At 41.9% G+C, this 288,358-nt stretch overlaps 6 protein-coding genes and 2 pseudogenes across 7 annotated transcripts; 4 read left to right on the top strand and 4 right to left on the bottom strand.

Moving 5' to 3' along the window:
• The first annotated feature begins 26,582 nt into the window (after positions 1 to 26,582).
• Positions 26,583 to 31,338, top strand: LOC137280906 (protein PML-like; annotated as a pseudogene).
• Positions 31,339 to 48,742: 17,404 nt separating this feature from the next.
• LOC137281491 (sodium leak channel NALCN-like) lies at positions 48,743 to 103,178 on the top strand. Of its 2 annotated transcripts, XM_067812749.1 has the most exons (41): positions 48,743 to 48,816; positions 54,713 to 54,809; positions 57,161 to 57,462; positions 59,571 to 59,654; positions 62,513 to 62,661; positions 63,127 to 63,255; positions 63,570 to 63,715; positions 64,067 to 64,209; positions 64,590 to 64,694; positions 64,875 to 65,096; positions 65,503 to 65,670; positions 67,100 to 67,159; positions 67,576 to 67,707; positions 69,164 to 69,301; positions 75,323 to 75,397; positions 75,864 to 75,937; positions 76,715 to 76,966; positions 77,281 to 77,394; positions 78,582 to 78,749; positions 79,832 to 80,011; positions 80,383 to 80,503; positions 81,705 to 81,836; positions 82,215 to 82,382; positions 82,599 to 82,703; positions 82,799 to 82,899; positions 84,880 to 85,000; positions 88,911 to 89,009; positions 89,350 to 89,443; positions 89,655 to 89,761; positions 90,999 to 91,070; positions 91,798 to 91,920; positions 92,237 to 92,305; positions 93,969 to 94,117; positions 94,549 to 94,642; positions 95,695 to 95,824; positions 95,989 to 96,104; positions 96,727 to 96,884; positions 98,194 to 98,344; positions 99,133 to 99,321; positions 99,854 to 99,962; positions 101,252 to 103,178. In XM_067812749.1, exons 3-41 carry the CDS (start codon positions 57,172 to 57,174, stop codon positions 101,434 to 101,436), a joined length of 5,223 nt encoding a protein of 1,740 aa, XP_067668850.1. In that variant the 5' UTR covers positions 48,743 to 48,816; positions 54,713 to 54,809; positions 57,161 to 57,171; the 3' UTR covers positions 101,437 to 103,178. The 2 variants fall into 2 exon arrangements, with proteins under 2 accessions (XP_067668850.1, XP_067668848.1); XM_067812747.1 differs by lacking the exons at positions 48,743 to 48,816; positions 69,164 to 69,301 and adding an exon at positions 71,316 to 71,453 and having other exon boundaries at positions 54,717 to 54,809.
• A 12,999-nt stretch (positions 103,179 to 116,177) lies between these two features.
• On the bottom strand, positions 116,178 to 173,627 carry LOC137282434 (serine/arginine repetitive matrix protein 2-like). Its single transcript, XM_067814184.1, has 20 exons — positions 173,500 to 173,627; positions 148,359 to 148,485; positions 141,310 to 141,423; positions 140,387 to 140,480; positions 139,852 to 139,897; positions 139,361 to 139,494; positions 138,937 to 139,032; positions 136,808 to 136,869; positions 136,291 to 136,345; positions 135,196 to 135,388; positions 133,484 to 133,693; positions 132,894 to 133,018; positions 131,324 to 131,409; positions 128,077 to 128,427; positions 126,574 to 126,770; positions 125,761 to 125,938; positions 125,013 to 125,326; positions 120,784 to 120,909; positions 119,940 to 120,063; positions 116,178 to 119,580 (listed from the first exon to the last, which is right to left on the bottom strand). The coding sequence occupies exons 2-20, from the start codon at positions 148,415 to 148,417 to the stop codon at positions 119,502 to 119,504; spliced, it is 2,643 nt and encodes an 880-aa protein (XP_067670285.1). The 5' UTR covers positions 148,418 to 148,485; positions 173,500 to 173,627; the 3' UTR covers positions 116,178 to 119,501.
• A 398-nt stretch (positions 173,628 to 174,025) lies between these two features.
• LOC137281489 (splicing factor 3A subunit 1-like) lies at positions 174,026 to 200,951 on the top strand. The gene is made up of 18 exons (XM_067812745.1): positions 174,026 to 174,266; positions 179,216 to 179,380; positions 179,733 to 179,755; positions 186,394 to 186,521; positions 187,484 to 187,643; positions 187,966 to 188,028; positions 188,759 to 188,849; positions 191,106 to 191,177; positions 191,368 to 191,444; positions 192,239 to 192,346; positions 192,601 to 192,757; positions 194,275 to 194,549; positions 195,842 to 195,984; positions 196,429 to 196,655; positions 197,068 to 197,276; positions 198,902 to 199,003; positions 199,625 to 199,696; positions 200,626 to 200,951. Exons 1-18 carry the CDS (start codon positions 174,152 to 174,154, stop codon positions 200,725 to 200,727), a joined length of 2,289 nt encoding a protein of 762 aa, XP_067668846.1. The 5' UTR covers positions 174,026 to 174,151; the 3' UTR covers positions 200,728 to 200,951.
• Positions 200,952 to 201,154: 203 nt separating this feature from the next.
• On the bottom strand, positions 201,155 to 221,718 carry LOC137281490 (transmembrane 9 superfamily member 2-like). Its single transcript, XM_067812746.1, has 17 exons — positions 221,447 to 221,718; positions 214,570 to 214,637; positions 214,011 to 214,104; positions 211,011 to 211,268; positions 209,934 to 210,079; positions 208,754 to 208,874; positions 207,915 to 207,994; positions 207,196 to 207,304; positions 206,657 to 206,789; positions 206,501 to 206,562; positions 206,272 to 206,329; positions 206,007 to 206,064; positions 204,808 to 204,967; positions 204,391 to 204,542; positions 203,890 to 204,001; positions 203,351 to 203,522; positions 201,155 to 202,997 (listed from the first exon to the last, which is right to left on the bottom strand). The coding sequence occupies exons 1-17, from the start codon at positions 221,567 to 221,569 to the stop codon at positions 202,930 to 202,932; spliced, it is 1,974 nt and encodes a 657-aa protein (XP_067668847.1). The 5' UTR covers positions 221,570 to 221,718; the 3' UTR covers positions 201,155 to 202,929.
• A 14,721-nt stretch (positions 221,719 to 236,439) lies between these two features.
• Positions 236,440 to 260,672, bottom strand: LOC137281492 (uncharacterized). Its single transcript, XM_067812750.1, has 13 exons — positions 260,619 to 260,672; positions 248,775 to 249,091; positions 248,279 to 248,376; positions 247,918 to 248,047; positions 247,532 to 247,602; positions 247,324 to 247,423; positions 243,054 to 244,139; positions 242,765 to 242,805; positions 242,546 to 242,597; positions 242,261 to 242,352; positions 241,084 to 241,141; positions 239,241 to 239,297; positions 236,440 to 237,750 (listed from the first exon to the last, which is right to left on the bottom strand). Exons 2-13 carry the CDS (start codon positions 249,046 to 249,048, stop codon positions 237,068 to 237,070), a joined length of 2,742 nt encoding a protein of 913 aa, XP_067668851.1. The 5' UTR covers positions 249,049 to 249,091; positions 260,619 to 260,672; the 3' UTR covers positions 236,440 to 237,067.
• A 12,417-nt stretch (positions 260,673 to 273,089) lies between these two features.
• Positions 273,090 to 275,752, bottom strand: LOC137282066 (uncharacterized; annotated as a pseudogene).
• Positions 275,753 to 280,404: 4,652 nt separating this feature from the next.
• LOC137282433 (thialysine N-epsilon-acetyltransferase-like) lies at positions 280,405 to 288,127 on the top strand. Its single transcript, XM_067814183.1, has 5 exons — positions 280,405 to 280,508; positions 281,108 to 281,159; positions 282,519 to 282,590; positions 282,983 to 283,128; positions 287,468 to 288,127. The coding sequence occupies exons 1-5, from the start codon at positions 280,443 to 280,445 to the stop codon at positions 287,642 to 287,644; spliced, it is 513 nt and encodes a 170-aa protein (XP_067670284.1). The 5' UTR covers positions 280,405 to 280,442; the 3' UTR covers positions 287,645 to 288,127.
• The last annotated feature ends 231 nt before the right edge of the window (positions 288,128 to 288,358 follow it).

Raw genomic sequence — 288,358 nt, 5'->3', positions numbered from 1 at the left:
TAAAGATAATAAAGAGTTTAGTGTTTGAAAGAGTTGATGTTAATAGATATACATACTTGCCTTTATGGGCTTCTGTCTTTATGGTGGCAGTCGTCCATTGTCCCTCCCGTCCATGCAGCGTCTTCGTGGCAGTCGTCACTGCCTGTGGGGGACTTCACGGTCCATTTCTGCCCCCAGGATGATGATGTCCAGGGTCCTGAGACTAAAGATAATAAAGAGTTTAGTGTTTGAAAGAGTTGATGTTAATAGATATATACTTGCCTTTATGGGCTTCTGTCTTTATGGTGGCAGTCGCCCATCGTCCCTCACGTCCATGCAGTGTCCTCGTTTCAGTTGTCACTGCCTTTGGGGGACTTCACGGTCCATTTCTGCCCCCAGGATGATGATGTCCAGGGTCCTGAGAACAAAGATAATAAAGAGTTTAGTGCTTGAAAGAGTTGATGTTAATAGATATATACTTACCTTCATGGGCTTCTGTCGGTATGGTGGCTGTCGCCCATCGTCCCTCCCGTCCATGCAATGTCCTCGTTTCAGTCGTCACTGCCTCTGGGGGACTTCACGATCCATTTCTGCCCCCAGGATGATGATGTCCAGGGTCCTAAGTGTAAAGATAATAAAGAGTTTAGTGTTTGAAAGAGTTGATGTTAATAGATATATACTTGTATTTATGGGCTTCTGTCGGTATGGTGGCAGTCGTCCATCGTCCCTCCCGTCCATGCAGCGTCTTCGTGACAGTCGTCACTGCCTCTGGGGTCTTCACGGTCCATTTCTGCCCCCAGGATGATGATGTCCAGGGTCCTGAGAGTAAAGATAATAAAGAGTTTAGTGTTTGAAAGAGTTGATGTTAATAGACATATATACTTGCCTTTGAGGGCTTCTGACGGTTTGGTGGCAGTCGTCCATCGTCCCTCCCGTCCATGCAGCGTCTTCGTGGTAGTCGTCACTGCCTCTGGGGGGACTCCACGGTCTATTTCTGCCCCCAGGATGATGATGTCCAGGGTCCTGAGTGTAAAGATAATAAAGAGTTTAGTGTTTGAAAGAGTTGATGTTAATAGATATACATACTTGCCTTTATGGGCTTCTGTCTTTATGGTGGCAGTCGTCCATTGTCCCTCCCGTCCATGCAGCCTCTTCGTGGCAGTCGTCACTGCCTCTGGGGGACTTCACGCTCCATTTCTGCCCCCAGGATGATGATGTCCAGGGTCCTGAGAGTAAAGATAATAAAGAGTTTAGTGTTTGAAAGAGTTGATGTTAATAGATATATACTTGCCTTTATGGGCTTCTGTCGGTATGGTGGCAGTCGTCCATCGTCCTTCCCGTCCATGCAGCGTCCTCGTGGCGGTCGTCACTGCCTGTGGGGGACTTCACGCTCCATTTCTGCCCCCAGGATGATGATGTCCAGGGTCCTAACTGTAAAGATAATAAAGAGTTTAGTGTTTGAAAGAGTTGATGTTAATAGATATACATACTTGCCTTTATGGGCTTCTGTCTTTATGGTGGCAGTCGTCCATTGTCCCTCCCGTCCATGCAGCGTCTTCGTGGCAGTCGTCACTGCCTGTGGGGGACTTCACGGTCCATTTCTGCCCCCAGGATGATGATGTCCAGGGTCCTGAGACTAAAGATAATAAAGAGTTTAGTGTTTGAAAGAGTTGATGTTAATAGATATATACTTGCCTTTATGGGCTTCTGTCTTTATGGTGGCAGTCGCCCATCGTCCCTCACGTCCATGCAGTGTCCTCGTTTCAGTTGTCACTGCCTTTGGGGGACTTCACGGTCCATTTCTGCCCCCAGGATGATGATGTCCAGGGTCCTGAGAACAAAGATAATAAAGAGTTTAGTGCTTGAAAGAGTTGATGTTAATAGATATATACTTACCTTCATGGGCTTCTGTCGGTATGGTGGCTGTCGCCCATCGTCCCTCCCGTCCATGCAATGTCCTCGTTTCAGTCGTCACTGCCTCTGGGGGACTTCACGATCCATTTCTGCCCCCAGGATGATGATGTCCAGGGTCCTAAGTGTAAAGATAATAAAGAGTTTAGTGTTTGAAAGAGTTGATGTTAATAGATATATACTTGTATTTATGGGCTTCTGTCGGTATGGTGGCAGTCGTCCATCGTCCCTCCCGTCCATGCAGCGTCTTCGTGACAGTCGTCACTGCCTCTGGGGTCTTCACGGTCCATTTCTGCCCCCAGGATGATGATGTCCAGGGTCCTGAGAGTAAAGATAATAAAGAGTTTAGTGTTTGAAAGAGTTGATGTTAATAGACATATATACTTGCCTTTGAGGGCTTCTGACGGTTTGGTGGCAGTCGTCCATCGTCCCTCCCGTCCATGCAGCGTCTTCGTGGTAGTCGTCACTGCCTCTGGGGGGACTCCACGGTCTATTTCTGCCCCCAGGATGATGATGTCCAGGGTCCTGAGTGTAAAGATAATAAAGAGTTTAGTGTTTGAAAGAGTTGATGTTAATAGATATACATACTTGCCTTTATGGGCTTCTGTCTTTATGGTGGCAGTCGTCCATTGTCCCTCCCGTCCATGCAGCCTCTTCGTGGCAGTCGTCACTGCCTCTGGGGGACTTCACGCTCCATTTCTGCCCCCAGGATGATGATGTCCAGGGTCCTGAGAGTAAAGATAATAAAGAGTTTAGTGTTTGAAAGAGTTGATGTTAATAGATATATACTTGCCTTTATGGGCTTCTGTCGGTATGGTGGCAGTCGTCCATCGTCCCTCCCGTCCATGCAGCGTCTTCGTGGCAGTCGTCACTGCCTCTGGGGGACTTCACGGTCCATTTCTGCCCCCAGGATGATGATGTCCAGGGTCCTGAGAGTAAAGATAATAAAGAGTTTAGTGTTTGAAAGAGTTGATGTTAATAGATATATACTTGCCTTTATGGGCTTCTGTCGGTATGGTGGCAGTCGTCCATCGTCCCTCCCGTCCATGCAGCGTCTTCGTGGCAGTCGTCACTGCCTCTGGGGGACTTCACGGTCCATTTCTGCCCCCAGGATGATGATGTCCAGGGTCCTGAGAGTAAAGATAATAAAGAGTTTAGTGTTTGAAAGAGTTGATGTTAATAGATATATACTTGCCTTTATGGGCTTCTGTCGGTATGGTGGCAGTCGTCCATCGTCCCTCCCGTCCATGCAGCGTCTTCGTGGCAGTCGTCACTGCCTCTGGGGGACTTCACGGTCCATTTCTGCCCCCAGGATGATGATGTCCAGGGTCCTGAGACTAAAGATAATAAAGAGTTTAGTGTTTGAAAGAGTTGATGTTAATAGATATATACTTGCCTTTATGGGCTTCTGTCGGTATGGTGGCAGTCGTCCATCGTCCCTCCCGTCCATGCAGCGTCTTCGTGGCAGTCGTCACTGCCTCTGGGGGACTTCACGCTCCATTTCTGCCCCCAGGATGATGATGTCCAGGGTCCTGAGAGTAAAGATAATAAAGAGTTTAGTGTTTGAAAGAGTTGATGTTAATAGATATATACTTGCCTTTATGGGCTTCTGTCGGTATGGTGGCAGTCGTCCATCGTCCCTCCCGTTCATGCAGCGTCTTCGTGGCAGTCGTCACTGCCTCTGGGGTCTTCACGATCCATTTCTGCCCCCAGGATGATGATGTCCAGGGTCCTGAGAGTAAAGATAATAAAGAGTTTAGTGTTTGAAAGAGTTGATGTTAATAGACATATATACTTGCCTTTGAGGGCTTCTGACGGTTTGGTGGCAGTCGTCCATCGTCCCTCCCGTCCATGCAGCGTCTTCGTGGTAGTCGTCACTGCCTCTGGGGGGACTCCACGGTCTATTTCTGCCCCCAGGATGATGATGTCCAGGGTCCTGAGTGTAAAGATAATAAAGAGTTTAGTGTTTGAAAGAGTTGATGTTAATAGATATACATACTTGCCTTTATGGGCTTCTGTCTTTATGGTGGCAGTCGTCCATTGTCCCTCCCGTCCATGCAGCGTCTTCGTGGCAGTCGTCACTGCCTCTGGGGGACTTCACGCTCCATTTCTGCCCCCAGGATGATGATGTCCAGGGTCCTGAGAGTAAAGATAATAAAGAGTTTAGTGTTTGAAAGAGTTGATGTTAATAGATATATACTTGCCTTTATGGGCTTCTGTCGGTATGGTGGCAGTCGTCCATCGTCCCTCCCGTCCATGCAGCGTCTTCGTGGCAGTCGTCACTGCCTCTAGGGGACTTCACGATCCATTTCTGCCCCCAGGATGATGATGTCCAGGGTCCTAAGTGTAAAGATAATAAAGAGTTTAGTGTTTGAAAGAGTTGATGTTAATAGATATATACTTGTATTTATGGGCTTCTGTCGGTATGGTGGCAGTCGTCCATCGTCCCTCCCGTCCATGCAGCGTCTTCGTGACAGTCGTCACTGCCTCTGGGGTCTTCACGGTCCATTTCTGCCCCCAGGATGATGATGTCCAGGGTCCTGAGAGTAAAGATAATAAAGAGTTTAGTGTTTGAAAGAGTTGATGTTAATAGACATATATACTTGCCTTTGAGGGCTTTTGACGGTTTGGTGGCAGTCGTCCATCGTCCCTCCCGTCCATGCAGCGTCTTCGTGGTAGTCGTCACTGCCTCTGGGGGGACTCCACGGTCTATTTCTGCCCCCAGGATGATGATGTCCAGGGTCCTGAGTGTAAAGATAATAAAGAGTTTAGTGTTTGAAAGAGTTGATGTTAATAGATATACATACTTGCCTTTATGGGCTTCTGTCTTTATGGTGGCAGTCGTCCATTGTCCCTCCCGTCCATGCAGCGTCTTCGTGGCAGTCGTCACTGCCTGTGGGGGACTTCACGCTCCATTTCTGCCCCCAGGATGATGATGTCCAGGGTCCTGAGAGTAAAGATAATAAAGAGTTTAGTGTTTGAAAGAGTTGATGTTAATAGATATATACTTGCCTTTATGGGCTTCTGTCGGTATGGTGGCAGTCGTCCATCGTCCCTCCCGTCCATGCAGCGTCTTCGTGGCAGTCGTCACTGCCTCTGGGGGACTTCACGGTCCATTTCTGCCCCCAGGATGATGATGTCCAGGGTCCTGAGAGTAAAGATAATAAAGAGTTTAGTGTTTGAAAGAGTTGATGTTAATAGATATATACTTGCCTTTATGGGCTTCTGTCGGTATGGTGGCAGTCGTCCATCGTCCCTCCCGTCCATGCAGCGTCTTCGTGGCAGTCGTCACTGCCTCTGGGGGACTTCACGGTCCATTTCTGCCCCCAGGATGATGATGTCCAGGGTCCTGAGAGTAAAGATAATAAAGAGTTTAGTGTTTGAAAGAGTTGATGTTAATAGATATATACTTGCCTTTATGGGCTTCTGTCGGTATGGTGGCTGTCGTCCATCGTCCCTCCCGTCCATGCAGCGTCTTCGTGGCAGTCGTCACTGCCTCTGGGGGACTTCACGGTCCATTTCTGCCCCCAGGATGATGATGTCCAGGGTCCTGAGACTAAAGATAATAAAGAGTTTAGTGTTTGAAAGAGTTGATGTTAATAGATATATACTTGCCTTTATGGGCTTCTGTCGGTATGGTGGCAGTCGTCCATCGTCCCTCCCGTCCATGCAGCGTCTTCGTGGCAGTCGTCACTGCCTCTGGGGGACTTCACGCTCCATTTCTGCCCCCAGGATGATGATGTCCAGGGTCCTGAGAGTAAAGATAATAAAGAGTTTAGTGTTTGAAAGAGTTGATGTTAATAGATATATACTTGCCTTTATGGGCTTCTGTCGGTATGGTGGCAGTCGTCCATCGTCCCTCCCGTCCATGCAGCGTCTTCGTGGCAGTCGTCACTGCCTCTGGGGGACTTCACGCTCCATTTCTGCCCCCAGGATGATGATGTCCAGGGTCCTGAGATTAAAGATAATAAAGAGTTTAGTGTTTGAAAGAGTTGATGTTAATAGATATATATACTTGCCTTTATGGGCTTCTGTCGGTATGGTGGCAGTCGTCCATCGTCCCTCCCGTCCATGCAGCGTCTTCGTGACAGTCGTCACTGCCTCTGGGGTCTTCACGGTCCATTTCTGCCCCCAGGATGATGATGTCCAGGGTCCTGAGAGTAAAGATAATAAAGAGTTTAGTGTTTGAAAGAGTTGATGTTAATAGATATATATACTTGCCTTTGAGGGCTTCTGTCGGTTTGGTGGCAGTCGTCCATCGTCCCTCCCGTCCATGCAGCGTCTTCGTGGTAGTCGTCACTGCCTCTGGGGGACTCCACGGTCCATTTCTGCCCCCAGGATGATGATGTCCAGGGTCCTGAGTGTAAAGATAATAAAGAGTTTAGTGTTTGAAAGAGTTGATGTTAATAGATATACATACTTGCCTTTATGGGCTTCTGTCTTTATGGTGGCAGTCGTCCATTGTCCCTCCCGTCCATGCAGCGTCTTCGTGGCAGTCGTCACTGCCTCTGGGGGACTTCACGGTCCATTTCTGCCCCCAGGATGATGATGTCCAGGGTCCTGAGAGTAAAGATAATAAAGAGTTTAGTGTTTGAAAGAGTTGATGTTAATAGATATATACTTGCCTTTATGGGCTTCTGTCGGTATGGTGGCAGTCGTCCATCGTCCCTCCCGTCCATGCAGCGTCTTCGTGGCAGTCGTCACTGCCTCTGGGGGACTTCACGCTCCATTTCTGCCCCCAGGATGATGATGTCCAGGGTCCTGAGAGTAAAGATAATAAAGAGTTTAGTGTTTGAAAGAGTTGATGTTAATAGATATATACTTGCCTTTATGGGCTTCTGTCGGTATGGTGGCAGTCGTCCATCGTCCCTCCCGTCCATGCAGCGTCTTCGTGGCAGTCGTCACTGCCTCTGGGGGACTTCACGCTCCATTTCTGCAACCAGGATGATGATGTCCAGGGTCCTGAGACTAAAGATAATAAAGAGTTTAGTGTTTGAAAGAGTTGATGTTAATAGATATATACTTGCCTTTATGGGCTTCTGTCGGTATGGTGGCAATCGTCCATCGTCCCTCCCGTCCATGCAGCGTCTTCGTGGCAGTCGTCACTGCCTCTGGGGGACTTCACGGTCCATTTCTGCCCCCAGGATGATGATGTCCAGGGTCCTGAGATTAAAGATAATAAAGAGTTTTGTGTTTGAAAGAGTTGATGTTAATAGATATATATACTTGCCTTTATGGGCTTCTGTCGGTATGGTGGCAGTCGTCCATCGTCCCTCCCGTCCATGCAGCGTCTTCGTGACAGTCGTCACTGCCTCTGGGGTCTTCACGGTCCATTTCTGCCCCCAGGATGATGATGTCCAGGGTCCTGAGAGTAAAGATAATAAAGAGTTTAGTGTTTGAAAGAGTTGATGTTAATAGATATATACTTGCCTTTATGGGCTTCTGTCGGTATGGTGGCAGTCGTCCATCGTCCCTCCCGTCCATGCAGCGTCTTCGTGGCAGTCGTCACTGCCTGTGGGGGACTTCACGGTCCATTTCTGCCCCCAGGATGATGATGTCCAGGGTCCTGAGAGTAAAGATAATAAAGAGTTTAGTGTTTGAAAGAGTTGATGTTAATAGATATATACTTGCCTTTATGGGCTTCTGTCGGTATGGTGGCAGTAGTCCATCGTCCCTCCCGTCCATGCAGCGTCTTCGTGGCAGTCGTCACTGCCTCTGGGGGACTTCACGCTCCATTTCTGCCCCCAGGATGATGATGTCCAGGGTCCTGAGAGTAAAGATAATAAAGAGTTTAGTGTTTGAAAGAGTTGATGTTAATAGATATATACTTGCCTTTATGGGCTTCTGTCGGTATGGTGGCAGTCGTCCATCGTCCCTCCCGTCCATGCAGCGTCTTCGTGGCAGTCGTCACTGCCTCTGGGGGACTTCACGGTCCATTTCTGCCCCCAGGATGATGATGTCCAGGGTCCTGAGACTAAAGATAATAAAGAGTTTAGTGTTTGAAAGAGTTGATGTTAATAGATATATACTTGCCTTTATGGGCTTCTGTCGGTATGGTGGCAGTCGTCCATCGTCCCTCCCGTCCATGCAGCGTCTTCGTGGCAGTCGTCACTGCCTTTGGGGGACTTCACGGTCCATTTCTGCCCCCAGGATGATGATGTCCAGGGTCCTGAGAGTAAAGATAATAAAGAGTTTAGTGTTTGAAAGAGTTGATGTTAATAGATATATACTTGCCTTTATGGGCTTCTGTCGGTATTTTGGCAGTCGTCCATCGTCCCTCCCGTCCATGCAGCGTCTTCGTGGCAGTCGTCACTGCCTGTGGGGGACTTCACGCTCCATTTCTGCCCCCAGGATGATGATGTCCAGGGTCCTGAGAGTAAAGATAATAAAGAGTTTAGTGTTTGAAAGAGTTGATGTTAATAGATATATACTTGCCTTTATGGGCTTCTGTCGGTATGGTGGCAGTCGTCCATCGTCCCTCCCGTCCATGCAGCGTCTTCGTGGCAGTCGTCACTGCCTTTGGGGGACTTCACGGTCCATTTCTGCCCCCAGGATGATGATGTCCAGGGTCCTGAGAGTAAAGATAATAAAGAGTTTAGTGTTTGAAAGAGTTGATGTTAATAGATATATACTTGCCTTTATGGGCTTCTGTCGGTATGGTGGCAGTCGTCCATCGTCCCTCCCGTCCATGCAGCGTCTTCGTGGCAGTCGTCACTGCCTCTGGGGGACTTCACGCTCCATTTCTGCCCCCAGGATGATGATGTCCAGGGTCCTGAGAGTAAAGATAATAAAGAGTTTAGTGTTTGAAAGAGTTGATGTTAATAGATATATACTTGCCTTTATGGGCTTCTGTCGGTATGGTGGCAGTCGTCCATCGTCCCTCCCGTCCATGCAGCGTCTTCGTGGCAGTCGTCACTGCCTCTGGGGGACTTCACGCTCCATTTCTGCCCCCAGGATGATATGTCCAGGGTCCTGAGAGTAAAGATAATAAAGAGTTTAGTGTTTGAAAGAGTTGATGTTAATAGATATATACTTGCCTCTATGGGCTTCTGTCGGTATGGTGGCAGTCGTCCATCGTCCCTCCCGTCCATGCAGCGTCTTCGTGGCAGTCGTCACTGCCTCTGGGGGACTTCACGCTCCATTTCTGCCCCCAGGATGATGATGTCCAGGGTCCTGAGAGTAAAGATAATAAAAAGTTTAGTGTTTGAAAGAGTTGATGTTAATAGATATATACTTGCCTTTATGGGCTTCTGTCGGTATGGTGGCAGTCGTCCATCGTCCCTCCCGTCCATGCAGCGTCTTCGTGGCAGTCGTCACTGCCTTTGGGGGACTTCACGCTCCATTTCTGCCCCCAGGATGATGATGTCCAGGGTCCTGAGAGTAAAGATAATAAAGAGTTTAGTGTTTGAAAGAGTTGATGTTAATAGATATATACTTGCCTTTATGGGCTTCTGTCGGTATGGTGGCAGTCGTCCATCGTCCTTCCCGTCCATGCAGCGTCCTCGTGGCGGTCGTCACTGCCTCTGGGGGACTTCACGCTCCATTTCTGCCCCCAGGATGATGATGTCCAGGGTCCTAACTGTAAAGATAATAAAGAGTTTAGTGTTTGAAAGGGTTGATGTTAATAGATATATACTTGCCTTTATGGGCTTCTGTCGGTATGGTGGCAGTCGTCCATCGTCCCTCCCGTCCATGCAGCGTCTTCGTGGCAGTCGTCACTGCCTCTGGGGTCTTCACGGTCCATTTCTGCCCCCAGGATGATGATGTCCAGGGTCCTGAGAGTAACGATAATAAAGAGTTTAGTGTTTGAAAGAGTTGATGTTAATAGATATATACTTGCTTTTATGGGCTTCTGTCGGTATGGTGGCAGTCGTCCATCGTCCCTCCCGTCCATGCAGCGTCTTCGTGGCAGTCGTCACTGCCTCTGGGGGACTTCACGATCCATTTCTGCCCCCAGGATGATGATGTCCAGGGTCCTGAGATTAAAGATAATAAAGAGTTTTGTGTTTGAAAGAGTTGATGTTAATAGATATATATACTTGCCTTTATGGGCTTCTGTCGGTATGGTGGCAGTCGTCCATCGTCCCTCCCGTCCATGCAGCGTCTTCGTGACAGTCGTCACTGCCTCTGGGGTCTTCACGGTCCATTTCTGCCCCCAGGATGATGATGTCCAGGGTCCTGAGAGTAAAGATAATAAAGAGTTTAGTGTTTGAAAGAGTTGATGTTAATAGATATATACTTGCCTTTATGGGCTTCTGTCGGTATGGTGGCAGTCGTCCATCGTCCCTCCCGTCCATGCAGCGTCTTCGTGGCAGTCGTCACTGCCTCTGGGGGACTTCACGGTCCATTTCTGCCCCCAGGATGATGATGTCCAGGGTCCTGAGAGTAAAGATAATAAAGAGTTTAGTGTTTGAAAGAGTTGATGTTAATAGATATATACTTGCCTTTATGGGCTTCTGTCGGTATGGTGGCAGTAGTCCATCGTCCCTCCCGTCCATGCAGCGTCTTCGTGGCAGTCGTCACTGCCTCTGGGGGACTTCACGCTCCATTTCTGCCCCCAGGATGATGATGTCCAGGGTCCTGAGAGTAAAGATAATAAAGAGTTTAGTGTTTGAAAGAGTTGATGTTAATAGATATATACTTGCCTTTATGGGCTTCTGTCGGTATGGTGGCAGTCGTCCATCGTCCCTCCCGTCCATGCAGCGTCTTCGTGGCAGTCGTCACTGCCTCTGGGGGACTTCACGGTCCATTTCTGCCCCCAGGATGATGATGTCCAGGGTCCTGAGAGTAAAGATAATAAAGAGTTTAGTGTTTGAAAGAGTTGATGTTAATAGATATATACTTGCCTTTATGGGCTTCTGTCGGTATGGTGGCAGTCGTCCATCGTCCCTCCCGTCCATGCAGCGTCTTCGTGGCAGTCGTCACTGCCTTTGGGGGACTTCACGGTCCATTTCTGCCCCCAGGATGATGATGTCCAGGGTCCTGAGAGTAAAGATAATAAAGAGTTTAGTGTTTGAAAGAGTTGATGTTAATAGATATATACTTGCCTTTATGGGCTTCTGTCGGTATTTTGGCAGTCGTCCATCGTCCCTCCCGTCCATGCAGCGTCTTCGTGGCAGTCGTCACTGCCTGTGGGGGACTTCACGCTCCATTTCTGCCCCCAGGATGATGATGTCCAGGGTCCTGAGAGTAAAGATAATAAAGAGTTTAGTGTTTGAAAGAGTTGATGTTAATAGATATATACTTGCCTTTATGGGCTTCTGTCGGTATGGTGGCAGTCGTCCATCGTCCCTCCCGTCCATGCAGCGTCTTCGTGGCAGTCGTCACTGCCTTTGGGGGACTTCACGGTCCATTTCTGCCCCCAGGATGATGATGTCCAGGGTCCTGAGAGTAAAGATAATAAAGAGTTTAGTGTTTGAAAGAGTTGATGTTAATAGATATATACTTGCCTTTATGGGCTTCTGTCGGTATGGTGGCAGTCGTCCATCGTCCCTCCCGTCCATGCAGCGTCTTCGTGGCAGTCGTCACTGCCTCTGGGGGACTTCACGCTCCATTTCTGCCCCCAGGATGATGATGTCCAGGGTCCTGAGAGTAAAGATAATAAAGAGTTTAGTGTTTGAAAGAGTTGATGTTAATAGATATATACTTGCCTTTATGGGCTTCTGTCGGTATGGTGGCAGTCGTCCATCGTCCCTCCCGTCCATGCAGCGTCTTCGTGGCAGTCGTCACTGCCTCTGGGGGACTTCACGCTCCATTTCTGCCCCCAGGATGATATGTCCAGGGTCCTGAGAGTAAAGATAATAAAGAGTTTAGTGTTTGAAAGAGTTGATGTTAATAGATATATACTTGCCTCTATGGGCTTCTGTCGGTATGGTGGCAGTCGTCCATCGTCCCTCCCGTCCATGCAGCGTCTTCGTGGCAGTCGTCACTGCCTCTGGGGGACTTCACGCTCCATTTCTGCCCCCAGGATGATGATGTCCAGGGTCCTGAGAGTAAAGATAATAAAAAGTTTAGTGTTTGAAAGAGTTGATGTTAATAGATATATACTTGCCTTTATGGGCTTCTGTCGGTATGGTGGCAGTCGTCCATCGTCCCTCCCGTCCATGCAGCGTCTTCGTGGCAGTCGTCACTGCCTTTGGGGGACTTCACGCTCCATTTCTGCCCCCAGGATGATGATGTCCAGGGTCCTGAGAGTAAAGATAATAAAGAGTTTAGTGTTTGAAAGAGTTGATGTTAATAGATATATACTTGCCTTTATGGGCTTCTGTCGGTATGGTGGCAGTCGTCCATCGTCCTTCCCGTCCATGCAGCGTCCTCGTGGCGGTCGTCACTGCCTCTGGGGGACTTCACGCTCCATTTCTGCCCCCAGGATGATGATGTCCAGGGTCCTAACTGTAAAGATAATAAAGAGTTTAGTGTTTGAAAGGGTTGATGTTAATAGATATATACTTGCCTTTATGGGCTTCTGTCGGTATGGTGGCAGTCGTCCATCGTCCCTCCCGTCCATGCAGCGTCTTCGTGGCAGTCGTCACTGCCTCTGGGGTCTTCACGGTCCATTTCTGCCCCCAGGATGATGATGTCCAGGGTCCTGAGAGTAACGATAATAAAGAGTTTAGTGTTTGAAAGAGTTGATGTTAATAGATATATACTTGCTTTTATGGGCTTCTGTCGGTATGGTGGCAGTCGTCCATCGTCCCTCCCGTCCATGCAGCGTCTTCGTGGCAGTCGTCACTGCCTCTGGGGGACTTCACGATCCATTTCTGCCCCCAGGATGATGATGTCCAGGGTCCTGAGAGTAAAGATAATAAAGAGTTTAGTGTTTGAAAGAGTTGATGTTAATAGATATATACTTGCCTTTATGGGCTTCTGTCGGTATGGTGGCAGTCGCCCATCGTCCCTCCCGTCCATGCAGCGTCTCCGTGGCAGTCGTCACTGCCTCTGGGGGACTCCACGGTCCATTTCTGCCCCCAGGATGATGATGTCCAGGGTCCTAAGCGTAAAGATAATAAAGAGTTTAGTGTTTGAAAGAGTTGATGTTAATAGATATACATACTTGCCTTTATGGGCTTCTGTCTTTATGGTGGCAGTCGTCCATTGTCCCTCCCGTCCATGCAGCGTCTTCGTGGCAGTCGTCACTGCCTGTGGGGGACTTCACGGTCCATTTCTGCCCCCAGGATGATGATGTCCAGGGTCCTGAGACTAAAGATAATAAAGAGTTTAGTGTTTGAAAGAGTTGATGTTAATAGATATATACTTGCCTTTATGGGCTTCTGTCTTTATGGTGGCAGTCGCCCATCGTCCCTCACGTCCATGCAGTGTCCTCGTTTCAGTTGTCACTGCCTTTGGGGGACTTCACGGTCCATTTCTGCCCCCAGGATGATGATGTCCAGGGTCCTGAGAACAAAGATAATAAAGAGTTTAGTGCTTGAAAGAGTTGATGTTAATAGATATATACTTACCTTCATGGGCTTCTGTCGGTATGGTGGCTGTCGCCCATCGTCCCTCCCGTCCATGCAATGTCCTCGTTTCAGTCGTCACTGCCTCTGGGGGACTTCACGATCCATTTCTGCCCCCAGGATGATGATGTCCAGGGTCCTAAGTGTAAAGATAATAAAGAGTTTAGTGTTTGAAAGAGTTGATGTTAATAGATATATACTTGTATTTATGGGCTTCTGTCGGTATGGTGGCAGTCGCCCATCGTCCCTCACGTCCATGCAGTGTCCTCGTTTCAGTTGTCACTGCCTTTGGGGGACTTCACGATCCATTTCTGCCCCCAGGATGATGATGTCCAGGGTCCTGAGAACAAAGATAATGAAGAGTTTAGTGTTTGAAAGAGTTGATGTTAATAGATATATACTTGCCTTTATGGGCTTCTGTCGGTATGGTGGCTGTCGCCCATCGTCCCTCCCGTCCATGCAATGTCCTCGTTTCAGTCGTCACTGCCTCTGGGGGACTTCACGATCCATTTCTGCCCCCAGGATGATGATGTCCAGGGTCCTAAGTGTAAAGATAATAAAGAGTTTAGTGTTTGAAAGAGTTGATGTTAATAGATATATACTTGTATTTATGGGCTTCTGTCGGTATGGTGGCAGTCGCCCATCGTCCTTCCCGTCCATGCAGCGTCCTCGTGGCGGTCGTCACTGCCTCTGGGGGACTTCACGCTCCATTTCTGCCCCCAGGATGATGATGTCCAGGGTCCTAAGTGTAAAGATAATAAAGAGTTTAGTGTTTGAAAGGGTTGATGTTAATAGATATATACTTGCCTTTATGGGCTTCTGTCGGTATGGTGGCAGTCGTCCATCGTCCCTCCCGTCCATGCAGCGTCTTCGTGGCAGTCGTCACTGCCTCTGGGGTCTTCACGGTCCATTTCTGCCCCCAGGATGATGATGTCCAGGGTCCTGAGAGTAAAGATAATAAAGAGTTTAGTGTTTGAAAGAGTTGATGTTAATAGATATACATACTTGCCTTTATGGGCTTCTGTCTTTATGGTGGCAGTCGTCCATTGTCCCTCCCGTCCATGCAGCGTCTTCGTGGCAGTCGTCACTGCCTCTGGGGGACTTCACGGTCCATTTCTGCCCCCAGGATGATGATGTCCAGGGTCCTGAGAGTAAAGATAATAAAGAGTTTAGTGTTTGAAAGAGTTGATGTTAATAGATATATACTTGCCTTTATGGGCTTCTGTCTTTATGGTGGCAGTCGTCCATCGTCCCTCCCGTCCATGCAGTGTCCTCGTTTCAGTTGTCACTGCCTTTGGGGGACTTCACGGTCCATTTCTGCCCCCAGGATGATGATGTCCAGGGTCCTGAGAACAAAGATAATAAAGAGTTTAGTGCTTGAAAGAGTTGATGTTAATAGATATATACTTACCTTCATGGGCTTCTGTCGGTATGGTGGCTGTCGCCCATCGTCCCTCCCGTCCATGCAATGTCCTCGTTTCAGTCGTCACTGCCTCTGGGGGACTTCACGATCCATTTCTGCCCCCAGGATGATGATGTCCAGGGTCCTAAGTGTAAAGATAATAAAGAGTTTAGTGTTTGAAAGAGTTGATGTTAATAGATATATACTTGTATTTATGGGCTTCTGTCGGTATGGTGGCAGTCGCCCATCGTCCCTCACGTCCATGCAGTGTCCTCGTTTCAGTTGTCACTGCCTTTGGGGGACTTCACGATCCATTTCTGCCCCCAGGATGATGATGTCCAGGGTCCTGAGAACAAAGATAATGAAGAGTTTAGTGTTTGAAAGAGTTGATGTTAATAGATATATACTTGTATTTATGGGCTTCTGTCGGTATGGTGGCTGTCGCCCATTGTCCCTCCCGTCCATGCAATGTCCTCGTTTCAGTCGTCACTGCCTCTGGGGGACTTCACGATCCATTTCTGCCCCCAGGATGATGATGTCCAGGGTCCTAAGTGTAAAGATAATAAAGAGTTTAGTGTTTGAAAGAGTTGATGTTAATAGATATATACTTGTATTTATGGGCTTCTGTCGGTATGGTGGCAGTCGCCCATCGTCCCTCACGTCCATGCAGTGTCCTCGTTTCAGTTGTCACTGCCTTTGGGGGACTTCACGATCCATTTCTGCCCCCAGGATGATGATGTCCAGGGTCCTGAGAACAAAGATAATGAAGAGTTTAGTGTTTGAAAGAGTTGATGTTAATAGATATATACTTGCCTTTATGGGCTTCTGTCGGTATGGTGGCTGTCGCCCATCGTCCCTCCCGTCCATGCAATGTCCTCGTTTCAGTCGTCACTGCCTCTGGGGGACTTCACGATCCATTTCTGCCCCCAGGATGATGATGTCCAGGGTCCTAAGTGTAAAGATAATAAAGAGTTTAGTGTTTGAAAGAGTTGATGTTAATAGATATATACTTGTATTTATGGGCTTCTGTCGGTATGGTGGCAGTCGCCCATCGTCCTTCCCGTCCATGCAGCGTCCTCGTGGCGGTCGTCACTGCCTCTGGGGGACTTCACGCTCCATTTCTGCCCCCAGGATGATGATGTCCAGGGTCCTAAGTGTAAAGATAATAAAGAGTTTAGTGTTTGAAAGGGTTGATGTTAATAGATATATACTTGCCTTTATGGGCTTCTGTCGGTATGGTGGCAGTCGTCCATCGTCCCTCCCGTCCATGCAGCGTCTTCGTGGCAGTCGTCACTGCCTCTGGGGTCTTCACGGTCCATTTCTGCCCCCAGGATGATGATGTCCAGGGTCCTGAGAGTAAAGATAATAAAGAGTTTAGTGTTTGAAAGAGTTGATGTTAATAGATATACATACTTGCCTTTATGGGCTTCTGTCTTTATGGTGGCAGTCGTCCATTGTCCCTCCCGTCCATGCAGCGTCTTCGTGGCAGTCGTCACTGCCTCTGGGGGACTTCACGGTCCATTTCTGCCCCCAGGATGATGATGTCCAGGGTCCTGAGAGTAAAGATAATAAAGAGTTTAGTGTTTGAAAGAGTTGATGTTAATAGATATATACTTGCCTTTATGGGCTTCTGTCTTTATGGTGGCAGTCGTCCATCGTCCCTCCCGTCCATGCAGTGTCCTCGTTTCAGTTGTCACTGCCTTTGGGGGACTTCACGGTCCATTTCTGCCCCCAGGATGATGATGTCCAGGGTCCTGAGAACAAAGATAATAAAGAGTTTAGTGCTTGAAAGAGTTGATGTTAATAGATATATACTTACCTTCATGGGCTTCTGTCGGTATGGTGGCTGTCGCCCATCGTCCCTCCCGTCCATGCAATGTCCTCGTTTCAGTCGTCACTGCCTCTGGGGGACTTCACGATCCATTTCTGCCCCCAGGATGATGATGTCCAGGGTCCTAAGTGTAAAGATAATAAAGAGTTTAGTGTTTGAAAGAGTTGATGTTAATAGATATATACTTGTATTTATGGGCTTCTGTCGGTATGGTGGCAGTCGCCCATCGTCCCTCACGTCCATGCAGTGTCCTCGTTTCAGTTGTCACTGCCTTTGGGGGACTTCACGATCCATTTCTGCCCCCAGGATGATGATGTCCAGGGTCCTGAGAACAAAGATAATGAAGAGTTTAGTGTTTGAAAGAGTTGATGTTAATAGATATATACTTGTATTTATGGGCTTCTGTCGGTATGGTGGCTGTCGCCCATTGTCCCTCCCGTCCATGCAATGTCCTCGTTTCAGTCGTCACTGCCTCTGGGGGACTTCACGATCCATTTCTGCCCCCAGGATGATGATGTCCAGGGTCCTAAGTGTAAAGATAATAAAGAGTTTAGTGTTTGAAAGAGTTGATGTTAATAGATATATACTTGTATTTATGGGCTTCTGTCGGTATGGTGGCAGTCGCCCATCGTCCCTCACGTCCATGCAGTGTCCTCGTTTCAGTTGTCACTGCCTTTGGGGGACTTCACGATGCATTTCTGCCCCCAGGATGATGATGTCCAGGGTCCTGAGAACAAAGATAATGAAGAGTTTAGTGTTTGAAAGAGTTGATGTTAATAGATATATACTGGCCTTTATGAACTTTTGTCGGTATGGTGGCAGTCGCCCATTATCCCTCCCGTATCTCGGAGAAGCAGTGTACTGAAGTTCCAGTAGAAATGGGTGTGGACTGATCAAAACCAAATCCACAATGTGCCAGAGTTCCTGCGTCTGAAAGAAACGGGTAATGGAATCACATTTTGAACGTATGTAGATTTTTTTAATAACAGTGTGTAAGTGTGGTTTCTGCCGTTTTTAGCATTTTTTTCAACGGGTCGTCATTGACACTCTTTAGGAATGTAAACAAAGTACTCATGTTCCCTCAATCACAAGCGAGTACTTGCACAGGTTCGAGGAATATATTTGTGTAAATGGTAGACATACATAATTCAATCATAAATATCATGGCACTGCACAGACACAATGTAACCATGTTATTTATAACACTTTCAGGATTTACAATTCATTTGTATATGATTTACAAATCCCTTGAGATAAATCATATTACCCTTTATACAAAGATCATGCACATAGATACATTACCTCCTCAAAGGGACGCAGGCTGGATTAACATACTATATAAATTTATGATATAACTTATGGAACACTAGCATGTACAGATTATGTTATACACTTCCAGAATTAATATGCATACATGATATATAAGATGCTTCTAACCCCTGTTTACACATACAAAATGTACATTTATATCCTGTGCAATACACTTTGTCTATACCTCTATGAAGCACACAGGTAAGTTGAATAAACACTACCATACAACAAAATGCATTACTTACTAAAATACTACATTTTTAACAAGGCTTAAAATGAAGGTAAGAGTTCCGCCCGTACCCCAGCCCACCCCCACACCCCTCCCAAAACATGGAAATTATACACCTCTAGTGTCCTCCAGAGTAAATGGAGCCAGTGCCCTCTAGGAGTTGAATAAAAATGTCTCTCTCGGCAATACAGTGATACATATATTCGGCTAGGTGTAGAGCAAAGTATTGTCGCCGAGTGTGTGATGTCGGTAGTTGCCTTTTGATGCACCACCGCCGGTTTTCGATCAGGTTTGTACAGGCACCGGTGTTGGGGTTTGGTACTAAATACAAACAAGTATTACTGGAAATGGCGGATCATTTGCAAATTATTCGCACGCATATACTCTACTGCATACACTAACCTTAAAATATTGAATATTACCCCCAAACTTCTAAATCCCCATTAAACGCTTTAACCCCCCAAACATTTATACCATCGCCCCTTTTTAGAATATTAGATCGGGGAATAAATCCCCGAGACCGCAGTTCTTACTAAAAACAGAGGAGGGTACGGGTGGAACTCTTTCCAAAATGCATATTGTTCAATCTTAGATTCCAGATAAAGTAATACATGAACTTACCCTATGTTCCCTGGCGCAGAACATGTGCTCACTGACAGAAGGGAGAAATAGTCTGCTGATGAGCCAAACGTTTGAAGTTTGACCTCACACGACTGAAACGATCACGTGACCCCCGAGAACAATAAAACCCCAATCACAGGCCAAGCCCATGACTGACCAAGTGACAATACCCAGGAACCTATATACAATAAAGAGGCTAAACTAACCAAGTGCTGGAGTTAACACAGGTATTTAAGGAAATTAAATGTTACATGCTTAGGTTTAAGTCATGAAATATTTAGGTTTAGGTTATTAATTTACTTCATACAAGTTTAATATGATGATGATTTAAAATCTAACAATATACTACTTACAAACATACTGCTACACGAATGCGAAGAGCCTGTGCTGGATTGTAAAAATAAACCTGTAACAGGATGTCTTGGTCGTCCGTTGCCCTCGGAATTCGTCACGTAGCCCTTGAAACCTGGTTGAGAAAGTAAGTGCATGATTTGGAAAGCTATGGGTAGTTTTATGCTGTTTGTGTTTCTCTGTGATCTCTAATGCCTTGCTAATCAGTATCCATGCTCTGATAGTAAGACAAGAGCGCGAGGGGAGTGGAACAATGGTGACCAATCAGTCCCCCGTGTACTCCTGAGACATGCTATTGTCAATCAGAAAATCAGTGCACCAACTTCATTGTCCGCCAGTCAATATGAACACACTATATGTGAAGAGGAAAATAAGAAAAGGACGTTGTAGATTTGGACGGAAAGTGAACAGTCTATGTACCGTCCATGCGACTAACCACGAACGCTTACAAAACAAAACCAGTAATAGTTCCAACTGTTTACTCAATGCTGTCTTCTGGAATGTTTTCAAAACAAAAATCCACAGATATAGCTGACTTGCTTATGGAATATGACATTGATGTTTTATTCTTAACTGAAACTTAGGTCCAAGAGGCAGGGAATGAAGCAATATATAGCTGAAATGACACCACCAGGATTCCCTCATGTGCATGTCCCTGGAGAAGGAAGAGGAGATTGAGTCACAAGGACTGTCTTGTTGAGCGAATCGAACCAAAGGCATCCTTTTCCTCATTTGAAAACTTGGAAGCAACGTTTCATCCTTTTATTATAAGACTTAAGGTTGTCTATATACAGGCCGATACCTTCATCTAAAAATACACTTTGTGTTTTGATGCTGCATCCCACACAAGAACTGTAGATGTTTTACTTATTTATGTTGCCATATCGTTGATTGATGTTTATGTTTGTGATAACAAAGCAAAAGAACCGGACAGGTAACTCTATAAACTTTACGAATCATTTGTCTTGTGGGCTGTGTGGCCCATTCTACAAATAATCACCTTATAATACATACCTAGATATCAGAACTGCTCTTGTTATGTTGAAGTGATTCTTTAACGTTCGGTTAAAAATAATAAGGAATCCGCCACAGATATGGGATCGTTTTCCGGAAATTCAATATAAAAGGAAATCGCCTTAAATGATTTATACCATGTTTACACATCGGAGAGTAACGCAGTTTATGTCACGTGACTACTGACTAACCCTCCAAACTCTGTTTCTACATTTTGGGAGATAGCCTAGTGGTTGGTATAGCGTGTAAAGCCCATTTCTGATGATATTTCTGAATTTGCTTAAAACCCCTGTAAATCCATACTCACCTACTTCCATCTGTTCAATCATACTGTACGTTTTAAATAACTGGTGATGTTTTTCTAGTCAATACCTTAGTCAGTATTCCTTAGTCAAGTTTAAAGTTTGAAGGCCGAAAGTTGAGGTTAACACTATTTCTGGTGGGTTTCGGCATTTGAATCCCGAATCTGAGCATTCTGTTCAGAATCCCGACTCTGAAATTTATTTTTATATTCGGAATTCGAATCTGAAGTCAAAGTTGAGGATGAAACATGGAAAAATGTATGTTTGGGTGTTCACGTTCGTACGGTACCCAGGTTTACTAGTGTCATTGAAATAAATATACATGCATGCATGCATGCATGCATGCATGCATGCATGCATGCATGCATGCATGCATGCATGCATACATACATACATACATACATACATACATACATACATACATACATACATACATACATACATACATACATACATACATACATACATACATACATACATACATACATACATACATACATACATACATACATACATACATACATACATACATACCAATATGCTGGTGTGTCTGTTGTTGACCATATTGTATCCTATTTCTAATGCCATTGCATCATTTGAGTGTGTATCAAATACATTTAGTGTTGGTAATGTTCTACCAATTTACAAGGAAAATTGTAAGAGCAAACATGAACCGCGCAGCTACAGGGGTGTCACTTTTACCCCTGTTCTCTCAAAACCTTTTGTAAGACCACTGCTTAAAAGAATGGAAACATGGACGAAAGCTGAAACGGCAGCGCTTACGCTAACTGAGAGTATTGCCAACTATGTCACCACTTTATTGTGCCTTCCTTGATAATGAGACAGCGTTTGACAAAGTCTGGGTAAATGGACTTCTCTATAAGCTTTACAATTTCGGAATTTGAGGAAAACTCCTACTCCTGTCACTCCTGTCACTCCTACCTGTATCCACCGTAACTCTCACTACAAACCTCTCATTCCTACCTCTGTCCACCTTTCCTCCCACTACACACCTGTCACTCATACCTGTATCCAGCGTACCTCCCACTACACACCTGTCACTCCTACCTATATCCACCTCTTCTTCTACTACACACTCTGTCACTTCTACCTGTGTCTCCCTCTCCTCCTACCACACAGTCACTCCAACCTGTATCTACCTCCCCTCCCGCCACACACCTATCACTTCTACCTGTATCCACCTCTCCTCGTACTACACAATCTCTTAGTCCCACCTGTGTCGACCTCTCCTCCCTCCACACACCGTCGACATTACCTGTATCCTCCTCTTCTCCAACTACACACCGGTGACTCCCACCTGTATCCACCTCTCCTCCTACTACACACTTGTCACTTGCACCTGTATCCACCTCTCCTCCTACTACACTCTCTGTCACTGCTACCTGTGTCTACCTCTCCTCCTGCTACACACCTGCCTTTCACACCTGTATATACCTCTTCTTCCCGCCACACGACTCTCACTTTCTACCTGTATCCACTACTCCTCCCTCTACACAGTTGTCACTCCAACCTGTATCCACCTCTCCTCCCACTACACATCGGTGACTACTACCTGTATCCACCTCTCTTCCTACTCCACACTTGTCACTTGCACCTGTATCCACCTCTCCTCCTACTACACTCTCTGTCCCTCCTACCAGTGTCTACCTCTCATCCTGCCACACACCTGTCTCTCCTACCTGTATCTACCTCTTATCCTGCCACACGATTGTCACTTCCATCTTTATATACCTCTCCTCTCTCTACACAGTTATCACCCCTAGCTGTATCCACCTCTACTCCTAATATACACTTTGTCACTCCTACCTGTGTCTAAATTCTAATCCTACTACACAGTGACTCCATCCTGTAACTACCTCCCCTCCCGCCACACACCTATCACTTCCACCTGTATCCTCCTCTCCTAACCCTACACAGCGGTGACTCCCACCTGTATCCACCTCTCTCCTACTACACACTTGTCACTTGCACCTGTATCCACCTCTCCTCCTACTACACTCTCTGTCACTGCTACCTGTGTCTACCTCTCCTCCTGCTACACACCTGCCTTTCACACCTGTATATACCTCTTCTTCCTGCCACACCACTCTCACTTCTACCTGTATCAACAACACCTGCCTCTCCACAGTTGTCACTCCAACCTGTATCCACCTCTCCTCCCAGTACACACCGGTGACTCCTAACGGTATCCACCTCTCCTCCTACTACACACTTGTTACTTCCACATGCATGCACCTCTCCTCCTAATAAACAATCTGTCACTCCTGCCTGTGTCTACCTCTCCTTCCGCAACACGATTGTCACTTCCACCTGTACCCACCTCTGATCCCTCTACACAGTTGTCAGTCCAACCTGTATCCACCTCTCCTCCTACTACACACCGGTGACTCCTATCTCTATCCACCTATCCTCCAACTACACACCAGTCAATCCTACCTGTATCTACCTCTCCTCCCAGCACACTACTGTTACTTCTACCTGTATCCACCTCTCCCCGCTCTACATACCTGTCACTACTTTTCCTCACACTACGCACCTGTCACTCATATCTGTATATAGCGTACCTCCCACTACACACCTTTCACTCCTACCTGTATGCAACTCTCCTCTCACTACACACTTGTCACTCCTATCTGTATTCACCTCTGCTCCCACTACACACTCTGTCACTCCTATCTTTATCAACCTCTCCTCCCACTTCATACCTGTCCCTCATACCTGTATCTACGTCTAGTCCTTCTACAAACTCTCACTCCTACCTGTATCCAAGTCTCCTCCCACTACACAGCTGTCTGTATCCACCTCTCCTCCCACTACACAGTTGTCATTTCTACAATTATCCATCTCTCCTCCTGTCACACGATTGTCACTTCCATCTGTATCCACCTCTCCTCGCTCTACACAGTTGTCACTGCAACCTGTATCCAAGTCTCCTCCCACTACGCAGCTGTCTGTATACACCTCTCCTCCCACTACACACCTCTCATTCCTACCTGTATCCACCTCTCCTCCTACTACATACTTGTCACTTGCACCTGTATCCACCTCTCCTTCTACTACACATTTTCTTACTCCTACCCGTGTCTACCTCTCCTTCCGCCACACACGTGTCACTTCTACTAGTATCCATTTCTAATCCCACTACACACTAGTGACTCCTACCTGTATTAACCTCTCCTCCCACTACACACCGGTGACTTCCACATGTATATACCTCTCCCCCTACCACACACTCTGTCACTCCTACCTGCATTTACCTCTGCACACAACACAAAGTCACTCCAACCTGCATCTACCTCTCCTTCTGCCACACACCTATCACTTCTACCTGTATCCACCTCTCCTCCCAGAACATACCTGTCACTTCTAAAGGTATCCACCTCCCCTCCCACTACACACCTATCACTCCTACCTGTATCCACCTCTCCTCCCGCCACACGTTTGTCACTTCCACCTGTATCCACCTCTCCTTTCTCTACACAGTTGTCACTCCTACCTGCGTCTACCTCTCCTCCCACCACACACCTATCACTTCTACCTGTCTCCACCTCTCCTCCCACTACACACCTTTCACTTCTAAGTGTATCCGCCTCTCCTCCCACTACAAACTTGTCACTTCTACCTGTATCCAACTCTTCTCCTACTACACAATCTGTCACTCATACCTGTGTCTACCTCTCCTCCCACCACACACCTTTCATTTCTATCAGTATCCACCTCTCCTCCCACTACACACCGGTAACTCCTATCTGTATCCACTTCCCCTCCTACTACACACTTGTCACTTGCACCTGCATCCACCTCTCCTTCTACCACACATTTTCTTACTCCTACCTGTGTCTACCTCTCCTTCCGCCACACACATGTCACTTCTACTAGTATCCATCTCTAATCCCACTACACACCGGTGACTCCTACCTGTATCCTCCTCTACTCCCACTACACACTAGTGACTACTACATGCATTAACCTCTCCTCCCACTACACACCGATGACTTCAACCTGTATCCACCTCTCCTCCTACTACACACTCTGTCACTCCTACCTGCATTTACCTCTCCTCCCAACACAAAGTCACTCCAACCTGTATCTACCTCTGCTCCTGCCACACACCTATCACTTCTACCTGTATCCACCTCTCCTCCTACTACACACTCTGTCACTCCTTCCTGCATCTACCTCTCCTCCCAACACACAGTCACTTCAACCTGCATCTACCTCTGCTCCAACTACACACCTATCACTTCTACCTGCATCCACCTTTCCTCCCAGTACATACCTGTCACTTCTAAAGGTATCCACCTCTCCTCCCACTACACACCTGTCACTCCTACTTGTATCTACCTCTCCTCCCGCCATACGTTTGTCACTTCTACCTGTATCCACCTCTCCTTTCTCTACACAGTTGTCACTCCTACTTGTATCCACCTCTCCTCCTACTATACACTTGTCACTTGCACCTGTATCCACCTCTCCTCCTTCTACACAATCTGTCACTCCTACCTGCGTCTACCTCTCCTCCCACCACACACCTATCACTTTTACCTGTCTCCACCTCTCCTGACACTACAAATCTTTCACTTCTAAGTGTCCGCCTCTCTTCCCACTACAAACTTTTCATTTCTACCTGTACCCACCTCTTCTCCTACTACACAATCTGCCACTCCTACCTGTGTCTACCTCTCCTCCCGCCACACACCTGTCATTTCTACCAGTATCCACCTCTCCTCCTACTACACACTCTGTCACTTCTACCTGTGTCTCCCTCTCCTCCTACCACACAGTCACTCCAACCTGTATCTACCTCTCCTCCCGCCACACACCTATCACTTCTACCTGTATCCACCTCTCTTCGTACTACACAATCTGTTAATCCTACCTGTGTCCTTCTCTTCTCCCACTGCACACCGGTGACTCCTACCTGTAACCACCTCTCCTCCTACTACACACTTGTCAATTGCAAATGCATCCACCTCTCCTCCTACTACACTCTCTGTCCCTCCTACCAGTGTCTACCTCTCATCCTGCCACACACCTGCCTTTCACGCCTGTATTTACCTCTTCTTCCCGCCACACGACTCTCACTTCTACCTGTATCCACTACTCCTCCCTCTACACAGTTGTCACTTCTACATCTATCCACCTCTCCTCCCACTACACAGTTGTCACTCCTACAATTATCCATCTCTCCTCCTGCCACACGATTGTCACTTCCATCTGTATCCACCTCTCCTCATGCTACACCCTGGTGACTCCTACCTGTAATAACCTCTCCTCCCACTACACACCTGTCATTCCTACCTGTATCCACCTCCCCTCCAGCCACAGACCTATCACTTCAACTTGTATCCACCTTTCTTTCTACTACACACCGTTGACTCCTACCTGTATTCTCCTCTCCTCCCACTACACACCGTTGACTCCTACCTGTATCAACCTCCACTCCCATTACACACAGGTAACTCCTACCTGTATCCACCTCTAATTCTACTACACACTTGTCACTTGCACCTGTATCCACCTCTCCTTCTACTACACAATTAGTCTCCTACTATTACACACCTGTCACTCCTACCTGTACCACCTCCCTCCCTACTACACACCTGTCACTCTTACCTTTAGCACGATTGTCTTCTCCCACTACACATCGGTAACTTCCACCTCTATCGGTAATTCCCTCTCCTGTTCCACCCGTCTTCCTGCCACCTTTCCCTTCACCTGCACTCCCTGCTACTACCCATCCCCCACCCCCCAACTCCCATCCCCCTCTTATCTAGACCCGACCCATGACAGTTTCCCTCCCTATCCCTCTCCATCCTCTTTACCCCTTATGATACAGCGTATCATCCTGATGTATGTCCTTTTAATATCTGTATTCATATTGTAAGATATTCTCTGAGATATTTTTTGATAATTCATTGTTGTTTTCAAGTAGTCACAACGAGTGGTCAGTCGTTATCATGTGATACAACGTGACTGCCGGTGTTTTACTGCAATTCTTCTCTGTTCAAATTTGGGTGCGGAATTAGAGACCAGGTAATTCGCGGAGTCATTCTGCCATTCTTGATAAACTATTCCTATTATTGAATTGAAGATATGTTGTGGAGTGCAATATTCTCGCTGGAATAGAGACAGTGACATTATTTGTTTCAGAATGGACGCCTTCCCCATGTGTTCTGTCTGCCAGCAACAATTTACTCTGGAAGACCCTGCCCCCTACCTACTGCCCTCTCTTCATGCTGTGTGTGAAACATGTGTGACATCTGCAGCTGCTGGTGTCAGATCATGCTCCACATGTCAGAGACAGGTCAACCCCATAGACACAAACCTCCAGAAGAATGTAGTGAGACAGAGGGAAATACTTCACCTGACAGCCAAACATTGCCCTACAGAGCTTCTCTGTACACATGAAGATGACGGCAACCAAGCTGTGTGTTGGTGTCAGGGGTGTGAGGAGTTACTCTGTGAATACTGCCAGAACATGCGTAATAGTTTTAAAGCTACCAGACGACATGTGGAAACCATCGTGGACGCAGCACCGGGAATACTAAACCCATCTGCAAACTTCACAATCCTTATCCTCTCGATTATTTTAACAAAACTTGTAACATTTTAATCTGTTACAAATGAAGACTTGCCGACCATGCTGAGCACAACGTTGGTGATGTAGGTGTGGCTGCTAGAGGACGGATAGAACAGCATGAGAAGAGTATGTGTGCATATCATACTTCTCACAAGGCACTTGTGAAGAATATCAGCAAGGTCATAAATGACACCAAGAAGACCAGCAGTGATCTGAAAGAGGCCATCCACCACGCTTTCCATTCTCTGAGGACACAAAGAGAAGGAACTGATCATAGAGCTTGAGAATCAGACGAAGCAGGCACTGTCAAATCTGCACACCGAGCAGGATACCTCTGAAGGCGAGAGTGAACGATGCAAGTGGATCTCAGACTATATCAAGACCGTTCTCAGATATGCTTCAAACTTGGACTTTCTCACACTGGAGAGTTCAATACAAGGCACAACGAAGACGCAACTCGGATCACTTCCACCAGAGAGGCACAGGACCCCTGCAGCCAAATTCAACACGAGGGGACTGGATAAATTGAAATCCGACATCTCTATCTTCAGGTCTGTCAGTGGACATGGCTCAGCATCTGATAAACCGACACTTACAGGTGGTTACTTCTTACTTTAACAATGGGTATTAATATTTACTGTAATACCGATATAGCTTTGTCGAAAATGAACAAAGTTTGAATCATTGTTTTACATTTTCCTATTACATAATGCCACCTTAAGATGGCATATGGACGCTGTATTTCGACATTTCCAACAATAATTCGGTGAAACATTAAATCGGTTGAGGAAACATTTGCTAGTTGTCATGACATAGAAAGCTTGAATAATGAACAGCTGTGGGTTATCTTACAGACAATTGTACACAGACCCCAGAGGTCCATATAATTGACACGAAGAAAGCACACAAGCAGGTAAGTACTTGTTAGTCTGTAGGCATGCGTATATACGTCGCGTTGTTGATTAGGTAAGTACCATCAACACTTTACGATGTACGTATAATGTTCGCATGTTCGCAATGTCTGTAAACTGTGCTTGTATATTAGAGCTGAAACATACCAACTGTAAATCTAAGATCGCGACATTGAATTCTCTCGTTTCAAGGTGAAGCCCCCGGAGGCTGCCAACGATTCAACACCACTACCACAGTTTGGTATGGTTATTTTTCATTACCTTGAAAACAATTATGAAATTGAAAAGAACAAGACTGTTTACATCTCTCTCTTCTCATGTTGTGTTATCACAATAGATACATAGCTATTCTGATATATATCAGAAACACATTCCCAAACCTCCTTATGAATCCAAATATTAACGAATGGTCACAGGTTAACAACATTAGCAAATACATATCCAGGAAATCAGCATTTGGATTTTGTACAACATGTTATCCTGGTATTGTGATATGTGTACACATAATGGACAAGGATTATTAATACCCGACAGCAGTTACATTTTGTGTTTAATCTTCACTATGAAATAGACCCTGATGTATCGTGTAAATGGTGTGCTAAGATGGAGTACCTCCCAAGTCCTGAACATCGAAGATGCTCTTTATTTCTTCATGTCTGTAAGCAGTGTTGGTTTTGTTCTTTAATCCTGGAAATAGTTTACAGATGCGGGGAGCAAAACCTACAGTCTGGAAACAGGACCAGGGACCACGTTGACATTGCTATGTGAGTAAAGTCAGTTTCGTCATTGGTGACGTTACACTACTGATGTGCGCCCTTCTCAAACAGGGTAGGTTACTGGCTCTGCCCTAGCGTGCAACCACGGGGATGTTATACAGGACGCGGATGAAATATTTTCACACTGAGTGCTTTCAGTGTCACTGAAATCCATTATGGGTCCTGTTTTTTTAGTGCCGGACATTTTCTTATCAAAGACATGGGACTGCTTATAGTGTATGTATGTTTTCCATCTTCTGACCACACGATAAGGAATTTAATTTAGACTCATCAAAGAATGGGCTCCTGTGGGAGGGGGGGGGGGGGGGGGGGCTGCGAGGAGCGTCATGTCCAAGGCTAAAGATCCAGCGTGCTTGTGGTGTCAGGAAGGTGTCCACCTGTGATCGGCTGTATACACCTTGTGCGCAGACTCTTCCAGTTTTCTCACAACCCCTAGTGTACAATACACAACAATGTGCACTTAAACGGACCCACCAATACGTTGGTATATGACCAGATGGTGGCCACATGAAAACGTGCAGGTACAGCAACGTGCAGTAAATTTATACAAAGTACTGTTACTATGTGTCCCAATCCACCCCGCTGTAAATAGGTACCTCATATGGATGGGAAAGCCGCAATAACTTGGTGTGGTTAATAGCCGCAAGAATGGTATGGTCCCCAGGGAGCTGAGACTGATAATCAATTCAGGGTCGAAGTTAACTTTTCTTAATAAGGGAGGAACTATAAAACTTAAAGGTATTTTATGTCAGTACTTGGATGCATAAAAATAAATCGGGGGGTGGGGTGGGGGGTGCAACTGAAAAACGCATGTACCAGTTGCATGAATATGTGAGTTAGATTACTAATAAATAATACTTTGTTTCATTATTTCTGTTAACAGTATTAACGGATTGTTATCTTATTATGTGTATTTATATTGTGTGATTTTGTGAGTTTTTCCATATATCAAGCAGCTGATACAATTTAGTGTTTTCAAGTCGGAATAAATGTTGAAACTGCAAGCTCAGCATTCAGTGGAGTTTATAGATTTATTTACATGAATGTTATTTAATTTGATGACGACACTTCCGCCATTCACATGTGTAAAAAGTCTGTTTAGTGAGACATGATCTTCAATTACTTGAATGTCAAATATGTAAAATTAACTGGCGACATTGAGATTCCTCCCGGCAAAATTGTATATTTTTGAGAAACTTTGTAATAAACTTTGTAAATATATACGAATATGATCAATTTGAAAACTGTCAACTGTTAAAATATTTAGTGTTGGAATTATCAATAGTGTTGGAATGAGAAATAACCATATTTACTAGTCAATACACATAACACGACAACCTGTTCCGCCCAGTGAGTGTGTTCAGACTGTGGTCAGTGATTGAAGCGGACGTAGAAGTTACCTGTTGATACAGTGTCTGTTGAACACTCACATGTAAAAATATCTTCAAACAACTACGTTGTCGGTCTTATTGTTCACTAAATTGTATAAGATGAGTTTAGAATACAAACAATGATAGTTTTATCATGATATGAAGTTTATACAAATGTGTTTTCAGTCGGCAAGTCTATTTCTGACTACAGACAGGGAACCAGCTCAACCAACAATTTCTGACAAACTGTTTTATACAGTGTTTATTTCATAGCCAGTCAGTGTAAAATTGCATGAAAAACATTTAGAATACCCACACAAATATTTTCACAACATTATAATATCTATTTATATTGCAGTTATGACACAGTTCTCACTCAGGTGAAAATTGCAGCCGATATTCAGTGCACTGTTTTGTAAACATTGAAACGAGGCTGACAATAAAATGTCAAATTTGTTGTCTGAAGTCAGGAAATTTGTTAAACTGTAAACAAAATGTATATTTCCAGGTACTCAACTACAAATGGAAGCTGCTCGAGCCAACAGAGACTGGTGCCACGTAACTACAGACGGTCAACTGGTCAACTCGCCGCCCGCCACACAGCACAGACACAGCGGCAGGTTACGGAAATATCTGGGTACATGTGCCTCCACCTCCATCCCCCTTCCTCCATTCCCCTCTATTGCGACCCCTGCCCCGCACACAGTACTGGGAGACACACTCTAGGGTGGGTGTGGTGGATAGAGGATTGTGGCCTCTTGTCCTGGAGGTGGGTGTGGTGGCGGAAAGTCAGGTGGACAGTGAGAGGTATGTTTGTCTACAGCACCGCTCCTGGTGTGTCGGTGTATGGAGATGTGACACACACCGGGGGAGTCTCTGTACCAGGGTGTGGCAGCAGGGGGAGGAGGGGAAGTGTTACAGTAACACAATGTCTGACACACTCGGCACACAGGCCACTCTCCACTATGGCGTTGTGCTGGATGTGGGGAGGGGGGAACTCGCCTTCACCGACCTGGACAGAGAGGTTGTTTTAGCCATGGTGGATGTTGAGTGGAGGGAGTCTCTTCTTCACGTGTTTAGTGTTGGTCCACCAGATCGCTGCAGTCAACATGAAGGTGATGAGTGCGACAGATATCACCATGACTGACATCAAGAAGTCACTTATCTATGCCGCCTTGAATTAGACAATAAAATAAACATGACATTGTGTAAACATGTAAGTGTGACTTATTTATTTAAACTGCCAAATGTGATTGTAGTGATTGAGGCGGACGTATAAGTTGTCTGTCTGTGTGTTGTTTGTTGTGTACAAGAATGTAACGAGGTCAGCTAAATCTGTTGTTTTTCTACTTGACTGGATTCTGTGGGATATTACAAACATTTTGCATCCACACATGACTATTGTTATGAGTATTATTCTGCAGTAGTTGACCAGTTTATCACACATTGCATACATGTCTGGGACTTAGCACAACAAATAACTGAATCCACAAATTCATCAAAAGTTGTTTCAAATCATGAATTTATTACCATATTTGGTTTCTACTCTGTAATGTAAATGTTTTAGATCCCCACATGAACAGTTGTGAATCCACACACGTCACATTTGATGTCAGTGAAGAGATGTGGTGAAAGTGATTGAAGCGGGCATAGAATGTACGTGTTTACATCATGTGGCCTGTGCACAGTTAAGCACCTGAACTTCACTCGGTTACCGACACTTCAAAATGTTGAATTCAGGATACCTTGTGTCACATCAAACAAACACATATTCATACTTGAGCCCTATACAGATTTTGACAGTTGTCTCACTCATTCATGCTAGTGGAAGAAAATGAATGAACCTCCTTTGTGAAACATTTTACAACAGTGCAAAAATATGCTTAGAGAAACCGATCTGCTACTGTGGGCATTATTTTTCCATCCTCCGACTTGTGGACCTACTTGTCAATGCATTATTTGACCTGAATACATACCATGCACTGCGTGTGCGTGCGTTCGCACGTGCGTGTGTGTGTGTATTAGCCTGCCACACGGCCACTGAAACAGATGTATCAAACACAGCCCATGCGAGACTATGACATATGTTGCGAGTCCATAGATTTCAGCACTCTCTAAAAATCCATGCTCCATTTCAGTTTTATATTTCAATAAAATAAAGTAAATATGTTAGTCGCGAGCGTGTGCATGTGGAGTGCCAAATTTAGTCAGATTTTACTTCAAAATCTTTTCAAAAAGGGCAATACATGTATCATTCTATTACACCCTCAACTATACAAACTTCCTCATGTTGATATCAAACTGCTATGACTTCTGGGGCGGTGTTCAGAGAAACGGCGCCAGACAATACTCAGTTGTTCGGCTTTAGATGTCAGAAAGTTTACTGTGACAGGCTGAAATGGTACTTGAGTCACAACACACATACACAGATAGAGGAGCCAGTGTTCCGGGTACAGGGACACCATGTTTGGATGGCGATTCTTCATCGTCGACGTTGTCGTATCCAGGGGGTGGACGACAAGGAATGCTGTACTCAGTCAGTGGTCGATGTACATGTACATAGGTAAGATCAGGCCACGGTACGATGCTGTGCTGTCAGTGGTCGTGACGTAATAGTAGGTATGATATGAGGGTCTGTGCAGTATTCATCTACATTTCAGGGGGTAAACTATTTCGTTTACAGGTTTGAACAATCCTGAAATCGCGAAAGCTGTTGTGAAAAATGAAAGCTATATGTTCTCACGATCTACTATCATTTAGTTTTGTCTCCTGCTTTGCCTAGTTTTCGAGTTACAACCCTTGTTTTCATAGACGATGCTGTCAAAATCACTTGATGTCGCTAGGTTGTAATCCGTCTTAGTTGGTATAAACCTACATGTTATTTGTCATCATTCACTTGAAGCTCAGTTAATGAATGTATAACAGGTATGATTAATGGTAACGGCACTTAGATTACCCGACAAAGGTCCCCATTTGGCATTTCTTGTGTCTAGATTGATCAAAGGATTAACCGAAAGCACGCTGATTGATTAATTACTTTTATGCGGATTTAAATGGGGGGTTTGTCAAAAGGTAGTGTTTATGTATGTACATTTACTAATCTATACTGAATACACCCTGTCGTGTCTCTATGTAAAAACAACATTCTTCTTTCAAAGGATTAACCACCAGTACATTAATTGATTGCTCATTATTGGCTAACTAAATTACTTTTTTTTAAAGAATGACGCACATTATGCAATTAGTTGTCAGGTGTGCTTTCTTGGATGACCAATGAGACTATACAGCAATGTGAAAAAACTGAAACAATACCTCACTTTTTCGTATATTAGACTGTTAAAGGACACATCACTTGGGATATCTGCAGATGAATTATATGTCACTCGTTTTTGTGGATACTGATGGATACGTACCTCGAACAAGACAATAGCCGGACATTGCTCCGGTAACTTTAATTTATTTTCATTTTAATATTTGCATTTTTTTTATTAAGTTGTCGTAGCTTTCAACAGAATCATTATTTTCGTCGTGATGTGTAATGATACAGACGACATACACTAGGGCGTGCGTGCGAATTATGTTTCATATAGGAAATCTATAAAATGTCTACATATTACATTCCTGTTATACATTCGCAGTTTCAAAATGCATACAGGTATAATTATAAAGTAATTAGGATTATGAGACCAAATATGAAGACGTATATTGATAAGTGTCTACATACTGGTGAGTGAACGTTACAAACCAAGTAAGTTTAGCAAGTGAAGAGATTAACGCGCAGTATTTTCACTTACATAACCTTATGTTACAGGTTGTGTCATGCAAACTCCTTTTGGTCATGATTCAAATGCATATATTTATTTAGCAGAAAGTAGTTTTGATTTTCTAACTTGATGACAACAAACCGTAATCTCATTAATTCAAATGGACTTTAGCCCGTGACTTCACGATTTTAAAAAATGGTGGCGCCCCGTCTGAGGATGAATGCCATTTAAGTTCGTTTTCACCGACTTACAAAATCAAAATTACTCTTTACTGGTAGTAAAATATGTATTTTATTGATGGACAAAAGGATTTTGCATGACATTGCTTATGACATGACACCTCTTAAATTAGTATCTTTCCGTTATTACTATGTACAATGCTGGTATTACTTTGTCTTTACTTGATCTTGCCATGGTCACGCATTACACATCACTCGTGCAGGGACCTTGTTAACGAAAAATCATGCTGCCCGTGCGACAGTAAGTAGTGTGTTTTCCTCGCATCCTGATTTTGAAGGGTGCAAACTGTATCATAAATTACACATTAACACTGTCATTTAGAAGCATATTTTGTTTTCATTCCAAATCCATGGTACGCAGGTATTATTTCTTGGGTTTGTTCGATGGCTTTTATTTCTTTACAAGTCATAAATGTTTCCTCCACCACAAGCACTTGTCAGTTGTTCTTGCCACCATTACAGAACCTCAAAATTAATATTCTCCATTACTATTTTGTGAAATGTTCGTCTGATTTTCATGTTTAATGGGCCTTTTCATCGCCGCGTTTAACGTATCACTTGTGTCGGGAAGGCAAGCTGAACGTGCGACAGCATGTAATGTGCGTTTTCTCGCATCCTGGTTTGACGGGTTCATATTGTATCATAAATCACAAATCAACACTGTCAGTTGGTCTCTGACTTCCCAGACGTTTATATAATGTATTGTGTCAATTCCGATCTGTTGGTATTTGTTGGGTTTGTTAGGTGGTCTTTAATTTTCTTTATAAAATCTCATAAATGCAACCTATGAATGGTTTTCTCCTCCACAAACACTTATTAGCTGTTTTTGACACATCTGCAGGGTCTCTGAATTAATATTTTGTCATTATATTGTATCAAGTTTGCCTGGTTTCATACCTTTTTTTTCTTACCTCCACGTGTTATACATAACACTGACGTTAGGAACTTGTAAACGAAAAGGCAAGCGGCGCCTGCGACCGAATGTAATGAGTGTTTTTTATTCTTGATGAACGTTATTTCAAGTGCTGGCTTCAATACTGTTGGCATCAACCTGATTCCATATCTCATTGCCATTTACTTTACACTTCTCTCATTGATTTTCATACCTTTATTTTATATTTACACCACCTACGGTCTCCATAACCCACCTGTATGCCCTGTGTTATATGCTTTCATGTCATGTTCCGGTTTTCTCTCTCTCTCTCTCTCTCTCTCTCTCTTTCTCTCTCTCTCTCTCTCTCTCTCTTCCCCCGCTCCATCTCCAATGTTCAGTCATATTTTAAGAAGATGTGCATGCCCCTGTAACACAGTCCGTTTTATTTCCACTAATGGTATGCAGTTTTTCACTAGATGACAAATGAACTTCTTACTTATCCAACAATGTACGATGCCGATTGATCTAGTAACGCACAGACGGGCGGGTGGTGTTTTCTATTTGAAACTGCACTCTAATGCTTTGGGAAACTCCTACCATCTGAAAATGCTACTTTCATCTATCAGTTTGTATGATGTGTTCTTCTCAATTTACATAATCATTTTACTTTTATGTCCTGGGCAAATAAGTAGAGATCTGAAAATTGTCCATATAAATATTCGTAGTCTAAGAGAAAAACTTGACTTAATTGAAAGTGAATTAAACGATTATGACGCTATTTGTATTTCAGAAAGTTTGTTAAATGATTCAACAAAAAGTTCTGATTTGGAAATTCCCGGATTTCAGTTACCTCTCAGAAAAGATAGGGCAACAAGGGGTGATGCAACATGTTTAGACTATCTAAGTCCACCAAGTCTTGAGGCGATATGGATTCAGATTAAACTAAAAAAGAAACATTTTCTGTTGGGGATTTTTTATAGATCAGACAAAAGTGAAGAATACTGGAGTCTAGTTTGTCAGTCAGTTGGACTTGAATATGCATAGCATTGTTGTTGGTGATTTCAATATCGATACATTGAACAAAGTTAGTGAGAAATTAAGTGATATAGAACAAATGTATGGTACGAAACAGCTTATCACAGAACCTACTAGGAATACTCAAACATCTCGTACACTGATTGATTTAATCTTTGTAACAAATTCTGATTCTGTTTTGAAATCGGGTGTACTTGATATTGTTTGCAGTGACCATTGTCCAGTTTTCGTTACTATCCGCGATGCAATGCCGAGCCAGTATTGTTTTGAAAGAAAAATATACTACTACGACTAAGCGGATATTGATGGTTTGAATATAAGTTTTCAAAATACAGACTGGTTAAACTCCTTTCAAATGAAATCAACACTGCAACTGAATTAGTAATATAAGTTATCACATTGTGTGTGTCGAGGGAAATACTGGGTTTCAGTCCCGTGTAAGGTTGTACTCCCCGGGCCGGAGACAACCTTACTCGGGACTGACAAAACCCCGTATTTCCCTCCACACGATGTGATAATGCATTTATCTAGCCGAATGTTTTCACTATATCAAAACAAAACAACACACATCGATGTTGTGGCAAAACATTTCATTCCTGCCATGTTGACACGAGCTGATCGTTTGACCTCAATGCACCGCACGTTACATGCACGCTTTTCTCACTTCGCGTTGTCACCGAGGCGTAGCGGAGTGATATGACTTTCGTAGCGTTCGTTCGTTCGTTTGGTGCTTTTGAGGTCGCCTTCGCCGGTTGGCATGTCGGCAGACCTATCCCTCCTTGGGATGCGTGGGGTGTCCCTCTTTGGGACGCATGGTTGTGGACGTGGTTGTGGCTGCCAAGGGCTGGGGGTGTCCCACCTTAGGACGCATGGGCCGGTGCTGGTGTTGGTGTCCCACCCTGGGATTGATGGGGGAGTGGGGTACACAGTGGCCTGTGTAATTTATTTTTTTTCCGCAGGGGAGTAGACACGGCTACTCCCCAACTTGACCCTGGGAGTGGGCACGGCCACTCCCCTCGCTATCTGCTGGGGAGTAGACACGGCTACTCCCCGACTTCACCCTGGGAGTGGGCACGGCCACTCCCCTCGCTATCTACTGGGGAGTAGACACGGCTACTCCCTCCCATACCTGCTTCTGGAGCGGATATGGCCTCTCCATTGTAGTCACCTATGCTTACCTTGTGCTGTTTTTGTCCCTCCTTGGGACTCATGTGGTTGTTAATTGCCGACGGTTGTGTTGCACACGTGCAATGGTCCCAGACTTTGGGTGGGGAGATTCCAGACCATGGTGCGGTTGGGTTGAGACCTTGGGGATGGGAGCTTGGGTGCAATAATATCCCTGTGTATGTAACAAACCGGAGGACTGGCTGATTGATATAATTTCTCTATATATACTGACATAGTTCACTGTCCAGAAGAAAGTTTGCTAGTGGCTTATACATTGAATGGTGCTCCGTGTGAGCCAGCAACTGCTTTGCTGTCAATGTATCTAGCTTGGTTTCTTCTTTAAGTGTCTGCCTGATCGTGTCAAATCGTTGACAGTCCAGCATGATATGAGAGACGGTGGCCTTGGTGTGGCATGTTGGACAGTTTTTATATGAGGTTTTGGTGGTACCTAGCCTCAGGCGTGTGATCATAATATCCACTCGCCTGTTTTGTGAGGGGCCTGGTAGCTTCCCTTTCACACTGGGGCGGAGTTGATGTAACCATCTGCCTTTGTCTGAGGTGTCCCATAGCCTCTGCCACTTGCTAGTGATTGAATTCTGGATTATACTTCGGATTTCGCTTTTTGAGTAGGGATGTTCCAGTGACACATTCAATTCTAGCGCCTGTTTGGCTAGTTTGTCCGCTCTCTCATTGCCGGGTATACCAACGTGAGATGGTATCCAGCACAGCGTGACCTCCTTCTCATTTTCCTGTTTTAGTTTCTGAATGAGAGCCAGGATCTCATGGATGGTGTCGGGTCTACTACTGGAGTGCTTGGTTGCCAGTGACTGTATTGCACTGAGTGAGTCTGAGAGGATAACCACTCTTTTCTCATGTAGGTTGCGACAGTACCTAAGTGCATGGTGTATGGCTTCCAGCTCTGCAGTGTAGACCGATTGACCGTCCGGCAGGCGTGCCGAGATTGTGTGGTTGGAGGTGGCTGTGTGGATGAGGATACCGTAGGCGGTTCTGTTTCTCACGGGATCTTTTGATCCGTCAGTATATATGTGCGCCGAGTCCTCGTAAACCGTGTCAATCCTACTGAGCGCTCTGACACGTAGTAGCATTGGATTCTCACTTTTAGGCGGTTCATTTGTGAGAGTGGTGTCGACATTTGGGGACCGGAGTCTCCATGGGGGACATTGCACTGTCATTGGTTGGGTTGGAGGTTCTACCTGGTCGCATCCATGCTCTCGCCTTAGCTGGATGACCCTGAGCCCACCTGGCGTTGTGTTGGGTCTCTTTTTAAGCCACGCTTTGGTTCTACCAGAGTAGAGTTTCTCCTCCCACAACCTAGTGACGAGTGGATTGGAGCAGCGACTCCAATAGTTCAATGTCAGTTTCTCTCGCCTGAGATGGAGTGGTAGCTCCCCAGTTTCCACTAATAGGGCTTGGTGGGAGGTACAGGTCGCCGCGCCTGTGACCAGTTTAAGAGCTTGGTATTGTATGTTTTCAAGCCGGCTCAGAGCCGATTGGGAAGCACTGTGGTAGGCTTCGCACCCATAGTCTATTTTACTCCTGATTAGGGACTTATAGAGGGTCAAGAGTGTTTCACTATTCGCTCCCCATGAGCTGCCGGATACAGCTCTCACAGCGTTGAGGTCCTTCTGACAACTCTGGGTGATATTGTCTATATGTTTGGCCCAGGTGAGATGTTGATCGAAGGTTACCCCGAGAAACTTGGCTGATTTCTCAAATTTGACCTCTTTGCCCTTGAGTTTTAGACAGGGTGTGTGGCTTACACGGCAACCCTTACGCTTGAAAACCACTCCTACTTTTTTCTCAGGTGAGATAGTGAAACCCCATTTGTCGCACCATTGTTCCACCCCATCGAGAGCTTCCCTGAGTTGAGCCTGGATCTTGGATAGCTCTCGATGTCTGACCCATACAGCCCCGTCATCGGCGAACTTAGAGGTGTTGGTGTAACTGTCCCGTGGGACGTGTTCAAATAGGTCGTCAATCATGATATTGAATAGCGTGGGACTGATAATGCTTCCTTGCGGCGTGCCATTATCTAACCTGTGTCGCTCAGATAGGTGGTCCCCGAGGAGGACTGATATCGACCTTTCTTGCAAGAAACTTTGAACATAATTTGCCATTTTCCCTCGTACACCAACATTCTCTAGTTTAAGGAGGAGTCCATCGTGCCATACCATGTCAAATGCTTTGCTGAAGTCTAGGAAGACAGCAGCTAGGTACTCTTTCTTGACTTGGGCTAATCTTATATCACTTTCCAGTCGGAAAATGTGGTCAAGACATGAGCGGTTTGATCTAAACCCGCTTTGGTCATGAGATAGGTGTCCGTTTGTTTCAAGGTGATGCTTTAGGCGTATATTCACCATTGCCTCCATACTCTTGCACAGATTTGATGTTAGGGATATTGGGCGATATGAGTTGGCGGACGCCTTCTCCTTTCCTGGTTTGAGCAGAGGTATGACTGCCGCATGTTTCCATGCTGCAGGTACCTCCCCCTATCCCATATCAGATTGTACAATTGTACGACGACTTTGGCTACGCTGTCAGGCAACCTTTTTAGCATCTCATAGCTGACCATGTCCTCTCCGGGACTAGTACCTTTTTTGTGGCGTATGGCAGTTCTGAACTCCTCCACACTGAAGCATTGATTATAGGCGTGCTGTTCGCCTGGGGGCTGTTTGGGCCGTTGCGGTGGCTTCTCTGACTTTGTAAACTCTTCAGAGAAGTTGTTGCTGCTACTGACAGAGGCAAAGTGGGTGGCTAAGATACTGGCTTTTTCCGGTATGGAAGTAGCCCCTGTTATCTTGGGATTGCAAGCGGACTTGCGTTTCCCTCTGATAGCATGTATCTTTTGCCAGACCTGTTTACTGTTTGTTTTGTGGTTGAGCGATCCACAGAACTTTTGCCATGAGTCAGCTCTGGCCTGATCAATGAGATCTTTAACTTTTTTCCTGGCTTCTCGGACTTGTCCTACGGCAGATTTGTCCCTTTGTAACCTGTTTAGAGCCTTTTTCCTAATGCGTCTAGCTTTGGCTATTTCCTCATTCCACCATGGGACGGCACGGGAGCCGTGTTTTGGCTGGGTGAGAGGTATTGAAGCCCGGGCCGCTTTGTATATAGCTGACGTTAGGTTGAGGCTGAAGGTTTCGATATCATCAGAGATGATTTCAGACCGGTCGATTTTATTGCATTCCGTACTGAATAGGGACCAATCTGCTTTGGAGAAGTTCCACCGCTCTCTAGGATTTATGTGGTGGTCGCATAGAGGAGGTGTGCCAAGGTGTGTGATGCACGGATAGTGATCACTTCCCATACTGTCATCATGGACCTGCCATTGGCAATCGTGGGCTAGGTCGTTTGTGGCAATAGCAAGATCTAGGCCTGTCCATCCGCCCCTGATGGGACAATGTCTAGTTGGAGAGCCGTCATTCAGAATTATGAGTCCTCGTGACTCCACCCAGTCCTCCACCATCCTGCCGAAGCAGTCTGAGTGTTTGGCTCCTTCGTCCCACAGCGGGCTGTGGGCGTTGAAGTCGCCGAGGATTAGGCCTGAATGCCCGACCAGGTCCATGAGTTTGTTAAGCTCATGGATGTTGGTGGGTTCGGCAGTCCTGTGATAGACATTTGCGATTTTAATTTCTTTGCTATTTGCCAACGTGACTGAGATGACTTGGGTTTCAAGGCTTCCCACCTCTGATACGACCATACTGGATGTACAATTGTCGGCGACAAAAGTAACCAGTCCACCACCTGTCCGCCCCGTTCTATCTTTGCGGTATTGTATGAAGCCAGGCATGTTAAAGTTTGATCTCTTCCCCAGTTTCGCTTCTTGAATTAGAATAACGTGGGGTGTCAGTGCCTTTTGCTGAACTAGGGCTTTGAGTTCGTGGCCGTTTGACCTCAGGCCGTTGGCATTCCATTGCAGTATTTTTAGGTACATGATGACAGTATTTGCCCAAGCTTTTTAATTGAGATTGTTAATCTGCTGTTTGAGACAGGTTGCAGATTGCCCGTAGGACAGCAGTTTGGTGGCTAGTTCCCATAGAATAATGAGATTTGACCCCTCATTGCTGCCCTGTCGTGTGCCTAGTTTGAGTAAGGCGGCACAAACGAACTCAACCAGTGTGTCTGGGATTGTCTGGTTGTGGGCTGCTTGGGTGCTGTCTGTACCTGGTACAGCATGCCTAACGCCGTTTTGTGTGGTCTCAACGGTGTTGGGAGCCACTTTTGTTTGGCCTTTTCTGCCCCTTTTGCCTCTTGGCCTTCTCCGCTTGGGTTTGGTTTTACCCTCACCCTTGACACTGGTTGCCGCAGTGTCGTTACGATTCTGTGGCTTGGCGGTTGACTTATCCACATTTCCCGCCTTACCGCTTCCCTTAGCCGCTCGTGTGTGCTTTTTTTGTAAAGTCTCCGTGTTTAGACTTTTTCTTTTAGTCTGCCTGCTCCTGCAGAAGTTCGAGAGGGCTGAGTGCCCTTGAACTTTGCAGTTCCTGCAATAGGGTGAGCAGTTGCCCTTGCAGACACTCTCTGGCTTGGAGCATGTCCTGCATTTTGCCTCGCTGCGACAATTTGCTTTCACATGTCCATAGCAGAGGCACTTCATGCACTGCTTGGGTCGCTTGAGGTAGGGTAGTGTTGCCACTACCTTACCTGCCACTCTAATCGTGTCTGGCACCTGTATGCCTATTATGGTGAGTATTACTACTCTGGTGTTTTTCCCTTGGCTTTTAATCCTATACATGTCGCTGATAATAGGATCGCGCTGGGTTGGGTCGATTAGCTGCTGGTCGCTAATCTTCTTATCTAGATGCACCGCGCATCTGGTGTGAGAGACCCACCCTGGCACTTTCCATATTACAGTTTCGCCAAGGATTTTGTTGGGGAGGCGTAAGGATTCATTTACGTTGTTGCCGCTAACAACGTATCCCCTGTTTGCTTTGTTTATTTTGTGGATGGAGATGGACTTACTAAGCTCCTCCTTAAGGGCTTGGGCAGAGACCCTGCTGGTGAGGGTGAGGTTGTAGTCTTTACAGTAGACTAGCCTCTCCCACGCCAGCTGTTTTGGAGGGTTAACCTTAGCCGGAGCTTTGGTTTGTTTAGTAGTGTCCTTGGATCTCTTAGAGTTCCTGATCCAAAGCTCATTTATCTGTTCCCTTTCCGACAAGCTGAGCCCGCTGAAGCTGATTCCCCCTTCAGGCAATTTCATCGCGGCTTGCGCGTATGAGAAGTTTGCCGTGGCAAACTTTCTCTTTTTAGGGTTCTCAGTTTCTGGGCTGAAGTGCAGCTTTGTCTTCCCGGGACGGAGCTGGGCAAGTTCTCCGTTTTTCAGAATAGAGCCGTCTCTTATGGGGTTGGGCATTCCCCTCTGAGGGCTGGGCATTCCCTCGGTTTCGGACTCAGAGTCCATTTCTACATTTGGTGGGGTAGTCACGGCTACCCCTATGTGTGTATGTTGGCCCCAAGAGCTGGGCGGGCTCTCGGGCTCGATCCCCGTGGGAGTCGAGTCCTGGCTAGGGGGCGGCATATCCCCATTTAGGCCAGTTGCCTCTCCGGGAGCAGACACGGCTGCTTCCCCCGCTTTGTTGGGAATAGTCACGGCTATTCCCTTTTTGTAACAGCGAGCTCCCCCTCGCTTCCTCTCCCTTCTTTTCTCTCTTTGGGGAGCAGACACGGCCCCTCCCCTGCGTTTTGGGGTGGTCACGGCCACTCCCTTCATATTTGGGGTGGACACGGCCATCCCCTTCCTCTCCTTGCAGGGAGTGGACACGGCCACTCCCGTTTCCTCGCCTTGGGGAATGGTCACGGCCATTCCCTTCCTCTCCAGAACGGGTGTGGTCACGGCCACTCCCGTTTTCTTAGCATGGGTCACGGACACGGCCGTACCTTTCCGCCTCTCATTTCGGGTGGTCACGGCCACCCCTTCTCCCTCACCATTGGAAGTGGACACGGCCACTCCCTTTCCCTCACCATGGGCGACGGACACGGCCGTCCCCTTGTTCCTCTCTCTGGGAGTGGACACGGCCGCTCCCTCCTTGTCACCATAGGGAGTGGACACGGCCACTTCCTTTCCTTCACCAATGGGGACGGACACGGCCGTCCCCCTCTTCCTCTCTTTGGGAGTGGACACGGCCACTCCCTCCGTTACACAAAAGGTAGTGGACACGGCCACTTCCTTAGCCTCACCGTGGGGGACGGACACGGCCGTCCCCCTCTTCCTCTCTTTGGGAGTGGACATGGCCACTCCCTTCGTTACCCCGTAGGGAGCGGACACGGCCGCTCCCTTAGCCTCGCCATGGGGGACGGACACGGCCGTCCCCTTTTTCCTCTCTTTGGGAGTGGACACGGCCACTCCCTTCCTCTCCTTCGCTTCATCATGGTTTCTGCTGTGGACCTGGGCGGTCACTAAGAAGGTGTTCCCTTCCATGTCTGGTCGGGAACAGTCCCTGTGAGAGCCTCACAGCGACTTTCGTAGCGGGATTACACGACTTTTATACTCCCGCTCGCGAATCGTGATGGATGTACATGGTATTTTATCAGAGTCACATGGACCAATCAAAACTCGACATTCTTACCTGAGGCTAGATAATGGACAATATTGTTCATCTTTGTGACACCTTTATTCCAAACAAGGTTGTAACTATAAGATCACGCGACTCACCATGGATGAATAATTCGACTCGCAGACTAATAAGACAAAGAAATCGCAACACAAAATAGCCAAACGTAGAAATGAAGATACTGATTGGGCAAAATTTAGGAAACTTAGAAATAAGGTGACATCAGGGGTAAGGAAAGCTAAATCAGATTATTGTTCAAAACTTGATGACAAATTAAACAACATTGACAATTTAAAATTATTGTGGAAATTAGTCAACAATTACCTGAAAAAGAGAAGTAATAACAACAGAGACAATTTTCCCCCTCTGCACCACATTTTTTTATTGATCAAGCCGAAATTGACTTCTCAGACAAACAACTACCAGATAGAAATGAAAATTCACTGAGTGAAATTGATTTGAATCGAAATGAAGTTAAAGATATTCTTTTATCAGTTGACATAGACAAGGCAAGTGGCCCTGACAAAATAAGCTATAAGTTTATCAAATTGACTGCAGAATCACTTTCTATGACCCTCACCTATATATACTCATGGAAAACATTAAGGGAACGCATGACATAGCTGTGACTTTTAATCTTTGAATCAGTAAGAGAAAAGTTCATACAGATGAAAAGGCTTATGTCATGTGATGAAAATCAATATCGGGTGTGTCCCCCATCTCTCTGGAGAACTGCTTGGCATCATCGTGGCATGCTGCGAATGAGTGTACGGATGGTACCAAGCGGAATTCTCCGCCATTCTGCCTGGAGAGCCACGAAAAGTTCATACAAATTGTTGGGTTGAACAGGTCTGTCCCGAACATTGCGCCCAAGAACATCCCAAAGATGTTCGATGGGATTAAGGTCAGGACTTTTAGCCGGGAATTGCAACACCCGGACACCTACAGCCCTAAGTCTGTCCCGACAAACATGAGCGATGTGAGGGTGGGCATTGTCTCGAACATTCGACCTGCTGTACGCGCAAAGGGGATCACAATCGGGTTCAAGATCTCGTCACGATATCGTACACCTGTTATCCTGCCATCAACACGCACAAGATCTGTTTTGTGGTTAAAGGTAAACCCGCCCCACACCATAACAGAGCCCCCTCCATAACGATCATGCTGTTTGATGGTGCAGGCAATGTGACGCTCCCCACCGCGTCTCCAAACTCGAATTCGACCGTCATTATGGTCTAGTGTGTACCTGCTCTCATCACTAAACATGGTGTTTCTCCATTGACGTACGGTTCTTCCTTCATGGTTCCGTGCCCACTGCAGCCTCAAGCGCTTGTGTTGCTCAGTCATGCTGATTCCAACCAACGGACGGCGGCTTTTTAGACCAGCCGATTTGAGACGATTACGCTTTGTAAATGAACAAATTCTGACGTTTGTTCTTCGCCTGAATTCCGTATTAATTTTGGAGGAGGATTTGAACCTTTCTCGCAGAGCATTAAGGCGTAGGGTCCGGTCATCCCGTGGGGTGGTTTTCTTTTTCCGTCCCTGACCACGCCTCATTTTGACGTCACCAGTAGCTCTATAGAGATTCCAAAGTCTTTATATCACGCTAACAGACTTGTGAAAAGTTGTTGCAACTCGTCATAATGAGCTTCCACCATTAACCATGCCAATTGCCTCCCATTTCTGTGCCAAAGTTAAGTACTGTCTCGCCATGTTAACAATGTTTTTAACCGTTGTGTTTGACAGTGCACATACATGTAACGTGTAAATCTCAGTGCATGTAACTTCAGGAGCATGTAGAGCACGTGCATGGAAAGCATTATGGTGCGTTGGAGTGAACTGCTCTTCACGAAAACGATAATACACGGCGCTGAAGTTAGTAAACAAAAATTTTGAATTGCCCTAAGAAACATGAGTTCCCTTAAATTTTTCCATGAGTATATTTAATAAGTCATTGTATGAATCATTCCCACTGTATGGAAAGAAGCGTCAGTTGCACAAGAAGGATAGTGTAAATGAACGTCACAATTACAGGCCCGTTGCACTTACTAGCTGTACTGGGAAGGTATTTGAAAAATGCGTATTCAAATATGTTTTCAATTTTCTTCGGGACAACAATTTGCAGTGCGGATTTATACCGGGAGATTGCGCTGCTTATCAACTTACATATCTATATGACGTTATAGCAAATGCTTTAGATCATGGAAAAGAAGCAGTAGCCGTTTTCTGTGACATTAGTAAAGCTTTTGACAAAGTATGGCACAAGGGTATACTGTTCAAATTAGAGGCCTATGGAATACGTGGCAGTTTAAATGAAGAGTATACGTAGTTATAGATGGCCGATCATCGGACTTACATATCGGCAGGGGTCCCCCAGTGATCAGTCTTAGGGCCGTTACTGTTCTTAGTGTATATAAATGATATTGTAGATGGCATCAACAGCAACATTCGACTATTTGCAGATGACACATCAGTATATGTAATTGTAGAGGATCCAGACAAAGCAACAAGGATTTTGATTAATGACTTAAATCGTATTTCTGACTGGGCCGATATGTGGCAAGTAAATTTTAATCCAACAAAAACTGAAACGGTTTTATTTTCTCGCAAAGTAAATCCCTCTGTATGTTCACCTATCGAAATGAAAGGAACTCAAGTAAATGAAGTATATTTCCATAAACATTTAGGTATTTATCTTCAAAATGGTTGTTATTGGAAAAGAACAAATTGAAGAGGTAGTAAAAGTTGTAAGTCTTATGGTAAACTTGTTAAGAAGCTTTAAACATAGATTAACTAGACATACATTTGAATGTATGTATACTTATAACATACTTCCACATTTCGATTATTGTTGCCACATATGGGACAACTGTGCGACAGAACAATCTATTATTTTAGAAAATTTACAATTCGACGCTCTAAGAACGATTTGCGGAGCCGTGAGAGGAACTAGTCATGGAATACATCTACAATGAGACGAATTTCGTACCATTATTTAAGCGTAGAGAAATCAAGAAACTTACTTTATTCTACAAAATGAATAATAATCTTACTCCAATCTACTAATCTGATTTAATTCCAGAACATGTTTTAGTTTTAAGTTCTTACAATCTGAGAAATACTGATAGTATTCGCATAATTCATTGCCATACAATGTCGTATGCTCGGTCCTTTTAACCAAACACCATACTCTTATGGAACAATTTACACTTGAAATAATTAACTCAGAATCAGTAAATTCGTTCAATAAACAGAACCATTTTTCTACACTAATGGCTTTGACTTAAATTCAGTTCTTCAAGGTAACCAAACTTCAAGCAACAGAATTAATCAACTTATTCTTGACTCTGTTCATAGATACATACTGCTTTCAAATACATGTAGATTCAAATTATTCTGGACTACAATTACTATGAACCCTTTTAATGCAACTTGTGTAGACGTATTTCCCGAATGTTAATAATCTCATGCCTTTGTGGAAATAACTGTCCTTTTCGCTTTTTTCTGAAATAATTAATTGCCTCTGTACTGTATATTTTCTTCATTGTATTATATTATAGTTAACAGAGAGGCACTTACATAAGCCTTTGGCTTGTGCCAATCCATATTCATATATATATATATATATGAAATGAAATGAATAAAAATATGTTTACAAAAAAAAAAAAAAAAAAAAAAAAATCAAGAAGTATGAGGCGACTAACGGGATCGGGTGGTCAGGCTCACTGACTTGGTTGACACGATGTCACCGGATTCCAATTGTGCAGATCGATGCTCATGTTGTTGGTCCAGACTCGATTATTTACAGACCACCGCCATATAGCTGGAATATTGCTGAATGCGGCGTAAAACTAAACTCACTCACTATTTTCGAGAAAATCGATCTTGAAGGAGAACGACAGCTTCTAAGCTATTCAATCGAATTCTTCGAAATTCTGCACATGCTTGTGACATGTAGTGTCAGAAAAGAGCAAATTATGAGCTCAATTTCCTAAAACATATACGAAATTCTCGAAAAATGTTTGGAGATAGAACAGTTGACCAAAGAAATCGTTATTTTTCTCAAAGTGTTAGTGTCGAACACACAGCTAAAAATCATGATTATTATATATATTGATGATTATTTCTCTTTTTACCAGGTTGTATTTTTGTCGTTTAAGCCTTTTTTACTTTCATTAAGACTGTATTTAATGAAATAAAACAGAAACAAAAACAGAGTTAAGCGTTCAATCTCTAAGACGAAAATCACTTCAAAATTGGTAAATCTCAAGGTCAGGTGATCAAATTGTGCTTGTTCATTGGTCAGCTGACAACTTACAACACTAAAACTAACGGCGTGGTTTTGCATAGAGATAGAACAAATTTTAAGTTTGCTTTTGAAAAAAACCCACACTTTCAAAGCAAGAAAACACTGTAAAAAGTTGCTAGATTAATAGATTATGCTCTGAAACCTACCTCGAGCATACTAACATAATTTTTCAAAGGTGGACTTTAACTAGAGCACTTAGTTTTTCAGGCGGCGAACTATTTATACTTCCACGAATCCCCTTCCGCCTCATTATATATAAAAACGTGATTGACGGCAGTGAATCGAAAGACCTGGGCACAGGGATGAATAGCTGATTAATAATCAATTCAGTTTCATTAATTTCACGAAATGCGGAGTAATTTTATAAATACCGCTAAAATATTTCGATAACAGTTACTGTGCGGTAGCCAGTATGGTCAGTGAGCTGGAACACATCTAGACATTGACCACTCTTCACAGGCACAGGGGCTTCTATTGCCAAATCATTGCTGAAAATAATACGTCCTGGGTCCAACAAGCACACAGTGTACGCCTGTTGGACCCAGGACGTATTATTTTCTGCAATACAAGTTTCTGTGTTCCCAGGTACAACCATCGGTGATGCCGCATTTCACGCTGAAACATAACGAGAAGCCCTCGGCACTTCTCGTGACATTCCGCCGTATGTTAATCATCTCCCGGCGGACTCGGCATCTCATGAATAATTCATGTTTAGTTGTTGTGAGTCGCATGGAGGCAGTGGCTGGTTTGACGTTTCTGTTCAAGTTGTTTTGATTCATCAGCGACAGGTAATTGATAGAATATGTTACATACCGTCTTCTGTTTCAGTAACATACAGAATTGTTCTCGTGGATATGCTTGTAAACATCGAGGAATTACATGACGGCCTGTAAGCTGGTCTAGAGTGCCAGGATTCTGCGAGTCGGCACCATAGCATCTTCCCTCTCCCTATCTTATCAGCCAAGTATGCAACAGGCGGGTAGCGCGCAGCTTACTTGTGTACTGTAACTGAGCTCTGAACACTGAACACGAGCACAACCAGCCGTGCGAAAAATAAGATCTTTAAATGGATACTATACAACCTCGCCTTCCGATACTTCAATGACCCATGTGGCTTGAATAATGCCCTGATGATACATGTGCATGTGAAGTTAACATTCAGGACTAAGAGAAATATGTTGTCAAGAATGTTCAAACAAAATTTTCATTCTAGGAAACTCTTGCTGTCTTGGTCTACTGGTGATAGTTCAGTCAGATGTCTTTATGACATGAAGGTTATATGTGACATATAAAGGCAATTCTTACATTTCTTATTTTGCTTACATTATTTGACTATTCATATTTGGTGTCAGTGTTGTACACATGCTGTGATTGTTAGTGGGTCTTTCCTATACTTAACAAAACCATCAACTTCTTGGAGACACATGACCTAAATAGTTTAAGTCCCCAAGTGGGTACATGTGACCGATACAGTGTGTCCACCCCAGGACCCAAACCTAGGTGTCTCCACCTGGGTGTGAACCGCGGCCTTCATCTTGTTAGACAAACACATTACCACTGCACTGTTGTGCTCCACAGTTTCTGCTGTATGTGTTGTGTACTAGTAAAGTTGTTTTTTTCTGGAAAGTCAGTGAGAATCCAGAGCAGAGGTAGTATTGAATTATGGGTGACTCAGTACAAAGTACAACGCTTGTTGTTCTTTAGAGTCTTCAGACCCATGAAGCTCCTGGGGTACAATAGGCCTTCAGCAATCCATGCTTGCCATGAAAGGCGACTATGCTTGTCGTAAGAAGAAACTAACGGGATCGGGTGGTCCGACTCAAACTTGGTTGACATGTCATTGGTTCCCAATTACATGTATCGATGCTCTTCTTGTCGGTCACTGGATTGTTTGGTCCAGACTCGATTATTTACAGACAGTCGCCATATAGCTGGAATATTGCTGAGTGCGGCATAAAACTAGACTCACTCACATACTGACTCACTAATTCACCATAGAGTTTTCATATTTTGTTAGCTGCTCACTTTCAGTGTGAAATGAAAACCTTTCTTAATTGGATGAGGCACTGCCTACCCGCTGGTTCATCACAAGCAGGCTTGATCTAGTTGAGACTGAACAGACTTCTCCTCTCATCAAATGAGGAGAGTTGGCTGTCCCTGTCAAATTCTGTAGGCAAGGGAGGTAATCACATAGATGTCATTGTCAAACCATGGTTGTAACAGAGGAATTCAAACCAGTATTGTGCACATTGTTTTAAACAAGGCTATGTTGGTAACATATTTTTGGAACATTGTCCAATTGTAAACAGAATCAGCTGATGGAAGATTATAACTCTGTGTTTATGTCTTGCATTAAAGAGGCACTGATGCGGAGCAATTTCCGTGGACTGGTGGTTTCTTTTGTTATTGTTTTTCTCCCGTGAGTACCCGGATGATATCCAAGAATTCGTGACTGGTTCATGATCTCTGCTGCGTGCCCGATATGCGCAAATGATAGTTTATGTGTAGACTGATCGACAAAGATGAAGTCATTTTACTTCGTTATTATGAAAACAAATCAAACATCTTGAAGTTTACTCATCTGCTAGTGATATAAAAAACGTTAGGACTGAAAAATAACGAAGTCATTGTAGGTCTTTATATTTAGTTCCTTGTCACATTTGCATGCATTTTGAAAGTTAATTAAAAAAAACCCACACGGTATTCTTATACTTACTTTCTAACATGATTTTCATGTCTCAACATTGTATAGATTGCCAACATGAATCATATTTTACACACATCCTATTCGCGACCTAGTGCATGTTTTCTATAATACAGATTCTGCTGAATGCTGCAAGAAGTAAATTAAAACAAAGTGCAAATATTAAATTTAAGACAAACGAAAGTTATAGCAACAATGTCAGGCTATTACCTCGTTCAGGAATGTATCCATCAATATCCACATAAAAGAACGACATTCCATTCATCTACAGCTGGTAAATAATCCTGCTCTATGTCTTGTGTCTTTCAACAGTCTAATATGCGAAAAAGTGACACGTCGTTTGAGAAATTTTCTCACTGGTGTATACATAACCTCATTGGTCACCCAGAACAGCACCTGGAAACTAACTGTATGATGTCCGCCATGAGCTGGCCAATAATGAGGAACAATCAACCAATCAAGGCAGTGGTGGTTAATTCTTTGTAGGAATCATGTTGTTTTTGACACTCGTACTTTATGACAGGTTGTATTCAGTATAGATTACGTAACTCTACACTCATAAACACTGCCTTTTTAACAAATCCTCTGTGGAAGTAATTAATCAATCGGTGTGTTATCAGTTAAGCCTTTGATCGATGTTTGTTTTTGTAACTCAGTGGATAAACCCTCTTGCATCACTTACATGCACATATTACATAACATGCAATACATTTGCCACTACAGACCTTAATTTATAATGTTGAGTATTTACTCCAGACAGCAGAAATGCCAAATGGGAACCTCTGTCGAATAATTTTAGTGATGTTACCACTATTTGTACCCGTTATAAATTCATTAACTGACCATCAAGTGAATGATGACAAATAACATGTGTAGGTTCATACCATCAAACGCGAGTTACACAAGGAAGATGTAATCTCAGCGTCGCATGCAGCCTGAAAACACTTTTGGGCCGAAACTGTTTTGAGGATACCAACAGAATTTCGTTGTTACATAAGAAATGCACATAGGTATTTGCTGTGTACTTGGGTAAATGGATATAATCAGCTTTTTACGTAAGAAAATTTTCAGATTTCTCTACCAATGGCAAAGTCATTGTTCTTATAGTTTACGAATAATCAACTGTGTGTTTTTCATTATCGTAGATAATAAACCAGGGTCGTAGTTACCTAAATTTACGTATAATGTTTGCTATGACAGCTGGACCAACCCTCAAGACTATGTAAATGTAAAGCTTTGCAATCTTTCGGACTTACATGAAACAAATGGCTTGCTACGTGTATGTAATCATATTTTCACATGACATGATTAAATATCAAGGTAAAAGACACATAAATAGGATCAAATTGGATCAGTGACTATACCATCCAGGCATCAGAAAAAACTGCACTGATGGGATATTTTGTTACAATCAGATAAGGATCACCATGGATGTTTTTTTAAATAACGGCATGTGATGGGCATCAGCTTCCTCACTTTATAGGGTAAAGAAATTCTGCTAATGTGGACAGGAGCCCAGTCCCTCTGTCCGTCACGGTCGAGGGAGCGGGTGCTGACCAATTTGCTGCTTGGTTTCGTAATTAGACCGTTGGTGAGAAACATTATTGGCTCTGCATCAGTGCCCCTTTAAAGGTGACGTGCAACGTAAAACACAACTTTGCAGATTCTGATACCTTTCGGTATGCTCATAATACATTCGCAGTGAATAGGTTCACGGAGCTTGAAACAGTATGCATGCCCGGAGTATGAGGTCGTGAGCTGTAGTCTAATCTTGGTTGTGTACACAAACAAGTATTTAGTAAATAGTCTACTCATTACATAAAATACTTGTTGTTTGTGGTAAGCAGCTCAGTGTCTGGTATAGTGACACCTATATGTCTGCCTCCCTGTCTGCTGAATATGCAATACACAGCTTCAATCATTCACCACAATTAACACCTATCAGGCTAAACGCCATAAACAAAATAAATAGATTCATGACTCATGCACCTGAGTCCTGTTCATGAATAGTGTCTGACCCTCTGATAAATCTGGCAGATTCGCCTACGGTCAGATAGAAGTCATCCACCTGCCAGACCCAGAGTTTAAGTGAATGTTTCACAATGACTTTGTCTGAAGTTGGTAATTGTGTCATGTGACACGTCTTTGCTGTTTATAAAACTTGTTTGTTGTTATATATTGTTAATAACTTCAGTGCCAATCAAAAGACATTTTAAGTCTGAAATGTGTGCTTAATTTTGTTCTGTGGGTCCTGTGAATTTTCAGCAGGTCAGACAGACATCTGAAACTCACGGGACCCAGTGTCCTGTTACTTTGAAACACTACCTGCGAACCCTGTCTCTTCCACATTATGTAATTAGGCAGGTGTGATACTTGTACAAATGATATGTTTTTATGTTTGTGGGTTGCAAACAAACTATATCCATTTTTCTTGGATGACTGGATCTGACAGAAATTGGTGCAATCTCCTGCCAGTTTCAAGTCCTGCTTTGTACTTGGACGAATGACAATTTCGAACCACGCAGTAGTTCACCATTTCTGCAAATTCAGAGAACATGTATTTAGGTTTATGGGTAATAACTTCTTCTATAGTGTATATGATTTTGTTTGACAACAGTATATAAATCCATACTGAAACGATGCCTCAAGTACAGTAAAAGACGTTGTTATCCATAAAGAATCTTACTTTATTGTGACTCGCCATACTTCTAAAATACCCATCGAACAGATCTTCTTTCTGTATACACATTGAGCCCTCAGCATATCAGTAAATGAACCAGCCAATAGGAAGCCGTCATTACACTTGAGTGCACACCCATCCGCTGTGACTGGGTTCGGTCTCCCGCAGGCCTCGTTTTGAGGGAAGTAAGCCAAATAGACTAACAACTAGTTTCTGAAATGAACACATTTTACTGAAAAAAACGTTCATAGTGAAAAAATAATAATATAATGAAATGGAGCCCTGAGACTTTCTTCATTTTCAGAAGCTAAGGAAATCTAGACTTGCCACATTTTCCAGACTTGCGTGGGCTTTCAGGGATATATTTCCCTCTGGGTCTGTACAACAGACTATAAGCCCAAGTACATCTAATAGGACGAGTCTGGCCATCAATGGACTTTGCATTGTGTATTTTTATAAAAGGTGTTTTTTTGAAACTTTAATAGCCAAGCTCGTGCTACTACCCCAGGTTCTTTCCACTCTTTGTTGCGGGGTGAATGACAACTCTACACAATATAGTTTTAACAACGATTATTAATTATAATAACATAGTATAAATAGTTGCACCAATAAGAACTTAAAGCTTTACGAAAACATAACACAGAGGCAAGTCAGAAGCTCTTCACACATCTACTGCCAACCTGCCAGATAATATTCACGAGTCACATCTCTTGCCCACTCGTTTAAACAGCACATGCATCGGGAGCTCTCACCTCCAACCAGCTACTGGTTGTCACGGACTTATTACTGCCAGGCGCTACAGCGCTCAGATACAAAATATTGCACTTTTGAATGACGATTGTATGCTTATAATATTGTTTATTTGTTTTTTACAGGCAGCAGTGTGTATTATATGTCATGAATAAGTGATAATTGTGTTTTAATTATGATTTTTTGGTTCCATGTGACCTTGAAAGGTTTTCCTCTCTGTAACTGTTGATTCTGTTATCAACTTTCATAAATGCAACAATCTGTGCATGCGTACATGCACTCAAAAGTGGACAGATGAATTGCAATCTAACTCGAAAAATAATGAACATACAACACTCACTTGTGACTCCATCATGATTCAAAGAGATCTATCCCCACTTTGCTGTGCTTTTGATTTTAAACCTTGAATCTATTCCTATGCAATAACATGCAATCAGCCAAGACTGATCAACTTAACAGTTTTAGTCACTTTTAATATCAACATTTACTGATGATCTGATGAATCTAATGGTACAAATGGTAACCGTAATGTTTCTCTCTTCCTTTGCAGTTAGACCATCATAATGAAAGTGACATGGCCTTGTATCTGTCAAGCGTGGGTGTGATCAGCGCGGAAAGACTTCGTGCCCATTACTGAGTACCCCACAGTAAGTCTTAGAACATCCAGTTGACCCGAGTCACTCTCTTCTCTTTGCTTGCAGTGGGTCTTTTAGTGGGATAAATGCTTAAAGAGGTTTTGATGTTGACTTACAGTGGGATGTATCTGGTGAAAGAAGTTTCATTGGTGGCTTGTTGATTCAGGAGGCCTTACTTTACTCATGTTTGTGGATAGTATAAGAATTTGTTTTGAAACATCACATCATAAGCTAATAAAAAAGTTTTGATCCATAAAGTATTGTACCTTTCCTACTCTTGCCTTGCTGAGCTGCCTACTGTAAGCTTGAGTGCACCCTTTACACCTGAATATATCTGTCTCACCTCAATCAGCTCCCCGCAGTATTAGTGCTGATCCCTCCTGTACACCTGAGACCCTCTTTCCTCACTCATCAATCACCTCACAGTAAATCTCTGTACACCTGAGACCCCCTTTCCTCACTCATCAATCACCTCACAGTAAATCTCTGTACACCTGAGACCCTCTTTCCTCACTCATCAATCACCTCACAGTAAATCTCTGTACACCTGAGACCCTCTTTCCTCACTCATCAATCACCTCACAGTAAATCTCCGTACACCTGAGACCCTCTTTCCTCACTCATCAATCACCTCACAGTAAATCTCCGTACACCTGAGACCCTCTTTCCTCACTCATCAATCACCTCACAGTAAATCTCCGTACACCTGAGACCCTCTTTCCTCACTCATCACCTCACAGTAAATCTCCGTACACCTGAGACCCTCTTTGCTCACTCATCAATCACCTCACAGTAAATCTCTGTACACCTGAGACCCTCTTTCCTCACTCATCAATCACCTCACAGTAAATCTCCGTACACCTGAGACCCTCTTTCCTCACTCATCAATCACCTCACAGTAAATCTCCGTACACCTGAGACCCTCTTTCCTCACTCATCAATCACCTCACAGTAAATCTCTGTACACCTGAGACCCTCTTTCCTCACTCATCAATCACCTCACAGTAAATCTCCGTACACCTGAGACCCTCTTTCCTCACTCATCAATCACCTCACAGTAAATCTCCGTACACCTAAGACCCTCTTTCCTCACTCATCAATCACCTCACAGTAAATCTCCGTACACCTAAGACCCTCTTTCCTCACTCATCAATCACCTCACAGTAAATCTCTGTACACCTAAGACCCTCTTTCCTCACTCATCAATCACCTCACAGTAAATCTCCGTACACCTGAGACCCTCTTTCCTCACTCATCAATCACCTCACAGTAAATCTCCGTACACCTAAGACCCTCTTTCCTCACTCATCAATCACCTCACAGTAAATCTCCGTACACCTAAGACCCTCTTTGCTCAATTATCAATCACCTCACAGTAAATCTCTGTACACCTGAGACCCTCTTTCCTCACTCATCAATCACCTCACAGTAAATCTCTGTACACCTGAGACCCTCTTTCCTCACTCATCAATCACCTCACAGTAAATCTCCGTACACCTGACACCCTCTTTCCTCACTCATCAATCACCTCACAGTAAATCTCCGTACACCTGAGACCCTCTTTCCTCACTCATCAATCACCTCACAGTAAATCTCCGTACACCTGAGACCCTCTTTCCTCACTCATCAATCACCTCACAGTAAATCTCCGTACACCTAAGACCCTCTTTGCTCAATTATCAAGCACCTCACAGTAAATCTCATTATACCTAAGACCCTCTTTCCTTGCTCATCAAGTACCTCAGAATTAATCTTGCTACATCTGAGACCCTCTTTCCTCACTCAGCAAACACCTCACAGTAAATCACCATGCACCTGAGACCCTCTTTCCTCACTCATCAAGCACCTCACTGTTAATCTCATTATACCTTAGACCCTCTTTCCTTGCCCATCAAGCACCTCACAGTAAGAGACCCTGAGACCCTCTTGCCTCACTCATCAAGCAACTCAAAGTAAATCTCCATACACCTAAGACCCTCTTGCCTCACTCATCAAGCAATTCAAAGTAAATCTCCATACACCTAAGACCCTCTTTCCTCACTCATCAAGCAACTCAAAGTAAATCTCCATACACCTAAGACCCTCCTTCCTCACTCATCAAGTAACTCAAAGTAAATCTCCATACACTTAAGACCCTCCTTCCTCACTCTTCAAGCTACTCAAAGTAAATCTCCATACACCTAAGACCCTCTTTCCTCACTCATCAAGCAACCCACAATAAACTCCGGTACACCTGTGTTACCATGTAACCCCTCTTATCTTCTACACACTATGCCAGTTTACTGGTTTACAATCCTGGAGCACATGGTAAGTGCAATGTTTTCTCTGAGAAATTCTGCTGTTGCAACATTTTCTGTTGACAGAATCGCCCACAATGTTGGTCAACAGAAAAACCAGCTTCAAGAATGGTATGTCCATGGCCGACTATGGCCCAGATGAGAATCTCAATGACAACGCTGACATTGAATGGGTTAACAAGACTTGGACTCGGAGGCTGCTACGAGGATGTGCTCTTCTCAGCATGATCTCAGTCAGCATGAACACACCCAAGACGTTTGACAAACTGCCAGCTCTCATGTACGTGACTTTCTCCATCGACATGGTCATCACATTCCTCTTCACTGCCGAGATGATTGCCAAGATGCACATCCGGGGTGCTTGGAAGGTGGGTGTATCTCATCATCAGCTACAGTCCGTTTCAGTCAGGAACGGACCGATGGATTGCAAATTGTATCATTGCACAAAACTGCCACATAAATATAAACAGTACACATGTTTATCATTTACTAACACCCAAAACTTTCTGATCTTTGAAAGTATTCTGGACTCCACCCAAAATGTTGTTTAAGAAACTATCATCATTGAAAATGCAAAAATTGTTGTCTGCTGCGGCGGGGTGATACTGCAAAAACGGAACAGCCACCATCTCATCGTGCACTGGATACGCATGCCTAATGAAAAATGAAGTTGAATGCTCATGTGAAACGGTTGATGATTAATGTGTAAGATTTTTTTTGTGCCGAAGCTGAAAGGGGCAAACCATTTTATGCCATTAATAAATTCTGTAAGCGGACATCAAAAGCTTTAGGAGTATCATTATCACACAAACATTATGAGAGTGATGTGAAGCAAGTAGGGGTCGTGTCAAAATCACACAAATTAAAACATTTGGACAAGTTTCAAAAGAACCTTGTAAGGCAGTCTATCAACAAGCTGTATTCTGAAAACAAATACATGTTGCTGTAAAGTATAAAAAAAGCATTTGAATCCAGAACACGGAGTATCAAAGTACCCACTCTGGCGACTTTTACACTCTTTATGAGAAAATTTCGTAGGAGAATGCTTGATATTGTTCGCTGGAGAAATAATTTTCTCAGGGTAAGTCAGTGGGTACCCGATAGGGTTGATAAGGGGGCACGTAGAATGCTGCCTCTAGGGAAAGGAGAATGCTGGCTGCTCCAGCAAAGGCTTTCTCCCAGGCTGAGACTTTGTATTCAGGGCAAAGTCCACAGTCCACAGATAACAGAGACTACCATTCCGAGATGAATGGTGCAGTTTTCATTGATTGGGTTGAAAACAAGTTGGTAACAGCTCTACCAGTGAAGTCATTTTTCACAATGGACAATGCCCCATACCACATCATGCAGGACTCTGAGAGTAAAGCCCAGACATCGAACAGTCAAAAAGGTGATATGATATCATGGCTCGACAAATTTCATATCACACAGCCTTCAAAGGCAACAAAGCCTCAGCTATGTGAGATCATAAAAGCCCACAAAGGTGAACCTTTCTACAAAGTTGACAGTAACTTAAAAAGTAAGGGTCACGATATTCTGCAACTTCCACCCTATCACTTTGGCCTTAACCCCATTGAAATAATATGGGGTATTGTCAAGGGAGATGCTGCCAGATCAAACACAACTGTTAGATTGTGTGACATAGAGGTTTGAGTTAAGGAATTCCTGAACAAAATCACAACTGAAACTTGGCAAAACTGTGTGAACAAGGCAGCTAACGTCATTGAGCAAGGTTACTAGTCTCGGGATGGCTGACAACAGGCAAATGTGGCACCACTTGTCATCCCTTTCAGTCGTGACTATGATTCAACGGCAGACGAGGAACCGACAGGTCTCTCGGGATAGATTTTGAGATGTCCCCTGCCATGACTGGCTGTTCCGTTTCTGGGGTCTCACCCTGCCGCAACACATAACAACTTTTGCGTTTTCAATGATGATCGTTTCTTAAACAACTTTTGTGGCGGAGTCTGGTAAATGTTGAAGACAGCTGATGGGTATTAGTAAATGATAAACATGTGTACTATGTATATTTCTGTGGCAAATTTGTACAATGATAAAGTTTGCAATTCATCGGTCCGTTTCAAACTCAAACGGACTGTAGTGAGCAAGGTGTGGCACAAGCGACTGTCTAACGTGGGTAACTCACCTAAAATGTTAACTGGTAGCCGGGGTAACATCCTGGAACACCTGTCCTATAATTATCCAAAGTAGCAGGGGATCTTGAATACAGGTGAACTGCCTTTACTATCATGCAAGCAAGCATTTCAATGAGGTGAGGGATAAATGAATGTGTTGTCAAAATGTTAAGTTGAATGAATGCATCCTTATCTAATATTAGGATGGAAGGCTTTATTTGTTAATTATTTGTTGTCACAGGTGAAGTATATCTAGTTTCCTGACACAAATATGATGCTTCACTGAACTGCCAACATGACACGTCAGTTGACTGTGTATGATGTCTTACGGTTTGTTTCAGGGTGAAGCACCATACCTGAAAGATCGATGGTGTCAGTTTGATGGCATCATGGTTTTGTTCCTCTGGACATCGGTTGTGCTGCAGGTAAATAGACAGAGTTGCATACTCCGTAATACATCATACTTACATGGCAGCATCAGCCTAAAGTAATGTAAACAATGCTACAAAAATGGTTTTGGGCGCTTGTTCTTTATATAATATATATATAGGAAAGTGGTTCATACCATATATCGCATAAACCATGCCTTACCTATACTTGACCAACAGTTATTTGGGAGATTGTTATCAGATAAGTCCTGGTTTACCCTTAAAAAATCTGAAGAATCAGCAAAACAGACCATAACATGGCCCGAGTCACAGAGATTTTCATGCATTGCATGGGAAGGGGTCATCTTATGAGGTAGTTGATCACTGTACGAGAATACCGAATGCCATGCACACAAAAATAATTTCAGGAGATGATAGTCTGAGTGCATGATGAACTGTGAAAGGGCGTTATACTGCTGACAATGTATGTTATAGATAAGTGTAGCAATGTCGAAATGTAATGCTTTGTTTAGTTTTGAATTGTATGTGTTTTCATTGTTTTGTGTTGTGCTGGTATATAATAAATTTGCATATAGATAAATGGCAGAAAAAGAACTGATGTGATCACTTATCATAGTGTGGTGCTGAAACTACATTATGGTGACGACTTCAGATGTAGTATTGACTTGGAATGTTAGGTGTCATCATCAGTACTTGTGTCATCAGCTGAATCATCCAGATGGATGATGATGGGGGCAATTTTGTTGTAAGTAGCACTGCCAGATATGTGGTAGTCCCCTTCGCTTTTCAGTGTGTGACCTTCAGCCTTTTGCCACAAGTCCCTGGTAATTCTAGCAAAGGAAGCATAGACCAGATCCTTGACATCAGACATGTTGTGTCTGGATATGAACTCTTAGCAAATAGCCCAGGTGAGCTTGATGGGGTTGAGCTCACAGTGCCTGACTGATGAACGGAGGACAAAAGGCCATGTCGAAATGTCAGGTCGTCGGTGAGGTACTGGACTAGTTTTTTGTGTTGCTTTATCTCCTGGAACAACTGCACCTTGGTTTCCAATTGCTTGTAAGGCACATTACAGTATCTAAGATATTCCTGCATATGTGCTTGAAGGATAGTCATGGTGGGAGTAATGATACCAGGAACCCGTGTGTTATGGTAACTGGCGTTATCCTTAATAATGACCCTGGGTTTCTCCAGACAGGGCAAGTGTTGGTGTTCAAACCAGTCCAAGAATACCTCACCGTTCATTTCATGGTGATAATCCCCGCCCGTGCGCTTTGCAGTACAAGATCACCCCCCTCTATCAAACCCTTGTCAGAGGTGCCTGCATGAAGGATGACCAGACACTTGCCCTTTCCTGGTGGCAGAGCAGGCGCGTCATTGTTATCTGATGGTAGCCACATCAGTTAAGTGGTTTTTGTTTTACGTTTCATCAAGATAAATGCACTGAAAACCTTGGTTTCAATATTCCTTAGGTACAATGCCCGCGTGGACACAGTGGAATATTTTTCTCTGAAAACATGTCAATGATCTCGGCGCTTTGTATTTTTTAACACCATTTCTACTAGTGCAATGGCTACCCTTGGACGTGACACGTGTATGGTGTCTTTTATTTCCTCTTGTATTTTTGCTTCAGGACAGCTCGTCAAATAATACTTTTATCAAAACTGTCCAGCTTGTGTTTCCTACCTGGCTTCTTATTGGTTATTGGTTTTGAGACAACCCCAACCATAAATTTCTTTGCAACCTCATATACCTGGTTATATGACAAGCCCAGTGCACAACTGGCCCTATAGTACAGCCTGTCATAGCTAACGAACTACGGTTTTCCTCTGTCTCTTTCAAGACGGAAGTATTTAATGACGTTATGATCAAGCTTCTCCGTGTTGCCATCTATGTTGCTGATGCTGTTGCTTGTGGCATGTGATTGTGACATGCATACACCCATTTTGTGGAGGCACGTTATTATTGTGTTGAGACACATCTCGCACTCAAAATAATTGATACACTACACATTTTCGAGGCCTCAATAATGCAGACTGATTTCAGGTTATGATTTGAAATAATAACCTATCCTACTGTTCAGTTCTGACCTGGATGTGAGGCCAATTGCATAATTAAAGTCTGCTTCTTATTAGTGCTGTTTGAGCTTCAAAAAATAAGAAAGCAGTAGTTTTTCCGACTTTCTCCTCTGTAAACGATGGTACTGGATCAGTGATATCATTAAAGCTTGGAATCTCAACTAGGTAGTTGTTACCTTAGTTGATATTTTACATCAGCCTTTTGATGAGTGTGGAGATTTGAAAATACCAGGTGATTGTCTCATTGTTTACAGTACTTAAATAACATCACCACTATGGTTCAGGTCCACCATATGAGGACATCTACACATCTCTAGTGTCACAAGGTCTGACACAGTGTCTTTTTAGTCTGACACATGGTGTTGTTAGCCTGACACGGTGTGGTACTGGACTGTGTTCAGGGTTTTGAGAAATGTTGTATTCCTGTATTCACGTTCTTGAGAAGTGTTGTGTTCCTGTGTTTAGGTTTGAGAAGGGTTGTGTTTCTGTGTTTAAGTGTTTGAGAAGTGTTGTGGTCCTGTGCTCTGGTTGTTGAGAAGTGATGTGTTCCTGTGTTCAGATGTACATGAGAAGTGTTGTGTTCCTGTATTCAGGTTGTTTAGAAGTGTTGTGTTCCTGTGTTCAGATATTTGAGAAGTGTTGTGTTTCTGTGTTTAAGTGTTTGAGAAGTGTAGTATTCCTGTATTCAGGCTGTTGAGAAGTGTTGGTTCCTGTGTTCAGGTGTTCGCGAAGTGTTTTTTTCAGGTGTTCAGGTGTTTGAGAAGTGTTGTGTTCCTGTGTTCAGATGTTTGAGATGTGTTCTGTTCCTGTGTTCAGGTGTTCGAAATGACTGGGTCAATACCTCCAGAGCATCCAGTCTCAGTTCTTCGTATCCTGCGTTCTCCACGGCCACTAATCCTCATCAGGGTCTTCAGGGTCTTCCTCAAATTCTCCCTTCCAAAGAACAGAATTAATCAGATTTTCAAGTAAGTCATTTATTAATGCATATTCAGTCTCTTGTATGCACATGTCTATCCTCTTCTCTCTCCCTGCATTAAACAACAGAAAACCAAACTATCTGAGGTGATGGTAGACTGCCGTCTTTACTCCAGGAACAGATGGTTGCAGGATATGAGGCATATCAAAGTACTTTTCACACTACATACGACATATGACACTGCTTTCTGCAGAATATGAGTCATATCACACTTCTTCATACTATATGTGAGACATATTACACTACCTTCTGTGAGATTTGAGGCATATAACACCACTTGCGTCAATGTATGAAATACATTACACTATTTGCCACACTGTTTGAGACACATCATGCTACTTCCCAGTTTCTTACAGTAATTATATGTTTATACTGTAACACTAATGAAGATGGATTGTGTTCATGTGAAGGATGATGATACCCATGTTTGACCGTGTTCACTGTGTTTCTACAGGCGGTCCAGCCAGCAGATCTATAATGTCACCATCTTCTTCCTGTTCTTCATGTCACTGTATGGAATTCTGGGAGTTCAGTTCTTCGGGGTGATGAGGCACCATTGTGTGAAGAATGAAACAGATGTCACGTAATAACCACAGTGTTTTGTCCCTGAATAACATTATTGTCTCTCTTTAGCAATCATGTCTGTAACTGTCCCTTAATAATATCAATGTTTATTGCCACCGTAACTGTACTGTCTCTTAATAACCTTAGTGTGTCTGTGTAGCCATCATAACTGTAACTGTCACATAATAACTTTAGTGGCTCTCTATCGTCATCGTAACTGTACTGTCACACATTAATCTTGGTGTCTCTCAGTAGCCATCGTAACTGTAACTGTCCAGTGTACAACCTGTGGGCGTGTCCTACTGCTGATTCCTGCATCATGTGTTTGAACAGTAACATCACCAAGTTTGACCTGGCCGTGCCGGACACCCACTGCTCCCCGGAGCCAGGTCAGGGTTACCAGTGTCCCAGCAACATGAAGTGTGTAGAGCTCACGCTGTCCAAGGAAATCATGGGCTTCAATGGGTTTGATATGATTGGTGAGTTGGAAACTGTGAGTGAATGAGATGATGCTTTGAACAGTATTCCAGAAACACAGCGTGTCATATTCTTGTGTGATGAAGATCTAAGACATTTACCACTCGGTTGACACTGTTGAAACAGATATGGTTCTAACGTCGAAACATAATCTGGGGTGAGCATGATTCACTTACATGGTCATTGTTTTAATGGTGTGTCCAAGTTAAGCAACTCTGAACACTAAATTGCATTTTAGGAGAGAACAAGAAACCTCAACTCATTTGCCTCTTACATGGGATCATATTTTTCATCAGATCATATTATTATGAAGGTTCTGTATGCTAACTGATATCGGCGCCTGTGTGTTGCAGCTACAAGTGTGTTCACTGTGTACCAGGCCGCGTCCCAGGAGGGTTGGGCATTCCTCATGTATCGCTGCATAGACAGCCTCCCATCATGGAAGGCATTCCTCTACTTCATCTCTCTCATCTTCTTCCTAGCATGGCTGGTCAAGGTAGGTCACCATTAAACTACAGGCAGGGGCAAATCATGTACGTTGTGCCAGTTTAATGCACACTGCAGAAGCTTTGTTTTACTTGCTGTCACTTGTAGGTTTTGCTGTCATGTGGCTAGTCTCGTAGATAACACCATACTGTTTTACTATCATGAGACTAGTGGTGTAGGTCACAGCTCACTGTTTTACTATCATGTGACTAGTGGTGTAGGTCACACTGTTTAACTGTCACGTGACTAGTGGTGTAGGTCACACTGTTTAACTGTCACGTGACTAGTGGTGTAGGTCACACTGTTTAACTGTCACATAACTAGTGGTGTAGGTCACAGCACACTGTTTTACTCAAAAGATGCCATGTATAACAGTGATCTGTGTTACAGAACGTCTTCATTGCTGTTATCATTGAGACATTTGCGGAGATTCGAGTCCAGTTCCAGCAGATGTGGGGGCCCAGGGGCAGTGCTGCTGAATCAGATTCCTCACAGGTATTGTGCTTCAAAGGTGTTGCGTGGCAAGGCCATTTTTGTAAATTCTGTCTGGATACAAAAGGCATATTAATATTATGTAAGGTGCTTAGTGGATTTCTTTCAATCAGATGGTCTAAATATTTTGTTTGCCCGAACAAAGGTCTGTTTCTTGCATCCTCAAGATGGCTTCTGTTTCAGGTTATCACATCAGACGGTACAGTATGGAAACTTGTCATCCTGGATGAGAACAAGTCTCAGGGCCTAGCACCCCCAGTATTCCAGCAGGTCATTCGCTCCAATCTGTTCCACACCTTCATCCTACTGCTGGTACTAGCCTCCGCCATCACAGAGGCCAGTTTGCACTTTGACCATAGGACCAAGAACCCAGATGATAAGCTGGATGGGTTCTACTATGCGGAGGTGATTTGTCAACATATATAGTGTTGAGCGTGATGTCTGGTATAATGAGGGGATTTGTCAACATCTATAGTGTTGAGCGTGGCCTTGTGTGCTGAGGTGATCTGCCAACATGTAAAGTGTTGAGCATGACATGTGGTATACTGAGGTGATCTGCCAACATGTAAAGTGTTGAGCATGACATGTGGTATACTGAGGGGATCTGTCAACATGTAAAGTGTTGAGCATGACGTGGTATACTGAGGTGATCTGTCAACATGTAAAGTGTTGAGCATGACGTGGTATACTGAGGTGATCTGTCAACATGTAAAGTGTTGAGCATGACATGTGGTATACTGAGGGGATCTGTCAACATGTAAAGTGTTGAGCATGATGTGTGGTGTAATGTGGTCAGTTTTACTGTTAACAGGTTGTGTTCACTCTGCTGTTTGACCTGGAGGCATTGTTCAAGATCTGGTGTCTCGGCTTTGTGGGTTACCTCAAGCGGTCGCTGCATAAGTTCGAGCTGCTGCTAGCCATTGGGACGACCATCCACATAATCCCTGACTGCTATCGTTCACAGTTCACATACTTCCAGGTACTTCCTTCCTCTTTGGCTTCTTTATCCTTGTATCACATGTATCTGCCGTCAGTGGCAGACTCGACCCATGGCCCTGGTACACCAGCTGCTCACAGTCTTCTGATCAGATATGCTGCAACTGCAGCCTTCAACACAGTGTTGTCAGGTGTTCCCAGCATAGGTCAAAGTAGACACAGTTAGATTCAATGAAAGTATGCAATGCAAACTTAGGGTAAATATTTTGGCCCCGACTACTGTCAAGTCTGCCAACATATGTCATCTGATTATCTTGATACCAGGTCAATGAGGACAATGGCAGAAGTGTGCTTTTTACATATGGTTGCCATGAAAACTAAATACAGTAAAGTTCACTTATAACGTACACGCTTACAATGAATTGCCGGTTACAATGAACAAATTCAGAAGTCCCGACTGCTTTCCTATATATTGTTATGAATTAACTACCGTATACACCGAACACTGATAGTACGAATTATCTGTTACAACAAACAAATTGATGTGTCCCTCTGTGCTATTTCATGTGTTAATTGACGTGTTTATAGCGAACAGCTGATCTGAATCCACTCGCGTATCATCTCACGTGTCACCAATTAGCTTGTGAAAACAAACAGGCTTCCTCACATGGGATCAAGGGGATAATAAAATAGCCTTACCTGTGAAATTTTATCATTTATTTAATCTTGTGAATCTTCTTGACATTGTCAAGGCATAAATAGTGATCTGGGAAGTCTTTCTTTCAAGTCAGCATGGAAGGCTTGTCACGGAAACGTAAAGCTCTAGATCTCGACACAAAATACCAAATCATCCAAGCTGTAGATGCTGGCGGTAAATCCAAGACTGACATTGCAGCAGACTTGGACATACAGATTTCAAGGCCAATCAGTCGTGGTTAGAGACATTTAAGAAGCGACGAGGGATATGTTCAGCCATGATACATGGAGAAATCTCGTCTGTTGACAGCAAGTCAGTTGATGATTGGCTGAAAACAACAGTCCCTTTGAGTTCGTTATAAATGAATATTACTGTATGACATGAAAATGAAAACAGTTAAAGCCTAGTTAACCCTTGCTTGTTTAAAGCCAAACATTATTCATGTTATCAGTATTTGCTCTCATATATGGTGATCCAAAAATATGTTCTTTTGTTTTATTCCCATTTACTCACATAGACATTTGTACCAAAATAAGGTTTAAGTTCCACAGTAAGGTTGAAATAAGGTTAACATTCCATAATAAGGTTGAATTGCCAAAATAAGGTTGAAGTGCCATTACAATTACTTCTAAGAGTCGGAGGAGCTTCAGGTCATGCTCATGCTTTTTATCCCATTTTGATTTACAGTTTTACAATCATGGGAACCCCAAGTAATGGCACATTGTGTGTTTTTTGTTTCTAAATAAATGGTTTTAATGTTTGAGGATACTTCCAGGTTTTGCGGGTTGTCCGACTCATCAAAGCATCTCCGATGCTGGAAGATTTCTGCTTCAAGGTGAGCTGCTGACTTGCAAGCTGGAATAGTAATGCATGTGCCTCTTTACAAAGTGGTCAGATGTAACAACATTTATATTTTAGATGACAAGTTATTATTAATGTTGAGATTTTAGTACTCTTTTCATACAGAACCCTGTAAGAGCTAGGAAAGTGTAATCTCATGTATAACAACTGTTCTAGTTGGAGCTCTACATGATGTTGACTGTGCAGGGGAGAACCCACTAAGCCTTCTGTGTGCTTGTCGGGACAGTGGGTAGCCTAGTAGTTAAAAGTGTTCGTTCTTCATGCTGAAGACCGGTACAATGTGTGACGCCCTTTTGTGGTGTCCCCTGCTGTGGTATTGCTGGAATATTGCTTAAAAAACTAAAAAAAACGGCATAAAACTAACCTCGCTTATTTGTGTGTGCTTGCCAGATCTTTGGGCCTGGCCGGAAGCTGGGCAGCCTCATCTTGTTCACCATGTGCCTGCTGATCATTGCCTCCAGCATCTCTCTCCAGCTCTTCTGCTTTATTGAGGACTTCACAAAGTTCGAGACCTTCCCACAGGTGGGTGACTCTGCTACAATACTTTTCAAATTCAGGGTGTAAATCGGGAACATGACTCACAATGCTTAACAGACTGGAAAATGAACCAGTTCAAATCATTGTTAAAAATGAAGTTTCAAAATCACCATAGATATCATGATTCTTCATGTAAGGACGTATCAGGAATTCTCAGAAGCACTATCCTCTGGTCTACCAAGTGTTGCTGATAGTTCTGACAGTTATTTGTAAATGAACATATACATACTGTATTGCATTGTCACTGATATAGCAAAAGTATGTTGACAGTGAACCCGATGCAGGATGTGGGTGTCAAACAGGCTCATGACTTCAGCAGTGGGCATCATGTTATGAAGCAGCTCTAGTTCCATTTCTTGCAGCGGTTTCAGTTCTAGTCTTTTGTCAAAGCTTAAATCATGAATTCATTGTATTGTTTCTTGTCACTGTTAACCCTAAAGTATATGAGCTAGTTTGATCTGCTAGTTCTCTTGTGTAGCTAACTCTGAACCAGCCTCTTTATTACAGGATCCCACAACCCACAACCCACAACCCACAACCCACATCCCTCCACATAATAATTACAATGGTATCCTTCTTTTGTCTTTTTGTTTCTTGTGAAACACAGCAATATATATAGCAGCAGCCTGAAAATAATTCATTCTGGACACGGACTAATCAGAAAATCCAGTGATTGACATCAATTTGCTCAATTCTTATGCAATGACGTGCATCAACCAGTTCAGTGAGGCTAAACACCCAATCTTATAAACAGCCTATTCCAGCAAGCATGGATGGATAAAGATCAGTTCTGATCTCTGACAGGTTACAGTCATATCTGTGTTCCATCCAGATGTGGTGCTGTCCCCTCTAGGATCTCACAATCATGTCTGATTTACATAACACCTGTCACCTCCAGGATTTTACAATCGTGTCTGATTTACATAACACCTGTCACCTCCAGGATTTTACAATCGTGTCTGATTTACATGAAACCTTTCACCACCAAGATCTCACAATCATGTCTGATTTACATAATGCATAACACGTTTTAAGGTCATCTGCAATTTGTTAAAGAATCTTTGAAACCATCATACCAAAGTGTAGAAATATTTCTTGTTAGATTTGAACATTATGAGGTCTCAAAACCTGACAGAGATCCACTTGAAGAACAATATCTACATTTCAGGGACCATACATGTTTCACAAAGAGATTCAAGTTAGGTTCTTAATGGTCACTGTATAGAACAGACAGCTTTGCAGTACATGATGGTGACATGGTGATGCTGTGTTGTCTGTGGAGTCCACGTAGTTGGTGGAGTGGAGGTAGCTGCATGTGCCCATGCTGTGTTGGCCATATTGAACAATAAATGGAAACCCTTCTGTATCTAACTAGAAGTATATTGTATGCAGGTCCCTGTTAGTGTCTCTCCCAGCTAATACATGCTGTTTTCAATGCCAGGCACTTAAGTCCATGTTCCAAATTCTCACACAAGAGGGTTGGATTGAGAATTTCGACGTATTGACAAGAGTTTCACACCCCATAGTGCAAGCTATGTGTGCTACATATTTCTTGCTATTTCATCTGTTTGTGACAGTGGTAAGTAGTCTGTCCTGCCTCACACATAAAGCCTGCTGCCTGCCCTCGTGTTCATCTGTCTCAGCCTAACAGATTCTCCTGCCTTGTCTAACACTGCGTCTGCTACAGTCAAAGATGGCTCTATAAAACAGTGCACTTCAACTGGACCAGAGTGTCTGACGTGTATCAGTATTGCTTTATTGTATTGTTAAAATCTCAGCGTTTATTCAGCATATGATTATCAGGTCTTGGTGTACAAAATATACTATTGTTGACACTTCATTCTTTCTATGGTCATGATTCTCTCGAGGAAAGCTGCACTAGGCTTACAGACTTTTGATTCATCAAGGTTCTGATAGATGTGTTTAGTGATAACTCTGGGCACTGACCAATATATCTAGTTATAACTCAGGACACTGACATACGTGTCATGTGATAACTCTGGGCACTGACAGATTTGTCTGGTAATAGCTAGGCTCTGACAGATGTGTCTGATGATGGTGCAAACTCCTGCTATGACAGATGTATCTAGTGACAACTCTGGGCACTGACAAATGTGTCTGGTGATAACTAGGCTCTGATAGGTGTATCTAGTTATGACTCTAGGATCTGACAGGTGTATATAGTGATAATTCTGGGGACTGACAGGTATATCTGGTGATAACTCTAGGCTCTGACAGATGTATATAGTGATAAATATGGGCTCTGACAGATGTATTGAGTAATAAATCTGAACACTGATGGGTGTGTCTAGTGATAACTCGGGCTCTTACAGATGTATGTAGTGATAACTCTAGGTACTGACAAGTATGTCTAGTGATAACTCTGGCCACTGACAGATGTATCTAGTATTAACTTTTGGCACTGACAGGTTATCTAGTGATAACTGTTGGCTCGGACAGATATCACATCCAAAGACTGTTACAGTTTGTTAATGAAACAGATCTTGAAATGATATAATGAACTGTGTTCATACTTGGGCAGATTGTTGGAACTGTGTACAGAGCAACATGACTTCTGCATGACTGGGGAAGGAAGGGTGGCAGTGGTTCATGTGTCAGGACTACTATTCCTTTCGAACTGGATTGAAGACGGGTTCCACAACTCGCCCCCTTCCTCCAACTTCTGTAGCCTGCTGCATCAACATCTCGTAACTGGTGGTGGTTGTATAACATCCATACATCCATTGCCAACATGTTTACTAAGTGCCCTGCATGTATTTCTAACTGATAGTCACTAATTTATATGTTTTGGCCACAAGGAACAAACCGTGACACTGGGTGTTTGCTGTCCAGTAGGTTTCCAGGATGGTTTGGAAGCAGAGTGGTTAAGGCGTTAGCTCATCACTCCAAAGACCTAGGTTGGATGCCTCACATTGGTACCGCGTGTGACGCTCATTTCTGGAGTCCCCTGCCTTGATATTGCTGAAAATTTTGCAGTATTCTAACAGCAGTGTAAAACTAAACTCACTCGCACCCACTCATCATATAAACGCTTAGATATTTCAGTTCCCACAGATGTTACATAATTATCACAGCCAGCTATCCATTCCATCTCTATTGTGTCTTACTCATAACCCTAATTCATGAATCTGGCTCCCAACTTAAGTTGTTCCAGGAGCCTAGGGCAGAGATTTTCTTTTAAAATAGTCGAAATTTGATGTATTGCACTTACAACTATCATAGCAAGAAAGCTTCGAAAGATTCTAGGCCGAGACTGCCTTAGCCTTTGAGACACTGATCGCTTACTGAGAAGCTGCATGTGTTACCATGCTGCAGGCACCCTACATAATCACTTGACCTGTTTGTTCCTTGTGGTGGTATCATTTGAATGAATTTCATGCATCACTTCAAGGTTCACTTCTTTAGAAAGAGGAAACTTGGCAAGACTCCACTGTGAGGTTCCAGCTTGCATCAGACTGTGTGTTTCCTCTCACTAATGTAAGCGGACTGCTGTAGAGCTAATGTTCCCTGCTAAGGGAAGCTAGTGTGTCCTGATGAGTTTGTGTATTGTGCTTTCTTCTCTCTCCTCACAGGCCTTCATGTCTATGTTTCAAATTCAAACGCAAAAAGGGTGGATTGACGTAATGCATATCACAATGTGGAGGACAGGGGAGAGAATCGCTCCCCTCGTTGCCATCTATTTCATATTCTACCATCTGTTCGTCACGCTGGTGAGTACTGCACACCTTGGCCACACCCGCTGACAGGGGTGACGCTGTGCATACCCTCGTATCGTAGTGATGTGACTGTGCTGGCAGCTTTGGGGCATCCTCCATATCGTCATGTTTATTTCCTGTTTCCAGGGAAACCCAGTCTGTTCCGTTATCGCAGTTTGGGCTTCTCCATCTATTTCTGCCTGAGAATAATGCTGAATGAATTGCTCAAATATGATATTTGTTGGTGTACAGAGAGTCTATATTTGTCATCATTGATGTATTGGTGCTGCCAATTGTAGGCATTTTTCTTGTACTCTTATTTTCAGCAGGACTGTTTTGGTCTAAACCAGAATTCAGGTAAATGTATCAGATAGGCTGTAGGGGTACATACATGTATCAGGTGGACTATAGGGATACATAACAACCCTTACGTATCAGGTAAACTGTAGAGGTACATACCAACACTTCATGTATGAGGTGGACTCAAGGGGTACATACCAACACTCCATGAATCGTGTAGACTGTAGGGATACATACCAATCCTCCATGTGTCAGGTAGACTGTAGGGGTACATACCAGCACTTCATGTATCAGGTAGACTGTAGGGGTACATACCAGCACTTCATGTATCAGGTAGACTGTAGGGGTACATAGATGTATTAGGTTGATTGTAAGGGTACATGCCATCCCTCCATGTATCGGACTGTATGGGTACATGCGAATACTCCATGTATCAGGTAGACTTTAGGGGTACATATGTGTAGCGAGTAGACTGTAGTGGAACATACCAACACTCCATGTATCAGGTATACCAACACTCTTGTATGAGGTAGACTGAAGGGGTACGTACCACCACTCATGTATGAGCTAGACGGGAGGGGTACATACATATATAAGGGAGAATGTAAATGGATATACAAGGGAGAATGTAAATGGATATACAAGGGAGAATGTAAATGGATATACAAGGGAGAATGTAAATGGATATACCAAGACAACATGTTTTATATTCTGCCATGACACAATTTTAGTATATGTAAACTAAGGAACTGGTTTTGCTTCTGGGAGTTGTTGTAAGCATGTGAGGGTGTCACTTGCAGGCAGTGTGAAACAACTGAATTATAAAAGCTGGACAAAATACTACCTACTCTAAGATTTTTGACTTTAAGTTGTTCCACTTTCATATTTGAGCATAAAATAATATGGGGTCATAAATGAATGCTAATAATTACATTTTCAGACAAATATCATTTTTCTAGAGTAGGTTATGTGTCAGTTACATATTATCTACCTGCAGGACAATGGCACAGATGGACTCTGGTAGCATATTCTGTTTGTGGCTTTTTGTGCCAAGTGTATTCTGCAAATGTGGTCTACAAACTGAATATGCTATCTCACTAACGCAGCAGACTTGTGGGGCCAGCTGACAGTAGATAATATCACTCACTCACATTTCAAGGGCCTACAGTCTAGTCATAGCTGTAGCCAGGCATTTTACAACACACATATTTATATGTAGAGAGAACTTAATTAGCATCCCATGACATATCTGGCAATTTAATGAGCCCCGATCTTAGCCCTTTGGAGTATATCTCGTGTGCAACAAGGGGATCCTCCAGCACAGAACTTGGCCCATGTGGAAATGGTTTTTTTTATTTATTTATTTTTATTTTTAATGAGCATTATCAACATATAATCAACATGGATTCCTATCATTTTGTCATTTTTTTGTGAGTCAGTGGATGACACGGGTGAAAAAAACTCAAATTTTTCCATCATGGTCATGACGAGAAGTTCCTTGCTAAAAGACATGGGTGCTTAATTAAGTTCTTTTTGTATAATACAGAGGCTTGGTTAAAGTTCTGTCATCTCCTGACCAATGTTGTTACACAAGTGCAGTAATGTTACTAACTGATTACAGCAATCGAAACTTGATGCTAAATTTGCATACGAAAGGTTTGCTTGAAATATATAGAGTAATCTTCAGGCAGACCAGTAGTTATATCATGTATTCAAAACAAGAACCAGGTAAAAGAAACCTTTGCGTGCTGGTGTGACTGCCTCGGTTAATACACTGGATGCCAGGACTGTAGGCCAGTAGATGGGACAAGTACACATTACCCTAACAAACGTGTGGTAGATAGTCTAATATCTGTCAATATACTGCATCTACTTGTTTGTGCACCTGTTAGTGTGATGAAACACAGTGATCTGTTGCAACATACTAAAGTCTGGTGGAACTACAGAGCACCTGTGTTGGTACTACAGAGTGCATGTGGGAGAGGTACAGAGCATTTGTGTTGGTGCTACAGAGCACCTGTGTTGGTGCTAAGGAGTTCCTGTGGGAGCACTATAGAGCGCCTGTGTTGGTACTACAGAGTACCTATGGGAGTGCTACAGAGTGCCTGTGAGAGTGCTTCAGAGCCTGTGGTGGTGCTAAAGAGTACCTGTGGGAGGGCTATAGAGCGCCTGTTGTGCTACAGAGTATCTGTGGTGATTTCATAGAGTGCTTGTGCTGGTTCTACAGAGTGCCTGTGGGAGCGCTACAGAGTGCCGGTGGTGCTACAGAGTGCCTGTGGTGCTACAGAGTGCCAGTGGTGCTACAGAGTGCCTGTGGTGGTGCTACTGTGGTCCCATCTTGTATAGAGTAGTCTATGTGTGGGTGTGCTGGCTGCCACCCAGATATTTGTCTGACACCACTCAGCATCCCTGTGTTCAGGAAACTCTGACGGCTTCATGCAGAACGGACTGGATACCATTTAGAGAGTGCAGTGAAATAGAAAACATAAAGATGAAAAAATTGATTTGACCCATTGTTATGAGTTCTATTTGGGGGCAATCCTCGAACGATAAAGCAGGGAATGTTCACACTATATTTGTGCGTACTGCAGTGTGGAGCAGAGGTTTGCCTGAACACAGGGGCATGGCCCATTACTGATATAGTTACTGTGACAACAGAGACAGGTGGAGAAGCCCGACTTTGAGACGTGCAGGGTGGGGATCCATGTATTCTAGATGTCTGTACACATATCTTTGTATTCTTTTCAGTTCTGTTTGTTTTCAGCAGCTACTCTGCCACCTAGCATCACTCTGTACCTTAGTGTCACCGCAGTCTCTGTATGGTAAACAGTAAATATTAGCGACTACAAGGTAACCTTAAGGCGTGCAAATGTCCTACATCATATGTTGAATACTAATCACGAACAAATTAACCATTGCCATCTAAGGATAATACAATATACGAAGGGATGTCTCTTAAGTTTCAGTTAAAGCAACTTTCACCCTCTTGAGACATTTTTGTTTTGAGTTTGGATTTGAGATATAGACACTTTGTCTTGATTGTCTAACCCTTTGAAAATCTGATACTTAAGTGTGTGAAATCCAGTGTAAACATGCTGAAAGTACATGACTGTAAGCTAACACTTCTTGCAGAATAGCTCAGCTCTTCTGCTGGTACTGATGTATTGTTTCTGTATTCAGTTTATTTCAGTGTGTTTTACCTTTATGTACTAGATGTCCTACATGCACTATAGTACAGTGGTAATGTTCTGCTTTGGTGTCATGTTTATATTGCACATTGAACTATTTGTTGTAGAGTTGGCTGTATGGATTATTTCAAATGTAGTTTATCTTCTATGACTGATTTTATGTGATTACTTTGGTATAACTCCCTCTTCCAATGATATCAGATTGTTTCCAAGGTAACTCTATATATTTGTAATGATATGTATAAATTTATATTTCTAGTGAACAAGACTGACAACAGGTTAAGCTTTTACTCTCAGTATGAAAACTGTATAAAGTAATGCAGGACTGCCTGCTGATGTTGCTGCCATCACATTGGTATTGTTGCTGTTGCTGTAATATGCTACTGCTGTACACAGATTGTCATCAGCTTGTTTGTGGCTGTTATCCTTGACAACTTGGAGTTGGATGAAGATATCAAGAAGCTGAAACAGGTCAGAACTTGCTCCGTGTGAGATACGGGTTACATACTCGTGAATGCAAGAGAATATTCTAGTGACTTTATGTGTTTTGTGGAATGTTTGTCACAGGACATATGCAGGAAAGGTCCACTTTCCTTCAATTATTCATATATTCTCTCTCTATCTCTGTTTCTGTCTCCTCTCCCTCTCTCTCACTCTACTTCCCTCTCTCCCTCTTTGAAACCTGGATAGACAAGGAAGCCTAGTGACTATGTAATGGCCTAATTGTCCCCTGCCGCAACACAGAACAAGGGACTATGTATTCAACAGCGTCTGTACATACGTACATATGTCCCGATTCAATGTTGGTTTTGTGTTCACAGTTGAAGGCCAGATAGATTGTTCATCCTACTTGTTCCACATAGTTTGTGTTGACAGTTAAGGGTCAGGCAAATGAGATTGTTCATCCTACATGTGCCTCATGATTTTGTGTTGACAGTTAAAAGCCAGGGAGATGAGTGCTGAGACACAGGAGTTCCTTCCTCTGAGATTGCGAGTGTTCGCTAAATTCCCGTAAGTTATGTTTAACACTTCATTGTGCAACAAAACTTGACAATGTGTGAGTACATGAAAGATGTTATGAAATCCTATTTGCCAAGTAACATGTGAAGATCAGCGTTACAACTGATTTTAAGTAACCCATGTTGTTTGAGATCAGGTGGTCAGGATCGCTGACTTGGTTGACATGTCATCGTATAACAGTAGCATAGATTGATGCTCATTTTGTTGATAACTAGTTTGTCAGATGCAGACTCAATTACGTACAGATTGCCACCATATAGCTGAAATACTGATGAGTGCAATGTGAAATAGACTCACCATTTGTCAATACATTGACTAGCCCACCTACATATCAAACAACCTGACAGTTGGGTTGAGCGTTGAGGCTGACTGTCACTGTGGATTTCCACATACATATACACTTTATAGTTTATATAATTTCTTGAGATATTGTGTTGTAGGAACAGTACGCTCAGCTGATTGTGTTGTGACACTGTGTCAGTTCCAGTCGCATATCAGTAAATGTGATTGCCACTGTGCCACAACAGCTATTGGTACCAAATCATGTAGCTGATGATACTGCTTTTTATATGTTTGTTGAGTATGGAAGGGGAATGCAAGCAGTAATACCTCGAACTGCTACTTTGGTGATTCACTAAGGGGTCAACACATTAATTTATACCTCTTTCCTGATCAGATTGTGAATTACAGGAACATATATTTTAAGCAATAGTTTATCACATTGCAAGATGTGAATTTCTGGTAAAACAGGAAAGGATTACTTTTCAGAGATCATCCACAGATGGTGCGAGTGCACAAAATGTCTAGTGACTTTGACATCGCGGATGTGCGTGAAAGCTTCATGAGGCAGTTCCAGACAAATCAGAACAGCTTAAACCTGGTGGTGGACACCCAGGACCATGACCACCAGGTGTCCTCATGCCTCAAGGCAGCTCACCTCCACCTCATCAAATCTCCAACACACGAGACACGCAGTGGAGGGGTGGTCGAAAAGAAAAGTGGCATCTTTACCATTGTCAGGTGAGACTTGTCATAGTATAACCACCTTTACCATTGTCAGGTGAGACTTTCCATAGTAAAACTGCCTTTACCTTTGTCAGGTGACGTATCATAGTAAAACTGCCTTTACCATTGTCAGATTTGACTTGTCATAGTATGACCACCTTTACCATTGTCAGGTGAGACTTGTCATAGTAAAACTGCCTTTACCTTTGTCAGTTGGGGTATGTAATGATATTATCTTTGGCTGGGATTAAAGTGTATGATCATCAGGGATACCATTCAAGGTAAAGTGAGGTTCCACTGGCTAAAGTGTGTGTCTGTTGTGTCACTAGAGATTCGAGTCAGCACAAGGTGGAGAGTGGAGGGTCTGCTCAGTTGATTGCAGCCGGAAGCAAGGCTCTGTCCTTACTGGGGCAACAGCATCAGATTCGCATGGACCAGCGCAGGTAATGGATCCTTCAGGAAGGCTTTGCTAAGAAATGGATCACACGATCAACTTTGTCACTTGCATGATCTTCTACATTGTTGTGTCTTGTTGGTCTGGATTGTTACACTCAACATGAAAAGCTACATTCTTATTCCAAGAAATGTGGTCGGTCCAAAGAATTCTTATTCCAAGAAATGTGGTCGGTCCAAAGACATTTTTGTTTAGCTACTACCTTAAAAACTGTTGACAGAATTGTATTCAGATTCCAAGTTTAAAGAGCTACTTGTGATTGTTCTTTTTGTTTTGTTTTTTACAGCTATTTAAAAGTTTTAATTTTGAAAACTATACATTGGGTTGTTTTCATATTTTGGGACCTCATATTCTTGTATTTTTGTAAAGAATAACCAATATTAGCTTTTGTTCAGGTGTGGTTGGGAGTCCTGGTTGGGGACAGGTGTAAGGTTTGCTGACTTTGTTTCATTGCTTGCTCAGGTCTACCAAAGAAAGCACTCCCACTCAGCAGAAAAGTGTGGAATTGTCCAAATTAATCATGGAAAAAGCAACATTAACATAATACCTCAATACTGATACAACAAAAGCAGCAATGAAAAATTATGAAACTGTAACATTTATATATCAGTAAACTTTGACCTCTACTGCACATGCACATTACAATCCTTGCTTCTTTCAAATGTTCAAGTAACCATGAACCACCTTGAGTTGAAAAAGTATTGAATGTGTCAAAATAGTTACCTGTCAATCATTTTGTATGAATGGAATGTAAACAAAACAAATGTGCACACAAGTATGATGATGATAAATGGCCAATAACACAAATAGTTTAAGAAGGGAATGTAACTTTTGTTCATGCTGGAAAATAGCACCATGCAGTTGAAACCTCATCTTCCATGTGCACATGTGCAGAGTTGAAGTTGCATATTTTTTATCCAGTTTTGATGATCTGGCATTGTTGTTTTTACTGTTTCATTTGCAAGGTGTCATGTTCATATTGCTATTTTAAAGATAAATGTAGGATTTTCTGTGTTTTTCTGGAGAGTGGGAGAGTTTTCTTTGGTAGGCCTATTGTGTATATTTTGTGTCTCGCCAGGCAGTCAGGTTGAAGATTCCATGATTACACAACATTCAATGTTCCTCACCATCTCACTTATGCATCAAGGACATGTGATCCTGATTTTCTGTTTGTAGGAGTATGCGTGGATCCCGCCCAAGTAGCATGCGTATTAGGCCACATGGCACTCTGCGGGAAAATGGTGACATAAACATGATGCATGCTGGGAGTCTCGCCGGTCGCCGCACAGATGACTTTGATATAAAGGTGTGGCAGCAGAAGAAGCAACAGGCAGAGATCAAGAGGTGAGAGGCTTGTATGGCAGGAAGTATGTACTGATGACACTAAGACCATGAACCATCAAACATTCCATGACAAACCAGATATTTCTGTGCAGTATATGTGTTGCCTGTGTGTACACACCTGTGAGTGAGTAGTGTTTCCACACCTGTGTGTTGCTGTGTGTACACACCTGTGTGTTGCCAGTGTGTATGCACCTGTACATGCAGTATTGGTGTACAAGTCTGTGTGTAGGTAGTGTGTACAAGATGTGTGTTGACAGTCTGTACAAGATGTGTGTTGACAATATGTATGCACCTGTGTGTTGGCAGTGTGTACAAGCTGTGTTTTGACAGTGTGTATGCACCTGTACATGCTGTATTGGTGTAGAAGTCTGTGCGTTGGCAGTGTGTATGAGCAAGCACACAGATGTGTTGACAGTGTGTACACACCTGTATGCTGGCAAACGTGAACACATCTCTGTTGGCACACCAGTGTATTGGCAGTGTGTGCATACCTGTGTGTTTGGCAGTGTATACAAACTGTGTGTTCGCAATGTGTACACACCTGTTTGCTGACAGTATGTACCCACGGTGTGCTGGCAATGTGTACAAGCCATTTGTTGGCAGTGTGTACACACCATGTGTTGGCAGTGTGAAAAAGCTGTATGTTGGCAGTGTGTACACACCTGTGTGCTGGCAGTGTGTATGTGGTAGTAGTGTACAAGCCTGTGTGATATTAGTAGTGTACAAGCCAGTGTGATTGTAGTGGTGTACAAGCCTGTGTGATATTAGTAGTGTACAAGCCAGTGTGATGGTAGTGGTGTACAAGCCTGTGTGTGGTAGTGGTGTACAAGCCTGTGTGATGGTAGTGGTGTACAAGCCTATGTGATGGTAGTGGTGTACAAGCCTATGTGATGGTAGTGGTGTACAAGCCTGTGTGTGGTAGTGGTGTACAAGCCTGTGTGTGGTAGTGGTGAACAATCCTGTGTGATGGTAGTGGTTTACAAGCCTATATGATGGTAGTGGTGTACAAGCCTGTGTGATGGTAGTGGTGTACAAACCTATGTCATGGTAGTGGTGTACAAGACTGAGTGTTCTGCTGACAGGAACCAGCAGGAGGAAGAGCTGCGTGAGAACCACCCTTACTTTGACACTCCGCTGTTCTTTGTGGGCCGAGAGAGCAAACTGAGGAAAATCTGTCAGCTGATCGTCAATGCCAAGTACAAATACATGTCACGTGACCCCATCACTGGCAAAGAAATCAAGAGCAAGTACAAGCGTTTCCAGTGAGTTCAGTATTATACAATCTATCCTCCCGTCTTTGTTGCTTTACGGCTGTCACTCGTCAGATGGGTGTTTTACAGTGTGTCCATGCCTTCATGTCTGTGTGTTGCCTCAAGGCTGACACTCCTCAGGTGGGTGTTTTGCTATGTTGCCCATGCCCATTTGTCTGTCTGTTCCTTGAAGGCTAACACTTGTCAGATGGGTGTTTTACCCTATTTGTCTGTCGGTTGCTTTAAGGCTGACACTTTTCAGATGGGTGTTTTACAGTGTTGCCCATGCCTATATGTTGGTCTGTTGCTTCAACTTAAAGACTGACACTTGTCAGGTGGTTGTTTTTGAGTGTTGCCCATGCGTGTGTAATTGTGTGTTTCAGCAAACTGCTGGGTCTAGTCACCTACTTGGACTGGATAATGATCATCGTCACCATCCTTTCCTGCACCTCCATGATGCTGGAGACTCCACACAGGCGTATTATGAATGATGACAAACTCAAGGTATTATTTCACATGCAGCACAGCATTAAAAGGTTTTGTTTCATACAGATTTTATGAAATAATGCACATCTTGATGTCATGACCAGATTTGTTTTCATATGTATATCTACTATAGCCTGTGTGGTGGTATTACTCAGATGTGATGTGGTTCTATTTGGCTATAATTGTGGTCAAGGTCCTAGGCAAAGGTCATCAGGCTGGGGTTCGTACAGTGCTTATATTGGTCACAAGGTTAAGGTCATCCTGCTGAGGTTTGTAAGGTGTCGTATTGATCATAAGGTGAAGGTCATCCTGCTAGGGTTTGTAAGGTATCATATGGATCATAAGGTGAAGGTCATCCTGCTGAGGTTTGTACAGTGCTTACATTAGTCACAGAGTGAAGGTCATCCTGCTGAGGTTTGTATGGTGTCATATTTGTCACAAGGTGAAGGTCATCCTTCTTGGGTGTGTAAGGTGTTATACTGGTCACAAGGTGAAGGTCATCCTGCTGGAGTTTGGAAGGTGCTTGTATTGATCATAAGGTGAAGGTCATCCTGCTGGGGTTTCTAAGGTGTTATATTGGTCACGAGGTGAAGGTCATCCTGCTGGGGTTTCTAAGGTGTTATATTGGTCACAATGTAAAGGTCATCCAGCTGTTGTTTCCAAGGTGTTATATTGATCACAAATTGAAGGTCATCCTGCTGGGGTTTCTAAGGTTATATTAGTCACATGGAATTTTCTTGTAGGCAGATGACTGAGATTGAGGGTCATTTCACCAGAAGAATGTATATTCTCTCTGTGATACAGGAGAGCATGTTTTATTGTTTATGTATGTACCATGTGATTTGTCACACCAGAAGAATGTATATTCTCTTTGTGATTACAGGACAGTGTGTTTTATTGTTTATGTGTGTACCATGTGATTTGTCGCACCAGAAGTTTTTGTTTCAACCTTGCTAATTCTGCTCACTGTAGACTTACTGATTAAAACTTCAACTGATTAAAAATGGAAGTGGCATACTGGTACTTCATTTAGAATGAAGTAAATGTAGCTTTGTTGTAGTCCACAAGACCTACGGTATTGCATTGAAAGTGATTTCGTCAGACCAGGCAATTCTCCAAGCCTGTAAGACAAGTTCAGGACATTGAAAATTTGTACTGAATAGGCGTGATTGTTGCCAAAGCCATGTGGATTGAACCAATGTGATTGTCCTTGCTGCAGATTGCGGAGTATGCCTTTGTTGTGTGCATGAGTCTGGAGATGAGCCTCAAGCTTATGGCCAATGGCTTGCTGTTTACACCCAAGGCTGTTGTGAGGGATTTTAGTGGCATCCTGGATCTCTTTGTGTACGGGGTAAGTGACAGATGTATCTCTTTCCTTTGTGGCAGAGCAGCCTCATGGTTCCTTGTGATTTTTTAGACACTTCTGAAAGGGGAAATATGGCTGCCGTAAGGGACAGTGATGTAGTTCACATTTAAAAATCTCAATACACTGTACTTTATCACATAGAAACATACATATATCATCTTTATTCATGTCAAGTATTGGTTACCAGGTGTTATTGTACAAAGGAGTGATATCTTGTTCTGCAATATATTCATCATATGCACACATATAAGTGGTATTTCATACTGGCAGCTGTTCCTTTCCAAACCGGGTGCTGCTGTTGAATTGCTTGCCAGCCTCCTATGTGCATGTGTGGTTAACACCAACCAGTATGTATTATTGTAGATAAGTGTTGTGTTCCTGTGCTGGATGCCAAATGAAGTGCCTCCAATGTCAGGTGCCCAGGTGTTCATGATCCTTAGATGTCTGCGGCCGTTACGTATCTACAGCTTAGTGCCTCACATGCGGAAGGTTGTCTTTGAGCTGGTGCGAGGATTCAGGGAAATATTGCTGGTAAGTTGCATCCATATGCTGGAGAGGGTGCTCCTGGTCATTCATACAGACGAATTAGCCCTACTATTTCACCAAATCTGATCTAATTTTGCATAACGTTAAGAACATGTAGCCCTACTATGCCACCAAATGTCCCCTTCCTTCTTTATGGAAAGAGGTTTCGGGAGCATCTTTATTATTCAGTATCAACTAACCATGTGACTTTTCATTTCCCAGGTATCCGTGCTGCTTATTGTCCTCATGTTTGTGTTTGCCACGTATGGCGTACATCTACTTGGAGGCCGGCTAGCTCGTTGTAATGACCCAAACATCGGATCCAGGGTGAGGACTATTCTCTGTTTTATTAAACAGGTCTAAGGTTTGTAAGAGTTGACAACCGGAGACAGTGTACCTGACGGGAATGTTTTGTGCTGCAGGAAAACTGCACTGGGCTGTTCTTCAGCAAGGTGTACATCACAAAAATGAAGATTGATCGAAAGGACAATGAGGGTCCTGGATTTCTGGTACCCAGGGTCTGGTGAGTGGAAACAGTTTACACGTCTAACTTGTTTGAGTGGCATTTTAAAAGTTGTGTACAAAAAGTTAAAATTGTTATGGATGACAGCTTCTTTAATGCATGAGTGTGACGTTTCAATACAGATTCTTGTACCGTTGTCAAGCAAGAGTGATGCATAAAATGGAGGACATGTATATATATACTAACTACAACAATGAGTTAATATGATATACAAAGAAAACACAATTGACAAAGAGAGCAACATAATGCCATGATTGGTGAAGCAGCATGCCGAAGAAGCCAGTCAGTACACAAAGGATAGTGAGCGGAAGCCAGACATGTACAAATAAAGGAGTTACAATGAAGGATGAGATGTTTATACAATAGATTGGGCTTGGTAGAGGAGTGTGTCATAAGCAGATGGAATGAAATATCCTTGGTCACGGTTGATGGTGGACTTTTGGCATTTGATGTGAATGGCTTCGGTGACCTTGAGTTTGGTGAAGTCTGTTTGGTTGTTGGCTAGGATGGTGATGTCAGACCACTCTATTTGATAATTAGGGTTTTCTTTGGTCAGAGATGGCTGATTTGCTGTCCAAATTGGTAACAGAGGTGCGATGTTCTTTGACTCTGGTTTTGATGGGTCATGATGTTTCGCCAATGTATCTTTGTCCACAGTCACAGTTTATTTTATAAATAAACATTTTGGGTTGTTGTTGACAGTTGGTTGTTTTCTTCCGTTAGCATGGAGGAGGTTGTTGAGGCTAGGGCACGCCGAGAAGGTTGTGTCAATGTTAGCTTGTTGTTTCAGGGGTTGGCTGATCTGATGCGATATTTTTCCAAAGTAGGGAATGGATTTCTTCAATGGGGGCTGATTCTGGTTTATGTCTTTTGGTAGGAATTGACAGTGTGGTTTCAGTGGTTCAGTTGACTATTTCAGGCGGGTAGTGGTTACGTTCCACAAAGACTTTCCTCAGGTGTTCAATTTCCTCATGTAGATGCGTTGAGCAGATGTTTTTGGCTCTTTTGGTCAATGTAGAGATGACACCGGTCTTGACTATGGGGGAATGGTTTGGACTTGTAGGGGATGTATTGATCCATATGGGTAGGTTTTCTGTACACAGAGGTCTTGAGTTGGTTGCAGGAGGTGCAGGATACAAGGTCCTAGAGGAAAGGTAGTTGGTTGTTGTGATCTGTTTCAATGGTGAATTTGATGCGGGGGATGTTGTTTGTTGAGAAGGGAGAGAAGCTGAATAGGATCTTGCTCAGGGTGAAGGTCGAGGAAGGTGTCATCCACTTTGCGGTACCAGCAGGAAGGTTTGAAGAGTGCTGTGTCTAGAGCCTTATCGTCCAGGGTGGTCCTATTTTACTCATGTCTATATTATTGCAGTAATCTGTCCAGTGGTAACAGTTCACACATGTCAATTTTCACCAATAATGTGACCAATGGCAACAGTTTACACATGTCTATATTCATCAATAATCTGTCCAGTGGAAACAGTTCACACATGCCTGTATTCACCAAGAGAAGAATCTTGCAGTGATCACAATCAGTGTTTAGAACAAGGTTTACGAAGGAAAAAGCGTGAAATTTGGACATTTTACCCTAAAATGGCTCTAAATTTGTTATGGCCATGAAAAGACCCATATGGCAAGTGAAAATGTGTGATGTTTAACGTAATTTAAGATATGATTTTACAAGAAACTAATGCATGATAGAAGCACTTTGAATGACAGTGGGTGTTGGTTATTCTTCATTGCAAAGCAGAACTGTCCCAGTGCAGCAATGTATCAAAGGGGTATTTGTTTTGGTTGGTCACATATTTGACCAAACTTGTGTGTAATGAACTACTTCTTTGTTGTATGTCTGTCTGAAATTCTTTGAAAAATGTAGATTGGGCCTTGAAAAAACCCTTAATATACCAACTCTGAAGAAAGTGAATGTCTTGCCACATTATATCTATGAGTTGCAAACCTTTGAGATTGTATTCTTTTTTCCAGGGCCAACCCACGCAACTTCAACTTTGATAACATCGGCAATGCTATGCTGGCTCTGTTTGAAGTGCTGTCTCTGGAGGGATGGCTGGAAATAAGGGACGTCATCATCAGCAGGGTTGGGCCGGTCAGTATCTTCCCACTATTGCTAAGGGTTAAGCCTGTCAGTATCTTCCCACCTTTGTTCAGATTTAAGCCTGTCAGTAGCTGCCCACTGTTGTTTAGGGTTAAGCCTGTCAGTATCTTCCCACTTTTTTTCATAGTTCAGCCTGTCAGTATCTTCCCACTTTTGTTCAGATTTAAGCCTGTCAGTATCTGCCCACTGTTGTTTAGGGTGAAGCCTGTCAGTATCTTCCCACTTTTGTTCAGAGTTCAGCCTGTCAGTATATTCCCACTTTTGTTCAGATTTGAACCTGTTCAGGGTTTAGGATTGGGCAAGTTAGTATCTGCCCACATTTTTTTGGGGTGAAGTCTGTCAGTATCTGACCACTATTATTAAGAATAGGGACATCAGTATGCGACCATTATTGTGTAGGGTCGGGTCAATCGGTTTTTGCCCACTATTGATTCTGGTCAAGTCAGGTCAGGTCAGTCAGTCAATATCTGCCCATTATTGTCTTGGATAAGGCCAGTCAGTATCTGCCCACTATGTTTTAGTGTGAAGCCTGTAAGTATCCAACTGTTATTGTTTAGGATACAGCCAGTCAGTATATGACCACTTTTTTTTCTGGTGAGACCAGTCATTATCCAACCACTGTTTAGGAACGAGCTGGTCAGTATCTGCCCACTATTTTTTAGTGTGAAGCATCTCAGTATCTCCCCACTATTGTTTAGCATAGTGTCAGTTAGTATCCAACCTCTGTTGTTTAGAGTAGAGCCAGTCAGTATATCCCCACTATTGTTTAGCATAGTCTCGGTTAGTATCCAACCATTGTTGTTTAGGATAGAGCCAGTCAGTATCTCCCCACTATTGTTTAGCATAGGGTTGGTTAGTATCCATCCATTGTTGTTTATGGTAGCACCAGTCAGTATCTCCCCACTATTGTTTAGCCCAAGGTCAGCTAGTATCCATCCATTGTTGTTTAGGGTAGAGCCAGTCAGTATCTCCCCACTATTGTTCAGCATAGGGTCAGCTAATATTCAGCCATTGTTGTTTAGGGTAGCGCCAGTCAGTATCTCCCCACTACAGTTTAGCATAGGGTCAGCTAGTATCCAGCCATTGTTGTTTAGGGTAGAGCCAGTAGGATCATGCCTGCCTCAGGGGTTAGTCCTAATAAATAAACACAAACTTCTATACAGATTGATATAGTCTGTTTCAGTTTGTTACTTGAACCTACACTTTAGACCCTATACTTCTTGCCTTTAAACAATATTTTATGCATCAACATTTACTGAGTAGGAAGCAGCATTGGCAAAGATGAAATGGTATTTTCACCACAACAATATCTGGTCTTAAAAGTCTGAAGTTGAGTCTGCAGATGTTCCACTTTGTGTACTTTAGTCCATCTGTGGACTGGAGTACGATGCGTAAAATTTCATTCTTGACCTGTACCACCTGTTTGTGGTACAGAGAACTGAATGTCAAAGTGGTGCCATGTCTAGGGACTATCTTCTGAACCTACTGGTCTGTCAAATAGTCTGCAAACTATGTCGGCTACTTCTGAAGTCGGAACCAACACATCGCCTAGTCTGTCTAATGGTAAATCTGCTGCTGCAGACATGTCCAAGCTCCTATCCATAAGAGGCTGAAACTGTAGTCACTTCTTCCCTGCTTCTATTCCTCATATTGTTCACGAGTTTGGCAAGTCACGAGTAAGGCATTGTTCTGTGATGTAGCTGAAGCTAGACAAACTTCAGTACGTCTTCAGTACTAGTACACTGTGTCCTAATGCATATTCTTAGCACTGCACTGAAAGCCACTGTAGACTAAAAGTTGTCCACCTGTGTGTTTGCATTTTGACTGTTTCCTTTTATACTATGAAGTGGATGACAGTTAGTGAGCGCTCACTCAAGGGATCAGAGAAACAGGCCATAACTGAGAGCTTTAATCCCTTTTAACACCACATTTTCTGGCTTTGGGGTAGGCGGGAATAGGGGTAATTAAATTTTGGACTAGGCAGGACGACAGTGTCTGCCCACTTTTGTCTAGTGGTCGACCTCACTGTATTCTTGATGTCCAAAGTTGGAAAAGCTTACATTACATTTAAGGCATACCCAGAATTTCACAAGTACGGTTAATATGCTTAACAAGATATTTGTCATCACAACACATTGAGGTGTAGTGTTTCTTTAAACATTGCCTAAAGTAAAAAAACAATCTGTCATTTGGTACCTCTTGGATGATGGCATTTGCTCAGATAATATAGAGTATGTTCAGGATAGTATGGATGACTTCACATCATAGTCATCATTCAAAGATTTGGATTTCTTGATTTACATTTAGACGAGGCTGTTTCTAAAGGACACCCCTATTTTAATCTTTCAAAGACATTTTGTCCAGAGATTCCAGTTGGCACTGTTTGCAGCTAGTTAGCTGACACTTGTGTGACCATTCAGTATTTCATTTGAACCCTTGGCATCATGCATGAAGAAGGGAAAACATTAGAATAGGTTCGGCCCTTTTGATTGCATCATCTGAAAACAGGGTTAGGCAGTGTGTCCAAAACAAGCTTTGTCAGTGGACATCATGAGGGAGTATGCACTTTATGCACTTTAATATCTACATTTGATTCTAAGGGACTTCTGTGTATCTCAAACATACAAAATGTTTCTTTCATATTTTGTTTCCTGAAGTTGGTCAGGACTTACTGATGATTTTGTGTTTTTTGGGAGTACTAAGATAAAAAGTCAAACAAAACAGGGATTGTGAGGTTGGAACATGGCAAAAACAATTTCCTTGAGCTTGACAGATAATATGCAGAAAAATAAAACATTAAAACAGTTGCATTTGTATAATTGTCCAGGTGAGGCCGACCACTTTTGGGACACCTCTCATATCTGCCCACTATTAAGGCAGGGTCGGTCAGTATCTGCCCACTTTTGTTTGAGGTAGGGCCAATCAGTATCCAACCACTACTGTTAAGGGTCCGGTCGGTCAGTCTCTGCCCACTAATGTTTAGGGTCGGGTTGGTCAGTATTTGCCCACTATCGTTTAAGGTAGGGCTGGTCTGTATCTGCCCACTGTTGTTTAGAATAAGACAGTTTATAGCTAAAATGGATAGAATTATCATTGAAACGCCCACATGAGTGAGCCACTGTAACTTGATAAATCCTGCAAAATGCTTGACGACGGGCCATTATCAAGCCCGTTGTTAGCTGACGTCATGACTAGCTCAACTGTTGACGTTCAATCACCTATGGCTCATTTTAACTTGAGCTCATTATTGACGATATATCTGGCTCACATTCGTCACATGTACCTGTGTCGTTATGCACTTTCCTGCCTGTGCCATCCATAACAATAGTGACGTCAACATGTTGTTCTATGACATGTCTATATTTGTAAAATGTGTGTCAGTGACCTCCGTTGTTTGTTGTTAGCAGTAAATGCTTCTAAAGCGATGGCATTTTGTTTATTCTTATTTTATTAAAATTTCCTTCCATTTTAGCTATAATAGTGGTAACGCTATTTTTCAGGGTCTTTTCTCGGTCTTTTCAACTGCCCTCCTCGGGCAGTTAATGAAAGACCTTGGGCTTATGCAAATGATAATGCCCTGAAAAATACAGTTACCCTTATATTATAGCTAAAATGGATAGAATTATCATTAAAACGACCTCGCATTATGAGAAATTAGCGGCCCTCTGTAACTTGATAATGCCCGCAAAATGCTTGATGACGGGCCATTATCAAGCCCGTTGTTTCAACTGCCCTCCTTCGTTGGGCAGTTAATGAAAGACCTCGGGCTTCTGCAAATAATGCCCTGAAAAATAGTGTTACCCTTAAATTAGTTGCAAAAGACAATGATAGTCTGTTACAATGTAATTCTTCTGAAGTTTTAGTCATTGTTCCTTTTGCTGATGTGCTGTTCTGTCAACAGATGGAGGCCATCTACATCCACTTCTTCGTGTTCCTTGGCTACATGATTGGACTGACTCTGTTTGTTGGTGTTGTCATAGCCAACTACAGTGAAAACAAGGTATAATTACCATGGCCGTTTGACACTGTTTTTTCCTTCTCACTTCTGACAACTTGTCAGTTACTGAATAAATTTCAGGCATATCAGTAAATTTCAAACTTGCACAAGTGATAGATAGTAGCTTAAGTAATTCTTAATGTGAACACTACATCCAGGTACTCAGTTACAGGTTTCCAACATCAGGTAACTGATAAAGAATAGATATATGAATGGAAATTTTAAAAAATTCACTACTAATGGAATTTTGGCACAACCTACCATGTCAGTCTGTAGTTTACCAGACTGTCATGATATGGTTTGGATCCGTGTAGACTTTAATAGTTTGTTCCACTGTTTCCAGGGCACTGCGCTGCTGACTGTTGATCAGAGGAGATGGATGGACCTGAAGGGCAGAATCAAGCTGGCACAGCCGCTACACATACCCCCCAGACCAGGTCAGTCTAATCTTACTGCACATTAACCCAAGACCAGGTCAGTCTATCTTTGATGCATGTATCCCCTAGACCAGGTCACTCTAACCTGGCTGCACCTACATCGACATCAAACTCTCCTTTCTCCCAACAAGATCAGAGAAACCTTGCTTCTTCAGAAAAAAGGAAACTATACTTGTCAAAGGAGAATACATTTCATATTTTTCCTACTCAGATCGCAATGAGTTCCGGTCCTGGATGTATGACATCACCCAGCACATTATCTTCAAGAGGGTTGTGGTGCTCCTGGTGCTCTCCAACTGCTGTATGCTCTTTGAACCTGTGAGTAACCTTATCTTAAAGGGCTACTGTCTAAACCTGTGAGTAACCTCATCATAAAGGGTCACTCTCTGAACCTATGAGTAATATCTGCATAAAAGGTCACTGTCTGAACCTGTGAGTAAGCTCATCATAAGGGGGCACTGTCTGAACCTGTAACATCATCTTAAGGGGGCTCTGTCTGAACCTGTGAGTAATAGCATAAAGGGGTACTGTCTGAACCTGTAAGTAACCTCATCACAAGGGGGCACTGTCTGAACCTGTGAGTAACCTCATGTGAGTAACCTCATGATGAAGGGGCACTATCTGAGCCTGTGAATAACCTCATCATAAAGGTGGCACTGTCTGAACCTGTTAGTAACCTCATCATAAAGGGGCACTGTCCAAACCTGTCAGTAAAATCACCGTAAAGGGGTACTGTCTGAAGCTAAGAGTAACATCAGTGTAAAGGGGTACTGTCTGAACCCGAGAGTAACATTAGCATAAAGAGACACTGTCTGCACCTGTGAGTAACTTCATCACAAAGGGGCACTGTCTGCATCTGTGAGTAACTTCATCATAAAGGGGCACTGTCTGGACCTGTGAGTAACATCAATATGAAGGGGCAGTGTCTGAACCTATGAGTAGCCTCAACATAAAGACCTGTGAAGGTCCCGGGATGGAAGAGGCCTTCAGCAACCCATGCTTGCCGTAAAAGGCGACTATGCTTGTCGTAAGAGTGACTAAGGGGATACGGTGGTCAGGCTCACTGACTTGTTTGACACATGTCATCAGTTCCTAATTGCATAGATCGACGCTCATGTTGTTGGTCACTGGATTGTCTGGATCAGACTCGATTATTTACAGACCGCTGCCATATAGCTGGAATATTGCTGAGTGCTGCGTAAAACTAAACTCACTCACCCACTCAACATAAAGGGGCACTCTCTTAACCTGTGAGTAACCTCAGCATAAAGAGACATTGTCTGAACCTATGAATAACCTCAGCATAAAGCGGCTTTCACTGAACCTGTTAGTAATTTCAACATAAAAGGGCACTGTTTGAAACTATGAATAACCTCAGCATGAAGGGGCACTGTGTGAACCTGTGAGTAACCTTAGCAGAAAGGGGCACTGTCTGAACCTGGAATGAGGTCCACAATTATATGCAATGCCCAAAAGAGTTAAAGATTTTATTGTTTGATGAAAAGGTGAATAATTATGGAACAGTTTTTTGATGTGTAGTGTTTCTCCTTTACAGTGGAAGGACAGTCAGAAAACAGTCATCCTTGCAGGCTTCTCAACAGCCTTCACCATTCTCTTTGTCTTAGAGGTAATTATGGGAACCTGTCAAGTACTGTTGTGAACCAGATAATTAGCTGAGTAATTTTTCTTGCATGGGAAGACACTGACTAGTCATATCAGAATAACATTTTGCAAGTGAACCTTGCACATATTTTTCAAACATTTAAATGGTGGGCAACCTGTCTAAGTCACTAGTAATGCAGCAAACTTGAATGTGCCAGGATCGAGCCCACCTGCGTTGGGTGTAAAAACCTTTGAGTCAGCTGTGTGTGCAGACCTCTAGTGTACAGTACACAACCCTGTGCACCCATGAATACGTTGGTAAATGACCAGATGGTGGCTACATGATTAAGTGTAAACACCTGGTTGCGAGTACAGCAGCATGCAGTACACTTGGACAGATTACTGTGACTATGTGTTCCAATCCACACAGCTGTAAATGGGTGCCTCATATGGACGGGAAAGCCACGCTAACTTTGTGTGCCTAATAATAGCTGCAAGAGTTGTACGCAAGGGGAGTTGAGATTGTTTCATGGACATCCAATGATTGAGGGAAAAATCACCTTTGAGCAGTTGAATGGGATATCAGTGCTATACAAATGTTAGTATACTATATATTATGTATCACACATTACATATGAATCTAGTGTAAAACATGCTATGATTCAACAGGTACTGTTAAGAAAATTACTTTGCCTAGGAACAAGTTTCTCAGCCTGATGTATGGTACTGTATTGTGTTCATCTGTTGAATAGGTTATAATGAAAATGATAGCACTGACACCTGGTGGGTACTGGACAAGTCGGCGTAACCGTTACGACATGTTTGTGACACTGTTGGGGGTCATCTGGATTGTCATGCACTTCATACCACAAGCTGTGAGTACAAACTGAACACTTCGTACAACTATGAGAGAATATATGTATGATGCAGTGGCAGAAGTGTTTGGACAGAAAGGGGCAGTGTGTTGAAACATATTTACAAACCAACTCAATCCATTCATTTTATGATAATGACACTTTCCAGCCGCTTCTTGTACATGCAGAACTGTGTAGAGGCCTTTCCTTGAGACATCTAGGAGGACTGTTGCAACTCCATTTATGTAGTGTTTCCTGAAAACTGTCCTTTTTGTGTTAGGTGGGTTGAGACAAATATGTTGTGGACAACTTCTACCATATGTAATTGTTTGTGCAGAACGACTACAGCAACACTGTCGGGTATGTGGTGATTGTGCTACGATTCTTCACCATCACTGGAAAACATGTGAGTACCTTATACATAGACATTGTGTGACATGTGAATTCCCTATACACTGACCTTGTGTGACATGTGAGTTCCCTATACACTGACCTTGTGTGACATGTGAATTCCCTATACACTGACCTTGTGTGACATGTGAGTTCCCTATACACTGACCTTGTGTGACATGTGAGTTCCCTATACACTGACCTTGTGTGACATGTGAGTTCCCTATACATAGACCTTGTGTGACATGTGAGTTCCCTATACATAGACCTTGTGTGACATGTGAGTACCTTATACACTGACCTTGTGTGACATGTGAGTACCTTATACACTGACCTTGTGTGACATGTGAGTACCTTATACACTGACCTTGTGTGACATGTGAGTACCTTATACACTGACCTTGTGTGACATGTGAGTTCCCTATACACTGACCTTGGATAATATGTGAACTTGTACCTTATACATAGACCTTGTGTGACATGTGAGTTCCCTATACACTGACCTTGTGTGACATGTGAGTTCCCTATACACTGACCTTGTGTGACATGTGAGTTCCCTATACACTGACCTTGTGTGACATGTGAGTTCCTTATACACTGACCTTGTGTGACATGTGAGTTCCCTATACACTGACCTTGGATAATATGTGAACTTGTACCTTATGCATAGACCTTGTGTGACATGTGAGTTCCCTATACACTGACCTTGGATAATATGTGAACTTGTACCTTATACATAGACCTTGTGTGACATGCGAGTTCCCTATACACTGACCTTGGATAATATGTGAACTTGTACCTTATACATAGACCTTGTGTGACATGTGAGTTCCCTATACACTGACCTTGTGTGACATGTGAGTTCCTTATACACTGACCTTGTGTGACATGCGAGTTCCCTATACACTGACCTTGGATAATATGTGAACTTGTACCTTATGCATAGACCTTGTGTGACATGTGAGTTCCCTATACATTGACCTTGGATAATATGTGAACTTGTACCTTATACATAGACCTTGTGTGACATGCGAGTTCCCTATACACTGACCTTGGATAATATGTGAACTTGTACCTTATACATAGACCTTGTGTGACATGTGAGTTCCCTATACACTGACCTTGGATAATATGTGAACTTGTACCTTATACATAGACCTTGTGTGACATGCGAGTTCCCTATACACTGACCTTGGATAATATGTGAACTTGTACCTTATACATTGACCGTGGATAACATGTGAATACTGTATACGCTGACCTGGAATGATGTGAGCACCACATACACTTACCTTGAATAATATGTAAGTACCGTTGACCTTGAATGACATGCAAGTACCATATACATTGACCTTGGATGTTATGTGAGTACCACATACACTGACCCTGGACGATATGTTAGTACCACATACACTGACCTTGAATGATACATGAGTACCCGATACACTGTATGTGGACAATATGTGAGAACCATATACACTGACCTTGATGACATGAGTACCATATACACTGTTCTTGGAGTACCCTATACATTGACCTTTTAAAACACTGTCTATGGCAGTGGCCTGTACAATGACTGTAGACATTCCATGAATGCATTAAGAGCTTTTACTTCCTTACTGATGATGACCAATATGAATTAGACAATGATGGATTACTTGCCTCCACCGTTGTTGCAGGCGACACTGAAGATGTTGATGCAGACTGTGGTGATGTCAGTGTTCAAAAGCTTCTTCATAATAATGGGAATGTTTCTGCTCATGCTGTTCTATGCCTATGCTGGGGTTCTTCTCTTCGGGGCAGTCAAGTACGGCTACAACCTTGGCAGGTGGGACATTGGAAGTACTCCCTCTTTGTTCTAGACTTGCATTCTGACTTTTTATACCCAAGTCTGAAGACATTTTTGTTCAGCTGGAAATCTGTTGGCTGGATTTAGGGACCATCTTTCGTGTCTTAAGGAGAGGTGCAGTGATTATAGTATTTTGAATTTGGGGTAAGAGAGAGAGAGGAGAGTCTCACATCAAATTTGTTCATCAGTTACTACGCAATCATTTAATGGATGTTTTCAATTTCAGTGATGGCTTCATTCAATGGTAGTAGATGTTTGGTCAAGCATATTCATTGTCGGTTGTCGTTCAGCTGAAGTTGTGAGTCATGGACGGGGTTATTAGTGAGAAAGGTCAAATCTTTGGGGTCAGCTCCAGTTAAAAGATGCAAGTGATGTCTTGTGGTCATTTCTTCTCACCTGAATTGTTTCAGACATGCCAACTTTGAGACAGCATCAAGTGCTGTTATCCTCCTGTTCCGTATTGTGACCGGGGAGGACTGGAACAAGATCATGCACGACTGCATGGTGAGTGGGCTGTTCATGCTGCTGCTGCAGCAACAAGGATTGCCGGACACTGGTTTAGATGATACATTATTCTTAATATCAGTTACTTTCCTGTAGATAAGGTTAATGTTGTACAACACACTTCAGCTGTCACATGTCTATCTCAAGGTATCATAGTTACTATAAAAATAGGTCTAAAATTTAAGGTTATCCTATCGAAAGTTATGTACTTTCACTCTTTAGTGGAAAGTGGAAAAGACTAGAAACACAGTTTTCAGCCTCTCTGATTAGCTCTACTTCTGCAAGACAGCATGTTGATTAACCAAACTCTGAACTGGTCGACCAGAGTACTCCTGTTAGTTATTTGTTCTTTCAATGAATTATATCACGAGAAATCATTTAACTCTATACCGCTCACTTCCTGAGAGTTTGTGTTGAGAATCGCTAAGGTGTTTTATGAAGCAACCCATTGCAAGTGCATGTATGACTGACGCACAGTGAATGAGGAGTCTGTGCCATCCTCCTTGTTATCTTGTCCTCTCAGGATTGTTGTCCCTCAGTAGACTGCAGGTTTAATATTTGAAATTGTAACCATAACTTGTAATATACATATTCTGCTTCACGTGCTTGACCAATCCTACTACAGATTACGAGTAGAAACAGATCCATGAACAGAGAATGACTGTAGCTGGTGGTGACATGATCAACAGGGACAGGTCACATGCTCTGCAGATGCTTCCCTTGATGTCATGTATCAGGTGCAGGGGTGTGTTCAGGTGAACTGTTTTGAGAGGCTGAAAACATTTAAGGTAGTTTCTACTCCACTGTCGAAAAAAAAGACAACGTATGTAGCATGAGATGAGTATGGAATATATACAATCAGTGATTTAAATTTTCAGTATCCCTTGAAGGTTGTTTTGAATTAAGATTTACATTATCTTACATGCGGGGAAGCTGTCATTGTCATTATTGTACCTTGCCACACTTCAGTTATGCTTGTGTACGGTTGTAGATGACCTCTATGTGATGTTGTGAGTGTACGACAATGACCTACCCCTGAGCTACTGTTCCAGATCAGTCCCCCATTCTGCAGCAGGGGCCCCAACTACTGGGACACAGACTGTGGCAACTTCACAGCATCGCTCATCTACTTCTGCACCTTCTACGTCATCATCACCTACATTGTGCTCAACTTGCTTGTCGGTCAGCAAACTTTGTAGTTTCTCTTGCAGATCAAATGTTAGTTTCTCTTGCAGATCAAATGTTAAAGGTGTCAACACGATATATATTAAAAGAAACCAGATTTAAAATTCATAATTCTGTTGCAACTGGTTCGTTGTCTGATTACTGGTCTTTGTTGCATTCAGCTATCATCATGGAGAACTTCTCCCTGTTCTACTCCAATGAGGAGGACGCTCTGCTCAGCTACAATGACATTCGGCAGTTCCAGAATACTTGGAATTATGTAGACATCAATAGGAAGGTGTTGTAACTTTGTTGACTCGACGAGTACATTTTTCTTTTCTTCTTATATGAGACCCGTGAAGGTCTGGGTTAGAATTGGCCTTCAGTAACCCATGCTTGTCATAAGAGGCAACTAACAGGATCACATGGTCAGGTTTGCCGACTTGGTTGACACGTGTCATCGGTTCCCAGATGTGAAGATCAGTGCTCGTGTTGTTGAGCACTGTTTTTTCTGGATATTTTGGTTAATTACAAACTGTTGCCATATAGCTGGAATATTGCAAAACTAAACTCACTCATTGTTTTTATGTGTTTCCATGGTGGCACATTTAACTTAGACTGAAATTTGTTTTAGTGCTCTTTTTTACTATGTCTTCACCAAACATGGCACATAGCTTGATCTAGTGGTGTACTGGTGTCTTTTGGTACTTTTGGAATTCTGATTAAAATATTTTGGTGTTTCCATGGCAACAAATTTGACTTTGACTAAAATTGGTGGTTGTGCTCCTTTCATTACTCGCCTTCCACTTTTCTACATACACACCAAACCATTTGGCATAAGTTGTACTAATCATGTTCTTGGTGTGCTAATCTTGTTCTGGATGTAGTTAACTGGACGTACTAAACTTTGTTTGTTTCAGGGTGTGATCCCAGCTCGGCGTGTCAAGTACTTGCTCCGCCTACTGCGAGGTCGCCTGGAAGTGGATCTGGAGAAGGACCGTTTGTTGTTTAAGCACATGTGCTATGAGATTGAGAAGCTGCACCAAGGGGGTGATGTTACATTCCACGATGTCCTCAGGTGTGTCATAATATGGGGTAGCCAAATGGTTAAAGCATTTGCTTGTCACACTGAAAAATTAAGATTCGATTACTCACATTTTGACAGTATATGAATTCCATTTCTGGTGTCCCCAGCCATGCCATGATATTGCTGGAATATTGCTAAAAGCTGTGTAAAACTATATTCACTCTTATGCTCCACACTAGGAATAATGTATTTTCAAACACTGTTGTAATTGTATTACAGTCATCCCTTGCGATAACGTGCTTCGCAATAGCGCAGATTCGGTTAAGCTGCGAGGTAATCCGTGGCTCCCATAAAAAAGTTGAACTGCGATCACACCCCTCCATGAAATTGAAAATAGCCCATCAACAAATCCGCTGTTATGGTCAGGAAAATAATCTAAACTAGTGAAATTCGATGCGGATGACAACTGACCGTGTTAAACTTTATCATACATATCTATATTTTTCAGATGCTTAAAACATGCAGGGTTTTCTCAATAATAATTATCCCAACAGCAAAATGTCATAAGCGAAGATCTAACTTACAAACAACAAGACATACCACGAGTCGAGTACTTACAATGTTTGCTGTGAAGCAACACACCACGCTATAGTACGGGTAGACACTGTCACCTGTCATAGGTGTCAATAAAACAGACACTGAGCTTTCTCAGTGAAAGAAGCTGCTTACCACAATTAACAAATTTTTTATGTAACAAGCAGATTATTTACTTGTTTGTGTACACAACCAAGATTAGACTACTGCTCACAACCTCGTAACTTTATAAGTTGTATCGGCATTTTTGATGATTTGTTTCGGTAAGCGCATACTGAAAGGTATCGGAATCTGCAAAGTTGTGTCTTACATTACATGTGATCTTTAAGACCCGCGTTATGGCGAGGGATGAGTATGTTACTTTGAAATTCCTGCTTGGGATTTAGAAAAGTGTTGCTCTGTAATGTAAGGAGTTGAGTGGGTGCTGCTTAGTCTTGACACTTTACAGTCTAGTGTTGCCAGGAGTCTGGAGAACAGCTATTGACTGATTCAACATGGTGTAGAATATTCTGGAAGATAGTTGTATAACAAAAGTTGGCAGCACAGGAATCTCTCCTGTCACATTACAAGTGGATTGGGGTAGCCTGGTGGTTAGAGAGTTAGCTTGTCGTGCCAAAGACCCAGGTTTGATTCCCCACATATGTATAGTGTGTGAACCACATTTCTAGTGTCCTCAGGTTTGAATATTGCTCAAAGGGCGCAAAAAATGAACTAAACAACACCCTACATAACTTTCTAATGCATGAGTACCTTGTGATGGTTGCAGCATGTTATCATATCGGTCAGTGGACATCCGCAAGTCTCTACAGCTGGAGGAACTTCTAGCACGAGAGGAACTGGAATACACCATCGAGGAGGAAGTGGCCAAACAGACCATCCGCAACTGGCTTGACAAGTGCCTCAAGCGAATCAGAGCTGTATGTGCTCTTCCAAAGTCTTGCAAGGACATTGCTGGCATTAATTTGTGAATAATATATGCTGTTACTGTGAAAAATTTGAAATCCCTGACTAAAATTTTCAATATTATGTATTGATCAGAGAGCAAGATACAATGATTCACAATAAAGGTTTTTAATGCAATGCAACTGAGTCAAATCTAAAGTAATGGGTCACAAATATAATAACGACTCATAAAGGTTTGGTTTGAGAGTGAGGAACAGTTATACTGAATGTTACATGGCGATGTTGGATGAAGGTCAGTGTTGACAATCAGACAAAGGGGAAGACAGATGTAGATAGGCCAAATCATGACAACTCCAGTAAATCTGTGTGTCTGTGTGTGTCAACACAACAACCAGCCTTACATATATATACAGTCACTGATTCTTGAAAGTTTGAGCACTGTGCCACCACATTGCCACTTACTTAGAACTTTCTAACTCAGCCTCGTGTTTACCAAGAAAACATACTAAAGGGAGGCAACTCTAAAGCCCTACCTTGAAAACATGCCACTAAAATACTATTATCAAGATATGAAATGTGACCCATAATAACTATCACTTAGTCAATAATAATAGAAATAGCAGAAAATACACTCTTGTAACAATGCTTTATTATAAATCATTTGCAATACATATAGAAAATGTGTTTATGAGACATTCATTACCCGTTGTAAATGAAAAAATGTAACCTTTCTTTGTGCAAGGTGGAGATCTAGCAGGACCGTCAAGCACAGACTGACGTAGTGGTTCTATTTTTCTTGTAGAAGGAGCATTCCAACATCATCTCCAATCTACGTGCCACCAATGAGCCACTGTTCACTGTGACTGAACTCACCTCTGGAGGAGCTGACATCAAAGAGGAGAAGGAAGAGGGTCCTGTGCCTCCTCGCACCAGGAAGAAAGGGCATGTGGAGCTTCGCAACCCAGTCATTCAGCCACCAAGTGTCCTACAGGTAGGTGCCCCGTCATACACCCACCTAGTATCCTACAGTTAAGTAATCAGTCAAACAGTCACCCAGTGTCCTACAGGTAGGTCATCAGTCATACCGTCACCCAGTGTCCTACAGACAGGTAATCAGTCATACAACCACCCAGTGTCCTACAGGTAGGTGTCCTGTCAGACACCCACCCAGTATTCTACAGATGGGCAATCAGTGAACCCAGTATCCCACAGGTGGGTCATCAGTCATAGAGCCATCCCGTGTTCTACAGCTAGGTAATCATTCATACAGTCACCAGTGTACTACATGTAGGTAATCAGTCTTACAGTCACCTAGTGTCCTACAGGTAAATAGTCTGTCTAAAAGCCACCCAGTGGCCTACAGGTAGCTGGTCAGTCTTAGAGTCACCAAGTGTTGTACAGGTAGGTTGCAGTAAGTCAAACTGCAAGAGTGTCCCTAGATAGACATTGTACTTTACAGATGACTCCTGTAGCCTGATGGCCTTTAATTCCAGTGTCTGATGAAAGGCGTTTTTCTTATACAGGGACAGTCCATGAGAAAGTTCCTGACCCCAACACTGAGTGACGGAGCATCACGCCTGGCAGAGAAAGAAAGACCAAATCTTCGCAAGAGAAGCTGTAAGATTAACACAGGTACAACTCTCAATTTCAAAATGTTGGGTTGGCATGTACCAGTCAGTGTGTACAGGTTGGTGTGTACCCGTCAGTGTGTACTAGTTGGTATGTACAAGTTGGTGAGTACCAGTCAGTGATTACAGGTTGGTGTGTACCCGTCAGTGTGTTCCAGTCGGTGTGTACAGTTTGGTGAGTACCAGTCAGTATGTACAGGTTGGTGAGTACCAGTCAGTGGGTACAGATTGGTGTGTACCCGTTGGTGTGTACTAGTCAGTATGTACAGGTTGCTGAGTAACAGTCAGTGAGTACAGGTTGGTGTGTACCCTTCAGTGTGTACAGGTTAGTGTGTACAGGTCAGTGTGTTCAAGTCAGTGGGTACAAGTTGGTGTGTACCCGTCAGTGTGTTCCAGTCAGTGTGTACAGGTTGGTGAGTACCAGTCAGTGGATACAGATTGGTGTGTACCCGTCAGTGTGTTCTGGTCAGTGGGTACAGGTTGGTGTGTACCCTTCAGTGTCTTCCAGTCAGTGGGTATAGGTTGATGTGTTCCGTCAGTGTGTGCCAGTCAGAGTGTACAAGTTGGTGAGTACCAGTCAGTGGGTACAGGTTGGTGTGTACCCATCTGTGTGTTCCGGTCAGTGGGTACAGGTTAGTGTGTACCTGTCAGTCTGTTCCAGTCAGGGTGTACAGGTTGATGAGTACCAGTCAGTGGGTACAGGTCAGTGTGTACCTGTCAGTGGGTACAGGTTAGTGTGTACCTGTCAGTGTGTTCCGGTCAGTGGGTACAGGTTAGTGTGTACCCGTCAGTGTGTTCCAGTCAGGGTGTACAGGTTGATGAGTACCAGTCAGTGGGTACAGGTTAGTGTGTACCTGTCAGTGTCTTCCGGTCAGTGGGTACAGCTTAGTGTGTACCTGTCAGTGGGTACAGGTTAGTGTGTACCCGTCAGTGTGTTCCGGTCAGTGTGTACAGGTTAGTGGTTACCCGTCAGTGTGTTCCGGTCAGTGGGTACAGGTTAGTGGGTACCCATCAATGTGTTTCAGTCAGTGGGTACAGGTTAGTGGGTACCCATCAATGTGTTTCAGTCAGTGGGTACAGGTTAGTGGGTACCCATCAGTGTGTTCTGGTCAGTGGGTACAGGTTAGTGTGTACCTGTCAGTGTGTTCCAGTCAGTGGGTACAGGTTAGTGTGTACTAATCAGTTTGAGGCAGGCATCTTTGTCTGCATTTGATGTGAAGAGGCTGTATGGTGTATAACATGTGTATGTCCTCATAGTGAGAGTGCAGATGACTTTCTCCTTGTCTACTACAGGTGGAAAGCCCCTCCCATTAGTATCAGAGGGCAGGACAGAGGATGACTTGCCTACACCCACCATGGAACACCCCATTGACTCTGCACTAGTAGGGAAGTATGTGTCCCTGGACATCAACTCTTGGTGGAAAGAGCTAAACTGTTTGGATATATCAGAAGATGGCAACAGGACCATACTGTACTAGTCACCAAGACATCACTGCAGTAATGTTGCAATGTTGTATGGCAGTGCTGAATGAACATTCCTGCAGCAGTGCACTTGACATGGCCAGGGGTGCCTACTGTCAGGGAACTGATCATACTGATCATACGTCCACTGGGAACAGAATCATAGTAAAATCAGTGTATCAGATATCTGTTTGCCAAAACATGTAGGATCATGCGAGTTGATAGTTGCCACTAATCGTATGACCCTTATGAGAAACAGCTGGCATGTGGAGTGTTAGTCACAAGGGAGCTGATACAAAAATGGACCAAAATAGGAGTATGTCAGAAGACTTGGGTCTGTGAAATTTCTGCTGAATTGCCAGCAAGATGAGCTTGGTTACTTACTCACAAGTGATGGGGGCATGTTACCAATAGATCTGTGTCCTAATCACCTTTAAGAGAGCTGGTCTTTTTGACAGATATATCAATGTCCTGATAACTTACAGGCGATGTTGACTTGTTCACAGATATATCTGTGTCCTGTTAACTTACAGGCAATATGGGTTGTTAACATATATATCTGTGTTCTGATAATTTATAGGCGATATGGGTTTGTTCACAGATATATCTGTGTGCTGAGTTGGTGACTTGTCTGTGCCATGATACTGATGTCTGTATATTTGGACATATTGATTAGAGCTGAGAGTAAATTATGTTTTGTTGCGTTATGTTGGCATGGAACCATTGGTAGTTAATTTATTGAATTCAGAAGTAGCAGTATGTTGTAATTTGCTTATTGAATGTTTCTTTTCATTTGCTATACAAATATGCTCATTTTGCCAAAAGTATACACATTAGTGTGAAGCAAGGTGCAATGTTTCAGATTTTTAATCTTGACTACCAGTTTTGGTGGATTTTTATTGGTATATGAGATTATATAGTTCTGTGGAATAGTTAGCAACTGTGTCAGTTGCTTGATGTTTAAATCTGTATATATAGAGAGCTGAGAGAGAGAAAGAACCAATATGTCAGTTGTTATTTGTACATGATGTTTTATATTTATATCTAGACCAGCAAATAGCAACTTTGTGTGGAAAAGGAAAACATGGTCCTCATTTGTCCCAAGGCCAAACTTTCAGGTGACATGGTTTTTTCACACACATCTAAACTTGTGGCTCAGTTGTATAATGTCATCACACCAGCTGCACTTGTGGCTCAGATATGTCATCACACACAACATCTGCACTTGTGGCCCAATTGTATAATGTCAACACAACAGCTGCACTTGTGGCTCAGTTGTGTAATGTCAACACAACGGCTGCACTTGTGGCTCATTGTATAATGTCATCACAACATCTGCACTTGTGGCTCAGTTGTATGGTGTCATCACACACAACAGCTGCTCTTGTGGCTCAAGTATATGGGAACAGTAAAATTTCAAATCAGTTTTTTTACCCTACAGTTTCCGAGAGTCACTATATCAATGACTTGTGCAGCAAAGTAGCTTGCTATAATTGTATGTTTGAACTGTGGCCAGGCAGTTGTTGTGAGTTGTCTAGAAGTGATGTCAAAAACAAGATTAAGCAGCACACAGCCATGTAAACAGACTCGTCATGTGTGAGAGTGAGCATTCTAGGGTTAGGGGTTAATATTGGTGTGAACAGAATGTAGTGTATATTACTGAATATTGAGTGAATTGTGATAGATAAATGAACATGTTTATACTGTAATGAATTTGTTGTGTTTGAATAAAACAGTGAAAACTATAGGTAATTTTTCATTGGCAGTTGAGAGTACCTATTTTTGTTAATAATATGGACAAGTTGTCTTTCATGTGAGAGGCATGCACAGATGTGAGAGGCATGTCCAGATCTGAAAGAGGCAACCACAGATGTGAGCAGCATCCCCAGAGGCATGCCCAGATCTGGAAGAGGCAACCACAGATGTGAGCAGCATCCCCAGAGAGGCATGCCCAGATCTGAAAGAGGCAACCACAGATGTGAGAGGCATCCCCAGAGAGGCATGCCCAGATCTGAAAGAAGAAACAACAGATGTGAGAGGCATCCCCATAGAGGCATGCCCAGATCTGAAAGAAGAAACAACAGATGTGAGAGGCATCCCCAGAGAGGCATGCCCAGATCTGAAAGAAGAAACCATAGATGTTAGAGGCATCCCCAGAGAGGCATGCCCAGATCTGAAAGAAGAAACAACAGATGTGAGAGGCATCCCCAGAGAGGCATGCCCAGATCTGAAAGAAGAAACCATAGATGTTAGAGGCATCCCCAGAGAGGCATGCCCAGATCTGAAAGAAGAAACAACAGATGTGAGAGGCATCCCCATAGAGGCATGCCCAGATCTGAAAGAAGAAACCATAGATGTGAGAGGCATCCCCAGAGAGGCATGCCCAGATCTGAAAGAAGAAACCATAGATGTGAGAGGCATACCCAGATCTGAAAGAAGAAACAACAGATGTGAGAGGCATCCCCAGAGAGGCATGCCCAGATCTGAAAGAGGCAACCACAGATGTGAGAGGCATCCCCATAGAGGCATGCCCAGATCTGAAAGAAGAAACCACAGATGTGAGAGGCACCCCCAGAGAGGCATGCCCAGATCTGGAGGAAGGCAACCACAGATGTGAGAGGCATCCCCAGATGTGAAAAAGGCATCCCCAGATGTGAGAGAGGTGTCAAGACCACAGATGATTTTGTTTACATGATTAGCTTATGGTGCTTTAAATATACTGAACATCATTGAAAACGCACCACCTGTAAATTTTGAAATGAGGCAATAGAATCTTTTGGAAATGGAAAATTAATGGTGGGAATTTTGATAATAACACACTAGATCGTAAATAACGCTCTACAGTAAAAAACGGATCGTTCGAACACATCATCGAACACATCACATGAAAACAACATAATTCATGCACATCACACACGAAGGGCACAAATTGCATGCAGAAAGCATGCTGTTCAGGGGTATAAATGACCTTCTGCACAAAACCGTTCTCATTTTCGCAGTACTTTCGTAAGTAAAGTTTTTTCGCCATGCCAAGATTGACACCAGAGGAACGAGAACAGGCCTTGGGTATGTTGCAGGTCGGCGCTTCAAGCAGAAACATTGCACGACGATTTGGGTGTCATCATTCGACCATTCTGAGGCTTGCTAACAGATACCAACAAACAGGAACCAGCAGGGACCGGCAAGGCCCAGGTCAGGCACGTGTTACCACCCCTCGTCAAGATCGAGACATTGTACGGCGCCATATTCGGGATCGAACCTTGCCCGCTGCCAGAACCGCCAACGCTGTCCAGGGTCGACGTGGTTTGATCAGCGCTTCCACCGTCCGACGCCGTCTCCGTGCGGCAGGGTTACGTTGTCGACGCCCTTACGTTGGACCCATCCTGACTGACAGGCATCGCCGTGAACGCCGACAGTGGGCTGAACAGCATCGTGTGTGGTTGTTACGACGTTGGCATGGTGTGGTGTTCTCCGACGAGTCGCGTTTTCACTTGCGAAATGCTGACGGGCGTCTACGGGTATGGCGTCGACGGGGTGAACGTTATCATCAGGATTGTGTTGTGCAAACCGATCGGTGGGGTGGAGGCAGCATTATGGTGTGGGGAGGGGTAAGTTATCAACACAGAACCGCTCTGATTGTTTGTCATGGCAGAGTGAATGCCGTTTACTACCGTGACAACATTCTTCAGAACAACGTCGTTCCCTTCTTTCACCAGCATCAAGATCTGCACACATATCAACATGACAATGCACGAGCCCACACTGCACGTGTTTCGATACAGTATCTGGCTAACAACAACATTCCTCTACTTCATTGGCCTGCATTGTCACCAGATTTGTCACCCATCGAACACTTGTGGGATTACATCGGCCAACGCCTCGCACGTCGTCCGCAGATCAACAACCTTGGGGAACTCGACAATGCCTTGCAGCAAGAGTGGAATGCAGTGCCTCAAGACTTTATTCAGAGACTTATCCGTTCAATGAGGAGACGTTGCACAGCTTGTGTAGCTGCTAACGGGGGTCATACACGCTACTGACTTTCCATTTTGACCCCATCTTTATTTCATTGTCAGCTGCATTAAATCTTCACTGTTTTGCTTGATTGTTTTATGCTTCTTTTCTTTATCAAACATTGGTCTACACAAATATGTAAAATTTACATAGATTGCTCACTTCTGCTCTTAGAAATCCACAATTTTAGGGGTGGTGCGTTTTCAATGATGTTCAGTATAGATGTAATATGGGCTATTGAACTTTGAGGGTTTGCTGTTAGACTATATCTGGTAATACTATGGGAACAGGATTGTATTCAGGGAAGTATGACCAGGTATGGCCAGACAGCTGGGCAGTTGATCAATAAACAATAGGGAAGTGTAGAGTAGGTTGGGTATGGGAGCTCAGGATAAAGAGTGAGAAGGGGTAGTAATCTGTACAGTCAGCCAGAATCTCCGTGGTTCACCTGCAGGGGTTCAAGCATTCAAATCGTGTTACATCTCAGGTTGGCTGATGTAAATTTTTATCCCCCCAGCAGGTAATGTGGAGTGGGTATAGTCGATGCCTCATCCGTCCGTCCGTCCATCCATAATCATTTTGTTTCCGGAGCATAACTCAGAAACCGTTCAATATTTTTAGACCAAACTTGATAGATATAATGATCTCAAACTATGGTTGTGCCTTTTGCTATTTACAGAGTTTTGGCATTTTTTGTTTGTTTGTTTGTTTGTTTGTTTGTTTGTTTGTTTATTTTTCCATGGAACATTTTGGTTGTTAGTCTAATAGTGTGGCGGGCTTCGTTTCTGGAGCATAACTCAAAAACTGTTCAATATTTTTCTGCAAAACTTGGTAGAAATATGTGGCAGACCCCAAAGTGGTGCCGTTTGCTATTTACAGGTTTTTGTGATGTATTATTTTCTCAGTTTCCATGGAAATGTTTCAGACTTACTCTCAAAAGTGAGAGATGTGTTTGGTTTCCGGAGCAGATCTCAAAAACTTCTTAACATCTGTCAGTAAAACTTGTCAGATATGTCTGGCAGACCCCAAAGTGGAGCCTTTTGATTGTTAAAGGTTTTTGTGATGTATTATTTCCTTGGTTTCCATGGAAACGTTTTGGACTTAGTCTGAAAATGGAGGGATGGGCAACTCGAAAACCATTTCATATCTTTGCAGATACATGAGGCAGATCTTGACATTGTGACTTTGCTGATTACAGATATATGGCATTTATAATTTTCATGAATTCCATGGAAACAATTCAAACTTAGTCCAAAAAAAACAATGACTAACTGTCAGATGGTTTGTCCTTTCAAACATGTGGGGGATATGTCATCTTCTGATGACTCTTGTTATTATTGCTTTCACACATGACTGAGTAGATGCAGCAAGAGATTTTTTAATTGATGGACTATTTCTAGATATATGTATGCATATATATTGTAACCTACATAGGCACGTAATGAAGATAAAGTTAACGTAAACAGCTCTGCTTTCAAAAATGTAAATCAGAGAAAAGTGTAAAGTATAAGGTAATGACATATGTCGTTAAAAGTAACCGTAGTTACTTGTATTGTATTGTGGTGTCCCAGAACTGGGCGGTAAAGGAGAGAGTAAATATCACCAGCCGTAAGGAGACAATGTACTGCTACTGTGTAAGGAGAGTGTCTCCGAGTGAGATGCAGCCATCACCAAGTACATAGACACCTTCTACACCGTCAGAGACCTAGGGAGCGGGAATGTTTTAAAAAGTAGAACGAGAGGAAAGAAAGGTGAAAGAAAGTTAGAATGGGAACTATAGAAAAAGCAACCCCACGTGTGTGAGGAAATCCCAGATGTGAGTAGCATCCCCAGATGTGAGAGGCATCCCCAGATGTGAGAAGCATCCCCAGATGTGAGAGGCACCCACAGATGTGAGAAGCATCCCCAGATGTGAGAGGCATCCCCAGATATGAGAAGCATCCCCAGATGTGAGAAGCATCCCCAGATGTAAGAGGCATCCCCAGATGTGAGAAGCATCCGCAGATGTGAGAGGCATCCCCAGATGTGAGAGGCATCCCCAGATGTGAGAAGCATCCCCAGATGTGAGAAGCATCCCCAGATGTAAGAGGCATCTCCAGATGTGAGAGGCATCCCCAGATGTGAGAAGCATCCCCAGATGTGAGAAGCATCCCCAGATGTGAGAGGCATCTCCAGATATGAGAGGCATCCCCAGATGTGAGAAGCATCCCCAGATGTGAGAGGCATCCCCAGATGTAAGAGGCATCCCCAGATGTAAGAAGCATCCGCAGATGTAAGAGGCATCTCCAGATGTGAGAGGCATCCCCAGATGTAAGAAGCATCCCCAGATGTAAGAGGCATCTCCAGATGTGAGAGGCATCCCCAGATGTGAGAGGCATCCCCAGATGTGAGAGGCATCCCCAGATGTGAGAAGCATCCCCAGATGTGAGAAGCATCCCCAGATGTAAGAGGCATCTCCAGATGTGAGAGGCATCCCCAGATGTGAGAAGCATCCCCAGATGTGAGAAGCATCCCCAGATGTGAGAGGCATCTCCAGATGTGAGAGGCATCCCCAGATGTGAGAAGCATCCCCAGATGTGAGAGGCATCCCCAGATGTAAGAGGCATCCCCAGATGTAAGAAGCATCCGCAGATGTAAGAGGCATCTCCAGATGTGAGAGGCATCCCCAGATGTAAGAAGCATCCCCAGATGTAAGAAGCATCCCCAGATGTAAGAGGCATCCCCAGATGTGAGAAGCATCCCCAGATGTGAGAGGCATCCCCAGATGTGAGAGGCATCCCCAGATGTGAGAAGCATCCCCAGATGTGAGAGGCATCCCCAGATGTGAGAAGCATCCCCAGATGTAAGAGGCATCTCCAGATGTGAGAAGCATCCCCAGATGTGAGAAGCATCCCCAGATGTGAGAAGCATCCCCAGATGTAAGAGACATCTCCAGATGTGAGAGGCATCCCCAGATGTGAGAAGCATCCCCAGATGTGAGAAGCATCTCCAGATGTGAGAGGCATCTCCAGATGTGAGAGGCATCCCCAGATGTGAGAGGCATCCCCAGATGTAAGAAGCATCCCCAGATGTGAGAAGCATCCCCAGATGTGAGAAGCATCTCCAGATGTGAGAGGCATCCACAGATGTGAGAAGCATCCCCAGATGTGAGAGGCATCCCCAGATGTGAGAGGCATCCCCAGATGTGAGAGGCATCCCCAGATGTGAGAGGCATCCCCAGATGTGAGAAGCATCCCCAGATGTGAGAGGCATCCCCAGATGTGAGAGGCATCCCCAGATGTAAGAAGCATCCCCAGATGTAAGAGGCATCTCCAGATGTGAGAAGCATCCCCAGATGTGAGAAGCATCCCCAGATGTGAGAAGCATCCCCAGATGTGAGAAGCATCCCCAGATGTAAGAGGCATCTCCAGATGTGAGAGGCATCCCCAGATGTGAGAAGCATCCCCAGATGTGAGAAGCATCCCCAGATGTGAGAGGCATCCCCAGATGTGAGAGGCATCCCCAGATGTGAGAGGCATCCCCAGATGTGAGAAGCATCCCCAGATGTGAGAGGCATCTCCAGATGTGAGAGGCATCCCCAGATGTGAGAGGCATCTCCAGATGTGAGAGGCATCCCCAGATGTAAGAAGCATCCCCAGATGTGAGAGGCATCTCCAGATGTGAGAGGCATCCCCAGATGTGAGAGGCATCCCCAAATGTGAGAAGCATCCCCAGATGTGAGAGGCATCCCCAGATGTGAGAAGCATCCCCAGATGTGAGAGGCATCCCCAGATGTGAGAGGCATCCCCAGATGTAAGAAGCATCCCCAGATGTGAGAAGCATCATCAGATGTGAGAAGCATCCCCAGATGTGAGAGGCATCCCCAGATGAAAGGGGTATCCCCTGATGTGAGAGGCAATCATAGACGAGAGAGGCAACCGCAGATGTGAGAGGCAACCCTAGATATGAGAAGCAACCCCAAAAGGGTGAGCTAGTCAGGAAGGCTGAATGACTTGGTTGTCACACACCAACATCTAGATAGTCCTTTCAACAAAGATTGGCTAATAGGAGAGATTAAACTTTTGTACAAGAAAAAAGGTAGTAACTAAGACCCTAACTCATACCGACCCATTACTATTCTCAGCTGATTCGACCCGTGAAGGTCCCGGGGTAGAATAGGCATGTTTGGCATAAAAGGTGAATGTGCTTGTCGGAAGAGGCGACTTACGGGATCGGGTGGTCAGACTCGCTGACTTGTTTGACATATGCCATCGGTTCCCAATTGCGCAGATCGATGCTCTTGTTGTTGATCACAGGATTGTCTGGTCCAGACTCGATTATTTACAGATCGCCGCCATATAGCGGGAATATTGCTGAGTGCGGCGATACTGTTTGGAGAGCTGGTCTGTGGCATAAAATGCTTAATAAGGGAGTCACGGGCAGGTTCCTTGCACTTATTAAAAACGTGTACAAAGATATTAAATCAACCATACTACTCACAGATCTCGTATTTTCCCCAAGGTACTCTGGTGTGAGACAAAGAGAGAATCTCTACCCTTTGTTGTTCGCCATTTTTATAAATGATCTTGAATCATATTTACTAAATAGTGGGTGTCAGGGTGTCAAATTGCAGTACGTTTCAGATGTAAGTGTAACTCTTTGGCTTCGACTTGTGATGCTATTGTACGCTGATGATACCGTCCTGTTCAGCGATGATCCTTATGATCTTCAAAAATCTCTCAATGCATTTTATTGTCACTGTAATGAATGGAACCTATCTGTCATTTTATCCAAAACTAAAGTCGTTGTTTTTGGTGGTGGTCCTGCAAAGTCATCTAAGTTAAAACTTTACTATGGTGAGGTACCTCTTGAGGTAGTAGACTCCTTTTGTAATCTTGGTATTTTCCTTCATCGTGATGGAAGATTTATTCACGCAATTAAGGCACTTATATCTGCGGGTACAAAGGCCATGTTTTCTCTTCTGAGAAAATCACGTAATATAAACTTACCACTGGACTGCACCCTTTCAGCTTTCGATGTAATGATTGGACCAATTCTGTTATATGGATGTGAAGTTTGGGGCTTTGAAAACATCAGCTTAATTGAAAGAATACATATAAAATTTGTGAAGTATGCTGCAGGTCTTCGAAATTCAACTCCAGATTATATGATAAACGCAGAATTTGGTCGATACCCGATGTACATGTATATTAAACTAAACAAAAGAATGTTTAAGTTTTTGGCACAAAATGGTAACAAACACCCGCCAGGCTAAACTATCATATAACTTATATTCTGTTATGCTACAATTTCGTTCTGAAATCGGTTTATTTCCCTGTATTGAGTTTGTAAGAGAGACACTTAATGACAGTGGTTTATCTGAAATATTTGATTATCCATTTCTCTGTACAACTGAGTTTCTCTCTTTTAAGATTGAACATATCCTCAAAGACCAATTTTTACAGAAATGGCATACCTCCATGATAAAGAGTTCAAAATCGTCTTTTTATTGTATTCTAATAAAAAAAATAATATAGAACTTAAGAGGTATCTCTTTCTGCCAAGACATATCTATTTCCCGGTTTTAAGATTCAGAACGAGTAATCATCGGCTCCCTGTCTCTACAGAAATTGGCCGTTGGACTAATGTTCCCAGAGAATATCGTCTGTGCTTTTTATGTAATTCTCATGCAGTGGGAGATGAATTTCATTATATGTTCGAGTGCGATGCTTAATTACATTACAGACAAAAATATTTACATTCGTACCTGAATTCTGTATCCCTGTGGAAAGTCGTCAAACTGTTCTCCTAAAAAAAAAACCCAAAACCCGCGCAATCTTAATGTAATAATTAAGTCTACAAAGATACCTCCTTTTCGCTCTTTATCATATCTTGTCATATATATGTTTATATATATTTATATTTATTTGTATTCTCATGTACCACCGTTTGTGGTGTTGAGTAATAAAACTGAATTGAATTGAACCAAGTAGGGCAGGGACGGGCAATCCGGATACCCGGGACTGGTGGTCGACCAAGGTACCCATCTCAGTGCCTGGACCCTTTGTGATCATGTGACAGATTAAATAACGTAAAGTTTTTTCCTTTCATGATTAAAAGGTATTTAATTTGAAGACTTCTTTTGAAAACAATGCACAGTTAAGACGCGAATAATATAAAACCGTTCTATATATTCTAATTACCGTTTTATTAATGATATCATGATATATATGTTTCAATGCCATAATTATGTGTCAATAAATAACGTAAAACCTTGCCAAACTTTTTTTTCTGTTCGGCCCTTATGACTAGTCCCAGCCCTATTACCCATCTTTGAAACTTAATAAGATGGGAGGTTGTCAAGACTAGTCTCTTGGTGACGAAAAACATCATTGACGAAAGTCTGTTCGTCTCCTCTCGCCGCCATCTTTGACGATATTTATGTCGTTTCGGGATGCTATGACTGCCGTTTGCGCGCTCGGCTACCGTTCTCTGACGCTGTGTTAGCTGATACGCCAGTTTTGTTTCCATTTCAAACGAATGGTTTTCTGTCACAGAGTGTTTGTTGCAGTTTTGGAAGTGACTTTTGTTCTGTTTATTTATTTATTTTTTTTGTTTGTTTTTTTATTTGGTGTATATGAGTTCACTTTTCATGATTTTGTTCACCGTTTGTATGGCAGGCCTGTGTCACATTAAGCTCCTATGATCAGAGACCATATAATAGATTATCTATTATATGGTCTCTGCTATGATATATCAGTGCCCTGATAATGTTATGGGAGTTTCTTGGGCTAACTTCATAGTAATGAATGCATGTTTAGGCATCACGCCAATCGCCTATGTGGAATTTTAAACTTTCCGCGAGTAAGATAAATGAAAACACAACTGTCTGAGAGTGCTGTGTTAAGTACTGTATACATGTCTTATTACACACAATACAATAACCCGTGCGTTGGATGGTCATCCCAAGACCTACTTTCTTAAAATGTGACTAGCTGTATATCATTTCGGACTTCACCTGTCGAATCGCATTGATTGCCTGCTGTATCGTATTGATCAGGCTCTGGGATATCACTCGTTACAGTCACTTTCCGATGTCACGGTTTCAGGGGTGAAGCGAACACATTTCTGGCAGCCTTCTGTGTTTATGTCGTAGGTCCCCCTTCCACATCTGTTGTCACTCTTGTTGCTTGCTTTGTCGCCATGCATGTACTGTGTAAAAATGGCAGACGCGTGGCAGTCACTGTCACATTTCAACTTTGGTTTATCTGTGTCTGATTCACGACAGTCGTCGTCCGATTTCAACTCAGTCTTACCCCCCGTGTCTGTGATAGAGACGTGGCTGTCATTTTGGTGATTACATGACGTCTCACACGTGTCTGACGTGGGCGTTGAGTGGTCACTACCGCGACACTGCCTTGCTCCGGACAGTTCTGAAACATCTTGTTTGTAAGACGGAGTACTACCAGATGTGAGACTACCCGAATCTAACCTGTCAGTGAGATGAGCTGTATTGGCGTTCTGAGTACTGTGAACAGGTCGCACGCATGTTGGGGTGTCCAGTAACTCTGGGCTGAATGGTACCGCGGATGAAGAACGCCGGATTTTCGGGGTTAACTTAGGAGTTGACGTGAGGAAGCGTGATGCAAGTTCGGGTGATGGGACACTTCCAAGATTCAGGCATGTTTCCGTGTCGTCTGCTCCCATAAGTCCACAATGAGCTACAGCTACTACCCGTCGTAATGCTCCCCTCACCGACGTCTGCAGCTCGTCTTGTATCTGCAAGTAGAGGATGAGACTAGCAACGTCGGCATCCCGCATCCACGAGCTGTCCTCATCGATTTCTTCGTTCCGTTTCTTTCTCACAATCGTCTCAGTCAAACTTTTGCTCGCGCCACATTCAGCCAATGTTCTGTCGTGAACCACCTCAAACAGGAGCATGACGGGATCCAACTCTGCTTCGGAAAAACCAAGCTTTCCCATTATGGCAGTGAAGGCCTTTTCAGTTGCTCTCTCCTGTAACCCTAACCAAAGCTCTTTCATAGTATTTACTGGAACGCCTAAACTCTGCACCTTCCTCAACACAACTTCAAAAAACACCCACACATAATCAATCAATAACTCAGACCTCTTATCACGCCGCATGAGAAGTTCCACAATGACTGACATCTTTCTGTCCTTCTCAATCCTAAACATGTACTCAGTAGTCCTCTGCTCCAGTTTGCCGGCTCGGTCTAACAAGTGGTCGTATTGTTCTCCCAGACACACAGCCCTCTTCTCCAAGTCGTCGAGTTTCTTGTGCAACTCATTTGTAGCATCCTGTACAAATTTGTATCCATCAACAGACATATTGGCGACGATATTCTTGTATGTTTACGGTGGTTGGTTCTGACGTCATGCACCATGACTTTACATCACAATCGCAGTGACGTCACATTACATGGTGACTCTTTGCATCCAAGTAACTAGTAAATATGACGTCACTATTAACCTAGATAAATCGGAAAGTGTTGTCAGCTGTCCACCCGCGCCTATTAAAAGCATGTAGCGTTTCTGTTTTCATTTTGAGGTAGATTTAATTTAGTTTGGGATTTAACTGAAATGAAACAGGTTAATGATATAATTATCTCCTGTGTCTTTTTCTGATAACATGTTTGTTTACCAGCAATGGTGTAAGGTATTGCCATGCTCATTTCAGAGACTATGATTGTTATTCTAAGATGCTTCAGTGAAAGATCAAAGGCGCCGACAATACTTAATCAGACGATAATGTGCACTTTTTGCATTACGTCACAATGTAAAGCGTCCTCGTGCTTTAACTGTAATAGGTCAGGGCGAAAGTGTGCTTTATTACACTATACATGGTGGTAGAACGAACTGTATTTCTTAAGGCTAGGTTTATGACCTTGCATATTTATATCAAAGCGGCCTGATCTGATCGACTTTGATGGCTGGCCGTATATGTCACCCTGGTTACCCAGGGGGTTAAGACTTACTTTGTTTTAACAACACAAATTTGATTGTCCCACATCGGAATTTTTGTGACATTGATCTCCTCAAATGTGGTACCATGGTTAGGTTTACTTCCTCGCGCGTGTCCTGCTTACAGGGTGCGCTCCTAATCGATGTATGGATGATCTGCCCCGACCGCCCGAAAGATGAGTCAGTGAGTTAAGTTCTAGCAATATTCTAGCTATATCGAATTAATGGAGTCTGGACCAGACAATCCAGTGATCAACATGTACAGTAGGTGCATCGATCTGCGGAAATGGGAACCGATGACATGTGTCAACCTATGTCCTTTTACGAGTGTTATAGTGTCTACTTCAGGACAGCCATGTCCAAATATTTCTACTGACCAAAAACTATGTGGCCAGGCTATATGATATTTAGTTATTATTATTCAATCTGCAATCTTGATCTTTATCACTACCGCAGAGTACATTGTTTTGTCAGCTATCTTGTTCCTCTTTGTCACTTCCATTAATTACTGTATATGACATTTATGGCCTTTATTGGTCATCCCCCTTGGCTGTGTCTGTCATCACATCAGCTGTAGAAGGAAGTGCTATTAGCTTCTCTATCTGTCCATTGTTGAATCTTTGCCTGTCTATTGTTGTTAAAAACTATATATATGTATGCTCACATCTATACTGTACGTGAGAGGTGAGACGTGAGAGGTGAGATGTGAGTGTGGAGGCCGGCATTCCGACTGTCTTTGTTGGGACGACCGCGAGCAGGATTATGCCGCTCGCTAGGTGAGATCCCTGGGGTTCAGCTGGAAGTCCGCTCACCTCATTCATGTATACTTGTTTGTCATGTCTTGTGAAACCAACTAAAGAAGTTTGAACTAAACTATGTCTTCGTCTCACCAACGTATTCATCATTTGTCTTCGTCAAAGTATTGCATGTATGTAATTCTCCAGTCATCCTATCCATGAGCCGATCCGAAGTCGACGCACCAACCATATATGAACCCGTTGACACGAGCATTGTCGCCTTTTCTGGCAAGCATGCTTTGTTGAAGACCTATTCATCCCCGGATCTTCACGGGCAGCCAGAAGGCAGTCTCCCCCCCCCCCCCCCCCCCCCCCCCACGGGGTACCTTGGGCATCACCATGTGTTTGACAGTCAACATTTGTTTGTTTTTTTTCTGCCCATGTTAGGCTTTTAAATACTAGACGCTTTTCGCACACTTTGTCGACTCTCACCAGAGACCATATAATAGAGTATATGGTCTCTGCTCTCACCAATTCGTCAACTTTAAAAGATCTAATAGATTGATCCTCCTTTGTCTTGAAAGTTAATTGTTTATTGTTTATCTTTATCAATGTATAATTTTGAGCTAATTCCACCGTCGACATACACGTTGACATTATGTAACATCTGCAGCAGGCGTCTGTAGCGATTAGAAGTGGGATACGACCAGAACTGGGATAACTACGGTTACTACAGTTATGTCAGGTCTGGTCCACGTGTGATCCCTACAGCCGTCAAGGCACGCAATGTATGCCCCAGTCATGAAGTGGATAGCAGTATAAATAGGTCAACACTGAACAGGCGGATTGTATTGACTTTGACATAAACGTATTTTGCCATCTGTATTCAGACGTTAAATGACATTGTAAATCAACTCTGTAGCAAATGAAAGCTCAGCTAGTTTACATCCGAAAATTTGTAATGAAACCCTTGCCCTTCACGTTATTAACACTACAAAGCAAACTATTAATAAAGTCTACTATAAATGATGACAAATGTGAAAATGTAACAGTACTGACATCTTTATTTTCTTAAATAGCTACAATAGCCAAACACACGAGAATACAACAAATTACAATGAAATGAGAGATTCAAGTGATATAAATCTCAGCATCAAGAGCTGCGAACTACCCCATAGGCAGAGTCAAGTGAATTCCAACCAATCTAAATGCAGAGCATGAGTTATTGAACCTGTCAGACACCAGCTTCCAAAAATGATAAACTTCATTTCTTCACCATCTTGATTCAAAAATTTCAATCCTAACAAAAGGAAACCTGAAGTAACATAAATCTTAACTCTTGACAGTACATTCTTTCTGGTACTTGAAATGCATCAGTATCCAGAGAGTATGTTTTAGTTAAGGAATGTGGTTTTGACAAGAACCCACATAGAGTACCCTGGCCATTGTGTCATTTGACCACTAGACTACTGTACCATCCCTATAAGCAAACAGGTCAAAATGACCACACGAAAAAATGGTCACACTGTCCCTAGTCACAATGGCCACACACAAAAAAAATCAAAATCGCTATAGCCTCTAGTCAGAATGGCCATACCAAAAAGTAAAAATGGCCGTACATTACATTCTTTCCATGTCTGTGCTTGCTTTCTTGAAAGTTGGTCAGCAAATGAAAATGATGCTACTTTTCTTTGCATCTATGTCCCGCAGGAGGAATGTGGATTACATGAAGGTATGGGAAAATGTTATGACTATTACAAATTTTTAAAAATGTATTTATTTATGGCCATCTTGACTAGAACCACTAGAAAAGCCACATCAGTGCAGCTCTTTTCATGTAGCATGCTTGTCTGACTGCTTTGGCTTTTCTGTACCAAGAGTTTTGCAAGCATGAACTGAAATTAGCTGACATGAAAATGAACTACCCAATGTTATCTATATAGCACATATCTGACTTTAATGACTGCAATATGAAAATGTTGGATGCACCATTTCAGTGAATCGCTCTGGCAATATCACGGGAAGTATGCATGACGTATAGAGATAACAAAACAAGACGAAGACCAGGAGTCACCTCATTTGAAGGTTGTTTGTGAATGAAGACTTTCCATGAACTACATTTGACTTGCAGCAAAGCAAATGCATTGCTATACTTCTAGTGTATTTCTATCACTTCATACTATTCTGCAGCAAATTAAAGTTTGGTAATTTCAAAAGGACATAACAAAACATCCATAAAACAGATTCACAACAAACAAAAAACTAGTTACAAAGCATATCTCAATGAGAGTGCCATCAATAAGACACTTCTTCATACACCACATACTCCATGCTGGTCTTTCCTACTGGTGGAACATGAAGGTGAAAATTATAATGTTTATGCTAGATGGGTTTCAAACTATCTAATGTTAAAATTCTACATACCAAAGGAGCAATAATTTAAGAAATGGCAGTAGAGTTTTGTCAAACTGAATACGCATAAAACGCTTCAGGCCATGTTAATGAAAGGTTTGGAAATCTTAGTGATAAAAGTAGAGCATGGGGGCCACCTATCAGCATCTCTTTGCTACAAGGAAACTCTCTAAACGATGTGTAAACGCTGATGAATTCAGAGGTATGTATGCATACAGGCTGATGACCACATACATATATTTTGTGTCCCACAAATGAAGAAATATGAAGACTAGAGAAAGTTGAAATATACAATAACATCAGTTAAAAAATAACAGAATATGATTAACTACAGGTATGTGACAGCTGTGTTTGGCACTAGCTAACAACCATAAGACACAAAGGTATATTTCAATCCAATCTGGCTCAGACATTACCACTGATGAGCAATTACCATAGAATGAGCAGGCAGTTCACTACTCCAGGAAGATCACCACATCGACAGATAACCTTACTGCACATGGCAGTTGAAACTGTCACATAACTCACAGTCAGCTGACACTAGGATGCAGTGATCTTAACAGAGACAAATTTCAGAGATATGTCAGAAAACATGGTCTGCTCTTGTGGGCACGAAATTAGGAATTCATATCATTATTTCTTTACTTGTACCAAATACATGTATGGTAAAAAAATGCCTTCGTTTACATCCACAGATATGATTTAGAAACTATCTTATGTGGTAACAAGTTTTCAAGTAAAAATGTTGAAATATATATATTGAAGTCTATTCACCACTTCATAACTAAAAGGCAAGTTTTGCATGATTAAGGCTGCAAAACATAATAAGCTAGCACAGTTGTAATGCCGGCTCATTTACTTGCTGTCATGGCTGCACTTATCATATTGTTAATTGCATCTTTGCGCCGTTTACTCATGAACACATGAGTCAATAGTTTTCATTTATGTGTAACCATCACAATTTGGGGGGATTGTTATGTTGCTGGGGTGGTATTTATATAAACAGAAAAATGCTTGTTTACCAACCCAGGTTTCAGAAAATAAATATGTATACGTCAGATAACCACACCTCTGATCGCCTGGTCCTTCTATATATATACTCCATAGCAATATAGTTCTGTTCTTAAATCAACAGGCACTCAATTTAATGAAATTATTTTTTTTTAAATCATATTAACATACGATATCCACCTTGCAAAGAAATGACAAAGTGACAGGTTTTGCCTTAGCTTTAGTAACTTTTAGGAATGATATCAAAGGGTCATATGGAACAGGTAAGAAATGCTTAGTACTTTAAGAGCATTATACTGTTTCTTTCTGAAACAAATCAAGTGTTTTGTTTTTAATAAATAACTGTGGCACAATGGAAAGAAAACATTCATAGATTTCTGGACAAACCTTTTGCATATATGGCTATCGAAATGGCTATCAAGAAATGAAATGTGAACGTGGCATGAGAGGTGTTGGCAAATATGTCAACACAAATGGAATGACTGCTTAAGAAAGTAGCATATACTGCTGTTAAATCTGGTGAATTGGAAAGCATCAGTTTGTTCACCTATTCACTGAATACAAAGTATTCACACTTGCTGAGACTGCTGCCAGATTCCCTTACACAGGTCACATGTGACATCTTATGCTGATATACATGAAGGTGACACAGTACTTCCTGAGCGTCACATGACAAAATATCAACTATGAAGCTTGCCTTATGGAGGGAATGAGAAGATTTGGTCATATCAAGTTAATTGCCCTCATCATAACGTACAGAAACACAAAGCATTTAGAGAACTGTCAAGCTGAGTCAGTGTGGACAGGATGGGCATTCAGATTTTAAGTGGGTGTTGAAGATGTTTGTGCAGTGCACCGTGTGTTGTTCATCTGTGGCAACACGTCTGTTGGCTCTGTGTACAGGCTAGGCTCCTGGGAGACTGCCTACTTGTCAAGTGTGGCAGATGCTAGTGAAGAGCCTGGACATCCTGCTCATCTTTCACCTGGTTGGCATTCTCATCCATATCCTCATAGAGTTCCTCATCCCTGCAATAGATATGGAAGACTTATACTAATAAAACATACTAAAGCTGATAGTAATTGTCTGACTGGGGACTGTAAGTCATGAACTGATATCACAAGCATCCAACTATGCATTAGATACTACATGAGCAAGTCTGACCACCTGATACAACCAGCAAAGGCCGATGGGTACCAATTCTTCTACGGAATCATCAGAGGACAACTGTTACTGAACATTGGCAAATAGACCAGGATGCATCATGCCTCAATGGATATGACTATACAACTCCTGAGGACATGAAAACTTTCATGCAAAATACTGCAAACAATTCTTATTGTTGACAAATATCTACCCAGTTGCATATTCTGTAAGTTTACGCTACCTGAGTTTGAGGTTGATGTCAAAGCCCTTATCCATGCTGAGTTTCACGACGGGTGTGGAACTACGTGAACCACTGCTGTCTGACTGTCTGTCAATCAAGCTCAGCCTGGACAGCTGGCCGTCTGCTGTAAGATATAGACTAAAAAAATTAACACATATCTCACATGTAGACAAAGGCGCATAACACACATCTCACACACAAACAGGAGCAAGTGACACATGTCTCTAGTATACAGTGACACATAAATACATTCATCTATCTTGACCAATGTAACCATTATTTTGTCAGCACCATGAACACACAGATTAGACTTATTAGTCATAAAAGCATACTGCATTTGAAAGCGAAAAGGCAAAGCAAGAATATTGAGAGGAGATGGCATCAAAAACAAAACTGAAAGGTGACAACTTGTTAGAACGTTGTGCAGCCTACAGAAAAGATATAGAAGTTGACAATCTTCTTACCAATGTAACATAGTCTGGATGTGTAGAGAATCTCATGCAAGTATCTACTGATATCAAACATATCAACATGAGGCTTGATATAACTGATATCAGTACACGCAAGGGTGAGATTCTATTTATCATCCAAAATCATTCTTCATTAGTTTTCAATGAAAAATGTACATCTCTTAACACAGCACTGCCAGTGCAGTGATGTCATAGCATTGTGATGTCATCAAGTTCATGACGTCATAGCATTGTCAGGGCATTGTGCAAAATCTACTGTCAAAACAATATCTCCTAGGAAATATCGTCTGATCTCACACAAGCGATATCTCCTGTGGACCACAGTTCTGGATGATAAATATATGTATATATCTGCTTGCAGTGTTGGTCAGTACCTGTGATTCTGCCGGACTCCGAAGCTAACTCCCACTCTAACTGGTTGAGTGTTTCCTCATCATCTTCATCATCGTAGTAGGAAACATTTACATCATCATACTGTGCCAGATCTTCCCCATCCATTACTACAAGCACATAATACAGCAGATACACTTTAGTACACTAAACAAGTGTATGATGGAATGTCATCATATTACCAGAGCTAAATACAGTCAAACACCGCTGTCTCGATATTTACTGGACTAGGAAAATATATGACTTATCCGAATATCGACATCTGAGTTGGGCATATGATCACATACCAACATGAAAGAAAACAAAAGAAAACAGTAGGTTGAATGTCTATTATGTGACACCTACAACTCAATAAGGCTTAATTAGCTTACACTACTGCTACCTTTGATTCATGCTGCTGCATGTGTGTACCGGGAAGGCTAAAATGTAAATTTTGGTTTTCCCTGGAGAGCTAATTAGGGGAGTACTGCCATAAGTGGCATTTACATTTCAGATTATTTAATTAGAAAACCATGGAGGAAGCTTAATTCACAAGTAGAGATTTAGTTTTCCAAAACACTGTTACAATCTTCTTTGCTTGTTTTGAACTTTATAGAAGTGTCTTCCTCGCTTGTTTTGGAAAACATTGGAGGAAGCTTAATTCATGAGTAAAGCGATTTATTTAAAAAACATGGTTGTAATTTTCTTTGCTTTCTTTGTTTAGATGTATTTAATTAGAAGAAGAAACACTGGAGTAAGGTGGCAGATGCACAAGTTAGAATTCTCTTCACTGAGTCAATTCGTGGAGGAGGGTCGTATTTTGCGAGAAACAAGTTATTGGAAGTGTACAGAGCCTGGGTGTTCAGCAAGTATTGTGACAAGTGGAGACTAGCTTCAGACAGCGGAGCAGAACCACAACCATTCAGATCCAAACTTTATCTTGGAAGTGGATGCTTTCAAGGCCAAATTACTACATCACATCAAGACTGAGGTGACCCCCGCCACCCCTCAATCTCCCAGGTCCCCAGGAAGTAACATGAGGGCCGAAGTCGTTCAACAACATTATCCGGGACATCGCCTACACAGACCATGTGTCCGAACTTCTTAAACTGTCCTTAAAACTCGAAGACAGTGAATGTGATACCATGGTTAATGACAATGCATAAATAACTTTATATATATATATATATATATATATATATATATATATATATATATATATATATATATATATATATATGAATCAATGAAATGTTTATCTACGTCTTATATTTACGTTTATGAGAGACGATGAAAGACGAGTATGCTAATTCAAGATATTATGTATATGTATTAAAAGGATTTTTATTATTTAAAACAAATAAGTATACATACTCTCTTTACTTGCCATTTTCATAAGTGCCCAAATTAAAGAGCGTCCACGTTAATTCTGTTTTCTTTATAATTTGTCAAAGCCTCTGAGTGGGGTGCGCTGTATTCATTCTGCCATAACATTGCATTGGAAGTACTGTGAAGGCTACACTCATTGAACCGAGAAGTGTTACGATTTTAGCCCTCTCGATCATGAACTGTTCAGATGGATACTTGTCTGAGAAAGGTAGAGGTATATCGGCTTTACATGCAAATGTCGAGTTAAAAGGTTAATTTTGCATGTAAGGACCATGAAATCATATTGATATATTCAAAATATCGAGACTTCTGTATCAAGTTAAAAGGGTTCAAATAATGATAAATAATGAAGGATTTTGCCAGGATCAAGAAATTGGGACAACTGCCATATCGACTTATCAGAGTTCGATACAACGGTGTTCAACTGTAGCATCATTCTGACTACACACATACATTCTTAAACATACTGAAAGCTCTCAGTTCTTTTTTTTCTCACTTCAACAGCGAGGGTCAGAAGGACCCCAGTTTGTCATGAGAGACAACCAAAAAGAAGCTTGTCACAGTAAGACCTTCTGACACATGTATGTCAAGCAGTCATTTGTCTGTGACATTCTACAACACGGTACACAGTTGTCAAGCAGTCATTTGTATGTGACATTCTACCTCATTGTACACACTTGTCAAGCAGTCATTTGTCTGTGACATTCTACCTTATGGTACACTGTTGTTAGGCAGTCATTTGTCTGTGACATTCTGCCACATGGAACACAGTTGTCAAGCAGTCATTTGTATGTGACATTCTACAACATGGTACACTGTTGTCAAGCAGTCATTTGTATGTGACATTCTACAACATGGTACACAGTTGTCAAGCAGTGATTTGTCTGTGGCATTCTACCTCATGGTACACACTTGTCAAGCAGTCATTTGTCTGTGACATTCTACAACATGGTACACTGTTGTCAAGCAGTCATTTGTCTGTGACATTCTACCTCATTGTACACACTTGTCAAGCAGTCATTTGTCTGTGACATTCTACCTCATGGTACACTGTTGTCAAGCAGTCATTTGTCTGTGACATTCTGCCACAAGGTACACTGTTGTGAAGCAGTCATTTGTATGTGACATTCTACAACATGGTACACACTTGTCAAGCAGTCATTTGTCTGTGACATTCTACCTCATGGTACACACTTGTCAAGCAGTCATTTGTCTGTGACATTCTACCTCATGGTACACTGTTGTCAAGCAATGACTTGTCTGTGACATTCTACCTCATGATACACTGTTGTCAAGCAGTCATTTGTCTGTGACATTCTGCCACATGGAACACAGTTGTCAAGCAGTCATTTGTATGTGACATTCTACAACATGGTACACTGTTGTCAAGCAGTCATTTGTCTGTGACATTCTACAACATGGTACACAGTTGTCATGCAGTCATTTGTCTGTGACATTCTACCTCATGGTACACTGTTGTCAAGTAGTCATTTGTCTGTGACATTCTACCTCATGGTACACTGTTGTCATGCAGTCATTTGTCTGTGACATTCTACCTCATCGTACACTGTTGTCAAGCAGTCATTTGTCTGTGACATTCTACCTCATGGTACACTGTTGTCAGGCAGTCATTTGTCTGTGACATTCTACAACATGGAACACAGTTGTCAAGCAGTCATTTGTCTGTGGCATTCTGCCACATGGTACACTGTTGTCAAGCAGTCATTTGTATGTGACATTGTACAACATGGTACACTGTTGTCATGCAGTCATTTGTATGTGACATTCTACAACATGGTACACAGTTGTCAAGTAGTCAATTGTCTGTGACATTCTACCTCATGGTACACACTTGTCAAGCAGTCATTTGTATGTGACATTCTACCTCATGGTACACTGTTGTCAAGTAGTCATTTGTCTGTGACATTCTGCCACATGGTACACAGTTGTCATGCAGTCATTTGTCTGTGACATTCTACCTCATGGTACACTGTTTTCAAGCAGTCATTTGTCTGTAACATTCTACCTCATCGTACACTGTTGTCAAGCAGTCACTTGTCTGTCACATTCTACAACATGGTACACTGTTGTCAAGTAGTCATTTGTCTGTAACATTCTGCCACATGGTACACTGTTGTCATGCAGTCATTTGTCTGTGACATTCTGCCACATGGTACACAGTTGTCATGCAGTCATTTGTCTGTAACATTCTACCTCATGGTACACTGTTGTCAAGCAGTCATTTGTCTGTAACATTCTGCCACAAGGTACACTGTTGTCAAGCAGTCACTTGTCTGTCACATTCTACAACATGGTACACACTTGTCAAGCAGTGATTTGTCTGTGACATTCTACCTCATGGTACACTGTTTTCAAGCAGTCATTTGTCTGTGACATTTTACCTCATGGTACACAGTTGTCAAGCAATGACTTGTCTGTGACTCTGTAACCAGACAATATGATTACATGGATAAACTGTATGTTTAATTTAGGATTTGTTGACAATGCATATTTTTATATGTTTCATGCTCACAAAAATGAATGTGCATTGTTATAAAAAACGTTCAGCACCCCTTTCCCTTCTACATAGCTCTGCTTTGGAAGGAATAAAGTGTGCACTGTACTCCAGGAAATATGATAAATATCACAAAACCAGACTTCATGCAAAACAAAAACACCCCAAAAATCATAATGAAAGCAAAATAAAAGTCTTTAAAAATGAAAAGACAAAAGTGACTATCTATAAAAAGATAAGAAACACACCAAAAACCAATGGTTCTTCCTCTGATTAGTGCTGAATTAGTGTTAGGTTCTGCTTCAGTTCCCTATAAACTGTGACACTTACCAACAGCTTGAGATATCTGACCAGATGTTCCTAGTTGTGACTGAGGACGGGAAACACTATCTTCTAGTTGAGAGTGGTTAGTGGAAACTGAGTCTTGAAGTGTGATAGTGGAGGCCCTGCTTGTCACAACACTTCTTTTCCGAATCCTTGATTCTGACCTTGATTTAGTTCCAGACACACTCTGTCCTGACCGAGATTGTGAATGTGTCTGCCTTTCAGATCTGGATTCTGCAGGTCGACTTGACCACTGGTCAGATGCTTTCCTTGACTGACTATGTCTTGGACTAGATACACTCCTTATTGGTGTGGTGGACCTGGAAATGGTGGCAAACGGACTTAGTTTGTTTCCTGCTCATATAATCCTTATAGTGACACCTGCACTAACAAAAACATTAAGCCATTGCCAAGAGTTACATAAAAGACGTCATGCACAACCCACAGCTTAATTCTAAGGAGCTTATCTCTACACATGATCATTTTGTAACTAAATAACGTGCAATGTTTACTGCATTTTCTAGTTAATTTCTTTCTGAGCTGCAAATACATGAAGAACAAAAGTGCAATTTTGAAAAATATCACTGTGTCAAAAGACTGTGACAAATGTTGTGACAAAGATGTCAGTTATGTACAATACTGAAATTGCCTGCACCTCACAGAGTGGTAATCTATAACCTGAAAGACCCAAGAGAGAGGTAGAAGCAGGCCCAAAGTTAAGGTCGATCATCATTAGATCGTGGTTTCAACTGACCTGCTTAGGTTATTTTCCCCTCCTATACTGCTGTATGAGGTTGTGATTGGCTGGCCCTGTGCCTGGCCACTGTAAGAGTATGAGATGACCGTCTTGTCCTCAACTGCAACTTGGTCCAATGGGATGACGTCACCAAGACTGCTGTCTGGTCGCCATGACCTTGGGGCCATCTGGTACACTACAGGTATATGAATGTTTGCAAAAGATTATGGTATCATTAAAACCAAAAGTCACCATGTTCTGTAATCTGATTGAATGAGTTTAGTATTACGCCCCACTCAGCAATATTCCAGATACAGGGCAGTGGCCAGTAAATAATCAAGTTTGGACCAGACAATTCAGCAATCAACAGCATAAGCATCGATCTGTGCATTTGGGAACAATGACATGTCTCAACCAAGTCAGCGAACCTGACCACCTGATCCCATTATTTGCCTCTTACGACAAGCATAGTCGCCTTTTGTAGCATACATGGGTTGCTGAAGACCTATTCTACCCTGGATCTTCACGGGTTGTAATCGAATTGGAATGTAATCCGTAATCTGGTTGAAAACATGATTGAATGGTATTTGGGAATATTTCAATTGAAACCTCTGGTTCATGCCGTCTGTTCCAAATCAGTTCCCATGCTTCAAATATCCAATAACACCCTGAAATTGCTCAACACATGATTATCTCCTAATGGGTACTTCTACACAAGATGACTTGTGGACACAAAAGAAGCTCATGTGGAACCACGGACATTGAGAATCAGCCAATCTACTCCACACTATGAAACATAAAAACAGGAATGAAAGAGGATATCCTTCTTACATCGGTTGCTAACTTTCATGACATCTTTCTTGGCTTTATCTGCTGTAGGGGTAAGTGTTCTCTCCTGAGGAGCTGGCTTCACCCCAACCATGAAGAAGTCCTCCAGCGTGGGGGCGAACAAGTGGGTCTCTGTTTCCCCCAGCCGACATGCAATGTCATGTAGGGCTGAACTGGGAGTCTTTGTTAGCATCCCTTCTCTGCAGAAATCAAAACATCACAGCCTCATAGAATTTTTTAAAATTCACAGAATTATTTTTGAATACATGTACTTTATAATTATCAATGATCTTGTTGGGGATAACTGTGGATTAATTCATGGACTGTCATAAGATTTCTACACAGATGCATATGTGTTGCACAGTCTTGAAAGATAGTTTTGACATTTTTGCCATCACAATGATTCTTCAACGAGGTTACAGCGAAAGACTGTAATAATGTCCATTCTCATTCATCCAGAGCAATATGTTAAGTTGACATTTGAGTGTTATTTTAACCAGTGATCGGGAAATTTCAACCAATGCCAACATGATGTCACATTATGACAAATACCCCAACAGCCACAAATTAAAAAAAAAAGCTCAAAATATCAGCAAGTTACAGCAAATCCTATGAGTGTGATGGTCTTACTTGATGAGAATATTCCTGATCTAATCTGTCCTTTCATGTAACACTATGAAGTTGGTATTTGGAACTTAGTGTTTGTATATCACCACCAGTTTACAATTTACTCATTGTGTGCATGTGCAGAAGAAAACCGATAGCTTTGGACATGTGGTCTGAAAAAACATACCCCATATTGCCATGAATACTAAAGACATATAATTCCATTTCCCCAATCAGAAATAACTACCAGCTGCACACCTGATCTGTGTCAGTTTCATAAATGATTACAATGTAATTTGAGAGATAATTTCTGGACAAAAGAACACCACTATGAGTCAAAGTCAATATTGCTGACACAGAAACAGAAAAATTCATGAATTCTGAAAAACCCCAAATAGCAACGGGCGTATCTTTATCTTAAGGTGATCGTAGCTCTAACCTTAGTGTTTAAGGTTGATCATAGCTAAGGTTGTTTTGAACAACGGAACACTGGTCTCTGTATGTGCCACACTATGAACAGCTCTATAGATAAGTTCCAGACAATAGGGATGGCAACTACCAGAAAATGAGCTAGAGGTCTGAGGGTGCAACAGGATCAAGGACTGGTTGATTTCCATTTTATCCATGTATTTCCACAGATTCACAGCAAATTGCCATCCTTGAGACAAAACCTTACAATGGATGGCTGGAAAATCTGATCACAAGTACCCAATGTATTGGCAATAGACTCACAAGAGAGTACAGACTCAGATTTAATTCATGACATATGAGAAATTTTCAGTAAGATAATAGATAAAAAGCTTTATCATCACTTCAATGTTTAACGCAATCAGTAGATGAACGATTCCTTGGACAAATTTTGTAAAAGTTGAACCTTACAATGCAACTGAGGTAACTTACCCAAGCGCTGAACCTGCTCTACTGTGTGCTCTTGAATATGTCCGAGACTGACGCCCAGACTTAGGTCTAACAGACTGGTGAGATTTCCTTGACACTGGCCTCGATTTGGGTCTGTTTAAGCTACTGACGTCCTGCGCAACTTCATCTACAGCAGTTTCACACCGGACCTTCTCCTGCTTTCTCTCAGACTTTCTCCTGCAATCTGGCATGCCATGTAGACCAGGCATGTCACTATACAAGTCGACTACTGTAGTTTCTGACACATCTCCCTGATCAGACTTTCTACTGTGAGACTTGGATGCTGGAGTCTTTGATCTATCTCTTGCTGTTTTGCTGCTCTTTGGGGATGTGCTGTGCAGGTGAAGGGCATTAAATATTGGTAACATTTAAGTATTACACACATTTACATACTTACCTCTTGTCATCATTCAATGAATACTTGCCTTCCTTTTCAAAAACAGACTACAGAAGTCAAGATTGAAAGTTTCCTAACATAACACTCGCCAAAGTGGTTCAATTGAAGACATCCGGGTGACCGGCAAGTGTTGCAAAACAATGTTGAGGTCCCAAGCCGGTGATGAAATTTCACCTCTCATCCTCAAGCTTGAAGGCTTTCAGCATAGCCTGCAAATCGGGGGCCTTAGACACCTGTTCATTCATTTTCACAGCACTGAGTCGACAGCAGAGAAGTATGTTGTGATGGTGCCACCTTTAAGATGACGAGAATTCTACAGATGGAATAGAAACTCCGCCCAAACTTGAGGAGGAGAGGCCGCCATCAGTCACTCAGAACGGGATAAACAGAATCGTTCAAACGTAAGCCATTTTTTTGTTCATAAAGCCCCCTTGTTGAGCATGACAGATGATTCTTGATGCACCTATCAAATAACCTTTAGTCCTTAAAGTCTTCTGCCGATGACCTAAGATTGAACTTTTCCGGGTCTGAGTGAAATTGGTTGCTGTGAGGATGCCACAGAAGATTTTTGCACCCTGGCAGATGAACTGGGTTGGTGTTGGTGGGACGTTTTAATTCGGGGAACCAATCCCTCGCAGACCAGCCAGGTGTGACCAAAAGCAGATTCAGTCAAGTGGTTTGTCTTATCTTTGAGACGACCCTGGTTAGTAGTACTGGAGGTGGGAAGGCATAGGCATTGAGAGTCTCCTAAGACAGGGAAAGGGTGTCCACCACCCACTTGGCTGGATTCAGGACTGGAGAAACGTAAACTGCAAGCTGCTGCGGGCGACATGGGCGCGGACTGGGACTGGCAAACAAGAGCGAAAGTGTCCGGATGAAGCATCCACTTGATGGGAGAAGGTTTGCTGGATCTGGAGAGAGCATCTGCCAGAATGTTGCCTTGTGTTACAGTTAATAATTTGCCATGACAAAAGGTATAAGAAATCCCCTCAGAACCAGCAAAATATAACACTGACAAGTCTAAAATATTCAGTAATATGTACTGACCAAAGAGCAAGATACAAAGATTCACAATAGAGGTTTTTAGTACAAAGCAACTGAGTCAAATCTGAAGTAATGGGTCTCAAATATAGTACACTGTATCATCAAAGATTTGGTTAGCAAATGAGGAATAGATATACTGAATGTAACATGGTGAGCGGTCAGGCAGCAGTCATGTAGGTCAAGTGCTGACGAAGAGGCAGGCAGATTTGTGCAGGCCGAATGATGGCACCTTATATATACAGTCAGTGATTCTTGTGCATTCCAGTGAAATATGGAATTTTCGCAAATGGCATGTGTTTACTAACAGTCAAAAACACATATTCATATGCTGATGAGCCTAAGGAGAGGCAACTCTAAAACATTACCTTAAAAGGTGTGTTGTTAAAATACTATTACCATGATACGAAATGTGACCCCCATAATAACTATCACTCATTGAAGCGCTCCTGCCAACGAGACACTGCAAGGATCGCTGTCTGCAGTTCCAAACAGTCTCGTTGCTCCTCTGGCCACAGCCCTGAGACTGCGAGGCTGCTTAGATGAGGTCCCCAACCTTGTAGACTGGCATCCATAAAGAATTCATGGTATGGGGTGAACACCTTCAAAGAGACTCTCGGGCAGACGTTAAATGGGGAGGTCCACCAGCGAAGTTACTGATGCAAATGCAACAGTAGCGGAAACCTGGCTTTGAGATCGTCTGCCTCTATGAACGGTTTCAAGAATCTTTGGAGAGGATGGAGCATGAGTCTCCTCCTGACTGTGAGGTCCTGTACCGAAGTCAACAGACTGAGAATGGCCTGCCAATCTCTCAACTTGAGGACCTTGGTCAAGCCCTTGTGGACCCACTCCAGTATCTTCACTCATCTGTTGGGACCTTACTGGTCACCCAGACGTCTTCAATCAAACCACCATGGCGAGTGTTAGGATAGCAAGCTTTCAATCTCAACTTCTGCAGTCTGTTTTTGAAGAGTAAGGCATTTATGTATATAATGATGAAAAGAGGTAAGTAAAAATTTACATCTACTGTGTATACTGAAACCTTTACACATATACCTACACAGTCACAACAATGGATCATACAGTACTTGGAATTTACACTGATCTGATATCCTAATTACTGGATTCTACAGCTTATAGGAACATTATACACAGATTCATTGTTTATGTGTCTATATGTATCAGTCAGATTGTGAAATCAGTCGTTTTGGGAAATGACTAAATATTTGGGTCACTTTATGAAATGACTAAGAGGGTCAGCCATTTCGCATCATTTTGTGTAACAGCGATCATTTTCATGAAATTTCGTGTAGTGGACAGGGGTTTGGCAGGTGCGGCTGTTCTGGACACAACAAGTGTCAAACAAACAGGTAAAAATGCTTCAAAGCCAAGGTGGAGTGCAACAGTTGCTGCAACAATAGTTTTAACTTAGCAACGGGTGTCAATACAGGGCATAGTTGGCACGTGGTTATATCTGGACTGTAATGCATATTGCTGACTTCCTGTACACCCTCATCCAAATTTCTTCTCAGGACAGGGATAGGACATGAGTGTGTAGAGACAGGATACAAGTGATTAGGGACAGGATACATGTGTGTAGAGAAGGACATAAGCGTGTAGGGACAGGGTGAATGTGTGTAGTGACAGGGACTGGATACAAGCTTGTAGGGACAGGATACAGGTGAGTAGGGACAGGATACAGGTGTGTAGGGACAGATTACAAGTGTGTGGGACAGAATACAATTTTGTAGGACAGGATATAAATGTGTAGGACAGGATACAAGTGTGTACCTTTGGCTCTGCACCTGCCAGGCCTCAAAGCTGCCGACCTCCTGCACCTGGTACCGGTCTGTGTGCTCTAGATGTCGCATCCGGGGCTGCAACATCACCATCACACTGATCAGTGTTCTAATTCCAACTACTACCACCCTGACCATTGTTCTCCTTCAGACAACTACCACACTGATCATTGTCTTCCTTCAGACTACTTCCACACTGATCATTGTCTTCCTTCAGACAACTACCACACTGATCACTGTCTTCCTTCAGATGACTATCACACTGTCCATTAAGTTCCTTCAGACTACTATCACACTGATCATTGTCTTCTTTCAGATGACTACCGCACTGACCATTAACTTTCTTCAGACTACTATCACACTGATCATTGTCTTCCTTCAGATGACTATCACACTGATCATTGTCTTCCTTCAGACTACTTCCACACTGATCATTGTCTTCCTTCAGACAACTACCACACTGATCACTGTCTTCCTTCAGATGACTATCACACTGTCCATTAAGTTCCTTCAGACTACTATCACACTGACCATTGTCTTCTTTCAGATGACTACCGCACTGACCATTAACTTTCTTCAGACTACTACCACACTGATCATTGTCTTCCTTCAGACTACTTCCACACTGATCATTGTCTTCCTTCAGACAACTACCACACTGATCACTGTCTTCCTTCAGATGACTATCACACTGTCCATTAAGTTCCTTCAGACTACTATCACACTGACCATTGTCTTCTTTCAGATGACTACCGCACTGACCATTAACTTTCTTCAGACTACTACCACACTGATCATTGTCTTCCTTCAGATGACTATCACACTGATCATTGTCTTCCTTCAGACTACTTCCACACTGATCATTGTCTTCCTTCAGACAACTACCACACTGATCACTGTCTTCCTTCAGATGACTATCACACTGTCCATTAAGTTCCTTCAGACTACTATCACACTGACCATTGTCTTCTTTCAGATGACTACCGCACTGACCATTCACTTCCATCAGATGACTATCACACTGACCATTAACTTCCTTCAGATGACTATCACACTGATCATCGTCTTCCCTCAGGCACACTGATCATTGTCTTCCTTCAGACAACTACCACACTGATCACTGTCTTCCTTCAGATGACTATCACACTGTCCATTAAGTTCCTTCAGACTACTATCACACTGACCATTGTCTTCTTTCAGATGACTACCGCACTGACCATTCACTTCCATCAGATGACTATAACACTGACCATTAACTTCCTTCAGATGACTATCACACTGATCATCGTCTTCCCTCAGGCACACTGATCACTGTCTTCCTTCAGAGGACATAAACGTAGACTACAAATATCTCATACTATACAACGTAAAACATTACTATTGGCAAATGTGAACTGCTGATAAACATCTGGGTATAATTTAGGTATAACATGGGTTTAACAATCCTTTCCTGAATATTTTACTTCTGTAGCATCTAAATCTGCTTGTAGTAGTCCAAACAAGCTGAAAAGAAAAAGATACTTCATGATACTATTCCCTTAACCTAATGAAGCAACACTCACCGGTGTTTCCTGAAGCTCGACTATTGACAGACTGGAGCCAGATCGAGGTACTGGAGACTTGTCGCTACTGGTGTTAGCCACTGAGGCTTGGTATAAGGCAGTGAAACTAACTCGGTTTTCCTCATCTACACAAGGGAAACACTGAATTATAAACTACACTAGTGATGGGCAGCCAGGAAGACACACCCAAGGAGTGGCCCTCAAATTTTCTTATGAATAATTAAATTACTAAAACATCTAAAATATTTCTATTATATGAGATGTAAAACAAACTGATCAAATGTCTCAAACAGCTTTAAAACTTTTCATCATATTTGCCAAATTTTTCTTATTTCTTACATGACCATTTATAAACTGTAGCTAACATTTTCAGTGTGTGTTCATTTACGTGTGTTGATCTTCCTGCTGAACAAACCCTAAATGTGTTTCTCCTACCTCTTCACACCAAATTCAGCACTGAGTTACAGAAACATTCTTACTTCCCTCATCACTTTTGAGAAAAATTGCATACAAAACAAATATTTGCAGTGCCTTCTGAAATCTTTCCGAACAGCTACAATTCCTATAGAGATATAGGCAGCTACACCCACCTGGTGGGCTCTCTCTTACACCTGCATTGTAACTACTATGAGGGGACGGGTAGTCATCCTCCAGTCTAGGGGTCAATATATCTCCTGGGTCAGTGCGGCGGTGTTTCTTCAGGAGTAGACGGTCAGCGTAGCTGATGGTGTTGGTGAAGGATATCTGGGGCGAGCCAGGTTCACTGGTCATTGTTGTGGCAGTGTGCACACTAGCAGGAACTGTAGACACAAAGATGCCCAGAACACAGTATATTAACATGACCTACATACATAGTCTACAAAACACAGCATATTTACATGAACTACGTACACTGACTCCAGAACACAGCATATTAACATGACCTACATACATAGTCTCCAAAACACAGCATATTTACATGAACTACGTACACTGACTCCAGAACACAGCATATTAACATGACCTACATACAGTCTCCAAAACACAGCATATTTACATGAACTACGTACACTGACTCCAGAACACAGCATATTAACATGACCTACATACATAGTCTCCAAAACACAGCATATTTACATGAACTACGTACACAGACTCCAGAACACAGTATATTAACATGACCTACATACATAGTCTCCAAAACACAGCATATTTACATGAACTACGTACACAGACTCCAGAACACAGTATATTAACATGACCTACATACATAGTCTCCAAAACACAGCATATTTACATGAACTACGTACACTGACTCCAGAACACAGCATATTAACATGACCTACATACATAGTCTCCAAAACACAGCATATTTACATGAACTACGTACACAGACTCCAGAACACAGTATATTAACATGACCTACATACATAGTCTCCAAAACACAGCATATTTACATGAACTACGTACACAGACTCCAGAACACAGCATATTAACATGACCTACATACATAGTCTCCAAAACACAGCATATTAACATGACCTACATACAGTCTCCAAAACATAGCATATTTGCATGAACTACGTACACTGACTCCAGAACACAGTATATGAACATGACCTTCATACATAGTCTACAAAACACAGCATATTTACATGAACTACTACACTGACTCCAGAACACAGCATATTAACATGACCTACATACAGTCTCCAAAACACAGCATATTTACATGAACTACGTACACTGACTCCAGAACACAGCATATTAACATGACCTACATACATAGTCTCCAAAACACAGCATATTTACATGAACTACGTACACAGACTCCAGAACACAGCATATTAACATGACCTACATACATAGTCTCCAAAACACAGCATATTAACATGACCTACATATACTTCAGAACACAACATATCAACATGAGTTACATAGACTACAGAACACAACATGTTAACATGAACTACGTAGACTCCAGAACACACCATCAAGTCAGAGTTACACAAATGGATGTCAGAACACACCATACATCTACATGAGCTACATTTATACACTCTCAAAAGCAACTTTCTTAACACTTGCTACACATATAGATTCTCAAAAATGTCATTTTGGAGTAAAACTGATATTTTTTCACAATTCACTATAACAAGAGCTACATGGACAGACTTTCACAATTCATCATATCAACACGAGCAACACATATAGACTTTCAAAATTCCCCATATTATTATGAGCTACATGAATAGATTTTCACAATTCATCACACTAACAAGAGCTACATGTATAGGCTTTCAGAATACACACTACCACCTACCTGCTGCTTTCCGTGGAGAAATGGTCCTGTGTGGTGAGACTGTTGGTGAGGAGAAGTCATCACCCTGCCTCCATGCCAGTAGAGCTGCTTGGAAGGATGCAGCACTTTCGGCTTCATTGTACTGACCTGCCAACAAGTCACCCGCTGACTCGTATGAACCACTAGCACCCTCTGGGCCATTTCTCTCTGATTCCTGTCAACAAAGTACACCATGCTCCCATACAGACAACACATTGACTGCCTCATCATCTGGACATCAATCTGGCAGAACTTTCACATAAATATGTCTCCTACACAGTCATTCTGTAACTGACCATCGGTGTAAGTGTTTGCTTGCAGTAGTATGACATCATTTTATTGACTCATATTTGTTACAGTCATCAGTGTAACTTGCGCCCTGCACCCTGAGCCTACTGCCTCTAAAACCATACACACTCCATCTCTCAGCAGCGTCTGATTATCATCTCTACCAATATGGATGGGTAAAACTGCATGAAAGGTTAGAATGAATTTGAGCACATTTTACACTACATCCAGAAATATACCATCAAGTTCATGGCGACATCTAAATAATGAAATCTACCAGGAAACAAGGATAAGTTGAGCACTAACCTGACAATTGACCCATATTAGCATATATGAGTGCTGACCACTGGCACTTGCACTGTGAGCAAAGGGGTTTCAGGTTGTCTGAATATTACCAACTTGCTACACCGACAACGGGAGTCTTATGAGCGAGGCGTGTGCTGTTACGCACAGAATCAATTTCATTGTCATGCACTGCATGTGCACTTGCCTCCGTCTGCTCTACCTTCACAAACCAAATGAGTTTGCTCCTTGCCATGCACTGCCTACTCGTAAACGTGTTCTCTGCAAAGGTAAAAGTTTTTCTTGTTCGCCAGTATGCTTGTCATTCCAGCAGTTGGAAAACATAAGAGCCTCGCACACCATCATTGCCTGGTGACAACCACGTTAATCAAGAGCCTGACTAGCCAGACTCTCAAATAACAATGGAAGTGAGAACCTATTACAATCTAAAAGAATGACAAACTCTGTACAGGTGCAATTTTTATTTCCTTGTATCCCTCAACGTACCTGGAAGCTGACACTGCTGGATACAGCACCTACTGCAGGGGATGGCTTCGTCTCTCTACAACATCACATCAGGACCATCATGAGCCACTTTCATTGAATGGCATTACATGACAGGTAGAAATAATAAAAATGGTGGACATTGCATGAAGCTGTATCAATATTTGCTTTTTCAGTAAAGATCACAATATTCATGGATTTTGCTTTTCAGTGCACACACTGCTGTCCTTATGCCCTTTCACAAATACAGTCTCAAAAAAAATACTTCGCACAAAACAGACATGCAAAACAATGGAGCTAAAAGCATTTTGAGGATTGGGAGTGTTTGTATTGTGTGCTTTATGCCTTAACATAACATACACTCTGATGACTGTACAACACAGGAAGTTATTAACAAGGTCAAATTGGGTATATACTGACAGACTGTGCTCTATGTATGGTTACACTGCAACCACATAGTGGGTCCTTCATATGTTCTAGGGTTTGGGGTATTTATTTCTGTGACAGTGAGTTACCTTACCTTTGTGAGGGTGTGGGTGTGGGAAGGGGCCGTGGGGACATGCACTGCCGGGGACCAGATGCCTGAAAGTAAACAAATCATCAGAATGAACTCAGTCACCAGTAACTAAGATGGTAGTTAGTAGCACAAGCAACATTCAACATCATCAGGACAAGATGATTTACAATCAGTCACCTTTGGTAGTTAGTAGCACGAGCAACATTCAACATCATCAGGACAAGATGATTTACAATCAGTCACCTTTGGTAGTTGGTAGCACGAGCAACATTCAACATCAACAGGACAAGATGATTTACAATCAGTCACCTTTGGTAGTTAGTAGCACGAGCAACATTCAACATCATCAGGACAAGATGATTTACAATCAGTCACCTTTGGTAGTTAGTAGCACAAGCAACATTCAACATCATCAGGGCAAGATGATTTACAATCAGTCACCTTTGGTAGTTAGTAGCATGAGCAACATTCAACATCATCAGGGCAAGATGATTTACAACCAGTCACCTTTGGTAGTTAGTAGCACGAGCAACATTCAACATCATCAGGGCAAGATGATTTACAACCAGTCACCTTTGGTAGTTAGTAGCACGAGCAACATTCAACATCATCAGGGCAAGATGATTTACAATCAGTCACCTTTGGTAGTTAGTAGCACGAGCAACATTCAACATCATCAGGGCAAGATGATTTACAATCAGTCACCTTTGGTAGTTAGTAGCACAAGCAACATTCAACATCATCAGGGCAAGATGATTTACAATCAGTCACCTTTGGTAGTTAGTAGCACGAGCAACATTCAACATCATCAGGGCAAGATGATTTACAATCAGTCACCTTTGGTAGTTAGTAGCATGAGCAACATTCAACATCATCAGGGCAAGATGATTTACAATCAGTCACCTTTGGTAGTTAGAAGCACTAGCTACATTCCACATCATCAGGACAAGATGATTTACAATCAGTCACCTTTGGTAGTTAGTAGCACAAGCAACATTCAACATCATCAGGGCAAGATGATTTACAATCAGTCACCTTTGGTAGTTGGTAGCACGAGCAACATTCAACATCAACAGGACAAGATGATTTACAATCAGTCACCTTTGGTAGTTAGTAGCACGAGCAACATTCAACATCATCAGGACAAGATGATTTACAATCAGTCACCTTTGGTAGTTAGTAGCACAAGCAACATTCAACATCATCAGGGCAAGATGATTTACAATCAGTCACCTTTGGTAGTTAGTAGCATGAGCAACATTCAACATCATCAGGGCAAGATGATTTACAACCAGTCACCTTTGGTAGTTAGTAGCACGAGCAACATTCAACATCATCAGGGCAAGATGATTTACAACCAGTCACCTTTGGTAGTTAGTAGCACGAGCAACATTCAACATCATCAGGGCAAGATGATTTACAATCAGTCACCTTTGGTAGTTAGTAGCACGAGCAACATTCAACATCATCAGGGCAAGATGATTTACAATCAGTCACCTTTGGTAGTTAGTAGCACAAGCAACATTCAACATCATCAGGGCAAGATGATTTACAATCAGTCACCTTTGGTAGTTAGTAGCACGAGCAACATTCAACATCATCAGGGCAAGATGATTTACAATCAGTCACCTTTGGTAGTTAGTAGCATGAGCAACATTCAACATCATCAGGGCAAGATGATTTACAATCAGTCACCTTTGGTAGTTAGAAGCACTAGCTACATTCCACATCATCAGGACAAGATGATTTACAATCAGTCACCTTTGGTAGTTAGTAGCACAAGCAACATTCAACATCATCAGGGCAAGATGATTTACAATCAGTCACCTTTGGTAGTTAGTAGCACGAGCAACATTCAACATCATCAGGGCAAGATGATTTACAATCAGTCACCTTTGGTAGTTAGAAGCACTAGCTACATTCCACATCATCAGGACAAGATGATTTACAATCAGTCACCTTTGGTAGTTAGTAGCACAAGCAACATTCAACATCATCTGGACAAGATGATTTACTATCAGTCAGCTTCAGTGTCTGGAGGGGCACACTCCCATGATACAACTCACACTTTTATGTTGCAATAGTATCCCACTGGGAGGGGCACACTCCCATATTACAATCAAGTATCTCACCTGAAGGGGTACACTCCGATGTTTTTTCAGAGCTCCACGAAGGTGAAATGCAGCAAAGCAGCCTGAACAGTAATGTTCTGAACACTGAACGCAGGTCTGGAACAGTACAAGTCAGTCATCTGAAGCAAAGCACTGGCATCACAACCACCTACGATCTCAACAGCCTCTCACATAAAGAATGTGACAATAATAGCAGGAACTACAAGTAAAGAACTACAAACATTTATGAAAACAACAATGTGATTAGAAAGCATGTGAATGCCATATAACACTGAGTGCAGCAATACATCACCTGATCCATATGGAAATGAGGGGAAAACATGAAAACATCCTTAGTTTCTGCCTCATCATGGCCAAAAATTATTTACTATACAATACACTTTAAACTTTGGAAGCTTTGTTATAATGATGAAAAGTAACTTACCAGACACGCTACACGTTCCTCACACTGGCCACACTTGGGTCCTTTTGGTCTGTTTTCCTTCCCAGTTCTGGTGTTTTGAGATGTTTGAGCAATGTACTTCATGGTTCCAGGGTCACTGCTGCGACTTGGCACATCTACACAATAAATGTCAATACATGTACTAACACTCCATGCCAGGTATCACAACAATGTGGGGCTCACAATATGTGTCTTCAGTCAAATTTACTGATCCATATAAGATGACACACTGCATTAATACAAAATGACACACAATGACATATTCTATCAATGTACAATGGAACTCTTTTGGATGGTGTGTGTAGATTTATTATCAAACGTATGAACATGTTAAGTCTTTGATACAAGCACTAATGCTCATCTACCAGTACAGGAGTCTTTACCTACTAACACAGGCAATCAGCCCATTAGCTACTATTATCAGAACTATGGAAATAATTTGAACTGAGCAAATAATCTTGATATAACTTTACCTAATGGTTCATCCCTTAAAACTCTAACTCCTCTCTTCTTATGCTCCTGAAAAGCACAAAGGCAAACCTAATTAGCAGAATCAAATCACATTGTCTAAAAGCTTAAGTTCAGGTACAGTATAAATAAGACAGGCCTTTCAGCAATTTGAATAAATACATGGCCTGGACACTAGGGTTGGGTATTGCCAAAATTTTCACAATGTGTTGGCCTATTGCAATTTGTATTGCAATATATTCTGCAAGTGGAACAGATGCTCTATGGTAATGGAAACAATGCCACTGGCCCCTGGAGGGACTCAGATGTGATCGCACAACAGATCAGTTGAAAATATTTCCAAACTAAAGACTTCGCTCTAAGTTTTCAACTGGAGAAAAAGTGTCAGCAATGGTGGAAGCCATTTTGGTTGCTTATCAATACAAGTGCTGGTACCAATCTATTTCTATCGTAGTGTGAAGTTTGAATTGCAATATCCAAGTTAACTGGTATTATCACTCGCGCCTACTTGATACAGGCCTTGCCTCATACTTGTCTCACCTTGCTGGAGCGCACTGGCTTGTCCAGGATGTCTGTGGCATAAGTGGAGAGACTGCCAGACTTACCAGTACGCCAAAACCCTCCTCCATTTCGCCTGAAAAAAATATACCATTGCATGGTGAATGTTTCTGTTTTCTGTCATGGTAATAGCACAACAGTTGGAAGATGTCACATTGGTTGGCAAACGATGTCTTTACTGCTGTCATACAATTATTCACAATTTCGTCATAGATGCGAGTAATTCTATTTTCAAATGTTCTTTCTCATAATTTTCAAAAAGTTAAGTCTTGTTTGTATTTTATTGTACTAGACATATTTCTTGATAAGACCAATATCCATACATTTCTTTTTACATTTTTAACATTACATATTAATTTCAAAATCTTTAGGCCTATAAATCTTTAATGTAAATCTTTAGGCTTATAAAACACAAATAATTTGTTCCCAGACAATGGCTTTGGAAAACATTGTGTGGATGGTCCATATTTATTATTTTTCTTCATTGTAAAGCAACTCCCTCTAAGGAATATCCTTTGATAAGTACAATAATGATTTCTTCATGTGGTTTGAAGAAGCTTGTTGTGATAACCATGACAACACTTTAGGCATAAAGTCCAGTATGCATGTAATCCACTCAGCTTATTGCTATCCACTATGTATCCTATAGGTTGCTTTGAAAATGGAAAATACTAAAACATGTGGCTGACCTTTGGTCAACATGCTTCAGTGCCTGAGAACCCAGACTTTATTTTTGGTCTTATACAGATGTGAATGTGAGAAAAAAACAACCTTCCTCTTTCTCAACTTATTTTTGTGTAAACTGATAAATCATGTAGCATACTGAATTAGAAGAAAACTATCCTTATCTGAAAGCAAAACATGGAAACAAAAAAACGGTAAGCAAGGATATGGCGAGAACTCACTCTCTCTCCTCCTTCTCGCGACTCATGGCCACCTTCAACTCCTTTAGTCTCTCTTCCATCTTCCTGTTCTCCAACTCCAGCTTCTTGCTCTGCTCCTTTGCTGTCCGCATATTCCTGTAACATAGAGGCAATGGAGTCATGCCTACTCTCATCAGCAGAAACAACTACCACTCATAGGATCAGCTCACCTCCATGCCACCACCACTCCACCTCCGTGCCATGCAGTAACATCCAACACTCACCGGATTGGCTCAAAGCAGAACACCACTCTTAGGATCAGCTTATGCAGTGACAGCCACCACTCCACCTCCATGCCATGCAGTAACATCCAACACTCATCAGACTGGCTCAAAGCAGAAACAACCACCAATCATAGGATCAGCTCACCTCCATGCCACCACCACTCCACCTCCATGCCATGCAGTAACATCCAACACTCATCGGATTGGCTCAAAGCAGTGACAACTACCACTCATCATATCTACTCAAAGCTGTGATAACTGACACTCATTCAATTGGCTCAGTGACAACTATCGCTCTCTACCTTAACTAGAAGCAGTGAAACCAGTATCACAACATATATAATCTGTGTATCATCTTAATTTCTATTATCAACAAAGTGCTATTCACACTTTGTTCACGTCTGTGATCCATGGCAGTTATCACTTACAACTTGTTCCCATCCTGTGGTGATGCACTGGTTGACCAATAGTGACAATAACTCACTCTTCTTATGCATTTCAATTTTCAATAATGCATTAATAAAAGTATTATTAAAATCTAAATATTTTAGATATTTAAATACTTACCTTACCATACTTACACTCATAATCATTATTATGCCAATCAAACGATCAGTGGTACTTTGAAAGAATACTGGTGAAAACAGTTTGCAGTCTGAGGAAGAACACAAAGCCGAAGCTACCAATCATCATGCAGAGCTTGATTTATGCACTTAGACATTACACTAGTCAAAAGGCACAATTTCACAAATGTTTGACAACATTTTTATATATATTGTGGTTTATGCACTCGCTTTAGCTTCCAATTAATGAATAAAAGACTTATTATTCACTTACAACCTGCCTTAATCAATAGTTGAAACTTTAAGAACAGCCTCCAGCAGAGAACATTTGCCATGTGGAATGGTCCAAGGGACATATCTCTTAGAAGTTCATTTGAAATACTGTTCATCTGGTAGACCGTGCATGAGTTGATTAAATGCAAATTTGCCTTAATTCATTAGAGCTTTTGAATCTTATTCTGTAATCCAAATATGTAATTTTGGGGGATTAAGGTATATGGTAGGTTCCCTGAGGGTTGATAGTATTGTTGCAAGAAATGCATTCTGTATTTTAGAGACGTATAGTGTGAAATAGTGCCTTAAAACTAAGTCCACATAAATCACCACCACCCTGATATGCCCACTCCTACCGACACAGTTAACATGAAACCTGTCCCACATAAATCACCACCACCCTGATATGCCCACTCCTATGGACACAGTTAACATGAAACCTGTCCCCCATAAATCACCACCACCCTGATATGCCCACTCCTATGGACACAGTTAACATGAAACCTGTCCCACATAAATCACCCCTATCCTGATATGCCCACTCCTACACAGTTAACATGAAACCTGTCCCACATAAATCACCCCTATCCTGATATGCCCACTCCTACACAGTTAACATGAAACCTGTCCCACATAAATCACCCCTATCCTGATATGCCCACTCCTACACAGTTAACATGAAACCTGTCCCACATAAATCACCCCTATCCTGATATGCCCACTCCTACACAGTTAACATGAAACCTGTCCCACATAAATCACCCCTGTCCTGATATGCCCACTCCTACATGGTTAACATGAAACCTGTCCCACATAAATCACCCCTATCCTGATATGCCCACTCCTACACAGTTAACATGAAACCTGTCCCACATAAATCACCCCTATCCTGATATGCCCACTCCTACACAGTTAACATGAAACCTGTCCCACATAAATCACCCCTATCCTGATATGCCCACTCCTACATGGTTAACATGAAACCTGTCCCACATAAATCACCCCTGTCCTGATATGCCCACTCCTACACGGTTAACAAGTGAAACCTGTCCCACATAAATCACCTCTAACCTGATATGCCCACGCCTACGCAGTTAACATGAAACCTGTCCCATATAAATCACCACCACTCTGATATGCCCACTCCTACACAGTTAACATGAAACCTGTCCCACATAAATCCCCCTACCTTGGTATGCCCAGACCTATGGCTCTATCGATGCATTCTGCCAATACAACATCTATCACAATGCTTGTTCAGCTAATCCAAATTGCAACAAGAAACATGACACAGGACCCTCATAAAAATACAACAGAGCCACATATTTTACTGAATTCATACTGCTACTGTCAAGAATTTTACATTTGTTTCCATCAGAGTCGACAAGAACAACATGATATCATACAACATCATTGAAAGTTTGATAGTTTGAGTAATACTGTATCAGCATATCAAGTATTCTGATGACTAGCATCAATACATCACATGCACATCTTTAACTTTCACTGAAGACTATACAGACTTCCTGTAAAAAACTTGAGCAAAGAGCTGCTGTTTATATCTTAGTGTAATGATTGTTGATGCAATACAGACATAATTGTCTATGTTACAAAGACATGATTGATGTGATACATATATGATTGTTGATGGAATACAGAAACGATTGTTGTCATACAGAAATGACTATTGTGATACAGACTGACACAGACAAGATTGTTGTGATACACACGATTGTTGATGCAACACAGACATGAAAGATGTGATACAGACACAATTGTTGTGATACATACATGATTGTTGTGATACAGAAATGGTTGTGATACAGACATGACTGCTGTGATATAGAAATGGTTGTGATACAGACATGGTCGCTGTGATACACACAAGGTCGTTGTGATACAGACATGATTGTTGTCATACAAACATGATTGCTGATGGAATACAACCATGACTATTGATGGAATACAGACATGATTGTTGAAGGAATAGACATGATTGTTGTCATACAGACATGATTGTTGATGAAATACAGGCAAGATTGTTGATGGAATACAGACATGATTGTTGAAGGAATAGACATGATTGTTGTCATACAGACATGATTGTTGATGAAATACAGGCAAGATTGTTGATGGAATACAGACATGATTGTTGATGAAATACTGGCATGATTGTTGTCATACAGACATGATTGTTGTCATACAGACATGATTGTTGATGAAATACAGGCATGACTGCTGTCATACAGACATGATGATGAAATACAGGCATGATTGTTGTCATACAGACATGATTGTTGTCATACAGACATGATTGTTGATGAAATACAGGCAAGATTGTTGATGGAATACAGACATGATTGTTGAAGGAATAGATATGATTGTTGTCATACAGACATGATTGTTGATGAAATACAGGCAATATTGTTGATGGAATACAGACATGATTGTTGAAGGAATAGACATGATTGTTGTCATACAGACATGATTGTTGATGAAATACAGGCAAGATTGTTGATGGAATACAGACATGATTGTTGATGAAATACTGGCATGATTGTTGTCATACAGACATGATTGTTGTCATACAGACATGATTGTTGATGAAATACAGGCAAGATTGTTGATGGAATACAGACATGATTGTTGAAGGAATAGACATGATTGTTGTCATACAGACATGATTGTTGATGAAATACTGGCATGATTGTTGTCATACAGACATGATTGTTGTCATACAGACATGATTGTTGATGAAATACAGGCATGACTGCTGTCATACAGACATGATTGTTGATGAAATACAGGCATGACTGCTGTCATACAGACATGATGATGAAATACAGGCATGATTGTTGTCATACAGACATGATTGTTGTCATACAGACATGATTGTTGATGAAATACAGGCAAGATTGTTGATGGAATACAGACATGATTGTTGAAGGAATAGATATGATTGTTGTCATACAGACATGATTGTTGATGAAATACAGGCAATATTGTTGATGGAATACAGACATGATTGTTGATGAAATACAGGCATGATTGTTGTCATACAGACATGATTGTTGATGAAATACAGGCATGATTGTTGATGAAATACAGGCATGATTGTTGTCATACAGCCATGATTGTTCATGGAATAGAGACATGATTGTTGATGGAATAAAGACATAACCTGTAGAGAACCGAGTCTGGATCACAGAATCCAGTGATTGATACTGACAGCAATAATCCACATCATCAACCACGTCACTGAGTGTGACCATTGTTGGTGTGACCACCCTATAGTCCGCAGTACATTACATAATGACTAAACTAACATGTTTACACATGTGTTCTGAATATCGTTATGAGATAATTTTGGTTATTTGAAACAGGTGTTATTCAACAACAGTGGCAACATGAACTTTCTGCTGCCACCTCAATATCTTAAATCAATATTATAACTACATTCATGCAGTTTTTGACTGAAAATGACAACCAAACATCCCATTAGGTTTGTGCATAATTAAATCTTAATTTTCATCTCCTGGACATTAGCATTTTTTTCAAATGAACATTTTGAATAGTATATTTTCATCTATAAAGCAGTTGTGACAGTTTGTTTACACCCAACATCATCTGCTTGATTTGACATCATAGATCACACTGTTTTCCTGTTCTGTTTGTAATGCATAGATTATAAAACTCATGGATGTTGAACAAGGAAATTAGTCCAGCTCAATACTTTTAAATGTCTTGACTCATTCACTTTCACAATCTCTGCATATAAGCTTTGAGAATAACAAGCATGCATATGTATGAATTTGGAAACTAAACACTTTAGTGTTCAAAAAAAGAATATAAGTCAAGGTGTCCTTGCAGAAATCAGAATTCTAAAGATGAAAGATTTAGAAAAACAGGAAGTGGGTGCAATAGGAGAAAACCTCCTACACATAAATGCACATGTTATTACACAAATTGCACTCCAGGGTATTTTGTGCCATTAATGGAACTATCAGTGGATTCAAAGGTTACTAATTCTTAGGAATTTAAAACTTACAATATTTTGCTGCCAGCATATCATTATCATTGTATATGACTGGCAAAACCTCTCATTATGTTTGGGAGTTGAACTTTGGCCTCAGTGTGGTAGATTGCAAGTGCAAAGACAAAAGTTCACGTCTATATAAGCAAGTTAAAGTCTACCTCACACGACATGAAGACAACAAACACAACATGACAAATAAAGAATGAAATATATTCAGTAAAATTGCATGACAGCTACTTACAGGTAATTAGACCTGAAAAATGTCATAAGACATATTTGACTTTATTTAAACAAAACAGTTTGACATATACATAAAAACCAGATAATTAACTTTATTACTACTTTTCAAATGCAAGCATAATTTACATGTGATCTATCAATCTATTTAGCAGTTGATCTTTAGAGCTTAGAAAGATAAGAAAGGAGAGTCTCATTCTGTTGTCATGTCACAACCTGGAAACCAGTGAAGTTATGCAAGTCTCGTCCTTAAACTTGACAAATATACATGTTATGTTGTGTGGTCCTGTGTGAAGGACTCAGGTCACAAATCAGTTGCAGTTAAGTAACACCAAGTGCGAAGAAACCTTGTTGAGTGACAGCTTGACTCCTGTCTGAGCTTCTAGACTTAGTCCTGCCTCACATGTGATACATGTGGTCTCACCTTAAGGCAAGGGAGTTTGTTAAAAATTGCATCTGTTCATCCAATGCAGGAAATGGGTACCGGGAGAAATATGTCGTCTGACAATTAACCTTCTAGTGCCTCAGCTTGGGTTATCAGGGGTAATAATAATCTGACTACAGCATCCAGTGAGTAACTATAGTCCGTTTGGCTCAAAAAGGGACTGATGAATTGCAGTCTAACTCGAAAACTAATAAGCATAACATACTCAGTGAAACGCTGACCATAAGCAAAACATCATACCAACTCTGTGAGGTTTTTGCAGAATTTTTGTCCTAATGACAAAAAAGTTGTATAACAAACTATCATCAAAATATTGACACCAGACAGTTCACTGTTTATTACGTGGGAGGAGTGTAGGGAAAGACACAGCCAGGTGTTTGAGAAGCACAAGTGCCGAGAAAGTTATTTATTCATTAATCTGTGCTGTGCTGTCTCCATGCTCACCTGGCTGTCCCTTTTTCTGATTCAGGTGAATGATTCACCTGATGAAGGAGCAAGTGTACGCTCCAAAACTTTGTGTTTTCCACAATAAAGAGGTTGACATCCATATATCTGGCTTTTCAGAAACCTTCCCGTACAACACAGATGAACATTTCAGAAGTCATATGATCTATGTATAGAGTATATAATAGAGTCTTGCTGTAAACATGGCATCATAGTACATACTTTTCCTTCACCTGATGAAGGAACAAGCATACTCTCCGAAATGTTGTGTTTTCCACAATAGAGTCGACATCCATAAATCTGGCTTTTCTTATGCTTTCCTCTTCTAAATGCCCTTCAAAGATTTGGAAAGTTTCTGCATGGACCAGAGATTGAATCAACATGGCTTCCATGCCTGCTGTTTTTATTGAAACTTAAGTACCTCGAAAGATCATTTGGATTTGATATGTAAAACTATTTTGAACACTGATTACTCAATAATCGTAAACCATTGCTGTAAAACAAAGAGCAAAAAGGAAGAATAAGGAAACTCTATCAGGAAAAATATTCATACAAAGTGAAACAAACCCAATTTCTGGCAACCATAATATACCACCAACAAAATGGACAAAGGGATGCTTAAATTCATACATGAGTAACAATGTCAGAGATCCAGCGGGTAAGAGAAAATGTAGCTAATCATGGACTAAACAACTTTTGAAATAGAACGTTTCACACCACAGGGTATGATTACGGTGAGATGGTCTTTAGGCAGTGTTATATATCAGCCGCTGAGTTCTTGATGTAGTGTGTGTGATGGCAGTACTCACTGAGCGCGGAGACGTAAGGAAACATCTTCTCGTCGAGTGGATGTGTTGAATGCCGACATAGTGGGGCCAGGGGGAGACAGAAAGATACCCTGCTTCTGGAGATTCCGGAAAGGACGGTAGTTGTACACTGCAATATTAACATAAGTACACTTAGCAAATTACTTCATCTTATTCCAATTCATCAACAATTCAAATGAAACTGGAGAACCATGGTCACAAGGATGGATACAAAATCCTGTATTTATAAACCATGAGAATTAGTCAAATCCAAAATTACTACAAAATCAATCAAGATTGGTGGTGGGTGGTCTTAGTGCAGAGTACCTGGGTAAGTCATTTGAAAGTTTATATATATCCAAGCACTGAGAGTGGATAGATGACCATGTTTGAAAGCATGACCCCAGCGAGTTTCTAGGAATTGAGTAGTCCTGCCCAACATGTAAGCACACGTGACGCATGTGGTTTCAGACTAGAGTACTCAGTAGGGACAAGTCATATGACTATTAGCGCCTCATAGGAATAGAGGTATCCAGGTTAATAATGTCTGTTATGTTGTATGCACTTAGAACATGCTAAAGTGCCATGGAATTCAGTGCTATTTACATATAATGGACTACCAGGGCCTAGATTTTTTAAGCTCTCTTAGTGCTAATATAGATGTAAGTGCCATATATTAACATAAATTTACAACTATCTTAGCACAAAGAGGCTTCAAAAATCTAGGCCCTGGAGTAAGACGCTTGTCATTTTTAAGAGTTTTGTTTTATAAACTTGTACTTTACTGAGAAAGTGCCTAAATCCCAAATATACTATTATGTTACAGCCAACCACTGATGAGTCGTTATATGAGCTGTTTTCTTGTTATGCAATGCTTTGTTTTATGGGCAGGGACAAAGTTTACTGTGCATACTCTGTTGTAAGCTAAGCTGGAAATAGGATGCAGATGTACTTATTTTCTTCCTAGCAATCATGTTCCCAGAATAATGGGAAGTAGACTGGCATGATTACAAGAGAAAATGTATTCCTTCATCAATACCATAATCAAGATTCTAATTACCAAACAGTCAAAATGTACTGATGAGGTGTCTTTTAGTTTTATTAAATATCTGTTGATAATCCTCACACAGAAAAATTTTTACAGAAAAAAAGAGTTCATAGAAAAAAAAAAATAATAATGAAAAGGTCAGCCCTTAGATTCATCATTTTCAGAGGCTGTGGAAATCTAGATGTTACATTTTCTAGACTTGTGAGGCCTTTCTTGGATATATTTGCTTCAGGGTCTCAATGACAGGCTAATTCTCACATTGTAATATGTTTTACACAAAACAGACAGTTAGCAATGTTAACAAATGGCACAGTCAGGATCTATTGCAAAGATTACATATCAAGTACTTAAATACCTTGATACTGAGAAGGGTGCATGTTGGATGACGCCACGTCACTGAACATGTAGTTATACCTCCAGTAGCAGTGAGAAAGTGAGAGCAAGGAGAACTGCTACGTGTATCATCTTTACTGGCACCTACTCACATCATGAATATCTTATGGCTTATCTGTAAGGCTATGTCAATACTATGTGTGGGTGGGAAATCTTGAAGGAAATTATCAATTTAATTTAATGTTTCACAGAAAGAAGGCTACTAGTGACACTTACTGTCTTTGACATCTGGTTAGCTGACAAGCATCTGGTACATTTAACTTTAAATATACCAGCAGTTGTATAACTCATTTATTTCACATCCGAAAAATAACCAGTGTCCAGAATATACTTGCATGCTACTTAATTTTTGCTTTATCTCTTGTCCTCAAATACAATGCCATACACAGGGAAAGCATTTGTCATGAATAAATAATGTAGGGAAAGAGAATATTCTGTCAATAACAGGCCCAAGTAATCCAACACCAGACATCATTGCTGGGAAATCATTTCTGTGTTTACACAGTAGGTAAATGCTTAATCCAGTTCTAACTGGCTATTAGTAGGTTCGTATTTAATGAAAAGATGAGTTTGAAGGTAAATGTATAAACAAAAATGCCATTAAGCCCAGCTTTCCATAATGGAACACAAATGATCTTGACCTGTTTGCACCTTGACATAGTTTCATTTCATGGTCTTTTTGAAAAAGAAAGTGGTTGTTTTGTCGGGAATGATCTGGTTCTACTGAACCAAAAAGTGAAACAGCAAAGTAGAATGTAACAACTAATTTATGATACATGATTGGTTGGGATTATCCGATTCATGAATTAGGATCTTTCACGACACCAAAATGGCTGCTGTCAGGTATTTTTATCCAGTACTCTGTTATACTTTCTTTGGGATGGGCGAAGCAGCTAGAAACTTTCAGCATTTACAATTGCATTAAATGGTTTGACAGTAGATTCAGTGTATAATAAAACATACCTGTACTTGTGATATCACTGCCTTATTAACAGCTGCCAATTTGAGTACAAACTAGCAAGACCTGCAAGGAGTCACATGTTTTTATAATTACTTTAGGAATTCTCAAATATAATATTAATCACAATAAACAGTTGTGTGAAAATACTCCATGTTGAAAACATAATTTGACCGCAGTGCTAAAACTACTGGTTATTTTTGTTGCTGTTTAAGGCTGCACTCAGCAATACTAGCTATGAAATAAGCCAAAAACCAAGCCAGGCATCAGGGCTGGTAACTTCAATCTGGTAACTTCAAAATGTTACCGGCCCAAAAAGGATTTAACCAGACCAGATACCACTTAGATATTATGAAACTTCTAAATTTTTACAAGCCCATTGGGCTGGCTAGCTGTAAATTAAGACCGCCCGTCAGAAAGCTTGGCTGTCTTGGGTGGTTGTGCAGGCCTTATTTCTTACACTGCTATAGTATATGTAAATAATCAAGTTTGGATTAGACAGTCTGGTGATCAAAAGCATGAGCATCATGTGTCAACGAAGTCAGTTGATATGGATAATCATATCCACTATATATTCATAACAGAAAAATGTCAAACGCTGATTTTTTTCAGCACATGGCTGCTGTCTAGTAGTAGTACCCTGTTTATATACACCTGTGTATATATCACACCATCCATTGAGAGTTTGGGCTTGGTCACTGATATACCAGATTAGTCAAAATCCAATGTGGTGGGCATGTCGCGCTTCAAGCCTTTGAATGGGCAAAAGAGGTAATAAACATTCATTGTTAACATTTTTACAATTTCATATGTAAACAACTAAGCAGATCAATTGTTGAAATATAAGTGGTTTAAAGCGATTGCTCTGATAAATCCTCATTTGCAAAAGTTCATATGGTCATCAAATCATACCACGACTGTCACAAATTTCATCGAAAAATAGGAATATCCTCATTAGGAGCATGTATTATTGCTTGAGAAATGCTCTTTCATATCTTACTAATCAGTGTGCGATGTTCAGAGCTACCATATTTGTGCTCATTTGTTGAAATTGTCTGTCTTGTGAAGCAGCCCTCACCGCAGAGTATACGGATTGGTCATGTCTTCTTTTTTAGTAGTGGGCAGGTTGGTAATTTGACAGTATACAGTTTGGTCATTATAAGCACTTGAATCTGTTGTCATTCAATAAAAGGAGATTTACATTTCCCGAATCCCCCTTAATCAGGACTGTCAACAAAGGAATGGGTTGTGAAATTTAGTAGGAAGAATAATTGGTGTGAATAGCAGTGTTCATGAGGGTTGTGAAATTTAGTAGGAAGAATAATTGGTGTGAATAGCAGTGTTCATGAATGGTGTTTCAAAGTCACAGGACATTGGGTTCTGTAAGTTTCAGAAGCCTGTGGTGACCCACTGAAAATTCACAGAACCCACAGAATAAAAATTATACACACATTTCAGTGCCTCTCAAGAATCATCTGATGTTTAACATTTCTTATGACCAGCACTGAAATTATGATCAAGTGTAAAATTTATAAACAGCAAACAAATGGGGCATGTGACGACTTCAGTCAAAGTCATTGTGATATATACAGTCAGACACAAGGGCTGGTTGGTTGTAGACTCCTATCTGCCCATTGCTGAATCTGCCGGATTTGTCAGAGGGTCAGACAGTACTCGCGAAAAGCTGTAATAGATTTGTTGTTCTGTTATTGAAATTTGTAAAAGTATTTGTCACAGAAAGTTCTTTAGATTGATAAAAAGACACAGATGCTATTTTGAGTAATGTTAAAAAGTGTTTACATCATTAGAGTTGTTTCCATTGGTGTATGACAGTGTATGAGTATATGAGTGTATGCGTTAGTGTATGAATAGCCTGTGGGATAACCTGGAAGTTATGAGTTTGTAACCCTAACTGGCCAGTTTGTTGGTGAAGTTGTAGCGTCCTTATTCTAAGAATCTTATCTTCATGATGATATACACAATGACGGATTGTCTCTGTAAAACTTTCACCAATAAAATCACAGTAGAAGCACCACGATTCCATCCTATTTCCGATATATACTGAAACCAATTCGATACCAAATAGCGATTGATGATAAACTTACTCGAGATGACAAGGCACTCACTTGGCGTCTCACATGTCCAGATTTAAATAACTGGAAAAGTATGGAGGAATTTCTGAGAGTAAAATTTGAATTGAGTGAATTCTGTACATGGGTGATGCATAGTGAATGCATACATGTTTCTCTCTATGTCATGAAGGAGTTATGTGACATGCTTTACAATAAGTTTTCATTAGATTGTCAAGATGTTATGCCTATAGCATATACCATTTCACACTTTCATTCAGTTAGGCTATATACTTTGAAATACAGTCAAGGCAGTAAATTGATATCTCTGCCTCTTGGTGTGTGAAAAATTGTTAAAAGTCTTCTATAGTAGCTGAGATAACATCTATTTTATGCAGTATCACAAATGTGTTTTTGAATTTACACTTCCCAGTGAAACAGGACATGTATCTTTAGAAATATGTATGACCAACTTGTTTGGATAAAGTGACCAACCCTGCAGTGTATGCCACACCAACCTGCACACTAATAGCAATGACTGGCATTGGAAAACGCATTTCTACGACTACATGCAGGAGTTTGTCTCACTGATACCATATTCCCCACGTTGAAAAGGGTTTCCCCTACAATTATGCCTGGTGATAGTTTCCAACTATTGCTTGTTATCAAGAGAGAACAATAATACACCAATTTTTGTGGGAATCTGAAATTCAACACAAAAAACCTGAAATGTATCAGTGATAATGCACATAATAGTTTCAGTTCATGGGATCGTATGATGGAAAAGTATTCAAATGAATGATACAAACCTCAACTGGTATAAAAAACAATACCTTAATGAACTCTCACGGAAAAAACTGTTGCTACTCGCCGTGTGGCCGCCATGTTGGATTTTGACCAATCAGGAATATCGGTGACCAACAACAAACTGCCAGAATTCAATGGACAGTGTGCATATGTTGCTGTCTATTATCCTGTTCATATACACCTACCATCTATTACCCTATATATATAAACCTGTATACATATTGTAAGGGATAACAATCAAGGCACCGGCCGGCACACAAAACATTTATTTACGACGACTGGACAAGACAGAAGACAAGACGAGACTGATGCACACATGTAGCACGGACGACCCGCTTACAGTACTCTCCTCTGATTGGTTCACCGTGTCACGTGTGATGCACGGGTATCACACTTATTAAAGGGACCGTCCGTCTCATGTTTACATCTCACAATATGCAGCTGTCCAATAAACTGTTCATACACACCTGTGTACATATGATGCTGTCTAGTACCCTGTTCATATACACCTGTGTACATATGATGCTGTCTAGTACCCTGTCCATATACACCTGTGTACATATGCTGCTGTCTAGTACCCTGTCCATATACACCTGTGTACATATGCTGCTGTCTAGTACCATGTCCATATACACCTGTGTACATATGCTCCTGTCTAGTACCCTGGTCATATACACCTGAGTACATATGCTGCTGTCTAGTACCCTGTTCCTAAACACTTGTGTACATATGCTGCTGTCTAGTACCCTGTTCATACGCACCTGTGTACATATGATGCTGTCTAGTATCCTGTTCCTAAACACCTGTATACAAATGCTGCTGTCTAGTACCCTGTTCATATACACCTGTGTACAAATGCTGCTGTCTAGTACCCTGTTCATATACACCTGTGTACATACGCTGCTGTCTTGTACCCTGTTCATATACACCTGTGTACATATGCTGCTGTCTTGTACCCTGTTCATATACACCTGTGTACATATGATGCTGTCTAGTATCCTGTTCCTAAACACCTGTATACAAATGCTGCTGTCTAGTACCCTGTTCATATACACCTGTGTACAAATGCAGTAGTATATACAATGGGGGTTTTAAAACACTTTCAAGAAAAGTCTCTACAAAGCCTTATTTACTAAATAAGGCTTTGGTTGGGCCCTTAGCTCTTGCTACTATTACCCCTACTACTTAACGTGTGTTGGAGGTAACACTGTGCCGTACGGTACGATCAATAATTCTTCTCTTGCAAACCCCCTACCCGGCCCATCCCTCAAGTAGTACAAGTTAGGTTCGTCGGCTTTTATATCCACTTTATCTATGTTGTAAGTTTTGACTGACCATATAGGATCGGTGGCCCGCTTACGGCTATCACCCTCGTGTTCCCCCGGCTGGTATAGATACCTCACTAGGGCCCTATCTGGATCCCACTTTTAAAAAAAAAAGTCTCTACAACGCCTTATTTACTAACTAAGGCTTTGGTTGGGCCCTTAGCTCTTGCTACTATTACCCCTACTATAAAAAGTTGGCGGCCTATGTCATGTTTATATCGATGAAACAGTTTAACGTGAACCGCCTACGATCACTTTGGTGTTCGTAATAAAGGCTTGCTGGGCTTTTTGTATCCCCTGTTCTATGTACTTTTTTTTCTCGTCCTCGCTGATAGCAGACTTACGAGACTTGGACCGAATATCTTGTTTCATTCCGTTATATTTTGTGAGTTCAGAGAGGATTGAACGAAACTCCTCTTCTGAGATCTTACTATCAGAGAGTGCCGTGGAAATACGCTCACTCACTGTGTTGAGCTTTGCTTCGGCCAGAACCCTGATCTCATCGTGTTTCAATGCCTTATGATGCAGTCTGCGTGATACTAACTTAAACGCCAACCCTGCCAACCCTGCCACCCCAGCTGTTATTTCAATACCTAGCACTATAGGTGCGGCCACGATGGTAGCTAACAACCCAACACCTGCCGCCCCTAGTCCCATGCTGGTTGCCATAAGGGTAGTGTCAGCCCCGTCCACGATATTGAAAGCTCTATTGTACTTCTTACATAGAGCTTTCCGCGTGTCACAGTCTTGTTCTAGTTGGCGTTTCACATCACATAACTGCCTCAAGCGGAACCCATCTACGGTTTCCAGCGTCTTCGCTACTTCCTCTACGACTGGGTACAGACCCATCCTATAATATATATTTTGAAAGATATTTTAATTGGGTTTCAGTTAAAAGTCTATTAATGAATTTGAAGTCTACAAGATCTAGACTTCTACTCAGGGTAATAGGTGAGAGGCTAATAGAATTTCCTGTTGTAATAAAAACCCCACTGAGGCTTATTAAGCGGTTTATAGAACCCGTGGTATCCTGTTGTATAACAATACGACAATGTTTGCGTAAGTGTTCGGTTTGCCAGTGTATTGACACCCCGGGTAAAATTTGGTGTCCTCTTGGGGTGTTTTCCTTGTCTAAATAAAAGAAGACTTCTATGATGAGTGTGAAAGGGGAGAATATTCTATCAAGATATATACTATAATCATTATTGCTAAATGTTAATTTATTTTTTGCTCTAGACTTTAACCTATTTTTTTCGATATTCATAATTATCATGTATAATTCCTTCTCCGGAATGAAATCCCCGGCCCAGATACCGTTGTTCCTAATCTTAGAGACCAACTCCTCTTTTAATGTGATATAAGGTGAGGTGGGTGTTAAGTTGATCAGCCATTTGGGCTCTTTAAAATCTGATAACGACACCCGTCTGTACACGTTGTCTTTGAAGTGCAGGATGTATAATTCATCTTCCTCACCAGGCTGATCGAATCCCTCCGTATCTCCTAGGTCGTTAAGCGTAGTGTTGGGATGACTGGTCATTATTATACTATTACGATATAATTTCCAACTGGTTTTTTGATAATAATTCAGGGGTTAACTTCATACCCATGAAGTGTATGTTGTCAGGCAGGAAGATCTTGGTTAGTGATATCTTGTTTTCCACGATCACGTTGACCCCCTCCAGACTGGTGTCGGCTCCAACACCCACCCGCACGTAAACGTTGCAAACTTGATACTGGTGTCGTTTCACCCACCCGAGTTTGATCCCCTTCACGATCTCGACATCATTCCCCGATGGTTCCCCTAGGTAGACTTTGATGATCAGTGTTGAGTTTGCTGGTAGACTCTCTAGTATCTTGACCACGCCTTCGAATTCAGACACCAACTGCAATGTCACGTTTTGTATGGTCAGTTTACTCGATAGCATGTGGGCTGCCATAGTGTTGAGTGGGCTGACGACTACGCTACGTCTCTGAGTTGGGACGTAAGCCACGAGCAGGGTTCCATTGTTCACGACTTTGTTTAGGTGGTTGTCTTTGTTATCAGTAAACACGTAAGGGGAGCCGAGCCTAATATTGAGAAACCAGTCGTTATCTGGTAACAACACCCACTTGTCATCTTCGGTGAAGACGAGCATATATGGCTTGTTTCGGGCGACGGTAGTGCTCTCAACATCGTCTAAGTCGAACAGTTTACCCCCGAACGATGGGTATATTATCCAGTTATCACCGGTGTTGACAAGGGCGTACTTAGTGTTGACTGTTGCTCTTGTGGTATCTACTATATCACTTAGGGTTCCACCAGAGACTTCAACGCGTTTGTAAATGTTGTTTTTCAGTTGCAAGGCGTACGATTTACCATCTACTCCGGGAGCGTCGAAACCGCGCGTGTCTCCAAGGTCGGAGATCCCGATATTGACGCATTTTTTCACTCCGGGCCCTTGTGCGCTGGTCATTTTACATGAAGCGTTAAGCTGAGGTATCCTATATTTACAGGATTATGATTTATATCTAACACCGATATTATCAGCTCAGATATGTTGCCCTGGGTTAATCTCTTATACTGCCGTGGTGAAAACGACTCGGTTCTACCGTCGTTGTATTTCTCAGTTTTCACCGGCACTGCTCTCAGTATAGTAGAAGGGTGACCTCCTTGAATGTTGTACGTTGTGCTCACCTGACCGAGATGAATGTACAGCTCTCGGTACGGTACTAGGTCGGGTAACTTCGTGCCTGTGACGGTTGTTGTTGGTTTTATCTCGTCAGGAGACATACCGAGTATCCTCGCTAATGGTCGGCCGAGCCTCAAGGAGGTTCTTCCGTTGTTGATTAACACCACTGTGCCGTTTGAGTCGTTCATCTTGAGTTCGGCTCCCAGGGGTTTGAAGACCTCGTCGTTTAGAGAGCACACGCTGTAGTAGCCGTCAGTTATCTGACTGCGAGTTCCACTGACGAACAGCTTATTGTTGCTGGCGTTGATGTTAGTCCATTGCGGTAGGTAGGTGATATCGCAGAGTGCGACTTCGAGTTGACCTGACGTGTTATCGATCGCGTGCGTCAGCTGAACGGCCTCACCGCTCGTTATTCCTGGAAGTGTTATGTACATATTATAATATATAATTTATATATTATAATATGGACTTAGCACACTTGAAAATCGTGGTGGTAGGTAGTACGGGGTTTAAAGCAACCTTTATTAATATCTTTGAAAACTATATCGTGTCCGTTAATAACGCGCAGGCGGTGGTAAACTGGAATCAAAACCCAATGCAGTTTTGGCAGAACCAACTCAACTTTGCTGTGTGGTGTGCGACGACAGGGTCGGGTGTGACACTAGACTACGGTATAGACGAACTGAGTAAGGCGGTTATTTTGTTTCATATTTATTATCAAACGAGACGAATATTGAAGGAAATAAGTGCTCCTCTTCCCCAAGATAAAGCGTGGAGTATGACGAATAACCCCTATGATAAACGCGCTTATGAACGTGTTTGTGGGGAGTTTGAGATTCCAACGAATAAAGACTTTCGCCTTCCTGGTGTGAACCATGGTCTCAGTATAGTTCTCGTGTACTTCTATAGGTCCGGAACATATATAGCCGGTTCTAAAGATGGTTCATACAACCCAAGCAAACATACATTTACAGGTCCCACAACGAATGAAAAGATCCATGTCAGCTGTATAAAGCAAATCAATCCTGATGCAGCCACAGCCTGGACTAAAATGATCTCAAAAACATCGAAAGAATTCACTCGTGCTGGTACAATACGCTTGAACGACTCAATTCGAACGTACGTGTGTGCGCTGTTGGGTGCGCAGTCGATGACGCGTTCCAACATCCTAGGTAAGGGAACTGCTTACGACGCTCAGAAACAGTTCGTTTCCAACGTTGAGGATGCTATCAATTCTCCAGTTGATCTCCCGCGGGCCATCGACCGTTACCAAAACGTGTTAGAATACGCCAGATCGAAAGTCAATTACGTGTTCGGCGTGGGGCTGTACATGGCTCCGAGTGATATGCAACTGAGAGTAAAAAAAGTGGTGGGTTATAAGAACAAAATAGTCATAGCCACGGCGGATCAAAAGTTGGGTATCAACCCCGATATTAACACCCCCTATATACCACACATTCCACCACGTGAAACGGGTATAGTGGCGCCACCCCCGGAGTATAAAGTTCATGTGGAGGTACCCCCCACACACCCCCATATTCAGGCCTCCAATCACATCGATAATAAAACGGCCCTGGTGGTTGGTGGGGTAGCTTTGGGACTTATTTGGTTAAAGATTTCTTAGCCGCTACGTACACCAGACCCGCCACGGCGACGATGGCTGCCCACATGTTTTGACTGAGCCACATGGCAGTTTTAGCCAGAGCGCCCAACAACCACGAGACGATGCTACCCAGGATGCCGGGAAGGGCTTCGGCGGCTTTACCAGCTAGTTTAGCTAGGCCTTCCCCGAGTTTTTTTATCCAGTCTTTAACACCGCCGGCAGGTGTGGGAGTTCCCCCGCCGCCGGCAGGTCCCACAGTAACCCCTGTCAGTGACACCACCAAGGTTGATATGATGAAACCCAATGCAGTCAGAATGCTGGCGATGGTGATCCCTTGCTCCCGGAACAATATCCGAATCCTGTCTGCTAACGTGGTGTCTCGGTGGAGGACTTGATTGATGGTTTCCCGCACACGGCTGACCTGGGATCTAAGCTTTTCTTTGTAGCCGGACGCTGTCTCCAACCAGGTCTGCCTTTCATCTTCCAAATTACGTATTCGTTCCTCGATGGTGGCTTTCATAGACTCGTCCTCAGTTTCACCGAGTTTTTTCTTTTCATAGGCGATGTGGTCGTCTATCTCACTCATTTTGGCCGTGCTTTTCCAGAGCTGACCACGAATGGTTTGCATCAACAGGTCCAACCCCCGCAGTTCCCGAAAGGTAATTTCGAGACCCGGGAAGGGCTTGTTCTCGTAGTCGGCCAACACCTTTTTAATATCATAAGTCATGTTTTGATCCGATGGGGCGTCCCTGATGCCTTCCAGACTTTGAACTAACTTCGGAGGAATCTTAGGTCGCGCGCCACCGTAATCTCTGAAACCTAGTTCCTCTTGGACAAACTTAATTTTATATTTAGTTCTCAGTGTTGATAAGGCAAGCGGTTCTCCCGTGCGTTGATGCACGATATCGATCTTTGGGTGAGCCTTCAAACGCAGCGGGCCACCCGTATCAACAAAAAACTTCTTATATTCCCTTCCCAACGGCTTGATGTTGTCTCTCTTTTCAACTGCGTCGTAATAACTGTCGACGGCGCCCTTAATGAGTTCGTCATCCAGCTGTAGGCCAGTACTGAATGAGGTCTCCTGGTCATCATTGAATGCCTGGGCACTATCGTCCCACATCTCCGTCATATCTATGTCTTCAGCCATTAGTATTAAAAATATATTTCCTTTATATAACAATGTACGGCAGAAAATTAGATCCTTTCAGAAGATTGAGAGAGCCATTAGGCGCCAGAGCCGTGCGCCAGTCGGTGACCATCACCAACAATCCCAGCAAGATAGACCAGAATCAAACTCTGCTGGTTAGATTTCCAAACCTTGGCGAGAATGACCTCATTGTACCAGGCACTGTTCGACTGGCGTTCAATATCACGTTGACCTCCGACAACGACAAACGCGAGCTAGTGCGGAACGTGGGTCGAGCTATCATCAAGAAAACGACCGTCAAGATCAGCGGTAACGAGGTGCTGAGCATCGACGACAGCGACGTGTTTCACTGCTACGGGGATCTCTGGAAAAGCGAGGGAGAACGAGTCAATGATGTGTACCAGGGCATCAGCAAATCAACCCGGTCGCGCATAGGGTATGCCTTCACGCCAGACCAGCTAGACAAGCTATCGGACGGTGAAAAGGCCATCGCTCGAGCATACGGGAATCGATTCTGCGTGCCGCTCGACTTCGAGTTGCTCACGGGACACGCGCCGTTTTACCAGGCCGCGCTGGGTGATAGGCTCGAATACGAGCTCACGTTTAACGACTATAGCAAAGTAGTGCGTACGCCGAACGGTGATGAGGCCAGTTATACCATAGACAACATCTCTCTGGAGTTCGACATGGTCACTAGCCCGGAGCTGGCCAGGCAGGTTCGAAGCCAGTACTCTGGGAAGATGGCTATCCTGTACGATCGCGTACTGAGGCATAGATCAGTCGTGCGAGATACGAGCGACACTGTGTGGAATATCAACCTGAACGTGCCGGCACGATCGATGAAAGGTATCCTGGTCGTCCCCGTGGAGGATTACGAGCCATTCCGGAGGGACAGCGAGAAGTTTTTCAACCCCGAGATTGAAAAGGTGGAAGTGACCATCGAGGGCGTGCCCAACCAGCTGTTCAGTCATGGTATGAGACCACACCAGCAGTGGGATGAGATAAAAAAGCTACCAGTGGGGGACTACATAACAAAGGACCTGGACCTCGGCTCCGTGCAGATCGGTGAATACCTGACCACCAAGTACGCCCTATGGTTGGACATGCGATCCACGGATGATGATAAACTGCATGGTAGCGGGCGCCGTATAGATAACGGCAGTGAAGGGATAACCATCCAGATTACTAAGAAGGCTCAACCCGCTGGTAAGTTGAAATTATATCTGTACATTATTATGGACGCGCAACTTAATATAGACAATGGGACACCCCCACACCCCCAACTACCCACTGACCCACACTGCGCCATAGTGTGCGGGCAGACTGGCTGTGGGAAGACCGTTTTCGTCTTGGATATGTTGGAGGGTTACTACAAGGATGTGTTCGATAACATCGTTATCATGTGTCCTACTCTGAGCATGAATAAAACGTACGCGCGACCTTGGGTGATGACGGACCCGGACGTACACAAAATCGACCCTGGAACACGCCTGCAGGACTGGTTGAAAGCTCTTCACGAGAAATTTAAAGGGGAACCGACGCTGTTTATACTGGACGACTGCAGCGCTAATCGCGAGATAACAAAAAAGAGAGACATGCTATCGTACCTGGCCTTCTCCGGCCGGCATGCAAATCACAGCGTCTGGGTGCTAACGCAGAAGTTCAACTCGGTGTTGAAAGACCTCAGGGAGCAGACGATGGGTGGCCTTATTTCACTGCAAGGACAGGGATTCGTTCGAGGAGTGTTTGAGAGAGAACGATGTGATGAGCAAATTAGAACGGGAACGGGTGAAGAAACAGCTCGCTGAAACTAAACACGCTAAGCTCGTGCTCAAGACCGACCAACCAGTAGCATATAGGGTGTGCTAAAGCTAAGCAAAGCTAAGCAAAGCTAAGCAAAGCTAAGCAAATGCTAAGTATAGCTATGATATTTGAAGTGTTTGTCGTGTGCAACTTAACCTTCATTTCTCTGTGTTTTGTCTGCATCGGGTATTATATAGTTAAAACTAAATCTTACTTGTTATATTATAAGATGGAGTGTGAGGAATTGCTCGAACAATTGTTGGTACCTGGGGGTGTGGGGGTCTCCCCCACTGATGATAAGCGAGAGAAACTGGTGGCGTTGGCTGTTGGCGGCAAAGCCAAACATTACTTTGGGGACTACACTCCGGATAAAATTCACAAAATGTCAGCCGAAGAAATCGATAAGCTGTACGCTAGATACGAGTCCCGGCTCGGAGCAGAAATGACAAAGACAATAGGATCGGCTATGACCCAGATATACACCGGTATTGTATCATACTTCCTTCCCATTCCACCAGAGCGCCGACTTTACCTGTGGGAGGACCTCGAGAAAGACCCTTTTATCGAACACGCCGTGAGTTCTATCAGCTGCGGGCTGTACCACAAATATGGTATGTTGTTGGCTCCAGTGACGGCGGCGATTATCACGGCAAAGCATTGTCAATTTGAGAGAAAAAATAATAATAGTATAGATGGATGCTGCTCCTGAGGTGACGGAAGTGACCACCTCACAGGAACCAGTGAGGGAAACCCCAAGTGGGGGTACCCCCCACACCCCCAACAGTGAGGGAAGTGACCCCTTCACAGGAACCCCCAACAGTAACCAGGCAGAAGAATCCTAAGAGAGTAGCTGCCGGTAAAAAACGGTGGTGTAACCAACATAAAATTATTACAGTGACCAACCCAACCCGACTGTTGTTGGCTGTAGGCGTAACTGCTGCCTTGGCTATCTCGTGGTTATATACACGTGAGGGACATGGGGGAAACGTGGGGGTACTCCCCAACAGTGAGGTGGTAACCCCCACTGTCGACCCGCATATCATGTTATAATTTAAAATATTTTTATATATACATAATGTCTGAGGGGAAAACGTTCGTCAACGACGCATACTACGCCACAGTGGTCGCCAGTCTAGCAGTAGGGTACGCTCGGTTGACTAAAATGGTGCTTAAACAACCAACTATCAAGCTAGATTTCAACCTGCAGGATATGGGTATGCTCATAATGAACCTTGGTATGGCGATGGCCACAAAAGACATCCTAGTAAAACAAGGGATAATACCTGATAATATAATGAAATAAATATAGGATGGCCACGATAGCTATGATGGTCGGTGGGGCGTTAGTGAATGCCCTGGCATTTTCCGGGAGTAATTTCCTCTTCTCGAAACTACGAGATGACCACGCGGCTGAAATACAGGAAGAAAGGAAGCGGCACGATCTCGCTACTGAGAACTTACAAAAAGCACAGGCCGAGTACGCTAAAAAACGCCTCCAGAGGATCGATTTTATTAACGAACAACTCCAGCGTGAAAACCATGCCGTTCAAACATTCAACAATGTCGATGAAGCAATGAAAGAATACTACCTACTAACTGGTAAACGATTGGAACCGCTCAATAAACCCACACTCGCTCAGTACTACACACCATCCAAGGGACAAATGAATCGTGAACTGGGCTTCATGGTGTTGGGTATAGCAGCTACTGCGTTGGTTGCGAAGCAATTAAATTAAATACCTATATAAGTAAACATGAGACCCGCTCCATACCGATGCGAATACATACTTATGGGGAAGACCGAGGCCTGTGGTAGGAAATGCAGGAATCAGGGGTTCTGTTGTTTCCATATGGGAAGTCCTAACTACACGTGTTCTGTGTGTGGTATCGGGGTTAAAGGACACTACTGTCTATGTAAAGCTCACGGAGCGAACGTAGTCAGACATCAACTCATCTACGAGAATAAAAAGGACTACATAAAAGAACGTAGGCGACTGCTCAAGATAGACTCCAAATAAATGTTTTATCAAGGGTTACCTCCCTTTACTGTGAACCAATTAGACATTGGTTATGTTAGGTGTAAACACTATGACTACTGTGCGCGAGCTAAAGCGGGTCGCAAAACAGAGAGGTGTGATCGGGTATTCTAGAATGCGGAAGTCAGCATTGTTGAGATTACTAGGTTTAGAAGCCCCTCCTACGGTAAAACAATTAAAAGCTCAAGCAAAACAGCTTGGATACACGGGTTATTCAAACCTGGGGAGAGCCGGGTTAGTCGCATTGTTATCACATACCCCCGTGGTGGTGCCTACAGTAAAACAACTGAAAGCCGAGGCACACGATTTGGGTTTAGCTGGGTATTCCCGTATGAGAAAACCACAGCTTGTAGAATTATTACGACAGAATAGAGCTATTGACCTACAGTTCGTGCGCACTGAGCGCGCTGTAGGCAACTATTTGAGAGGTTGGCGCATGCACGGTGATAGAAACATAGACATTACAGATATCAAGCCTCTGATAGCTGATAAGGTCAACCAGGAACTAAATAACCTAGGAAGTATCAAGTTTCAGATCACAGTGAAAATGTCGCTCGATAAGCAGGTTGGGGGCCCCACAGGGGCCACTGAGTATGTTCAGCCTTACTTCCGAGGTAAACAAGAGGTCGTCACACATACAGAGACCATTGACGCATCAATCGATACCAGTTTTCAGCAGATACGAGAATACCTAGAACGCTACACACACTTGGGGTCCGGGTGGGCTGTAGATAAAATCGATAATGTCTATCTAGACATAGCTAACTACGTGCCGTTCAGAGGCGGGTCATACCTAGCCTTGCCCCCCTACTATAGGAACAAACATGCCACAGTAAACGTTAAGAATAGAGGAAACGATTGCCTGAGGTTAGCTATCAGGTCAGCCTTATTTCCAGCTGACACTAATCCGAACAGGTCTTCTAATTATCCTCAGGATGATGGGCTCAACTGGGATGGTATAGATGAACCCACCCCCATATCCCAGATCACTAAAGTAGAAAAACAGAATAATCTGGCTATAAATGTCTTTGGGCACGAAGGTAACACAACAATAGTACACAGGGTCAGCCCGGTGAAGGATCGCCAAGTTATCAATATATTCATGATCCAGCGAGGTGACAAGTATCACTACACATGGATAAAACACTTTAGCAGGCTGTTGTATGACCAATCGGCACACAGAGAAAAGACCCACTTCTGTGAACGATGCCTACATGGCTTCACACGAGCTGATTTATTAGAATCCCACCGGGATGATTGCCAAGGTGTGGGGCAGACGGCCATATGAGTCGACATGCCTAAGGAAGGTGATAATATCCTAAAATTCGGTAACCACAAGAACCAAATGTCTGTGCCTTATATCATATACGCCGACTTCGAAGCCTTGGTGGTGGGGGATACCCCCAGTGGTGCCGCCGGTAGCTTCACCCACAAAACACAAGAGCATAAAGCCTGTGGGTTTGGATACATTGTCGTCCGTTGTGACGGGGAAACGAAAGCTCAGGTAGTGTATAGGGGCCCTGACGCGGCTGAAAGGTTTCTAAAGTGTTTGCAGGAGGAAGAAAAAATTATTAGGAATACATTGTATAGAATCGCTCCCATGCGTATGACCTGAGTCGACAGGCTAGCTCACGCTAGTAGCACTAACTGTCACGTGTGCGACTCACCACTTAACGGTGATTCGGTGAGAGATCACTGCCACATAACTGGTAAGTATAGAGGCGCCGCTCACAGCGCGTGCAACCTCAAGCTTAAAATCAACCCTAAGACAATAAACATCCCCGTTGTCTTTCACAACTTGAGAGGGTACGACTCACACTTGATCATGCAGGCCATCGCGAAAATCGATGGTAATATAACGTGCATCCCCAACAACATGGAGAGATACATCTCCTTCAGCTTAAACGGACTTAGGTTCATTGACTCGTTTCAGTTCCTCCTGTCGTCACTCGACAGTCTGGTCAAGGCCAACAATACCTTCCCTATCACCGATCGATACACAGACGCCGAGACTAGACCCCTGCTTATGAGGAAGGGTGTGTACCCCTATGAGTACATGGATAGTTGGGTCAAGTTCACCGAGACCAGACTACCCCCTATTGACTGCTTTTATAGCAAGCTGAATGAGGCGTCCGTCTCACGAGATGATTACTCGCACGCGACTAACGTATGGAATAAACTGGGTTGTAAGAACCTGGGTGATTATCACGACCTGTACTTGAGAACAGATGTACTGCTGTTAGCCGACGTGTTTGAGACGTTTAGGCGGACGTGTTTCAAGCAGTATAAACTCGACCCCGCATGGTATTACACCAGCCCAGGTCTGTCGTGGGACGCCTTGCTTAAAAAGACCGGAGTTAATTTGGAATTGCTCACAGATTACGACATGCACCTATTCATTGAGAAAGGCTTGCGAGGTGGGATTTCCATGGCATCCAAACGATACGCGAAAGCAAATAATCAATACGTGAAAGGTTACGATCCTAACAAGCCAACCAATCACATTCTCTACCTCGACGCAAACAACCTGTACGGCTGGGCCATGAGCCAGTATCTACCTACAGGGGGATTCGAATGGGTACCACACGTTGATGTTATGGGGGTTGCACCAGATTCGAACAAAGGGTATATCCTCGAGGTTGACTTAGAGTATACCAAGGAATTACACACATCGCACAACAGCTACCCCCTGGCCCCCGAACGTATGAGGGTTAACCCAGACTGGATGTCTGAGTACCAACATAACTTGTTAGGTGGGCGTGTGACAGACGTTGAAAAACTCGTTCCTAACTTAATGAATAAGACCAAGTACATCGTTCACTATCGCAACCTACAGCTGTACCTGTCGTTGGGTATGAGGCTGACCAAAATACACAGGGTGCTCATGTTCGACCAGAGCCCATGGATGGAGCCCTACATCAGAATGAACACAGACCTACGAAAAAAAGCCACCAGTGATTTTGAGAAAAATCTCTACAAGCTCATGAACAACTCGGTGTTTGGTAAGACTATGGAGAACCTGAGGAAACGCGTGACCGTGAAGCTGGTTCGGTCGAGTGAGGAAGACAAGCTCAGGAGATTGATAGCCAGTCCGGCATTCAACCGTAGTAAGATATTCACAGACAACCTGGTTGCCCTACACATGAAGAAAAGCCACATAAAATTCAACCGGCCTGTTTACGTGGGGATGAGCATCCTCGATTTATCCAAACACCTGATGTACGACTTTTACTACAACGAGCTCAAGAAACAGTACGGTGACAGGTGTGAAGTGCTGTACACTGACACGGATTCCCTGCTGTTAGAAATTCGAACCGAGGACGTGTACGAGGACATGAAAAAACACCTCGATTTATACCAGCGACTACCCTAAGACCCATGCCATACACAGTACGGTAAATAAAAAGGTCCTAGGTAAGATGAAGGACGAGTGTGCTGGCACGCCCATAGCCGAGTACATAGGTTTGAGACCTAAGATGTACTCCATACTGAAAGCCGACAATAGTGAGATCCGGAAGGCTAAGGGGGTTAAGAAGTATGTGGTGAAACAACACATCAAACACGCCAGATTCAAGGAAGCCCTGTTCAAGACCCGTACCTTTAGGCATAAAATGAACACACTTAGAAGTGATGGACATAAGATATACGGACTGACTATAAACAAGACGTCCCTGTCGCCTATGGACACGAAACGTTGGATAGCTATTGATGGGATAAACACATACGCGTATGGACATGAAAAAATTTGAGGCTATTTACTACAGCCCGCGTGGGTACTGGAAAGGAGCTAGCGCAGTAGATAAGCTAGCTAAAATAGCGCGAGTACCCCCGGAGGAAGCCAAAGCGTGGCTTGAAAAACAAGCCCTGTGGCAGATCTATTTGCCGGCACCACGCTACCTGCCTAGAAGGAGGTTCGGTATTAACATACCTAATAGCGTTCACCAGGCAGACCTACTGTTCCTACCCCACGACAAGAGGTACAAGTATGCCTTAACCGTAGTGGACGTAGCCAGTCGTTACAAGGAAGCCGAACCCTTGACCACGAAAGATTCGGCCCAGGTAGCCAGAGGATTCGAACGCATATGCAAACGCAGTCCGCTGACGTGGCCAACAGAGCTGCAAGTTGACCCCGGACGGGAGTTCATGGGTGCCGTGTCACAACTGCTAGCCAAACACGATACAAAGGTCAGGCGTGGCACGGCCGGAGCCCATCGCAGCCAAGCCATAGTTGAGAGATTTAATAGGACTTTGGCTGAGCGCTTGTTCGGCCATCAGTATGCTAGGGAGATGGTAACCCCTGGAAAACGATCGACTGAATGGGTCACGAGGTTACCCAAGGTGGTGTCGGCAATCAACCATGAAGTCACCCGTCTCACCGGTAAGAAACCGGCAGACGCTATCAAACTAAAATCAATAGTTGCAGAGTCGGCCGCTCCATTGCGTGGGAAGGAGAAACAGATACCAGATAGGGCCCTAGTGAGGTATCTATACCAGCCGGGGGAACACGAGGGTGATAGCCGTAAGCGGGCCACCGATCCTATATGGTCAGTCAAAACTTACAACATAGATAAAGTGGATATAAAAGCCGACGAACCTAACTTGTACTACTTGAGGGATGGGCCGGGTAGGGGGTTTGTAAGAGAAGAATTATTGATCGTACCGTACGGCACAGTGTTACCTCCAACACACGTTAAGTAGTAGGGGTAATAGTAGCAAGAGCTAAGGGCCCAACCAAAGCCTTATTTAGTAAATAAGGCTTTGTAGAGACTTTTCTTGAAAGTGTTTTAAAACCCCCATTGTATATACTACTAATGCTGCTGTCTAGTACCCTGTCCATATACACCTGTGTACATATGCTGCTGTCTTGTACCCTGTTCATATACACCTGTGTACATATGCTGCTGTCTTGTACCCTGTTCATATACACCTGTGTACAAATGCTGCTGTCTAGTACCCTGTTCATATACACCTGTGTACATATGCTGCTGTCTTGTACCCTGTTCATATACACCTGTGTACATATGCTGCTGTCTTGTACCCTGTTCATATACACCTGTGTACAAATGCTGCTGTCTAGTACCCTGTTCATATACACCTGTGTACATATGCTGCTGTCTTGTACCCTGTTCATATACACCTGTGTACATATGCTGCTGTCTTGTACCCTGTTCATATACACCTGTGTACATATGCTGCTGTCTTGTACCCTGTTCATATACACCTGTGTACATATGCTGCTGTCTTGTACCCTCTTCATATACACCTTATCAGATATACTGACCATAGTCAAGGTTATGGTCCTATATTGTTTAATGCCACACTCAGCAGCAATATTCCTGCAAAATGATGGCTATTTGAAAGTAATGGAATCTGGACCAGACAATCCAGTTATTGGCATTATGATCATTGACTTGTGGTATAGGGTTATGATTATAAATATACATGATTCAAGTCAGCAAACTTGATCTCCCAAGATGATTAGGGACCTCTTATAACAAGCAAGGGTTGCTGACGATCAGTCCTAATGAGGAGGTTCACGGATGGTGGTTCTGCTGACATCTTGATAAGCCATTTGTACAGAGTATGCTATGACTGTCACTGTTTTGACTTGCAACTACATGATTGCTCTTGATTAATGAGAGCTTCTGATAATGTTCTCACAAACAACGACTTTATTTGTCTGATCCAACCAGTATTTAAGCATTATTCTTTGACAAGGAGAGCAAAGTGAGAGCAAGAATCTGGGACCGATCAACCACTGCTGAGAACGAGATCTCTGTTCTCTGAACAGAGTTCAGGGAAGGCCAAATTGCAGTTCAGCAGCTGCATTCATGGACCAGCCCACCACACAGACAAAAGTTAAAAAGTCAAAACTCAAAGGAAGACATGTGATTTCCTGTATGAGGGTTATGATATCCCAGTTGACAAAACTTGAGATGGTTTTTATATGTGTTATACCATACTTGTCATGATTACTCAGTGCCATTTGTTGACAAAAAACTATGCATTTACAGCATTTATAATAAACATACTATACAAAACTTTAATTTACTCGGCCTACGCTTAGAATACAGCACCACAACCTTTAAAGACACATCATAATACTGTTCTACGTAATTGCAGGTGATTTTGTTCCAAAGCACATTCTTGAAACAATGCCGTGACACCGGCATAAGGTCGTCAAGCTCAACGAGTGCGTGTAAGCTCCACTCACTGATGTTTCATCTCTACCAGCCATGTCACTGCAGAAACCCAACAATGTTGGGAGTTTCCAGTAGTGGTTCAGCAGTAAAGGCGTAAGCACCAGTTTTAATATTTTCCTTTTTTGACTAATATGCATATATTTCTTTGTATTAAGAGGTGCAGAGTTGTTATATTTTGTGTATTTTTATATTTTATATTTTGTAAATTTAGTAAGAATGCCTTATACTGGTCACATTTTGCCATATTCTATTATTCACAGTTTTGGTCAATATATTTTATATTTCAGTTTCAAACGTAAATATTTGGATTAAATGAATTATAAACGTAAACTAATATACATATATATCTTTATCATTCAGTTATTTGCATCATTACACTGAAATGGAGTTTATTTCTAGTTTTGTTTCGAAGTGGTAAGAATTCATTACACTGGAAACGACTCAGCCATTTTCGAGGGGCGGTGGGGTAGTCCATTGGTTAAAGCGTTCGCTCGTCACGCCGAAGACCCGGGTTTGATTCCCCACATGGGTATAATGTGTGAGGCCCATTTTCTGGTGTACCCCGCCGTGATATCGCTGGAATATTGCTAAAAGCGGCGTAAAACCATACTCACTCACTCAGCCAGTTTCGTGCCGGTTCGGTCAATGCATTCTATTTATAAGAATTATTTCAAGGGTTTAGGGTTAGGGTAAAGGTAAGGGAACTAATCCAATATAGTAGGCAGATGCATGAATACCATTTTTTTTCCTTTTGCATTTTCAATACTTTGTTCACACAAAGACAGTAGACCAAAAACGTCAAAAGTAAAATAAACAATGAAATGTTTTAATGTAGAAATTTTGGGCTAATGGAAATTGGAGCCTACCTTAGAATACAGCACCACAAACTTTAAAAACTCGTCATAATACTATTTTACGTAATTGCAAGTGATTTTGTTCAAAAGCACGTTCTTGAAACAATGCCCTATGACGCTGGTATAGCAACAAGGTCGTCAAGCTCAGCGAGTGCGTATAAGCTCCGCTCACTGATGTTTCATCTCTACCAGCCATGTCATTACAGAAACCCAACGATGTTGCGAGTTTCCAGTAGTAGTTCCCGGCGGATGCGCAACTTTTCGCAAGCACCAGTTTTAAATATTTTTTCTTTTTTTACTAATATGCTCATATTTCTTTGTATTAAGAGGTGCTGAGGTGTTATATTTTGTGTATTTAAATGTTTTGCATTTTTTAATTTAGTAAGAATTACTTACATTGGTCACATTGCGCCATGATTTATTATTCGCAGTTTTGGTCAATTAAAATATTCTAAATATATTGTATATTTCAGTTTCAAACGTAACTATTTGGATCAAAAGAATTATAACTGTAAACTAATATACATACATATCTTTGTCATTCAGTAATTTGCACCATTACAAGGAAATATTTATTTTTCAAAATGGTAAGAATTCATTACACTGAATACGTCACCCATTTTCGTGCCGGTTCAGTGAGCGTATTTATTAGAATTATTCCAAGGGTTAGGGTTTAGGGTTAGGGTTAGGGTTAGGGTAAGGGACCTAATCCAATATAGTAAGTAAATGCATGAGTACTAATTGTTTTCCTTTTCCATTTCTAATACTTTGTTCACAAAGAAAAATGGGAGACCAAAAACGTCAAAAGTTAAAAAAACGATGAAATGGCTTAACGTTGAAATTTAGGGCTGATGGAAATCGGCCTCGATCAACTTTCACCTCTAGATCTACATATTTTCAATAACTATTCGAAGTCTAACTCACCCTCATGCCATCACCAAACATGCCCATGTCTCACACATTCCTTAGCGCGATCCACATTATCCTTACTGGGTTCCCTACAACACTTTTCTGTCACGAAAGCACACAATGATTTTCTGCAAGTACGCCATTCATGCATGCACCGTGAAATCAACGTCTGACACCTGACGTCAACAATCGTTTTCAGTTCGAACCATATCGGGCTCATTCAACACAGCATGGCATCTTGTACATTACAGAATAGGACGATCGTGCCAAATGATATCGAGACCATTCGGCAACCATCAGTAGATTGAAAACACGAGGCACCAAGTCTACCCGTAACCTTTGTAAATGTCCGCAACCTATTCGACTTTTTCCGTTCATTTCCGTGACGTCACAGGAATGACTAGCTAAATTTGCACATTGTGAAACAATGTGGACGTAGCTCGGTCAGTTAGCTGTCGGGCTAACAATCCGAAGGTCGCGGGTTCGCGTCCGACGGGTTCTCACAAACTGGTTGCCTGTCTCACTGACATGTGACCTATGGCTGGGAACGTCCTCACAAGAAATTGTGGTGCTGAATTCTAAAGGTGCTCCGAAAATGGCCTCAAACTTGCACTACAGCCACTTTCACCTCTAGATCTACATTGGCCTCAAACTTGCACTACAGCCACTTTCACCTCTAGATCTACATAAGTTCAGTAATGATTCGAAGTCTAACTCACCCTCGTGCCATTACTATACATGCCCATGTCTCCCTCATTCCTTAGCACAATCCACACTATCCTTACTGTGCTCCCTGCAACCCTTTTCTGTCACGAAACTGCCCAATGATTTGACCAGTTAATTGACATCTGACATCAACAACCATTTTCACTTTGAACCATATCGGCTCATTCCACACAACATGGTATCTTGTAGATTATGGAATAGAATGATTGTGCCTATCGGGGCCATTTGGCAACCATCCGTAGATTGAAATCGTGAGACACCAAGACTACCGTAACCTTCGTAATTGTCTGTTACCTATTCGACTCTGCAAACCAAACACCACACATGAAGAAGCGTATGATGTGATGGCTTTTGTCCAAATTATTTTCAATAATTAAAAAATGGACTAGGGACTTCCGTGTACGTCTTCTATAAATTGTGTATTTGTTAACTTTGGAACAATTACCAATCTAGTTCGGCAACAAGCTCTAGTTATTTGAAGTTCTAATCTGTGCTAATTTTGTACTGAGTTGTTTTCCCTAGTAACATGCTATGCCAGACATTAGATATCTTAAACAAGAGAAAAACATGAGACAACACAGCTAATAACAGTACCTGAAGACTTCGGGCCTGTATCAACAAGAAAGAAGGGTAATTCAACTTGATTGCATCGGCATATCTAGTTATTCATCAGTCATGTCAAGAAAACGGCGTCCACAGCACCCGGGTAAACAAAAATCCACAGGAAGTCACACAAAGTCTCGTGTTGACGTGCGAGATACGTGCAAATACTATTATCTGAACACCAACTTAGTATAATTGTTAAAAAAATATGCAATCATAAAATGAATGGAGAAAAAGACGAAAAAATCCCAGACCAAAATGTAAAGTGTGAGTTCCGTAGAATAATGACCGTAAAAAGGTACATTTTCTGGACAGTTGTCGGGATATGTCCAACACAGTAGTGTACTTTTATACTTATACTGTACAATATATTTGAGTTTTAAGATTCATATTTGCCAGTTTGCTAACAGATGTTGATTGATAAACATGTCTTAAATTATTCTCACATTCTTCAGCATTTTGACTGCTATTTGATTGGCCGAAACAGTTGTTTTGGAAAAGCGTATAAATAGTTGTTGCATTATACATATGGACTGTGCAGAATTGTCTCCCTTCACTAAAGGCACGCCATATTGAAACGAAAATTGAACGACGAAGATAGTGAATACAAACATTTACCCATACAGAGAGCCCAAAACACAACATGCCAACAGCCGAGGTTCAGAGACCTCCTGTTGAAGATGGCGAAACCCAAGGCCAACAACAGAGTGTCAGTAAACCTGTCATTGGCATTATTTACCCTCCTCCAGAAGTGAGAAGTATCCTTATTTATTCTTTCATTTTAGTTTCAACCTAAGGCTAAACACGGGACGAGGATAACCACACATCACGTTGGCACAATGTGCCATTATTGAGATATAATGCAAAAAAACCCAAAAAGCCAGCGATTTTGGCCTGTGATCGCGCCCACGGCGATGAAGATCCCCAAAGAATGTGTAGATATCTTATACACAATTTTACATAAAGGAATTGCGGACTCATATTCAAACGTCTTCTACGCAGCCAAATTTGGCATCATCAGTTTCATCAGTTTTAGCCTTTTCCAAAAAGTTTAATGACTTCGATTTAAACCTCAGGAATGTAGTTGAAGCGTGAGTCTTGCACTTTACCAGGTGCACTAACCCTAACCTAGACGAGAGCCATGATGCGGTCCTATACAGTCAAGACATGACCCTGCATCGCGGCCGAGAACACCACCTTCATTAATCCTATTCAGATTCTAGCGGCCAATTACCCCTCATATTTTCTTGAGATTTTTTAAATATACTTCCCGTGGATTTTTGACTGAAAAGTCGATACCGATCTACTCCCAGATAATTTCCCTACACATACATGTAACTGTCATGTTTTTATGTTCATACGTTTATATATTAATAGGCATGTTACCCATAAACTTTGTGTTTCAACGATAGCGAGCTGACATGTTGACATGCTATGCGCATGCGTCAAATTTCTATAGTCTGCATCGGAAGATGTTCTTCATTAGTGGTATGCAAAACTCACTCTCGTCTCCTGTTTCACGCGCTCGTACTTAAATTGCAATCACTCTTATGTATAACGTATTTATCTGTTTTTGTGCAATGATTTATAGCTTTTCTTTGCAGAGAGGGGTGTTGTTGTTAGATGTATTTTTTTTTTTTTGTAATCGGTAGTTTAAATTAGCAACTGAGATTGTTTGCGGCTCTGTCCTCAAAGGATGTTGATGTAGTCTCACGAACTTAAGTAAATGCAAACTTACCAGATTTTTTAAACATGTCATTTTTGTGGTTTCCAAATATGGCTAAATTTGACTACTATCAACAGCGGTACAAAAGATCATGTAAATCCAGATAGGGTCCATGCAGGTAGACAGATTACTGTAAGTCACCGAGATACCTGGTGATCTACCTTTAGTTGGCGCATATCCCCAGTCCTTCTTAATTTCTTTTCTTTATTTTAATTTGATTCTCTATCAGTGATAAGCTAGTTATATTCCTGTCCTTTCTATAATATAACTTGATCTGCTTTTATGAGTCAGTAGAAGACGCTTAGAAGACGCACTAGTTTTAAATACTAACTGTGATAGTCTAGTGGTTTTACTCTCCTTTTGTCGACAGGTTCTTCATAATATGCGTTTATATTTCTTTTTTATATCACATATGTTCTCTTCACGATATGGCTGCAATATTGCCGATGTGATGTTAAAACTTAAGTCACTCATTAGAAGATGACATATCCCACCATAAATCTGAGATTACCTGAAGCTTGATTTTTGTTTGACAAGTTCAAATCGTTTCCACGGGTTTAATAAATGAATTGTTTTAGTCACCATTTGGCTGAAATATTGCCAGTGTAGTTATCAATCAATCACCATTTGAATGTCCTGACAGATAAACAACGGAATAATTTACCATGTGTTTCAATGTCTAAACGTAAATTACGCGGTTTTGTGTTGTTGGGTCTTTTTTTTTTCTTTTTGCTTTTTAATTTTTGGTACAGTTTTTGCAGAAGTAAAGTTTAATAACCAACTTAATGTTATGTCTTTGGCAATTTACAGTGATTACGCCGTGTATATTATAAAAAACCCCAAAACAAACAAAAACAAAAACAAAAAAAAAGCGAGTATATCATTAAAAGTTATTAATGAACGCACACCTAGAGTCATTAAACGCCTTTGTCCATAATAATATATACGTCATATAACATGTATGTAATATAAATTTCATAACCAGGATAATTTCTAATGAATATGTCTGTTAATAAGAAATACTAATAACTTTCCTACAGTGAAACATTGTACCAATCTGTTGTACTAATATCTCCTTTCAAGTAGTTTTCTTGGAAAACACATTATCAAATCCATAAAAAATCGTATGATGTGGAAACTGAATCTGTATCATTTGATTGTATATTGGGGAAAGCATTAAATCCATATACATGTAACCTCAGAACTTCATACTACAGGGGGAGGATGCAGATTAATTTATGCTGTTGCTTAGAGGATGATGTTTAAAGGGGGAAAATAGACAAAGATTAGTTAATGAAAATGTCAAAATGATACTGATACATAAATATCGAAAGATAATTTGACAACGTCAGTAAGTAACAGCAACGAAGACAAAGCTAAGATGATTTCAACACCGTGTTATTCACAGAAATTAGGATGCTGACAACAGCTAAAGACGTTCAAATTTAAAATTGTAGTTTATCTGTATTCTTTCTGCAAAGCTGAAACAGAAAATATCATTCATATTTTATTTAAACCTACACATGTAAAAGCACAACCAAGTATAGCTGAGTGAGTGAGTTCAGATTTAAGCTGCACTCAGCAATATTCCAGCCATATGGCGCCGATATGTAAATAATAGAGCTTGGACCAGACAATCCAGTGATCAACAGCGTGAACATCGCAAATGGAATACGATGATGTGTGTGGACAAAGTCAGCGAGCCTGACCATCCGATTCTGTTAGTCGCCTCTTGCGACAGACATGTGATGCTGAAAATCAAATCTATCCCGGATCTTTACGGGTGCACTACCTTATAAACTGGATAGAAAATTATTCCAGTACTAAACAAAATGCACAATAGAAAACCCTCATTTTTTATGATTAAAAGAAAAATGTAATGACGTCTGAATTCAAATTACCTTGCAACAAATAATACATCTACACAAACACGATCAAATTCACACACAGATTATGTTCAAACATATCCGGCAAAATATTATTTATAAGTGTAAAAACGAATACTACTAATAACATTCATACACTTACACTTACGTCTGCTTGGATTTTGTTAACAATACAAGAATGTAAATTTGGAGAATGTTTGAAATTCTTGGACATGTGTCGAAGTGAAAAATCAGTGAAAACGACAAGATCCTGCCCCTTTAAGTGTCCTGAGCACTATATTGTACAAAAATAAATGTGCTTGATCCCACCTAAATATCTTTTACGTTTGGATGTGAATGGAATCCTCTCTGCAAAAAAAACCTATAAATCATGGCACAAAAACAGATAAATACGTTATACATAAGAGTGATTGCAATTTAAGTACGAGCGCGTGAAACAGGAGACGAGAGTGAGTTTTGCATACCACTAATGAAGAACATCTTCCGATGCAGACTATAGAAATTTGGCGCATGCGCATAGCATGTCAACATGTCAACTCGCTATCGTTGAAACACAAAGTTTATGGGTAACATGCCTATTAATATATAAACGTATGAACATAAAAACATGACAGTTACATGTATGTGTAGGGAAATTATCTGGGAGTAGATCGGTATCGACTTTTCAGTCAAAAATCCACGGGAAGTATATTTTAAAAATCTCAAGAAAATACGAGGGGTAATCGGCCGCTAGAATCTGAAAAGGATTTATAAAGGTAGTGTTCTCGGCCGCGATGCAGGGTCATGTCTTGACTGTATAGGACCGCATTGCGGCTCTCGGCTAACCCTAACCCTAAAGATCGTAAAGGGGGTTGCCCAAGGGCTGAGGATCGTAAAGTTTGGTGCCCATGAACTACGGATCATAGACATAGTAGAGGGGGGTCCCCAAGGCCTAAAGATTGGACAGTAGCGCAGACTCGTTATAGTGCCATAAGCTGTGACAGCTGATTAACAAGCATTCAGTGCTAGCCGGGCTGTGCCCGGTAAACTGCAATCTAGCCGTTGAAGTTTTACGATATTGTTTCTGATTTTTTGTTAGGGTGTGTTAGGGTGAGGGTGATAATATGAGCGGAAGTCATTCCTTTTGTTCTTTCATACAGTCTGTAGTGGTTAATGCAATTTGTTTTCGGCCATACAATACAGGTCATCCTATCTTGGCTGTGCATCCAAAATTGTTTGTGGGTCATCTGAATATTGGTACAGGTTGTCCAAGGTTCAGATGCTCTAAAATTGGAATGAATGCTCCAGTGCAGGTATGTATCTAATGAAAATTGTAGATATGAACTGGTCATAGACCATCCAATATTTGCGGAAGTAAACCATACCCTAAAGGAAATCTTACTTGTTGAGGGAAACTGAAGTTGTTTTCATCAGTCTTTTTGGGAAGTGATGAAGCTGTCATGATGAGTAAGAAGAGTGTTGCAGCATATTCCAGTACAGTTTTGTTTTTATGGAGGTGAAGGACATTCTGCACTTACACACAGCATCCCCACCTATAGGCATGAAATGCATGTTGACCCAGCTTTTAGTAAATAACTCTTCATCCAATCGATCTCAAACTTTCCAATTGGATATTTTGTCAGACAACCTAATCACATTGTAATTAATCACCGATTTTATGCATTTGTATGAATGAATCTTTCTATATAGCTGTCAACAAAATAAGCAGCAGAACGCTGACAGCTTGCAGAGTGAGGGAACCAATGACCTGTAACTGTGGCAGTGTTGCATTTCATGCATTTCATGCCAAACTGTAGTGTAAGGTGTGTGCTCAGTGTCTAATATAAAGTAGTTTTTCCTTCTCCTGACTCATGCTTTTTTGCCTATTTCCCCATCCTCTGAATGATTAGTAGAAACTTGAATCCCTTCAAATCACCTAGATGCGAACATACAATCACTCACCTTGAGCCATGTCCCATTTCCCTGCCAAAAGTGCCCACATGACCACACACTTGGTGATCATTTCTGTCAGCCAACCTTCACTGACCTGTTGTCTTCAGGAGGAATACTGCATGTATCTTCCAGATTGGTCTTATTTCTTAACCAAGAATTCCAGACATTGTTGACAAGACAGCTAGTTTTGTTGCAAGAAATGGCCCTGAGTTTGAGAACCGGATTCGCCAGAATGAAGTTAACAACCCCAAGTTCAACTTCCTCAACCCCAATGATGCATACCATGCATACTACCAGTATAAGGTGAAGGAGTTCAAAGAGGGCAAAGGTAAGTAGCTCTTCGCCCTCTCTCTCACTTGTATGTGACTTCTTAGAAATGAATTTTGCAACACATGACTCAATGTATTTGCATGGAATGATCTGGCAGGCGATATGATTTATAGACATGGTAAAAGATTTTGAGTACATTTCTGAAGCAAAAGAGAGATCGCATACTAATATAGATCATGTGTAAGGATGCACCAGATATACTTGCAGCTGTATTGAATTTCAGTTACAAAAACTGTTTGCTACTGAGTTGTGCTAACAAGTTGAAGCTGCATGTGCGACCTTCAGGGAAGTAGTTAATCAACAGTGTTCCAGACTTAATCACACTTCTTATATTGTTCTTCTGTTTCCAGGTCAGGAACCTGCGGCACCTAAGGTATGTGGTAACATTTTCATTGAAATCTTGAATGTGAAAATTCTGAAATTATGCTTTGTCTAATTCCATGAGATGTATGTCTTAGTTAGAGTTTTAACTTTGCCTAAAACAAGTTTCTTGGACTCCAAAACATTTATTTTAGGGGTTGAAAGATTATGCCCTTTTTCAGCTGCATTGTGTAAATCTTAAAAAAATATGCAATATGTACACATGTATATCTTCTTGTAAAAATATTTAGTCTTACAATCATGAACCCGAAAATTGAGACCCTTAGTCTAAATCAGTGTTATGTATTTTCCGGAAACGTGTGGGTTTTTTTTACTCCAAAACATTGATTTTAAGGGTTGAAAGCTGCTGTTGTCAAAATGAGTGAATTAATATTTTGCATCATATCGGCAATATTTCTGGCATATCATTACAAGAACAATTTAATTTATATCAACATTCAAATGAATAATTCTTTTTCAGAAGAAGTCCTCCTTGGGGTACATATATAGCATTAAAATGTCCATTTAAAAATGCCTACGACAGTTGTAACAATATTGAATAAATATTTTACAAAACAAAAAACTCGTTTTTGTCTTGTGAGACCACCCCTACAGGGCCCCCACCCGGGCCCCTTAACAGCCAAGAGCAGGTAACTCTCGCCGTGTACCTCATACCTCACTTTTCATGCTGTCGTCATTGAGGACAGTCGTCCATCAGCAAGCTCTCATATTTAGAGAACCTACGAATTGAAGAGAAATGAGTGAGAAAGCTACGAAAACCGTATGTATGGTTCCTTTTTAACGCACGGGCGGTATTAGGAATGCATATTTCACTCTTTTTCATTCATGAAATGTTGTAACTTTCCGTGGCTACCGTGGTCTTCAGCCATGTGGCTGACAAGATGGCGGGCGGCACGTACCTGGTGGTTATTTCTTCTGCCTATTCTTTTAGGTGGTTTTAAATACAAACCGGATATTTGTATGGTTTTCTACCTTTCTTTTCCATGGTAAAGAAATCCTTATATGCTATTGTATGTTTTCATAAATAGCTTTCTTATTATTTAACGGTTAAATATCGCCAGTGCGTATTATTGTTTCTGTTAAATACTTATGTGTTTGTTGGATTAACGGGCCTTGCTATTAGTCATAGCACGGTTCGGTTTTTTCCAGTTCAAGGGGTGTGCTACTTGTAACGCAAAACTCCCCCCGAGGGATAAGCATATTCTGTGCCTGCGTTGCTTGGCGGAGGAAGCTCACGACGAGCAAGGATGCACCGTATGTCAGGACTTTTCCCCCAGGGCTCAAAAATCCCGTCATGCAGACTTGATCTTTTATAGATCTTTGATCCAGGGGGGGATATTTGGGCTCAGGAGCCGCCTTCAAAAAAAAGCCAAAAAAGATATTAAGAAGGCGTCTTCGGCTTCAGTCTCGGTGGGGGATAAGGCAAAACCAGCGAAGGGTACTTCGGCTCCACCTCCAGCGATGGCTTCTACCTCCGCAGCACCTCCCACTGAACCCTCGCAACCGTTAACATTTGATTTACTTTCGTCTTTGTTACAGCAGCAAATGGCGTCGGTGCATACCCTGATTTCGGACGCGATGTCCGGTCTCCGTCAGGAGATCGGCGTTCGTCCGGAGTCGGGTGTGTATCCGGCTTCGGCTTCCATGGGACTCCCCAGCCATGCCTCTGGCGCCGGTGTGGGGACTTCCATTAGGGGTGCGCAGGAACCGACTTTAGAGTCGGTTGCCAGCCACTCCGAGGTTGCCAGTGTTGGTCTTTGGACCATACCTATGTTGGGAGCTTTGCCGGCGATCCGCCACCCAGACTCAGTCTCGGGCGTCGGGTCTATGGCGTCGGGCCGCTCGGCTCTGCTCGGGCCTCTCTCTCTTTCGGATGTTCCCTCGACCGATCCCCCGGAGCTATCCTTAGATGACAGATCTGAGGTGTCACTCATGGGGGATCGCGCCGAGGAGATAATGGAGGAGGGGGAGGACCGGGGTGGGCCGAGTGAGTTTTCGTTTTCGCTCGGCGCCTCGCTGAGGCAGGTACGGGAGCGTATCGCTTCTGTCCTGCCGCAGGTCGTGGTTGCTTCGGCGACACCTGACCCCGAGGAATTCCGACTGCCGGGTGAGGCTTTTGCCCCAGCCAAGGTGGTGGATTCTCGGTTGCGCATCCTCCCTTCTATATTGTCAGAAGTGATTAACCCTCTTTTAACGGGAGCGCGGTCACGCTTCGATTTGCCGGAGCTAGACCGACGTTACCTTATGGGTGATCTTGACTTGTATAACCCTCCAGTGGTCGACGACTGTATCTATGCATCGGTCGCCCTTGGGGGTTCCTCTGGCAGCTCCTTAGCTTCGGCTAAGCAAGGACGCCGCCTGCCTCCGTTCACCTCTAACGTTACTGCCCTCAAATCGGCTTATAGGTCGTTTGAGGAGCAGTACCGAAATGCAGCTCAATGCCTTAAAGTCACAATACACGCCGCATATACTTCGGTATTGCAGCGTCGGCTTGTTGACGGCGGCGATGTTGAGGAGGAGTGTGTTTCCCCTACGCTCGCTCAACAGCTTACGGAGGTGCAGTCACATCTGGCGCGGGACTCGATCAGGTCCTCGGCGTGTCAGATGATGTCTGCAGTTATGGGCCTCCGTAGACTGTGGCTGTCCGTGGCACGGTATTCGCCGGCCACTCAACAAGCGCTACTTTCACTGCCATTCCGGATGGGATCTACTCTCTTCCCGGGAGCGGCATCAGTAGTCCGGGAGGCCGCGGAGGCTGTGTCTACATTCAAGGAGTCTAAACCCTTGTTAGAACAGCCTCACACTTCTCGTGCGCGTCCCCCGGTGCTTTCCTCCGCTTATCCTTCGGCTCCGGCCAAGGACTCTGCTAAGTGGGCACAGCCCTTGCAGGCGCGGAAGGGTAAGGGTAAGGGTAGGGGCAAGGGCAAGGCTGCGGCGCCCCAGCATCCTTTTCCGAGGAAAGGGAAGTCGGCCCCGGCTTCCCAGTAAGTCATCCTCCGGAGCCCTTGCAAGTGAACCCGAATCAAGCAGTCGGAGCACTGCCGACGTCGGGCATTCATTGCCTTCTGCCAAGCCTTCCTGTGGGTGGCCGCCTTTCCCACTTCCTGTCGGATTGGGAAAAGGTAACCTCCAACCCCTGGGTCCTATCCACACTCAGGGACGGCCACTTACCACTATGGAAGAGAGACCCGCCTCCCTTTTCCGGAATTCGGCGCACTCGTGTGCCGGTAGTTCCGGAGAAAGCCGGGGTTCTCCGCGCCGAGGTTCAGTCTTTACTGGACAAGGCGGCCATCGAGGTGGTTCCAGGGGGCCAGGAACAAGAGGGATTTTACTCCACTTATTTCCTGGTCACCAAAAAGGACGGAGGGTTCAGACCGATTCTCAATCTCAAACGGCTGAACACTATGCTGCAGGTACCGTCATTCAAGATGGAGACACTACGGTCAGTGATCTCATCTGTAGAAAGAGGCGACTGGCTTACGTCCATCGACCTCAAGGATGCGTACCTGCATGTTCCGATGCATCCCGAGTTCAGGAAGTACCTGCGGTTCTCCTTCGACGGGGTATGCTATCAGTTTCGGGTGCTTCCCTTCGGCATCGCTACGGCTCCGAGGGTATTCACCAAGCTTATGTTAATCCCAGCGCAAGTGGCCAGGTCACAGGGCAGGTGTTGTCACCCGTACCTGGACGATTGGCTTATACGGGCACTTGCCGCTCACTTGAGTCGAGACGCAACATTCGCCATAATGTGTATTCTCACCAGGTTGGGCTGGATTATCAATCTCAAGAAGTCAGACCTAGTTCCTACACAGGATCTGATCTTCTTAGGCGCACGGTTCGACACAGCGAGAGGCATAGTCTCCCTGTCGCCGGATCGGATCTCCAAAGTTCAGAGAGTTGTTATGCAATTCCTCGAGTCCCCCTCGGCTTCGGCCCGGGTTTGGCTCCAGTTGCTAGGCAACATGGCAGCGACGGTGGACGTTGTTTGGAGGGCGCGGTTGAGGATGCGACCCATTCAGTACGCCTTGGCGCGAATGTGGTCCCACGGCAGGAGTTACGAGATGATTCTCCTCACTCCGGAGTGGCTCCTTCCTCATTTACGGTGGTGGACAGTGGTAGGGAATCTATCCAGGGGGTTACCCCTGGACGCTCCCTCACCAACCCTTTCAATTCAGATGGACGCTTCCCTCACAGGGTGGGGTGGCGTGCTGGGCGCCCATTCAGTTTCGGGCCTATGGTTACGGCATGAAACGCGCCTGCACATCAATGTGCTCGAATTGAGAGCTGTCCGGCTAGTGTTCCAACACTTTCGGGAGACGGTTCGAGGCTGTGTGGTACGTCTAGAGATGGACAACCAGACGGCAATGACCTATATCCTGAAACAGGGCGGTACGGTTTCTCCGTCCCTCCTAGAGGAGGCGTGGCACTTTCTACAGTGGTGCGACCGGTTCAATGTTCGGGTGCGTCCCGTGTATCTCCCCGGGGTGGACAATGTTCGAGCAGACGCGCTCTCTCGACGTGTCCTAGCTCCTCACGAGTGGATGTTGCATCGGGAGATATTCGGGATTATCTCCCGGTTGTTCGGATCGTTCCAGGTGGATCTGTTTGCCTCTGGGGGGACGAACCAGATTCCGGTGTTTGTTCTCGGATACCGGATCCGAGAGCCATCGCTCAGGACGCTTTCCAGCTCGATTGGACGGACAGGGTATTGTGGGCGTTCCCGGTTTTGCAGTCCCGGTTAGAGTCAGGCCTAGCCGCCTCTACTATCCGGGGCTATTCCACGGCCATTTCGGCATTCCATATTCCTGTTGACGGTGCTCTCTTGGGGCAGCACCCTCTTGTTCAGCGTTTTTTAGCGGGTGTGGATAGGATCCGTCCGACTGTCCGGCGGATTAGTCCCCCGTGGGACTTGTCAGTCGTTCTTGACTGGTTGTCCGGTCCTCTTTTTCACGAGCTATCGTCTCTTTCTCTCCAGCTGTTAACGTGGAAGGCTGCCTTTCTTGTGGCGGTAACGTCTGGCAGGCGGGTAGGTGACATTCATGCAATGTCAACGGATCCTGCTTTGACCGTCTTTCACAAAGACAGGGTCAGTATTAGACTGCCGGATTCTTACCGTCCTAAGATCGCAGGCGCTTTTCATGTTACAGCGCCTATCGAGCTCCCTAAGCTCATGCAGCCTCCCTCGCCCGGTACCTCTCTTCGACGTGCTCACGTCTTAGATGTCCGTAAGACCCTTAGGGCTTATATCAAACGAACTGCTGATATCCGAAAAGATAACCAGTTGTTTTGTTGTTATGGCGGGGGAAGAGCTGGTCTGCCGGCGAACAAGCAAACCATATCTAGGTGGCTTGTCTCTGCCATTTGTATGGCATATACTCATTAAGGGTTACCTATCCCTAATGGGTTAAAGGCTCATTCTGTTAGGGCAGTGGCTACGTCACAGGCTTATGCCGCGGCTCTGCCCATTGAGGAGATCTGCTCTGCGGCTATTTGGAGCCGACCGAGCACGTTTATCCGTCACTACCAACTGGACAAACATTCACGGGAGCGTGCTCGGTTTGGCCATACAGTTCTCACCAGTGGGCAGAGTCGTGATTCCCCTAGCTGAATGGGCGTCTGAGATCTCGACTTTGTTTATCATGAAATGTTCCTGGTGGTGGGTTTTCACGAAACATTTCTTGTTATATTGGTGACGGATATCCCCTGGTGGTGGTGTTTTTATATATATATATATATATATATATAAAAAAAAAAAACACAAAGAGAAACTACCTATAGACGGTTTTTTCACTATTAGCGTCGACATACGCTCATATTTACCCTTGCACTGTTATTCCCGGCACTACTTCGCTGGTTTGGGGGAATATTTACAGTGAATGGCATGAGGTGTGGTCATATGTCCATCACCTTTGCTGGGTTATTGTCGATTGGCTCTTTCGGCCCTATGTTGCCACGTCCCCGCCTGATTGACATCAGCGGCTTGGTGATTGGGTAAGTGTATTTCTCTATCTCTCGCAGCTTCGGCAGTGTATGAGAGTGTGTGTAGGGTACACATCAGCAGACAGAATGCCGCTCCCGACTCACGTTCGTTGGGAGTCTGTCTTATGCTATATATGTACCCCAAGGAGGACTTCTTCTGAAAAAGAATTATACAAACCTGTAGAGGTTATGAATTCTTTGAAGAATGTCCTCCTTGGGGTACGGCCACCCGCCTCCCCACATTCTGACAATCTCAGCATGAAAAGTGAGGTATGAGGTACACGGCGAGAGTTACCTGCTCTTGGCTGTTAAGGGGCCCGGGTGGGGGCCCTGTAGGGGTGGTCTCACAAGACAAAAACGAGTTTTTTGTTTTGTAAAATATTTATTCAATATTGTTACAACTGTCATAGGCATTTTTAAATGGACATTTTAATGCTATATATGTACCCCAAGGAGGACATTCTTCAAAGAATTCATAACCTCTACAGGTTTGTATAAATTTAAAATGAAAAAACCTTTTACAGACATAATCAAAGTAGCTAGTGACTTGTATCCAGAGTGCAGCTTTCCATGCATCTGAGCAGAATGAGTAACTCAAGGCAATCAGTAATAACCATATACCTGACATTGTACACTTTTACAACCAAACAGTTGAACTTGTCGAGTGCGTTGAAGCCCCCTCCAGAGCATCCGAAGATAGCTGAAGTGTTTGTGCCCAAAGATCCCCCGCCTGAGTTTGAGTTCGTGGCTGACCCGCCTTCTATTTCAGCCTATGATCTGTGAGTTCCCATTTTCACTAGTTCTCACTGTGTCAGACATGAGAATTTTTGTGGATTTTCAGAATTTACATATCAGTATGGGTCATTTTTTTTAGATCAGCATAAATCTGCATTAACACTTTTAGCAGGCAGGTGTAGTTTATTACAAGTTTCCTCCAAAATTGAAATCTGCTTTTCTTATGCCTGCTCAATCTCTTCCCACAGAGGTTACTCAAGTCATTTCACCCCACTTGCCTCTTTTCTAATACAGGCATATTTCCCAGTAAAATCCCCAAACAGCAAGAAACTATTGCAACATGCATTATCTCCTATCTTCCTATCCAGTCAGAATATGACTTGAATAACCTCTGACACCTGCCGTGTGCAGTAAGTGTATGGTGTGATTATGTTCTCCCAATGTTTATAGTAAACATGGTAAGTCATATTGGAATCTTTCTATAGAAGTAAATTGGAAGAGGACTAAACCTCTGATTTCTTTCTTTTATTTAATGAATCAGTAAGTAAGTAAGTGAGTTTAGTTTTACACCGCACTCAGCAATATTCCAGCTATGTGGCACCGGTCAGTAAATGGTCGAGTCTGGACCAGATAAGCCATTGACCAACAACATGATCATGGATCTACACAACTGGGAACTGATGACATGTGTCAACCAAGTCAGCGAGCCTGACCACCCAATTCCGTTAGTCACCTCTTACGACAAGCATAGTTGCCTTTTATGGCAAGCATGGGTTGCTGAAGGCCTATTCTACCCCGGGACCTTCACGGGTGATTTAATGAATCAAATGAAATAGTTCTTGGTCGGCAGTATCCTTTAACCAGTTGTCTTCACATGTTTCACCTTGTTGCACCATCTGCTACACCAGACAATACTAATTAAGTGAACCCCTCATAGTGCTCCTATATGCACCTGTTAAGATATGTTTTCATGGTTTTAGATATGTTTTCATGGTTTGTATTGCAGAGATGTTGTGAAGCTGACAGCTCAGTTTGTGGCGCGGAATGGCCGACAGTTCCTCACCACTGTGATGCAGAGAGAGCAGCGCAACTACCTGTTTGACTTCCTACGTCCCCAGCACAGTCTCTTCAACTACTTCACTAAGCTTGTGGAGCAGTATACTAAGGTTGTCAAGAAACTTTGCTCATGGACCTTGACTTGACAAATTCAAATACATGTATTTGTGTGCTGTTTTGGGGGGTTTGGTCTTAGTAGTCTGATTGTTTGTGTATGTTGCTTTCATAACCAAGGATTGTGCCAATGCCATGGTTTCTGATCAACTTTGTAATGGTTTTCATACAAGAAGTATTTGTTAGGGTCATCTGTCCACAGTTACAGTATACAAAAAGATGTGCATAGTCCTGTTTGTCATTATTTGTTGTGAATATCTTTGAGGATAGCCTTGTTGACAGAGTTTGAATAAATTGCAAGTGTGTTCATTTTCGTAGATCCTAATCCCACCCAAAAACTTGAAGGAAAAGCTTGCCAACGAGTCTGAGAGCTACAAAGAGGTGAGGCTATGTAACCTGTAAATAAACACTAGCTTACACATAGTAGTTGGGTAGACTGTGTTGTCTGTGTTTGCTATGTTGTGTGAGTTCGCAGGTGGTGACTGTCATGCATGTTTTCAGGTAGTGACTGTCCTGTATGTTGGCAGGTAGTGACTGTCGTGTATGTATGTTGGCAGGCAGTGATTGTCATGTGTGTTGGCAGGCAGTGACTGTCGAGTATGTTGGCAAGTAGTGACTGCCATGTATGTTGGCATGTAGTCACTGTCTTGTGTGTTGCCTTTTGGCAGATAGTGACTGTCATATGTATCAGCAGGTAGTGACTATCATGTATGTTGGCAGGTAGTGACTGTTGTGTCTGTTGGCAGATAGTGGCTGTCATATGTATTTTGCAGGTAGTGACAGTTGTGTGAGTTGGCAGGTAGTGACTGTCATTGACTCTGAGTGTCATGTGTGTTGGCAGATGTGTTGTATATGTTGGCAGGTACTGACTGTTGTGTATGTTGGCAGGTACTGACTGCCATGTGTTTGCAGGTAGTGACTATGGTGTGTTGGCAGATAGTGACTGTCATGTATATTGGCAGGCAGGGACTTTTGTGTGTGTTGGCAGGTACTGACTGTTGTGTATGTTTGCAGGTAGTGACTGTCATATGTTTGCAGGTAGTGACTGTCATATGTTTGTAGGTAGTGACTATGGTGTATTGGCAGGCAGTGACTGTTGTATGGTTCACAGGTGCTGGAGGCTGTCAAGTACAGGGTGGAGTGGGCCAAGTACCAGGCCCGAGAGAAGAAGAAGGAAGAGGAGAAAGTAGAAAGAGAGCGAGGTCAGTGTTTCCACATTTGTACTCATGTTGCCATTTACCATCTTTACATCATCATTCATTATGTACAGTAACAGAAGGAAGAATTTCACATGCTGACTCTTAATTGCCAAGGCTACAGGTCAGAGTCGGAAGTCCGGGGTGACCAAAGGGAGAAAACTCACAGTAGTTTTATGAAAAGAGAAAATCACGGCAGTTTAATGAAAGATATGGTAGTTCCCTCGGTCATTGTGATGGTTACCATGGACATCTTACCTACCACCCTATAGTTAGCGTAATGAAACCACTAGTAGTTACTTCATACTATTACCCACGTGGTACTTCGTAAAGTTGTTTCATAACAAAGTGTTATGACACATGTGTCATAACACCTTCGAGTGATTTGATTGGCTAATACATAAACTTTGACATTACTGGTAATACTTTCATCACTCATTCCATTCATGATTTTCATTCAAAAGTTTTCACACCTGAGAGCATGTAAAACAAAAACACTTCTATGGAATTAGATAAAATCTATTTCATTTAGAGTGGTTACCAGCATTATTTTCCATTCTATAATAACTGAAGTTTCTGTAATAAAAAAGGAAAAAAAAACAATCTATAAAAACAAGTCAACAAATGTGTCTAGTAGGTCTCTCATGAGTGTAAACAAATATGGTGTTGAACGTAAAAGTTATTGATTGACCGACATTTGGTTGGAAGAGTTGTGAATATTATCATCAAGAGATAGAATACCTTCTGTTTGTATGTTGTCAGGACTCCACAGTAACATACAACATCCAAAGACGGACGGCACTCTTGTATCTCTATCACTGCCACTGTCTACCGCATCCATTCACGTCCTTACACACAAACATACTGTCACTGCCATGCCTTCCGTGGTTTCTTATGTAGAGGTCAAAAGCACTTCCCAGCATCTGAACACAAAGGGCTCGAAATCGTCTTCGTTTGAGGTTGTAGGCTGTGTTTTCAGACCCAATTTTCGGTGGAGTCTTCAACATAAACGTCGAATTTTGACAAGTGGGAATTCCAAGCTGAGATGAGAAGGCGTCACTGGCATCCTGCGCAAAGCGTCGCCGAATTATTTGCACTAACTTGTCCTCCGATGAAGAACATTAAGCTCAACTATTTGAGACATACTGTTCCCTGTTATTCACATTCATCTTTGCTTTTGAGTTTGACGCTCCTAATTAAATGCTCCCTATAATCTTCTTTGTGAACACATGACGACTAGCCCGACAGTGATGGCCGACTGATGTTCAGGCAAGATATAGGTCACATAGTCAAGTTCAAAATATTTACACTTCACAAGTGTTTTGATGAATTACATTATTGCTTTTGAAAACAAATTCTCAACTGAAAAGAATTACATTTTGATTCTGACTTGATTCTGTCTTAGTTTGTTTATTTTCTTGTGATAAGGCGCTGTATAAGAATTTACATTGCCTCTGCGCAGCATACGTTTTCCTGGAGTGAAGTGGTTGACATTCCAATCACCAATATGATGTATTAATCCGCGTTACATGGTTCTATATAGGAAAGCAAATTATTGCTTTATTTTTACGATATTTTCGTTTTTTAGAATGCGGATAGTAAATAGGATATAAAACTCGTTCCCCTTTCATATCAAGTTTATGTCCCGAGTGAAATAATTATTTCATAAACTTGAGATGAAAGGGGAAGCTCGTTTAATATCCTATAACTTCATCCTCGATATCTCCAATCAGGGATTTCCTTTATAAAATATCTTTATAAAATACCAGTTAACCATGGCAACACAAACCGTGCAGAGGTTCTCTGAAAGAGGTAGAAGGTGTTTTTGTTTATATTTTTTTAAAGCCTTGGACCTGTAAACCTGTCTGTATGATTTCCGCCAAATCTGAGCTGCACTGCGAACAAACCTTTGCAGCTGCAACCACTACCTTTGTTGACACTGGCAAGCTCAGTTATAATGGCAGTCTAGCTGATTGGCTACTGTGAGAATGCGGAGCCAGCAAAGGGAGGTGATAAAATTATCGGTCCGACCTGTAGATGCATCCAGGGTATAGTGGAGACTTAACGGAGCTTATAGCCTGGAGATATCAAGGATGATCATGTTTGTGTGACAGTGATGAGTCACCATTACAGGCCTCTGTAATACTGTTACTCGGTGATACAGTGGCTAGTGGAACATGCTTTGTAGTTCAGAACACCAAAACTTGTGTGTTGAATGAGAGAATACCTGATCAGATGATAATCCATGGTTCTATGTTTCAGTGTCCTATGCTCAGATTGACTGGCATGACTTTGTAGTTGTGGAGACAGTGGACTTTCAGCCACATGAAGGCGGTGAGTACATGCATTCAGGCACATGGCCTGACAGGTCTGGTTGCTGGAACATATCCCAGTGCTGATGGGAAAGAAAGGACTAAATGATCAGACTCAAATATTTTCTTCTCTGCACTGTAATCTTGTAGATCCTGCTTTATCAGTGTGTTTGTCATGGGTGAGGAATGTCATGTTCAAATGATATTTTCAGGTAATCTGCCCCCACCCACCAATCCCAGTGAAGTTGGTGCTCGTGCACTGCAGCAGGAGAGATTTGAAAAGGGCGAGGTATGTGTATGAATATGATGCTGCTATGTGAGGAAGAATTGACTGTGAGAGTGGCACACAGGAGTAATACAACTCTACCATTTAACTCATGTGACCCATGATGGTCTGGGGTAGAATACAGCCTTCAGCTATCCTTACTTGCCATGACTGGCGACTATACTTGTTGTAAGAGGTGACTAACGGGATCGGTTGGTCAAGCTCACTGACAAGGTTGACACCTGTCATCAGTTTCCAATTGCACAGATCAATGCTCATGCTGTTGATCACCAGATTGTGTGGTTCAGACTCGATTATTTACAGATGGCTGCCTTATAGCTGAAGTGTTACTGAGTGTGGCGTAAAACTAAACTCACTCACTCTAACTAATGTAGAAGTTGGTGATATATGGTGATATGATGATCCCATGTGGTGATGTATCCAGTATAGGTAATATGATCAAATTTAGAAAATATCATGATCCAGCAATGATATGATGATCCAGGGTAGTGATGTGATGATCCAGTATAGATAATACGATCCAGTGTAGAAGATATCATGATCTAGTGTAGTGATATGTTGATCCATTGTAGTGATATGATGATCTAGTGTTGTGATATGATGATGTAGTGTAGTGATATGATAATCCAGTGTAGTGTGGAGATCCAATGTAGTGATATGATGATCTAGTGTTGTGATACAATGAGAGTTTATCAGTAATGTAATGTCTAATGTATGTGATATGATGATGCAGGGGATTGAGGTGTGGCAAGTGCATTGTTGTGTATAGGGTGTCATGATATGTGTGTGTGATGCAGATTGACAATGACATGGAGATGGAGTCTGATGAGGAGGGTGATGATGAGGACCAGGGCCCAGGGAAGAACGGCCCAGGGGGACAGACGAACGACGACATTCAGGTTCAGGTGAGTCAAACTGTCAGGTTAATAGATTTTATCTCCAGTCCCAGGTCTTTTCTTAATGGAGCACAAAGTTCAAAGTATAGTCACTTCAGGAACCAGAACCGATTAATTCACATTTTCTCTAACATAATGTAGTCATCCTGGTATGAATATTTTTAAAGCCAACCTTGCTTTTTGATTTATATGGCACACGTTGTGTGATGATGTATGTAACCAACCTCGTTTGATGAAGTAATTCATACTTATCTGGTGTTTAGGATATGGAGGAAGATTCAGATGAAGAAGTGATGGACAGACCACCCAAGTCTAAAGCTGCTGCACCACCACCACCTCCCCCACCCCCTCCATCAGAGGCACCCCCACTGCCACCCACACCGGACCAGGTGATCATCAGGAAGGACTACAACCCCAAGGGTAGGTTCTGTATGGACAATACTACTCCATGTTTAATGACACTGTCCTTTTGAAAGAACTGTATTTCTGTCATACAGGGTAATGATCAATAGATAATACACTTAAACCTGTGATTTTAAATCATATTGAAGTTGCAATGAATGTCTTGCCATTGACATCCAAATAACAGCATGCTTCATAATAGCATGAATCAAAATAACATGGAAATATTCTGATTCCTGACAGTTTTCATAGAAGTTGTATAATCCCAGGGGAGCTGAGATTGATAATCCAGTGATCAAGGTTAAACAAAGCGACTGTGAGCAGCCTAGCTGGAACTTGGCTCTGTATAAATAAATTATAGTAATAAGTTATGCAGGGACGTATCTGTAAATTGTTAAAGGGTTTTTCTAGGTGTAACTAATAATTACGGACGGTGTGTTCCTATGATTTATGGTTACAAACATTTTGCAAACATTGTCATCCATGAAACAGGCATGTTGAAACCAAGACATGCCTGTTTATTGTGTTCCATTTCTTAGAAAACAATATTTATTCCCCGATGTGCGTTTATCGCAAAGTGTGGGATAAAGCATTAGGCTCCGATTGGAATATCTTAATAACTGTCGACTGGATTCTTTTCATATTTAGTATCTAGGTTCATCACAGTAAAAGAAATGTCTCAGATAGGTTTGGTGACCTTGACCTTCATCTCAAGGTCACAAGGGGACTTTAGCGTTTTATCTTGTCTTGGAGATATCTCAAGAACCATTCACAGGATTTTCTTCATATTCAACACAAAGCTTTATCTAGGGAAGGCGCAGGGCCCAGTCTATTTTGGTGACCTTCAGTTAGTTTTCAAAGACAGCAACTGTGTTTTTTGGGAGTTTCATACACTGGTCAAGGTCTAAGTGAGTCTTCAAAATATTTTTGTGCTTCAACAACTACAGTGCAAGATATCAAGCGAGTTTGAGAGTAATGTTTTTGTTCACATTTTACTTTGTCTTAGACTACGACCTTCACTTTCATTTCTTCTTAAGTTTGGTTTCATAATATGTGGCAGGGGATTATGTCACCTTAGTGACAATGTTTGTTACTTTTGAGATTATGTTGAATGATTTTTGAGTATTGCTTATGAACTTAAAGCAGCCATGATACAGCCTTCCCCTGACATGATTTGTATATTTGTATGAGTGAGTTTAATCAGTGTGTGAATTTAGTTTTACTCTGCACTCAGCAATATTACAGCTGTCTGACGGCAGTCTGTAAATAATCTCATTGGGATCAAACAATCCTGTGATCAACAGCATTATCATCAATCTATTCATTTGGGATAGACGGAATGTGTTAACAAAGTCAGTGAGTCTGACCATCTGATCCCATTAGTCGCCTCTTACGACAAGCATGGGTTGCTGAAGATCAACTCTAATCCGGATCTTCACATTTTTTCTTGGTTTATTTTACACCAGCCAGTTCAACATTTTCACATAGCATGTGCCTAATTATACGTGTGATCATAATGAAGACGTTGTTTGCAGCTCGCCCTGTGACAACAGAGGGAGGGCCTGACCAGTACATGGTGTCGCCCATTACTGGGGAGAAGATCCCTGCCCACAAGGTACCAGAGCACATGAGGATCGGTCTGCTCAACCCCAAGTGGATGGAGGCGAAACAGAGGCAGATGGAGGAAATGAAGGAACAGGAGGAGGTGTATGCTGCTGGCTCTGCCATTGACACCAACCTCAAGCAGCTCGCAGAGAGGCGTACAGATATCTTTGGTGTTGGCACAGAGGAGACACAGATTGGTAAAAAGGTAACACCAACATTGAGTTACTTAGTACAAAATTGCTATACAGCTGGGATACCTGAATTATCAGTTAACACTACCAGTGTGTTTCATTAAACAGGTGGGAACGTCATAGTTAGATCAACCTTAGATACCAGTTAAAATCGGCCTTCCACAACTCATGCTTGACATAAGCAGTGACAGAATTGGATGGTCAGACCCCACTGAATTAGCTGACGCATGTGTTTGTATCCCAGTTGTATAGATGACACTTGTGATATCAGTTACTGGATTGTCTAGTCAAGACTTCCATCTCATAGTTGGACACTTGCTGTGTGCAGTGTTAAACAACAAACAAAACGGCAAGAGTTGAATTCAACTTTTAACCTTATCCTGCAAATGCTTTAGTGGTCAATCCCACTGTATCTGACGGACATTTTGCCTAAATGCAAGCTCTCTACACCTCCCTATTCTGAAAGTAAATACCTGCAGCGGGGTCAGAGGTTTGGGTCATAGATCTTCACAGAACCTCACTTTAACACTTTGGAACAGAACAATATACCTACACTCTACAATCTAGGCAAAACAACAAACACAGGGACCTCTCTCTCATATTTACTTTGTGTAGCATTTTGTCCTGATGTATATGTAACCTTTTGGGAATGGAATCTGGCTTTGTTTTATAAATGAACACGCCATATTATATGCTTCAGTACCAATTTGATCAAATATGCATAGTTCACTTGAATATTTGAACTGTTTAGGTCATTGTAGATTTCAGTTCTAACTATGGTACTTTCTCATACATGTGTCTGTGATGCTATCATGGATGAATCAATATCACCTGCAAAAGGTCTATGATTGTTCACAAGTTCACAACGCTGACAGACCTTAAACCAAGGTACTTTCAGTGTCTCAAATTACACAGTAGTTCACCTTCCTCACCTTGTTTTGTTGGTATGGCATTAGGCATACTTCTCTCAAGCTACTGGTGACAGAGACACTGAGAAAAACAGGTTGTTCTCCATGCTAGATTCTCTGACTGAAATTATTTCAGTCCCATAATATTTGCCAGTCAATCCATTCATTAACACTACACTCAACTAGAAATAATGTCAAGTGACATGTTCAAGCTGGGAGATGTTTCTGCATAGATCACATTGACATTGTCTGATCATTCTCGGGATAGCATCTGATCTATCTCTTAAAAGTGTTCTGTGCAACATATATCTACACAGCCCATTGAGTTGTTTTCAGGGCTGCTGGTAAGTTTGAACGTCCTATGTCAAGCAGTTTAGCAACTATGTGGCTTTATTCAGATCGGAGAGGAAGACAAGAAGGAGCGATCCAAGATCGTGTGGGACGGCCACACAGCTTCCATGGAGAAAGTGTCACAGAGGGCAAGGGAGAACATCTCTATTGAGGAGCAGATTGCCACCATACACAAGGTCAAGGGACTGCTGTAAGTACAGCTTCCTACTGGCATTTGCTTTGATGTTTGTTGTCTTTGTGGCAACTGAATTGTTCAGAAAGAATCTGTCAATATCAACTTTAATGCAGTATCATCTCATGCTTTCAAACTAGTCAGTATCTGATTTATCTGTACCTGCTTAAACAGAAGTCACTGCTTAAAGAGAAGCCTGTAACTTGACAGCTGCATGCATACTGGACTTGTTTTCACCACTTGTTTTATGACCCGTTTCCTATATAATGTGTATCAACCCGTGAAGAACTGGTGTAGAATAGGTATTCACGAACCCAACTATTGTTGTTGTAAGAGGTGACATGCTGTTGATCAGTGGATCAATGGTCCAGACTTAATTATTTACAGACCACTGCCATATACTGCAGCGTTGCTGAGTGTGTTGTTAAACTAAACTCACTCACTCATTATGATGCTTCTCAGGCCTGATGAAGAGAAAGAGAAGATTGGACCTGCCATGCCTAAAGCAGGTGCTGCCCCACCACCACCTCCTCCTCCGAAGTCCGCTCCTCCACCCCCAGGTTCACAGCCAGCGCCTCCCCAGCCCCCTGCCAGGCCTCCACCCCAACAGATGCGTGTATCCCATCAAGTGCCAATGCATCCGCCAGGAGGAGTGATGGTCTTGCCTCACAGACCTCCCATGATGATGGGTGAGTTCATGTAGCTTCTGCTGTTACCAGAACACATGGTGCCATTTCTGCTATCACCAGAACACATGGTGCAGCTTCTCTTAGATAGTTTAATACAGTTATTTTCGATTATTAACTCATCTTGAGGTATGCTATAGCTTGACGACAATCCACAACTTAGAGATTTTATGTTACAGTTGTAGGTGAAGGGATATGAGACCAGGCTAGGGCAAATGTCACTCACTGAGCAGTATCTTATGATTTGTGTTTCAAGTATAGTTTGTTTCATATGGAGACTTGAGTTTCTACTATCACACTATGTGAAGAGATGGCACACAAATACTGCTGAAGAGAAAATCAGGAGTATCTGTGTGAAACTTCAGCTGCTGTTGTAGGTATTTGTGTGATGACACGTGGTGCTACTGTGTTGCAGGTATGCGAGGTCCCCACATGCGACCACCAATGGGCATGCATCCTGGCCCCCCACAAGGATACCCAGGTCCGCCTGGGCCTCCAGGCCCTCCTCATCGCCCTGGGCCACCACCCCCACCATCTGGTCCTGTTGAGGACGAACCCCCCAGCAAGAAGCAGAAGACTGAAGACAACCTGATGCCTGAGGAGGAGTTCCTCAAGAAGAACAAGGTATGCCTCTACAGAAGACACAACAAACTTCAATTTACTGGTTTTACTCCATGCACTTGATGACCAGTAAGAGTTATGTGCCCTTGATCCATGCCTTTTCAACTATTTGTCAAACAATTCACATAAGGGATCGTTCATAAGTTATGGCTTGGGGTGAGTAGTGTGTGTGCATACATGCATGTGTCTTGTCTGTGTGGATTCATGTTGTTGTTTCAGTTGTTTTGCAGTATTTGAGGGTGATGACTTGTTTCACTCATATATACTGTTCTTTCAATGTACGATTGTTGAAATGTGGAGATAAGTGGGATTGAATCAATGTTGATACAATAATAATGGATGTTTTGAGAATGCATCACCACATGGATTTCATTCAAAGCAAAGCTGTTCATGCAGTTATCCCCCTTGTTAGGTGACTGGCGTATGACATGAAAATTCAGATTTACAATTTTCAGTCAGTAGTGTGTGATTTGACCCTGAAAACCCTGACCATGCACAGATGCAAGAAAATTAGTGGAAAAAATGGTCTACAGTGAAAAATTGGCAAGATTCACGACACACCTCATGTACGTGAAGGAGGCTCCCATGTTGTGGACTCGCTTCCCATGCATGGTTTGCATGTGGTGTTAATGTGAAGTGATGCTGCATACACCAGATGACTGTCATTGTAACGTTCCTCAGTGGGTTTCCTTTCTACCAGACTTCAAAGTTCAGGTTCCTTTACTCATAGTATACTTACAACATTGTCTTACTTGGATATCCTTAATATTAATATGTCTATCATACAGAATATAAGATCCTTTCTCACTTGAAACACAACACAGAAGATGACAATCCAGATCCTCTTGTTGTTGGTGTTTAGCAAACATACATGAAACCAAATGAATTGATTTTCATACGGATAATATTAAAGGCAAGCATGGTCTCTCTTGGTCCCTTTGGTTTAAACCAAACTACTTGACTGGACATGGCATACTTATGCACAGTGCACATGCCGTCCTTCTGTGTCATAGAGCATTAAAGTGGAATTCCTGATCACCAGTGGCAGTGTGTGGTCCTGTGTGCCAAGATCATGTAAAATCAGTTGAAGTTAAGCAATGACTTGACTCCTGAGAGTTTCTTGGACTTCAGCCATGCGATACATGTGGTCTTACCTTAGGTCAGTGAGTTTATTCACAATTACCTCTGCCTCTATCCACCCAGCAGTAAAATTGGGTGCTTGTCCGTCTGAATTTGAACTTGGGTGCCTGACAGGCGACCTGTTTCATTCTCCACACGAAGTGTTCTTTACTTGCTGACCAGGAGTTATGTGTGCAAGGATAAATGCACAATATAAATGGACTGTTATCATTATTCACACAGTGGTGTGTGCTCCTCAGATAACTACAGCCTTTGTACATGTTCCACAAGTCTGACAGAAACTTCAGCCTAATCACAAAAAGGAAGAAAGCCACAGTCAGATTCTTTTCAACCAGTGGAGATGATATGAGGATCCCTTCTTGACTTTACCACATGACAAAAACTGGAGACTGACCAGAAGTCATGCCATTTTCCAACCTACTATGGACATGGCTGCCATGCTGTATACATATAATTTGTTTAGTTCATGACATGATTGTTGTTTGCAGGGTCCAGTTACAATCAAGGTGGCTGTGCCCAATGTGCCAGACAAACCTGAATGGAAGCTCAAGGGACAGAAACTGGACTTCACATTACCACTCACAGATTCCGTAAGCTACATAAAGTTACTTGACTTCGACAGGTTACATTAAGATACACATGTATCCATACCATGAAAGAAATGACTTGTTTTGAGATTTTCTCAAATTACTTTAACTTTGATGTACTTTATATTACTACAATAATTTATAATTAATTATACTTTTAACTAATCCTGCACTATTTACTTCCTGCACTTATTGCTTACAGCTGCGATGTTAAGAGAATTTCAAAGGCGTGAGCAATAAGTGCAGGATTAGTTGAAAATTTAGTAAAATCAGAAAGACCAGGAAGTGATTACAGTCTACGTCTGTTTACACTGTCTGGCAAGCCATGTTTTTCGAAGACGTAAGCAGTAGGTGCAGGAAGTAAGTAGTGCAGGATAAGTATACAAATATATAAAATATTTAGATTTTACTAAAATTTGTCCATTAATGGCATACTAAATCCACACCAGGATAGTGCAGACACCTTATTACCTCCATTTTCTGCTGGGTGAACAGATAGAATAATTGTGCGACATAAATGAACACCACTTTGCCCTTCTTTCATTGAACTGTGCTATTCCCTAAATAAGTGGAAGAGTTTTGCCTTATAATAATCTGTGTTTATGTGTGTTGTTTTCTGTCCAGGTGTCTGTGATCAAGGCCAAGCTGCACGAATCGCTAGGAATGCCAGCTGGCAAACAAAAGCTTCAGTATGAGGTGAGTCTTCCATATTTCATAAAGGTAGCTCTAGGGTTCCTGATTCTCCACCACAAACATAAAGGTACTTCTTGGGTGACTCAATCCTTAACCACAAACAACATAAGGTACGTCATTCTGCACCAACAACATAGCAGTAACTTCTGTGTGATTCGCAGGTGTCTGTTAACTAAATAAGTGAGAATGAGTGATCTACAGTTGAACACTGCTCTCGATATCTATTGACCTATCCGAATATCATCACATGATGACATAAGTCCCTGATTAGATTTTCACTGTTCTGATGCGATACCATTATCCTTTACCAGAAGTGTTAAGTTGAAATTCGGAGTACATCCTAATTAGATAAACAAACAAGTGACACTTACAACTCAATTAGGCTTAATTAGCTCTAACTACTGGTATATTTGATTCATGCTGCAGCATGCGAGTAAATATGTTGAGACTATCACAGTTCAGAAGGATACTTGTCCAAGAACGGTTGGTGTGTATTGATTCTATGTGCAAATATCAAGTTAAAAGGGTATGTTTAACCTGTCGGGACCAAGAAATTCATACCGAGATATCCAAAATATCAAGACATCCGTATTGAGTAAAAAGTGTTCAAATAATGATGGATTTTGCTGGGACCAAGAAATTATATTGAGACAACTGAGGTATCGACTTATCGGAGTTTGACGCAACGGTGTTCGACTGTATTTAGCAAAAAAGACCCCATGAAACAGCATCTGCAGGTCAGACCAGTAAATCTCCAAAATGTTACTAGTAGCCACAGTGGATCAGGGGATATTTCATAGTCTGAACAGAGGTACCTCTTTGGTGCTTCATTCTTCGATGCTTACAACAGGTTATTCTTGGGCACAGTTTATGGCCATGAAAAGTAAAAAAGTTATTTGGCTTTCATTTCATGTCATCTACTTGTTTTGCAGGGAATTTTCATCAAGGACTCCAATACACTGGCATTCTACAACTTTTTGAATGGTGCTACTGTGTCACTGGCACTGAAAGAAAGAGGAGGAAGGAAAAAATAACTCATGAGTTAATCCATTGCTTCACCTCGGCAGCTGTGTGGGCGAGATTGTAGCTTGTATGAATTATTGAGGTGTCTCATCAAGACTTAATTGGCTAGAATATTGCATTAAAGAAGCCTTTTTTGCCCATTGTCATACTTTCTGCATGGAAATGATTACTGTTAAAAGTACTTAGCAGTCAGAGTTCTTGAATAATGTTTGTGAGAATAAAATGTACAGAGGTTTTTAGTGTTTCTTCATTAATAACATGGCGAGAATAACATCACAAAAATTATCAGCACCACCTGCCTTCCTGGTGTCTCAGCACTGTTATGGAAGTGGTGCTAAGTCCAGAACTAGCTGACTTCTCCGTTTAAAGATGTGAAGACATAATTCTCAATATGTGTAACACGATAAGGTTGTTTCAATGACAGACAAAACACAAAAATGAATGTTAGTCCAAGTTTATTACCACTGTTACTCTCCCACATAAAAAAAGTTGTCCACACCAGATTTGATGTAACATATGCATATATTTACATACCAGTCAAATCACAGTACTTTCACAGTCACCTTCACTCATTGCAATATCAACAAGAAAAATATATACCCATAAATTTATAAATGTAATCAGGTCCCAAAGCATTAAATCTGCTGTATATCAGTATATTAGCCACATGCATACAATGACTTAACAGCCTTACTTGTGTAAGTAATAGAAGCAACGGACAAAGATACTGTAATGCACACTCGTATAACCAGCTTCACTAACAATGCAATTTGTTAAAAACAAACTAAATTATAACCAAATACAATACTTCACAGATAACCAACATAACATCTGGACCATGTTATTTAGCAGAGTTGTATTGCAGAATGTGAGTGGTGTGAATGTCAACTTATGGTTTGCACTCTGTAGTTTGTTATGGACTCAATAAAACACTTACTCTTAACAACAGGAGTCTTGGATGGCATATTTTGTACACATGACACATGAATAGATTTCTTCAATAACAAAATAATACAAAATTTACAAATAACTCTCAGTAGATGTACATGTCTAATGAATATGTACAGATTTATATAACATGAACAATACAGTACATTAACCAACAGATGTGCAGACACTAACTGCTCAGTAAAAAGCAACAGTTTCTTCACGCTCAAACATTAGATCCTCCTCTCAATAAGGAGGATATGGTGTTTCCAGCATGGCAAGACAAGAATGGAGGTTCCATTAATGGATAACTTGTCTGGTATGATATTTTATATAGGGCATAACAATCTGTCAGGAAATAGTTTATCAGGTACTGACCCATCACTGTCGTTTTACTAAGACTTGGCATGTGTATGGTTTAGAATGACAAAATGTTTTCTCATGTATACAGCTCCCACTGAACCTATCAGTATAGTTCCTGTGTCTCTTTCTGTTTATTTCTATTTCAGACAACTTTTCAAGGGTAATATTAAAAAAATATTCCAAAACATTATTTAGCCACTTCAGCATACATACATGGCTTTCCTTATCAAAGAAAATATTTTTATAAACTAAATGTACAGTTTATATCTTGGAAGTCAAATGTGGATTATTCAACTGCAAATTCCATTATGATGTATTAGTTATGACCTCATTAGAATGTATTGACTGTGCTGAGTGCTCTCTACTAACTGTGTCAGTCTGTATGTACACTGAAATAGTCTTTGAGCTGCACAAAATGTTGCTTCTTGTTCATCCACTCAGTATAAACAGTTTCCAAATCAACACTGACAATCACGATGGGACTTTCAGAAAATTTTCAGACAAGCACTCTATTCATTAATTTGCAAGGCAACAAAGGGAGAAAACTCAGTATAAAGCCAGAGTAGTTGCTACATAAAGTATGTACACATGATGGCTAAAAAACAATATGGTGAATATAAATTATGCATACATGAACCACACTGTCACTTGTCCCACAGATGCACTAAGCCTAAAAACAGCCAGATATGCATGGTCCTCTCAGATTTACTCCTCATTTATTTCAGGACACTAGAGGTTCATCTTCATTTACTCAGTCTAAATCATCACACAGTCCTTTCCATGCACCATAGCTTTCCTTAGTTGTTTTGTGCATTTAAATGGTTCTACTGCTTGTGTGCTGCACACGTGACAGGTATGAAGTGATGTAATCCCAATGGTAGTCCCTCTGATCAGGTCCCCTTCCCACATGGACTGCTTAAGGCTTAATCCACCTTTACCACACTGTAGATCTTTGTCACAAACCAGAAACACGAGAAGAAACCAATTGAACCTGCAAAACACATAAAATTATGTTTCTGTTAATAAGCAGCCACAATACAAAGTAAATATCAAGTAACAGTAACTGTCTCAAAATACGCATTGTCTTCAACGTGTACCTGTTACACGAAGTTATTACATTCATTCTAAAAATACTTGTGCAATCCAATAACAAATTATGTCTGCAATAGAGTTTCTCACAGTAATACCTTCTTAATTATAGACAGGTACACTATTTACTACTGGTAAATACACTACTTCATCATGTCATTAGGAACTGACATAATGGAACATTTCATTTATCAAAAAATCAGCTGAGACATTTTATACATTACTGCAGTACTTTACTGGTCAATATCATCTTACCTGTGAGCAAGAAAAAGCAAAATACGATGATGATGGTATATCCAAAGTAGAGAATCATACTGGCTGCTCCCACCATCTCCAGCTTTGACACATAGTAGTGGATGCAGTAGACGAAGAAATACACTGCTGTGAAACCACTTGTCAGGAATGACCGCCACCACCAGTGATAATCCTGGAAACAGAGATTGAAAATGACTTTCCAGAGAGGCCAAGAGGAACTGACATACACACATGTCTAATGTGTATGGAGTTTTCTTCATGTTTACTGCAAGTTTCCAAGCCAAAACCAATTCAAGAATTTTCATTGCTACTTGTATTCCTGAAGAATTAACTGAGTTAGCTAAAAAGGCATCACAACCAGGACCACAAAAGATGTTGAGTATCACTGCAAACTGTCCTGTCTTTGTGACAAAATGAAGAAACAAACAAGTTACATCCAACAAGTTACTGTGACATGAAACAAAACACTAACAGAATTCAAGAAATGATATCCTCAATTTAGTAACAGCTGAGTTCTTTTGTGTCAGCTGACTATTTACCTCTGCACACAGATGGAAATAACACAGGAGGACTGTGGCTTCTGAACAGGTGACGATGAGGATGATGAACACCAGGCACAGAAAACCAAACATGTAGTAGGTCTGGTGGGACCTGTGACAAACAAGGAATCATAATAAGGTTGCTTGCTAAAGGGTTTAATTACATACAATTTACCTCACGGGACAAATATTCCAAATGTCATTTCTACCCAAAAAAGCCACAGATCTTGTACACTACACATGCACGTCATGGTGAACATGCTAGCTTCAGTTTTGTCTAGAGTGGCTAATGGTATTACAAGCTGTGCCACACCACAGATGCTAAAGTGTGCAACAACCATTGAACAATGTATTCGTATTATGAGATCTGATCAAGATGAAGTGCAAGAATATGGTCAGTCCCTCAGATGATGTTGGTTAAACTGTTCAACAACTGCAGCACGACCTACCAGATACTGTTGAGGATGAAGAACAGCTGGATGAAGATACAGCACGACCTACCAGATACTGTTGAGGATGAAGAACAGCTGGATGAAGATACAGCCGAAAGGCAGGATGCCACCCATGAGAATACCAGGCAGAGCCTTTGTGTAGCAGGTCTGGTCTGGGATTTGACGGGGGATTTGATTGGTGCGAACTGGATGCTCAATGGGCTGCAATACCAATAATGATACCAATAATATCTGTATTTATGTTGCACATCATTCACTAGTAAAAGCTCTGTGTGATTAGGATGTAAACTGACACTTGTAAAAATTGAGGGAAATGAAAAAAGTTAAGAAATACTCTCCAAAGAAAATGCTAATGAAACCCAAAATAGACATTTCAGAAGAACCTTTTCTTTTTAAATCCCCTAGTACATTTGACACCCATTAGAACTGTTTTTGAACAAAGCACTAGTGATATGATAAAGCTTACCCTTTTCTTGAAGCCAAAGTACGCTCCAACAAAGGTGAGTGGCACAGAGATACCAAACCACAGAGCCAACAGTGCCAGAAGGGTGGTGAAAGGAATGGCAGCACTGCTCCCCTTGATCCACAGAATAAGGTTCAGTATGAAGAAAATACCGAATATCACACTGTAAAAACACAATATGTACATAATCACATTCTGGTAGAATTACATCATTGTATGAAATCAGGATGCTAAACAAGAGTCATCAGAAGATGACATATCCTCCCGGCCCCCACATATTTGAAGGGACAAATAATCTGACAGTTACTTATTTTGTTTTTAGACCAAGCCTGAATTGTTTCCATGAAATTCATGAACAAGAGTCATCAGAAGATGACATATCCCCAGGCCCACACATATTTGAAAGGACAAATCATCCGACAGTTACTTATTGTGTTTGTTTTTGGACCAAGTCTGAATGTTTCCATGGAATTCATGAAAAATATAAATGCCATATATCTGTAATCAGAAAAAGTCACCATTTCAAGATCTGTCTCGTACATCTGCCAAGATCTTTAGAAAGATATGAAATGGTTTTTGAGCTGTGCTCTGGAAACGAAGTCAGCAACGTGTTCATGGAACCGAAAAAATAATACATCATAAAAACCTGTAAATAGCAAAAGGCACCACTTTGGGGTCTGCCACACATATCTACCAAGTAACACTGACAGATATTAAGAAGTTTTTGAGTTCTGCTCTGGAAACGAAACACACCTTTTGAGACTATGTCCGAAACGTTTCCATGGAAACAAAGAAAATAATATATCACAAAAAAACTGTATATAGCAAGAGGCTCCACTTTAGGTTCTGATTGATATATCTACCAAGTTTTGCGGAAACATATTGAACGCTTTTGGAGTTCTGCTCTGGAAATGAAGCCCACCCCACCATAAGACTAACACCAATATGTTCCATGGAAAAACAAAAAAAATTATAAATGCCAAAAATCTGTAAATAGCAAAAGGCACAACCATAGGCCGAGATTACTATATCTATCAAGTTTGATCTAAAAATATTGAACGGTTTCTGAGTTACGCTCCAGAAACAAAATGATTACGTACGGACGGACAGATGAGGCGTCGACTATATCCCCCCGCATTACATGCCACGGGGATAAAAAAAAAGGTAGCTATTTTCTTGCAGTGACTAATAACACCACTTACCCAGGGACAAGAAAGGACGTGAGCAACACATTCGACTTCCACTTCTCTCCTCCAAACACTGAAGCATGAAGGAATTCATTGACAATAACATCACAGTTGTTAAATATGCATAGAACATGAACTCAAATCAGTGAATTCCAAATAAGTGAATATTAACAACTTCACCAGCAATGATGAATGTTTCTTACACTTAAACCAGTCTTGAAATCAAGTAAATGCAGAGGTGAGTCTCTATAACAGATTGTATCTTTAAGGCTTAACTTACTCTTGTAGATCCTGGCAGAGATGTAGCCAGCTGGTGTCCCAAGGCAGACATACAGCACCTGCAACACACGAGGTTACCTTGTAGAGCATGCGAAATATCCATAATACAAGATATGACTATTTTAGAGCAATATGAAACTGGAAACTATTAACAGTTAATAGCATTACAAACTTGGTTCGATATCTTGGAGCACAATTACAAGCTATGCCTGCTCTATCTTGGTACTCACCATAGCACAAGTCATGAGAGCACCTCTATTAGCAGGAGACAGGAAACCAAGGCAGGCAAACACTGCAAGTACAAGAGAAATGTTTCACTCAACTGTACAGTTGAGCTCTTCAGCACATGATATTATGCATAACAAGCTGCTGTGTGGATGACTTACCCAATGTGATGAACGTCATACAGAAGAGTTGAGCACCATTGCCTGTGAAGACTGCAAGAAGCATTCCTTGATGTGGGGGACGGAAAACATCTCCATGAACAAGTTTCCACCCAAATTCTTCCTGAGCATCTTCCTGTAACAGTCATCATGAAACGTAATCAGCTAAATGGCTGAATGATACAAGCTAAGCACTATTCTATTATTTCCAATGTACCCCGCTTACAGGCGATGTATTATTTTCAATGTACACCGCTGGGAATTCCAATTCTTCTGGTGCTTCATGGTAGTACTTCTTTGCCTTGAATAACATTGAATCACGCATCAAGCTTGGAAATTACCGATTACCGACTTATATTGTACCCATGCCGGGGAATGGAAACCCCGTCTTTAGTGTAAGGAACAATGCAAACATGTTAACCACTAGGCCATTCCATCACTCCATCTACAGCCATGAAAACAGCAATGAGATAGTCAATGGGGCCTGTCATTGACATAAACGAATATTTATCTCACTGCCACTAAGGAAACATAGGACATACTGAGCTATCCATCTGGTTGTATCTTGCAATGTCCTTGTGGAGAGTCCTCAGCATGATCATGGCCACCATACCAGACAGGAACAGAACGATCACCAGTGAGTTCATAATGCTGCAGAGACAAGCGCATTGTTTTTGTACAGAGTGGGCAATGTTATCAACTTCTGCATGTATCCCCGTACGCAATAAATGCGGATTTGATCCATTAGTATGTGAAACAGAGATGCCTAAAACTTACAGCACATGGACAAAAACCTTTCATCTACAGTCTCACACCAAACACAGCAACTCTCCTTATACAGTTGCACTAAACAAGTGTCTGCACATGCAAGTTTCAGATGAATTTTATGAGAATGGTTGTTCATTAGAAGCATGAGAAGAAATATACGTGAATATATTCATGCCAATGACAGTATTACTTATGTGGAGAGTATTGGTGTTTTAGCAGCTCAATGAGCATCCACTTGGCTCCAAGTATGTTGTTCTGTAGTGTAAGATCAGTTACGTGTGACGAGCTTAATCTTCTCCAGATTTGTTGTCTGTAGTAAGCATGCTGACAGAATTATCAAACAAATGTCAAATGACTAAACCAATATTTCTGTTAACGTCATTAGTTTCACTACAAAAACCTAGTACAGAGAACTTAGTGTCCAAACAAATGAAACTTTAATTACCGAAGAATAAATGCTTATATGGGCAGCAATATCAACAAGAACAGGTACCTGAACCACTGGATGTTTGTGTGGGGAATAGACTCCAGAATGTAGTCCCATCTGGATGACCATTTGATCTGCTTGTTTTCCTGGCAAACAAAGAATATATGAATAATAACGACACAGATTGCTTCCCTTTTCATTTATTCACTACTCATTTCATTCATATCCTTCTTAGAAAATACACTCATCTTGAAGGACAAAGCCATGGGCATTTGCCAGCTAACAGTTGCATTGTCACATCTTTTAGCACAGCTTTAAATACCAAGCAGAGCTCCAGATAATTTTTCACGCAATTGGGTATTTACTCCCATGTCTGTTTATGTATGACTAATTGCATGTTTTGAGGAGTAACTACCATTTTGTGTACTCCCACTAGTTTCAAGAATTGAGTACTTTTATACTAATCCTTACTGGGTAATTAACACTATTAAATACATAAACACAAAGGCTTCTCAGTAGGCCTAAGTTTTTATAAATTCTCGCATTGGCAAATAGTTGGAAGCCATTTTCTAACACTCAAAATTCAAGTAACATGACCACTACAGTAAACTACGGAAAGTGACTGGCCATAATAGTATATGTATGTATAGATATTATCATCATCACTTAACATTTGCTAACGTGCCACAACAAATTATCATATGCAAGCCAATTTAGTTTACTGAGTAAAGTACACAAGGTATTATAGAGCTATTGGGTTTTAGGTGATTTCTTATGAGCTTTTTGTATGTAGGTGAGTAAATGTGATTTTTATTGAGTAAAATACACAAATACACAAATACGCCTTATCTGGAGCTCTGATACCAAGGTATTCCATCTGGAAGAAGCCACACAGTGAACCTTACCACCCAGTAAACAGAGTAGGTGTAGTCAATTTTGATGGGGTCGGAGATGTCGCCTCCCTTGACACCTTTCACTGGAGCATTTGCTGCACAAGCTTCTGGGCCTTGCTTGTTGTGCAAGATACTGAAAGTGTCAAGAATGCTTCAGTTAGTGAGCACACTTTATGAACAAATACTGTAAATCATGAAATCAATGTTTCATGAATATAATGTGATTGCGAGGGTCCAGCCTGAAATGCATCACACAATTGATGGGAGCTCAAGAAACTGTGTTGATAATAAAATGTGACATTCTAAATCGTTATTAACTGGTACGCAAACAAACTCTGATAATTTGATGAATTCAGACATGCATGTTGATCTACGCATTAGAGTAATGAAGTCTCTTCATGCCAGACAGATGGTAGCAGCAATTTCAAAGGTGAGCAAAGATTGTTAAATGATCCTGCGTGGTTGGAGAATGTCCAGTCTGGCTGATGTGCTTGAGTAACTCTGAACAATTACCAGTGATTGTAACCAGTGATAACTGACTTGAGATAAATTTAATGAGGAAGTGACATGTTTTAGTTTAATGTGTAATGTCAACACATCCGCATTGTTTCAAAATTTGCCGATTTAATTTCAAAGGATATCAATTAGTCATTGAAATTTGTGCTCATCTGTCAATTAATGTTATGAGAGCTGTTAAAATTGTGGTTATATTCTGTATTGTTATGATGAATAGTAACCTGTAGACTATAGACATGAGATTTCAGTTTTCTGTCTTTTATTAAGTTCTCAAAGTAGACATGGTCAGAATGAAATGTGTCATCACAATAATGCGAGTAGAGTACAGATGCATTTTTCGCATTAATAAAATGCTCACAGTAATTGCATGATTTACAGTACAAGAATTCTATTAATACCACAATACCAGTGATGGCAACAGGAAAATCATTTAACAGAAATCTTAATATTGTGTCAATGAACAGGGGTTTCTGAAAGGGGAGTTTGGGTGGGAGGGATGATTTTGACTTTTGACAGAAATATGCAGATTGTCTGCCTTACCACACAACTTGCCAAAAGCCAATCAGCTACAAAATTGTCTCTGGAATACATGATCACTTTTAGTCTTCACCTCTGGACAATTATTCACCAAGATGCCCATTACACTTGTTGCCCAACGTTGTGAGGCAAAACATACCTTCTGGGTTCCAGCTTGGCCCTGACAATGCGTCCACCCTTGTCACCAAGATCAACACCCCATTCTTCATTTGTGCCAGAATGGTACTCGATGGTGATGTCAACATGGTTAAACACATAGTATGTGTTGGCCTCCTTGAAATCAGCCTGGAAATATAAAGACACACTTGATTAATAACAAAATTTGAAATCTAACACATGACCTACTTTGTATTACATTTAAAATCAAGAGTGCTGCAAAGTGATACAAAATGGAAGAATAAAACATAAATGTCAACAATGTTAAAATAGTGTTTTTCAAAATTCCTAAAAAAATGTAATTTTCTGACTACAATTGTCTTTGAAGGGCATTTAGAAGTGAAATACATAAGACTTAAGATTTTTATGGATATAAACTTCTTTATTATGAGTTAATGCTTACTCCTTCACCTGATGAAGTTGATATCCATAAAAATCTTCATTCTGAATAAAATTGATATTTCATACTTATCCTGACTCATGCTTAATTGCTTTCGCCATGAGTCAGGATAAGGAAAATATGTAATTTTCTGAATAAAATTGATATTTTATACTTACCCTGACTCATGGCGAAAGCACTTAAGCATGAGTCAGAACAAGGAAAAAAAGTGTAATATGTTTCAAGTAGGTTGTTACCTGAATTAAAATTGAAATCTGCCATCATGGCTCTCAGTGAGTTAGTTTAGTTTTAAGCTATATTCAGCAATATTTCATTAACATGGCTGTGGTAGATAATGTTAGATGGACCAGACAATCCAGTGATCAACAGCATGAGCATTGATTTGCAAAACTGAGAACCGATGACATGTGGCAACCAAGTCAGCGAACCTGACCACCCTATCCTGTGAGTTGCTTCTTTTCTTTTTAGTCACCTTTTGTGAACTTTGCTGAAAACCTTCACTACCTCGGATCTTCATGGATTCATGGTTCTCGTACACATTTTGCTTACCAGGCAATATAAATTTCCATTTGAACTGAAGTTTGAAAATGTAGGTCTTAACACTTCAATGAAGTGCAAGATATTCTGTTTAAAGAAATAACAAGCAATGCATCCCAATACCTTCATGACACATGCATCCTTCTGTCGTCCCTGGGAGGTGACAAAGCAGCCAATTGGGAATCCAGTGGAACAGTAGCGCTTATTGTTCTCTACAATGTAGCACCAGGTGATGGGCATGTTGTCTACAATCCAGTGATGCATGTAGTTGAGGGCTATACCACGGCGCAGGAAGTTAAGCTTCTTCACTGATGCTTGATCATTCTTCGTGTACCCCCTGCTACACACATGACGACATGTCTCATTCTTCTTAAATGTAAACTGAAACAAACATCATGAGAATTTATGTAGGTAGCAATACTAGCATGGCCATACTGTGCATACGAGTTACTGAATGAAAGCTTTTAGTTTGATACCACTTTTTGCAATATCCCCGCAAAATCGTTGTGGGGGAGGGGAAGGAAGACTCCGAAGAGTGAGAGACAGAAGAGAGAGAGATGAAGAGAGAGGAAGGAAGGGAGAGAGGAAAAGTGAGTGAGTTTAGTTTTAGGCCACACTCAGCAATATTGTAATAAATCACATGGTGATAACATGAAGGAAATACTCTATATCCAGAGAACAAACCGCATATTGGTACATACGACATGAAGAAAGACCATGAAAAGTGAAAAGTTAACATCACACTTTGAATAATCACAATTTGCAAATAAATAGCACATGGCATATCTGTGGGTCAGTTTGGTAAACCTAGCATATAGAGTTTCAGTGAAATGCTGTGGCCAGGTAACCATCAAACACATTTCGCACCAAGTCATGTTTCCATGGAATGAACAACAAAACAAATTCTGAGAATAATTCAAAATAGTAAAAGGTCAGTCATGATTAACATGTGTGTGAAACTTGGTGGACCTACCATGTAAATTTTAATAGATACACTCCAGACAAAACCATCAAACACATTTTGCACCATTTCATGTTTCCATGGAAACAACAACAAAGCAAATTCTAAAACAAAATTAAAATAGTAAAAGCCAAATCTATGGGTAATGATTAACGTGTGTGAAATTTGGTGACCCTAGCATGTATACTTTAACAGATATACTCCGGACAAAGTTTTGGGTCGGAAAGATGGAATGAACGCTATTTATCCCCGTTACCTCGTAGCAAACACATCATTTATATTATTAGAAACATGTCATTAAAACTCAAACTTCCAATATGCATTTCATATTCCTCGAATGAAGAGAAACTGTACTATCAGGAACTGCATATTCTTAGTCAATGCTTGTTTGGTACAGAGCTCCAGATAAGCTGCATATATGCATAAATTACATTATAGAAAAGTTGAAATACACAAGAAAAATCAATGCCAGTGTATTAAAAAATACTAAATATAATATTTATCTTTACACCATGTCAAAATAACTGTGTATTTACCCAATACATGAAAATCATGTTGCGTGAGTGAGTGAGTGAGTTTTACGCTGCACTCAGCAATATTCCAGCTATATGGCGGTGGTCTGTTAAGACCAGACAATCCAGTGATCAACAACATGGACATCGACCTGCACAATTGGGAACGGATGACATGTGTCAACCAAGTCAGTGAGCCTGACCATCCAATCCCGTTAGTTGTCTCTTACGACAAGCATAATCACCTTTTATCAGTCTGAGACTGATGTATACGCGAGACGGCCTATTGTCTCTTGTTCGTGTGACGGTGCGCTCCGCGGTACGAACTGAAGTGCTTCCCCCTAATTAATTCAATCACCGTGCAACCACCTCGATTCGGTGCGAACACGATGCAGAGTAATTAAAGCGTCCCGTAAAAAACCTAAGGGTGGTGGGGTACTTGACAGTCGTGAATGAACAGGTTTTTCGATCTCGGATGCCACACTTTCGTCATTTGCACTGAACAGATTACAACTTGCAGAAAACAAGTTGTTTGTCTGACAAAATAGTTACAATCATCCTAGGTTGATGCATACTGGGCCTCTCTATTTTTCGAGTGAGGTACATAATATTTCTTACAGCACATGTGGATAAAGCTGTATTAGCCATAATATGGCATTGTTCAATTTGATGGGTTAATTTTGTCTAATTCCATTATTAAACAGAACAACGTTGCACCTGTTATACTTAACTAAAATGAATACTCAGATTTAATAAAGATGGTGGTTATCTAAAACTATAGATACCCACATGAAATTGGAAATACCCACTTTGTTTCAAAAGTATGGTGATCACACCCACATAGTCAAAAGCTTATATGGAGCTCTGTTGGTAGATCAGAAATCAATCATCATTAACTTAGTACTTCACAAAAAACAAAACTGATGAAAACATCTGACAGATATCAACAAATATATTACTTGACCAGTGAGTGGGGATATACTTAGGCTTGGATTACTAAAAAACACAGTTCTGCACATAACTCAGGAGGAGCCCATGAATACAAGACCCAAAGGAGTAAATCAAAACTTTATTTCAACACAAACGTTTCTGCAACATATTCTCGAGAAGTGAATAAATTTAGTCCATGGGGACTTACAGTACATTTGCTTCTTGCATGGACCATAACTGGATTTACACAGTCTGGACTAGACAACCCCCCGATGAACAACATAAACATCACTGTACACAAATGGGATATGACATGTCAATCCAATCTGCGAGCCTGATCACCCAAGCTAGCTAGCTAGCCTCATATAACAAGCATGGTTACTGAAGATCAGTTCTATCCTGGATATTCACAGGTATATTCATGATAAGAATCTTCAAATTGATAATCAAATTATATTTCCTACTGATGAGATTTCAAATCATCTAGCTTTTCACCATCCTTGGATGGTACTGCAGATTATCAACTTATATGTTTTGTCAAGACTATTGTATAAACTCGAGACAGGTTAGACACGACACTGTACATTATGAAGGAGACCTTATTTTTCTAGAGCACTGCACACGACAGGGCAGTTCTGTTGACAAGATAGTACACATTAAGAATTAATTGTGTAGACTAAGGATTAATTACTACAGTGTAGTAATGCAATGTCAACTTACGTTGTAAGGAGATGAGCTTATCCTCTCCCCAAACACCACCTGTCCCAAGTTCTCAACTGGAGATGATGGTGTGTTCTCAGTACAGAAGTCAAAACTGAAACAAGACACACTGAAACTGCACAATGTTGCAGAAAGAATGTTTTACTGACAAGCATAATAGGGAATATCTACAAAATATCAGCCAATGTCTGGAAAAACAACTTACGCCTGTCTTAGCCTGTCTTTTCAGACTTTAATAAGAAAAATAATGTATGTTCTGGTTGGCTGATCCATTGACAACTCGTGCATCACAGAACAAGTTAACATATCTTAAAGGACTACAGAAGATCAATGAGTGTGAACTTTCCAACATCAGCAGAACTTATACACAGCATGTTCACACACTGAACTGTAAAATGGTTACTGTCACTGAAGAAAAAGCCAAATATCCATTCCTCACACAGTAGCAACTGTACAAAAGTGCCACATATGAACCTAACTGGCCCATACTCAGATACGCAAGAATACATGATGCATGACAGATGACTATATGCACTGTTACACAGCATCTACCACTTACCTTTGGTACTCATAAGGCACAACTGTTTCCAAAGAATTAAGGCGGTTCACAAAGACTTGGACCTTGGACTGGAAAAGAATGTGGATTATAAAATCATCATCAGAAGCAAACTGTAGTGCATTTGTGTGTCATACTTAGTTAAGCAATACCCTGGACAGCACTGCATCACCAACCTATTGTAATTAAAGCTTCTTGTAATGCTGTTCTAGTGCACTGAATGTATATTTATGGTGATTTATAGATGTCCCTTAGTAATTTTGGTTTTTGATGGGGTGGGGGGAACAGACGGAACTCTTAGTAGGGGTTAAAAATTCCCATCGCCCAATGCCCAAGACAAATCAGTTTTCATTTTGGGCAATCACAAAATGGTATCTAACATGTCTGTGGTCTACTAGATAATTTCCACTTAGGGTTTCAAACTGCAAATATTGGATTTCATTTCAATCTGCTCATAATGAAGCTATTAAATTTCACAACAATAATAAAGTAGAGCTAGTATAGTGCAATATTATCACTCTTCGATAAATAATCCAGTAAACATTAACATCAAGCATTGTGTCACAAAATCAGGGAAAGTGGAAAATTGGTCAGGACAAGTAACTTTCATGAAGTCACTTGCCTGTTGCAAGTGGCTTTTGAGAATATTTTTCAACCCCTGAATTAGTCTTATCGACATCAGTATATCAGAGCTTAATGCACAATGGTTGGCAAACAGTATCACTGTCCAAGTTGGAACAGGGATCTTAACATGTGTTTTGTTTATCCCCTGGGCCCGCTTGCACAGAGCAATCTTAGTTACAATCAATCTTAGGTCCCTACAATCAAGTTTACAATCACCATGCAATTGCCCTAATCCACTTGCACAAAGATGACCTTAAGAGAGTATGGATTTAAGATTGCGATCTTAACTAAGATCAAACTCTTCAACGTTGGACGTAGAAATTCTTAAACTCGACTCCTGTCTACAGTTGTCTTCAAGTGCACATAGCATGCAGCGCAAATACAATGTGGAACTGATTACTGCACACAAATGACATTCCTTCTTAAATCGAACCTTGCAGATTTTTCATGACAACAACAAAAAAAAAAACACACAAAAAAAACAAACTACCCCAACCCACAAATCTTTGAAGGAAACAATAAGAAGGAAGCGATAACGTAGAAGGTAACATTGTATAATTACTCGTACCTATTCTCTAATTTTTCTACATTCTAATTTTTTTATGAACTAAACATGTGATATTGCAACCATAGATATATCATGTTTTATGCAAATATTGAAATACAAACACATTAACAGATTGGGTCTTGAGTTGTTGACCTAATAATCATGAAATTAAAAGATAACACATAAATAAAATTTCCTTATGATATAACACCTAAATGTACCATGATTTGTCAGTGGTGGTCAGTTGAACAAAGTTTGTCATCGGTGTTATTTGGAGTAAAATCCCATATATATCCCACAAGCATTAGATTTGTAAAGATATGAAAGTGTGACACGACTGTGGGAGTGTTTCTTGATAATTTATTTTTTTGCTTTGTTAAAAAACACCGTTTTAAGCAAATTTTACATACCCAAGCTAATGTATTTTTCCCCGTTTGAAAAATACTTGTATTATATTTAAAATGCATTGATTAATACTCTTGTCTCTCATCAGATTAAATTTTTACAAGTAGAAAAAAACAATTTTGTACGTTATCCAACTGTATATTATTTCAATGATAAACTAAGACAAAATCATTAACCGAAAAGGAATATATGGATATCTGTTCTGTCACAACAGATCATGCATTGTATTTGGGCATGGCAGAAGGCATGGCAACAGCATAATCTGCAAAGGGAAACCACTCCCACCTTGCGTAAAAACTAAAATTAGCTGCCCTTGAGTTATTGAAAAGCTCATGGCCACTGCTAATCGCATGCAGACAGCTTTCGTTACTATCCTTTCCTTGTTTATCAAAAAGGTATGGTGTTCATACTTTATCCCAACACTGAATCAGGTGAGAATTGTACTCTATGATATCAACTCGATAATGTTGTTCACTATCGCAAAATAACAATATTTCTGACGTTAAATTGATGTTGCATTCTCCGTGTCGCTGAAGTGTCGAGGCGAATCATGCAGTTTTATACAATATGAAAGCAATCCCCAAACATAAAGCTAATTATTTGCGTGAAATTGACAACAACTTGGAAGCCATTTTGCTACTGACTACAATGATCTTAGCTTCTTACAATTGGTTCCGACCAATTGTAAGTTTTGATTGTAACTTACAATGATCTTAGCCTACAATCACTTTGTGCAGGTGGATGGCGATTGTAACCGAAGCCTAAGATTGTGATCTTAAGTACTTACAATGATTGTAGCTCTAAGACCGTTTCGTGCAAGTGGGCCCTGAGGTCCGTTTCACAAAACCCTCGTAAAGCCTAAGGTCTCGTAACTCCTACGATATGTCTTACGATACACTGCTAAGGGCGTATCACAAAAGTATCTTCGCACTCTCGTTGCTACGAGAAAAGTTACGGCAACATTTAGACCTCATAATGCGAACTCTTCTGCAACACCTGAAAAGAACATGAATCGTGAGTTACGTCCCTTTGTGTAAACAGACGACTGACAACACGCCGTACAATGGAGGATTTGAAGTCAAAGGGAAGGGCGAGAAAATCTAATTCTGTTTGGTAAACTTTCAGGGATCATCACAGCAGCAGGAAAAAAGTGACTGTGGTATAAGATCGCTGAAAAGTAAGTGATGACGGTCGTAGACTTTTTCCTATTCAACTACGACTGCATCTTATTTGATTAAACCACAATACCAGAAGAACACAACTAGAATAACACAATACATAATTTATTATTCGCAACAAGTGTCATCCAAATAACTTATTAAACATAACATCATAAAACATAATCACATCCTCGCTATAGCAAAATTAGTGGGTGTGACAGGTTACGGCATCCTTAGATACAAAATGGCTACTGTATCAGCATATTGTGTGTTAAATTATCGCGGTATTATAAATACCTTCATACGCTCAACATAATTTCTAAACAATAGTAGTAATATCGTAAAAGGAATATCATCTGTCATTGTACTATGAACATGTATTTAAATAGGATCAATGCACATGCCAGTGCTATGAGGGATTGTGACGAGGTCCGCTAGAAATGGACTGATTTCAGGTGAGGAAACATTGATTTCCTCAAGACTGAACCAAAATATGTGCTATTTTCTGCAAAATTATTATAAATTTTAATTGATTTTCATGGGCTTGACAACAGTCCGAAATTTAACATCAGTAACAATTTGATCCATGTTTGAGGACAATTTCATTTGCTTCATATTACAATTGGTAACATATTTTGGTAACATAAATGCATGCTAGTAATTTGTATTTAATGTACAAGAACCTTGATACCAGTTAATTCACAAAATCTAACATAAATGGTATAAAGTATATGCATTCACATAGAAAATATAAATTATAATAAATTTTAATTACAATACACTCACATACATGTTTTAATAGCGAGGTGATCATGTTGATAAAGCCGTAATGGTATTATCAAAATATCATGAATTTCTACGAGATATCATTTCACTTTATTTTTTTATGTATCATGATCATTTACACAAGATTGAAATCTTCACAGATGATTAGTTAAAAAAAAGGAAATGATGAGGAGGGAGATGAAGAAAACTGGTGGTGGTCCTTGCCCCCAAACATTGTCCGAAGTGGAAGAGAGGGTATGAGAAGCATTCACTATATTGCTGAAACGTTGCTGTTACTTGCTACACAGATTCTCTATATAGACAGAAATTATGAAAGACTAAGATGAAAATTTTAAATCTCTCAGTGTTCACGATGGTGTTTTAAAGTAACAGGACATTGGGTCATGTGAGTTTCAGATTCTGTCTGACCCATTGAAAATTCGCAGGACCCACAGAATTAAGTTAAACAAATATTTCAGATTTAACATTACTTATAACTGGCATTGAAATTATTAACATTATATGATAAAAAACATAAGATTTCTAAACAGCAAACAAGTGTCAGATGCCGCAGATAACAACTTCACACAAAGTCATTGTGAAATATTCAGTCAGACACTGGGGCTGGCGGGTTGGTGATTTCTATCTGACCACGGGCGAATCTGCCAGATTTGTCAGAGGGTCAGACACTGTTCGTGAACACTGATCTCTACCCTAATGGTGTGAATTAAATTAGGAGATAAACCTCCTGTGTTTGAAAATCAGAGACATGCTGTACTGAATTGATGGCGACTAAATTTTAATTGGAACCGAACATGCAGCTGATTTTTCTGAACAACCAATCAGAATCCAGTATTTTCTTCAGTCATGGTAGAATTATTAGTAAATATATTCTTAGGTCACTGTAAGCCCCATTAAGAAAATATTATGTTTCAAGCATGACAATTTTTTAAATAGGTAGCAAGTCTCATACCCACTTGCCAGTTAGAAGGGATTGAAGGTGGAATCCAAATACTTTCAAACCATTAAGAAGTTGCATTGACATAGGCACAGAATGACTCACATAAAAAAGAACAACTTTAATACAATTTCTCTCAATAAAACCATTTCGGTTATTTTCATATAAAATCAGTGACACCAATTCTAACTAATGGTATGAAGTTTTTACTGATAATATGTCAACACATGTAATGAGTGTCATGAATGTCATTGCAGGTCCAACAGAGTCATGCACGACCACGCAGTCCCCACCTGGGACTGAGGATTCCATGGACACGGGCAACAAGTGTGTCCCTGATACCCCAGTAGAAAATTCTTCATGCGAAGGTTTGTACACTTAGATATACCCTGCACTAAATCAAACTAAAGAGGATGTATGTTACTTGCTTACGAGCTATATCAATTTTCAATTATGTATGTGCTAACAATCCCAAAGCATATTTTCTGTCTCTCTGTTGACTTATTATTGGAATATTGCAATGTAATAATCCATCATAATTACATTTTGTCAACAGATATGATATCATCCTTGCACAGTGTTATAACACCTCCCAATGCTGCAGTAAAACCATCGGTCAAGCAAACAAAAAAGAAAACTCACACAGGTTGGTCACTTAAATGTAACTATCAGTTGAATCCAGTTTATGTTATATATTTGAAAATTGTTGATTTTTAGTTGCAAGTTTAAGGCATTTCTTATTTACCGTGGCTGTTGCTCCATCTGATGATGACGACTTACAGAATAATGCTAAAATTAAAAAAGAAAAATTGGAACTCTTGAGAAGATTAGCTCAGGCAATGGAGGAACGGAACATCACTGAGAGAGAAAAGCTAGAAATGAAGAAAAGGAGAATGGAGTTTGATTCAGTTTTAAGCATTAACCCTGTAATAAAGTTTTGAATTGACCAACATACAAAGCGGCCAAACACTGACAACTTTTGGTAAAACATTCTTAAATATGTGTATTGGTAGGTATTATAACCACTGGCATTAATATTGAATCGATATGTACATACCTATAAAGTAAAATAGCAGCAATTTGATAATGACAACTGTTTGTTAAGTGTAATTCTTTCGAAACATGTGATGAATGTCATATTAGCTCCCCCAAATTTGTTTAACTTTGCCTTTCCCAATCACTGCATTTGCCGTATATGGTTCTGAAATATGGGCTGACACCAAAAGAGATAATACTGAAAATTTACACCCATTTTTCTCCAAGAAATAGTTTCATGCCCAAAATTTTTTGTGTAGTTCCACTATACATGGTGAAGTTGGACAATTTAAAAATTTGTATTGCATTTTGTACAAGGCTATTAAACATTGAAATTAACTGCTACACAATTGCATGCTATGTAATTCTACACTGGATGAGGACCATGGAGGTGTGAGGCAGGTGTCACATGTTCATATCTTGTGAATAGAGACTGTAGTTTCATGGAGTTGTGAACCATTTTATGCAAAGTTTATAATTACTCAGAGTAGACACCTGCTCCTAATTCTGTGTACTTTTGGTTATGCTCATCATATACCTCAAAGTCTTTATCCCTTTTTAAGAAAACCTATTCCTGACTAACTCAGTAGTTAACATAGAGATCGTAGTCACTTACGATGTCCAGGAGACAGGTCCGATCCCGAAAAACACGCTGTTTTTTAACACTTTTCTTGCTAAGTTTCTCCTTTAACAAAAGGTAGTATGCCATTTTGTTCTTGAGTTACGAGAAAATGCCCATTTACGAGAGCAAATACTTACCTTAATTTTTATTGTAAATTTAAGGTATTGTAAGCCTACCAGAAAAATCGTAAGATTGTGCTACAAGAAAAGTTACGAGACCTTAGGCTTACGAGAGTTTTGTGAAATGGGTCCCCGGTCAGTAGAAACTGATGAGTGCTGTAACTGTATCCTTGGAGGATGTTTAGACACACAAATCGTTTCACTTGACCATATTCACCTCATTCAAGAACATATTTTCAAACAAATCGAAGGGACAGATATCAGCATTTCTACCTCTAAATCAGTTCATTAGTCAACTCATATATCACAAATCCACAGGCTGAAATATAACCTTTTTATTAAGTCATTTCAGTGGTCCGTTTCAATTTGCCCCAATAGAAGTAACTTGGAGAAGAGAATAATTAGTAAGATCTATGTCCCCATGGGAACAGACTAATGAGTTAATGCCATAGTTTGGCATATATTGAGCCTGTTTGCACTTGCTCGTGTCATGAGAACGTCGAATACTTCAATAAATCAGATTACAAAATGTGTGCAAATCCCAACAAACTTTGCACAGTATTATAAAACAAGAAATATGGACATCGCGAACACCAATGTCAATCTAATTCTGCGACTGTTACAATGTACTTCTGTACAACTCACCTTACAAGTTGCTGGTCCAGATTCTTCACAGTACGTGACAGGGGCAAGACCCGGCAAATAGAATGCCTCGCTTAACCAAAACAAACTAGCGACAGTGCAATATATGTATGTAACGCCTCTCATTCTGGGGTAAAATGGTGATCAGTATACCCTTTGAAACGTCAGAGGACCTTTCCTAGGTGCTAATGATTTCGTCTGAGTCAGTACCCCGTGTCAACAGCAGTATTCCAATATGGCTGCTACACGTCACCAAGGCTGTGTTTACGCGATATGATTCAGATTACATCCATGAACATTAGTTTGCGTGAGGAGAAACTTGCATTTGCAAGTCATACGATTTATCGGTCCTTATGCCGTGTAAATATTTATGTAATCTGATCGCACACTTCACTATACTGGTCATTTGTTGAGTTAGTTATGAGAAACGTTGTAAGCAAAAATAGTGTGGCGCCAAAACGCAGCAAAAGTTGTCGGCAGTTCCCGGAAATGAAATCACCGACACCACAAAGAGGCTACATGAATGGGTCGTAACATACCCAGGGAACCAGGCTGAGGTCATAAAATGAAAATTTTCTCACGTTACGAGCGGCCACGGCCAATGGAGATTTAATCTCTGACATGTCTGACCTCCAGCTAATATTTGCTAGTCTTATCAACGTTTGAGTTACGTCATGGACGTTGTACGTTTATGAATATGAACTGTTCGGCTAGGATTATACCAATGTGTGTTGTTACAGCAATAAGGCCTACTCAAGTGAACATTCAGCCGTCATACGCTTCACTGTTTTCAATTCGTTGTTTACTGAACACTCAATCTTCCTCCTTTAATGCATTGAGCCTCGAGTCGACGTACATGACACCAAAAGTTAATTCGACCAAATTCACGCTATGCGAGACTTGGAGTGAGTGAGTGAGTTTAGTTTTACGCCGCACTCAGCAATATTCCAGCTATATGGCGGCGGTCTGTAAATAATCGAGTCTGGACCAGACAATCCAGTGATCAACAACATGAGCATCGATCTGCGCAATTGGGAACCGATGACACGCGTCTACCAAGTCAGCGAGCCTGACCACCTGATCCCGTTAGTCGCCTCTTACGACAAGCTGAGTCGCCTTTTATGGCAAGCATGGGTTGCTGAAGGCCTATTCTACCCCGGGACTTTCACGGGTCCGAGACTTGGATATACCATCAGGTCAACATGCAAATGATCAATTAACGTACATTGCACGTTGTAAATAGAACAATTTAAATTAATTCTGGAAATTGTCTGACAGTATGTCAGTCTCACAAAACAACGTATAGCAGGCCCGGATACAACGTTTTGTGAGTGGGATACGGGGATGGGTTTGGTGTACATGCAATTCATTTTCACCCGTTTTCCAGGGAGTTTCAATGGCCATTTAATAAACGTCCAGGACAAGGAGTCGGGTGTGCTGGGATACTCCCTCTGGATCCACCACATGTATTGCATGTGTGCATACAGAAACATAAGTCTCATTAACCTATTCGGACAATCACCAGTTTTTCAGCCGATCCGAATTTTCTCGTGTGAAAGTGAAATAGACCCCGCAAACAACTCTGGTTACAAAAATGAAATATATACAACCTGCATGGTGTCCTCCCATTGCGCAGACTGGCAGTTCGCAGACGCCTTAAACAACATTTACGATTCCGTGAACATATTGCCTACTGCCTGTTACCTGTACACATTGTAATGGAATTGTCCAAATAATAGCACACGAAAAAACTGAAGCTATATTGTCTACTTTGAAAGAGGCCCGAAAAGATATTTTGATTGCTGCAACACGAAAAAATTCAGTCTGATTTCTTGGTGGGTGCCTGGTCTGCCTTAATTCTGAGGTTTATCGGACGGGAAGTTCCACCAACATAGGCCTCACCACAGAAATCAGTTCGGAAATCAGCTATCTCTGAACACATAGGCAACTGTCCCAGTCACAACATTGAAGGAGACAATGTAGAAATATTATAAAAATAACCCCAGGACTTTACCAAAAGGAAACTGGCAGAAGCAGTCCAAATCCGCCGACACAGGCCCTCAATCAACATGCATTCACTCCTCCTACAGTGAACTGATAAAAAAAAACCCACAAAAGGACAGAGCACTCCAGCCATCATTGCCAATTAATCCCAAATGCAATGTATACTTAGCCTTCATCCCATCTGCTATGTATACTAAGCCTTCACCCCATCTACTATGTATACTAAGCCTTCACCCCATCTACTATGTATACTAAGCCTTCACCTCATCTCCTATGTATACTAAGCCTTCACCCCATCTGCTATGTAAAATAAGTCTTCACTCCATCTGCTATGTATAAGCCTTCACCCCATCTGCTATGTGTACTAAGCCTTCACCCCATCTGCTATGTATACTAAGCCTTCACCTCATCTCCAATGTTTACCTTGTTCCGCCTCCTCAACATTGGCCTCCTCCCATTGTTATTGCACTACTAACTATCCCATTGCTATTGCACTACTAACTATCGCATTGCTATTTTGCTATTGCACTACCTACTATCCCATTGCTATTGCACTACTAACTACCCCATTGTTATTGCACTACTAACAATCCCAATTGCTATTGCACTACTAACTATCCCATTGCTATTGCACTACTAACTATCCCATTGCTATTGCACTACTAACTATCGCATTGCTATTTTGCTATTGCACTACCTACTATCCCATTGCTATTGCACTACTAACTATCCCATTGTTATTGCACTACTAACAATCCCAATTGCTATTGCACTACTATCACATTGCTATTGCATTACTAACTATCCCATTGCTATTGCACTACTAACTATCCCATTGCTATTGCACTACTAACTATCCCATTGTTATTGCACTACTAACTATCACATTGCTATTGCACTACTAACTATCCCATTGCTATTGCACTACTAACTATCATATTGCTATTGCACTACTAACTATCCTATTGTTATTGCACTACTAACTATCCCATTGTTAACGTTGTTATTGTTAACCCGTTTGATGCAGCATTCCCTTATGTTGTCTTACTTAATTCCTGTTATATGTATAAAAGCCGGTTCTGTGCTGTATTGCTTTACTTTTGCTTGATAACGGTATAAGAAGCTACACCGAAACATCGCATCATAGAAAGAAAGACTTTGTTATCCATAAAGTATTATGCTTTTTTATTATCCATTAACTTCTAAAATGCCAGCCATACAGATCCGGGTCTCCCTGGCTGTGACAAACACAGGATTAACATTAGCAACAGCAAGTAACAGATTAAACAAGCGGTATGTAATTAGAAGAGGCCAGTAGGGAACTAAAACAACAAACTGTACTAGTGACGAGGCAAGTGACGAGCATGGTTAAGTAGCAACAAGAATAGACGCAATGCTTAGATAGTCTATAGTTTGATTAGTTCTCCGATGGTAGATAGTAGCCTTGGTCTCTATTATATTATCAAAGGTTTGTGGCAACATACATCTATGGCTTCCAACAGTTTTTGGCTGTTGTTGTTGTGCGGTCCTGGTTTTTGGCTGTTGTTGTTGTGCGGTCCTGGATTTTGGCTGTTGTTGTTGTGCGGTCCTGGTTTTTGGCTGTTGTTGTTGTGCGGTCCTGGTTTTTGGCTGTTGTTGTTGTGCGGTCCTGGTTTTTGGCTGACAGGACTTCGAATTCGTCGAACTTGATTTGATGAGTCGGAAATTTCTGTTGACGGTCTGAGAGGGCTGATTTGCTACCTGCCTTGGCTGTAGAGGTTTTATGTTCTTTTATGCGGGTGTCAACGGGGCGGGAGATTTCACCTATATATGAATCATCACATTCACAGTTGATCTCTGTAAATCACTCCTTTTGGGGGCTGCTTACTGGAGGGTGGGCTACGGCCATTGCCTTGGAGGATGGTACTAGAGAAAGGTATAATATTACTCTGTGACACAATGAAATGGATAAAAGTATTAATCTATATCATCAGTTCGTTTGGGAAAAGTCCATCATTTTCATTCATATAATTAAAACACAAACATTCGAAAGAACAAAATTGATGGTTACACAAGACAAGAAGTGGCAAGATGGTTTCAAAGCGACTCATATGTTTCATTATCTTATTTCTCCCCGAGAAAGTATGCTATCAGGTTAATTGTCTCAGTCTGGCCTGAAGCATATAGTGATCTTCCGATAGCGACTCTTTTCATTCAAGGTAATGCTGAGCAATTGCTTTCGGCGTACAATCAACACGTTACAAGGGGGAAACCTTATCAGCTTTGACACAGCGTGATCTAGACAAAGTCTAGTTCACTTCTTCAAGTCTCAAGCCAGAGAACAGATGAATTCAGCTGATGAGGAAAATAGGTGCAGATTTCGTCCTGCATGGGGGAACCGGCAGATGTTGCCATGTAGAGCACCTTGCAGTGGCAGAGTCAACAACGACTTGACATGGCTTCAATTTGAACTTGATAACTGTGCAGTCCCGATCTAGCACGGGTATGTGTCACCCCATTACCTGGCCACCCGACATGAATTTGTACAGGCACGCATTCACGCACGCGCACATATACCACCTGATACATGTAGATTGGCTATATGTTCAGCTGTTGTTCATAATTCCTTGGGATCATCAACTGCAACCCCACCGAGCATTTTTCCTGAAAGTTTATTTTACGACCATCCTTTGAAACTCTCGTGAACACAGGTACAAATGAAGTGTGCATCCCAACTTTCTCAGAGAGCTGTATCCGTGAACACAAACTGCCAACATAGACCATATTATTTGCCAATAACAAGAATAAATCGATTATATGGAATATTCAGTTGTCAATATGCAACGAGTGAAGTATGAATATCTGTGTATCAGTAGTCAGCAGTTTCTTACCGGTTTATTGGACATCTGTTGCTCTCGATCGATAGCACTACCTGTACATCGACAACCCTACAGATACTGAAGCTGATGCTGCGTGTGCCTGTTTCGTGCGTGCATGCATGTGTGTGTGTGTGTGTGTGTGTGTGTGTGTGTGTATGTGTGTGTGTATGTGTTTGTGTGTGTGTGTGTATCTCGTCCCCCATTAGCCTTTCGTGTCCAACTCTAGAATGAGTGACTGAGTCAGTTTTAACAATATTCCAGCGATATCAAGGTGGGGTGCACCAGAAATGGGCTTCATACATTGTATCCATGTGGGGAATAGAACCCGGGTATTTGGCGTGACGAACGAATGCTGTAACCGCCAGGCTACCCCACTGCCCATAAATCAGGAATGGCACTCTGAGAACTTGTCTCAGAGTCTCTACAACATGCGGAACCTGCAATATATAGGTTTTGTTCTGAGGTTTAGTTTCGCAGAAACACATAGTTTGACAAGTACACGGTTTTGCGTATGCTGGGCACTGGGTTAGCCTAGCGGTTAAAGCGTCAGGTCGTTATGCTGAAGGCCCGGTTTCGATTCCCCACATGAGTACAATGCGTGAAGCCCACTTCTCGCATCCCTCGCCGTGATGTTGCTGGAATAATTCTAAAAGCGGAGCAAAACCATACTCACACACGTTTGTCGAGAACACTTATCTTTGGTCAAGTACTGCGTATTAACGACGTCATGTTGTCCCCGGCCGTCTTGTCAAACCATATACTAGTATACTAACGTTGTTGTCGTATCGTTACCTAAGGAAGGTGACAAGGATAAGCATGCATATTACACTGCTTTGCGTTTGATTCCAGCGCCAGTCAGTTTCAGAACGGTTCTTCAAACTTCAGATGTTGTATTTTTGTATTGTATACTATGTATTGTATCCGCGTGTTCGCCTCTTCAAGAGGGTATGGGGTTTATCGTGGATTAACCGAAAGACCGGAACTCGTCTTCAGTTGAAATCATGGACCGTCCACGGTAAGGGTAAGATATGAGTTAAATAGGGAATTTGTATCTGAGCCTGAAGTCTTGGAACTCATATCACAGGATGGCTTGTCAAGTTACTTTATGTATGTTTGGTGTCCGTCATGTTTGCCAAATATCTCCAATATCTTCTATAAACACGTTAATGATATTGTTGATTTCATCAAAGAAAATTGTCATTGACTTATTCTTGATATTTGTAATAAAATGGCAGTTAAAAGTAGACATGTTCTGACAGTTCTCTGTGAACATGCTCTAATGGTTCTGAAACTGTTCAGTCCAACGGGTACAAGCTGTTGTTTTGTTTTTTTTGCACATATTTGATGTTAATTTGTTGCCAGTTTTAATGTCATACACTACAGTATTGGGCTTTTATCCTTCACATGTCGTGTTTGTTGACGTTCATCAGTAGTTGAAGACACTAGAGCAAATTCCGCCACGTGATCAATATTGACTCGACAACCCCACCACGTGACATACTTACCTTCATTGAGATACTAGTATGAACGCTAACTGGCTTAGCAGTGTTCGACTAGACGAAGCTACTAGTTACTGTCTGTGCTGGTTCTTGGAACCAACCCACAAGCCGCCAGCTTGAACGTCTTCATGAAGTCTTCTTATGGCTGATTCATATGGAAACCAGTGGGCTCTACCACATGGACTGTGACGCGCCCATTGTTCAGTACCAGCTTGCCAGCATCATCAATGGTTTCAATTGTGAAGGCGTCAACCAGAGCGGAGATCGCATAATGAGGACTAGAGCTGACTACACATGCTGCTCATTATCTTGGTTTCAGGGTATACATACATATATGCATGGTGCCGGAATAGTGGTAAGGTAACACAGTCGGCGGCTAACTCTATACCGATGGATCCGTTTCAGTACAAAGGAGGAGAGTACCCTAGGAGCAGGGGCCCTCAGAGTCTCTGTATCAGAGAGTGGACTGGACTGAAGCATGGTGTCATTATAGCACCACAGATCACCACCAACATTTCTTAAAAGGAAACATTGCAGCCACATAGATGTGTTTCAATCAAGAGCTTTACCCTTTCATATGAATATCAGAGTCTGCATCAGGCTTCATGAACAAACAAACAAACAAACAAACAAACAAAAGCCGAAACCAAAAAAAAAAGAAAAAACAAAACAAAACAAAACAACAACCACAAAAAACCGACGACCATATTTGACAACGGCTAGAGAATAAAAGCAACACAAATATGTATGAATAGTATCATTTCATTCACATCACACCCATGCTCTCATATCAACAATGATTGCGTGATAAAACCCAACAAATTATTCACTCAAATTTGTATGGATTCCACGGCCTTATATTTCACTTTCTTCCAACAACACCTTTATCCGAACATTATAATTCTAAGGGCTGTAGGATGCAAGCTGTCACATCGATCAACAGGTAGTCAATCGGACGACACTGGTCTATGTGATCTAGACACACGGCACTTATCGGTGTAAAACCTGTTGCCTAGCAACATCATGTATAAATTGCGTTGTTTTACTCATGTTCACAGTAGTTATACAACATACTCTGTACCCCTGGACGTGAATAAAACATCACACCTGCATATACGAGGGGATGTCAATAAGTTTTGAACCTTGAGCTCCTGTACACACCTCTCGCGTTGCAGCCGATGCCGTCCAGGAATGCGGGTACGAAATCTTGCCGCATCCCCCCTACTCTCCAGACCTGGCACCAAGTGATTACCATCTGTTCCCAAATCTCAAGAAACACTTGTGTTTTCAGGATGATAATGAGCTTATTGCGGCTACTGAGGCTTGGTTTGAGGACCAAAATGGCGCCTTCTACAGAGATGGCATAAGCGCCTGGCAGAAAAGATGGAACAAGTGTCTTGACTCACAAGGGGATTATGTTGAAAAATAAATGTGGTTCATACGAATATTTTGTGTTTTTCTATGCAAGGCTCAAAACTTATTGACATCCCCTCGTATGTAAAGGTATTGATGCTCCAATCACCCGTGTCCAACCCAAAATAATTACATTAGCCAAACTGTGACATTCCTTCGGTATCTGACATCTCCAGTTTGCCAACTTACTTTTGCTTAACATTCATTATCAAACTTGCACACTATCACTTGCATGTGTTAAAGGTCACATGCAACCAAAAAATCAAACATAATTAAAACACATTTATCACTTATTCATGACATATAATATGCATTGCTACTTTTAAAAAAAACAAATAAACACAATATTAGGCGTACAATCGAGATTCAAAAGTGCAATATTTTGTACTTGGGCTTACTTCCCCCGAAACGAAGCCCTCGGGAGACCGAACCCAGTCATAGCGGGTGGATATGCACTCAAGTGTAACGACGGCTCCCGATTGGCTGTTTCATTTGCTGATATGCTGTGGGTTCATTGTGTGTACAGAAAGACGATCTGTTTGATGGGCATTTTAGAAGTATAGCCAGTTACAAGAAAGTAAGATTCTTTATGGATAACAACTTCTTTTTGTGTACTTGATGCGTCGTTTCAGTATGGATTCATATACTGTTGTCAAGCAAAATCATATACACGAAAAGAAGTCGTTATCCATGAAGAATGTATAATTATACAGATGTTGGGTTTGCAAAAATACATGTTCTCTGAATTTGCGCTCGATCCAATAAAAAATCACGTCAGTAGAGATGGTAAACTACTGCGTGGCTGGAATCTGTCATTCGTCCAAGTACAAAGCAGGACTTGAAACTGACAAGAGTTTGCACCAGTTTCCGTCATATCCAGTCATCCGAAAAAAATGAATGTAGTTTGTTTGCAACCCACAGACATAAAAACATGTCATGTGTATCACACGTGCCTAATTACATAATGTGGCAGATACGGGACTCGGGTGCACGAGTCATAAATCAACTTATTTTCTTTATGTCGTATAGTCTGAAGGGTGTTAAGTTCAAATTGCACGTGGTCAATGATTGAAGCTGTGTATTGCATGTTGTCTTTAGTAGACAGGCAGACAGACATATAGGTGTGAATAAACCAGACACTGAGCTTTCTCTGTGACAGTGACTGCTTACCACAATCAGGGATACTCTATAACAGGGATTGGTCACTCGCTTGCTTTCCTTACCATTTGTACTAATTAACGTGTGCCTCGTCATGCTCCACTGCACACGTCGACTTGGTTTGTTCTCAGCGCAAATCGGCTGCGCTTAACAGTATTTCAACCAGTTTACAGTCGGAAACTATCGGCATCTCCCGGAGTAATACTCGGTAAATTGGAGTAGGCTCCCCTGAATGTTGTCACAACAAGCTGGTTACACTTCCTGTCGCCGAATGATGCTTGTGTGGATTAATGAGAGGACTTGAGAATGTGTTTACACATTGCCTTGTTCAAAGACTCTCTGTTTATGTGACAATTTTGATACAGCGTTCGAAACGATCGCCAGCCCAGAGGCCCAGCGTCGGTTGTTAATGTATCAGGCCAACAGTTTCAGTTATCTGCAGGCCCTTGTGGTCTTCTGTCAATTAGATCTCATTTCTTTTCAACTAGCATCTTGCCCATAATTTGTATTAATGTTCAGGAATTATCCCTGATCCCTCATGTTAGGATAACTTCCAGTTTCACTTCATAGTATTATATATTCAGTGCCGCATAGGAATGTCAGCAGTCTATAACTAATGTAAACTTCTCTGTGCTCCATACACTTCACTAATGGATTTTGTAGGGACTGTGAAACTCCCTACAATGAAGACTATTTTGTTTTTATTGGTTTGATTTCAACAAAATGGGTATGCAGACTTTAAAGACTGCAAGTGGCAGCAAGCCCTGATGGCCAAATGGCAAACTAAAGGTTATTATGTTATTATATGTATTTGAAATGATCTGTTACACAATTAAAATGTCTCATTATGTTTCAGTGGTTTTCTGTTTGTGTGGAATGCTTAGGCTGCATAAAAATATGTTTCTCAGGCACATTCTTTTCAAAAGTGACGAGTAAGACTTTGATTTTTAATTTTTTATAGAAAAAATGTGACGAGGGAGGAACACATTTTTATTTCTTTTTCCTTCAGGAATACAGTTTGGAAAGTTAAGCACATGTTAATGAGTTGTAGATTCAGTCACTCTCATTCTTACAGACGTTCAGTCTATAATGGACAAATGGACGGTCGTGGCAAAGTCGAAATTATTTTTTTTAAGAGGGCAGTTAATGAAGATGACCAGATGTCTTCCTGCATGTGCGCAATTGCATGGATACTGACAGAATGTCAACTGACACAGTCACTCCCCCCTAAAAAACAGAAAGTTTAAAACCATCACAAAGCGTTAAAAAGTCCTTTGCGGTTTTGTCAAATATCAACAATAGTTTCAGAACTAAAACATTCAAGCATCAAAGGCATCCATGGCAGATTAGAACAGATCAGATATGTCATACCTCACACTTTCACCAGATAGAATATTCACCTCAATACTTAGAGGTGTATTTGAAAGAAATGAATTTTAGGACGACTAAACACATTCAAACATTGGCTTGTAGTTATGAGTGATCAGATCAGATCAACTATATGTCATATTTTTCACACACATGAAATACTTGTGAATGTATACACCCTACCAATTATTTTTTTAATTCATAAAATCATCACTATTACTTCCAAACACCTCTCACCAGATGGAACTTTTTTCCCTAACAGATATTAAATATGTGTGTGAAAGAAGTTTTTTGAGCAATAACTAGAAACACTCAAAAAATGCTGTGTAGTATTTCAATGGCGGATCAGAACAGATCAGCGAGATGACACGTTTTTCACACACCTCAAATACATCCTAACAATATGTTTAGATTATCAAATTATAAATATTACCTGCAAACACCTTTCGGGTCATAGTATATTCCCCTCATAAATATTTAAGGTGCATGTGAAAGAGGTTTTGGAGCAATAACTAGAAACACTCAAAGTTATACTATTTCAATGGCGGATCAGAACAGATCCGCGAGATGGCACATTTTTCAACACCTCAAAACCACCCTACCGATTTTTTTTAAAATTATAAAATTAGCACTATTACTTCCAAACACCTTTCACTAGATGGTATGTTCCCCTAATGGAAATTAAAGGTGTATGTGAATGAAGTTTTTGAAGCTGAAACAAAAGCACTCAAACAACGCCGTGCAATATTTCAATGGCGGATCGGATCAGGTCGGCGAGATGGCACATATTTCACACACCTCAAGTACGTCCTAACAATTTATTTTAGATTATGAAACTATCACTATTACCTGCAAACACCTTTCGCCTGATGGTAAATTCCCCTCATAAAAATTAAAGGTGTATGTGAAAGACGGTGTTGAGCAATATCTAGACACACTTCAAACAACGGCGTGTAGTATTTCAATGGCGCATCAGATCAGATCGGCGATCTGCCACATTTTTCACACACCCCAATTAAACCCCAACATGTTTTTAAGTCACAAAACTATCACTATTGCTTGCAGACACCTTTCAACTAAAGGTATATTTCCCTGCTAAAACATAAAGGAATGTGTGAAAGAAGCTTTTATTGACGAAACTCAGTCAATCTTCGCTGTGTACCGATAATTGAAGCCAGAGAGTTACAAGATGCCGACTTTACTACAAACATATTTTCTTATACTGACACTAATTACAAATATGTGACTAGAACTGAAGTAACAGAACAGGTGACTTATGTTCTACGTGTAGGTTCCGAGTTGTCACAACACTCAGCGAATGTAATCAGCTGTTGAAAATGAACCGAGCTCAATCTTAAATACTAAGCTGCCGCCATATTGTCTCCACTGGTCACGTGACAAAGCGAGACATACGTTCAGCGGTTTTTCGAGGAGTTTCCCCTCCCCTCTCTATATAGGCTCCCTGCCACAATCAACAAGTTGTTTTACGTAACGAGTAGATTATTTACTTGTTTGTGTACACAACCAAGATTAGACTACTGCTCATGACCTCAGACGCTGGGCATGCATACTGTTTCAAGCTCTGCGAACCTATTCACTGCGCATGCGTCATGGACGCAGCGCAGCACAGCTGTTGAAACCAGTTTTCCCCCCAGCACTGGGGGGAATTTAGTGAAACGTTTGAACTCCGATTTCGCGGGCTTTTTTCCATTGCGTTTTTTTCAACTTTATAGGTTGAATTGGCATTTTTTATGATTTGTTTCGGTAAGTGCATACCGGAAGGTACCAGAATCTGCAAAGTTGTGTTTTACGTTGCATGTGACCTTTAAGTAAGTTGTTACAACACTACACTGGTCATCAACTTGCTACGTACACGGGTATAAGAACAGGACAACCTCGACCAACCTGGGCTAACCCAGTTCCCAGCATAGGCAAGAACGCGTACATGTCAAAGTTCATGTGCGTTATTAGTTGAAAAAGGTGACTGTTAATGGTTTAGCTGTGTCTCAAGGCAGAATTATGTTTCAACCCTTCTTTTGGACATCTAAATAGATTACTGTTTTTGGGGATGGTCGAAAATAGGACAATTTACATCTTATGGGAAAAGAGGTATTTCACCTAAATTTAAATGCACTCGAAAATCGCCCTTCGTAACTGGATAAAGCTGTGTTGTTAAGCTTTCTTGTAAACTAATACCTTCTAGCATATCTTTGATAATTTCGAAGTAATTCCTAAGGGTAGGGTGGTAATCTCTTTGCGTTTAGTGTATGTATATTTCTCTCACTTAGCCAGAGTCTGAACGAAAGGGTATTCTGGTCCATATTCTGGAATGGATTTAAGGAACGATGAGAGGAGAAACGATACAAGGGCATGCATTTCTTTTGACAATATGTCTGTCTTGTCTCAGTATAAAACCCTGTAACAACTGTTACTCGTTGATGTTTGCGTTCATTCATTATTCTTCCTTCATCACATATTCCAGGATAGAGACGAGTCTGGGACGAAGTTTGTGTGCATTAGGACAACAACCCGAGTGTTAAAGAACTGCTGTCATCCCGACAATGAAACATACTGTTGCATCCATGCACATTCCACAAGAAGTGAACCATCATGAAGCGGAGTGAAATTCTTCACGTCCCCGTGGACATCCTTGAAAACTTGTATTCATTCCTCAGTTTCAATAATCTACAGCCTGGTGCTGCTGGAGAGACTTTAGGTAATACAGAGCTATGTCTACGTTCATACGCCCTTCAGTAAGTTAGTAAAGTTTTACGCTGCCTTTGCAATATTCCAGCAGTACAAATGGCGGAGAACATCAGAAATGGGCTTCACACGTTGTACCCATGTTGGGAATGGAACTCAGAAGAGCGAACACTTTAACCACCTCCCTTTACGTCTTTGAACCAGCACCTCTGTCCCGTATTCGCCATTGAGACTCAAGAAGGACGGCAGTTGCTCAAACAGTTGCCTTTTCCGACAAGCAGGGGTGCTGGAAATGCAATTCTGCCCCAGGTCCCACCCCCGTGAAGGGATGGTGATGTTGATCTGGGCATGGGGACGAATTAGCAAGTAATAATTAAGAGGCTGGAAGGCCTGATTCGTTTTCTGTGTGTTGTCATTAGACCTGGATGAGTTATTTGCCAGGCTGTGGAGAAAATATGGACATAAGTGATGCAGGTATCATTAACGGAGATTTGTAAAACTGTGTAATGATTATACTAAACTCATTTGGCATTGTTAAGAGGACGTCAGCATTTTCAGGAGGGGAAATGAGAGTCTCGGTGATGATTCAAAACCAGCAGGTATTTAACAGCCGCCACAATTGTAGGTAATATACATAACAAGGAGAAAATGCACCACATTACACGGACACAACAAAGAGAATCAGAGACACATTACACGGACACAACAAGGAGAACCCGCGACATATTACACGGACACAACAAGGAGAACCAGCGACACTTTACACGGACGCTGACCCCTTTTCCGCTGAATTCTTTGAACTGTCACTGTCAAGAACAGCGTACAGCATATTCAGAAACTGTTTTGCTTTGATCGTATACCTGTATACATATTGGGTAGTCTAATTGTTACTGCGTCGAAAACCCGAGTTCGACTCTCCACATGGGTACATTGTGTGAAGTAAATTACTGGAGTCCCAAATCGTGATATTGCCTGAATATTATTAAAATAAGTCTCACAGATGACATCCTTAACTTGGCAACTTGCTGACGGGGTTTGTACATATGGAAAAGGCGTTTGGCTTCAGACTGATTTACCTCGAAAGTATTATGGCTGCTACTTATGCATAAACACACAAATATATTGTCTCTATCGGTCATATATGAAACAATATATAGTCACCTCTATGTCAGTAAAGCCGTCAAATTTAAGCTTTTTTTTGGTAAGTGCCTTTATAGAAGAAAGACAATTTGACAATTTGGCAATTTTTTCTGTTTTAACTGTTGCACGAAATATACTGGACGCTTCACAATCCCGTCTTAAGACTGGAATTCACACCATACCTCATGACAGGAATCGCCACAAATGTCAAGTGACACATACCGCAACATTACCAGCTTAAACTGCTAACAAGGTTTCTCCGAAAAGTGATTCGGAAATCTGTACACTACATTGTATTGTTGATCAGTGTTGAGGTCTCATTGAGTTTGTCACACGTTGTCCGAATGTCACCGTTGAAATTTTGCTATTAGTAGATTAAATGACCTTATGGAAATATTGCTGTGGGTATTCTAAATGATTTATAGACAGAACACAGCACAGGAGAATTGAGATAGAAACAATTCAGTAAACTTCGTTACATATCTGTGCGCTAGGGATGTGTATTGGCAAGTAAACTGCATTGTAATATGCAGTCAAGCACCGTTGTGTCGGATAACTCGATATCTCGGTTGTCTCGACATAGCCTGTCGGTCACAAGCTCTTTTAACTCGACACGGATGTCTCGATATTCCAGTTTCGATATCTCGATATAATTCAATGGTCGCAACAAGCAATATTATCCTTTACTTTGCGATTCGGGTATACGTATTGTAATACATATTGCAGTAAATTAGGAACTCAAGTCTGACGGTGAGTGACGCTGGTTGTGCAGGTCAGTCCAATTTTCTACATTAATGGTAGTTAAACATTACAGTTCTGATGACAGCAATAATAAAATTAGGTTTCCCAGTCATTGCTTTAACACAATTTATTGCATTACCTGTATACAGTATGCCGTTTTGTCATGATATAACGAAGGAAAACACCAATTGTGAATGAAAGTCTGTGCAAATAATAATTTAAGCCATTAATATTATCACAAAAACATCCTTTAATATTTTTTATTCAATATACCGGTCCTCAGGAAAAGATATTGCAATACGTACGTATCTTGAAAGCGTATTCCGGTATACCGGCAATACCGTGCAATCCCTTGCACAGTATCATTTATAAGAGACAGGATGTAACATTCGTGGTAATAAATTCATGATCTGAAACAACTTTTGATGAATTTGTAGCTTAGTAATTTGTTGTGCCATTTCCCAGACATGTATGAAATGTGAGATAAACTGGTCAACTACTGCAGAATAATAATCATAACAATAGTCATGTGGGGATGCAAAATGTTTGTAAGATCCTACAGAATCTCAGTCAAACAGAAAAAGTACACATTTAGCTGACCTCGTTACTTTCTTGTACACAACAAACAACACATAGACAGACAACGTTTACGTCCGGCTCAATCACCACAATTACATTTGACAGTTTAAATAAATAAATCACACTTACATGTTTACACAATGTCATGTTTATTTTATTGTCTAATTCAAGGCGTCATAGATAAGTGACTTCTTGGTGTCAGTCATGGTGATATCTGCTCCACTTATCACCTTCATGTTGACTGTGTAGTGACCTGGCGGACCAACACTAAACACGGGAAGAAGAGACTCCCTCCACTCAACATCCACCATGACTAAAACAACCTGTCTGTCCAGGTCGATGAAGGCGAGTCTCCCCCTCCCCACATCCAGCACAACGCCATAGTGGAGGGTGGCCTGTGTGCCGGGTGTGTCAGACATTGTGTTACTGTAACACTTCCCCTCCTCCCCATACTGACACACCCTGGTACAGAGACTCCCCCGGTGTGTGTCACAGCTCCCTACACTGACACACCAGGAGCGGCGCTGTCGACAAATATACCTCTCACTGTCCACCTGACTCTCCTCCACCACACCCACCTCCAGGATAGGCCACAACGGCTCACCATACACCACACCCAGCTTAAAGTGTGTCTCCCAGTACTGTGGGGTGTGTGGGACAAGGATGACAGTTGAGAGGGGTGGAGGAAGGAGGATGGGGGTGGAGGCACATGTACCCCGATATTCTCGTAACCTGCCGTTGTGTGCGTTTTGTGTGGTGATCGGCGAGTTGACCAGCTGGCCGTCTGGAGTTACGTGGCACCTGTCTGTGTTGGCTCGAGCAGCGTCCAGTTGTAGTTGAGGACCTGGAAATATACATTTTGTTAACGGACTAACAAATTATCTGACTTCAGACAACAAATTAGACATTTTATTGTCAACCTCGTTTCAATGTTTACAAAACAGCGCACTGAATATCCGCTGCCATTTTCGTTTGTGCGATATATATCTCTAATAATATGTCTTTCATAATTTTTATTTGCATTCATAAACAAATAAACAACTTTGTAAACACTTTTTACAAAGTTGTAGTTGAGCGAGTTCGGGTTTCGGCAATCAGAAATAGACAACAACTGCCTTAATATAGACATGTTTCCACGTTATGTCAAGACACTATTGTCATTGATATTCTAAATTCCTCTATTACGATTTAGTAAACAATAAGACCTACAAAGCAGTTTTTACATCTGAGTCTTCAACAGACACAGTATCAACGGGTAACGTCTACGTCCGCTTAAACCATTGACCATATTTTGAGTTCACTCGCAGGGCGGGATACAGGTTGTCGCGTCAGGTGTATTTACAGGTAGATCTATTGCCACATTTGAATATGTAATCAATATGCAGACACTATATTTAATACTTGCAATTAAAAGGACACTTCAACCGAAGGAAACACAAAATATATGAACAGAATCGACACTTTTGTTTCGGGCGTACAAATAATAATAACCACCCCATGTGATCACGAAGGGTGATATTGAATAAGATTTAAGTTTCACTGCACCATATGAATTACTATTCGTGTCTCACATTTTTTGTACATAGTGAGAAGATTGTACATGTCATTAAATGAGTATGGTAACAGTCATAACATTGAGAAAATATTGCATCTATTGTTGGACGGTTAAAACTGGCAAATACAATCATAGTGATGATATGTTTTAAAATTAAGAGTATTTATATTGGATCTGTACCATTAGTTACGGGGAAATAGTGTCAGATTGGCAAAAAATAATGTCTCCAAAAAATGTAAAGTGCAGTATTCATATTCATGTATAAACATGCGGAAGTAGACGTTAGGATGTTTGATTGGCTGCAGTGATACTTGGCTGTAGGTAACTGGAATACTGCATATCATAACTTCGGGGAATAGCATAGCGGTTATAGTGCTTGACACACCAAGTATAAAAGTTCGGCCCCTGACAATGCATCTTATTTCTCCAGGTGTGATACAGATGGACCATCACCATGACAATCTGACACCTACTCATTCAGCCACGTACTGTCTACAGCAGTGCCAACAACAGGCACTTTCAGCCTGGTTGACGTCAGTGTATGATGACACTCTATCAGCAAGGGTGTCGTCAGTGTATGATGACACTCTATCAGCAAGGGTGTCGTCAGTGTATGATGACACTCTATCAGCAAGGGTGTCGTCAGTGTATGATGTCTTGCCATCAGCCAGAGTGTCTCACTGTACCTGATGACACACTCTCAGGTTGTCAGCCAGACTGTGTGATTTACTTGGTTTCTCATCCCCTCAAACATATGACAATGACTTAAATTTACTTACAGATGATGTATTGCACATCGTTGTCATCGCTGATGATATGCATCGTCCTAGAATCTCCTGTGGAGGTATAGAATACATTGTAAAATACGTTAACGGCGGTAAATTCATGAGTTGTGTTACAGTACGTTTTGGCCAGTGTTTCAGTGTGGAAGTGCCCTGAAATTAGATCGTTGTGCTTTAGAGGACAGGGTATAATACATGTTTCAGAAATGCTTTAAACTGGTTCATTCAGTGGGTTGTATAACTCGGTAGTGCGGAGGGGTTAGGGGTTGGGGAAAGGGTGGCTGTGGTGCAGGGTGGTTGTTAGACTTTGGGCTGCATCATACAATATGGAAAGGTGCAGGAACAGAGTCCTCTACAAAAGGTTTAGTTCACTGGAATGTATTTCCATGCAGCAAAGATATATTCAGTTGTTCATACGTAACTGAGACTAAGCGACTTCATTCACTGACGTTTTGAAAACGTTTCCATGACATCAAAGGAGACGATTCTCCATAGAAGATTCTTTCTCTTCAATGTTGTAAGTTTCACGATATATGTGTATGCATAATTATATTAAATAGGATATAAGAATAACCGATGGAATTTTAACTGCATTCTGTTATGTTCGACGGAGTGACAATACATAATAATATTTTACATTGATAATGTGGACGATAAGGTTCCTCTGAACGAGACTGATAACGATTTGCAGAAGGGTCTCCTGTATATATGGACTGTAATACATAATAGACTAACCCTAACCTTAACCCTAACCCTGGGTATTAAGCAATAAAAACCAACTACAAAATAATGGCTAGAAAATAGGCTGAGATGGTCAGACGGTTGTTTTATGATGGTCTGCAACTATTATTATTTCAACAGCTGGCACGCAGTTTCTTAGGCACAGAGGACATAAGCTTCTAAACCATCAAAGTTTATATGTACTATTTCTCACGGGAAAACTCATGAGAACATTTTAAATACATAATTTCACTTTTACTTTGCTCTGTGCTGTTGTACGTTTACGTTTGTTGAAGAGATCATCAGTGTAGGATTTGCTAACATTCCCTGTGTTTCTCCCTAGGTGTCTGCGAACTGTCAGATATGGGTTTTAAATTACAGATAGCAAGGAGTTTCCACATTCTATACAAGAAGCTCCACTGTGCACACAGCACGGAAAGCTGGAAAATAATCCAGTACAAGATTCAACAAGCTGATGGTGGACAATGGTAGGGAAGCTAGTCTCGACACAGGAAATTCAAACTAACGCTTTGTTTGCCTGCAGGACCCAACGCTTGAATTACAAAAGAGAATTGGTACTTTTAAGGTTTTTGTAGGCACCCTGGAATAGTAGTTGATCTTAATAAGGCAAAAGTAATTGATTTTAGAATATGCAGGTTACTATTCTCACTAGTCTTTCGAAGTTATATGGGTGAAAGAGTTTATAGGTACAAGAACGCCATGTTTGATTCAGGTGAACTACTCGACCTTAAAAATCTCACGACCTCAAATAACTACGATACTTGATTAGAATGTCATTATTTAGTCGTACTAACATTATAAGACATAAGCCTTTTGATAAATTGATAGCATATGTCCCATTATGAAACAAACAAAATAACAAAATAATGTGAATTGATAAATGGTCACTCAGCGTCAGAGACTCCATTTCTACGTCCAAATCAAACATAGTCCATTGGGGTCACTTACTTTCTCCAAAAGGGTTACATATGAAACCATTTCAACCCACAAAGCTTAAAGCGTTTATTTAAAGCATTAATTGTAACTAGGGAACTTGAGGTTTTTTTCATAGCAATTGAGGTCTGCAATGCTTTCATATCTACCTGCTTTTCATACATACCTTTCAAGAAGATGGCACGTGGAATTGTCTCTGCAGAGATGCATGCTCCAGTTGTGAGCTGAAAAAAATATGTGAAAAATAGTGCAGGCTGCATTTGTATATCTACATCAGTATGTAGAATGAACACTTCAAACATCGAGCTTAAGTTCCCCTTTTCTTCTCTGGATATTAAACGATGATGCAGACATAAAAGATAAGCATGTTTTGGAAATGATTTAACACTACACTCACACTACACTCACACTACACTCACACTACACTCACTCTACACTCATACTACACTCATACTACACTCACACTACACTCATACTACGCTCACACTACACTCAGACTACACTCACACTACACTCACACTACACTCACACTACACTCACTACACTCATACTACTCTCACACTACATTCACACTACACTCATACTACACTCATACTACACTCATACTACACTCACACTACACTCATACTACACTCACACTACACTTATACTACACTCACACTACATTCACACTACACTCATACTACATTCATACTACACTCACACTACACTCACACTACACTCATACTAGACTCACACTAAACTCACACTACATTCACACTAAACTCATACTACACTCATACTACACTCATACTACACCCACTCTACACTCACACTACACTCACACTACACTCACACTACACTCATATCACACTTACACTACACTCACACTACATTCACACTACACTCACACTACACTCATACTACACTCAGACTACACTCACACTACACTCATACTACACTCACACTACACTTATACTACACTCACACTACATTCACACTACACTCACACTACACTCATACTACACTCACACTACACTCACACTACACTCATACTACACTCACACTACACTCACACTACACTCACACTACACTCACACTACACTCATATTACACTCATACTACACTCATACTACACTCATACTACACTCACACTACCTACACTCACACTACACTCACACTACACTCACACTACACTCATACTACACTCCGTAATATTCCCTCTATAAAGTTCAGCGCTGTGTTATACATTATGAAACAGATATGATGGGTACATAGCATGTGCAACGTCCAATCCATTTATTCAGAATTGGCTGTTGGGGAAATATTCTGATCCCAGAAACCCATGTGATTAATGGTCATACATTGGTCACAGTTTCATAGACGTCTTGTGATGTCATCTGTGCAGGTTGGAGCTTCTTTGATACATCTACACCAACGTCGGACATCTTGTTTCCTGTTTGGAAGATGAACATACATGAAATAATCCAGCATCTGACTCGCATTAATTACACGTGTAAGTTATCAAGACTTTATTTCGAGCGGGTTAGATTCATAGATGATTTGTGTTCAGGTATGAAAGATGGCACATGAGTTATTATAGGTATTTGATCTGATCTTTCCGTCCTCCATTCTGGTACTATACCTACCTGTGATGTGACGTATAATGTGTAGAAGCTGACGCCACCGTCCTTCATGCAGCTGAAACACCAACACTGGTATCATAGAGATCCGGTGACTGTGCGCAATGGAATTAAAACAACTGACATGCTATAACTTGACGTTGTCGAATATTTCAGAAGCAGTATAGAACGTTCAAATCCGTTAAAGACACAAATAATCTAATTTCGCTATAAAGAACATATTACCGCATTTCTTCCAGTCAGCAGGTTTATCTTTTGAAGCAGATCTGAAGAAGAATATGTAACACAGATAGACTTAATACTTTACTGACAATGAATACTCACAAAGCAGTCTATATCAAGTCACTTTTATGTAGAATTTGTCTCTCACCAATATCTTGGATTGACCGTTTTAATTTTGCACTGGAATCGGCATAACGACTAAAGGCGTTTGAGGCATTTAAGCAAAGGCTCACTTTCTGTAGTCAACCTCAGAATATATCTCTGAGTAATATCTAACCATGTCTATGTGTACCTTTTAATGTAGGATGTGAATCTGGAATATGATTCAAGTCACGATTGGAGGCGAGACCACCAAAAGTGTCGATGAGTTCCTCCAGAGCAGTCTGCCCCTGAAATGAAAGGAGGATACTCGTATCTCTTGTGTCATCTTCTGGAAGTTCCCTCTTGAGATTTTCGTCACACTTTTCCTGTATTGTAGCTGTGAGAGTAACGAGTTCCTCGCGTCTTGTGGATTCAAGCGTTCTCTGGGTGTAGTCTATCGTTGATATGATGGAAGACTGAACATCGTGTAAACTATCCAGTATCTCCTGAACGACCTTATTTGTATTGTCCAGAGACATCTGAATCTCCTCTCTGAGTTTCCTCTGTCGGTGAAATAACTTCACAGCAACACGTTTGGAAACGGCAACAACCTCTTGTTCCAGTCTTCTTTGTGTATTGTCCAGTTCCTCTTGGTGCCTGTTCACAGTTCCAATTTTGTCTTTGACATCTTTCAGTTTCAGTCGTTGCTTCTGCAGTTGTTTTTCCAGCTGATGCTTTGCGTTTTCGTGGGAACAACTTAAGTCTTCATTCTTGTGATGTTCATGGTTCCCACGTAAACACACAATACAGATGGCCTTCTTACAGGTGTGGTCATACAGTTGTACTTCATTGCTGGGGTGGTCCTTGCAGTTAGGTTCTTTCAGCCACTGCTTCATGGAGATAGGATCTGCCTGGCTGACGTCATCCATGCTGTGACCTCTATTCCGTTTAACGTTATTGTGCAGTTTGCGACAGTGAGAACACATATAACTGTCACAGTCACGACAGTGCCAAGCAGCCCGTGCATCGTGATCTTCTGTAGGGTAGTCACACTTCTTCTCCCCATCGCTTCTGGCAGCATAGGCAGTCTCATTGCGTCCGACGTAGTCTGCTAAGGTATCCTCAAGTCTGAAATCACGACCACATGGGCACTTGATGCAATTCTGGTTGGTGTGGTCAGCATGGTGGTCAATGCATGGCTTGCAGACAGAATGAAGACATGGCAGGAGACGTAGCTGCTTGTCATCACAGTCCGGAACTGTTGATAACTTGCACATTCTGAAACTCTCAGCAGGATCTGTCAGCGTGGAAGAGAGGCAACCGTACAATTGTGTGATTTTCTAAATAAAACTGATGGTTGATACTTTTCCTTACTAACGTTTATAATGCTTATCTCCTCCTCTTTTCCCTTATTTTGAAGCGGACGTACAATCACACTAATGTCAATATCGTTCACATGACCTGTCATGCTTGTCATTCTCTCTGATTTAGGGGCGGTGGGGTAGCCAAGTGGTTAAAGCGTTCGCTCGTCACGCCGAAGACCCGCGTTCGATTCCCCACATGGGTACAATGCGTGAAGCCCATTTTCTGGTGTCCCCCGCCGTGATATTGCTGGAATATTGCTAAAAGCGGCGTAAAACTAAACTCACTCACTCACTCTCTGATTTATAAGCCATACAAGTGGTTGGGATGGCTTGAGGTCATGAGTCAGCAGGTAGGACAAGTATAAAACTGACACGGAGCAATTTGCGTATAGAGCGAGTGTAGATGCCAAGGCTCTTATTCGAGTCCTGCTGCTTTGTATGACCTCAAAACAAGGGCTCTCATCCAAGCTGAGATGGTATTTCTCAGAGGACAAGGGGATGAACAGGGACTTGAATTTTCGTCTCCTTGTTTTTGTTTGTTGGAGATATATTTTCAACGCTCTGACAGGGCACAGTGATAAATTATGTGTATCGTGGTGCCCAAGGATACGGAACTGTCTGTCCGGTTGTCCAGGCAGTTGATTGTTGATTTTTGGCAGTAAAATTCTATCTTAGTTCTAAATGTACAGTCTCACGATGTTTGGAGTCAAACTGTGTTCGATTCAAATCTAGAACGTGTATGTCCATGCTGCAGTTGCTAGGGCTAGTAGAAACAATGTTTCTTGTGTCAACAGTTCAGAGGATGTCCGGTCTAGTAGCATGTATGTATCACAAGTGAGATGTTGAAGTACAACATTCAGATTTCAGGTTGGTGTCTTGAACTTTTGTTGTTGGTCTCCTAGCTTGAATGAGCGTAGTAAGGAGAGACATTCTTCGCAAGCTTGATCCCTGTTTTCATGATGATAACAGTGCTGAGTGCTGCCAGGTAAGTCGACAATGTGGTAACTCTTACTCCTTGAGTAGGTTTCGTAGGTGACAAGTAATATGCCATTAGAGGATTTGAGGTCTTCGATGCTGTAAAACCCTTCCGCTTAGCGTAATTCTCAAATCGCATCCATTTATCATCACACAATGTGCACGGCAATCTGCGTTAATACATTCGCTGTCGTAACGGAATATCCTCTTTTCTTCAAGCAAGCTTTGCGAGTAGCGGGAACGACGATGGGTTCTCGTGAGCCTGTTCAGTGTGCGGATGGATGAGTATATTCCTCCATTCTGGCAGTTTTACCGACGGTTTTCCGAGTTCCTCCATGACGAGGAAGTCGCGACCAAAGCCAGTTGTAGAATCCTTGTTTGTTTGATCTTTCCGATAATTTTCAGTAGTAATACTAGAGTTGGAAATGCGTTCAGTCCTTCCCAGGAGATGCTGAGAACGTCTGTCGCCCATTCGAGCGGACCCGGTACTGGAAATACGAACGTGGGTATCTATTTGTTGAAATGGTGGCAAATAGGTCTGTTTGCGGTGATCCGAATGTTTGATTGACTACCCGAAACGCTTCCTGATGAAGCATCCACTCTGCTGGAGATGGTTGTAGAGGACGCGATAGAGCGTCTGTTCTGATGTTCTGAGCACTTTTATGTACAGATTCACCTCGTTGACCATGTCGGGAGACGGTCGACAGTCGGAAGATTAGCTGGGATAATCTTGTTTATCCTTACATGTATGTGTAGAACGCTACGAAGATGAAGATGACGGAGTGGACCATCAGTAGTTTGTTCCTAAATGAGATCGACCACTGTCCTGCTGCGTTGATTACAGTTTTCATCTCCAAGTGGTTGATATGCAGAGTGCGTTCTTAGCTTGTCAATGTTCCTGCTGTAACCTCGTTGTCTTGGTAGGCTCCCCAGCCTTGAAGTGAAACATCTACGTAGAGATGACTGTTGCAGTGTGACTCTGTCAAATAAGTCCCTGCGCAGTCTTTTGATCCACGAGTCTCACTATAGTAGGTATGGTTTCGGTGTGTCTGGTAGGGTTATCTGGTAAACAGCCTGGTGGTGAGTTGACTTGTCTCATGATGAACTTGAAAGCCGTCGTCCAGGTAGAAAACACAGCATAGTCCTTGATGATGTAAGGAGGGATACGATGTGCGCGGTTACCCAAGTAACATCCAAGGGGGTAGATACGCATCTTGTAGATCGATGCTTGAGAGGTAATCTGCCAGACAAATGAGCAGATAATCAAACGTTGAATTCGTTCATGTTGAGGTCAACCGAAACTTCTCTTTGGAGTTTTTCATCAGCATAAGAAAAGGTTTTTCTTCAGTACAAGAAAAACTGGGGTGTAAAATCCGTTTGTGACATCCTGAGGACGTAGTTCCTCCATGGTGCCTTCCGTTTCAAACTTATCCAGTTGATCCTGACCGTACACAAAGAGCACTGGGTCTCTTGTGAGCAGTAGTGATGCCTGTAGTGGGATCTTGAAGCCAACCCGAGAGTTGCTGTACTTCTTATCTCTCGCTCTCCGAAATACCTGAATTTGTTGGAGTAGGACTGCAAAGTCTGCTTGATGATGGAGTGTCGATAGGCTTGATAAACAGAACTTCTCTGGAGTCGTGAGTAACCGTCGACCTCAAATGATGAAATACATGTTCAAAAACATGAAAAATACATAAATCTGAACAGTAATTTCACATCATAAAGATAATAAATACTGATCAAAGGCCAATGCAACTTAATTTGGACTAAAGGACCGAAGTATGAGAGGATATTCAACGTACTGGGACCCCGAGTTGCCTCCAACCGTGTACTCGGGCGATGAAAGAGAGAGTGACAAGCATGGCAGGTCATGTGACCGATACTGACAGGAAGCAGGGACGCTGCGCGTTGGTGGGTGTGACTGTACGTCTCTGTCAAAAGAAGGGAACTTCAAGAGATTTCAAGTGTTCCACTATCTTCGCCTAGAGTGGGAAGATAAGCATAATAAGCATGAGTCAGGATAAGGAAAATAAATACATTTAAACACTAATAAATTAGGTCACACTCGACTTCATATACACATGGTCTTCCTTTTGATTTGACTCTACAAAATTTTAGCTATATAGGTTTCAGCCGATGCACCTGTTCGTTGGTCGGCTCCAGTCATGACCTCCCTGTCCGGAGACTGTGATGCAGGTAACCCTGATAACATTTCATACGCCTCCTGTTCTGCTTGTAGTCTCTGAAATGACAAATATCGTTCATTCAGGTTTGTGTATTTCAATTAATATTCATGCTTTTACATTTTTATGGTCTTAATTCCAATTGGAGTAACTGAAATGGCTCTCACAAGGTTCATTTGATCACATTGTTCTTGGCACTGCTCTAACTCGTGGTTCGACTCTGATAGCTTCGTCCTCACTGGAATGAACAAATAACAATGGTTGTCTGGTTTGTTCGTTGGGCGACGTCCAAATGCAAGATTAGATATGTCTGTGTTGTTTTTTAAACTGTGTGGATGCTTGAGATAGGACAGGGCATGACCACTCTTGTGTTAACACCTGACAATAAATTTCACAATTTATGAGATGTTTCCAAGGATAGTAACGTCTAGATATTCTATTTCACTGACGTTTGATCTACAACTAAAATACATTTAATTTACGTGTTTTGCAATCACAACGCACAATGTAACTTATAGAGGTACTGGGTTCCTAGGATTGTTTGTCAGCTTACAAGTTTCGATCTCCTCCTTCTGTTTTTCTATCTGTGACATGAGTTCCTCTCTTTCTTTCTTGTTTGTTTCCTCCAGTGTATCATAATTCTTCTGTTTGTCTTCCAACTGTTTCGTTAAGTCCTCCATTCCCTAAGAACAAACACGTTACAGAGTTTACTCAGGATAAACAGTTTGACCAAGTATTCAAATAAATGAATATATTACAAATGATTGGTGAAGGACATGAGTGTGGTGATCCAGCGAAGCGCTAACCAAAACTGATGGAGCGAAAAGATGTTTACCATGTTGGTGAGCAAGGGTATCGTGTTGATGACGTAAGGACAATATCAGGACATTTTTGAGATGTAGTGGATTACTCACAGACTGCAGTTCTGCTATGTGTTCGTCCTTTCCGGCAAGTTCCTTTCTGTGCTCCGATTGCATCTTCAGTTTGTTAACAAGGACGAGGTCGGAGTTGCCTGCAAAGTAGAATCGTGTCAACATGTTATGGTTTTCACTAATATCCAATCTATACATTATATTAGGGCAAAAATCATCCCAAATGTATTTGGCAGCAATACAATATGAATGTTTTAAATAAAATGCGTTTTGTCATTAGTGTCACTAAGTACTGGAGAGGTACTTGATTTTATACAACATTATGAAATGTGAGGATGAGAAACACACTTGTGATGAGTACCAGTGTTCTGTTTGAAACAACGTACAAACATAATGTTGGAATTGAAAACGGAAAAACAGCATGTTATTAGTTGTGATGCATGATGTATATTAGCATATGCATAATTTATTAGTGAAACCAATGACTTATACTGTGACGTTTTCAAGCCTGAAGATGAAAGGCAATACAGATAACTACCTCCTTCCAAGGATGTTGCATCAAGTTTTTCTTTAATGAACGGTTGATTGGAATCAAGGACCCCACACAGTGTCCTGTATCCCTCCATACCCTTCTTCTTCAGTATTTCTAACAGCAACTCACACTTCCCTGGCCCGGCCTGTCTACAGTTGTCATAGTCGGCCTGTGTGAAGACTCCGTCCTCCAACAATTTGTCCAGCACAGGATCCACCAAAAGGAACTCCTTCAGGAACTTGTGGTTCCTCTGAATGACGGTAACGTGTTCAGCCTCCATCTTCTGATGTTAGGAGTACAGCTGTCTCTTTATGATCACTTTCCTGGAAGGTTAGAGGGAACTATGTCTGTCTTCACGGTGAAACGGAAACTGGGAGTGTATGAAGCGTTAGACTGTAGTGAAATTCTGTCTTGTAAAAGTTTTGTGTGGATTGCAATTTTACATGTGAGTTTCTATTATCTTTAACAATACAGATAATAATGAACAGTGCACCCTGGTCATATTGACCCTTGTTAAAATGCCACACTGGGTGCAGTGCCATTTTCCAATGTTTTGAGGGGGCATAATGCCAATTCCATTCGCTGCATGTAGTGTATACGCTTAACTAGTTAACTGACATGACTCACAATCATTAATGGTGCAGGTAATAACGTAATTCCAGATGAGATACCACTTTTGCCACCTTGAAACAGGCCCCGATTTCTGGAAACAAACTTAAGATTTTACTCAAATCTCATTTTTTGACCCAAACAAATTAAGTAATCTATACACGAAACTCAAATTGTTTCCTATAGTTTGGGTTTTGTGCCGATTTCAGGTCACTCTGAGAAATGCGTTTTTCAGCTGTGAGTAAAATCTCTGACTTAAGTCACACATAAGTTTGTTTCGAGAAATAGGGGCCAGAAGTCACTTTGCAATCCCTAGACACCGGGGTTATTCAAGGCTTATTACAGAAAGCATCAGCTCAATCACTCTGTGACTGCACAGGGCCTCCAGCCTGGTTAAAATTTCACCCTGGACATAATGCTATATTTGTGACCATGTTGTACATAGTTTCCTATGAATACCCATTGTTTCAATGGGGTTTTAAGTTATTATAGCAACCAAAGGGTTCATTGATATGTTTATGATTGTTACCAAGGAGACATTGAGTTCTCTTCTGAAACTAAACGGTACAAAGCTAACTGTCCTAAGACTTAATCACTTTGGCATAAAAACATGAGCTCTTAGAGAGAGCGCAGTCAATCACAACCCCATGGGAGAAACAACACCGCACCAACCAACAACAACAACAAACAATATTCTCCCTCTGTGGTGCGATCACCGAGGATGGAGATCGCTAGGATTCTCAATCGCATGAATGATCCTGGACCGGAAGACTGAGTCATGGTTTTACGTGCATCGTGACGCTGAGGTCTCCTATACTTATGGATTATGTTTTATATGTAAGGCTGAAATTTTAAATTCTGTGGTGCTGCCTCGCGCTAATAAAGTCCCCTTAGGGGAAACTGGAAAACGGGCAAGGGTTCGTTCCAGTAAGTGCCCAGCAGTCAGTGCTGTCCAAAGTTTCTTTTGGCACTTTGGAGCAGGTCTCTCAGATGATCACCAATAATGCCGAGTTTGGTCCTTAAGTTTTGCACATCTCGGACGACATGGGGTGAAAGTTGTTTAGGTCGTGTCCATCGTAATTTCGCATGTTTAAATCGTCATGAACGATAAAAAACATAATTTCTTTCTACCTCGTTACAAAGAATCGTAATAATTTCTTCAAGAATTGGTCACTCAACATGTCGCTCTGGAATCAGGTCTCATCATCATCACCACCCAAATCGTCCATTGGAAAATTGTCAGACATTATTTCATTTATTAAACATATATTATATACGTTTAAGGAGGGGGGTGGGGGGTGGGGGGAAGGGGGCAATCCGAGCATGATCGATGAAACTCAAACGCTGATGCTGGTGGTGTGCTTCCTAAACCTGGGCGAGAACGACGTCGATCTTTTCAAATCAGTTTGGATTCCAATTATGCGAAAAGTGAATTCAAATTCAAACCGGCACCAGCAGCACCCCAGACAAGGACACCAGCAGCCGCCCTGACACCGGCGGCAGCGCATATTGAAGTAAACCCTATTATATTTTTAATGAAGAAGAATAATTTAGTCTTGTTAAATGTGCCACGACGTCGACCCCCGATGGACAAACATTCGTCAATGATGCGAATCACACCGCCATAATCAGCGGACTGGCCATGGGCTATGCACAATTAAGCAAAATGATCACCAAACAACCGGCACTCAAGCTCGATTTCACCCTGCAAGACATGGGCATGCTCGAGTTCAACTTGGGACTGGCGATGGCCGACATCGAAACTGAACGAAAATGTCATGATTTGTCCATGGAGGAAGTGCAAGCTCTGCAAGTCAAGTACGGGAGAAAACGCATGCAGAGAACCAATTTCATCACCGTCCAATTAGCGCATGAAAACTACGCTGCTGGAAAGTTCAAGAACTTCGACGATGCCATGCAAGAATATTACCAAACGACTCGAACCACTCGGCGATGAACCCATACTCTCACAGTATTATACACCTTCCCCAGAACAGAAAGACCGGGAGCTCATCTTCGTCGTGCTTGGGTTCGGTGTGACCATATATATGATTAAACAGTTAAATTGAAATGTATTTATGTGTATATGAAACAAAATGAAACGTGCACCCTATGCATGCATGTAGGTACTTCTCGGAAAAACCAAAACCTGGGGCAGGAAATGCACCACTGATTATTGCGGCATACGCATGGTGTCCATCTGAAAAGGTTTCATCAACTACACGTGCAAACCATGCGGCGTAGGCATAAAATGCCATTATTGTCGTTGTAAGCCCACGGAGCGAAAGTGGTCCGAAGTCTTCTCATATACTTGGACAAAAGAGATTATCTGAACTTCACCAATTTCTTCAAATATATTTTTTTAAATCCAAACTCAATTAGAGATGTGATTTCACATATGAGTACATTTATTTATTTTTGTGAAAAGTTTTTCACACGTTGATATAGCAACAGTTTTACCATACAACAACTGAAAGCGATGGCCAAAGAACGTGGTATGGTCGGTTACTCCCGACTGACGAAAGACCAGCTTTTGAGATTACTGAACATTCGAGATGTCAAGAAATCTCGCACGGTCAAAGTCCTCACACGCCAAGCGAAGCGACTCAGTTTAAGAGGTTATGCCAGACTGAAGAAAGCCGAGATGGTCAAACTGCTGGAGGACTACAAACCGGTGCAACTGCAGTGCGTGCAGTTACGAGAATGTGTTTTCTGTAATTTGCATTATCATTCATTAAGTAATAGTGATCATTTGGTCACAATATTTAGAGTTTTGAGTGTGGATTGTGGGTCACCTTTCTTATCATATATGTTCAATGGCAATATTTTTTTTCAGCTGGCATTCCTTCTTGATAGCGCTCCAGTTAGCTGCCCTTGGGAATCTTTTGTTTACTTTCTGTTCACAAACGTTCTGACAATTGATGATACAGCCATGCTTTGCTGCATGTTCTCGTCAGCGTGTCAGTATATATAAACCGTGGTTGTTGTGTTGTGCCACGGGAAAATCACATACTAGTATTGGTTAACACATGGAATCACACATGGACTTACTCGGAATTACACTGGAGTTGTGTGCCTCTGCCTGTCATTGTTTGACAATATCCTCTAACATGCATTCAACTTTTCAAGATTCACACTTCTTGCCTGACCGCTCTCATTGTAAACAAGTTTCATTTAGTATATCAGGCCTCACTGAAAATGTCAAGACTCTGGTCATATTACCTTAGACTTGTGACGAAATTGCATTGTACTAGAAATATGTAAAGTGACTCATTGTAACTTGCTCTTTGTTCGCTGAATATACTATTGAATATTTTAGACTTGTCTGTGTTATAATTGTCTGGTTTAAAGGGGACTTCTTATGCCTCAAATTTCAAAACATGGCAAAAATGTCTCTGACAAACAGCAAATGGATGGCACCACCGAGCACATCTAGCCTTACTTTAGAGGCAATCAAGAAGTCACGACCTAAACCGAGTCCGTCGACGCATCCCTCATCACCTCATTGCAAACCATATGAGGATCCTTGGAACTTTGGACTCTCCGGGCTTCCGAGTGGGTCCTGAACAGCCAAAGGCGAGGGTTTGGAAAACCAACAACCCCTTTCACACACAAATAGAGCAAAACTTATTTAGAAACATAACCCTTAGAACGAACGTGATCCAGCACTGTCGCACGTGTAAAAGCCCTGTACATACATGACAACACCCGAATAAACAACACTGTCGCACGTGTAAACGCCATGTACATACATGACAACACCCGAATAAACAACACTGTCGCACGTGTAAAAGCCCTGTACACACATGACAACACCCGAATAAACAACACTGTCGCACGTGTAAAAGCCCTGTACATACATGACAACACCCGAATAAACAACACTGTCGCACGTGTAAAAGCCCTGTACACACATGACAACACCCGAATAAACAACACTATGGCCCGTTCACGGAAAAGACATGGAAAAGCCCTCTACATACATGGTGACGCCTGAATAAACAACACTATGACCCGTTCACGGAACAGACATGGAAAAGTCCTCTACATACATGGTGACGCCTGAATACACAACACTATGGCCCGTTCACGGAAAAGACATGGAAAAGTCCTCTACATACATGGTGACGCCTGAATACACAACACTATGACCCGTTCACGGAACAGACATGGAAAAGTCCTCTACATACATGGTGACGCCTGAATACACAACACTATGACCCGCTCACAGAACAGACATGGAAAAGCTGTCAACAAACATGGTGCCCTCTACATACATGGCGACGCCTGGATACACAACAGTAGCCCGTCCACAGAACAGACATGCACAAGCCCTCCACATATGTAGCAGTGCTTCTATTGTGAGCAACTTTATCATGTATCACATCAAGGAGGCTATATCTTATACCTGATCACATCAAACATCAGAACAAGTATCATATACGCTGATATATTTTCCCTCGATCACTGAATATCAATCGCAACTTTACTTCTTATTACCTATCATACAACTCTACACGCACCGAGTTATTGTGGCATTTTTTTCTTTACGAGGTATTCATTCACAGCTGGGTGTATCAGGACACCTAATCACAGTACTTAGTCCAGGTTTACTGCACTTTGATGCACCCGCAACTAGGTGTTTGCACGTGTTAATGTGGTCACGAGTTGTCATATACCGACGGATCCGTGGGTTCTTTTAGTGCACAGGGTTGTGTACTGTGCGCTAGGGGTTGTGAAAACACTGAAAGAGTCGATTTTTACACCCTGTTACAAGTGGACTCGATGGCGATACCTCAAGCTCGCTGGATCACAAGTCCGGCGCCTTCAGCCAACTCGCCCATCATGCTCCGACTACTCACGTCTGGGCATTTTATAACCTCTAGCGTGATATTTTCACCCACTTTGGCCAGGTTATGTAACATGTTATAACAGGCTTGTTTACCTCTGCATGTATGAGCAGAGACCTCTGTTATATGGTCTCTGGTATATGCGTCACCAGTGTCTGTCGTGCCAATAACTAATCCAGTATCATAGGCATGGAATTATGGCAGAGAAATTATAATTATTGTTATAATATTTAGATCATGTGAGGTTACTGGCTGGACAAGTACACATCACCTTTAATATCACGAACCATGCCATGTCCTCCTTTATGTCTAGAACCAAAACCCGAATCGATGATCTGGTTAGGGTAGTGAAGGCATGATCTAATAGTAAGTGCCTCGCAGGAACACAATGCGCGAAGCTAACTGGTATAAAAAAGTATTCTCTCTTCTTCTACTTCTGTCCACACAGCAACTGCACTTCACTAACCAGTTAAATTCCCAATCACAGGACTTAATGCGTAGTACAGCAAAGTTACTACAAGGTCAACTGCCACAGGAACTTGTTCCCCTATCCACAAATCAATGATTGTTCATGTTCGATTCAGCCGACGATACGATGCAACCTCCCAGGCTCATGGGTTGCCGACACGCTAGCGATACGTCTTCCCTTAACTATACCTTAAACGTGGCCTTGTTATGACATTTCGTTTCATCCAAAGACATATTAAATCGGCTACCGTCGCTGACGAACCGCTACAATATAAAACAGCACAATTCTGTTTGGCTAGTGCGTCTTTCACAAAACTCATCCAAACAGATAAACAGCCCAGCGTCAATCTCCGTCATGCAGTAACAAAAGCCAAAGTGAACGAAATAATCTACACCGACCCCACTGACCCTGTATATATGAACGCAGTAACCAACACAGAGGAGAGAACTGACTGGTTTTCGTCAGTGGCATATTCAACTTTCACCATATGGGGCGTCATGGCTGTTCTAGCGGTACTAATATTCTTCACCAACCGTCGCATCGCTGCCATCCATGCAGTCACAATTATTAATGCGCTCGGCCCTGGCCACGACGACAGGGATGACGACAGAGACGACCTTTACTAAGGGCCTTTTGATATGGAGGCCTCCAACTACCAATGGAGGTCCCTCTACCACCCCAGGTCTGTCGGTCGCTTCCATTTTTGAACCTCTGTGGAACCTCGAAATGATCGTCCTCTTTTTCTTGTTTTGGCCATATACTTTTATAAGGTCCAAAACGACGCCTCTACCACCCTGTTTTAAAAATTTTTCGTCCCCTCAGTGCCATATCCGAATCAGCCTTTTACGGGTTGATGCCCTATCTAAGGTCCTGGCACTATCTCAAACGCAGTATATCCCAGATAATGTGCAGATCAAGCACCGCTGGTTCACATCAGAAATACACATTAAAAAATGCCCCACAGTCAACATATCGCTCTGCGATACACTTAATTACTGATACCCAAGTATCTCTCCCAGTGGTCTTAACCGTTCCCCGATACGTGGCCAGGCGTCTGTACCACGTCCTACAAGGCAAGTACCTATTGTTTTTGTTCTTAGTGCAGTTTCACACCTCTTATCCGGTTACGGCTAGCACACCAACGCCTCCTCAGGCGACAAGGGTTGACCAGCCCACTAACAGAATGCTGGGGGGACTCTATCCGCCTCTTGGTGTTATGGATCTGTCACAGGGATACACGACGCTTGCGACAATTACATAACAACAACAAGCACCACAATCCTGTTACAACAACACGCCGACAACACGTACGCACCTCATGCAGCTACTACCACAACACCCCACCTACAAATACAGTCTTCGTACGCACAATTAAATCAGACGCTCATATCACTCATACACGCACCTACAATATGTACACATACCCTACACTGCTTGGAGGAATATATGGCTGATACCGGCCCGTGCTAGGTACGATAAGGAGAACACCGGAATATTTGTAGGATATTAAACGAGCTTCCCCTTTCATATCAAGTTTATGTCCGGAGTGAAATAAATCATACATCCCGGATTAATACATCATATTGGTGATTGGAATGTCAACCGCTTCACTCCAGGAAAACGTATGCTGCGTAGAGGCAATGTATTTCCTATACGGCGCCAAATCACAAGAAAATAAACAAATTAAGACAGAATCAAGTCGTAATCAAAATGTAATTATTTTCTGTTGATGATTTGTTTTCAAAAGCAATACTATAATTCATCAAAACACTTGCGAAGTGTAAATATTTTGAACTTGACTACGTGACTTAAATCTTGCCTGAACGTCAGTCGGCCATCACTGTTAGGTTAGTCGTCAAAGAAGAAGATTCTAGGGAGCATTTAATTAGGAGCGGCAAACTCAACAGCAAAGATGATTGTGAATAACAGGGAAATGTATGTTTTAAATAGCTGAGTTTAATGTTCTTCATCGGAGGACGAGTTACTGTAAATAATTCGGCGACGCTTTGCGCAGGATGCCAGTGACGCCTTCTCATCTCGGCTTGGAATTCCCACTTGTCGAGATTCGATGTTTATGTTGAAGACTCCACCGAAAATTGGGTCTGAAAACACAGCCTACAACCTCGAACGAAGATTGTGTTCAGATTCTGGGAAGTACTTTTGACCCCTAGATCTACATAAGAAACCACGGGAGGCATGGCAGTGACAATATGTTTGTGCGGGAGGACGCGAATGGATGCGGCTGACAGTGGCAGTGATAGAGATACAAGAGCGCCGCTCGTCTTTTGATGTTGTGTGTTACTGTGCAGTCCTGACAACATACACGCAGAAGGTATTCAATCTCTTGATAACATTCACAACTCTTCCAACCAACTGCCCTCAATTTTGACTAAATCAATAACTTTTACGGGCGACGCCATATTTGTTCACACTCATGAGAGACCTACTAGACGTATTTGTTTACGTACTTTATAGATCGTTTTATTTTCGTTTTTATTACAGAAACTTGAGTTATCATAGAAGTGAAAATAATGCTGGTAACCACACTAAATGAAATAAATTTTATCTAATTCCATAGAACTGTTTTTGTTTTACATGCTCTCAGGTGTGAAAACTTGAATGAAAATCATGAATGGAATGAGTGATGAAAGTAGTACCAGTAATGTCAAAGTTCACGCATTAGCCAATCAAATCACTCGAAGGTATTATGACACATATGTGTCATAAAACTTTGTTATGAAACACTTTTACGAAGTACCACGTGGGTAATATATATATATATATATATATATATATATATATATATATATATATATATATATATATATATATATATATATATATATACTAGTGGAGTCCTTTACTGGCAAATCTATGTCGGGAGTCAATTCAGTGCAGCCTTGCGATTCCGTGTTGTTGATATAGTTGTGACATTATCGGCGGCTGATCTTGGCAGTACCGATTACCGAAGTCACGCTTCCCAATTTGACAGTTCGGCAGGGGTGTTACCCCTGGAACTGAATAGTTTGATAGCACCATTGGCTATTGGTAGTAGATATTCTTAGAAAAGGCGTTTGCATAATTAGATTGAGCAGGAGTTTACATATTGTCCCTTGTTGAACTGGTTCTTTTCCCGGTAGTGGAGTTCAAATTAGTAACTCTAGTAAATCCTATTTGCAACATGGCTTCATCAAACACAAACCGTGTGTTTGATATCACACGGTTTGTGTTTGATATCCTCGACGACGCATTCTCTCAACGATCCCCGACGGTTAGTATCCCTTGTAAAGTATGGGGTAAATTGTGTCACCTCTCCTTTGTCTTGAAATGACTGTTTTCTTACGTTTATGATTTGGGGGACCCGCGAAATTCAACTATTCAACGAGCATGCAGAAAACTGAAAAGAGGCGTCTCTAGCTGGCAACAAGCTATACTGTTTTGACTATTTTGTTCCAGCTGACTCAACTCCATACTGACATGGGTGCGGAACTTCGAGGTTACGCGGAAATATTTGGCACCTCCTACCTATTCCGAGGTCTAGGGTTTGGTTTCTACCATACACAATCGGAGGAGGTAACGGCTTGTATAGAGCGAGCGGCATGCCACTTCAAACCTACTAGGACGGGATTCGGGTTCGCGGAGGAGACTCTGGGGTATTGTGCCCTTTGCATCCAGGGGATATTTCCAATCCGGGATGTCCGTAAGAAACTTCCGCCTGTAACCTTTTGTAAATGGTGTCGTCGTATTCACCACAGAGTGTGCGGCCACACTTTTGAAAATAGCGGGGTGTGAATTCCGCCAGGTGCTCCGGGAGGACATGGAACCAGGGGAGCAAACATGCGTACGCCTGGTTGTACCCCGAAACAACGAACTGGAGACCTACCTGGACGGGGGTCCGTCACTCTCACGACTACCATGTTGGTTGGATGCCAAACAGTGCCCGGATTGTAAAGTCCCATATGAGGGCTCTGTTATAAAGGTATCGGATTGCATTTCGCCCATCCTTTAAAAGCATCCGGCATTGTTCCCACCCAGCAACTTTCTTGACCGGTATGACGTCATTACGTTAATACATTATTACCGCCCACAAAGGGTAAAAAATGTCACCGAGGAGTCAGCAGTCTATTTGTATTTAGGGAAGATGTCAGCATCACCTGACCTTCCTGAAGGTCTCGTCGTAAAAGTCAAGGGGTGGATGGCCGCGTATGCGATTGACCTAGTGACCACAAAATTAAAATTATTTAACTTCACAAAGTCAGGGCTTCTGGGATCGACTGTCATTTGCGCAAGTATGGACAGACTTGTGGACTGACCGGGGGCATCGACAAATTAGAGATGCTGGGCCATCAGTACAAAACCCCAACCCCATAGTAAATCCACCCAACGGCGCCATCGAGGGAAGCCAAACACATAGAAATTCCTAATAACCATGTATACGTCGTGCTTGTATTCTACATGTGTGTCAGTATCGATATAAAATTATCCTGACACGTCCGTTTTCTTTATTCAAATGATTAAAGGGTGTATACTCGTGTGTCATATATATCTGTTATCATGTATGAATTATTGTCATGTATTCCTTTCTGGCTTGTGATGTTGTAACCTATACCTGTATGATATGGTTGCGAGCAATGAACTTCATGGTCATAAATGCCAAACTACCAGGATCACCAACGAAGGCTTGGATCTCGAAGTCACAATCCTTTAAAGTGTGGGGACACACTCTTCGGCAGAAGGGGGATCGTATCATAGGCATGGAATTATCACTATTGCGATAATAATAGTGTATCATGGCCAAGGAATTATAATTATTGTTATGATATTTAGATCTAGGAGTGATATTATTAATAACAGGTGATTAAGGCGGTTTAATAATACATGTAAAGGAGGAATTATAATTATTGTTATAATATTTAGATCTAAGAATGATATTATTAATAACAGGTGATTAAGGCGGTTTAATAATACATGCAAAATGGAAAGGATAAATGGAAGCTTGAGAGGTAGGAAACATGAACAAGGCAAGAGAGGGAGGTTATCGGTTGCGGAGGAAAATAACCACGAAAATAGGTCGGTAGAGCTTGTTGGGGGCAAGTTGAGATGATTCATAGATTAAGTAAAGGGAAAATGACTGTACTATCAATATGGAGCAACTCGGTAGCAGTTCGTAGTATTTCACGAGAATTATTTGGTAAGGAGATAGAAACTTTGAGTTTCTTGGAGTTTCTTGAAATCCACCTCGCAGGTATTGGGGGTACGAAATAGAAGGGGGGGGGGGGTGAAAAAGTTAGGCAGAGTTACGGGTTGTTGATCAATGGGCAAAAAGAAGAGGGTGTTGGCTGTGACGTGGGGACCCAGCTTTAAGCGGTAGCAGAGCACAGGGTCGGGAGTCTAGTGCGCTCCCACCCTTGGTGTTTGGTCACAAGGAATCTTAAAAAGCAACAACATTTGGCTTAAAACGAAAGCTTCGCGGCCGAAGTCCTGTAGGGTGACCATAGAGTGGGTTGATCAGCAACACAGTCTTAATAAACTATTAAACGAAGGTCATCGTCTTGTGGTTGCTGGAGGAACTACGGTAAAACTCCAGGGCCCCCGGGTACTGACACTGTACCTCTCGCACATCCCCTGTCGTCAGGACCGAAGTACGGGTGGTATACTGTAGTTCGGGTAAGGAAACACTACCCCCGGTGCGGGATTCTGTCAGGTAAACATCTACCTGGCAGTTAACGGCGTTGTTATCATACCTTGGAGACTAACACGTACAGTTCTATGCTGATGCATGAACCAGACTAGCATGTTCCCTTTCAAGACCCCATACAACCCGACCTACCCACGGTCTGCGTTCTGATAGCTGCACACAGAGGCATACGAGGATGGTACTACAGATAATGACAATGTAATGAACAGATATGTTTTACTTACATGACAGACGAAACCAAATATGGCTGCCGTCCTGCTCAGTTTGAAAACGAAACTAGGACTTTTGAGTGGCACCTGCAAGTATGACGCAATAGTTGTCGTTATGGGATCAGTATGGCTGATTGATCGTGTTAGTCTCCTTATTGAATTGCGAATGCATTCCGTGACAGCGTGGGCACCGCCTTGCGTATTGTACCTTGCTGTCAACAATTATAGTAGTCTGTTAGATTGAAGTTTGAATCATCAACATTCACTAACGTGTCTTAGCTGTAACTGACGTATTAATGTTGAATATCACATAGTTACATTGTCGTTGGTTTTAAAGTCGGAAATAACACAAATGTCCCCACTCTGTTTTCCTCTCACGCTCACTGAAGCATGGCGTCATGTGCATTTGCTGGAATCATGAATCCTTGCCTTACAATTGTTTCACATGGGCATCTTGTTTGTTTGCAAACATGGCTGGATGCTCTCTGGGCTGTTCGCCTACATTTTTTGATAAGCTTATGAAAACTTTTGCATGCGTTGAATTTAAAGATCACACATACTCTAGGGGAGCAAATGCTTAAATCGTTCATTGGCATCGTTATAATTGAAACCCTGTCATTAAAACTTCTCATTTCGATCTTTAATTGCCTTAAATCGACCTTTTTGACAACAGTGCACAATTCACAGCCGCGAACGAGATTTCAACCAATCAGAGCGGTGCGTCTTTGTGACGTGATATGGGGTATAGGTATCAGTCAGTGATTTGTTTTACGCCGCACTCGGCTATATGGCGGGTATAGATATGAGGGCCGATGTACAATTCATCTACATTTCAGGAGGTAAAATATTTCGTATACAGGTTTGTATAAACCTGAAATCGCGACAGCCGTTTTAAAAACTGAAAGCTATAAGTTTTCACAATCTACTCTCATTTAGTCCGGTCTCCTGCGGGGTAGAATAGGCCTTCAGCAACCCATGCTTGCCATAAAAGGTGGCTATGCTTGTCGTAAGAGGCGACTAACGGGATCGAGTGGTCAGACTAGATGACTTGGTTGACACATGTCATCGGTTCCCAATTGCGCAGATCGATGCTCATGTTGTTGATCACTGGATTGACTGGTCCAGACTTGATTATTTACAGACCGTCGCCATATAGCTGGAATATTGCTATGTGCGACGTAAACCTAAACTCACTCACTCACTCACTCTGGTCTCCTGCTTTGCCCAGTTTCCGAGTTACAGCCAGGTGTTCCGAGTCAGATGCTAGTGATAGTGAAACCAATGGTCAGTCTCGCTCATCACGATTGCGGTTTTCTAATGCCCGGATCGTAAAATAACTGATCCAAACTGATCCTATTTCTGTGGGTTTGTTTGTATTTTGATATTTAATCGTGTGATGTAAAAATATGACGTCTATTACGTATGATGATAAAAACTGACATTTGATTTACTTGAAACTGTAACCTAAATAAGCCTACTTTGCCACTGCTAGAAGAATCTGAAAATTTACCTAGGTAAATAGGTACATACAGTCTTGACACATGGCAAATGCGTATACACGTATTGTATGTATTTCATATGCAACATTAAAGTTCAGTTCGAATCCTCAAAATAGTGTCGACCCGTAAGTTTTCAGCGCAATACAGCAAGTAATACTCCCTTACTGTAACCCGTGTTAGGTGGTATAAACCTGCAAGTTACTTGCCATAATTCACTTGATGGTCAGTTAATGTAGATATAACAGGTACAATTAGTGGTAACGCCACTTAGATTACCCGACAATGGTCCCCATTTGGCATTTCTTGTGTCTGGATCGATCAAAGGATTAACCGATAACACGCTGATTGATTAATTTATGTGGATATAAATGCGGATTTGTCTAAAGGTAGTGTTTATGAATGTACTGTACCATTTACTAGTCTATATTGATTACACTCTGTCGTGTCTGTGTGTGTGTCAGTGTCAGTGTCTGTGTAAAAACAACACCCTTCTTTCAAAGGATAAATCGCCAGTACATTGATTGATGGCTCATTATTGGCTAACTAAATTACTTTTTTGACATAATGACGGACATTATGCAATTACTTGCCAGGTGTGCTATCTTGGGTGACCAGTGATACTATACACCAATGTAAAATACCTGAAACGATACATCACTTTTTCGTATATTAGACTGTTAAAAGACACATCACTTGGTAAAACTGCAGATGAATGGCATATCACTCGTGTTTGTGTATATTGATGGATACACTCCTCGAACGAGGTAATAGCCTGACATTGCTCCAATAACTTTAATTTGTTTTAATTCTAATATTTGCATTTGTTTTTATTAATTTGTCATGGCATTCAAAGAGTAATTGTTTTCGTCGTAAAGTGTAATGATACATACAACACACAAGGACGCGTGTGCGAATCATGATTCACATTGGCAAACGATACAATGTCTAGATATTACACTCCTGTTATACATTCGCTTTTAGTATCGCTTCTTTTTTCAAATTTTAAAATGCATACACATATGGTTATAAAGTAATTAGGATTATAAGACTTGTACCTACATACTGGTGAGTGGACGTTTATAGACCAACTGAATGTAGCAAGAAATTTATCGCGCAGTATTGTCACTTCGTCAACCCTCCCCCCTCGTTTCCGTTGAAGAAGTCGTTATGTTACAAGTTGGGTCATGCAAAATCCCTTTGACCATGATTCAAATACAGATTTAACTACTAGTAAAAAGTAGTTCTGGGAAAAAGAGTGCAAAAAATATGAGTGTGTTTTTTAATGATGTACATACTTAGTGACTGTTGTTCACTGGTCTCAATAGGTCATGGGATGATGTGGCCCCCGGAGTACCAGTGAATAACGTATTTATCGTACCGAACACCTTAACCCCTTGGATGCCACAGGAACATATATGTCCTTCCTCTCCAACCGTCATTTGTATTTAGAAAAACATCCATCCATTACCTATTGTGCTTAACCGATCAAAATATGTAACAAAACCGTTGATGCTATGATTTTGTACAACTGCACAAGTAAAAAATCGATTTTACCTGAAAATATTGACTTTGATGAGATATCTTGTAAGAACTGAAACGTTATAACCGAAATGCAACAGAAATCACATTCCACTTGAAATTGTGGAGCAAAGAGCATGCACAGTAATTCTAGATTACTTTCGGAATCTGGCATTCGTTTTGACGGAATTTCAAGGTCAAATCACTAGGTCAGGTCTTGGCTCTGTGACATGGAACATTGCCATTGAAAGAATGCATGCTGGAGATTACCAATCTTCTGTTGCCAGGTGTCTGAATGTTAGTCTGAGCAAGATATTACGGCTTGCAGCCAGAAGCAGCGGGAAATTTCCCATAGAATTCAAAATATTCCGTATACATGTATTTCGGTGCCTGATATATTTAGAATTTTATTGGACTTGAAAGTGAGGGTTGAAGAGGAAGTACATATATGTCTCTGTGGCACACTTCGGGCTCAGGGACCGTAAACAAACATCGTGGGTACATCAAGCCATGTCATTCTCGTGACCAGTGAACAACTTATAAGTCTTAGTGCGAGAGTGAGAAACAGTTATGCAGAATGTAACACAGCGAGCGGTCAGACAGCGATTACGTAGATCAAGCGTTGACGCAGAGGCAGAATATGTACACGAGTAAACGTGTCCGTGTCCGTCGACAACACGGCAACTAGCATTTAAATATACCTTCAGTCATTTCCTGAAGGTTTGAGCTCACACGACCATCGCCAATAACGCGGAATGGTCTAGAACCGTCTCGTGTTTATGTTTTTCAAAGGGAGGTAACTCTAAAGTATTGCCCTAGAGGCGTGACTCTAAAATAATTCTCTATAGGAAATGTGACCCATAATAACTAATACTAAAACCTTAAATATTGTGACCCAATTACATAATGATTATTAGCAACTCAAATCACGGAAAACCCATCTCGTAACAGTAGCCTAATGGTTAAAGCGTTCACCCCTCCCGTCGAAAACACGGGTGCGATTCTCCACATGGGTATATTGTGTGACGTCAGTTTCTGATGTTCCCAATCGTGATATTACCGGCATATTGTTGAAAGGAGTCCTTAACTTAACACCTTGCTGATGGGGTTTGTGTATGTGGACAAGGCGTCCGACTTCGGACTGATTTACCTCGAAAATATTATGTCTGCTAAATATGCATAAACACAAAAATGTATAGTATCTATTGGTCATATAAGAAACAACATATGGTCACCTCACTGTCTGAGTAAAGCCGTCGAAGTGCCAAAAATGACAGGTGACACATACCACAACATTGCCAGTTTAAACTGGTAACAATTTATCTCCGAAAAGTGACTTGGCAGCTTCGAGGGGAATCTGTAAACTACATTGTGTAGTTGATCAATGTTGAGGTCTCAATGAGTCAGCGTTGTTGGAATGTTACCGTTGAAATTTTGTTGTTAATAGATTAAATGACTCAATGAAAATATTGCTGTGGATATTCCATGTGATTTGTAGACAGAACACTGTGCAGGAGAATTGAGATAGAAACAATCCAGTAAATTTCGTTGCATACCTGTGCACTAGGGATGTGTACTTGCAAATGAACTGTATTGAAATATGCAGTCAAGCACCGTTGTGTCGAACTATGATAACTCATGTGTCTGTTGTCTTGATGTAACTTCTCAGTCCAGGCAAAACCCTTCATAATGTATCATTATTCAAGCCCTTTTATCTGAATACGGATTTCTCGATATTCAAGTTCGGATATCTCGATGTAATGCCATGGTCCCATCAAACAAAATGACCCTTTTCACTGCGTTTCAGCAGTACCCGTATTGTGACACATTGGGACTTAGTTTGACAGTGAGTGACACTGACTGTGCAAGTCAGTCCTACTTTCTACATTACATATAACTGAACTTTCTATTCTTTACCCACAAAACCGGTTCTCAGGAAAACAGTATTGCAATACGTATCGTCTGAAAGCGAATTGCGATATTCTGGTATAACGGTAATACCGTGCAATCCTGTGAACAGGACACACGCAGTAAATAGGTATATTCTATGTCCGCTAAAATCACTTTCACCACAGATCTTCACTGACATTAAATGTGACGTGTGTGGATTCGAACAGCTGCAACACTTTTACCACAACTGTTCATGAGGGGCAAATACGTGCGTAGTAATACGTGACGTCACAAGGTCGGTGCCGCAATTTTCTACTGATGACTCTCCATCTTGTCCAAACTTGGTGTTTACAAAAAGATTTTAAGATTTTAAGCTTCTAAATCTGCAATCGGTTTTACTTGGAAGAAGATTCCTCATAATTCAATGCTGTTCTCCTTTGGAGTTTGTGGATAAAGTGAACTTTATGGGACTCTGGTTTGATATGAGGCTTACCAAAGACGTATATACGTCTTTGGGCTTACCAAGAAACCTCATATGAACTGTCTTGAACCTACTGAGAAATATTTCCAGTACCAAATGGGGTGCCGACAGGAAGTGTTTATTGCTGTTATATCGTGCACTCATTAGATCACGACTTGATTCCGCTGTCAAACATATGGATTTGCACGTGCTACGCAGAAGGCAAGACTAGATGTTATTCAGTCAAAAGCCCTACGAATACGCCTTTGAGCATTCAAAACTACCTCTGTTGAGACTCTACATGCTGAATGATGTGAAATGCCTATGGCATCTCAGACAGTTAGATACATGCTAAACGTGAATTTGTGATTACACTCCCAACGTCAGCTGTATTGGGAGATTGTGTTGAGTGTTTTCGAGATCCCCGGAAAGAAGGTATGGGGCCACATGGGATGAATTCTCAGAGAACTGATTTCCATCATAAAGTACTTGATGCTGCTGCCATAGACGATGTGAATGCTCTGCCTAAGAATCCACTTTGGTTGCTTGAACGTGCATCTGTTTACCTTGATATCCTGGAACAAGCAACTAAATCTGAGCCTGGACCTGGTGTAGGAGCTCTAGCCGAGGAATATGTCCGATGTATACAGTGGATCAATGCTATACAGATTTACACCGATGGATCTAAGTTGCCAGTGTCCGGTCATTTTGCTGCATGTATCTTCATTAGCCACTGACAACAGAGAAATTTCGATTAGCTGATCGCTTATCAGTGTTTTCTGCTGAATTGGCAGCAATCATTGAAGCTTTGCGTTGGATTGTTTTGTTGAGGCCTGTATCCGCGGTCATTTTCAGTGATTCTGTCAGTGCTTTACTAGCGATTCGGATCGGCAAATGTTGATTAATATTGTACTTGATCTCTTTAAGGATTTAAGTAAAGATCTTTCAGATATTGAATTTTCATGGATACCTGCTCATGTTGGACTGTTTAGAAATGAGTGCAGAATTAGATGGACATCATACTTAAAAGGACGCCATCTCTATGGCATCAAGCCTTTTGTAACAGAGTCACAATTATCCAAAAGTAAAGGTAGAGAAGACGTGATTTTAAGAAGACTTCGTCTTTGGCAATGTGGTCTTGGTGCCTAAAATCTGCTCAGTGTCTAATCAGCTAGATAATGTGGCCCATTACTTACTGCATTGCCAAAAATACGTAACTCAAAGTAAGACGATGACAGAATCTCTCATATCTCTCAATATTGACATCTCCTTGACTGCACTCTTGAGCTCAAGGAATATCTCTCGCAATGATAGTCAGAATGTAATTCTTGCTTTTATCAAAGCGTGTGGCAGTCTTACAATTTTATAAACGTTTAGAAAATTAGCAAACCTTTATGATGGGCAACGTGTAAAAGGGCCTTGTTTTCCGAACACCTATTAAACTTTAGATCTATCTATCTATCTATCTATCTCTACTGATTACTCATTTGACTGCGTTACATTATATAGTTCCCAGCTTTTATGCTAAAGAGCCTACGTTTGAAAAAAGAACAAACAATCCGCGTGGAATTTCAGAACAAAATTACACTTTAATGTTCGCGTGGCATTGTGCACCTGGATTCCTATGTGTCCTCTGAAGGCAGTCCCTATAATTTGCATATGACCTCTCTAATTTGCATCGATATCCGTATATGACCCCAACGGATACAGAAAATATCCTTTGGCTTTATCCTGCCGAGAATACTACCCACTGTGTGAAAAGTCTAGGGACCTTTGGCACACACCGAGAGAGTCTCTGTACCAGGGCGTGGCAGAAGAGGGAGGAGGGGGAGTGTTACAGAAACACAATGTCTAACACACTCAGCACACAGGCCACTCTCCACTATGGCGTTGTGCTGGATGTGGGCAGGGGGGGACTCGCCAGACTGGACAGAGAGGTTGTTTTAGCCAAATGGATGTTGAGTGGAGGGGGTCTCTTCTTCCCGTGTTTGGTGCTGGGTGGCCAGATGGCTATACAGTCAACATGAAGGTGATAAGTGGGACAGATATCACCATGACTGACACCAAGAAATCACTTATCTATGACGCATTGAATTAGACAATAAAATAAACATGTATAAACATGTATGTATTACTTATTTATACTGTCAAATGTAATTGTAGTGATTGAGGCGGACGTATAAGTTGTCTGTCTGTGTGCTGTTTGTTGTGTACAAGAATGTAACGAGGTCAGCTAAATGTGTTGTTTTCCTGCTTGACTGGATTCTGTGGGATGTCCGAATATCAGGTGCCATTTTCGTCAGTGTGTGAAATGTGTCATATAACTGGACTTTAAATAGACATCATATGACGCTGTGAAAATAGTTGTATGTGTATTCTAAATGTCTTTCATACATTTTTATCAGCATTGATAAACAAATAAACAGTATCTCAAACACTTTTTACAAAGTTGCAGTTGAGCGTTCAAGTGTCGACAATCAGTGCATAAATATAGAACTGTTTCCATATCATAAAACTACAAAACTAAAAATATCGTCATTGGAATTCTAAACTCTTCTTATACAATTAATAAACAATAAGACCGACAAGGTAGTTGTTTGACGACATTTTTACATCTGTGTTGAACAGACGCAGTATCAACTGATAACTTCTACGTCCGCTTCAATCACTGACCACAGTCTGAACACATTGTATGAGTGCGCTAACATTTATAACATTTATACAAACTGAATTTATTGTTAGACGGTTAAATCTGACATTAAAATCATCAGTGATGACATGTTTTATGATTTAAAAATATATTGACTGGATCTGTACCAACAGTTACGGGGAAATTATATTAAATTTGCAAAAAAATAATGTCTCCCCAAAATGTAAAGCGCAGTATTCATATTCATGTATAAACATGCGGAGGAAGACGTTAGGATGTTTGATTGGCTGCAGTGATACTTGGCTGTAGGTAAATGGAATACTGCATATCATAACTTCGGGGAATAGCACAGCGGTTATAGTGCTTGACACACCAAGTATAAAAGTTCGACTCTTGACAATGTATCTAATCACACCACACATCCACTTACTGTCTACAGCTTGACACGAGGGTCTAATGGATGTCACTGATGTACGTCTGTTTTAGCAGTGCCAACAACAGGACATTTGCCTGTTAATGTATGATGACACACCGTCAGCCAGGATGTCGTCAGTGCATGATGACACACCGTCAGCCAGGATGTCGTCAGTGTATGATGACACACCATCAGCCAGGATGTCGTCAGTGTATGATGACACACCATCAGCCAGGATATCGTCAGTGTATGACACACCATCAGCCAGGATGTCGTCAGTGTATGATGACACACCATCAGCCAGGATGTCATCAGTGTATGATGACACACCGTCAGCCAGGATGTCGTCAGTGTATGATGACACACCATCAGCCAGGATGTCGTCAGTGTATGATGACACACCGTCAGCCAGGATGTCGTCAGTGTATGATGACACACCGTCAGCCAGGATGTCGTCAGTGTATGATGACACACCGTCAGCCAGGATGTCGTCAGTGTATGATGACACACCATCAGCCAGCCAGGATGTCGTCAGTGTATGATGACACACCATCAGCCAGGATGTCGTCAGTGTATGATGACACACCATCAGCCAGGATGTCATCAGTGTATGATGACACACCATCAGCCAGGATGTCGTCAGTGTATGATGACACACCATCAGCCAGGATGTCGTCAGTGTATGATGACACGCCGTCAGCCAGGATGTCGTCAGTGCATGATGACACACCGTCAGCCAGGATGTCGTCAGTGCATGATGACACACCGTCAGCCAGTATGTCGTCAGTGTATGATGACACACCGTCAGCCAGCCAGGATGTCGTCAGTGTATGATGACACACCATGAGCCAGGATGTCGTCAGTGTATGATGACACACCATCAGCCAGGATGTCGTCAGTGTATGATGACACACCGTCAGCCAGGATGTCGTCAGTGTATGATGAGACACCGTCAGCCAGGATGTCGTCAGTGTATGATGACACACCGTCAGCCAGGATGTCGTCAGTGTATGATGACACACCGTCAGCCAGCCAGGATGTCGTCAGTGTATGATGACACACCATCAGCCAGGATGTCGTCAGTGTATGATGACACACCATCAGCCAGGATGTCATCAGTGTATGATGACACACCATCAGCCAGGATGTCATCAGTGTATGATGACACACCATCAGCCAGGATGTCGTCAGTGTATGATGACACACCATCAGCCAGGATGTTGTCAGTGTATGATGACACATCATCAGCCAGCATGTCGTCAGTGTATGATGACACACCGTCAGCCAGGATGTCGTCAGTGTATGATGACACATCATCAGCCAGGATGTCATCAGTGTATGATGACACACCATCAGCCAGGATGTCGTCAGTGTATGATGACACACCGTCAGCCAGGATGTCGTCAGTGTATGATGACACACCATCAGCCAGGATGTCGTCAGTGTATGATGACACACCATCAGCCAGGATGTCATCAGTGTATGATGACACACCATCAGCCAGGATGTCATCAGTGTATGATGACACACCGTCAGCCAGGATGTCGTCAGTGTATGATGACACACCATCAGCCAGGATGTTATCAGTGTATGATGACACATCATCAGCCAGGATGTTATCAGTGTATGATGACACATCATCAGCCAGGATGTTATCAGTGTATGATGACACATCATCAGCCAGGATGTCGTCAGTGTATGATGACACACCGTCAGCCAGGATGTCTTCAGTGTATGATGACACATCATCAGCCAGGATGTCGTCAGTGTATGATGACACACCATCAGCCAGGATGTCGTCAGTGTATGATGACACACCGTTAGCCAGGATATCGTCAGTCGTTTCCATGCTTCATGAGTGATACTCTCTAATTTGGAAGTCGGACGTTAAGTTCTATGTGACATGTGCGTGTGCATCATCATTAACTTTCACATAACATTAGCCGACGGAAATGGTAGTTTGTTTCATTACACTCTGTTGTGTTCGACGAGGAGTCAAGGCGTGATGATACTTTCCGTTAAATATTTTGTCTATAAAACTGTCATTTTACAGTCCTACAAAAACATTTAAGACTTAGGCTATTAGGATAAACTGATATATCCCTGCTTGAAACAAGCAAAAATACCAAAATAATGTGAATTGTTAAATGGTCAGCCAGTGCCAGTCTCAACTAATAAAGTTAAACAAAATTAAAAACTTAAAGCATTTGGTAGAATATTTGACACTTTTGGAGCCACTTGTAAAGACACTTTCATTAGTAAAATGTCATATGAAACCAACAGAAATAAGAGCATATCTAGCATTTTGGAGCACGTTTTGATGCCATGGAAATCAAAGGCAGATAATTAAAAGGGAGCAACCCTCTTTTCCTCATGGCGATATTGTAACATTCCCTTAGTTTTAAGTTATAGATAGCGAGTTACGTCAGTTATGGCAACCGGATCGTTAAGTATCAATTAATACTGGTATTTTGAAGTTAAAATATTGGAAGATTGGTAATTTCATAGGTACTTGAAGAAACAGAACATGGTTTGTTAGCGCAAATGAAATTGTACACACGTAAGTGGGCTCTTTTTTCAAACGGAAAATTTAATTGATATGTTCCAGTCTGAGCAATTGGGATATTTTACCGCTCCGTTATATTCTGGAGGTATGTCCCCTGTTACTGGGGAATGACGTGCACGTCTGACGTTTTATGTCATAGGATGTGGAGAGGTGGCTCAAAATAGTTGCCTGTCTGTCTGTCTGTCTGAGAACAACGAAAATCGAGACAAACAGATCGAATAAGTCTTAATACAGATGTCCTACGGCGAAGGGTGTGAAAACGTGACTTGCCTTGATAGGCATGTAGAAGCTGAGGAGACTTGTATCGATTTGGATTTCATGATATCTGGCTATCTCAGGAGAGAATTAGTACAGGAAGCAGTGAATGTTAGATGTTAATATTTTAATCCGGAATATGAATTTAAAGATGCTGTATAAAAGTACTAGAAGCATGCAGCATGACAATATTAGTTTAGAAAAATATCAGTGAGTTAGTGAGTGAGTTTAGTTTTACTCAGCAATATTCCAGCTATATGGCGGCGGTCTGTAAATAATCGAGTCTGGACCAGACAATCCAGTGATCAACAACATGAGCATCGATCCGCGCATTTGGGAACCGCTGATATGCGTCAACCAAGTCAGCTAGCCTGACCACCCGATCACGTTAGTCGCCTCTTACGACAAGCATAGTCGCCCTTTGTGGCAAGCATGGGTTGCTGAGGGCCTATTCTACCCCGTGACCTTCACGGGTCTTAGAAAAATATCAGTTTCAATGATATCTAAAACATAAAATCTCAGTGACATGTTTTTCAGTGACAAGATCACACGTGAAAGAGCATCTTGTTGATGATGCTCTTGTAAGCTGAAAAGTGTGAAATGAGTGTGACATAGTATAAGCTTTATTTGTACATACCTATATCTTAATGTAGAATAATAAATAGGTTTAAGTTCCTTTCTTCACTAGACATTAAAATTACTTCAGAGATGAATGATAAGCATTTATAAACTATTTTTTTTGTTGTTGTTAAATGCTACACTCCGCAATATTACATCTATATAACCGCGCCCTGTTGTTTCAACTTTATAACAGCGCCTTGTTATAGATTGTATAACAGAGATGATGGATACATAGCATGTGCCACACCCAATCCATTTATTCAGCAGGGCACTTGTTCTGAGCCGGAGACCCATGGGAGCAATGGACTTATCTTGGTGACAGTTTCATAGATCGGTATGTAGAATGAACACTTCAAACATCTAGCTTAAGTTCCCCTTTTCTTCTCTGGACATTAAACGATTATGCAGACATAAAAGATAAGTATGTTTTGGAAATGATTTAACACTACACTCATACTACACTCCGTAATATTCCCTCTATAAAGTTCAGCGCTGTGTTATACACTATGAAACAGATATGATGGGTACATAGCATGTGCAACGTCCAATCCATTTATTCAGAATTGGCTGTTGGGGAAATATTCTGATCCCAGAAACCCATGTGATTAATGGTCATACATTGGTCACAGTTTCATAGACGTCTTGTGATGTCATCTGTGCAGGTTGGAACTTCTCTGATACAGCTACACCAGCGTCGGGCATCTTGTTTCCTGTTTGGAAGATGAACATATAGTATTCCCAGAAATTATTGAGAATCATGTTGCGTCATGTAACTCATTACGTTTATGGCGTTTTACTTACATAAACATGTTAAAACATCATCCTTTTACAGTCTCAGTCTTGTTTTAGTACTTTGTTAGACCTCCTCGCTCAGCAATGCATGCCTGAATACGCCTAGGCACACTACCCATCAAAGTTTGTAGGTAATCGTGTGACAGGGTATCCCAATATTGGACCACCTCGGCCTTCAATATTTGTCAGTCCCTTTTGGTTTATTCTGTCCTTCATGACTCCCCACACATTCTCAATTGGGTTTAGGTCTGGGCTGTTACTGGGCCAGTCTAAAACTTGAACATTGTCGCCCGACAACCACTGTTTTGTGTAGCGCGCAGTGTGTTTTGGGTCAGTCATTATCATGCTGGAAAATCCAATCATCTTCATACAATGTTTGTGCTGTCGGAAGAAGGTGACCATTTAGAATGTCAACGTATCTTTCTTTTGTCAAGTTTCCCGTGAAAACACACAATGGCGTCACTCCGCGAGCCGATATGCCACCCCACATGTGAAACTTCGGGCTATGTTTTGGTCGCTGGTAGATAGGTTTGACAGTATCTTTGGTCCAAATTTTCACACAATTAGGGAAAAGCCAAACAGAACTTTCATCCGAAAAGAAAACATTATCCCAATCTTGATTTTCATTAGCCCGACACCAGTTTAAACGTTTTTCCTTTTGTGCATCTTTCATCAACGGCGAGGGAATTCCACGCTTTTTCACCCAATTAAATCTCTGTAATTCCTGCCTAACTGTTTCATTGCATACCTGAGGACTTCCTCTGCTAATCATTTCATTTCTGATGTTCTCAACACTTTTCACTTTGCCCCTACTCACAATCTGCCCAAGTCTTCGGCGATTCACAACACTGAATTTCCTAGGCCGACCTGCCCCTGCTTTGTGCTCTATCCCGGTTCCTGTTTGAATATTCTTCAAAGTTCTGTATACTGTAGACAAAGGAATACCATGTCTACAAGCTAACACTTTAGCACCAGCCTCACCCCTTTCAAAATCATCTAGAATGAGCTTTCATTTCTCTCTTGCTGTAAATTCTGCCATGTCAACACAGGAAGCCGTCTGCTCAGACAAGGGAGATATCTCTTGACGTAATGAGCTGCCTTCTAAGCCTCCAAGAGTTGTCTCCCTTATTTAGTATGCTTAGTGCATATTGAAAGCCCTTTTTCCAATCGTAGTATCATTAGAAAAAAACAAAGATTTTTTCAATAATTTCTGGGAACACTGTACATGAAATAATCCAACATCTGACTCGCATTAATTACACGTGAAGGTTATCAAGACTTTATTTCGAGCCGGTTGGATTCATAGATGATTTGTGTTCAAGTATGAAAGATGGCACATGATTTATTATAGGTATTTGAACTGATCTTTCCGTCCTCCATTCTGGTACTATACCTACCTGTGATGTGACGTATAATGTGTAGAAGCTGACGCCTCCGCCCTTCATGCAGCTGAAACACCAACACTGGCATCAAGGAGATCCGGTGACGATCACACCATGCACATTTCGGAATTAAAACATCTGACAGACTATAACTTGACGTTGTCGAATATTTAAGAAGCAGTATAGAACGTTCAAATCCGTTGAAGACACAAATAATCTAATTTCGTTATAAAGAACATATTATCGCATTTCTTTCTGTCGGCAGGTTTATCTTTTGAAGCAGATCTGAAGAAGAATATGTAACACAGATAGACCTAATACTTTACTGACAATGAATACTCACAAAGCAGTCTACATCAAGTCACTTTTATGTAGAATTTGTCTCTCACCAATATCTTGGATTGACCGTTTTAATTTTGCACTGGAACCGGCATAACGATTAAAGACATTTGGGGCATTTAAGCAAAGGCTCACTTTCTATAGTCAACCTCAGAATATATCTCTGAGTAATATCTAACCATGTCTATGTGTACCTTTTAATGTAGGATGTGAATCTGGAATATGATTCAAGTGAAGACTGGAGGCGAGACCGCCAAATGTGTCGATGAGTTCCTCCAGAGCTGTCTGACCTTGAAAGAAAAGGAGGGTACTCGTATCTCCCGTGTCATCTTCTGGAAGTTCCCTCTTCAGATTTTCGTCACACTTTTCCTGTATTGTAGATGTGAGGGAAATGAGTTCCTCTCGTCTTGTGGATTTAAGCGTTCTCTGGGTGTAGTCTGTCGTTGATATGATAGAAGACTGAACATCGTGTAAACTATCCAGTATCTCCTGAACGACCTTATTTGTATTGTCCAGAGACATCTGGATCTCCTCTCTGAGCTTCCTCTGTCGGTGAAGCAACTTCACAGCAACACGTTTGGAAACGGCAGCAACCTCTTGTTCCAGCGTCCTCTGCTTATTGTCCAGTTCCTCTTGGTGCCTGTTCACAGCAGCAATTTTGTCTTTGACATCTTTCAGCTTCAGTCGTTGCTTCTGCAGCTGTTCCTCCAGCTCGTGGGAACGACTTAAGTCTTCATTCTTGTGATGTTCATGTAGTGACATTTCTTCTCCACGCCAACGAGGGCAGCACAAGCAGCTTCGTTACCACCAACAAGGCCAAGGTGAAGCTGTTCCACGATGAACTCACGACCACAGGGATATTTGACAGACTTCAGGTTTGTTTCGTCAGCATGTTGATAAATGCAGGCGTAGAGAGAACATGGAAGAAGACAAAGGTTAGTGTCCCCACAGCAAGATCGAACTGAAAACCGACATGTTCTATCACTAGGACCAGAGGACAAAAAGGACTCACCTAGATGTAAAATTATGTATAAGTGATCTGTAAAATCAGATGTGGCCCCGTATACAGACTGTTATACTTCCATGTACATGTTTTGTATCACCGGATATTGACTTGGTATACCCTCCATGCCCTAAATCTCCTCCCTGCATAAGTTGTTTATAATGTATGGGCCATGTTGTACATAGGCCTGATAGCTTACAGCAGTGTACCGAATATAAAGATTATATATGCATAGATGTCTCTGAACAAAGCTTCATAATCCTCATGTTCTTCTTGCACTGTCTCCGATATCACTCACCATTGCTTTGTTTTGTTCATGTTATATTACACATTATTTGCTAGGTTTTGGATCTTTGATAGCATGAACTCATGGACAAAATGATATTTCTACCTTCTTCAATATGTTACATTCCGGTTTGACTGCGCTGCAAGTCATCGTTTGGTTTGGACAGTGCCACCTTCACTGAAACGGAATGGGTGTAAGGATCGCATCAGAACAGTTTCCTTCCTCTGCCATAATTCAAATCACTTAGCATGTGGACGGCAATTGTTCACCCTTATCGTGACGTTAACAATTTGTACACTAAACATAAATGAATGTAGACAATAAATACCTTTAGTTGAAGGACAGAAAAAACTACAAGAGTAGATTAGGTTTAGAGCAAGCATGTTATCATAAAGTGTATCACTGTAAAATATGCAATATGAAAACAGGCTACAGATCACCAGCACCTGAAGGTTGATCACCGTACCAGAGACCATGGGGACTTACAGTTCTCTAGCTACATGCGTGGACCCTAGCTGGATGTACACCACCCATTCAGGTGTTGACGAGTATTGAGAAATTTAGCTGAACATTAAAAGTATTCTAAAACTAAAACCATTGTAGATACTTTCAATGAAATGCAATAACTTACGCTTAGTGATATCAAACACGTCCACATAATTAGAAAGGAGACGCATGTGTGACCACTGACACTTGGTGCATATATGGTTGCAGTTATAAAAGATTTTCAAAAGAGAACAAATGTCAGCTCACGAAGTTCAGCTTCCTCCCTCAGCTTTTCCGTCTGTAATATATGTTCATATTCTTCCTTTTTAAGTACTTTCTCCAGTTTAGCGTGCTCCAAGTTTTTTTTTTTCTGACTTGTTCTTTTTGTTTTTCAATTGCCTGAAAACAGACATGAATGACCCGATCAAACATCTTAGATACCGACCTTAGTGTACCACATTGTAGTTTATGGCATGAATGTATTTGTGTGACGTATTTCGGAAAAGTTAGTGAAAACTTGGTGTTTATGTTGCAGTAATCGTACATTTATGAATCACTATAGTTGTGACATGATATGTTATAATATGTTTCACATGTGTGTATTGCTGGAGGAGTCTTAACATATGAATGAACAAATGTGTATCAGGATAACTCACAGTTCAGACATCTCTTCCTTGGAGTACTGAGCCTCCAGCTTGAACTTTTTCACACAGACCAGATCTGAACTACCTTAAAATTACAATAGTCGCATGTAAACATTCTTCTTTATTTCACTCTATACACGATCACATATTATGGAGCATTTTTCTTTGGAGACATGACATTTTATATTTGCGTTGATGTCGGTAGGTAAAGACGTATCCTGGTATATTAATATGAGACGCGTCATATTCTTTGTGTAGCATTGACGAGTCTAACTTAATGGAAAAGAATCAGATAACGTCGGTTTGAGATTTCTGTGTGTAATATATCGGCCAAATTCAACATTTCATTGTATATAATTTAGTTCGGTAAAGAACAGTGTGAAACATCCACGTCCATGATATAAATTTCAAACGCGCAAATTTACATACGTACCTGGCCACTCGTCCATAGATACACCCAGGTGTAAATAAGAACAGACAAACCTTATATATTTTTAGAATCAGTTTTAAGATCCCAACTACATCAAGAACGTGTATTTTAACGTCATCGTATGGGCGTAGGTTTCTTTGGTTTGGGTTCAGGAGTTGCACAGAGGTATCAAACCAACGATCAAACAGCAGCTGTATATTGTACGCAGATCTGTCCCCTTCCAAAGGCGTTGCATCAAGTCTTTCTTTAATGAACGATTGCGTGGAATCAAAGACCCTTCATGCCTTTTGTTTCAGTATTCCTAACAGCATCTCACACTTCCCTGGCCCGGCCTGTCTACGGTTGTCATAGTCGGCCTGTGTGAAGACTCCGTCCTGCAACAAGGTGTCCAGCACAGGATCCACCAAAAGGAAGTCCTTCAGGAACTTGTGGTTCCTCTGATTGACGATAACGTGTTTAGCCTCCATCTTCTGATGTTACATAAATGGTGACACCTGAATACTCAACGCAATGGCCCGCTCACAGATGAGACATGTAAAAGTCATCTACATACATGGTGACGCCCGGATGCACAACACTGTGGCCCACTCACAGAACAGACATGTAAAGGTCCTCTACGTTCATGGTGACGCCTGGATACACAACACTATGGCCCACTCACAGAACAGACATGTAAAGGTCCTCTACGTTCATGGTGACGCCTGGATACACAACACTATGGCCCACTCACAGAACAGACATGTAAAGGTCCTCTACATTCATGGTGACGCCTGGATACACAACACTATGGCCCACTCACAGAACAGACATGTAAAGGTCCTCTACATTCATGGTGACGCCTGGATACACAACACTATGGCCCACTCACAGAACAGACATGTAAAGGTCCTCTACATTCATGGTGACGCCTGGATACACAACACTGTGGCCCACTCACAGAACAGACATGTAAAGGTCCTCTACGTTCATGGTGACGCCTGGATACACACATATCTATACACATATCTACACACTGATCTGTTTACATATCTAAATACTTACCTGCGCATATATACTGAAAGCCATTAAAAACGCAATTTGACGCTCATACTTTCTTCACTCACACAAATGTGAACATATATAGATGTAACTGGCAGATATGCTTTAAATAAATATCTGTGGAGGACTTAATCGGAGAATGTCCAGTCAACAACAACGTCAGTGCAGCAACAACGACATCAAACAAAGGAGGGGTCACTTGCACGGGTCCACCGTGCACTGCATGACAGTCTCCGGGGGCATTGGAAGAGACAGATGTCTCAGACACATTTGTGGAATGGTCTCCCAGTAAGGTGGATGGGCCGGTGTCAATTCAGCGCTTGTCTTTGGTCATGTCACAGCCCTTCCAAAAAACCATGTTCAAAAACACAGTTTGGCGCACGTATTTCTTCTCGACGTATATAAATCCGTTGGTGTTCATCTGCAAAGGGTACGATAAACTTGCGTTAAAGCATCTTCGCACCGTTTGGGCTCAGACATGAGGGTGCTTTGTCCCAAGTGTCCTCTTTGTAGTATTAGCAGCTGTTTGAACCGATTGTGCAAGTGTGAGACTTGGGATACTGCGGTGCTGTCGAGCTGTCTTCAAAAGTGGTGCACCAGGTCATGGACAAATGCGTCACTTCCGGTGGCCCTAAAACGTTGTCTGAATTGACCAACAGTAGATGGATGCACATTACAGTGTCTGCCAATCAACACATCTGAAGACACGCTGCGAACCATAGCGAGACTCTGATTATCTTCGTCTTGTGTTAAGCGTGACGCTTTCTCAAAGTGATTCACTTGCACAGTTCCGGTTCCTTTAAAGGGCCTGGGTGCAGGTAATGCACGTGCACAATGTGTTTCATGAATTAAGCACAGAAGTTCATAAAGGAGGCATGTTCTGGGACTCAAGCTCGAAATGGACAAGATTATCAGCATTTTATCCATGCACCCTCTGTATCACAGGAAACAAATCTTCAATAGAAGTTTTGTACGTTCCAGGACGACAAATATCAATTGCGTTGTAAATGGCTCTCAGTATATAAACACTCTGACCTGTACACAAAGCTATATATTGATCTGTACACATTTCTACACACATATCTGTAAACAGATCTATATATTAATCTGTACTGATATGTACACACATATCTGTACACATGTGTACATACTGATCTGTACACATATCTACAAACTAATCAGTGCAGATATCTATATATATGTACTGATCTATACAGATTATCTACATACTGATCTGTACGCATGTGTACACACAGATATCTCAAGATATCTAAACACTGTTCTCTCCACATACTTACACGCAAATCTGTATTCATATCTGCTGGTCATAAGGCAATCAGACAACGCTAATAGTCCACCCTATTTTCTGACACTCGTCTAATACTGCCCAATTCGATTAAAACATGGGAAACATATTTACTTTCTGAAACTGAAGTAATGGCTTAACTCGAGTTAGACTTGGGTAATGACTCCATTGTACTGATGCTTAACTCTGACCTAGTTACCCGGTCATACCTACAGGTCACGGAAACGAGTGATCTCAACGCGATAATGCAACTTCAAGTATGGCCGACGTTTCAGTGAGGGAGGCTCGCGAGGACGACTGTGAGGAGATCACACGGTTGATGCAGGTAAGGAACCAAGTTGAACCACAGGCTGATACAGACATACCTGGGTAGACACACATCCACGGGCAGTGATTTCGCTGTGGTTGGCTGAAATAGTGCAGAGCTAGGCTTCTGACAACTTTGGTCCCTATCTGTGCAACTATCCTAAAGTTCGCTGGAAGCCAGAACTCATAACCGGTGTAAACATCAAGGAGGTGATATTATCATAGGTGTTAACACGTTGTACTAACTTCTGTTCAAATGACGATGAACACCGAATACTGGGTGAAATAATCAACTCTATTTTGTTCGATTTTAAATTGATTATGATTTCGATCTGTAATCATGAACCTTTTGATGTGATGTTTGTAATTGCAAGTTCACGTTCATCCCAACTTATAAGCAGCTGTTCAAAATCCAACATCCAGAATTCTGCAGTAGCACAGATCCCCAGTAACTCTTTTTGAGGTATGCAGTTAACATTGAAGCTAAGGCAGGATGGCTACATATTGCCAACACATCATAAACTAACGGTTAATCTTTCACTTGGCAAATGTGTACCTGGATTTGTACCCTGCTTTGTTTCTGTTCACGTTAACGACTGACTGTATATTTGGTTACAGGAATTTGCCAAACACGAGGGCAACCTGCATCTCGTGAAGACCAATATCCACAGTAAGTGTGCTATGTGTCTCAGTTGTTACCAACACACTGTTCTTTGCCTCCAACCATCCTCAGTGACACAAAGCCTTGCGTTTCAGAAACTTAGACTGATCCCTGCACTTTCCATCACGTTGTCTCAAACTCATAGATGATATACATTTACTCGTTGAGGTAAAGAAAGTGGAAATGAAAAAGGAGAACTTTTGCCACTGTAGATACTATTGGCTGTGAAAACTTCCTTTAATTAATAACGAATTGTCTTGAATTATCTTCAGCTCATTTAAGAAATAGGATTAGATATAAAGGTTGATTTGTAACACGCATTGTGTTTGGTACGATAGACTGAGGAGTCATTGACACGAACTGAATGGTAATGCAGTATCAGTAGTGGCAGTGGTGGTAGTTGTAGCAACAACAGTATCCAGTATCAGTAGTGGCAGTGGTGGCAGTTGTAGCAACAACAGTATCAGTAGTGGCAGTGGTGGCAGTTGTAGCAACAACAGTAGCAATAGTGGCAGTGGTGGCAGTTGTAGCAACAACAGTATCAGTAGTGGCAGTGGTGGTAGTTGTAGCAACAACAGTATCAGTAGTGGCAGTGGTGGCAGTTGTAGCAACAACAGTATCAGTAGTGGCAGTGGTGGCAGTTGTAGCAACAACAGTATCAGTAGTGGCAGTGGTGGTAGTTGTAGCAACAACAGTATCAGTAGTGGCAGTGGTGGCAGTTGTAGCAACAACAGTATCAGTAGTGGCAGTGGTGGCAGTTGTAGCAACAACAGTATCAGTAGTGGCAGTGGTGGTAGTTGTAGCAACAACAGCATCAGTAGTGGCAGTGGTGGTAGTTGTAGCAACAACAGTATCAGTAGTGGCAGTGGTGGCAGTTGTAGCAACAACAGTATCAGTAGTGGCAGTGGTGGTAGTTGTAGCAACAACAGTATCAGTAGTGGCAGTGGTGGCAGTTGTAGCAACAACAGTATCAGTAGTGGCAGTGGTGGTAGTTGTAGCAACAACAGTATCAGTAGTGGCAGTGGTGGTAGTTGTTGTAGCAACATTATATTTGTATCAGCAGTGATATATTCGTCGTCTAAGTATCAGTCGACGCAGTCGTAATAGGTATTATTTCTAGATGAAACTATAGTACCTATAGAATAGCTATTGGAGTGACCTCACGGACACACTGGACTTCTCCACATGGGACGCTGTTATTGTGGATGTCATTACGTGAGTTAAGTCACTTCTCCCAGGCCTTTCGCTGAAGTAGTTCTACAGGGTGATATGCACTATGATAACGACGGTGAGTCTAAATGGTTTATTTGCTCCAGTAACTCCATGTCTGCTATGTGATTGTTGAAACAGTGGATCAGTTCATTCCAGCTGTGAAAAGAGATGGCTTTGGAGAACAGAAGGTGTTCGACTGTTTCGTGGCTGAAGAAACCCTAACAACTGGTGAGTCCTGTCACGTGCAATTCCCCTCTTAATGATGCTCCACAATACAGGACTTTTGATAGATCTGTTGCGTAAATGGCAGAATCTTGGGTTACACAACGGTCCACATATAATTCTTCAAACTCCGGTTTAATGCATTACCTCCCTCTGTTTGACACAAACATATCACATCAGCCACATCAACTGTTTAATGAGTCACAGGTACTGTCTGTAATACAACGCTGGATACAGCATCATGGTGTAAATGTAAAGACAGTTTTCGTCACCGAATTAGTTTGTGGTTTTGTGTCTGACTACTAAAGAGAACAGCAAGCATCAACAGACACAGAAAGTATAAGTTCTCCATCTTCCAGTTAAGGTAAACCCATAAAGTATGACTTCACCTCTTCCAGGCAAACCTCGGCTTGTTGGTTACCTCTTGTATATGTGGTCCTTCACAACCATGTCTGGGCGCTTCCTGTTCGTTGAAGACCTCTTTGTGGAGGAGAACTTCAGAAGGAAGGGAGTGGGATCCTTATTATGGGCTAAGGCAATGAAGGTAACGTGAGCCAGTGCAATGAATGCAGGGCTTGGCTCTAAGTGCATCCAACTTTAGAAGGTTTAACAGGTATACAGCGGTAGGCAGAAGGTACCGTATTTCAAACCGACAAGGATCACATTGCGCAGGGTTCAACTATGCTTTATGCTGTGGAGATTCAAGGTCACACTAAAGTACCGGAGAAAATGGAGAATACAATATTTTTTTCACATTTATACCCACATTTTGTGTAGTTGATATGTGAACTGTGAAATATCTGTCCAGCTGAGTTCGGCCTAACTACAGTCTCAGTGGTAGGCAGATAGGATACGTAGGCAAGGGATTTTACTGAAGAGAGATTGGTGCAGAAAGTCCACAGCGACTTATTTGGAACAGACCATGGCCTTATGCAAATTAGTGCGCGATGATATTGTATTACAAAGGACACTGCCAAATGCCCATTTTGAAATTCGATCTGACGTCATTATAAACGATAGGTGGCGTAAAATATAATAACTTTAATACTGAAACTCTTAAGAATGTAGCTTCCATGGTGTCTCAAAAGCAAAACCAGGACGGGAGTCGAAGACACTGGTTGGGGTGATACAGATATCAGCCCAGTATAATCTGTTAGTGGAATTAAACTGGGTCAGTGAACGTCATGCCAAAACATACTAATCATATCAAGTCTTGTCGATCTTCTTGCCAGCTATATATTTTGTGACATTTAATACGACGGCAGATTTAATCTTTTCTGTGGGCATCATACCCGTTAAATATCTCAACATATGCCTTCGAAAGAAAGACACCTAAGGTGTTAATCAACAGATGAGACATATTCAACACACATGAAAGAGCACAAAGTACCTATGAGATGACCCCTTGTGCTTGCAGGCAGCGCGTGCCTGGATGGGCGACGTATTGCCATATATGGTCTGATATATTGTTTTCATCGGCTATTCTTTTTTTCTACTTTTTGTTCGATTCTACGAAGAAACATGCTTTTCTGGATATCCTATTACGCATCCCACTGAACGCCCAGTCAGGCCTATATGGGTTATTTCGACACATGCTATTTACAGTTGTGTAAATGTTAGGGATACAGACGAACACAGCCTAAAACAGTCTTTTTTCCATTTCCGACAGTACTTTAGGCCTCCATAGCCAGATGGTTGTCAGTGGAGGCAACTTCTTAACATCGACTACCTTGGGGAATTATTTCATACCCGATGGAAAATATCTGTGATATAGTTTATGATTATTTCTGACTGATTGTTAGACAAAACTCTTCCATGAAACCAAAGACCAAATTTTGCTCTAGAATTATTTTCGAACATGTTAAAATGCACTGTGCACTGTCCAAACATTTAATGACTACTTTATGAATGCATTTTAGTGTTTTAGTCGACATATACTTTATCATCTTCGTAGAAGATACTTACATTGAAGTGAATGACACTTACAGCTACGTACGAGATACGTACATCAACGTGAGTGACATGTACATCTACGTGAATGACACTTACATATACGTGGATAATACTTACATGTCATTGGATGACACTTACATTTACGTAGATGGTACTTATATCTACGTACATGGTATTTACATGTGGATATACTTACATGTCATTGGGTGACACCTTTACGTAGATGGTACTTATATCTACGTGGATGACACTTACATTTACGTAGATTTACTTTTATCTACATGGATGACACTTACGTTTACGTAGATGGTATTTATGTCTATGTGGATGATACTTACATTTACGTGGATGACACTGACACTTACATATACATGGGTGGGATTTACCGGAACGTGGCTGATACAAATATCTAACTGGATGACACATACATTTACACTTACGTCCACGTAGTTGATAGTTACAGCCACAGATGTGATACTTATTTCTACGTGAATGACCCTCATCTACTTGAGTGATACTTACATCTTCGTAAATGATACTTACATGTACGTGGAGAGGACTAGAGCTACATGGATAAAACTTACATACCCTTGGATGACGCTTACACTTACGTAGATGATGCTTATATCTACGTGGGTGCTGCTTAGATCTACGTGGGTGATACTTATATATCTACGTGGGTGATACTTACATCTAAGTGTGTGATACGTACATCTACGTGGGTGATACTTAGATTTACGAAGGTGATACTTAGATATGTACGTGGGCGATAATTAGATCTGCGTGGGTGAAACTTAGATCTACGTGTGTGACACTTACATATTCTTGGGTGATGCTAACATCTGCGTGGGTGATACTTATATATCTACGTTAGTGATACCTAGATGTACGTGGGTGATACTTAGATTTACGAAGGTGATACTTAGATATGTACGTGGGCTATACTTACATCTTCTTGGGTGATACTTAGATCTACGTGGGTGATACTTAGATCTGCGTGGGTGAAACTTAGATCTACGGGAGTGATACTTAGATCTACGTGTGTGACACTTACATATTCTTGGGTGATGCTAACATCTGCGTGGGTGATACTTATATATCTACGTTGGTGATACCTAGATGTACGTGGGTGATACTTAGATCTACAGGGGTGATACTTATATATCTACGTTAGTGATACCTAGATGTACGTGGGTGATACTTAGATCTACAGGGGTGATACTTATATATCTACGTTAGTGATACCTAGATGTACGTGGGTGATACTTAGATCTACAGGGGTGATACTTATATATCTACGTTAGTGATACCTAGATGTACGTTGGTGATACTTAGATCTACAGGGGTGATACTTAGATATGTACGTGGGCTATACTTACATCTTCTTGGGTGATACGTAGATCTACGTGGGAGATACTTAGATCTGCGTGGGTGATGCTTAGATCTACGTGGGTGATACTTAGATCTACGTGGGTGATACTTAGATCTACGTGGGTGATACTTAGATCTACGTGGGTGGTACTTAGATCTGCGTGGGTGATGCTTAGATCTACATGGGTGATACGTACATCTACGTGGATGATACTTACATCTAGTGGGTGATACTTAGATCTACGTGGGTGATACTTACATCTAGTGGGTGATACTTAGATCTACGTGGATGATACTTACATCTAGTGGGTGATACTTAGATCTACGTGGATGATACTTACATCTAGTGGGTGATACTTAGATCTACGTGGGTGATACTTACATCTAGTGGGTGATACTTAGATCTACGTGGATGATACTTACATCTAGTGGGTGATACTTAGATCTACGTGGGTGATACTTAGATCTACGTGGATGACACATACATCAGACCAGGAACTGTTGTGGATTCCTCGAGACATCATTGATTACGATATGACGATGGAAACATAGCCATAGAGATACTTCCTGAGTACATTATATGTGTATGTAGATATGGCAATTATTAATATCATATCCGCACATGTATCATCTTCCTGCATGAAATATCGTCAACGTAAATGGAAGTATGCTCAGTGTAGATAATGAATTGTTTTAGGCCGTGATACTAATACTGTTAAGGATATTGCGGCTCGCTTGGCGTGTCGATTCAGCGATTTTAAGTAGGTCAAGGCTGTACTGGCAGCGTCGAGATAGGTGACCTGTGATCTTTGGAGCTTACTCAAAGCAAAAAAAATATTGTGACACACAAAATTAAGCAGAATCAGCATTAAACCTGTACTGACAGGGGGAGAATTCTTGCTACGTTGTTGTATGATTCGGATGTTTGCGTTAAATTAACGCATCAACATTGTTTTAAGATACGAATGAGTGAGTGAGTTTAGTTTTACGCCACACTCAGCAATATTCCGGCTATATGGCGGCGGTCTGTAAATAATCGAATGTGGACCAGACAATCCAGTGAACAAAAGCATGAGCGTCGATCAGCGCCATTGGAAACCGATGACATCTGTCAATCAAGCCAGCGAGCCTGATCACCCGATCCCGTTAATCACCTCTTATGGCAAGCATGGTTGCTGAAGACCTATTCTTCCTCGGACCATCACGGGTCAGATACGAATGAACAACACGAGCACAGTGTTGTCTGGCGTCATTATGTTTAAGCGTCAACCCTTGTTTTTCTGTTGCAAAAAACGAAAAATGGGCATTTCCAAAATCTGTTGCAACCTGTCTCCACTTGTAACGTTCACCTTGTTGCATTTCTGCCAGCATTTTAACACATTCTTTCTTTGGGTCAAATCCAAATTTACATTCTGAAGATTACACTGATAAAGAACCATGTGAGAGGAACCAGCGCCTGTGAACGTAATGTGATGTAACCATGATCGCTTGCTCGTATTTCATCATGTTTCATTCTCACTGACATTGTTCCAACGGTTCTTTTCTTCTTTCTTTTGCAGTTAGCTCTGTCCTGGGGATGTGAATATATGCAGTGGATGGCCAAACGAAGGAACACAATGGGAATCAATTTCTACAAAAAATTTGATGCTGTCGAAACAAACACTGATAGCGTCATGACGTTCACGTTAGACAACGACGCCATGAAAACAGCCTGTTCAAAGATAGTTTCGGAGTAAATGGGCGAATGCTGTAAACTTATAATTTACACGCACTATATCAAGTACTGTAGAAGAATGAGAATGTACCGAACGAATTAGCTACTGGAACATTTGAAACATTAGTTGAGTAAAGTGGATATAAGAGAGCAAACACGACTTCGCAGCCAGACGTATATACTAGCTGAAATATTTCACAAGGGCAATGAAAATTAAATGTTGATCTTTATACCAACAGAAAGCAGAACTGTTATCAAATGGTCTCTTCACTAGTCGAGTGTTTGTCAATTCTGGAGCCTGTTTTACACAGCGATCGTGGCGCTATATCTGTTGTTAGTCTATAATATAGTTTGAGAGTTAAGATCGTCTTCACGCTACGATCGCTTTGTGACTCGGGTACCATGGTCTAAAGTCTGGAAAGTCATTTTTGACTTCTTTCACGCACTTCCTCAGCTTTTCTGGGTGTGTTTCACCTCAAGAGGAAATAAAACTCCTTCAGATGATTGTTTTTGTTTCCTTTTGATTTGTGAGTAAAACTGACAAAGAAAACATTGGCAAAAAACAACCTATGAGGATAAACTGTCACACATTCAGACAACCCATAGGCCTTATTAACCCTTTATCAACCCTATCATTCCATCTGACAACCCAGACTATCAAGCAAAGAAAGCCTGACCACTCCGTCAATCAACCCAGCTAGCCTGACCACCCAGCCAATCAACTTGGCAAGACTGA

The sequence above is a fragment of the Haliotis asinina genome, chromosome 4, assembly GCF_037392515.1.
Source record: "Haliotis asinina isolate JCU_RB_2024 chromosome 4, JCU_Hal_asi_v2, whole genome shotgun sequence".
Taxonomy (NCBI): domain Eukaryota; kingdom Metazoa; phylum Mollusca; class Gastropoda; order Lepetellida; family Haliotidae; genus Haliotis; species Haliotis asinina.
The sequence above is the reverse complement of the archived record's forward strand: the minus strand, read 5'-3'. Positions and strand labels throughout refer to the sequence as shown.

Excerpts from the sequence above, each read along its gene's own strand:
- LOC137281492 (XM_067812750.1), bottom strand. The coding sequence starts at position 249,048 with ATGGAGGCTGAACACGTTACCGTCATTCAGAGGAACCACAAGTTCCTG. Across the intron at positions 247,424-247,531 it reads AATGTGATCAAATGAACCTT|AGACTACAAGCAGAACAGGA; the intron begins GTGAGAGCCATT and ends TTGTCATTTCAG. Across the intron at positions 241,142-242,260 it reads TCTATGAAACTGTGACCAAT|CTCACAACTGGAGCATGCAT; the intron begins GTATGACCATTA and ends TATTTTTTTCAG.
- LOC137281490 (XM_067812746.1), bottom strand. The coding sequence starts at position 221,569 with ATGAGAGGCGTTACATACATATATTGCACTGTCGCTAGTTTGTTTTGG. Across the intron at positions 210,080-211,010 it reads AGGATGCATGTGTCATGAAG|GCTGATTTCAAGGAGGCCAA; the intron begins GTATTGGGATGC and ends TTATATTTCCAG. Across the intron at positions 206,065-206,271 it reads CTCTGCCAGGATCTACAAGA|TGTTTGGAGGAGAGAAGTGG; the intron begins GTAAGTTAAGCC and ends TTCATGCTTCAG.
- LOC137282434 (XM_067814184.1), bottom strand. The coding sequence starts at position 148,417 with ATGTCGGCATTCAACACATCCACTCGACGAGAAGATGTTTCCTTACGT. Across the intron at positions 133,019-133,483 it reads TGTAAGAGAGAGCCCACCAG|ATGAGGAAAACCGAGTTAGT; the intron begins GTGGGTGTAGCT and ends TCCCTTGTGTAG. Across the intron at positions 131,410-132,893 it reads TCGAGCTTCAGGAAACACCG|CCCCGGATGCGACATCTAGA; the intron begins GTGAGTGTTGCT and ends GTGATGTTGCAG.
- LOC137281491 (XM_067812749.1), top strand. The coding sequence starts at position 57,172 with ATGTTGGTCAACAGAAAAACCAGCTTCAAGAATGGTATGTCCATGGCC. Across the intron at positions 64,210-64,589 it reads TCCTAGCATGGCTGGTCAAG|AACGTCTTCATTGCTGTTAT; the intron begins GTAGGTCACCAT and ends TCTGTGTTACAG. Across the intron at positions 64,695-64,874 it reads CTGAATCAGATTCCTCACAG|GTTATCACATCAGACGGTAC; the intron begins GTATTGTGCTTC and ends CTTCTGTTTCAG.
- LOC137282433 (XM_067814183.1), top strand. The coding sequence starts at position 280,443 with ATGGCCGACGTTTCAGTGAGGGAGGCTCGCGAGGACGACTGTGAGGAG. Across the intron at positions 280,509-281,107 it reads AGATCACACGGTTGATGCAG|GAATTTGCCAAACACGAGGG; the intron begins GTAAGGAACCAA and ends ATTTGGTTACAG. Across the intron at positions 281,160-282,518 it reads CGTGAAGACCAATATCCACA|CTGTGAAAAGAGATGGCTTT; the intron begins GTAAGTGTGCTA and ends AGTTCATTCCAG.
- LOC137281489 (XM_067812745.1), top strand. The coding sequence starts at position 174,152 with ATGCCAACAGCCGAGGTTCAGAGACCTCCTGTTGAAGATGGCGAAACC. Across the intron at positions 186,522-187,483 it reads TCTATTTCAGCCTATGATCT|AGATGTTGTGAAGCTGACAG; the intron begins GTGAGTTCCCAT and ends TTTGTATTGCAG. Across the intron at positions 196,656-197,067 it reads CAGACCTCCCATGATGATGG|GTATGCGAGGTCCCCACATG; the intron begins GTGAGTTCATGT and ends ACTGTGTTGCAG.